General features: G+C 38.0%; 1 protein-coding gene across 7 annotated transcripts; it reads right to left on the reverse strand.

Moving 5' to 3' along the window:
• Positions 1–49257: 49257 nt before the first annotated feature.
• Positions 49258–218599, reverse strand: LOC306645373 (uncharacterized protein). Of its 7 annotated transcripts, XM_079113110.1 has the most exons (5): positions 218016–218599; positions 211632–215995; positions 135779–135935; positions 106327–106435; positions 49258–50595 (listed from the first exon to the last, which is right to left on the reverse strand). In XM_079113110.1, the coding sequence occupies exons 3-5, from the start codon at positions 135892–135894 to the stop codon at positions 50506–50508; spliced, it is 315 nt and encodes a 104-aa protein (XP_078969236.1). In that variant the 5' UTR covers positions 135895–135935; positions 211632–215995; positions 218016–218599; the 3' UTR covers positions 49258–50505. The 7 variants fall into 7 exon arrangements, 1 of the variants encoding a protein (XP_078969236.1); XR_013759613.1 differs by lacking the exons at positions 49258–50595; positions 135779–135935 and having other exon boundaries at positions 105521–106435; XR_013759615.1 differs by lacking the exons at positions 49258–50595; positions 106327–106435; positions 135779–135935 and adding an exon at positions 118734–121661.
• Positions 218600–227696: the final 9097 nt, after the last annotated feature.

Here is a 227696-nt window from a genome sequence, read left to right on the forward strand (position 1 = left end):
ACACTGATCAATAACATATATTGCTTTTATGAGATGGTTTCTTGCTTTAGTGAGAAAATAAAACATATAATAATAAAACAATCTTACATCTAATTTGATTCTTATATATGAACTCAAGCTATTTTATTTATTTATTTTTCATTGGATGAAAGGGAGAAAAGAATTTAAAAAATGGCCTTGCCTCATTGTTGAGGGCACCTTTTTTCAAGAAAGTAAGCTCTTCCCAGCCAGCTCGATCCCTGGCCCTTCAACAGTGACACAGGTCTTATAGGAAGGACGTTTCTCATAGCACAAATTTCCTTGCATTTTCATGACACTAAATATATGCTTCTCCCATCCTCTGCCCTGTCCAGTTCTCCTATTCTGGAATTCTCTTTATAACCTCCTATGTAATGTTTTGTCATTCTAGCACCCAAATCAGCTGGCTTCCAGGGTATGTGACCTGTACATTGTGGTACAGGCCCCGTGCCCAGAAGATCTGTATGCACGGTTTAATGTTCTACTTTTGCTCTCTTGAAATTTTGATAATTTTATCTTTGAACTCGCATTTTGTAAGCTAAGCCTCATGGAACCTTGGAGCATGTACTTAAGCAGAGGAGGTACACAAAATTTGAATGTCCTCTGTTCCTTGCCATCTCATTTACAAAGAGTATTCAAGATGCTCCCTGGGTGCAGAATTCCAGTGGTGCTTGGGAGTTCAAGGTGAGTTCCAGGGAACCATCTTTCATATTTCTGAGTGAGAGGGTACCGAGAGCCGGGAGAGGGCACGCTTTCTGTTCAAAGCAGAACTTACTTCTGAAAGAATGGACATTTTTTTAAGCTGTCTGTTTTATCTCAACTCCCTAAGGTTTCCCTCCCAGTAATGGGAACAAAGCCCTTAAAGCTGTTCTCTGTTCCCAAACAGAGAGTAAAAGAGTAAATTGAGCCTGATAGCCAGATAGTGCTCAAACAGTAGGATTACCAGAAACTATTGACCAGAATCTACAGCCTGTTGTAAAACATTGTGAAACATGTTGTCAGCAAACCCAGACCCCCTTTGAAATTTTCTGGCAGCTTTGTTCCCCCTTTTCCCCCTTTCATGTGTGACCCCTCCCGATGTGTGGTTTCTGCCTTTATAAACCTACAAGATTTTCTGCTAGGGACTCGACTCCTGGAGTTGGGTCCCAGCGCGCTGGAATAAACACCTCTTGCGGTTTGCATCAAGTGACGCCTCCTGCGGTTGATTGGGGTTGCCATCCATCCATGGGACAGAGTTGGGGTTTCCTTTTTGGGGGCCTTACATTTGGGGGCTCGTCCGGGATAAGATGGCCCCCCCTCATCCGCGGAGTCGACCTTGGAGGTAAGAAGGGGTACCCCGAAGTTGTCTGTCTTTGTCTTGTGTTTTGTTAGTTGGTCTGGTTCTGTGAGCGCGCTTTCGGTTTCGGTGGCAGCCGTTCGGTGACTCGTGAGAGTGGCCGAACAGTGGCCGGCAGACGTGCCTGGGGGGCCACAGGTTGCAGCCCTGGGGGACGCCCTAAGGGTGGAAGGAGAGCCAGGGACGCCTGGTAGTCTCCGTCGGTAAGGGCGCTGATGGGGTTCAATTGGTGGATCAGAGATTGGCGCTCGTCTGTATCTGGTTCTGTTGTGTGTTTGTGGCGGAGGTGGAGGAAGGGTTGGAACAACTGGGGGGTTCTCGGACCGGGCTACTCTCGGGTGGACCCCAAAGGTTCCTTCTCTGGACTCCCCCTCCCGACAGCCCTGAAGGGTAACTTAGCAAAGTAGCTTCAGTCTCAAAAGTAATGAAAAATAAGGTCTCATAATTTTAACATCCAACCTGTCTGGATGAGATGGCTAAAATGCCTTAGACACAGAGTTTCTGTTAAAACCTGTTAGATCCTTCCAGATCTCAGTCAAGGCTTACATTGAAATATAAATAAAAGAAGCCTAAAGGCTCAGTAGGAGACCGGTCTCAAACCCAGGGAAAGAAAAGGTAAAAAGAGTCTTTGAAACTCCAGCAAAGTAAATGCTATATTTTTAATTATATGTTTTTTTGAGCTCATGAGTTTTTGATCAGTTCTATTTTTTATTCAACTAGAGTTTTTGAACATCTGTTACACTGCAATGGAGATTCACCTATAAAGTTACAAGGGCTTGATTTTGTGTTATTTGTATGTTGTGCTGTCTGATGTCATGTTTTGTCTGTATCAAAACTGAGCGCTCCTAAAATTAAAATTTAAAAATGGATCCAGATACTTTTAATTCACGTGATTTAAAAAAGGTTCAAATTGGGTAAACTAATAAAAGTAAAATGTCTTTGAAAATAACTTGCAAGTCTCTAGGTGGTCAAGCTAATAAAATATTGATGTTAATAAAATGTCTAATATCAATTGTTTCTAGGACTTTTCTTCAACAGGGAAGAGACAGCAAATACTGTTCAGGACACTTGTCTGATATCTTGGTTTTTTACAGAATAAGTGAATTAGAGTTAACATGTATGGGATTACTCTAATGTGTTTGTAGAGACATCTGATTAATTTACAAAGTTAAAATGCTAATTGTTAAATAACATCGAGTACTTTTAACTCCTTAAATTCCATGGGGTATCATACTTAAACATTATTGGTGTTTTCATAGGTTGGTAAATAAAAGGGTTTAAACTTGCTTTGTGTCATCACTAAACTAAAAACAAGGTTACTAAGAGTTATGTCCTAACAAGTGCAATTCTATATACAAAGGGTCCCAAAAGTTTCAACTGTGTTTCAATTAGAGTACTATAAACAACAGAATATTTAATCTTATTAAAATAGAGTAATTTATCTAAATTCAGAAATTTCATAAGAGTTGTTTCAGAATGTGAACAAAAAGGGGACAACGAATAGGAAAGAGAAAATAAAAGGTTCTGGGTATGGAAATATATTTAGTAAAAGGAAAAAGGAAATGTTTCTGGGTAAGAAAGTGCTTGTGTGATGAAATACATGAGGGTCTAAGTAAGTGCTAAGAAAGTCTGTGTAAGTAAAGGGCAAGTTTCAACAAGTTTATGTGTAACTAAGTTGGTTATATGTATGTGAGACAGCTAAAACTATTGAAGGTTTTTCCTAAGGTGAAATACTAACGTTCTGATATAAACCAAAGTTTAATCTATATGGTAGAATGACATGGTAAAATAACAAGGATTTGAAACACTAATTAACTCTTAACTTTGTGTCTATTAAGTTTATTCTTTAGAACAATTAGTCTTAAAAATTGGGGTGTATACAATTATGGTTAAACAACTATTATAGAGTATTGTACTTTGTTACAGAGTCTACATTTCTCTTTAAAAACTCAATTTGGTAAGATAAAAGTGTTAAGGTAATTGTGAAATGGTCACTAGTTGTATATTAAATGTGTTCATATTTTTCAGGACCACAAGTTTTTAAAGCAAGGAATTTATTAAGCTCTGCTATCCTCCAGATTAAACTTGTCTGTAATGGTAATCTTAAACTTATAAAGAGTAAATTTTATTGGGGATTTATTTCTATCATTTAATGTTCTATTATAGGACCTGCTATCAATAGGGTATGTGTAAAATTTGTTACTTTTTACACTGGGATAAAGAATTTCAAATATAAATATATTTCTAAACATTAGAGTCTGATTTGTTTAAAGGTTAATATTGTGAAACATGAAAACATTTTGCCGCTTAATCACACAAAAGGAAAGTTAAAAGCGCTCTCAGGCTTTCTTTAATTCATGTTTTAGATATAATGTTAAATTGTTTTAACTAGTGTTCATATAGACTCAGGAAACAATATATGGAAACTTCTTAAAATGACATTTAAGAAAGAAGCAAAGATCAACATCAGAATTAGAACACTTAAGATCTGTAAAGAGCCCTGCCTTACCTGAGATAAGGCTCTGCCTCCCACCTCACTGTGTGTAGAATGGCTCCAAAATAAGCCAGACTTCAGCTTATTTAAAGTTATAGTCAAAAGATTGGTTCTTGTTGTAAAAGTACTGTGATCTCAAATAGGGGATATAATGTGGTTCTCAGTCAAAATTCAAGATAGCTATTATACAAACAAAATATATTTTTACTCTTGCTAATTTCATTTTGTAAAACTGTTACCTGTTAATGTTTTGCAGAAGTAGCTGCTCCAAGAACAAACAACCTAGGTAACTTGTGATAATAAGCCATCACCTATAGAACAGATAGTGGTAACTTCCAGTACTAATGCAGACTCCAGTTAGATAAAAGGGTAAATAACTGTAAAGTTATGGACATTAAAGTTAAAGCCCATTACTCTTAATTTATGACTGGTGAGACTGGCTTGCTGGATAATTAAGATCAAACTTAGAAATTGGAGTTAAATACAGAGGTCAAGAAAAGTCCATATTTGGGTCTTGCCCTCAACGTTAGCCTGAACCCAGGGAGTAAGAGAACTTCTCTAAGGAGCGTTGCAACTCTGGGTCACACAACCTCCTGATCAAGGAGATTGTTGAGACTAGAGGATGAAAAATTATCCAGTGTATCTGCTGCAGAGGAGGGTCATAGAAAAGGGGAAGCATCCCTTGATGTTTCTAAAGGAAGTCACCTCATCAAGAGACCCTGCCTAATCAAAGTCACTGGTGGAGCTAAGGAGCCGCTCTTAAGTTCTGTACGAGTGACCCCTGTGGGAACTCAGCTGACTCTTTAACAAGACAGAAACCAGGTCAATTTGACCAGCTTGATCTTAGATACCCAGCAAAACAGTTAAAACCAAAATATAGCCATTCTTGGGCATTTAAAGGAAATAATAATTAAATGTAACTTAAGATGTACACTTGTACTAGCCCACTAGAATAAAGACTGGAAAGATTCTTCAGCAAATGTGCCTGATAACTATCAAGAGAAACTGCCAGAGTCAGAAGTTTTTAGTCAGTTTAAGGCCTGCAGACCTTCCTAAGCTACACAGGTAGACTTAATCTATGTTTGCTAGTATGATTATCTATTCCTAAGTAACAGAAGTATAGAGCTCTCTAGTAAACACAGGTTATACCAATAAAGGGATATTTTACAAAATCAGATGACATTAAGTAGCTTAACTATATTTTCTGGGGACATCTATGACAATGTTAAAGTCCCCAAATAAAGGCCTTGTTCTCTCCAGCCTTTGCTAGGCCTAGTTATGGGAACAATTTCTCAGTTCTTCCACATCCTGGTGAAAGATTAACTTCTGTCATTTTCATGATACTCAGTGGCATGTTTCAGATGCTGCAACATTTACTTTGTGCTAATCTCATTTCAGTACTCATGTCTTTTTGTTCTTCTATCATAGAAGCAGCCGCCCCCAGATGACTTTACAACCTGCTCTTCCCCAACCAGGCTTCTTCCTGGGACCCCTTGATTGACCCGATTTTTAGAAAAGGAACTCCAAGCTGCTTGCCCCACGCCACCCACTTCCAGCTCGAAGAAGCTAGAGCGGTCATCGACCTCCTTCCCCAGCAGCATGGAGTTCCTGAGATTAGAGGGGGGAATGAAGCCAGAATTGGGAACAGGTAGTTAGTGTAGAAATAGGGGATCGGGTCAAATTGAGGAAATGGCCATAAAATCATCTGCCTCTGGAAGTTGGAGACTGCCCCTGGAAGAATGGAATGTCAAGGATCTCCGGAGCCCATTGATTACCAAATTTACCTGCCTTTATCAAGGACTGTTTATCAAGGACTGCAAACAAGGGGCTGCTAATTGGTGGCCCGCCCCCTGGGCTCTTGCCTGCCTGAAATCACCTAGTCACCTTCATCAGGGAAAGAGTAAGTGCTGTACAGGTACTAATGCTTAGGCAACAATACCAGTCCCTCCGCCAAGGAAATAGCTTTGGAGAAGAGTATATAGAGACAGAAGTTCCATGATTAGAACTTACCAGAAAAGAAAGTGGGGAAATGAAAGAATGGACATTTTTTTAAGCTGTCTGTTTTATCTCAACTCCCTAAGGTTTCCCTCCCAGTAATGGGAACAAAGCCCTTAAAGCTGTTCTCTGTTCCCAAACAGAGAGTAAAAGAGTAAATTGAGCCTGATAGCCAGATAGTGCTCAAACAGTAGGATTACCAGAAACTATTGACCAGAATCTACAGCCTGTTGTAAAACATTGTGAAACATGTTGTCAGCAAACCCAGACCCCCTTTGAAATTTTCTGGCAGCTTTGTTCCCCCTTTTCCCCCTTTCATGTGTGACCCCTCCCGATGTGTGGTTTCTGCCTTTATAAGCCTACAAGATTTTCTGCTAGGGACTCGACTCCTCGAGTTGGGTCCCAGCGCGCTGGAATAAACACCTCTTGCGGTTTGCATCAAGTGACGCCTCCTGCGGTTGATTGGGGTTGCCATCCATCCATGGGACAGAGTTGGGGTTTCCTTTTTGGGGGCCTTACACTTCCTACCCAGAAAGAAGGCAATGAAATTTTAAGAAACAATGACAAAGTAATCCGATCATATCCTCTTTGTGCTCATGTTACTTCTTTGTCTTAATTAACCACTTAAGCTGAAAATGCATATATAGAAGGAGAAGAAAAGATAGGGCAACGTATAGTTCCCCTTCCTTTTGTCTTCCCTTACTTATCAATAAGCTGAAGGTGATGTTGGTAGAATGTGCATATATGAAGAAGGGAAATGGAAAGAGCTCAATTTTGTGAAGTATTTGTACTGTTCTGGTTGAGAATGAAATATGCACATATGTAGGAACACTGAAATATGAATTGTGTGATGTCAGTGATTCTGCATGTGAATTAGACACTCTAAAATTTGCATTTCAAGCTGACATTGCACAGAATAAAGATGAATGACAAAATTTATGCAAATAATTCAATTTTAAATATTTTTCTTTACAACAAAATTAAATAGCAAATACACAGCATCGCAAGTTGAGACTGAAAAGAAAGGCAAAGTTTTATATTTTAGTACCACTGATGACACGCTTTTCCTGCTGTTTGAAGAAAGGACCCAGATTTTCATTTTGCATTAGACTTTGCAAATTATGTAGTTAGCTCTAGACCAAATGCCTTGCCGAAGTCATCTTTCATTCTTACTGCTGTCTATTTAAAATTCATTCCTGCTTGCCTTTCACCTCTGCATTTAGTCCTTTATTTTTTCCATGTGGAATTATAATTTCTATGTGATTAACTATAGCTACTCCTAGCATGGTGCAATTTCCCCCAAATGTGACCAGTGGGTCAACTACATTAGGGTCACCCAGGAGCGATGGTGGGGAAACCATGAATATGGTGTAGTGTTTGTCTAAATGTGATCTGAGGACCAGTAGCATCAGTGTCAACTAAGATCTCACTAAAGATACAAATTCATGGGCCCATCCCAGATCTCTGGAAGTGAGGGACAACCATCTGTTTTAACCAGCCCTTTGGGGATTCTGATGCATGCTATCATATGAGAACCATTGAAAGAATGGGAATTATCTGAGCTTCTGATGCAGCTAGACTTGGATTTGAACCCTGGCTGTATTACTTATGGCCTCTCTAACTTGGGGCAAATTCTTTCTCCCTGAAGACAGGCTGAGACTTTGGAACAAGGGCAGAAAATTTTAATACTTGCCAATACCCTATGAAAAAGTCTGTCTTTGTTTAGAAGCTATACTTCTTTGCCTTCTCTGCTACTGTTGAAGAACAGGGAGAAAACTATTATGAGTGTGTTGGGGGAGTTCAAATTAGTTATCTCATGGGCCCCTGAGGAAAGTAAGAGGAGGGTCAACACATATATCTCTTTCTGAATGGGGGCCTGAGTCATGCTACAGAGTTGGCTGTGGGGAGTGAAACCCTCTTCCCTTTAGAGGTCAGTACTCAATGGAGTGTGTTGATGTAGCACAAAGGGTTTGAATTGATGATGGAAGAATCTCTGTCTCAAGGGCTGGGAAGAAATCCATCATGTTTGAACACTGCTTGTGCTGCATTTATTAAGAGATAAAACAAACAGTGAAACCCTTTGGGCCAACCTCTAGCTCCTGGTTTCCTGAAATTTTTATTTCATTGGAACATGGGAGAAACCAGAAATATAGTTTTACCCAGAATGGGGTGAAAGGCTTAATTTTGATAAGTTCTGAAACATTTCAGCATTCAGTTTAACCAACTGGTAGAAATTGGAATATAAGAGGGAAAGATAAAGAAACTGGTTCTATGTCTTCCATGATCCCTCTGTGTTTTTTAATATATACCTGAGACAGAAATAGAGAGAGAAAGAGAGAGAGAGAGAGAAAGAGAGAGAGAGAGAGAGATATTATGAGCTTTTATTGTATTATTTGTTTTATTATTATTTTATTTATTGTTTTACTACTCTGTTATCAAATGATTATGATACCAAAGCAAAATGCTAATTTCAGTAATTTTATATTTATTTTGCATAACATTGGAATACTAATATTGATATTGGTGTTTTTTGAGGTATTCAGAGTTCATCAAGCAAAACATACAACCAAATATTTAATATGTAACAAATAAAAAAATCAAATATATTTTAAAAGAAGTGAAAAGTAAGTTTTAAAAGGTCTGAATATTAAACATACATATTATTTTTTTCTAGGCTGAGTTTACTCTATTTTTTATTTTATTCTTTTTAGTTACACATGACAGTAGAGTCTATTTTGACATATTTATGCAAACAGGGAGTAGCAATAAGATTAATAGAATATTACTCAAAAAAATACAAAATGAAAAACCTTATCAACCCTCGAAAGTTGAAAACAAAAAATTGCTTAAAAGTTCAGTTCACTAAAACCAGCAAACACACAAAACAGTGTCATTCTGAGTTTATACATTGGTACAAATTTTTCTAGCTGTTGATAAATCCCTGACACTTTATCAGTGGGAGGAATGAAGTTAGAGTTATAAACTGACTCTCATTATTTTCCTCTGACTTAACATTTTCAAATGACTTGCCTTTTGCTTGGTAGCTTTGAGGAGGAGATTTTGAAGAGCTCCTCCTGTTTCAAGTACTGCCATCTTTGTCCTGTGCATGAGCTCAGGACTTTGTTTCAAAGAGTGTTGCTGGCTCACATGTGACTCCTCTGGTTTCGTCAGATATAGATGGAGTATCTAATGCAGAGTTACCTGCATCAGTTTCACTTCTGTCATGTTTATATTCCACTTTTTCAGAAAAGTCTTTCGGCTGAAGTAAGAAATATTTCTCTCAATAGAAGCTGGGCTTCATCGATTGTCATTTTCATGCTCCTCTTGAGGATTATGGGAATATAGAAGAATGCTTTATAAATAAGTACAGTTTTACTGGATTTGAAATTTTAATGTAGCAAGTAACTCTGGGTATATATCAAGTTGTAAAAGATTCAGATTCAGAACTGAAATAGAATTTGTAAAAAGGGTTGCTCCCAGAAAAATCCATGTATTTCATTTCTTGAAAAGCAATTGCACTGCAATCTCTTCAATAAATAATATAAAGATCAGAGTATACTTGTACACACACTGACACATCCAAATAATTAGTAAAATTTCTGTGCATTTCGCAGATGATCTTTTGATGATGTGAGCTCAATAGGAAATATGGTAAAGCATGTTTCTTCTGAACAGAGTTCACATGGTATCTGACCATGAGGCAGAGTTGATTGGAGTATAAGGATGCTTCCTTTCCACAATAGAACATTGAATAACTTAAAGTTCCTGCTCACTTTGGACACAGAAAAGTGCTGAAATGTTGATTGCATTCCAGTCTGGCCTTGGAGGTGGCTATGAAGGACACCAATTGACTCTAGGGGCCAATTCCTGCAAGCCCTTCTTCCCCAGGCTCACCTGAGCCCCTGTAGTCAGGCGAGGAACCTGCCAATCTCAACAGAGCTAAAGCCAGATTGGGATCCCTTAAGAGTCTCAGCTGCCCTACTCACAGCATGACTCTGGACAGTTCAACTCAGCACAAGCAAATGGATGCATGATCTTCCCAGGCCAGCTGAGCCTGCAATATAGAGACCAAGAAGACAATGGGGGGGTTGCTTAAGGTGCCCTCGGCAGAGCCTAAGTCTGTTTCTTTTTGCTCCATAAAGCAAATGTGAAGTTTTACATTAAAACAAAAAAACAAAAAAACAAAAAAACAAAAAAAGAAAGAAAGAAAAGAAATAGAACCAAAAGTTTAAAAACCGAAAATCCGTCTATCTTCCTTTCCCTATTCAGATGCTCCAAGTGCTGAGCTCTGACTCTTGACCATTCCAGCCTCTGGCCTAATTTCCAGTGGATATCTGGCCAGTTGGGGTGGCAGGTCCAGCATTTCCTTCTTCGACAGCCAAATCATCCTGTACAATCTCTGGCAGCCATGGAGGCTAGAAAAGTTGCTTTTTCAGCAGATCAAATCAAAAGCAGATGGGGAGAGGAAGTTCAAGACTCAAGTCTGATAATTCTCCATGACCCATTTTCCTCTGGGAAACTGGAGTCCATCCAGAACTGCACACCTCCCTGAAGCTATGGCACGCTTTCTGGCTTTCTGCCTCCATAAATGACTCTTTCTGAGTTGAACTGATAATGACTTATGAGTCAAAAAACTGCAGTATGAAATAAACTAAAAAGAAAAAAGAGATCATATGAAATTTAGTTGAAGAAACATTTGCATATTTTTATGTCAGGCATTATATTAGAAGTTAGGATATAAAGACAAATAATAAAAATTCAAGTGTCCAAGAAACTCATGCTGCAGAAGTAGAAATATTCACAGGGCAATTAATCAGGCAGAGACACAGGCAAGACACTTTGGAACAAAGAGGAGTTCATGCAAGGCCCTAGGTGACCTGAGCTGGTTCTTGAAAAGAAAATAGGACTCATCAGGTACCAACAAGGAAAAGTCATGTAGGTTGAGGATTTAACAGGGATATGGGTAGGAGGTTAAAAAAACAAAAAACAATAAACAAAAACCAAAAAACAAAACCCTGACTGTGTTTAGAAAACATCAGAAAATCCCAAGGGTGGGAGAGGGAGGTGATGATTTGAGCAGGTAATGAATAATGAGAAATAGGGTTGCAGAGGGAAATCTCTGTCTGGAGTTAGTGGAAGAAAGCCATCACTACATTCCAAGTGTGTGTGTGGGGGTGCAGTAATAGCTTGTTCCAGAAAGTTCACTGCAAAAAGAAGTGCAGGCAGGGCAGACGAAAGAGTTAAGGACTCCAAAAGGAAGAAGGAGATAGGGTGGGATGCTTAAAGGAGAACAAGATTGAGAGGAAGTTTTTGTTTGTTTGTTTGTTTGTTTTAATTGTTGTTTTCTAAGATGGAGGAGATTTGATATGCTATGTAGTCTGAAGGTCAGTTGACATTGAAAATGGGGAGATTGATGGTACAGGAGAGAGCAGAGATAATTGGTGAAGATTTTACCCAGGCCCAGCCTAGCACACTCAGTTTCTTTCAAACAACTACATGCAGTGTATAAATATTGCTGGATTTGTGAAAAACATGCAAATACTCAATGTCATTGTATGACAATATGAGAATATAATGAAAAGATAGCAGAAGTCTTTAGAGAAATGCCTACATCCCAGTGTTGATGGAATGATGTGAACTAATAGTCTAACAAGGAAGAGTAAAATGATGGATGAGACAAGATCATATCACAGGATATTCAAGTTACTCCTCCAAAGTGATATGAAAGGAGTGAAGCAAGAGGGAAAGTGGAAGGAAGGGGGAGATCTTGAAAATCAGACAGCACATGGAAGAAGTGACAGGCAGGCAAGAAGGAGACAAGGGCATAAGAGTCTGTGTACTTGTGGAAGGGAAAATAACGACCTACTTGTCCCTTGCCTCTCGCCATTCTTAACCTCAGGAGAAGGTTGCAAATGAGATGCCAGCTGTAGCTTGTAGCATAGGAGACTGCAGACCTCTAGAGATGGGTTTTGCAGCATCTCTGTATCACCCCACAGTAAATTGGTTGTTTATCTTTTTCAACCTGGTTGACCACCACCAATAATTATAAATAGAATTGTCTGCAGAAGGACCTGACACTGAGATCCTTAGAGACACCAGGACTTTCCTTCACCTTCAATCACCTATTGCAATGAATAAAGGCAGTGAGTGCTATGCTTCATGGTTCAAGGAGTGTTTACTGCTCCCAAAGTGATAGATGAGAATGGTGATGGGAAAAGTATTTACACCTACTAGACTGCTCCATAAAGTCTGTTCATAGCCCGGCTTAGTGCTTCTCAAATTTTGATGGTCACAAGATCATCTATGAATCTTGCTAATATGCAAGTTCTGATTCAGCAAGTAAGGGATTGGGAGGGCCAAGATTGCAAAGTTCCAACAAGGTCCCAGGTGACACCAGTGCTGCTGGTCCATGCATCATACCTGGAGTAGCGAGGCACTAGGAAAAATGCTTCTTGCTCTCTGTGTAAAGATTGTGCATGAAAATGTGACAGGATGTCATCTCTGCTTTACTCTAGTCAAATATTGCTATGGAACTGTCCTTGGCTCTGAACTCAGTCTCCCAGTCAACTTGAACTAAGTTTTTCTGACCACAATCCAATGAGTCTGGGACTGAGGAAATCTGTAAGTACAATTTTCTTTTCTGTCATTATGGCAGAGGAAAGACAGGATTGGTGCCCCTGGGATACACTCATGCAGCAGAGCAGAATAGATGAGCCCACAGAGAAATCAGATCTGAATGACTTTCACTTACCACCTGATTTATGTCTCCACAAAGAATGAGGGAAATGAGGTACTTTCCCAGTCGAACCTCTACTTCCTTGATGGAACTCTGTTTTGGAGGGTGGAGAAGAATCCAAAACTTGAGGATTTGTGTAAAGTTCACTTGACTGGCAGAAGAAATGGAAGCAAAAGTTTTTTTTTAGAATGTTTATATTTAGATTCTGCCCCAGGGGAACTCTTTTTATCACCTGAATATGTCACTTCAATTTGATAAACAGCAGGAGAGGAGAAACTGGCATTGAAAAATGTTTAAAACACTGAACAATGTTTCTTAGCTCTGGCACAATGGATTCTTAAAAGAAAGAAGTTTTATTTTCAGATACGTTGTGTCAGTTTTCCTCAGTTCAACAAACACACATTGGAGGACCTCTATAGCAGGCACTGTGCTGGGTGCTGAGTACCCAGCAGTAAGAAATGGTTTCTGTCCTTGGGGAGTACTCAGTATCATGTGGGAGACAGACAAACACAGAGTGTCTCTGTAGCATCATCTGTGCCATTAATGAAGTCCGTACATGATGTGTGGAGCAGAATGGAGTCTCCTCATCCATCCTGGAGGTGGGGGACATGGAGCAGGGAGGGTCCCTGAATAGGTAACACTGAACTGCCTCTAGAAGCTTGATACTTCCTTCTTTCAGGTATGTAATATAATTGCATCTCTTCAGACTTTTGGTCTCATTTTTCTTCCAGCATTAGGCTGCCTTGCTCCACCTAACTGACTTCCTGTGAGCCTATTTGGTTCCACTGCCCAAGGACTATCAGTGAAAGTGTCTGGCTTATACTATCACTTCCAGACTTTGACAAAGTGCACACTGCAGAGTTTCCCAAGCAGGAGCTGAAAAGACTGAGAAAGAAACTTAGAAGCAAGTCCTTGGGGAAAAAAATTTTAAGAGTGGAAGATGGGAGGGAGCCATCAGATAAATTTTCTTTCTCTCTTTGCAATGAATTGTTCTAAAGAATAGCCTGAATGGTGTCTTGCATGATTGAGCTGGTAAACCTGCTGAGTAGCCCAATCTCTTCACAACTCATTGTGAACTGGAGTCCAGGTGGCAACACATCAAATTTTATTGCTTTCCATCCTTGTGCCTCAATGCTGTTTTCCATTATTCTCACTGTTCTGGGCTCCAAAAAGTATTAGCACATAATCTTTAGTGCAGATTTTGTTTTCTAAGAAACTTGGATTTCAGAAGTGGTTCTAGAAAACAGACTCTCAATAAGATTTGTAGCTCACCCATCAATCAGAAAGCAATAATAATTGCAATGATGGCAGTAAATGGATTGTTAAAACCCCTAATATGCAATGACATCACAAGAACTTAAGTTTGTGCCTGTGGTTGGTTATGAGGCATATATAGAGGGCAAGGTGTTTAGAGATCAACTAACTGGTATTTCATTAGTATCAGAGCAATGATAATTACATGTATTTTGGGATAACATGGCTATTTTTGGCTGCACTGAACTCCTTGAAAAGATAAAATAATCAACAATGAGAATGTAACTACACACTGTGAAAAATCTCACTTTAGTTTCTTTAAAGGAGACTTTTAACTCCTCCAGTTTCAAACGCTAAAAATCAGCCCTATAATCGAACTACAAAGTGTAGTTACTGTAGACTTTTATAAGTGTAATGTGAACAGTTCTCTTAGGTGAAGTAAGAGCTCCAACAGAGAAAGAATGAGGTCTTGAGACATGGAACTGGGCCATCTGTTATGGATTAACCTAAGAATTTGAACTCCCCAAATTCATTTTTCTCTTCCCCACTTGTTAAAGAACAGCCCACTTTGCCCGGATGCCATATAATGGCTTCATGTGAAGTAAATGCCTTAAAAGATAACACTTAGCTTGTCAGTATCTACTCCCTCCATCTCTCATTGCCTTCATGCTAATAAACAGTCAGGAGTCATCACAGCCCAAGTAGGAACATATAAACTCTCCTTTTAGGGAAAAATAGTGCACAGGTGAAGGGAATTATTTGATGTTTACTGACAAGATCCATAAGAACATGTGGTATGAGAATGGATCCTGAGGGTGGAATGGGGAGGGTTAGGGAGGTATATGATATATTCGGTTAGGGAAGAATTTGTTGATAGCGGAACTCACTCTGAGTTGAGATTCAGTGTTTTGGCAAGGGTGCCTAGAACTTGCTCAATGATTTGTAGGGATGGATAGGAAATATTGATCATGATGATAGCTTATATAATAATGAGTTATGAATGCCCAAACATCCTTGTCATAATATTGAGGAACATATCAGAATACATAGAGTAGTAGAGTACCATAAACTTAACCCAAAAGTAATCTCAACTCTAATTATTAGGTCAGATGCAGTGTCTTTGCTAGAGAAAGTCACCTTAGTTTTGGTCCATATTCTACTGCTATAGAGTTAGTGAATGTTTTCTTTTTGATACACAGCAACAGGAAGAATGAAAATAAGCATGTCTTCACAGAAACAGGATAGCACTGTCATACTGTCTTATACTAACGCAATAGTGTAGTCTTCAGAGACTTTGATCATCTTGACATCTCATAGAACATGTCTTTGGTCCACTATATCAATGGCAAAGTGTTAAGTGGACTGGATGAACTAGAAGTGGAGCATTCTTTAGCTGTCCTAGTAAGAAATATTCATGCCTTAAGTTGGGAGAGGAAAACAAAAGAGATTTAGGAGCGTCCCCATCAGTGAAGTTTACATGGGACCAGTGGTTAAGGACATGCAGGGCACTCATTTTAACAGATGAGTTGTTACACCTTCCACTTCCTACCATTAAAAAAAAGACACAACCTGTAATCCCAGGGGCTTGGGACAAGAGGATTACAAGTTCAAAGCCAGCCTCAGCAACTTAGCAAAGCCCAAGCACCTTAGCAAGATCCAGTCTCAAACAACAAAACAAAACAAAAATGGGCTGAGAATGTGGTTCAGTGGTTAAGAACTCCTGGGTTCAATCCCCAGTAACTGCCTGCCTTGCCCCCCACCCCCGCCCAAAAAAAAAAAAAAAAAAAAAAGAGAGAGACACAATGCTTATTCTTCTTTTTGGATTTTAGAAGGAGCATATATCAGACTTAGCACTATTTTTACAACCCATTTGTTGGTTAACTCAGAAGTCTTCAGACAAAACCCAGAACAAAAGAGGATTTTGCAGCAAGTCCAGGCTCCACAAATTGTAGTTCCAGTGATTGCTAGTGGGTTCAGTAAAGATGATGTGCAGAAGGAGGTTTTCAAGATGGCAGAATAGAGCAGGTCACTATTTTGGCTGCTTCATGGCATGAAACCAAGAAAGTAGACAAGCAGCTTCTCAGCAAGGTGGGTGAAAGAAAAAAAAAAAAGTGTGTGTGGGGGGGGGGGGGCACTTTACTGGAATTTAATACTGGACACTCAAAGCAGATTGGGGACTCAGGAGGTTGGATATAATAACATAAGGAAGAAATCTCCAGTGCTACAGTCACTGCTGTCACCTGAGGCACCAACCAGAGTGGTCTCTGCATGAGCAAAATGGAGGGATAAGGGAATTAAGAGAATCCACATTTTTAGAGGAACCAAGGTATGTCTGGGTACAGAGAGTTTAGAAATCAAAGACATTGCCTAACTAAACTGAAAGGTGTACTGCACAATAATCTTGTATGGGAAAGAAACTACAGCATGTGGAGGACAGAGGAAGGAACCATTTTGCAGCCATGGCACAGGGACCGGGAGCTGATTCCTGAAAAACCCAAGTCTGGTCCAAAATACAGACCTGATAAATTCACACTGCATGACATACAGTGTGCCTAAGTGACTAGGAGAGAATCAAATGTGGATAGAGGTTACACAGGGGATAACTAGTCAAAGAAACCCACCCGGTTCTCCCCTACCCCTCCAATCCAGTTCTTTGCAGGACTAGCTGGGAGAGATGCATCTGGTTGGGAATTTGAAAAGGTGGGGGCAGGAGACACTGAGTTTGTAGACTAAATCTGAGACCCCAAAACCTGGTGTCCACAGGTGACATAGTGGACTAAGAACTGGTTCCTCCACCACACAAGTGGATCCCAGGGGAGTTCCTGGGGTACAGTCTTCCAGTGTAGACCAGCAATTCCTGGGCCCTGGAGGTGTGCTGATTTAGAATCTTCAGACCAATTGGCATACAGCAAAGAGCCTGGAGCCTATCTAAGCCTAAAGCCTGCCTCCAGGAGTTCTGCATATGGATTACCTCTCTCACCCTAGCAACCCCACCATAAGGGGATGGAACAATCATCATACTCCAGACAAGCCCACCTAACTGGTGAGAAGGGAAGCTGAGAATCTTTTGAACTTCAAAGGAAGTAATTCTTTTCATCAAGATCCCTGCTCCCCTTTTCTTTTCTCTGCTTAATTGTGACCTTAATGATTCACGGACATTTAAACATATTCATTTTTTTGTTTGTTTCTCATTTATAGCATTTTTGAAACCAGTTATTTTTCATGGAACAGTTTTTTGAAGAATAGTAAGTTTTATTAGCATATTTCACTTTTGTTTCATATTATTTTTTGATTTTTAATTTTTAAAATTTTTACTTCATATATTTTTTCTCTCACTTATCTGTTCCTCTTGAATCACTTTCTCCCATTTTTCTACTAACAGTTAATCTCTATTGTTCTCTCTCTCACTCTTCCTTTAATTTATTTCTACTTTTCTCCCACCCTCATAATCATCACATCCTACATCACTTCTGTTCTCTCCCTGTCCATCATTCAAAATTGTAAACCATTTTGCAAACTTACTGTTTTCACTGTAGACAATAACTGATCATATCATTCTTGATGATTATGATAATATTGTAGATGTTGTAGCAGGAACTATGTGATTTAATGCTGTGTGTTGTTTGCATTGGTTGTTATTATTTGTCTCTCCCTAAAAGGTGAGGACACTATAAATCTACAGAGTAGAAACTCTACTGCCTCACATCATACTGTTAGATGGGTGGACATACCAGCAACATAAGAAAGCAAGGGAACAAAACTCCCCAAACAGACCAAGATACTTCAATAAGAATTCATTGCCACCAAACTGGAAGAAATGTCAGAGAAGGAGTTTAGAATGTACATAAACTAATTTACAAGGTAAAGAATTATGTGAGGAGTGTAATCAAAGAGAAAATACAGGAAGGAAAGATAACTTCAATAAAGAAGTAGAGATTCTGAAAAAAAATCAAGCAGAAATACTTAAAATGAAGGAAATAATAAACCAAATAAAAATTCAATAGAAAGCATCACCAACAGACAAGACCACTTAGAGAATAGTTTCAGGCAATGAAGACAAAATATATAATCTTGAAAATAAAGTTGCTCATGGAGAAAAGATGTTAAGAGAACATGAATAGAACTTTCAAGAAATATGGAATAACCTGACAAGGACAAATTTGAGATTTACTGGATAGAAGAAGGCTTGGAGATACAAACCAAAGAATGCACAATATTTTCAATAAAATAATATCAGAAAATGTCCCAAATCTAAAGAATGAAATGGAAAATCATACACAGGAGGCTTACAGGACCCCAAATACACAAAATTACAAAAGACTCATACCAAGCCACATTATTATGAAAATACCTCACATACAGAATCAGGATAGAGGGACAGCTGGGAGCGCCTTAGAGGAGGCCGCTCGGCACAGCGCTGGGACTCGGAGCAGCCACTGGGGCTCCGGCGGCTGCCCGGGGGAGGAGTGGCGGGGAGAACTGTGTGGACTCAGGACACCGGGGCCTGCCCTGAGGAGGAGGAGAGGATCGTGGCCACTTGGATTCGGAGAGACTGCACCAGAGCTGCAGGCGGTTGCCAGAGGAGAAGCTGCGCGGCGAGCTGTTTGGAATCAGAACGACGCTTCTGAACACCGGGGCCTGCCCTGAGGACGAGGAGGAAGAGGAGCGGCCGCTTGGATTCGGGTGACTACACGGGAGCTATAGGCGGTTGCCAGAGAAGGGGCTGCGTGGCGAGCTGTTTGGACTCTGACCACTTCTGAACCCTGGGGCCTGCCCGGAGGAGTAGGAGAAGGAGGAGAAGGAGCGCGGCGGGTCCTTTGGACTCGCAGTGACTGCATTAGCGCTCCAGGCGGCTGCTCAGAGGAGAAGGCGAGTGGTGAGTTGTTTGGTCTTAAAGTGACAGCTCCTGAACACAGGGGGGCTGCCTGGAGGAGAAGCGTGGTGGGACGCTTGGTCTTGAGTGCCCGCACCAGAGCTCCGGGCGGTGCCCAGAGAACCCGTGCAGCGGGTCACGTGGATTCAGAGCCACTCAGAGAGACTGCTCCTGAACACCCGGGGGGTTATCTGGAGAAGGAGGAGGAACGGGGAGGGTCACTTCGACTCGGAGTGATTGATTGCCCCGGGCTACGGGTGGTTGGTGGGAGGAGGAGGCACGAAGTGAGTTTCTTGGAATCCTAGTGACCGCACCGGCATACTGGGCGGCTGTCTGGAGGAAGAGGCCTGTGGCGGGTCTCTGGGACTCAGAGCGATTGTTCGGGGCCACAGGTGGCTGCTCAGAGGAGGGGCCACGCAGCCAGGCGATTAGGTGCAGAACAGGGTCCCAGGATCTAGGAGGCTTCTGGGTGGAAGAGCCGCACAGAGACAGGCTTAGGGCGGAGCGAAGGTTCCAGGCCTGTGGGCAAATTCTCTGAGGAGGGGCAGCCCAAGGAGATTCATCTGCAAAGGGTGAGGCTCCCAGGCCCAGGAGGTAGGGCCGGGCCCCTGGAAACTTTGCAGAGGAAGGCAGCCCAGCCCAGGCAGTAGCTGTAAATTGAGGGGAACCTCTAGGAGGAAACTGACCAGTGAGACCTCCCCACTGGGTGAGTCTTCCCTGCCTGGTGAGGTTTCCCCACAAGGACGGTAAAACCAGAGACACAGGCCCAAACAGGCCTTGCCTCAGCCCACAGCCTAGGTCCCCTTTGGATGACCATTGGTCAACAAGTGGAGGCACCTCTGCCCACTAGCAGGGAATATACCCCACTTGAAGGCCACCACTCCTAGAGAGGCAGCTTCCTTGTGGAGCACCGCATTATCAACTTCCTCCAAGACTTCAGCCTACTGAAGGCTAAGAGGGGATATATATAGAAATCTTCAGGGACATTGTAAATCAACAGAGGAAATCTGCAATATCTCAGCGGTCCACTGATATCTGAACAATATGAGAAAACAAGGAAAGAAAATGCTGCAAACAAATCTAGATGTTACATAAATAAAACCCAGTGACAGCATGGCAGAAGAAATGACAGAAAAGGAGTTCAGAATGTACATAATTAAAATGATCAGAGAAGCAAACGATGAAAGAGCAAATGCAAGCATTGAATGATGAGATGAAAGAGCAAATGCAAGCATTAATTGATCGCACCAATCGACAGTTAAAAGAGCAAATACAGGAAGCAAAAGATCATTTCAATAAAGAGTTAGAGATATTGAAAAAAAAACCAAACAGAAATCCTTGACATGAAGGAAACAATAAACCAAATTAAGAACTCCATAGAAAGCATATCCAATAGGATAGAACACCTGGAAGACAGAACCTCAGACATTGAAGACAAAATATTTAACCTTGAAAACAAAGCTGAACAAACAGAGAAGATGGTAAGAAATCATGAACAGAATCTACAAGAACTATGGGATATCATGAAAAGGCCAAATTTAAGAATTATTGGGATTGAGGAAGGCCTAGAGAAACAAGCCAAAGGAATGAACAACCTATTCAATGAAATAATATCAGAAAATTTCCCAAATCTGAAGAATGAAATGGAAAATCAAGTTCAAGAGGCTTACAGGACTCCAAATACACAAAATCACAACAGACCCACACCAAGGCACATTATAATGAAAATACCTAACATACAAAATAAAGACAGAATTTTAAAGGCTGTGAGAGAAAAGAACCAAATTACATTCAGGGGGAAACCAATACGCATATCAGCAGATTTTTCAATCCAGACCCTAAAAGCTAGAAGGTCCTGGAACAACATTTTTCAAGCCCTGAAAGAAAATGGATGCCAACCAAGAATCTTATACCCAGCAAAACTTACCTTCAAATTTGACGATGAAATAAAATCCTTCCATGATAAACAAAAGCTAAAAGAATTTACAAAAAGAAAGCCAGCATTACAGAACATTCTCAACAAAATATTCCATGAGGAAGAGATGAAAAACAAAGAAGCAAATCAGCAAAGGGAGGAATTATCCTAAAGGAATTGTCAAATAAAGGAGGAAACAAGTTGTGTCAAACAAATAAATAAACAAAATTTTAAAAATGAACCAAATGACCGGGAAACCAAATCATTTCTCTATAATAACCCTGAATGTTAATGGCCTGAATTCATCAATCAAAAGACATAGATTGGCAGACTGGATTAAAAAGAAAGATCCAACAATATGTTGCCTGCAAGAGACTCACCTCATAGAAAAAGATACCCATAGATTAAAGGTGAAAGGATGGGGAAAAACATACCATGCACATGGACTCAGCAAAAAAGCTGGAGTATCCATCCTCATTTCCGATAATGTGGACTTCAAGCCAAAGTTAGTCAGAAGGGATAAAGAAGGTCATTTCATACTGCTTAAGGGAAGCATAAATCAGCAAGATATAACAATCATAAACATCTATGCCCCAAACAGTGGCTCATCTATGTATGTCAAACAAATCCTTCTCAATTTCAGAAACCAAATAGACCACAACACAATAATACTAGGTGATTTTAACACGCCGCTCTCACCACTGGACAGATCTTCCAGACAAAAATTGAACAAAGAAACCATAGATCTCAACAACACAATCAATAATTTAGACTTAACGGACATTTATAGAATATTCCATCCAACCAAGAGTGAATACACTTTCTTCTCAGCAGCACATGGATCCTTCTCTAAAATACACCATATATTATGCCACAAAGCTAATGTTAGCAAATACAAGAAGATAGAGACACTAGCATGTATTCTATCAGACCATAATGGATTGAAGTTAGAAATAAATGAAAGAGTAAAACACAGAAAGTATTCCAACATCTGGAGATTAAACAATATGCTATTATATGATGAATGGATAACAGAAGATATTAGGAAGGAAATTAAAAAATTCTTAGAGGTAAATGAGAACAAAGAAACATCATATCAAAATCTCTGGGACACTATGAAAGCAGTACTTAGAGGGAAATCTATTTCATGGAGCGCATTTAATAAAAGAAGTAAAACTCAACAAATAAACAACCTAACACTACAGCTCAAAGCCTTAGAAAAAGAAGAACAGAACAGCACCAAAAGTAGTAGAAGACAGGAAATAGTTAAACTCAGAGCTGAAATCAATGAAATTGAAACAAAAGAAACAATACAAAAAATTGACAAAATAAATAGTTGGTTCTTCGAAAAAATAAACAAAATTGATAAACCTTTAGCCACACTAACAAAGAGAAGACGAGAGAAAACCCAAATCACTAAAATTCGGAATGAACAAGGAAATATCACAACAGACAGGATGGAAATACAAAACATAATTAGAAGCTATTTTGAAAATCTATACTCCAACAAAATAGAAAATTTCGAAGACATCAACAGGTTTCTAGAGACATATGAATTGCCTAAACTGAATGAGGAGGACATAAACAATTTAAATAGACCAATTTCAAGTACTGAAATAGAAGAAGTCATCAAAAGCCTACCAACAAAGAAAAGTCCGGGACCAGATGGGTTCTCAGCCGAGTTCTACAAAACCTTTAAAGAAGAGCTCATTCCAATACTTCTCAAAGTATTCCATAAAATAGAAGAGGAGGGAACCCTCCCAAACTCATTCTATGAAGCCAATATCACCCTGATACCTAAACCAGACAGAGACTCATCAAGGAAAGAAAATTTCAGACCAATATCCTTAATGAACATCGACGCAAAAATTCTCAACAAAATTTTAGCAAATCGCATACAAAAACATATTAAAAAGATAGTGCACCATGATCAAGTGGGTTTCATCCCAGGGATGCAAGGTTGGTTCAACATCAGGAAATCAATAAACGTAATTCACCATATTAATAGACTTAAAGTCAAGAATCACATGATTATTTCAATAGACGCAGAAAAAGCATTTGATAAAATACAGCACCCCTTCATGCTCAAAACACTAGAACAAATAGGGATAGTGGGAACATTCCTTAATATTGTAAAGGCCATTTATGCTAAGCCCATGGCTAATATCATTCTAAATGGTGAAAAACTGAAAGCATTCCCCCTAAAAACTGGAACAAGGCAGGGATGCCCTCTTTCACCACTTCTATTCAACATCGTTCTTGAGACTCTGGCCAGAGCAATTAGACAAACCAAAGAAATTAAAGGGATACGAATTGGAAAAGAAGAACTCAAACTATCCCTGTTCGCTGATGACATGATTATATATTTAGAGGAACCTGGAAATTCCACCAGAAAACTCTTAGAACTCATAAGTGATTTCAGTAAAGTAGCAGGTTACAAGATCAATGCCCATAAATCCAACGCATTTTTATACATAAGTGATGAATCTTCAGAAAGAGAAATTAGGAAAACTACCCCATTCACAATAGCCTCGAAAAAAATAAAATACTTGGGAATCAATCTCACAAAAGAGGTGAAAGACCTCTACAATGAGAACTATACAACACTAAAGAAAGAAATTAAAGAACACCTTAGAAGATGGAAAGATCCTCCATGTTCTTGGATAGGAAGAATTAATATTGTCAAAATGGCCATACTACCTAAAGTGCTATACAAATTCAATGCAATTCCAATTAAAATCCCAATGACGTACCTTACAGAAATAGAGCAAGCAATTATGAAATTCATCTGGAAGAATAAGAAACCCAGAATAGCTAAAGCAATCCTTAGCAGGAAGAGTGAAACAGGGGGTATTGCAATACCAGATCTTCAACTCTACTACAAAGCGATAGTAACAAAAACGGCATGGTATTGGTACCAAAATAGAAAGGTAGATCAATGGTACAGAATAGAGGACACGGACACAAACCCAAATAAATACAATTTTCTCATACTAGACAAAGGGGCCAAAAATATGCAATGGAGAAAAGATAGCCTCTTCAACAAATGAATTGGAAATCCATATGCAACAGAATGAAACTAAACCCATATCTCTCACCATGCACGAAACTAAACTCAAAATGGATTAAGGACCTCGGAATCAGACCAGAGACCCTGCAGATTATAGAAGAAAAAGTAGGTCCAAATCTTCACCTTGTTGGTCTAGGACCAGACTTCCTTAACAGGACTCCCATAGCACAAGAAATAAAAGCTAGAATCAACCACTGGGATAGATTCAAACTAAAAAGCTTTCTCTCAGCAAAGGAAACTATCAGCAATGCGAAGAAAGAGCCTACAGAGTGGGAGAATATCTTTGCCAATCATACTTCAGATAGAGCACTAATCTCCAGAATCTATAAAGAACTCAAAAAACTCTACTCCAAGAATTCAAATAGTCCAGTCAACAAATGGGCTAAGGAAATGAATAGACACTTCACAGAAGAAGATCTACAAGCAATCAACAAACAAATGGAAAAATGTTCAACATCTCTAGTAATAAGAGAAATGCAAATCAAAACCACCCTAAGATTCCATCTCACCCCAATTAGAATGGCGATTATCAAGAATACGAGCAACAACAGGTGTTGGCGAGGATGTGGGGAGAAAGGTACACTCATACACTGCTGGTGGGGCTGCAAATTAGTGCAGCCACTCTGGAAAGCAGTGTGGAGATTCCTTAGAAATCTTGGAATGGAACCACCATTTGACCCAGCTATCCCACTCCTTGGCCTATACCCAAAGGACTTAAAATCTGCATACTACAGAAATACAGCCACATCAATGTTCATAGCTGCTCAATTCACAATAGCCAGACTGTGGAACCAACCTAGATGCCCTTCAATTGATGAGTGGATAAAGAAACTGTGGTATATATATACTATGGAATATTACTCAGCCATAAAGAATGATAAAATTATGACATTTGCAGGCAAATGGATGAAATTGGAGAATATCATGCTAAGTGAGATAAGCCAATCTCAAAAAGCCAAAGGACGAATGATATCGCTAATAAGTGGAGGATGACACATAAAGGGGGGGAGGGAAGGGTTAGAGTTAGGGTTAGGGAGGGGGGCAAGTATGGAGGATGGAACTACTGTATAGAGGGTAAAGAGGGGTGGGAGGGGTGGGGGGAAGGGAAAAAATAACAGAATAAATCAAACAACATTGCTCTATGTAAATTTATGATTACACAAATGGTATGCCTTTACGCCATGTACAAACAGAGAAACAACATGTATCCCATTTGTTTACAATAAAAAAAAAAAAAAAAAAAAGAATCAGGATAGAATTTTAAAGGCTGCCAGAGAAAAATGACAAGTCATACTTAGAAGGAAACCAATTAGGATCTCAGCTGATTATTTAACCTAGACCCTCAAACTAGGAGGTCTTGGAAAAATAGATATCAAGTTCTGAAAGAAAATGGATGCAAGAAGAATACTATACCCAGCAAAATTAAACTCCAGAACTGATGATAAAATAAAAACCTTCCATGATAAAAAAATCAAAAGAATTCATAACTAGAAAGCCGGCACTAGAAAACATACTCAGTAAGATAGTTCATGAAGAAGAATGAAAAATATCAGTGAAAACCAGCAAAGGAAGGAACTACACTAGAAAAACAATAAAAGGAGAAGCTAATTTGAATTAAAAACCAGAAATAAATCAAATGACATAGAATAAAAATCATATTTCAACAATAATATTGAATGTAAATGGCCTAACCCCCTCAATCAAAAGACATAAACTGGCAGATAGGACCAAAACACAAGACCAAACAACATGATGTTTCAAAGAAACTTGTTTCATAGGCAAAGACATCCATAGACTGAGGTTAAAGGATGGAAAAAAAACACATCATTCACATAAATCTTGTAAATGAGCAGGAATTTCTATCCTCATACCAGATAAAGTGGACTTCAACCAAAATTAATCAGAAGGGACAAAGAAGGATATTTCATACTGCTTAAGGAATTGTATATCAACAAGACATAACAATCATAAATATTTATGTCCCAAACAATGGAGCATCTGTGTACACCGAAAAAACCCTTTTCAATTTCAAGAATCAAATAGACGACACCAAAAAAATACTGGGTGACTTTAAAAAATCTCTTTCACCACTGGATAGACCCTCCACACAAAAACTAAATAAAGAAGCTATAGGGCTGGGGTTGTGGCTCAGTGGTAGAGTACTCACCTAGCATGCATGAGGCCCTGGGTTCAATCCTCAGCACCACATAAAAAAAAAGGCATTATTTCCACCTATAACTAAAAAATATATTTTAAAAAGAAGCTATAGAACTAAAAAAAATAAAATTAATAATTTAGACTTAACAGATATATATAGTATATTTCATCCATTGATGACTGAATACACTTCCTTCCCAGCAGCACATGGATCCTTCTCTAAAATAGGCCATATCTTACGCCACAAAGTAACTTTTAGCAAATACAAAAAATAGAGATGAATACATTGTGTTCTCTCAGGTCCTAAAGAAATGACATTAGAAATCAATGATAAAATAAAAAATAGAAGCTACTATAACACCTGAGACTGAATAATATCTTATTGAATAATCAATGGATAGCAGAAGAACTAGGAATGAAATTTAAAAAATACTTAGAGTTTATGAGAATAGTGACATATCAAAATCTCTGGGATACTATGAAGGCAGTGCTAAGAGGAAAGTTCATTGCATTCAGCTCATTCATTCAAACAATAGAAATAAATAACTTCACATTACATCTCAAAGTCCTAGAAAAAGAAGAACAAATCAACACCAAAACTAGTAGAAGAAATGAAATAATTAAAATCAAAGCTGAAACCAATGAAATTGAAACAAAAGAAGCAGTTCAAAATAATCAACAAAATGAAAGGTTGGTTCTTTGAAAAAATAAATAAATTGATAAACCATTAGCCAAACTAATGAAGAGAAAGAAGGAAAACTCAAATTACTAAAATTTATGATGAAAAAGGCAATATCATAACACACACTAATGAGATACAGATGAGAATCAGAAATAATTTTGAAAATGTATACTCTCATAAAATAGAACATCTTGAAGAATAGAACATCTTGATGACATCAACAAATTTCTAGTGACATATGACCTACCAAAATTGAATCAGTACACTGAAAATTTTAAAAGATAAATTTCAAGCAATGAAATTGAAGGTGCCATCAAAAGTCTACTAACAAAGAAAAGCCCAGGACCAGATGGATTCTTAACTGAGTTCTATCAGATCTTTAAAGAATAACTAACACCAATCCTTTTCAAATTATTTCATGAAATAGAAAAGGAGGGAACCCTTCTAAACTCATCGTATGAATGTAGTATTGCCCTGATGCCATGTAGTATTATCCTGATGCCAAAACCAGACAAAGATACATCAAGGAAAGAAAATTTCAGACCAATATTCCTGATGAACATAGATGCAAAAATTATTAACAATTTTAAATTATTAACAATGTTAAATTTCATATGAAAACAAATTTAAAAGATAGTGCACCATGATCAAGTGGGGTTTATTCCAGGGATGCAAGGTTGGTTCAATATACATAAATTTAATAAACATAATTCATCATACCAATAGACTTAAAGACAAGAATCATATGATTATCTCAATAGACACAGAAAAAACATTTGACAAAATACAGCACCTCTTCATGTGCAAAATACTAGGAAAAACTAGGGATAATAGAAACATATGTCCCATTTTAAAAGTTCTATATTCTAAACCCAAGGAAAACATAGTTTTAAATGGAGAAAAATTGAAAACATTCCCTCTAAAAACTAGTACAAGATAGGGATGCCTTCTTGCACTACTTCTATTTAACATAGTCCTGGAAGCTCTGGCCAGATTAGACAGAAGAAAGAAAGTGAAAGGATACAGAAAGGAAAAGAAGAACTCAAACCATCCCCATTAGGTGACAACATGACTCCACATTTAGAAAACCCAAAACACTTCACTAGAAAACTTCAGAACTCATAAATGAATCCAGAAAAGTAGCAAGATATAAAATTAACACCTATAAATCAATTAAAATCAATTATATTCTTGTACATCACCGATGAATCAACTGAAAAAAAATCAGAAAAGTTATTTGATTCACAATAGCCTCAAAAAAAAAAAACAAAAAAACAAAAAAAACAAAAAAAAAAAACCCAAAGAGGCGAAAGACCTCTCCAATGAAAACTAGAGGACAATAAAGAAAGAAATTGAAGAGGACTTTATTAAGATGGCAATATCTCCCATGTTCTTGGAAAGGGAAAATTAATATTGTGGCAATAGCCACACTACCAAAATGCTATGCATATGTAATACACTTCCTATTAAGGTTCCAATGACATGCCTTATAGAAATAGAAAAAGCAATCATGAAATTCATTTGGAAAAATAAGAGACTCAGAATAGCCAAAGCAATCCTCAGAGAGAAAAGTGAAGCAGAAGGTATCCTAATACCAGACCTTAAACTATACTACAGAGCAGTAGTAACAAAAACGGCATGGTATCGGCACTAAAATAGACAGGAAGACCAATGGTATAGAATAGAAGACACAAAGACGAACCCACATAAATACAATTACCTCATACTAGACAAAGGAGCCAAAAACATGCAATGGAGAAAAGATAGCCAGTTCAACAAATGGTGCTGGCAAAACTGGAAATCCATATGCAGTAAAATAAAATTAAACCTCTATCTCTCACCCTGCACAAAACCCAACTCAGAATGGATCAAGGATTTAGGAATTAGAGCAGAGACCCTACACCAAATAGAAGACAAAGTAGGCCTGAATCTTCATCATGTTGGCTTAGGATCAGACTTCCTTAACAAGATTCCCAAAGCACAAGAAATCAAAGAAAGAATCAATAAATGGGATGACCTCAAACTAAAAAACTTTTTCTCAGCAAAGGATACAATCAAGAATGTGAAAAAAGAGCCCACAGAGTGGTAGAAAATCTTTTCTAGGTGCACTTCAGATAGAGCACTTATCTCCAAAATTTATAAAGAACTTACAAAACTTTACATCAAAAATACAAAGAATTCAATCAATAAATGGGCCAAGGAACTGGACAGACACTTTACCAAAGAAGACATACAGGTGATTAAAAAATATATGAAAAAGTATTCAACATCTCTAGTAATTAGAGAAATGCAAATTAAAACAACTCTAAGATTTCATCTAATTCCAATTAGAATGGCTATTATCAAGAACACAAACAATCATAGATGTTGGTGTGGATGTGGGGAAAAAGGCACACTTTTACATTGCTGGTGGAGTTGCAAATTGGTGCAGCCAGTCTGGAAAGCAGTGTGGAGAATCCTCAGAAAACTTGGAATGGACCCACCTTTTGACCCAGTTACCCACTCCTCGGTTTAAACCCAAAGGACGTAAAATTGGCATACTACAGTAACACAGCCACATCAATGTTTATAGCAGTTCAATTCACAATAACTAGATTGTGGAACCAACCTAGATGCCCTTTAACAGATGAATGGATAAAGAAAGTGTGGTATATATACACAATGGAATATTTTTCAGCCATAAAGAATAATAATATTATGGCATTTGCAGATAAATGGATAGAACTGGAGAATATCATGCTAAGTGAAATAAACCAATCCCAAAAAACCAAAGGTTGAATGTTTTCCCTGATAAGTGAATGATGATATATAATGGCGGTTGGGGGTTGTGGGTGAAAGAAGGATGGAGGAACTTTAGATTATGTAGAAGGAAATGAGAGGGCAGGGTGGGTATGCAAAGTGGTGGAATGAGACAGACACCATTACTCTATGTATGTGTATGATTAAACGAATGGTATGAATCTACATCATGTACAACCATAGAAACAATATGATGTACCCCATTTGTGTACAATGAATCAAAATGCAGTCTGTAAAAAATAAAAAGAAAATAATTTTTTAAAAAAGAATACAAGTAACAATAAATGTTGGTGAGGATGTGGGGGGAAAAGGTATACTTGTACATTGCTGGTTGGACTGCAAATTGTGCAGCAACTCTGGAAAGCAGTATGGAGATGCCTCAGAAAACTTGGAATGGAGCCACCATTTGACCCAACTATCCCACTCCTCAGCTTATACCCAAAGGACTTAAAATCAGTATATTATAGTGACATGATCACATCAATGTTTATAGCAGCTCAATTCACAATAGCTAAGCTATGGAACCACCCTAGGTGCTCTTCAACAGATGAATGGATAAAGAAAATGTGGTATATATACACAATAGAATATTACTCAGCCATAAGGAAGAATGAAATTAAGGCATTTGCCAGTAAATGGATGAAACTGGAGATTATCATGCTAAGTAAAATAAGCCAATTCCCCCAAACCAAAGGCTGAATGTTCTCTGATATGCAGAGGCTGACTCACAATAGGTGACGATGGGTGGGGGTGTCGGTGGGGAGTTCACCAGACTGCACAGTGGAGAAGAGGGGTAATGGGGATGGGAAAGACGGTAGATGAATCAGACAGAACTTTCGTATGTTTATATATGAATACAAGACCGGTATGTAACTCCACATCATATTCAACCATGAAAATGGAAAATTGTACTCCATGTATGTATGATTTGTCAAAATACATTCTACTTTCATGTATAACTAAAAAGAAGAAATAATAAAAAAGATAAAGTCTCTGGAAAGCCACGGAAGAGCTGTGGGTGGGTCCACAGGGTTCTGGAGCATGGCATGCCCTCTTCAGCAGAGAACTATGTGTGAATAACAGCCCCTATTGTTTAAACAGCTCTTAGTAGAGACTGTGCACCTACTCGTGGAATACCAAGTGACTATTAACTGAGATCTCTTTATGATAGGTATCCAGTAAACCAAAGAGGAGAGCAGGCACTGCAGCAAATCTCTGTATAATGAATGTGGTTTGTTGGAGTCTAGGTTCAATTTCCTCCCAAAGAATGAGCAAATTACAAAAATCAGATGACCCATACCCCATATTATCTACATTGATTGCACTGATAATTCTCCCTAATTGACAGATGAAGGTTTACTCCACAAGTAATTAAAGAGAAAAGGATGCTGGTCTGATTCACTGGTGAGTCTAAGCAATATGTTGGTGCTAGCTGGAAATGGACAGCCGCGACTCAGGGGTGACCAGGCAGGAAAGTGGTAAATGGAAACCCTCCCAGTGGGCTGAGCTGGGAAGGGCAGATGCATTATCACTTCATATAGAGGGAGAGGTGGCTTGAGGGATGAATATACACTGGCTCAAGCAATAGTGAAGGGTGTTTGTGGGCGGAGGGCCTGAACTGAATGAGACTCAAAATCAGTGACTAGGGTGTCTAAGAAAGGTGTGTGGATGGTCCTGTGAGAAAGCAGACTGGAGGAATCTTTGATTTCATATTAGCATCCATCAAATGCAGCAACTGCAGAGGTCTGTCAATAGCCAGAATGATGCATCCTGTAGCTACAAATCAGCCTTCCACTGACTCCCTTAGTACTTCTGCAGTGAGCCAGGGAACAGAAAGCCCACGGTGGCAGAAATAGAAGCTGTGCATGACCACAACATGAGTCCCACCTCCCGTCCCCATCCAGGATCATGTAGTTACTGGAGAAGGCTGACCTATCTCCAGCAGTGATCAACACAGAGCCCTGGAAGTGGCACATCCCCGGGGAGAACAGCCACTTTGTGGCAGTTTCCTTATTTCAGATCCCATTCACTTAACAGAGGGTAATGTTTTTCCCTTACTGAAACTGCTCCAGATGTGGATCTGCCCTTCTTATCCACAGTGTCTTTGTCACCTGTGGACTTACAGAATGCCTAATATATTGGCATAAAATCCTGCATGATATTATCTCAGACTGATGTACATAATGTTTGGCAAAGGGATAAAAAATTGATTCATGATCACAGGCTTCGTTGGTTTTATCATGTGCCCCATCATCCTGGAGTTTCTCGATTCCCCTTGCTACTTCTTGACTTGAAAAAGAGTTATCCTATAAAACAGGGGTCAGCAAACTATGACCTGTGGCCAAAATCTAGCCTTCTGCCTGCTATGGAAGATAAAATTTTATTGGAACACCGTGTGCACTTTATTTATGTACCATGTATGTATTCTTTGGCACTATAATGGCAGAGTTCAATAGGAGTGAGAGACTGCATGGTCCACAAACCCTAAAGTTTACTATCCAGTTCTTCATAGAAGTTTCATGACCCCTGATGTAGGACATGGTCTCTTATCTGCCAAGGGATTGCAAGGATCTGCCAGAGGGGCTGGGTGGTAGAACAAAAAGTGAAGATGAATTAATCCCTTACAGCCACACTTTGACTGATTTTTAGGAGATGAGAGAGAGCAAGCAATTAAATTCCCTTCCATTCCTATTCTGAGGCCTACTCTAGCTCAGATTTATCTCAAGAAGAGTGGTTTCAACAGCTGCTTTAAACTTTTTATCTGGTAATTCTGACATCGGGGTCATCTTCAGGGTTGGCATCTGTCTTTTGCTTGTGAATGAATAGGTCAGACTTTTCTCGTCTTTATATGTCAAGTAATTTTGGAGTTTATCCTGAACATTTTGTACATTATGCTGTACAATGGGTCTTATTAAAATATTCTGGAGAAAATAGATTTTTGATTTGCCTCTTTAAGCAGGTAATGAACCCATCTTGCCTTATGAGGTAGTAATTCCACTGCCAATTCAATTTTTAAAGCCTTTGCTATGCTGTTTAAATCTGCTCTGGCATGTTATCATGGAAAGGTTAGTCCTGGATTTGGGCAGTGGCTTATGTAGGAATTCACTTCTCAAAACTTGTGCTTCTCTGGGCTTCTGCACATGCCCAGCTTGGGGTGAACTTGGGATTTGTACCTATCCATGTATGAAGTTGGGGGATCAGTTTCTTCTATTCTCACCTCTATGGTCTTTCCTCCACTGTCATTGTCTCCCAATGGCACCTTTTCCAATTCCTGTAACTGGGAACAAGAGTTCTCTTGTAGTGTGGCTACCATCGCCTCTGTTTCCACAAAGAAGTGAGGAGGGAATAGGAGAAAGAAAAATGCCAAAAATCCCCTCCATACTCTTTGTACAGGAGGAGCCTATTTTTCTCATTCCTCTAGAGGGCTTTTGGACATTCTTTCAGGTGACTACAGAACCGTAACTATTTGATTGATCTGGGAACAGGACCAGTAGGGAAAAAAGGGGGGAAAACAACCACAAGGATTATCTCCCACTGTACAACTTGCAAAGTGACTTTGTTGCCAATCCTCTTGCCAGAAAGATGAGAGTTTTCTTGAAATTTTGTGACCTATGCCTGCTGTAGTTTCCCTATTTTATTATTGAAGCCTAGAAATAAAGGAGAAGGCAAAAAAACAACAACAATATACCCAAAAAACCAAAGCAAGCAACTCAGTGTCACCACATTATCATTCTTTAAATTTTGACTTTTGTTCCTATCCATCTGGTGCCATTTACTTTTTAGAGCCCTTAAGCAGTTGAAGTTTAAATTTTGTCCAGAATTTCAGTTCTAATCAGTCAAAGAGAAAGAGCATACTCTACCAAATCCAGAAGACTTAATGTATCAGGTTATATCTGTACCTCTCCACCCTGTGCTCAGAGTTCTTCTCCCTGTGTTTTTTTTCCAAATCAGCTACAGGCTCCTTCACACGTGGGAGAGATTATACAGGACAGCACAAGAAGTCTTCAGAATGGGGCAGAGATGGAAACTTATAGTCTTGTGCTATGGAACTCGACCTACAAATTCTTCCAAGTTGCCCTGGGATTTCCAAAATGGCAAGTGTCCAAAAGAAAAATCAGTCAAGAAGTAAAGGAGATATTGACAATAAAAATTCAACTGACACACGTTGTCAGAAGAACAGACTGTGGAGAAGAAAGGAGATTTCTAAAAGGGAAGGGTAGCTCAGGTGAACCTGGAATGTGAAATGTGAAGAAACCTACAAACAAGGGCAGCTCCCCACTCTAAACATACCATGTAGCTGAGTGGCCATGTACAAAAGTCTAGGAAGTAGATTTCCTGCCTCAACTGCCACCACTTCCTTCTGAGGGACTGACATCTTTTTTAAGTGCCCTGCACAAAGGAGACCATGGCAAGAGTCGGGCTCTGCTAAGGCCAGTTGCCAGTGTCCTACCCCATGCTCATGCCTAGCCTTGGCCTTCCATCTAACGCCCATGCAAAGGGCAAGGGGAACCAGGCTTTGGGGTGAAGAGGGCAAAGAACTTGTGCCTGTAAGAAGCAGAGCTGGGATGTAGCTGCTTACTGTTCAGGGAGGCCTCAGAAAGTAGCTCCCCATACTGAAGCATGATGAAATAAATGAGATAGCGTGCAAAGCTATTCCTCGTTTCTGACTGATCTCCTCCTCCAGGCTCCCAATGAGACTTAAATCATAGATTATATTACTCAGAAGAGAGATTTATATCTTCAAATGTTAATTAAACTCTGCTTATAAAGCATAGCATAGCAAACATTCTTAGATCTCCCTTATTGAACAGATAAGAATGATTAATAATCAACATGCATTATTTATGTACAAATGGATGTTTCAAAAATCTTGAAATTCACTCTCTAAAAGTAGGTTAGTATTCTACGTATTTATTATGTATATGCATTTATCATGTAAATTATTAGCACAATAATTTCTTTTTCATGGGAAAATTCTAAGTTAATGGGATTGGAATTAATGAATTTACTTTCTTTCTCTAAGTATTAGTTTTTCCTGTGTGTTATTCAGGTTTTAAAGCCAAGTCTTGTTCATTTTTCTTTCTACCATGCACAGAGACCAACACCATGCTTTGTAATTAGCAGTTACTTAACAATGATTGGTTAATTGAACTAATGGCCAATGACACATTGTTAGTGTGACTTCTTAGATTCAGTTGAAAACATTCAGTCAGCTAAAATTGTAATAACATAAGAGGAGGAAAGGGTAAGGCTAAAAAGCATAGTTAATTTTGTATATCCTCTAAATATATTGGTCACTTGGGCATTTAGAATTTCTACGCACAGTAGTTAATTTACATCAACACTTGATCACCTTGATAACTCAGTTGCAATTAGAATTTCACCAACTTCTAGCCACACAGTTCAAACCCAGTTCTAGGGGTTTGCAATTACTAGAGAAGTTTATTGAAGAAGGGGGGGGGGGGTGACTATACTCTGAAACAACAGGTTATTTATAGGTTTTAGGTTCACTTGTTTTTATGATGGCACATTGTCAAGAAAGATGATTCTGGAACTTTGTTAGAAGACAGGGAACATTTGCCAGCAATGAGGCCTATCATTAGGTAGGCGATTCGGGAATTGGAAGAGAAGGAGAAGACCATGAATATTCATTGAGCGTATGCTCTGCATCAGTAGCTTTAGGTACATTATTTCATGTACTCCTCTCCGTAGCAATCCTATGAGGGAATAATAAGTGATATTTATTGAGGACTGATTCTGAGCCCAGCACTTTTACATTCATTATCACAAGGAATCTTCAAAACAATCTATGTGGTGCAATTACATGTACTTTAGTGGTAAGGCTTCCGGGGTTAAATACCTTCCCTACAGTCACCCACTCAGTGTGGAAAGGGAATTGAAGGCACTTAGTGTAACTTCAAAATATGAACTCTAAAGTACCCTTTTCTCTCAAAAGAAAACTACTTTTTTTCTTATTATATAAATAAGAGATACTGATGGCACAAAAATCGATTCAGCAAAACTTTCAAAATAAATATTTATCTATTTAATTTTTGGATAGGTAATACATTCTCATATTTCAAAAAGCAAAGGTTTTTTTTTTTTTTTTTTAAGGTAACCATGGTTATTAATCTACTGTGACTTCCTCTGGAGGGTTTTTATACATATATGGATTTATTTCTCTTTGTTACTAATGGGAACATGTATAAACAATCCCACACCTTGCTTTCTTCCCCATTTAACATATATTAAAAGTCTTTGCAAATCTGAACATGAAGAGTTTTTAATTCCCTTTAAAGATTGTGTTGTATTCTATTAATTTTTAGATTTAAAATCCAGAATTTATGTAGCTAGTTTTCGATTGATGGAAATTTGAGTTGTTTTCAATTTTTGATTCTCATGGACGAAGATGAAATACTGACTCCCCTGTACTGTGTCCTTCACCTCCAAGTGCCAGTGCACCTGTAGGCTGTGTAGCTGGATCAGAACTGGGAACTTTAGCAGATACTCCCCTTGTCCTCCTTGGTTGATTTGATAATTGAATTGATAATTGAATAACTGAATTGATAACTCAGGGTAGATTGAATTATTTCTCTTATAGAGAAACAGGCTGAATATCTTTACAAATGTTTGAGACGCATCTGCATTTCCTTCTCAGTGCATGAGCAATCTGTGCCCTGTGCCCCTCTTTACACTGGGAGCTTCTTCATGTGTCAGGGAGTTAGCCTCTTGTAAAGAGTTACAAACAGCTTTTCCTAGCTTGTCTCTTGTTCTTTGACCTTCAGTGTGGTATTTTTCCTATGTAGATTTCTAATGTTCAGAGTCGCAATTACCAGTCTTTGCTTTTATCACCTCTAAAATTTAATCCTAATTAGAGAGACCATCACAACGCCAAGGTTAAGATAATTCTCCTGTGTTTTTGACTACAGATCTTATGGTTTCAGTTTTTGCATTTAAATTGTTAATTGGTTTGGAAACAATCCCACTGCTTAAGTTGAAGAATGCATCTAATTTCACATATATCTAGACTGATTTTCAGTTTTCCCAATACCATGTACCGAATCATTTCAAGGATGATTTGGGATACCTTTTATCTTTTAGGCTGAATTCAAATCTCTGTACAGATACTGTGTCCTTTTCAAACTTTCTATTCCATTCTGTAAGTCTGTCTGTTCACATTTGCTCACCATGCTGCTCTAATAACTGAAGGTTTTAAATGTTTTAATATGTAATATAACTGATTGCCTGCCCCCATTTTTCTTTTTCAGAATTTTCCTGGTTATTCTGACTTATGTGTCCATGTGAGCTTTAGAATCACATTATCCAGTTATTTAAAGAAATCTTTTGGGTATTTTTATTGGGATTGCATTAAACTTATAAATTAGTTTATAGAAAACTCACATCTTTGTTACAGTGTATATTTATTTCCATTTATAAAATGTCTTCTTAGGTCTTCGACTGTAATATACATTGTTTTTTCCTTATGGGCTTACATATTAATTCCTGTCTTGGTTGGTTGCTATGTTCATGTGGTTTTTTTGTTACATAATCCATGAGGAAATAGAATGTATACATGTGTGTATTAAAGCTGATTCTTCATTTTTATACCCTAACACTTTTCTGAATTTTGCTATTGATTATATTAGATTCAGTTAGTTTTCTTGTTTTCCAAGTATATGGTCATAGTCTCTGAAAATAATGATAATTTTTCCTCTGTACTTTTTAGAATTATGGTTTCTTTTCCTTTCCCAGTTGTATTGGTTTTTACTTCTTGTACTAGTTCCATTTCTGACTTTATTGGGAATGTTTTAGTGCTTGTCATTAAGCATAATGCTAGCTTTGGGATTATGACTGAAGAATTTTATCTTATCACAGACTTTATTTAACACTATTTTAAAAACTTTAAAAACTAAGATTTTTGTCTGGTATGTAATATTTTCTCCAGGTCCATGTAATCTCAAGCACAGAGGTTTTGTCATTGACATATAAAAATGGTCTTACATTATATACATTTTTCTGAATTTTGTCTTTTTTGCTACACAATACTTGGTGGAATTCTTTCCAAATTACCTCATATGTATCTAGTTCATTGTTTTAATGATTGCATAATATTCCACAGTTTAGACATAGCTCATTTATTTAGCATTCCCCTATGATATGTACTTGCTTCTCCCTCTATCCTCTTACTATAAACAACTCCACATAATCATCCTTGAATGTGTCATTTTAGGTGAATGGTTCTTTCCTTTAGGACCCAGGAATGGGAGTGATGGGTTGAAGATTGTAATTTGCTTTAATAGCCACTTTGATTACTGTTTGAGGTCTCACAGTTAGAGCTGGGGTTCAGTGAGAGCTCTTTGACTCCATAGCTCATTATAGCAAACTGCTGCCCTGATCAGAGCCATATAAATGCAGATCATATAAAATCACTGTGCTCAGAGTGGAATTCCTGTTAAGCTTTACCTAGTGTACCAAGATAAACACCATATTATTCATCCATGAGAATCTTAACTCACAAACATTCATCTCTATGAATCTTTGGAATTGGATAGGCCTCTGTTTCTACAACCTTGGACAAACTATTTTGTCTTCCCCAGTATCCATTTTTCCATCTGGAAAGAGAAACAAAAATAATACCTACTTTATACAGTTTAGCCCAGAGCATTGAAGGCTCAGAGCAAGTGTCTGGAACAAAGTGTCTGAACTTTCTTGAAATTTATAAAGCAGAATTCATTTGAAGATATGAGGCCCAAGCCCCATTTTTGCTGTGTACTGTGAAGTCGTACAGGCAGACGGGATGCATCAAACAGAGAGTGTCGCTGTTGCTTGGCCCTTGGGACCGGTGGGCCAGGAAAAATTCTGAGAACTATTACCAGGGTGAGAATCACAGGCAAAGGGAAGATATGGCACTGTCCTCAGGGTGGCCTCTGGCAATTCATGCTTCACAATTGACAGAAAACCACTAGGGAAGGTTGAGAAGGAAGATAAGGTGGGTAAGGGAAAGAGGAGAGATGGGGAGTGAGGGAGGGACAGAGAAGAGGCAGTGGCAGAGGAGGGGGAGAGAGGAATGAGAGAAGATGTTTAGGGACATTATATTAGATTCCCATTACTGCTGTGACAAATTACCACAAATTTAGCAGCTTAAAACAGCACAAAGCTGTTATCATATAGTTTTGGAGGTCATAGGTCAGAATCAGTCTCACTGGGCTAAAGTAAACTATTGGCATGGCTGGCTACTTTTGAAGGCTCTTGAGGAGTATTTCCCTCCTTTTTTCAGCTTCTAGACACTGCCTACATTCCTTGGCTCACAGCACCTCCAACCTAAGGGTCTGGTATGAATGAATATATTTTCCTTCTGCAAACTTCCTTGTACCTTTTTTTTTCCTCCCCTCAGTACTGGGGATTGAACACAGAGGCCCTCTACCACAGAGCCATAGCCCCAGTCTTGTTTATTTAGTTTTGAGAGAGAATCTTCCTAAATCACCCAGCCTCCCTTTGAACTTGGTGATCCTCTTGCCTCAGCCTCCTAAGTAGCTGGGATTACAGGCTTGCTCCACCATCCCTGGCCTCCTCACTCCCTCTTCTAAAGATCCATGGAATTCCACTGGGTCCACCTGAATAGCCTGGGTAATCTTCTCCTCTCAAGGTCGAAGCTATTAATCACATATGTGAAGCCTTTTGCCACATGTTTTGTCAGCTATTTCACCAGTGTGACTAAAAGATCTAACCAGAACAATTGTAGAGGAAGAAAAGTTTATTTTAGGGCTCACAGTTTCAGAGGTCTTAGTACATAGAAGGCCAGCTCCATTCCTCAGGGCTAGAAGTGAGGCAGAACATCATGGTGGAAGAATGTGGTGGAGGGAAGCAGCTCACATGATGGTCAGAAAGCAAACAGAGAGAGACTCTACTCTCAAAATACAAAATATATACCCTACAGCCACACCCCCAATGAATCGCTTCCTCCAACCACACCCCACCTGCCTCCAGTTACCACTTAATTAATTCCATCAGGGATTAATTCACAGATTAGGTTAAGGCTCTATCCCAATCATTTCTCCTCCAAACCTTCTTGCATTGTCTCACACGTGAGATTTTGGGGGACACCTCACATCCAAACCATAACACCACGTAAGGTAAGATATTCACAAGTTCTGGGGATTGGGACGCTCTGGGGATTGTATCTTTGGAGGCATGCATTGCTTTGTGTAACACAGACATGGCATGCACAACCTGTGGCATCTGTGTACCTACTTCCTGTTCTTTAGAGGATCATCCTAACCCTGGTCTTACTTTGTTGATCTGTCTTCTTTCTGCTTTACTAAGAACATAATTCTTGTTTAGCTAAATCTTCCTCCCCTATTCACAGATAAGGGACAGGATCCATTTTATTACATGTGTGATAAGCAAAGTATCTATTAGACTTGGTAGATTTTACTGATTGTGCCTTTTTCAGTCTTTTGAGAGCCCACTTTATAAGTCAAAGAACTGAAAAATGTGGTGAGGCCCCTGCCTTACTTCAGGGCTTCTTCTGGGTTGTCGCTTGGAGTTGGACTCCATGTTTTGTCTTACTTGGTCCCCACCATGTTTCCATGTCTTCATATTTGTTGGATCTTTGTTCTCACTTTGATGTCTTTATTAGTCTACTTTGGCTTCCATAACAAAACATGATGGACCGGGTAGCTCAAAGTATAGAAGACTATTTTTTCACAGTTCTCTGGAAGTCCAAGATCAAGGTAATGTCAGTATTGGTTTCTCCTGAAGCTCCTGTTCTTGTCTTGTAGGTGGTCACTTCTTGCTGTGTCATCTCATGGCTTTTCTCTGTGGATGTGTGTGCCTCGTGCTTCTCTCTGTGTATATAATCGCCTCTTCTAATAAGGGCAACAGTTAGCTTGGACTAGGACCCACCTAAAAGTCTTAATTTTAACTTAATCATCATTTGAAAGACCCTATCTCCAAATACAGACCCTTTTTTAAAATACCGAGTCTTAAGGCTTCAACATACAAATTTGGAAAGGACACAATTCAGTTCAAAAAAATCTCTGTGTACCCTGCTTTCCCTGTTGCTCAAACTCAGACCACACACAGTGCATGCCAACCCTGGTCTCTAAGGACCAGCTGTCTCTTTCCCTGCTGATTACCTGAGGGGACCATTGACAACCCAGCTGCAAAATACTATGACCTGCTACAAACCAAATTAGGGAAACTTAGGAGATCATTGATCAGGTGAATCCATTCGTAGGTCTAGAATAATGTAATTTGGCATTTTTTAGAATAACATTTTGGTTCCTGCAAAGAATACCACCTTCTTAAAATAAGTATAAAAGCTACCAAACACAATTAGTAGCCTAAGAGCTAAAAGAGACTTAATGAGAGAATAGTGAGATTTTCCATTATCTTGGCTCCCATAGGCAGCCGCACCAGGTGACTGTTCTGGGGAACCACGACGTTGGTTCCAACCTCATTTCTGTCACTAACAATGCAGAAAAGGGGCATCTGTGAACCTGTGCTTTGCTGACAGTGCAGAGTAAAAACTCTGCAAGGTCTTCAGGTATGAAGTAACTATGTAACCATGAACTTTTGTTTAAAAGCATGTTATTGTTTCCCAGATTTCACCCTGTGTAAATTCTCCCCTCCTAGCAGGCAGTGAGTGCCTTATTCTGACAAGGGAAGTCTAGAAATGTCATTCTTCTTTGTCCCTGATGCTGGAAGTGCACTTAAATCCAAAGTGTATTTGAATCCTGGGTCACACTGTGTTTTCATTTTCAGTTTTCTGAAACAGAAAGATTAGAGAGCCAGGGGAAAGGGAGAAAGAAATAAAACAATGCTTTTGAAATCATTAAAAATGAAACAAAGTTTTTGAAATCATAAAAAGAAAAAAAAAAAAAACCCTGAGTTTCCGAGAAAAAAAAAAAAACAAAGACAAGATATACATTCATTGATTATGCCTCAGGTACTTTCTGTAAAGAAATGAAGGAGCCGAGGCATGCCTCCCCAGTGCAGGGCTGTGCGGCGATGCTCAGAGGCAGGGAGGGAGGGAACATGCTCCCTGACACTCTTGCAGACTTTCAGAGAAGACAAAGCAGGAGTCTTGCAGGCAAGGCACCCTGAGGCGTCAGCAGAGTTAGTGCCACACCCTCTCTTTCACCCCTAGGAGGAGCAACCAGTCTGATTTTGGAGGAGGAAAAAACGGGTGGGAGGGGTGCGGGGGGTGGAGGGTGGGGAGAAGGAGCAGGAGAGAAAGAGAAATCTCTTGGCCCCAGCCCTCAGGCACACGTTGAAAACATCTTACAGGCTGATTTTAATTAGTGCTCTCTATCTTAAGAAATTGAATAGAATTTCCAAAAACCATAACCTTTTCCAAATGACAGTCTTTTAATGGGCCTCCCCTAACAAGTTTCCACCTATTTACTATCAGACTAAAGGCATTTTCCGTTTTCCCCCTTATTGGTTTAAATTTTGACGTTTTTACATTTTCCTCCATCGTGTTTCCCATGGCCCCTCACCATGCAAAAGGGTGTATACCTGTGCATATGTGCAAGAAATGAAGGAAAATTAATAAACCAGCAAGAGAATTGGAGGGCAAGTTATGAAAGGAGGGTGAGGAGCTAAATTTATATAACCTAGAAAAAGAGAAGGCTCTGGAGGAACATGATCAAGTTACACTTCACAGAAGCAATATAAATGAAGGGAGGGAATTATTCATAATCTCAGAAGATGGCAGGACGAAGGACTGGCCCCAACCCATGGCCAAGAAAGGAAGTCATGATGAGTGATAAAGCCAGGAAGCCAGACCATGACTCCACCCTTCCAGTGCCTGTCAGAGGGATAGGAGGGACCCAGCAATGTCATCACCAGCTGAGTAGTGCCACAGGGAGCTTTCCCACCCACCGCTCCCTGCTAGTCTGTAGTCTCTTGCAGTGTGATGAACAGAGGGGTCAGAGAAAAAGACCTATAGTTTTTTTCTGATATGGACAAACTTTTGGAAGTAACATTAAAGAACGAAATTCCCTCCCTAAACAGAAATAATTTCAAGCATAATACTCTAGTGATGTATGTTCATTTTAAAATTCTATCTTGTTTTGTTTTTGCTCAGTTGGAGATATTTTAATGCTTGTGAAGCCAAAAATTGAGGAGGATCCTTTTTCCTCTGAGCTTGATAGCATAGATATCTGGTGGCTGATGAGAGGTGCTCAATGTTGCCAATTCTGTAACAGGAACTTACACAAGCACCTTTACTAAAAAAGCACTGACTTTTCACTTGGGCCTGCAAAAGCCCAAAGCGTAATCAAAAGTGAGATAAAGCTGGACATTTCTGCCTTCATTTTATACCTGTCTCCTTTATTACCTTAAATGTTGGCTCAGATTCCTGCTCAACTCTGCACATAGGCATGCTAATCATTTAAGGAGGGTTTGCCTAAAGCTGGTAATCCACCACCTTCAAGGCTGAAAACACCAAGAGAACAGACTCAGGCATTTGCAAGATTTGAAGGGATATTCAACTGCCAGCCTTTACAATGTCCTGTTCCAGACCTCTGAAACAGGTTCCAGAAGTCTTCAGTCATTGCCCATCACCCTCTTACTGCAATCACAGGAGGCGGTAAGACATAGCACAACACAGTCTAACAGTGCACATTCTTTTCTAAATAGAAGGATTATATTCTAAAATAATGACAAATTGTCTAGCAAATACATGAACCAGTCTCAAGTTAGTTATTATAATTATCAAGCATTATGTTCATAACTATATGTGCTATACTTTTGTATGACTTCCACCATCATCTGCATCACCACAAACACATGACATCAGGTGCTTGTGCTATGAAATCATGACGGGTATGACATCACTGGGAAATAGGTCAATTGGAGCTACTGTAATGTTTCATTGTAATCTTCAGGGACTTCTCTGGTATAAGCATTCCACTGTTGATCAGCTCACATGACTGTATTATGCAGCACATGACTGTATTATCTATTGACTCATAACAAATTGCTACAGAGTTAACAGTGTAAAACAACACACTCAACATTATCTCACAGTTTCTGTAGGTCAGGAGGCTGGATGAGGCTTAGCTGGTTTTCTACTTCCAAGTTTCTCCATAGCTGCAATGAAAGTGTCATCTCAGGACTCTCCAGAAGGCTATAATCAGATGTGGGTGGAGCCCCAGGCATTTCAAGGCTTGACTGCAGCAGGATCCACTTCTTTGCTCACCTAGTGGTTGTTGGCAGAATTCAGTTCCTCATGGATTGTTGGACTGAGCATTCAATTCCTTGCTAACCACTGGTCAGTGGCTGCCATCAGTTCCTTACATGGAGAAGCTTTGTTTATAGAAGTAGGCCAGCCAAGAAGGCAAAAGACTGAGAGAGTGCTAACAAGACAAAGTCATACTCTTTTTTAACCTATGCATGGAAGTCCCATTTTTTAAATCGTTTTTACTGAATTCTATAAACTAGCCCCCACACAAGTGGCAGGAATTACAGAGTATGGATAACAGGAGATGGGGACCATCGGAAGCTACATTAGAAGGCAGCCTCCCACATTGTTAACCAGAAAAGAAAATTTAGAAGGTGGTTGAACCAGATGAGGGTGGGAAATTCATCTGCCAGCCACAGCCTGGTAGTTTGCATTAATTTGTAAAGTGGGTCACATATGAGGCAGTAAGCAGGGTTATGGGGACTCAGACAAACTATACCCACTCTGCTAGACCTATATTACTTAAAATCACATCTCTTAAAAAGACATGGGCCAGTCAGAGAGAATCTCAGTCCATGTTGAACCTGACACCATTCTAGCTAACACGTTCTGGGTGGGTGGCACATTCTCCTATCGGCTGTATCACTTTCCATCCTGTGACATCAAATGGCACAGGTGATTTGGTAGATCTTAATTTCTAACTCTTATGAGGGATCAAAAGACAATAATGACCATTAAAACATTGGGTTATCTCTAAAACAAATAAACTTTGGTTACCAAAGGGAAGGAAAACTGACTACCTGCTTCTCCTGATTCACACTTGTTCCTACTTCTGTTCCTGCTATTGAACTAAATAGAGTGAATTCATTAAAAGAAGGTGATGTTGAGTTGAGGTGATAGTTTTTGATTCAGATTGAGCATCCATAAACCAAAAATCCAAAATTCAAAATGTTCCAAACTCTGAAACTCTTTGAGTTGCCAACATGACATTCAAAAAGCTTTAGAGTTTGGAGCATTTTTGGATTCTTTGCAAATATTTCAAAATCTGAAAAACTCCAGGTCCTGAATTTTGGATAAAGGACACTCAAATTCTAATAAAAGTCATTGGCATATTATCGCTCTTTTGACAAATATTTATTGAGCTCCTGCTCTGCCTACAGCTGCATGATCTTCGGGGATAATAGGATTTATAAGACATGAATCCTCAGGCACTCCTAGTGCACTGGAGAATACAGTGACAGTGTGACACATTCCAAAGAAAAGGGTGTAAGCCAGAGAAAACCAAGGGGAGCAGTTAGGTCTGTGTTGGGTACCTTAGAACATGGTGGTGGGTCTCACCCTCTCCCAGGAGGCAGGACCCACAATTCCATTTCTCTTTTGATGTCAATATGTCTTACAATGGGATTATCTCATTAATCCTCCTGACACTGTGGTTGCAGGAAAGTCACAGGTATTACTTCGCCTGGTAAGGAGAGAGCCAAGTGGAAATCCTATGTCATAAACATAAGTTCTCCTAAGGACCACTCTGACACCTAATGAGATCCCAAGGTAGGGGTATAATCTAGTCTCTGCTATGCTCTAGAGAGGAGCTGGTTTGAAATCATATTACCCAGGACATTTATACATTGCTCCTTTGGTATGAACTATAGCATTGCTGATGTGTCTAGTAATAAAAACAATTATAACACTGTGATTTGTATAGTGTTCTTAAATTTTCCCATTTGATAATAGCACAGAGGTTTCAGTTTAGAAAGGGAAAGCATCATATTCTTCCATAAAGTCTTAAATGGCCCGAGTTCAAAGCTCTTGTAGAGATGGTTACAGACTTGGTTCTTGTCCCTGATGCCAATTCAATCACGAGGACAGGTTTTGAAAAAAAGGAAAAACAAGTTTTATTGCTTCCCTAGCAAAGGTGAAACACAGGGGACTCTCGTCCCAGAGGCTGTGATTCTGTCTGTTGGGGAGAACAGAGGGTTTTTAAAGAAGTGATCCATTCCAGGTGTTCCCTGTGTGGGGGGTGAGGGGAGGGTTGGGGGTGGGGTTGTCACTAGTTAATTTGAGAGATATCCCTTTCTTAGATCTTTTGGAATCATGCCTGAAGTCTGAATTACTTGGTTCCTGTGGTAGGTGTGTGATCAAAGACAGATAACTAGAATGGAGAAGGGGTAATCCTGTTCTCCAACCCCGCTCCAGGTTAGGAAAGGGGAGAGAAGAGAAAAAGAAAACCTATCCACTTTAAAATAAGCCTTAGCAGCAGAGCAGCAGGGACTATATTCAAAATGTGAGGTGGACATTTCCCCACCGTCAATTTCTACATTCCATTTCTATGGGAAAATGGGCGATGATATCTCCAAGCTGATTGCTGCTGAGAGAGTGTGAGGTTGAAGGGCAGGTGACCCAAAGCCCTTGTTTTTTTTTTTTTTTTTTTTTTTTTTTTTAAATCAGGTGGGGCATGGACAGTTAAGGGTACTTAGGATCAGAGCAGTCCAGCAGACCATGGTGCAGTTGGTGAATGACTGCGCAAGGCATACACAGTGCAGGGATTATGCTAGGACACAATAAACAAGACAGCAAAGCATTTTTTTTTGTAAACAATTAATACAAGAGTATTTCAACCACTCTCTAACTTGTGACTCTAGAGTAATTTGTGATAGTTATTATTAGGCTCTCCCACGTAAGAACCCCTTCTTTATAGTTTTGGACTTTACTTTTATTGGGTAGGGCTAACCCAAGTGTACATCTTAAGTTACATTAAAAAATTACCTTTCCTTTTAAATGTCCAGGTTTCACTGTGCTTTGGTTATACTCTGAGTTCATGTGTTTAAGATCAAGTGGTTAAAACTGACCTTGCTCTTATCTACTCTTAGGGTCAATTGAGATTCCTCAGAGATCACTCTTGGGAATGTGTGAAACCTCTTGACTCCTTTAGGCTTCCTTTATCTATTGTGCTTCCTGCCAGGATGGTCAGGGTCTTGCTGACCATTATGTGGCTTCCCTTAGAAACATCAGGGAAATTTTCTTCTTCAATGAGCCTCCTCTTTGCAGAATGTGTGCTGTTTGGCTTCTTGCTCTCTAGGGTCCTCAGGATCACCCTGATCAGGAGGTTGGGTGATTTACTAGAGTCGAAGGGCCCTTAGAGGGGTTCTAGTTGACCTTAGAGGGCAAGAGCTTCTTTTTCCCTTGCCCCTTTTACTTCCTTCACTTTGTTCTCCAAATTCTTGGTTTTAAACTTCTAGCAGGCCAGTTTCACCAGTCTTAAAGTGGGAGTAGTGGGTTTTTAACTTTAATTTCTACAATTTTATAGTAATTCCTTCCATTTACTTGGGATCAGTATTTGCACTGGAAGTCAGCCTTATATCCTGGCTGTCCTGTAGGTGATGGCTTCTCAAATTAACTCAGGTTGTTCTATTAGAAGCCGTACTTCTGTAAAACACGAACAGGCAACAGTTACAAAGTTTACAAAAATTAATTAACCAGAGCAAAAATATATTCAGTTTATATAATAGCTATGACTCAAGAAACATGATTTTATAATCTTAAACCTTTACTTAGTTATGTATTATGTCTCCTGCTTATTTTGAGATGACAGTAATCATTATGACAAAAATCTATCCTTCGAACGTATCTTTAAATGAATTTAGGTTTGGCCTATTTGGAGCCATCCTAAGACAGAGTAAGGTGAGAGACAGAGCCTTATTTCTGTCAGGTAAGGTGGGGCTCTTGACAACACAATACAACATTACATCTGACACTTGGATCAAACAAAAGCTAAGAGAGCTCCTAACTTCCTTTTTCTGGAAAAAGTGGCAAAATGCTTCCATGTTTCACATTGTCAAACTTTAAACAAGACAGGCTCTCCTTATCATCCTTAAAAAATATATTTAAATTCAAATCCCAGTGTAAGAAGTAACACAAAATTCTGTACACATTTTATTGATTACAAGTTTACCTTAAACCAGTTAAAGAACATTAAATGACATAAATAAATCCCCAATTAAATTGGCAATATACATTTTCCTTATAAATCTGCAGGAGATTTGCTACAGACATTTTAGTTTGAAGAACACCAACTCCTAAGTGCTCTCCTACGCTTTACATTTTAGAAGACTTGTATATTTGAAGAACATGAATACATTTAATATATAGAGAAGCCAGTGTCACAAATTCCACAGATGTCCTTAGATTTCACTTTTAAAGCAAGATTCAGAATCCACAGTGTATGTAACAACAATTGCAGGTCTGCATAGTTTAATAGTACTAGGGAAAATCAAAGAGTGGTTTTAAATCTCTTGTCCATTTAGGAAACAATGTTAATGATTGGAAATAGATTCAGTCAAATCAACCAGATAGAAGCCAGTTCTTCAAATGGCAGGGTAGCCATTTCATGTTAGGTACAATGTATAAAAGAGAGCATTTGTGTGGTTACCTTGCCTGTAAACCAACATGAACTTTCATTTTATAAACTTTTGCAGAACATTTAGATAAGGTTCAGATAAACATATTTAGTTTCAGATGTATACATATCTCTAGTCACATATATTTAGGTTATTCATGAATATCAAGCCTGCTCAACATTTTAAGTCATCTTTTCTCTGCCACAGAAAACTCTAAAAGCAATGGACATTACACTTTAAACATTTTATAGTTCTGAAGTCTTGCACATATTGGCACTTCCTCTTAACAGGCAGAATAGGCATATTGTAGGTATCTGGTGAAGCTGACTCAATTTACATTTTAAAAATTTGTCCAGAAAAGAATGGATCTCCATTTAATGCCTCCCTCTTCAGGGAGTTTTGTTTTTGTTTTTGTTTTCTTTTCTTTCTGGGACAAATCTTGGTTAAGATAACACTGATAACCTTCCTCAGGGTCCCTTTGGCCCAAAGGGCCTTACTCACTTCTAGCAGACCTTCAGCAGAGCAGGTTTTGTTTACTTTTCCTGGAAGACACTTGCAAATGAAGTTACCTGGAATAAAATAAAACAAATTTTATTCCAAGAGAAGGATTGGAGAGTCTGGCATGTATGAAAAACTGCTCCTCAATCTTTTCCTTCCCAGTTTGCATTCAAGTTGTTGGAGCATTGGACATTGCTGAGCCTTACTGTCTCCTTTATCATTATTATTTTTTTCCCTTATCATTATTACAATGCCATCTTCCTTATTATTAACTTTAAGCTACCAACTTTAAGCGAGTTCCCCACTGTCAATTGTACATACAGAGATGTTTAGAGACCTCTTTCTACAGAAATCAGCAGGATGAAGATGGCCCCTGCATATATAGGGACCTCAGAAGGCCTTTGTAACTTCACTATGTGAGCATCAGATTAGCATTCCACCCAGATATTAAAAGGGGAGATCATTTTCGTCCCCAGGTTATAATCTACCTGTGCTAGAATCCATTGTCATGTCCTTTGTGACTTGTGGTTTTCACCCCCTGAATAAGATAGGATAGTTAGTCATCAGGCAATCAGGGTAATGGGCTCAGATTAAGGTGATATTTTTTTATAATAGGTAAAGGCCACCCTGTGAGGTTAAACACTGCAGTCAACTCCTCTGTCCTGGAGCTGTGGGGAAGTGAAAGTGGGGGCGAACCCAAATGCAGGTTACAGAAAAATTCAGACTCAAGGACTAAAAGGGCACAGCTAATTAGAAAGTCATGAGCCAAGTCAGTAGCCTTTGTATCCTCCCAATACATGTACGACATAGATCCCAACCATCAGCCCCAACACCTTTTAGTACCTGTTCATTCATGCCTCTATCCGGAAGCCATGAGCCCCCATACTAGTACACCCAAGTAGAAAATATCCTCCTTCAGATTCCCCTTCTCACTGCCAGAGTTCCATCTTTTCTCCTCTTTCAAACAAATATTAAACCTTTCACTTTTGCCTTCTGCTACCATGCATGGATTTTGTTCTTTGAACCCATGAGACAGGAACCCAGAAAGAAATCAGTATGGCATGCAGCCCATACCTGCCAGCAGAAGCAGCAAACTGAGCCCTATTCTCAAACTCCAGTTTTATTCTCATGGGCAAAATGGGCTGGGAGGTAAAGCAGAGGCCAGATCCTCTTTGTCCATTTCTCTATAGCACAGGCAATTTTTCTGGTATTTCTTTTTTCTAGTCCAGAGCTGGTATCCCTGACCTCCTGAGGTCAGGCTGAGAAGCATTATTAGGATTGCCAGTACTGTCTTGAAAGCATTTAAATCCTTTTTAAAACACTGTCTTCTGGTGTCTTACTATCTTTGCACACCAGATGCAATGCCTTTTTGCACCCTCAACTTAGTTTTTGACTGTTCCAACATTTTATTATGCAACTGTATAAATGCCTGTACATACAGAATTTCTTTCACTTACTTTACCTCTGACAGAACAATTCCAATTGCAAGATTATACAATAATTCAGAAAATTTTTCAAAGACCAGATTGTTGCAGTCAAACATCTTTTTCTTAGACAGGCTTATACCTATAGGTGGCTCTTTCAGCTAAGATCTTTCCCAAGAGACTGCCTATAGGATCAATGAAGTATTGTCAGTGTCTTAAAAGGGGCATAATAGATAGAAACAAAAATACAGAGGTAGGTAATCAGAGAGGATCCCCAAAACGGTGGCCAACAGACAGAAACATTTAAAACAAAGAGGGGGAAAATCACGTATGGTCCCAACTTCCACTTAACCATGACTTCTACACCAGTGGTACCACAGATATCCCCATAAAGAGGGACCAGATATTCCCACATAGAGGAACCAGATGTGCAGAATCAAGGGTCTCACTGTGAACATGCGGAGATTACCAGATGACAAAGGTGTTGTGACTTTACTGAGTTCAGTTTTCTTTTTTCCAAAGCAGAGCAAGATGGAGCAATCTATACAGTTCAGAGAGACACTACAGGAGTATCCCAAAGCAATAGGGACTTCAATAGCTACTGCAACAGTTCTTTAGTCCATCCCTTTAATCTCAGGAATAGCTCCTCTGATTGGACCAAAGGCAAACTTATCTGTCTCCTAACTCTCCAGCAGTTGGCTCTGAATAATTTTGCCTTACATTCTCAGCATGGAAGTAGAGTTTCTTGGAGTGTAAGGCCTGCACAAGGAAGTGGGGGTGGCCAATTGTTAAAATTCATAATGAAAAAGGAAATATCACAGACAGTACTGAAATACAAAAGATAATCAGAAACTATGTTGAAAATTTATACTCCAATAAACCAGAAAATCTTGAAGACATCAACAAATTCCTAGAAACAGATGACCTGCCCAAATTAAACCAAGAGGATATAGAAAATTTAAACAGATAAATATCAAGAAATAAAATTGAAGATGTCATCAAATGCCTACTAACAAAGAAAAGCCCAGGATCAGAGGCATTCTCAGCAGAGTTGTACCAGACCTTTAAAGAATAACTAACATCAATTCTCCTCGAATTATTCCACAAAATAGAAAAGGAGGGAACCCTTCCAAACTCATTCTGTGAAGCTTGTATCACCCAGATACCAGATTCTTTTGTTTGTTTGTTTCTTTATTTTGATTCATTGTACACAAATGGGGTTAAAGTTTTCTGATTGTACATGAAGTAGAGTCACTCCGTTTGTGTGATCATACATTTACATAGAGTAATGACGTTTGTCTCATTCTATTATCTATCCTTTCCCCCACCCCCAACCCCACCCCTCATTTTCCTCTACATAATCTATCCTTCCTCCATTCTGATCCACACCACCCCTTGTTATGTATCATCATCCATTATCAGAGAAATCATTTGGCCTTTGGGTTTGGGGGATTGGTTTATTTCACTTAGCATGATATTCTATAACTCCATCCATTTACCTGCATATGGCAACAACCCAGGCCCAGTGCCCATGGTCTTAGCGCCCGCTCTGTGGTTCGCCATCTGCCAACACGTGGGGTTGCCTCCACCCACTATCACGGATTATTCCCAACCTGGACATCACCATCCCTAGTGGGGTAGCTCCCTTCTTGGGGCACCACATTATCAAGTACCTCTCAGGCATCAGGCTACTGAAGACTAGGAGGTTTGAACAGTACAGGATAGTTTTATTGTAGAATTTTTTAATTAGTAGTATTATTACTATTATTCCTACTTTTCTACTTTTTATTATTTTCCTCACTCTCTATTTTTCTCTTATCTATCTGTTTCCTTGGAGACTCTTTCTCCCTTTTCTCATACTAACAACAAATTGCTTTTGATTCCACTTTCAAAATTCCTACAACATAGTACCTCTATAGACTCACTTCTTTTCTCATTAACATTATATATTACACCCCTCCCCATCCTCTTTGTCCACCATTAGAAATTGGGGATCTTATTGCAAACCTATTGACTATGTTGTAGATAATAATTGAACTCATCATCTCTGTTTATTAAGACAATACGGTTAATATCTTAATAAGGACTATTTGGGTTAAGGATGCATATTGTTTATATTATGTGCTGCTAATATTGATCTCCAACTTTAAGGTGAGGTATTGGAAACCTGCAGGGACACTAGAAGCCTATAGGGGGAAAACTGTAATACCTCAGATCTGCACTGCTAGAGGGGAAGATACACGAACAACATGAAAAAATAAGAAAAGAAAGTGTCCCAAATAAACCTAGATGCTATATCAATAGAATCCAATGACAGCATGGCAGAAGAAATGTCAGAAAGGAAGTTCAGAATGTACATAATTAAAATTATCCTAGAAGCAAAGAATGAGATAAAAGAGCAAATGCAGGCAATGAATGCTCACAGCAATAAGCAGTTAAAAGAGCAAATGCGGGGAGCAAAAGATCATTTCAATAAAGAGATAGAGATTCTGAAAAAAAAAAAAAAAAACAGAAATCCTTGAAATGAAGGAAACAATAAACCAAATTAAAAACTTGATAGAAAGCATAACCAACAGACTAGATCACTTGGAAGAGAGAACTTCAGACAATGAAGACAAAAATATTTAATCGGACCAATATTCTTGATGAACCTAGATGCAAAAATTCTTAATACTGGCAAATCTCATACAAAAACATATCAAAATGATAATGTACAATAATCAAGTGAGTTTCATCATAGATATGCAAAGTTGGTTCAACATACAAAAATTAATAAGTGTAATTCATCATAGAAATAGACATAAAGACAAAAATTGCATGATTCTGTCAATAGATTCAGAGAAAGAATTTGACAAAATACAGCATCCATTCATGTTTGAAATACTAGAAAAATTAGTGATAGAAGGAACATACCTCAACTTTATAAAAGCTATATATGACAAATGCAAGGCAAAGATCATTCTAAATGGAGAGAAACTGAAGGCATTTCCTCTAAAAACTGGAACAAGGTGGATGCTCACTTTTGCCACTTCTATTCGACATAGTCCTTGAAACTCTAGCCAGAGGAATAAATTAAAAGAAATAATTAAAGACACATGAATAGGAAAAGAAGAGCTCAAACTATTTCTTTTGCTGATGACATAATCTTGTATTTAAAAGACCCCAAAAAATTCCACCAAAAAAATCTATAACTCATAAATTAATTCAGCAAAGTAGCAGGATACAAAATTAATACCCATAAATCAATTGTGTTCCTATATACCGATGATAATTCAGCTCAAAGAGAAGTTAAGAAAACTATCCCATTCACAATAGCCTAAAAATATACAATACTTGGGAATCCATCTAACAAAAGACGTGAAAGACCTCTACAATAAAAACTATAGAACACTAAAGAATAAAATTGAGGAAAACCTTAGAAGATGGAAAGATCTCCCATTTTCATGGATAAGCAGAATTAATATTGTCAAAATGGCCATACCATACCATAGCACACCAAAAGTGCTATACAGATTTAATGTAATTCCTATACAATTCCAATGTAATTTTTCATAGAAATAGAAAAAGCAGTCATGAAATTCATGTGGAAAAATAATAGACCCAGAATAGTCAAAATGATCCTTAGTGAGAAAAATGAAGCGGAAGGCATCACAATACCAGAGGTATAATATCAAAAGTGGCATGGTATTGGCACCAAAACAGATATGAAGACCAGTGGAACAGAATAGAAGACACAGAGACAAACCCACAGAAATACAGTTATTTCATACTACAAAAAGTCACCAAAAACATACATTGGAGAAAAAACAGCCTCTTCAACAAATGGTGCCGCGAAAACTGGAAATCCTTATGTACCAGAATGAAATTGACCCCCTTTCTCTCACCCTGCACAAAACTCAACTCAAAGTAGATCGAAGACCTAGCTATTCGACCAGAAATCCTGTACCTACTAGAAGAAATGTAGGCCCAACACTCCATCTTGGCAGCTTAGCAACTGACTTCCTCAACAAGACTCCTAGTGCACAAGAAGTAAAATAAAATATCAATGAAAAGCTTCTTCACAGCAAAGAAAACAATCCAGAGCATGAAAAGAGAGCCTACAGAATGAGAGAAATCTTTGCCACCTGAATCTCAAATAAGTCATTAATTTCCAGTATATACAAAGAACTCACAAATCTTAACACCAGAAAAAAAAAAAAAATAACCCAAGCCACAAAAGGACAAACTAAACAAACACTTCTCCAAAGAAATATGTAGTCAACAAATATATGAAAAAATGTTCAACATCACTAGCAATTAGAGAAATGCAAATTAAAACTAAACAGATTTCATTTCATTCTAGTCAGAATGGAAATTATCAAGAATACAAGTAACAAAAAATGTTGGCAAGGATGTGTGGAAAAGGGTAAACTCATACATTGTTGGTGGGACTACAAATTGGTGGTACCACTCTGGAAAGAAGTATAGAGATTACTCAGAAAACTTGGAATGGAGTCACCATTTGACCCAGCCATCCCACTCCTCAGTATATACCCAAAGGACTTAAAATAAGCCTACTACAGTGATGCAGCCACATCAGTGTTCATAAGAGCTCAATTCACAATAACTGAGCTATGCAACCAACCTGCATGCCCTTCAATAGATGAATGGATAAAGAAAATATGGTATATATACACAATAGAATATTACTCAGCCACAAAAAAAAAGAGTGACTTTATGACATTTGCTGAAGAATCTGGAGACTATCATGCTAACTGAAATAAGCCAATCCCCAAAACTCAAGGTCAAATGTTCTCTCTGATATGTGGATGCTAAGCCACAATGGGAGTGGGGAGAATAAAAGTTTAGTGGATTAGACAAAGGGGAATTAGAAAAAGGAAAGGGAGGGAGAATGGTAATGGGAAAGATAGTGGAATGAGTCTGATATAAATTTCCTATGTACATATGAATCTCACCATTGTCTACATCCACAAGACTAATTAGAATAATATCTTCCAAGCTTGTATGCTTATATATATATGTGTGTGTGTGTGTGTGTATATCTATCTATCTATCTATCTATCTATCTATCTATCTATCTATCTATCTATCTATCTATCTAAACTGTTTCTAGTGTCATGTATAACTAAAAATAACAAAAATGTTTTTTAAAAAGAAAGAAAGACAGAGTGGTGGCTAGTGGCTATTCTCAGGTCCCATCCGGGTTGCCAATTTGCTACCAAAACTCCGTCCTTGTCCAGGATGCCTATTCAATAATGAGAACACAATTTTGAGAAAAAGGAAAAAAAAAAAAAAATTCTTTTTCTTTTGTTAGTCTAGGGGAAACACAGGAGACTCCTGGCCCAGAGGGATTCTACCCATCTGGGATAACATAGGTTTTTAAAAGAAGTAATTCAATCCAGATGTTCCTTGTGTGTGGGGAGCAGGGGGCATGATGTAATTCACTTGTTAATTTGGGAGGTAGCCATTTCTTAGATCTTCTGGGGTCATCCTTGTAGTCTGAATTACTTGGTTCCTATGGTGGGTGTGCATTCAAAGACAGATACCTCAGTCTAGGATGGGCAGAAAAGGTAATCCTCTTCCTTCTATCCCCAGTTTAGGGAGGGAGAGAAGGAGAAGAGGAAAAGAAAACATGTCCATTAAAAAATAAGACTCAGTGGCAGAGCAGTGAGGGCTAAATTCAAAGCATGTTATGGGCACCAAGTAGTATTGAAGAATCAAGTACAGAATTAAAGATAGGGTGCTCCTATAAAATGTATAATTACTTAATATAAGATCTAAGAGTTTCACAAGTTTTTCTTATGATACAGGAAAAAGATAAAGGAGTGCTTCTCCCCACCTTTATTTTACCTATACTGTCTCTAATTTAGTTATTATTATTAGCAAAGCTCCTGCTTTGTCATTAGATACCTGGCCAATTCAAAAAAAGAAGCATTGCATATTGAAAACTACTCAAAAAACTGCTTCAGCTTTCCACCGTACTCTGTATCTATCAGTGCATCCAAAGTACTCTTTCCTATGATCAGAAAGAAGAAAAAAAACTTCTCTGTATTTATTCATGTGGGAGCTGTTTAATCAGTCACTCTGTCTACCAGCCTTGAAAAGCAGTTCAAACAGCATCTATTCAGATTGAAGACCAATTAAATAATTATCAAAAGCATCAGGAAGACAGCAAGGATAGGACTCAGAGGAACACACAGAGTCTGACAGAAAAACATAGTTGCTGTTTTGAATTTTCCCCTTACTCCCCATTTACTAAACCATGTGCTGCCATTGACCTCCACATATCAAACAGGGCCTTGGGCGGGCTCTGTTTGAATGCACAGACCTCCCTGAGCACAAAGGAGTTCCCTGGTGTTTTGCAGGCTTAGGAGGAGATGCAGTTTCTTTCCAGCTGAGCTGCCAGGCCATTCAGGCTTACGAAAATGAGCACTTGGTTCAGGACTGAGTGAAGCCTGCATTTGGTGTCTGTGCTTGAGGAGTTTGCGCCCTTGAACCATGCCTGGCAAACCCTAAGGGCCAGCCTGAGGTGTAATCTTCAAAATACTCGGAGTGGTAAGTTCAGATCCTGGTTTTCTGTGGTAGTTTGTTCTCTGATCTTTTTTTCACTTTGTTTCTTTCTTGCACAAAAAAGTAGACCCAGGAAAAGCTAAAGTAGTGCCCTCTGAGAATGAACTGAACCAACTTGCTCCATCCCATGCACCTGGCTGGGATCCCCATGAGGACTGCCCATTATCTTGCTGTCCCATGTGTGCAGTCATCCTGCTGCAAATAAGCCCCACACTTTCACTCTTTCTAGAGACACAAATGGTCAGCAAATGGCCTATTCAGGGCAGGTTTGGAACTTATCATCTGTTTCAGAAAATGAGAAATCTCTGAGGTGGCCCAGCACAAAAGGATGCAAATGACAAAGGGTCAACAGCAGATGCTGAATAATGGAGTGGGAACAAATAGCATTCACGGGCCTCTTAGTTTTTGTCTCCCTTCATTCTTCCCAAGTCATTTTCAATTTCAGCTATTCCTATTTTCTTTTCCAAGGGAGTCGTGTGAGAGGCATCTGGACTGATTTCCGGGGAGGTTTCCACCATTGGATGGAAGTGGGCCTTTTCACTTTATTGTTGAATGGGACATGTGTCTGCAAAGCTTTGTAACGCTTGCCCCATCCTGCCCCCATGTCACAGAGATGTCTGTATTTTCATGCTGCCTGAAAGTGACTGTATTGATGTAAACTTTGCAGAATAATTTGAAATCTGGAATGAAGAAAATGTGGATTCACGAGTTGTCATTGATTTTGGGCTTAAAGACAAGGTACTAGATCTATGATTTTAATCAAAATTAGACCATTCTTCAGTATCAGAAATGAAGGTGGCAATGTGTACACAAATACACACCCACATCTCTCACTTCTATATATGTGAGAAAGAAGCAAAAGTTACTAGATGGGAGGTACTGTCTCATCTGTACACAAATCAGTGAAACTGAAACAGTTAAAAATGAAATGGCAGATGTAACAACACTAAAGTAAAATTCAATGTAGGGACATGTTTTATTTATTTTTTCAATGTATAATGCTAATAATGAAAAATTATTTTAGAATTGCTTAACCAAGATGTTTTTCCAGGGACAACCTCAAGAGCTTTTTAAGAGTTATCTATGAGGTAGATGCTCTAATTGTCTCATTTCTCACATGAAGAAAATTAATTGAGAACATAAGCTAAGTGTGGGAGAGCTAGGACAGAATCCCAGGAAAGCTTGCTCCAAACTTAGTTCATAACCAGAAGACTTAGTAGTTAGTATTAGAAAATGTTGCATATTAACAGCAAACTAAAAATAGCAAGAGCCAGTAAACATTCTTTTTCATAATAAAATTCTGGAGCCCATCAGGGAGAACAGAGGGTTTTTAAAGAAGTGATTCATTTCAGTGTTCCCTGTGTATATGCAGGGAGTTGCGATTCACTTGTTAATTTGGGAGATAGCCTTTCCTGAGGTTGGTATGGCAACCCCCCATCCTCGAGGAGGGTTCCTTCTTACTTTCCTGTACCACCATCCTTATCGAGTGTCTACCTTCAAATACCAGGTTCACCTCAGCATACAAAGGTACTTCGAGAACCTCAGTCTTTATACCCAGTTCCAGGAAGCAAAGGGGAGGAAGGAGAAGGGCAAAAATGGACCCAAATAGTTGTCTGTTTCCCCTATAAGGACAGCTGCTTCCAACCACATCCATTTTCATCTCACTGGCTAGAAATTAGTCATATGACCACACCCACCTGCAAGAGAGATTGGGACATAGGACTTTTAAGCAGAATACACTGTCACTTTGAATGAGATTTGCATTTTCAAAAAGAAGGAGAGAGTAGATATTGGTAGGGAGCCAGCAGGATATGACATGGGTCCCAGGATGGCTTAACTGGAGATTTGGGTACAGCAGTCACAGGGTAAGACAAGTGGGCTCTCATCCCTACTGCCTACTTGTCTACTCGATCCTTTGATTGTCATGAGCCAGGGAGGCTCCTGGGAATACTTCATACTAGTTTAAACTGAACTTCAGACTTTTAGCACCTGGCATGTCTGATGGTCCTGGCTGAATTAGGTGAGGAGGACCTCAGACCTGTCAGGACATAGTAGGACCTTGACAGAGAATTCACCAAGAGGAGGAAGGAATCTGCAAACCTGAGTGTAAGGTGAGCCGGATTCTGAGCAAAGCTTAGTGGCTGTGCGCTTGTCACCCTGGGGACACGCATGCCTTTGCATATCAGCTCACACAACTGTATCATTAAGCTCTAAAGCATGTCTGGACACAGCCTGCTGTGCAGCTCCTGTAACTCAATATAACACAGAAGGAAGGAAGCCATTCCTTACTGTTATTTCTTGAGTCATTGTTGAATCACTCAGGTGACATGAAGACCAAGTTTGTGACACCAGGGAGATCTATAGGGATGTGTACCTCACAAAGGCAGACAGGGAAGGCAGCACGGTAGGAGCAGAGGGACAGAGAGCAACATCAGGTGATGTTATATAGGATACTCCTGGATAAGCTTTCACATTACCAGAAAACTTTTTTCATGGGGCTGGAAATTTTATATACAGAGGTCTAGATATTAAAGTAACTTTCAGATTTAACTGTTACTATGATGTTATTCATTCACAAACATACTGACACCTGGGAATATTTGGGTTATCAACATTTACACAGGTTTCTGCTGAATTCTATTATTTGCTCAGATGCCCAAGACTGGAAAACATGATCAGGTCAAATGAATTTCACTTTCTCCTTTTCCTTCTCCTAAACTTCCCTGCTCAGTTTCATTCAAACAAATAGAAAGTTTTTCATAGAAAAAAAGAAGATAAGCAAGATAGTGAGATAAATGGAGGGATACAGGAGAGGCAGATAGGAGGGAAGAAAAGGTACAAGATGAGGGAAACAAAGTCGTAATTCTTAAAATCATAATTATCATCCAAACTAACAATGGCAATGTGATAAGAGTAACGCTTGCTTTTATTTTCAGAATGGGCCTTTATATAACTTGTGAGATGATAGGCTGTTGACATTTATTAAAAGCATACCTCATTTCTCACAGTCCAGTTAAAAGTTTTGGAATATTTATCAGTTTACTTTTCAAAATTTTAATTTTGAGAATATTTTACATTAGCGTTACGGAGTTATTGAGCATTGTGTTTGAAGAGCAGTACATGAGAGCAAAGTCCTGGCTCCTAGGTCCCAGTGACCCCCTCTGAAAAAGAGCCCTAACTGTCCCTGCTTTGCTTAGCTGTCAAAGGTGATGAATCAAATTAGAAGATAATGATTAAAGTGCTTTATAAACTTACAAGTCATGTCTATGTATAAATTGTGAATTTATCAGAGATTTTAAGACCCAGGCTGCATATAATCAAGCCAATTTCTCCAAGAGAGTTTAAACCTACCTGAAAATCATTTTCACTTAAGGATCTTGTAGATGTTGCTGAGCTCTGCCAAAACAAAAGGACAAACCACAAGAGAAACAGTATTCGGAGATGCAGAAGGTGTCCTTTTGGATTTCAAGCCTGACAAGTGGGTCCCAAAATAATACCCTCTGGACATTTTAGGATCTATCATTTCAAAGACTCAATCATGTTGTATGGAGCATCCCTAAAATAAACATGCACACACACATATTTGGTTCTGAGAATAGGAAATTAAGTGATTTGAACCCAAACTTTAGATTAAAAACTTAAAATTAAAAAAAAAATCTTTACAATATTAAATAGCTCACATAATAAAAGGAACTTGAATCTAAGTAAAAATGAAATTTGGAAATTTAAGAATAGCTTGAACATCAAAGCCACTTTTATCTTTCAGGCATTGACAATTCAGGCAATTTTTAAAAATTCTCCTCAAATCAAGGAGGATAGAATTTAAAGTGACCACATCTCTTTTGGACCCGTAAAGGAAACTCAGGATAAATGTGAACCTGAAGTGAACTCTCATGAATACCACCCTACCACACCACCCTTACCAATTGATCACAGAGCAGAATGCCCTGAAGCTAGTTAGAGCAGATGAAGAAAGGAAATGAGTCCTTAAGAAGTTGTGGACCACAGCCAAGTGGATGAACAGACCTGTAACTTGGGTTACAGTTTGATCCACGGAACTTCAAGCGGTGAACTTGTTTTATCTTTTTAGGGCGTGTGTGCTGGGGACAGAACCCATGGCCTTGTGCTTGCCAAGCATGTGTCCCCACCACTGACCCACGTCCCTCAGCCCATGAACTTGTTCTAACGCGACTGATGACTGATACTGCTTTTAAACAGGAGTAAGCATAAATCTTCTGTGAAAGAAGGCACTTTTATTCCAAGCCTCAAAAAATCCCCACAAGAAAATAATTTAAGAAAAATGAACGTGACACAGAAAAAAAATAATCAAACACAAAGGAAAGAAGGTGCCATGATTGAGGAGAGGCAGCAAAGGAATGAAAAAGTCCCTCAAAGACTTCTAACTAAAGTTTAGTTAGTTTAGCTGGTTCAATAGTAAATGAATTTTTCTACAGAATATATTGCTATGAATGTATAGAGTCCTTCATAAGCATAAATGGTCGGATCACCAGAAAGTTAATTTACACTTTCATTTATTTATTTATATTCAATTGACACATAAAAATTTCACTTATTTATGTGGTACAGTGTGACCTTCTGATAGGTGGATATAATGTCTAATAGTTAAATAATAGTAATTAGCATATCTGTCCCCTCAAACATTTATCATTTCTTGTATTCTACACTGAAATAAACATGTGTTTACATAATTTATATTCAAAATACATAGCAAAAACTGACAAATAAGATGATGCAATATCAAATTAATTATCTGTGGGAGATTTTTAATACATTTATCTTGAAAATTGGTAGCAAGAGCAGACCAAAAAATGCTACTGATGTTACAGAATATTTAAACAAAATGATTAGTTAATTTAACTATTAGCTAATTTGACTATTCCATTTATATGGAATAGTATAAATAATATATTATATCAATATATAATTATAATTATATATTATATCAATAAATAATATATGTTCTTTTGGAGTACCCATGGACATTTTTCAAAAATTGATCATATCCCAGACAACAAAGACTCAACAAGTTTTAATAGGATGGAAATTATACATATCAAGTTCTTTGACACACTGCAGTTAATCTAGAAATCATTAGCAAAAAAATAATTAGAAAATCCTTATTAATTTAGAAATTAAAAAGCTACTTTCAAATAATGTATAGGTCAAAGAACAAACCATAAACAAAAATTTAGAAAACACTTTGAACAAAGAAAATGACTATATTCTATCTGTATGTGAGCAGACATAACAGTGTTTGGGAATTTATATCTGTAAATACTTATATTAGGAAGAAATAAAAGCTGAAAATTAATGAGGTAAGCATTTATTAGTGGCAATCATGATAGGAACCAAATAAACTCAAAGAAAGGAAAAGGAAAATAAAAAGATCAGAAATCAATTTAACAGAAGACACACGCAAAATAGAGGCCACAAAAGCAAAAGTTGGTTTGCTGAATAGATTAATTTAAAACTGAGAAATTTCAGACAAGACTGAGTAAAAAACAAGGGGCACACAAAAAACGAATGTCAGAAATGAAAAGATGGATATTCCAGAAGTGTTACAAACATTTAAAAATGAATTAAGTGGAACTTTAAATAACTTCATGTGAATTGGAAAAAAATTGATACCATAATTAAATTCTTTTAAAAATACTGTTCTGATTTAAAACCTGAACAGTTTTTACAACTACTAATGAAATGGAGTCAGAATTCTTAAATCACTAAAGGAAACCACTGGTAGGTTCTATCACAAATTTAAGGAAAAGCAGAATTTATTTTTATAATTTCTTTTGTACAAGAAGATAAAAAGAGATATTAGTAGGGGTAATTTTTGCTGTGCTCTAGCCCTTTTCCATCATATAATTATTCATCATCTGCAATGCAATTGGTATATATGAGAAAATATGGAGAAGGTGCCAAGCTGAAATCAGGTGATGAGCATTCTTTGTATTAGTGTTCCTATTGGCCAGCATAACAAGGGAGACTGGGAAGCACAGATTTAGAACGTAGAAGATGTAGAGGATATCTTTGCCACATAGTAGTCATATTTTTTGAGTCAACACAACTCTTTAACTAAAAATTTACAAGGACAATAATAAGGGAAAACAATAGTCAACCTCTGACATTAATATAAGTGAAAAAATCCTAAACAAAATTTTAGCAAACCAAAGGTAGTGATATATACAAAGGTAACATTGGGACCAAACTGGTTTTATTCCATGAATGCAAGGTTAGTTCAAAGATTGGTTTGGAATACCAGTTAATGTAATTAGCCACATTAATATATTAATGAAATATTAAATAATCATGTCAAAGGATAAAGAAAAAGTTAATGATAAAATGCAGTATTATTTATGTGAAAAAAATTCCTTACCCAACCATCAGTAAAAAGGGAAATACCTGATTAACAAAAAAAAAAAAAAGTATCTATAAAACACCACTTAACAGATATCATGATTAATAGTGAAATCCTTTATGTTTTCCCTTTGAAATCAGAAGCAAGAAAATAACTATTATTACAACTTCTATTATTTAAGCAATGTACTACAGGCTTTAGTTAATGAAACATGCCAGGAAAATTTTTTTTAAAAGTAACAATCGAAAATAAAACTCCTACTATTTATGGATGATAATTTTTTTTTAAAAAAGAAACTCATAGGAATAAATCTAACAGAATACATGTAAGACCTAAACAAACAAAATGATTAATCTTTATTGAAAAAATGCAAAGATATGCTGTGGTGGTAGACAATTTATAAAAATTGTCAAATTTCCCCAAATTGATTTATAAATTCAATAAAAGTTATGGAATTTAACAGGTCAATTCCAAAAATTTTATGTAAATACAGATGGACCAAAATAACTATCAACACCCTTGAAGTAAAATAAGGTTGGAAGTACTATTCTACTGTTTTTTGCAACATATATATAAGAATTAAGACAGTATATGTGTAAGGAAATACACAAACATGCTGATGAGAAAACACATCCATGCATATATGGTGTCTAGGTACATGAAAGAGAAGCCCTGAGAAGAAGTAGAATGGAAGATATCTTCAATGAGTGGTGGGGACAAACGGGTAGCAACCTGGAAAAAAAAAAAATTATTGGATTTCTATGTTGCATCACACAAAATATGAATCCTAGTTTCATTAAAGAACTGTGAAAAGGAAGTCTACAAAGCTTTAAGAAGTTAACATAGGAGAGTATCTTCAGGATGAGGCAGAATGTAAGACAATAAAAAGCAGCAAACATAAAAGGAAAGTGTAATAAATTTGACACATTAAAAAAAATCAAAAACTTTTCTCCATCAGAAAACAATACAAAAGGAGTGGCAAGGAAAGTCATAGTGTGGCTGTTTGTACGTCACACATAGCTTAAGAATGACTAGTATCCATAATATACAAAGAACTAGAAGTCAATAAGAAAAACATATATGAAAAATTGTTCAACATTTCTAATAAAAGAGAAATGCAAATCAAACCTACCCTAAGATTTCATCTCACCCCAATTAGAATATCTATTATCAAGAATAGAAGCAACAATAGGTGTTGGCGAGGATGTGGGGGAAAAGGTACACTCATACATTGCTGGTGGGGTAGCAAATTGGTACAGCCACTGTGGAAAGTAGTATGGAGATTCCTTGGAAAACGTGGAAAGGAACCACTATTTGACCTAACTATTCCACTACTTGGCCTCTACCCAAAGGACTTAAAATCAGCATACTACAGTGATGCAGCTACATCAATGTTTATAGCAACTCAATTCACAACAGCTAGATTGTGGAACCAACCTAGTTGCCCTTCAATAGATGAATGGATAAAGAAACTGTGCTACATATATACAATGGAATATTATTCAGTCATAAAGAAGAATAAAATTATGGCTTTTGCAGATAAATGGGTGGAGTTGGAGAATATCATGCTAAGTGAGATAAGGCAATCTCCCAAAACCAAAGACTGAATGATTTCTCTGATAAGCACATGATGATACATAACTGGGGGTGGGGGGAGGTAAGGGAAGAATGGAAGAAGGATGGATTGTGTAGATGGAAATGAGGGGTGGGAAGGGGGCCGGGGAAGGAAAAATAATAGACTGAGACAAACATCATTACCCTATGTACATGTATGATTACACAAATTGTATGACTCTACTTCAAGTGCAACCAGAGAAATGATAGTTGTACTCCATTTGTGTACAATGAATCAAAATCTACAAAGAAGAAAGAAAAACAAAGAAACTGAAAGGGAAAAAGGCAGAAAACTTGAACAGACATTTCAGAGAATGAGGAAATTCTAGCGGGGAATAAACATGAAAAGTTCTCAAGGCCTACAGTTATCATGAAAATACAAATTAAACTGCATGGTGATAACTTTGCAGATATCCTTAACAAACAGGCAAATAAAACCCTAGATATTTGATAGTATCAATGTTGGTAAGAATGTGGACCAACGAGTTGGAGTGTAAGTTCATAAAAACCCTTTGAAAACTACTCTGTAACGATCTACAAAAGTAACAACTATATCCTATGATCCAGCAAGTCCATTCCTCCATTCCTACATTCCTACCCAAAGGAAACCAGTGTGTGCAGCATGGTATATGAACAGGATATCAGATGTGAGACTTTTTTAAAAATAAAATTCCAAAAAAGACAACTATACCTTTTATTTAGGTTTTAAAACTATTTTTAAGAAATTATGGTCCCATAGACAGGATAGTGGTAACTGATGGGGAAAAGAGATGGTTATGAACAGGAAAGGCATATAGGAGACTTCCATGGGGGCCGGCAGGGCTTTTTTTCATGATATAAGTGAGAGAGAGAGAGAGAGAGAGAGAGAGAGAGAGAGAGAGAGAGATAGTGAGAGAGAGAGAGGGAGAGGGAGAGAGAGAGAATGACTGGGTATGAAGAATTGGCACATGCAACTGTGGTGGCTGTTAAATCACATTTACCATGCACAAACCGGAGACCCGGGAAAGCTGATGGCGTAATTCCAGTCCTAGTGAGAAGATCTCAGAACCAAGGAAGCCAATGATATAAATCCCAATCCAAAGGCATGTGAAGACTGATTTACCATCGCAGGCAGGCAGGCAGGCAGGCAGGCAAACTGAGAGAATGAAAGGGGCAAATTCATTTTTTCTCTATCTTTTTGTTCTACTCAGGCCTTCAACAGACTTGATGATGCCCACCTACATCGGGAAGAGCAATTTGCTGAGTCCTACTGATTCAAATGCTAATCTCATGTGGGAATACACCAATGGACACACCTAGAAATAATATATAATCTGAGTACCATGTGGCACAGCCAAGCTGACATAAGATTAACCATCTCAATCAGCAAACTTTCTGCAAAGGGACAGAGAGGAATCATTTTATGCTTTATGAGCCATACAGTTTCTGACACAACTACACAATTTTGCCATTACAGCCTGAAAGTACGCATAGGCGAAACACAAAGGAATTAGCATAGGCATGTTCTAATAAAACTTTATTTACAAAAAATGGTGGCAGGCTGTATTCAGTCTATGGACCATATTTGCCAATCCTTGTTCTAGGTGATGGTTACCATGGGTGCTTGCTTTATAATCATTTGTTTTATGCATTTTTTTGTACATATGTCATATTTCACAAAAACAAAAGAGCTCAGACTAAAGAAAGAAATTTAGCCCAACTGTTAAGCTTTAGGGTTGCCAAATCAGAAAGCCTGGGTATGATTTGTGTGTTAAACTGCACAAGGTACTGGGCCTTTGGCAACATTAGGCATACTTGTACACTGGAGTCATGCTAGTACTTGGTTGATTTGTTTTGAGACTTAATTGAGATGGTCAGGTTAGGAACTTAGTAAAGCTCCTAGCACGTATTAGCTCAAGCTTTGTTTTCTCCCATCAGATAAAAGATAATCATTAAAGCATATTCAACTACTCTTACCAAGACTTGAAATAACCTAAATGGTGTTGGCAAAAATTACCTCCTAGGAAAGGAATTTATAGAAGAATAGAAAATATACATTATCTCCTCTGTATATATAATGTGGAATAATCATATGTAAACGTTGTATGCTGTCTACTGTTTCTTGGAAAGTACTTTTTTCTTAACATACTTTGTGTGTTAAAAAGAGGACTTTTAAAAATTTTTTGCATGCATTCCAAACATAAATTATAAGAGAAAAAATAGTGTAAAGGAAAAAGTTCACTCCTCATTCCCTAACCAGAATGACTATGCTTTATATTTTAGGGAAGTCTTATTGAAGGAATATCATCTGAATATCCATAAGAGAATAGACCATGTGGCAGACAGAGCAATAGTCCCCTGGAGATTTCCATATCTGAATGCTCTGAAACTACAAATATGTTCCCTGATGTGGTGAAAAGAACTTTGTAGCTGTAATAAAGAATCTTGAAATGGGAAGAATATTCTAGATTACCTGAGTGTTCTCAATGTAGTCATAAGGGTTCTTACAGCAGAAAATGGAAGGCAGGAAGGTCAGAGTCAGATATTTGAAGATGCTACGCTGCTGGCTTTAGAGATGAACAAAGGGGTCATAAGCCACGGAACAAAGGATCTCTAGAAGCTGGAAAAAGCAAAAAATGATTTTCTCCTGGAACCTCCAAAAGAAATGAAGCCCAGCTTTAACCTTAAATTTAACCCAGTTAGACCCATTTTAGTCTTCTGGCCTCCAGAAGTCTAAAGCAAATTGTTATGGTGTTAAGCCACTATGTTTGTGGCAATTTGTTACAGTACCAATTAAAAACTAATAGCACCGTATGTCCAATGGGTAGAATGTCCAATTGCACTAAACATAACTCAAACTGTCCCCCACATACTTTGTTACATGTTTTTATAATTCATTCAAAAGGTGTTTATTAATGACCTCCTGAATACCAGGCATTAGGGTTACAAAGAGAAATAAACACGGCTCCAATCCCCAAAAGCTTACAATACAGTAGTGTGGGAAACTGTCTTCTGTTTCTACATATCTTGTGAGTAGTTGTTATTCAAGACTATCTTTTCAAGGATGTCTGTCTGTATAATAAACAGCCTTGAATGGTAGAGATAGTGTCTTTCTTCAAGGGCAGGCATGCTTATAGTTTAGATTCTGTTTCCTTAAGCTTAAGTGTTCTCTCCTGTCAGGCAGTCCATTTCATGTTAATGTACCACCTTGCCATCTTTGTGTCATACTGTGGGAATTGGGATTGGAAAATCTGCTCAAGAAAATGCTGCTGTTTTATTTATTGCTCTCATTGTGAGTAATAAACAGTCCTTTGTCTCCAATCCAGATGTTTCATGCATACTCTTAACATCCAAGAAATTGTAGTAGGTTAACTTGCTAGCTTACAAATGTCAGGGTAAAATCAAATGCTTCACAGTTTTCTGACAGAGTAAACAAAACACATCTCTATGGATACCCTAGGTCAGGATTTTCTAAAAATATTTATGACAGAAATGGAAAAGAAAGAGATACTACGCTATATCAGGCCCTTTACAAATATTCTCATTAAGTTTTACATTATTCTGTCAGAGAGATGTAGCCTGCCATTTTAATGTCTACCCAGATGTTAGCTAATCTGGTCACTTATAATTCAGATAATGGTTCATCACATCCCAATGACTTCACTGTTACATGTCTGTAAGAAAATTCAATGTCCCCAGAAGACTCCAGACTAGTGGTAACTAGTGGTAATGGGGTGATGGTTTCCCCCCATTTGACAATGACTGAAGATATTTTGGTGGTCACAACTCAGGGACTGGCTATTACTGGCATTTAGTGGTTAAAGTCCCAGAATATTGCAGATCATATAATGAATATGACAGCCCCCCTCCCAAAACTAGCCAGTCCAAATATGACAGCCCCCCTCCCAAAACTGCCAGTAATTCTGAGGTTGAGAAACCCTACCCTAGTATATAATAATCTGACTCTGATTTCCTGCTGACATTAATACCTTTTGCTCTGTTCTTTATCCACTGAAGTCTTATCTCACTTTGGTATATATCCAAACTCCCATTCGTCTCTTCCAAAATGAGGGTACCCCCATTGTAAGCCTATTGCATGTAGAAGAAATTTTGCTGAAGATTTTTATGTATAAGGTAGAAGAATTAAAACATCACATTATACAGCAAATGAACCAAGTAGCATAATAAGTAATAGCCCTACTCTTAAAGTCCCTTTAGCCACTCAGGGCTGGGCTTTCTCCTTACCTTTCATGAACCTGCTGGCTCCAGTCTTTGTGTAACCTTTTACCAGACTATAAAAGAATTTCAGATTCCTCTCACTCTATTAGGAAGCCATTCAGTTTCCTCAAAACTCTACATCTAAACTCAATTCTAAGCCTTCTTTTAGCTAGACTGGTCAGTCCTCAAATTTGAGTATGCATCTGTCACCTGGGGGCCTTGTTATGACAGTTCCCTAGTTTTGATTCTGTAGGCACGGATGTCAATCTGCAATTCTTACAAGTTCCCAAGTGATGTTGATGCCACTGGTCTGGAATAACACTTTTAGGGTCACTATAAAAAATACAACAAAAAGTCCCACACAAACCCATCGAAACAAAAGAGCCATTATGTGCATAGCAGGACAAAGGACCAATGGATGCCCTGAAATGAAGGCTTTCTCTTACCTTGATCAGTCCACTCCAGAAGGAAGTGATAATTCTGTATAGTATTCCCTGAGAGAGGAATTGGGGACTCAGAGAGGCTAAGTAATGAGGAAGGGCTATGATTCAGAACCTAGATCAGTCAGGGTCTGATCCCCTTGCATGTGTAAGTGGTACTAAATGGGAAGTAACAATCCACTTATGATCATGTACCATTTGTTCAACACTATGAGGCAGACTTGGTAGGTAGAATTCTCAAACATAACTCAAGATGCACTTAAAAATAATTTATATGCCAGCAATAGGGATATGAACCTTTAATTGAAAGGTTTCATTATTAGTAATTCCCTAAGAAAAGCAACATAGTGACATCATCAAATGCATAGCAGTTGATGAGGCCTGCAGTGGTCCTGGATGACAACTAGGAGATGTCTACATGCTACTAGTGTTGGTGTGCAGGAGAAAGCTGGCCTGAAACAGTCGATGTCCCTATCAAACCTTTGGGAATTAAGGCATAAATGACCTTCACAATGAAGAATGAACAAGTTGCAAAATGTCAAGATACTACACTAATTTTCAGAGAAAATAGCCTACTGATACTGATACTAATTTTCAGAGAAAATAGCCTACTGATACCTCTTTTCCTAAAGAAAAAAGTCTGAGTTAATCATCTAGAGTAAATTGGATCACTGGAGCAGTGCAGGCTAATCCTGGCTGGAAATTCAGCTTCTGGGATCTCATATTGGTAAGTCAGGACATAGCACTTCTTGGAAAATACTGGTTACTGGACTGCTTGGTATGTTTCTGTAAGTTTGTTTCATCTATATTATTGACAGGTTGCTACATCAAATCAATCTTACACACAGTTATGACTGCTAAGATAAAAATCAATTCCCATGATCACAAAAGATGTCTATTTTCTGGGCAGACAGGTAAAACAAACACAGGGGATGTTCTTGATTATCACAGACAATGGCTAATAGAGATCCGATGTAAGGCATACAGAATTAAGTTTGATTTGAGCCAAACAATATTCTACCTGCACCTAAACTTTTTGTTAGGAGGTACTTGTTCAGGTATGATTTTGGGTATGTACTCTACTCTACCTGGAGTTAAAATTTTAGGAATAGAGTAGACACACGTGTTTGAAGTACATGTGATCCAAAAACACCATGATAGAGACAACGATTGTCCAAACAGGCTATTCCTCTTCTTTGGACATTCCTTTGGTCTGCTTTATTTCAGTGAACTCACACACCACATGTTTGATCAGCCAATGGAACCCAAAATAGAGGACAGAAGATGTCTCCAAGGAGCAGGAAAGGTCAGAGACAATAAGTAGAGAAGAAAGGTATGGAAAAAGAAATTAGAAAAAGCTGGAGGACGGGGTGGGCATTTATTAGTTTCCCTGTTCTGATATAAGAAAGTACCAGAAACTGGGGGCTTCAGCAGTAGAAATTCATTGTCTCATAGTCTAGAGGCTAAAGGTCTCAAATTAAAGTGTTGTCAGCAAGGCCATGCTCCCTCTGAAACCTGCAGGGAATCCCCTTTGCCTCTTCCTGGCTTCCTGTAGCCTCTGGCATTGCTTGGCCTATATATGGTTTCTCCCTGTGTGTTTACATCGTCTTTCCTGTGACCAAATTTTCTCTTCTTGTAAAGACATCAGTCACATCAGGTAAAAGCACATAATAGAGACCTAAGTTTTACTTCATTAGCCCTGCAAAGACCCTATCTCCAAAGAAGGTCTCATTCTGGGGTACTGAGAGTTAGGACTCCAAGCTCATCTTTATTCCTGGAAGAGAGGAAAACTGAATTCAACCCAGAACAGGAAAAAAAGAGAGAAAGGAAGCAATTTGAAATAGGGAAGATGAATGAAAATATAGTCTTAAAAAATAGCAAATAATGAAGAAGAGAGAGAATGAGAATGATTTCTCACTTCAGGAATCCAGGTGTTTCCCAGTCTCTGACTAGCTGCTGATGTTCCTTAGTCCTGGTAACGTATGTCCAGCCATTTTCAAATCCAGGTAGCAGATGCAACACCACAGGTATCGAAAGTTTGTCCAGTGGCAAAACCACATGATTGAACACCGCATCCCTATGCAAAACATTCTATAAGGTACACTTCTCCAGTTGTTAAAAAGCAATTCTCAGTCAGGCCTGAATGCACATGTTCAGTGACCTAGGAGGCTAAAGCAGGAGGATCACACCCTGCCCTGAAATAAAAAATAAAAAGGGCTAGGGATGTAGCTCAGTGAGAGAGCATTGCTGGGTTCAAACCTCAGTACAAAACAAATAAACAAACAGAAATAAACAAACAAAAAAACCCAAACAAAACAAAACTATTCTTTTTAAAAGTCAACACAAGTGAGGTACAGTGGCGCACAGCTGTAATCTAGGGTCTCAGGAGGTTTAAGCAGGAAGATCACAAGTTCAAGACCAAGCTCAGAAATTTAGCAAGGCCCTTAAGTAACTTAGTGAGTAGTAAGACCCTGTCTCAAAATAAAAAATAAAAAGGACTGGGGATGTGGCTCAGTGGTAGAGTGCCTGTGGATTTAATCCCTGGCACCAACAAACAAACAGAAACAAACAAACAACAACATCAAAAAAGCAACCAAAACTCACCATAATAAATAGAAATGCCATGAAGAATTTGCTTGGGCTTAGGTTATTAAAATGATTGACCTCTGTATATATTAATTTTATTCTGCATCTAGGTGTAAGGGGACAAAAATGAATGATATAAATAGTATTATTCACCCAAAAGTCTAGTTTTCAAAAGCAACAAATGAGCCAAAACGATAGATTTTTAATAATAGGTCTTATCACCTCCTAGATGATAGATAAAAATTTAGGACTCCGAAATAAGTCTCCCTAGATATCTACTGTACTGCAAAAATAGGGATATTTCTAGAGAGGAATATTCATGTTAAAATGTATTCAAAATTGTCTAAAAGGTTAAGAACCTGAGCGAGAGGCCCAGCTGAGACAGCAGAGCTACAGAACTACTGGGCTTCAGACTTCCTCTCTAGGTCACATGCAAAACACATTTGAAAGGGTGCACAGAAACCACAAAGGAATTTTTAAAATAACTGTACTTCAGTTTCAACCATAAACATATAAATACCACCAACAGAACTTGATGGATTTGTCAAAACCTCAATCCTGTTTTATGTAAGACATCTGTAGATGGCTTTTGGTTGTGTCTTGACTAAGGGTAGTAGAAAGGGTAGTTTTCAATCTTGCTATTGTCACATTTGGGGAAACTTGTTGTCTTCCTGCCATCTCCCCTCTCCCTAGCTCCCTCTCTGATGGCCTTCCTCCATCCACGGGCCTCTTAAAGGATGTGACATTTCACTCTTCTTTCATCCCTTACCTTAGAACTGTTGTTTATTTTGTTTTCTAATCATTTAAAAACCAAATGAACTTGATCACGCTTTTAAGTCTGATGTGGAATTTCTTGCTTGATAGCAAGATGTTTGTTTTTACTGACATTTAAGTAGATATCTTTGGGATCTTTTTAACACAGAGAATTATAGTATTGAATTTTCCATTGAATTACACACACACACTGCTATAGTTTGGATATGGTTTGAGTCTGTCCCCCAAGGGCTCATATATTGGTAGCTCAGCCCTCAGCGTGGTGCTATTGGGAGGTGGTGGAAACATTAAGAGGCTAGGCTTAGTGCAAGGCAATTAAGTCACTGGCAACATAGACCTCAGAAGAAATTAATAGAGCTCTCATGGGACTCCATGTAATTCCTGCAAAAGAGGGTCATTATGAAAGCGCAAGACTGACCCCTTTCCCATTCTCTGGTTTTCTGTCTTGCCGTGTGATGACTCTCACAAGTACTCCTGACACCAGGACACCATTTGCTATGATACCCTCTCTAGAGGCCAAACCGAGGAAGCCAGCTGATCTTAGAATTTTAGCCTCCCAAACTGTGAAATATACATCTTTTCTTTGCAAAATACTCAGCCTCCAGCATTTTGTTGTAGAAATGGAAAAAAAAAACTAGTACACACATCTTAGCACTAAAACTGTTTAAGTACATTAAATGATGACCATTTAAAAAAAAATTCTGTGGCTTTACATCTTGATTATTTAATTGTTTTGGGAAATAAAGACAGTACAGGAAAGAAAATGAGACTCACCCATAGTCCCATCCTCTGGGGATAACCATTGTTAGTTGACATGATGGTGTATTTTCTTCCAAGTTTGTTTCTAGGCATATATATTATTTTTAGCCACAATGTACACATTGTGATTTCAATGGTTACTTAATTTTCCTGATATAGTAATTACTATTGTGAATATATTCGAATTATTTATTAAATTGTATAATAGATAACTTTAATATTTGGCTTAGAGCCCAAACCCCAGAACTTCCAAATAGGATTCTAAAGACCTCAATAGAATTTCCCTCTCACTTCCTAGAAGCAGGCTTTGATATTTTTGTTGATGTTGTATCCATGATTTTGTTTTGTTAGGACTTTTACTCTTTTTTTTTTTTTTTGGTACCAGGGATTGAACTCAGGGGCACTTTACCACTGAGCCACATCCCCAAACCTATTTTATATTTTATTTAGAGACAAGGTCTCACTGAGTTGCTTAACACCTCACCATTGCTGAAATTAGCTTTGAACTCGCAATCCTCCTGTCTCAGCCTCCCGAGCTGCTGGGATTACAGGCGTGGGCCACCGCACCCAGCTGCTCTGCCTTTTTGACAGGGTCAGCCAATCGAAGGTATGTTTACCTTTGCAAGTGTCCAATAAAAATTCAATAAAACTTGTACTTCTATAATTGACTTCCCCTACCTTTCCTGCAAAGTATTAAAATACTTGGAAAAACTAATTTGCTTCTGGTCCCTTCATCTCTCAATTAGCTATTTAATCCCTCAACAAATTGTTTTTGAACATCTGTGAAGAGCAGCCTTTCTTTAGGTTCTGGGTTATAGCAGCAAATACGAATTCTACTAGCCTGATGCCTCCAGTCTGAAAGGGTGAACTGCTTATTCACCTGTAAACTACTGACAAACAAGATCCATGTCTATCCCATCTGGGTATCCATCAGCTCCCAGCAAAGCACCTCTGTCAAAGTAGCACCTTAATACCATAGTTATTTGCCAAATGAAAGAACTGAGAGAAAATCGCTTCAGAAAAGAAACCAGGTTTGCCACAATCTTTGCAAATTTCTTTCTTTGAATGTGGGGAAGCCAGTTCTAGTAAAAATACAAATATCTCTAGTAGGAATAACATTTGAAATGCCTCTTAGCCATTAATAGGGTAGTGGGAATAAACCTCTCAACCAACTGATTTCAACTGTGACATAAAATTGAAGGGACACCAGAAAAAGGAGGGTCAGGAAGGGTGACTTGGGACAGATATTGGTGTCATTCAGGGCACTCAGTGATCAAAAGTGGTAGTTAGGAGGAGCAAAATGAAAGGTAGGAAAGCTAAGAGGACAGGCTTTGCTGATTTCACAATTGTATTCAAAGTTCTTACAGAGAGAAAGGTATCAGATCCATAGAATATTAAATATGTTTGCCAAGAGCCTGCAGCGCTAACTATGGAAGTGATAAATAACATGCCCAGTCCCATTTGGGAGCTGTGAGACAAAGACAAAATAGAGTCCCTCCCCTAGTATCCCTCTACAGAGAAAGATCCTGCCCTGCAAACACTCCTACTCATACTGTGATTTATTTTCTGATTTACAGAAAGTATCCTGTGGGACATTCTCTGTTAGGCAATATTTAGCTGCTTGAGATCTTGGTTTTGTGAAAGTTAGAATGTCAGCAAGCTGAGAAATATGAGCAATGAGGGTAAAAGCCACAGCTTGGAGGTAAGCTAAAATGTGACATCCTTATAAATAAGCCCTGTAATTTCTCCCCCATTGAGATTCTATTTGTTAATCATTCATGTAAACCTTAATGGAAAACAGATGCAGAATCAATTTGCAAGTAATGGTGTTCATTTAAAAATCTATAAAGATACTTTTACTATAGTGACAAAAACACACAATTCACAATTATATTATCCATATAAATTTCATATATATATGAATATATATACTTACATATATAAAAGTTATATATATATGTTAGAGCTGAATTGGCATGAAGACTGTGTGTGCATAAAAAAATTCCTGGCATTATCTAGTAAATTTCCATAGGATTTATTGACTTGCCAACCTGCAATCAGGATGTCTTAGGTTTTATGTCCTTTTTGGATGCTTTGCCTCTTTGGCTGGTTTGTAGTCTTTCATTCCAAGTGACTTTATCTCAGTGTTTGAAGCAAGAAAGCAATAAAATGGAAGAAAAGGAACATCTAGAATTTTCTAGACATACCCAGGAATGTGCATTCATCCACACATGTACTGACAGTTAAGCACATAAAAATACTTCCATCAGATTAAAATAAGATTCAATTTATTAAAATGCCTTAGTATAGTTTAAGTAGGATATCGTTTAGAGGATCAGACTTTCTAAAATTCAAATTTAATTACTTCATTTTTGTACTTAGAAAACATCCAAGAATCCTCATTGAATTTGGATTGATGTTTAAATCTTGGCATGTTGTATCTTTTATAATTCATTCTTTAACCTTGTCTCCTATGCAACCTCCCCAAAAGCCTACCTTTCTTTCCCCAGCAGAGATGATACCTCCTTCAGAAAAATCTACCCTGAATCCTCACACTGGGCCTAGTGACTCTGCTCAATCCCCACATCACCTCTGCATAGCTCTTATTATCCACAATCAGTCTTCTTCATTAAGCTATGTGCTCCTCAAGGGTATGTACACTGTCTACATAATCTCTGTAGCTCTAGGATGTGGGCCAATACAGCTTAAATTAAAAATGATTACTTGTTAGACTGAACAGAATTGCATTTATTAAAACACTTCTTCTCTGAAGGTAGCTAAAACCTACCCAAGTGAAGTGGAAGCTGAGTTGACTCTTCCAATGCTGGGCAAATTCCCATTTGGACAGGCTACACATCAACATGATACACACCTGTGTCAGAATGCAGGAGGATTGGAGAGGGGAGAAACAGAACAGGTAGGCTTCATTCTCCCCCTTGAGGTTGGCAGTTCACCAGAGTTGGGGACAAAATCTGGTGACATGCATCTCAAGAACTTGGAGAGGTCATTCAGAGAAGATGTATTCCATGCACTGATATTCCCATCTACAAAAAGACCTCTGTACCTCAGTGGGCAGACTTGCTCTAGAGTTGCCCACACTTCAGGAGCCACGCAAGTCTGGAAAATGAGGATATGAGTGGCAACCAGAACAGATGGAAAATTGGAAGCTACTTATATTTTCTGGGCACTATGTATACTTTCTAAATTCATAGACAACTCTAAAGAGAGAAAAGGACCCTCACTAAGTACTATGATTGAATTTTTGGACAGCTATAAGAATAGAGATTTAGATTTAATAGCATGTTTTAAAATGTGATATTTCTCAAAGATCCAAGTCTGTGGAGTAATATTTACGTAGTCACAACAAAGTATTTTATAAAGGAAAATAACAGGATCAAACTGTGCTTTGGAAGGATAATATTTGAGAAAATACACCTGGCATCCATGAATTTTATTGCAATTGGAAATCAGATCTTTCTAGAAATGAAAAAAGAGGGACAGGGAGCAGAGAAATGGTTCATAAAAGAAACAGAACATGAGTCTTTAAGAGAGGTCAGCCCTTCCCAGATGGAGGAAAGATAATCTAAAATTTGTGTCCAAGGAAGGAGAGAGAAGAGATGGAAGCCAGCATCAGGCACATCCTCAGCAGTTCAGGGTATAACGCTAATCCAACCTGCCCGATTCAGCTCAGTATTACAGATAGATATCTGTATCCATTAAAATACGTTTTCAAGAGACCCTAATTTGACCACAGGTCTAAAAAAAGAACCTGAGTGTTACTGGATCCAAGTCCATGACTTTGAGCATAAAGTATTATTATTATTCCAGAATTAGAAATATGAAATCTCAAAAGATTAAATTTTTTCATTAAACCATTTATTCAATGAACATAAACCAAACGCCACCATATTGCAGAAAAATACTGCTAGGAACTGCCTTGGAGAACTCTAGTGATGGGACACAAATATATAAATAAAAATATTTTAGATAGATAGTTGTAGATATATAGTTATTGATAAGTACTATAGCAGTTTTTGTACATTCATTTGGATTATCTGCCTCTCATAATGACCCAATTTCTTTGAGAATTCTCCACTATCCCCTTAGCACTGACCCCTGGCAGAAAGTTTTGCAAGTTCATACAATATCCTAGTTTTAATTAATTGTATCTGGCATATATATAAACTGTGGAGTGGCTAATTAAGTTCTCCAGAGAATTTAGAATAGGGCCTGAGATATAGTGAGTCTGAGCTTGTCTTTCAGGTCAAAGACAATTTTAGAAAATTATTCTATGAATTTCATCGAAACTTTGTAATTTATTCACATAAACTCATTCATTATAACTTATCTTTTTTAATGATTTCTATACTGATTGCCTCTCTTGTATTCCTAGTTTTGACTATTTGTGCTCTATCTTGGTACTGCCAGAGGTGTGTCAATCATATTTACTTTTCAGTAAATCAACATTTAGTTTTAATTCTCTTGATTTTATGTTTGTTTCTTTTTTCATTAAATTCTGCTCTTTTTTTTAAAAAAAAATTCAATGTAAAAGATGTAAAAAGCTTTTGGAATAAGAATATTCAAAAAGAAAATACTTTTACAGTTGTATAAAATGTTTATTTTAAGCTATATTATGACAAGTCAAAAAGTTAAGAATCAAAAAGCTTATAAAAATAGAAAATTACAGCTAAGATTAATTTATTATTATTATTTATTTATTTGTTCTGATTAGTTGTACATGACCTTACAATAGATTTTGACATATTGTACATAAGTGGAGTAGAACTTCTCATTCTTTTGGTTAATTAATTAATTAATTAATTAATTAATTTATTTTTGGCTCAAAGACGCTTTAATTGTTAACATCTTGCATTCGCATGGTACATTTATTTTTTTTTCTCTTTTCTCTCCTTTTTAAATTTTGATTCATTGTACACAAATGGGGTACAACTTTTGTTTCTCTGGTTGTACACGAAATAGTCACACCGTTCGCATAATCGTACAAGAGTAATAATGTTTGTCTCATTCTATTATTTTTCCTTCCCACTACCCCCTCCCCATTCCTCATTTTCTTCTTTACTATCCATCCTTCCTCCATTCTTGCCTTGTCCCCATCCCCTGTTATGTATCATCATCCACTTAGCAGAGAAATTGTTCAGACTTTGGTTTTTTGGGACTGGCTTATTTCACTTAGCATGATATTCTCCAACTCCATCCATTTACCTGCAAATGCCATAATTTTATTCTTCTTTATGGCTGAATAATGTTGCATTGGTATATATACCACAATTTCTATCCATTCATCTGTTGAGGGCATCTGGGTTGGTTCCACAATCTAGCTATTATGAATTGAGCTGCTATAAATATTGATGTATGAAGTGTGTGTGACAAAGATTTTCTCCCACTCTTTAGATTCTCTCTTCACATTGTTGATTGTTTGCTGAGAAAAAGCTTTTCAGTTTGAATCTATCCCGATTATTGATTCCTTCTTTTATTTCTTGTGCTTTGAGAGTCTTGTTAAGGAAGCCTGGTCCTAAGACAACACGATGAAGATTTGGGCCTACTTTTTCTTCTATGTGGTGCAGGGTCTCTGGTCTAATGCCTAGGTCTTTGATCCATTTTGAGTTGAGTTTTGGGCAGGATGAGAGATAGGGGTTTAGTTTCGTTTTGCTGCATATGGATTTCCAGTTTTCTCAGCACCATTTGTTGAACAGTCTATCTTTTCTCCATTGTATGTTTTTGGCACCTTTGTCTAGAATGAGATAACTGTTTATGTGTGTTTGGCTCTGTGTCCTCTATTCTGTACCATTAGTCTACTATCTGTCTATTTTGGTGCCAAAACCATGCCATTTTTATTACTATTGCTCTGTAGAATAGTTGAAGGTCTGGTATTGTGATACCACCTGCTAAGGTTTGCTTTAGCTATTCTGGGTATCTTATTCTTCCAAATGAATTTCATGATTGCATTTTCTATTTCTATGAGGGACATCATTGGAATTTTAATTGGAATTGCATTGAATTTATATAGCGCTTTTGGTAGTATGGCCATTTTGACAATATTAGTTCTGCCTATCCAAGAACATGGGAGATCTTTCCATCTCCTAAGGTTTTCTTTAATTTCTTTCTTTAGTGTTCTGTAGTTTTCATTGTAGAGGTCATTCACCTCTTTTGTTGGATTAATTTCCAATAATTCTTTTTTTTTTTTATTTTTGAGGCTATTGTGAATAGGATCGTTTTCCTAATTTCTCTTTCAGAGGATCATCACTTATTAATAAAAATGCATTAGATTTATGAGCATTGATTTTATATCCTGCTACTTTACTAAATTCATTTCTGAGTTCTAGAAGTTTTCTGGCAGAATTTTTTGACTCCTCTATATATAGAATCATGTCATCAGCAAATAATGATAGTTTGAGTTCTTCTTTTCCTATTTGTGCCCCTTTAATTTCTTTGGTCTAATTGCTCTGGCTGGAGTTTCAAGGATGATGTTGAATAGAAGTGGGGAAAGAGGGCATCCCTGTCTTGTTCCAACTTTTAGAGGGAATGCTTTCAGTTTTTCTCCATTTAGAATGATGTTGGCCACGGGCTTAGCATAGATAGCCTTTACAATGTTGAGGTATGTTCCTACTTGCCCTATTTTTTCTAGTGTTTTGAGCATGAAGGGGTGCTGTATTTTATCACATGCTTTTTCTGCATCTATTGAAATAATCATATAATTCTTAACATTAAGTCTGTTGATGTGGTAAATTACATTTATTGATACCCAGATGTTGAACCAACCTTGCATCCCTGAGATGAAACCCACTTGATCATGGTGCACTCTCTTTTTAAAATGCTTTTGTATGTGATTTGCTAAAATTTTGTTAAGACTTTTTGTATCTATGTTCATTAGGAATATTGGTCTGAAGTTTTCTTTCTTCAATGTGTCTTTTTCTGGTTTTGGTATCAGAGTGATATTAGCTTTATAGAATGAGTTTGGAAGGGTTTCCTCCTCTTCTATTTCATGGAGGAGTATTGGAATGAGTTCTTCTTTGAAGGTCTTAATAGAACTCAGCTGAGAATCCATCTGGTCCCAGACTTTTCTTTGTTGTTAGGCTTTTGATGAGTTCTTCTATTCCATTGCTTGAAATCCATCAATTTAAATTATGTATGTCTTCAGATTCAGTTTAGGTGGATCATATGTCCCTAGAAGCCTGTCATTGTCATCAAGATTTTCTATTTGGTTGGAGTATAGATTTTCAAAATAGCTTCTAATTACGTTTTGTGTTTCAATAGTGTCTGTCATAATGTTTCCTTTTTCATCACAAATTTTAGTAATTTGAGTTTTCTTTTTTGTCTTCATTAGTGTGGCTAAGGATTTATCAATTTTGTTTAATTTTTCAAAGGATCAACTTTTTGTTTTGTCACTTTTTTGAATTGTTTTTTGTTGTTGTTGTTGTTGTTTCAATTTCACTGATTTCAGCTCTGATTTGAATTATTTCCTGTCTTCTACTACTTTGGGTGTTGATCTGTTTTACTTTTTCTAGGGTTTTAAGCTGTAATATTAGATCGTTTATTTATTGACTTTTTCTTCTTTTATTGAATGTGCTACATGGAATGAATTTTCCTCTTAGTACTGCTTTCATGGTGTCCCAGAGATTTTGATGTTGTATCATTGTTCTTGTTTAGCTCTAAGGAATTTTTTATATCACCCCGATGTCTTCTGTTATCCATGCATCATTCACTTGCATATTATTTAGTCTCCAGATGTTGGAGTAATTTCTGTTTTTTATTTTATCACTGATTTCTAATTTCATTCTATTATGATATGATAGAATACAAGGTAGTATCTCTATTTTTTTGTATTTGCTAAGAGTAGCTTTGTGGCATAACATATGGTCTATTTTAGAGAAGGATCCATGTGCTGCTTGAGAAGAAAATGTATTTGCTAGTTGATATATTCTATATATGTCTGTTAAGTCTAAATTATTGATTGCGGTATTGAGTTCTATGATTTCTTTGTTCAATTTTTGTTTGGAAGATCTGTCCAATGGTGAGAGAGATGTGTTAAAGTCTCCTAGTATTATTGTGATGTGGTCTATTTGGTTCCTGGAATTGAGAAGGATTTGTTTAACATACATGGATGAGCCACTGTTCAGGGCATAAGTATTTATCATTCTTATGTCTTGCCGATTTGTGCTTCCCTTAAGCCATATGAAATGTCCTTCTTTATCCCTTTTGACTAACTTTGGCTTGAAGTCTGCTTTATCTGATATGAGGATGGATAATCCCACTTTTTTACTGAGTCCATGTGTATGATATGTTGTTTCCTATCCTTTCACCTTTAGTCTCTGAGTATCTTTTTCTATGAGATGAGTCTCTTGAAGGCAGCATATTGTTGGGTCTTTCTTTTTAATTCAATCTTCCAGTCTATGTCTTTTGATTTGAGTTTAGCCATTAACATTCTGGATTATTATTGAGATACGACTTGTATTCCTGGTCATGTTGGCTTATTTTTGGTTTTTAACTCACCCCATTATATATCATCATCCACTTATCACGGAAGACATTGGACCTCTGATTTTTTGGGATTGGCTTATTTCACTTAGCATGATATTCTTCAATTCCATCCATTTATCTGCAAATGCCATAATATTCTTCTTCTTTATGACTGAAAAACATTCCATTGTGTATATATACCACAGTTTCTTTATCCATTCATCTGTTGAAGGGCATCTAGGTTGGTTCCACAATCTAGCTATTGTGAATTGAACTGCTATAAACATTGATGTGATTGTGTCACTGTAGTATGTCAATTTTAAGAACTTTGGGTATAAACAAGGAGTGGGATAAGGTGAGTCCATTTCATGATTTCTAAGGATTCTCCATACTGCTTTCCTGAGTGGCTACACCAATTTGCAACTCCACCAGCAATGTGTGAGTGCACCTTTTTCCCCACATCCACGCCAACATCTATGATTGTTTGTGTTCTTGATAATAGCCATTCTCATTGGAGTAAGATGAATCTTATGGTGGCTTTAATTTGCCTTTCTCTAATTACTAGAGATGTTGACCACTTTTTCATATATTTATTAATCACCTGTATATCTTCTTCTGTAAAATGTCTGTCCAGTTCCTTGGTCCATTATTTATTGGGTTCTTTGTATTTTTGATGTAAAGTTTTGTAAGTTCTTTATAAATTTTGGAGATAAGTGGTGTATCTGAAGTACGTGTAGAAAAGATTTCTACCACTCTTTAGGCTCTATTTCCACATTATTGATTGTATCCTTTGCTGAGAAAAAGTTTTTTAGCTTGAACCCATCCAGAGCAATAGTAACCAAAACAGCATGGTATTGGCACCAAAATAGACAGGTGGACCAATGGTACAGAGTAGGAGGCACAGAGACAAACCTACATAGATCCATTTACCTCATACTAGACAAAGAAGCCAAAAACATACAATGGAGGAAAGATAGCCTGTTCAACAAATGGTGCTGGGAAAACTGAAAATCCATATACAGTAAAATGAAATTTAACCTCTATCTCTCAACCTTGCACAAAATGAAACTCAAAATGGATCGAGAACTTAGGAATTACAACAGAGACCCTGCTCTAAATAGAAGACAAATTTTCAAAGAATGTTTCTCATTTTCATTATGACTTCTACTTTTACTCTTGGGCCACTGAGAAGGGTATTTCTCAATATCCCAAAATATAGAAAAATTTTCTAGGGTATCTTTTTGTTATTGACTTCTGGGTTTATTGCACTGTGTTTATTGCAGTATTAGTCTTCTGAAATTTTTGAAGTCTTGCCAAGAATACAGTCAATTTTTTTGACTGTTACATGTTTTCTTATAAAAAGAAAGAGAATGAGTGAGAAAGAGAGAAAAGGAAAGTGAGAACACTTTGTAATTCTTGAGTACAATATTGTATAAATACCCTTTAAGTCAAATTGTTCAAAAAAAATTTTTTATTATAAACAAATGAGATACATGTTGTATCTCTGTTTGTACATGGAGTAAAGACATACCATTTGTGTAATCATAAATTTACATAGGGTAATGTTGTTTGATTCATTCTGTTATTTTTTCCCTTCCCCCCACTCCTCCCACCCCTCTTTTCCCTCTATACAATCCTTCCTTCCTCCATTCTTGCCCTGCTCCCTAACCCTAACTCTAACCCTAACACTAATCCCTCCCACCCCCCATTATGTGTCATCATCCACTTATCAGCGAGATCATTCATCCTTTGGTTTTTTGAGATTGGCTTATCTCACTTAACATGATATTCTCCAATTTCATCCATTTGCCTGCAAATGCCATAATTTTATCGTTCTTATGGCTGAGTAATATTCCATTGTATATATATGCCACAGTTTCTTTATCCATTCATCAACTGAAGGACATCTACGTTCCACAATCTGGCTATTGTGAATTGAGCAGCTATGAACACTGATGTGGCTGTATCTCTGTAGTATGCTGATTTTAAGTCCTTTGGGTATAGGTCAAGGAGTGGGATAGCTGGGTCAAATGGTGGTTCCATTCCAAGTTTTCTAAGGAATCTCCACACTGATTTCCAGAGTGGCTGCACTAATTCACAGCCCAACCAGCAATGTATGAGTGCACCTTTTTCCCCACATCCTCACCAACACCTATTGTTGCTTGTGTTCTTGATAATCGCCATTCTAATTGGGGTAGGATGGAAACTTAGGGTGGTTTTGATTTGCATTTCTCTTATTACTAGAGATGTTGAACATTTTTTCATATGTTGGTTGATTGCTTGTAGATCTTCTTTGGTGAAGTGTCTGTTCATTTTCTTAGCCCATTTGTCGATTGGGTTATTGTATTCTTGGTGTTGAGTTTTTTGAGTTCTTTATATATTCTGGAAATTAGCGCTCTATCTGAAGTATGATTGGCAAAGATTTTCTCCCACTCTGTAGGCTCTTTCTTTGCATTGCTGATAGTTTCCTTTGCTGAGAGAAAGCTTTTCAGTTTGAATTCATCCCAGTTGTTGATTCTTGCTTTTATTTCTTGTGCTATGGGAGCCCTGTTGAGGAAGTCTGGTCTTAAGCCGACATGTTGAAGATCTGGATCTACTTTTTCTTCTAATATCTGCAGGGTCTCTGGTCTGATTCCGAGGTCCTTGATCCATTTTGAGTTCAGTTTCATGCAGGTGAGAGATATGGGTTTAGTTTCATTCTGTTGCATATGGATTTCCAATTTTCCCAGCACCATTTGTTGAAGAGGCTACCTTTTCTCCATTGCATATTTTTGGCCCCTTTGTCTAGTATAAGAAAATTGTATTTATTTGGGTTTGTGTCCGTGTCCTCTATTCTGTACCATTGATCTACCTGTCTATTTTGGTACCAATTCCATGCTCTTTTTGTTACTATTGCTTTGTAGTATAGTTGAAGTTCTGGTATTGTGATACCCCCAGCTTAATTTTTCTCACAAAGGATTGCTTTAGCTATTCTGGGTTTCTTATTCTTCCAGATGAATTTCATAATTGCTTGCTCTATTTCTGTAAGGTACATCATTGGATTTTAATTGGAATTGTATTGAATGTGTATAGCACTTTTGGTAGTATGGCCATTTTGACAATATTAATTCTGCCTATCCAAGAACATGAGAGATCTTTCCATCTTCTAAGGTTTTCTTTAATTTCTTTCTTCAGTGTTCTGTAGTTCTCATTGTAGAGGTCTTTCACATCCTTTGTTAGATTGATTCCCAACTATTTTATTTTTTTTTGAAGCTATTGTGAATGGGGTAGTTTTCCTAATTTTTCTTTCCAGAGATTCATCACTTATGTATAAAAATGCATTAGATTTATGAGCATTAATCTTATATCCTGCTACTTTACTGAATTCACTTATGAGTTCTAAAAGTTTACTGGTGGAATTTCCTGGGTCCTCTAAGTATATAATCGTATCATCAGCAAATAGGGATAGTTTGAGTTCTTCTTATCCAATTCATATCCCTTTAATTTCTTTGTTTTGTCTAATTGCTCTGGCTAGAGTTTCAAGGATGATATTGAATAGAATTGGTGAAAGGGGGCATCCCTGCCTTGTTCCAGTTTTTAGGGGGAATGCTTTCAGTTTTTCACCATTTAGAATGATATTGGCCATGGGCTTAGCGTAGATGGCCTTTACAATGTTAAGGAATATTCCCACTATCCCTATTTTTTCCAGTGTTTTGAGCATGAAGGGATGCTGTATTTTATTGAATGCTTTTTCTGCATCTATTGAAATAATCATGTGATTCTTGACTTTAAGTCTATTGATATGGTGAATTACGTTTATTGATTTCCTGATGTTGAACCAACCTTGCATCCCTGGGATGAAACCCACTTGATCATGGTGTACTATCTTTTTAATATGTTTTTGTATGCGATTTGCTAAAATTTTGTTGAGAATTTTTGCGTCAATGTTCATTAAGGATATTGGTCTCAAATTTTCTTTCCTCAATGTGTTTCTGCTTTAGGTATCAGGGTAATATTGGCTTCATAGAATGAGTTTGGGAGGGTTCTCCCCTCTTCTATTTCATGGAATACTTTGAGGAGTATTGGAATGAGCTCTTTTTTAAAGGTTTTGTAGAACTCAGCTGAGAACCCATCTGGTCCTGGACTTTTCTTTGTTGGTAGGCTTTTGATGACTTCTTCTATTTTGTTACTTGAAATTGGTCTATTTAAACTGTGTATGTCCTCCTCGTTCAGTTTAGGCAATTCATATGTCTCTAGAAACCTGTTGATGTCTTTGAATTTTCTATTTTGTTGGAGTATAGATTTTCAAAACAGCTTCTAATTATGTTTTGTATTTCAAACGTGTCTGTTGTGATATTTCCTTGTTCATTTCAAATTGTAGTGATTTGGGTTTTCTCTCATCTTCTCTTTGTTAGTGTGGCTAAGGGTTTATCAATTTTGTTTATTTTTTCAAAGAACCAACTATTTATTTTGTCAATTTTTTGTATTGTTCCTTTTGTTTCATTTTCGTTGATTTCAGCTCTCATTTTAACTATTTATTGTCTTCTACTACTTTTGGTGTTGGTCTGTTCTTCTTTTTCTAGGCCTTGAGCTGTAGTGTTAGGTCATTTATTTGTTGAGTTTTACTTTTTTTAGTGAATGCACTCCATGAAATAAATTTTCCTCTAAGTACTGCTTTCATAGTGTCCCAGAGATATTTTTTTTAGCATTTCTTTTTTTTTAATTAAAAATCATAAATTTACATAGGGCAATGTTGTGTGATTCATTCTGTTATTTTTTTCCCTTCCCCCCACCCTTCCCACCCCTCTTTTCCGTCTATACAGTCCTTCCTTCCTCCATTCTTACCACCCTCCTTATCCCTAACCCTAAACCTAACCCTAACCCTAACGCTAACCCCTTTTACCCCCCATTATATGTCCTCATCCGCTTATCAGTGAGATCATTCATCCTTTAGTTTTTTGAGATTGGCTTATCTCAATTAGCATGATATTCTCTAATTTCATCCATTTGCCTGCAAATGCCATAATTTTATCATTCTTCAATAGCTGAGTAATATTCCATTGTATATATGTTCCACAGTTTCTTTATCCATTCATCAATTGAAGGGCATCTAGGTTGGTTCCACAATCTGGCTATGGTGAATTGAGCAGCAATGAACATTGATGTGGCTGTTTCTCTGTAGTATGCTGATTTTAAGTCCTTTGGGTATAGGTCAAGGAGTGGGATAGCTGGGTCAAATGGTGGTTTCATTCCAAGCTTTTTGAGGAATCTCCATACTGCTTTCCAGAGTGGCTGCACTAATTTGCAACCTCACCAGCAATGTATGAGTGTACCTTTTTCCCCACATCCTCGCCAACACCTATTGTTGCTTGTGTTCTTGATAATTGCAATTCTAATTGGTGTGAGATGGAATTTTAGTGCAGTTTTGATTTGCATTTCTCTTATTACTAGAGATGTTGAACATTTTTTCATATGTTGGTTGATTGCTTGTAGATCTTCTTCTGTGAAGTGTCTGTTCATTTCCTTAGCCCATTTGTTGATTGGATTATTTGTATTCTTGGTGTAGAGTTTTTTGATTTTGTAGATTCTGGAAATTAGCTCTATCTGAAGTATGATTGGCAAAGATATTCTCCCCCTCGTAGGCTCTCTCTTCACATTACTGATAGTTTCCTTTGCTGAGAGAAAGCTTTTTAGTTTGAATCTATCGCAGTTGTTGATTCTTGCTTTTATTTCTTGTGCTATGGGAGTCCTGTTAAGGAAGTCTGATCCTAAGCCAACAAGTTGAAGGTTTGGACCTACTTTTTCTTCTAATATCTGCAGGGTCTCTGGTCTGATTCCAAGGTCCTTGATCCATTTTGAGTTCAGTTTCATGCAGGTGAGAGATATGGGTTTAGTTTCATTCTGTTGCATATAGTTTTCCAGTTTTCCCAGCACCATTTGTTGAAGAGGCTATCTTTTTTCCATTGCATATTATGACGCTCTCAGTTGTTCGAGTTCACTGCTCCAGCAGGGGGAGGGGTGTCTCGCCGGGCAGCTCTATTTCACAAAGTTCCCTGTGTTCTGGGACTACCGTCCCTTCCGGGACGCCTCCCCAACAGGAGAGACTCACCCGGCTGCTTTGAGTTGGTCCCAAGTCTCTCAATATCTCCTCTTTTGAATCCTGAGTCCTGGAGCAACATGAAATGCAGCCACTCTCTAGTCTGCCATCTTGAGAACCTTGTTCAGATCTTCTATGCATTTAGAGATGTGTGTTAGTGTGTGTGTTTTTTGTGAATTCCTGATAGAAGTATGTTTAAAATCTCCTAATATGATAACAAATTTATTTGTTTATTCTTGGATTCTTTGGCTTTTTACTTTAATAAAATACTATTATGCTTATACAAATTTTAAAATGTTATATATTTCTGGTAAATTGAATCTTTATTATTATGACATAATTCTACCTAATGCCTTAAAGATAACTTTGTCTGATGTAAATATACTTAAACATTTTTTTCTGCTTGCTATTATCATGTTAACTTTTTCCTAGTCATCAACTTTTTAATCTTTCTATATCCTTATATTTGAGGTGTATCTCATAAATAATACATGACTGTATTTTATTGTCAGTAATCTGGCATGACAGTCTTTGTTTTTTAACTAGAGTATTTGGTTCATTAATATTTAGCATAATCAGTCACATATTCATATCTACTATTATATTTTGTGTCAATTGTCTCCTACTATTTTCATTATTGCCTTATTTTGCATTTATTATTCATTTTTCCTTATTCCCTTTTGTTCCCAAGCTTGTTTCAAAGTTACATACCCTGATTCTATTTATTTAATGAGTAACCTATAATTTACAACTTGCATATTTAACTTAGCACACTTAAACTTAATCAATGCCCTTATAATTTCCTTGCAAGATCTTAGGCCTAATTCAATTACCATATCCATAACTGAAATGTTATTTTTATGTGATTAATATATATTTAGATCACACATGTGTTAGTACTTTCTTTACTTTTCCTAGTAGATACCCTTTAAAATGCCTGTAGTGAAAATCTGCTAGTACCATATTTCCTCACTTTTGATCTATGAAAATATTATTATTGAAAGATATTTTGCCTTGGCATAGAATTCTTGATTGGACATTATCTTTCATATCCTTAAATATATCATTCCAGTGTTCTTGGCTTCATTTTTATTGTTGAGGAATTGGCTGTCAGTTTGTTACTCCTGCAGGGTAATACGTAATTTTTCCCAGGCTGTTTTCAGATCTTGTTTTAAATATCTTACAGTTTTTCTATGCTATGCCTTAATGTAGGTTTAATTTTATATCTCCTGTTGGGGATTCATTAAGCTCTTGAAGAAAGAAAAGAAAAACCTTAAGAATTGGACACTGCATCATTGTGGAAACTACCCTATTGCCCTATTATTATACTTTATTTTTTTTTTCAGGACTGGGGATTGAACCCAGGAGTGCTGTACCACTGAGATACACCCTTAGTCCTTTTTTCTTTTTTAGATAAGTTCTTCCTAAGTTGTTGAGGCTGGGCTCTAACTTGCAATCCTCTGGCCTCAGCCTCCCAAGTAGCTGAAATTACAAGTGTGCACCACTGTACCTAGCTTCATTATACCTTTAAATATTGCCAACATCAGATCTCTTTGTTTTCCTCCATGGAATCTAATCAGAAATATTTATTTTAGGGATGATGGCAGATTAGGAGAAGGGTGCATTCTCTGTTTGTCAACTTAAGATTCAAGCAGAAGGAGAAGAGTATTCCTACTCAGTGACATGAGTGACTTAGGGAATTCATTGAAATTCAACAAAGGGCAGTAAAATAATCATAGAGAAAGTTGGAAGCCTTAAACATAAAATAAAAAAGAATATGTCAGAGATGTGTCTACTTGGCTGGGGGCAATGGTGCCAATGCCACCAGCCCATTTCAGAGGGAAGAGGCACCAACAGAAAGAGAGGAAAGTTTGGTGAATAAACTAGGCTTGGGGGAACCTGTGGAATAGAGAGGGATGCTGATGCTAATTAAGCCAGAGATGGTGGGCAAGTGGATGATTAAAAAGTAATCAGAGTCACTTGGCTAATGAGCAGAAAATCACAGCCAAAACCATCTGCAAATGACCTCATGGCAGTGAGAAGAGGCAGGAGATCAGGAGCTTGTAAGGGCCTTGTCAGCCTGACCCAGCAGTCTCCTATTGGGGGTCCAGAGTGTTCCTGGACTAGTGTGACTGAAACTGGCTCAAAGAAGTTATGCATAGGGTGATCCAGGCTGGGGATACTGAGGAAAGTGAGCTCTCTTTGTTGCAAGTAGCCCAAATGAGCAGCTGTGAAGAGATTACACACCAGCCTGACGGGCACATCTGCACCCCTGGTCTGATCCTGAGTAATTCACATCCACAGCAGAGGAATATGTGAGACACATGGAGGTTTAGATTCCCCCATTCTAAGAGTAGAATTTGGGGGACATCCCGAGACCCAGATAGCCAGCAGACTCTGCATCTGACCAGCAACAGGGGATGTGCATCTAACCTTTTGACAAAGTTCCAAGATACAGCCAGAACTAAACCCCAGCCCTAAGGGCTTCCCATTTAGAACTCTGCATCAGCCTCACTTTGGGAGGACGTCAGTTGTCACTACCCCCCTGTCAACCCTATGCTGTACTGTCAGACGGAAATGGAGCGCTGTTACCACCAGCTTTGACTTCAGGCCACAACAGTTAGCAGCTTGGTGAGAAACATGAATAAGTCAGAATCAACAACCCCTGACCCTTGATGGAAGAGTTACAGAGCATCCGAAAAAGGAATGCAAAGGCATAATAGCATAAACAATGAAAATTCATTCTTGACAACAGTTTTGACCACCTTAGAAATAAATCCTTTATTTCTCATTAAGATTTTTTTCCACCATTTAAGAAATATTTTTATAACTCTTTTTCATCCTGTGTGAGTGGTTGTGCACACATGCTTGTTCTTGTTGCACTGATAGGTTCAAGCGTGCATATGTGTAATTTTTCTCTGATTTCAATTGCTCTTTTCTTCACTCAATTGTTATTTAGCTTTGTTTTGATTTTGGTAGGGTAGAATATTATGTGGTTTTGATTTCGCAAGATTTTTGTTTGTTTGTATCTTTACTTTTATTCTTATTATTCTTTATTCATTTTCTTCCCATTCTAATAGCCAAATTTCAATTCTTCTTCTGTTTCTTTACTACTTTTAGCTTTATAAAAATTCCTCCTTCTTTATAGTCATCACTTGCAACCTCTCTCCTGATTCCCCTCTATTCACTTTTGAAATATTTAAAACTTTCTCTTGTCTTCCTCGTTTATTTTCTCTTCATTTAAGGAACCGTAATTTCACTATCTAGTATAACTATTTATATATATATATATATGTATATATATATATATATATATATATATATATATATAAAACTCCTACCTATTTTATGCTGTTGTGGTTACTAATAGGTTGAATGACATAATTGATACCTGCTGTTTAATGTCTGATCTATTTCAGGGCTATTTATTGTTGATGCTGATGTTTAATGCTGACCCCTTCAAGTGGTAATCAGTGAAGTACAAGTCATAGTAGGCAGTGGACATGTATTTAAAGACTGCATATTTGTTACTGCCATTATTACTATTCCTTGCTCCCTCTTTCTCTAATAGGGTTTTGGAAGTTATTGGGACACAATAGGTTTTCAGGGTAGAGATTCTGCTGCTTAGTAGCAGTAAACATCACTCCACATGCAATCTAGCCTCACTTGAGCTCCAATATATTTCAACACATAAAATAGGGGCAATTAAAAACCTCAAACCAAAGACAATGTCCAAAGTAGGAACTGTTAGAGGGGGACCTCAGGTCACATTCACATAGCAAAAACAGTGAAGTTCCTAGAATAGAAAAGATAACAACACTCCAAAGGACACATACTCAAAGAAGAATAGGAACACATTTCAACAGATATGCAAGTTCAAGACCTCCAAAACTATGGCGAAACAGGTAAATAAGTCTCCCACCAAAGTTTATAATCTCCAAGAAAAAATCCACAAATATGAAAGAAGACAAAACTTCAGGAAAAGATTATAAAATGCTAATTATTTAAATGTTCAATGAGCTAAAAGATCCGAGATATGAATAAGCAAACCCAGGAGGTGAAAGACCATTTCAATAAAGAAATAGAGATACTGAAAAAAATCAATCAGAACTCCTGGAAATGAAAGACACAATAAATAAAATTAACTCACTTGAAAGTATCACCAATAGATTAGATTATGTAAAAAATAGAACTTCAAGCCTCAAAGAAAGTACTTCATTCCTTGGGAACAGGATAAATGAACTTGAATATTCAGTATGCAATAATGGGGAATAAAGAAAGATCATGATCAGAATATACAAGAACTCTGGGGCAACATCAAGAGACCAAATTTGAGAGTCATTGAATGAAAATATAGACTACATACATTAAGAACTTTTTCAGTGAAATTATAGCAGAAAATGTTCCTAAACTTAGAAATGAGATGGACATCCACATATAGGATGCATACAGAATCCCAAATAGACAAGATCAGAAAAGAACCTCTCTAAGCACATCAGAGTCAAAACACCTAACATAGAAAATAAGCAAAGACTATTAAAAGCAGCAAGGGAAAAACATCAGGTCACCTTTAGAAGCAAACTAATAAGGTTCACTTCTGATTTCTCAAACCAGACCTTAAAATCTAGGAAGTCTTGGGAGACATTTCAAGACCTAAAAGAAAACAATTGCCAGTCAAAATCACTATACCCAGTAAAGCTATATTCCAGAATATAAGAAGAAATAAAAACTTCATGAAAAAGATAAAAAGAATTCTTGACCACTAATTCAGTACTACAAAAATACTTAAAGGTATACTACATACAGAAGAACTCAAACACAAACTCCAAAACTCCCAAATGGAGATGCTTTTTTGAAGAGAAACTAAATGAAAATTAAGACCAAATTAAATATAGCAAGCAAACCAAAATGGAGGGAAATAACAAACTTCTATCCATAATAACAATGAATGTGAATTGTCTTAACTTCCCAGTTAAAATACAGAGATTGGCAAAACTAAGATTTCATCTCACTCTAGTCAGAATGGTAATTATCAAGAATACAACAAATAATAAGTATTGACGAGGATGTGGGGGAAAAGATACACTCATACATTGCTGGTGGGACTGCAAATTGGTGCAACCACAATGGAAGCAATATGGAGATTCCTCAGAAAACTTGGAATGGAACCACCATTTGACCCAGCTATCCCACTCCTTGGTTTATACCCAAAGGACTTAAAATCAGCATACTACAGTGATGCAGCCTCATCAATGTTTATAGCAGCTCAATTCAGGATAGCTAAACTATGAAACCAACTTACATGCTCTTCAACAGATAAATGGATAAAGAAAATGTGGTACATATATACAATGGAATATTACTCAGTAATAAAGAAGAATTAAATTATGGCATTTACAAGTAAATGGATGGAACTAGAGAACATCGTGCTAAGTGAAATAAGTTAATCCCCAAAAAACCAAAGACCAAATATTTTCTCTGATAAGTGGATGCTGATCCATAGTGTGTGTGTTGGGAGGTAGTTAGGGAAGAATGAAGAAACTTTGGATTGTGCAAATGGGAGTGTGGGGAAGGGTGGGGCAGTGGGGATGGGAAGGATGGTAGAATGAGACAGACATTACTACCCTGTATACATTATTATACAACTGGTGTGACTCTGCACCATGTACAGCCCGAGGAAAAAGAAGTTATGCTCCATTTGTGTACAGTGTGTCAAAATGAATTCTACTATCATGTATAACTAATTAGAACAAATTAAAAAATAAAAATAAATTAAAATAAAATAAAAAGTTAGTTAGCTTTTAGGGATATAACCATCTGGGTTTGCTGCCTTTTTAATGCTAGATTTTTGCTTTTCTGATCTCTTCTATAGTGATTAGTCCATCATGATTTGATTTTTTTTGGAGGATTAATATTAGTGCGTTCTTGGAAAATAATTCATTTCCTCCAATTTTTCAAAATATTGTAGGGTCATATACAATATTACCTTGTAAATCTTTCTTTCTCTAGATAATTGCAATTATATCTTTGATAATTTTCAATGTTTGCCACATCTGGTTTAGCTGATAAGAAAGCTCAGGTGCTCTTTCTTTTGGTGCTGGTGGGAAGTTCAAACAATGTAAGCCCCACCTTACATGTGGATACTCTCACCTCAACTCTAAATTCTAACCACAATAAAACCCAAAACAGTCTCTTTTCTTTACTCTCTCAAATAATATTTGGACCTGCTTGGCAAGGTGCCCTAGGATCCCAGAAACTCTTATTATATGAACACTAAATCTTCTCATATCCTCTTTTAAAAAGACAGAGATTGGTAGAATGGATTAAAAAATCAAGATCTAACTGTATGCTCTTTGCAAGAGACTCATCTTGTAGGCAAGGAAATTACAGGTTAAAAGTAAAAGGATGAAAAGAATATATCCCATGCAAATGGAGACCATAAACAAGCAGAAATACTTAATTTTCATATCTAACAAAGCAGATTTCAAGTAAAAATAAATCAGAAGGAACAAGGCCACTACATACTGGTAAATGGAACTATCCAAGAAGATGACATAATGATAGTAAATATTTATGCCCTAAATGTCAATGCATACAGATAAATAGATATTTATTGACATTAAATCCCAAATAGAGCCCAATGCAATAATACTGGGTGATTTCAACACACCACTTTCACCAATAGAGAGTTCAACCTGACATGAAATCAATAAATATATTTTTGATCTAAATAATACTATAAATCAAATGGACCTAACAGCTATCTATAGAACATTTGACCCACAACAGCCAAATTCAGTTTCTCAGTGGCTCATGGAAATTTTTCCAAAATTGACCATTTTCTAGGTCACAGTGTAAAGTCTTAGCAAATACAAAGAAATTGATACGATTCCATGCATCAAGATTAAAATGAAATGAAATTAGAAATAAATGGAAAAATTACAGAAACCACATAAACATATGGAGATTGAACAATACTCTTAAATGAGAAATGGATCATAGAAGAAATGAGAGAAAAAAATAATTTCTTATAAACAAATGAGAACAAAGAAATATCACGTCAAATATCTGGGATAGTATGGGACAGCACTAAGTGGAAATTTATAGCATTGAGGGCCTACTTTAAAAACAGAAAGATCCTAAATAATCTAATGCTACATCTTAGGCCCTAGAAAACAAAGAACAAACTAATTCCAAAGTCAATAGAAGACAAGAAATAATTAAGATTAGAGCTAAAATTAATGAAATTGAGAATACAAAAAATACAAAGGATCAATGAACCAGAGTTGGTTCTCTGCAAGGATAAACAACATTGGTAAACCATTAGCCAAACTAACCAAAAGAAAGGGAGAGAAGACCTAAATCAACAAAGGAGATATTACCACAGACTCTTCCAAAATTGGGAGGACCATTAGAAACTATTTTGAAAATTTCTACTGCAATAAATCAGAAAATCTAGAAGATTGACAATTTCCTAGACACATATGACCGGCCCAAATTGAACCAGGAAGATATATAAATTCTAAACTGAATGCTATCAAGCAATGAGATGGAAGCAGCAACTAAAAGCTTCCAACAAAGAAAAGTTCAGGACTAAATGAATTCTTGACTGAGTTCTACTGGACCTTTAAAGAACAAACATCAGTCTTCCCCAAATTATTCCACAAAATAGGAAGGAAGGGAACACTCCCAAACACATTCTATGAAACCAGTTTAATCAGATACCAAATCCAGACAAAGACACACCAAGGGAAGAAAACTACACCAATATACCTGTTTAACATAGGCACAAAAATATAAAAATATTAGCAACTGTAATAAAAAATGCAACAAGAAGATATTACCCCATGATCAAGTGTGTTTCACAATAGGGATGCAAGTTTGGTTCAACATATACAAATCAAAAAAATGTAATTCATTCACCACATAAATAGAATTAAAGATAAGAACTATATGATCCATCTCAATAGATGCAGCAAAGGCTTTTGACAAAATCGAGGATCCATTCATGTTAAAAATGCTGGAAAAACTATGCACAGAAGGAATTTACCTCAACATTGCAAAAATTTTATATGACAAACCCAAAGTCAACATCATACTGAACAGAAAAACTGAAAGCATTTCCTCTGAAGTCAGGAACAAGGATATCCACTTCACCACTCCTATTCAATATAGTTCTTGACACTCTAGCCAGAGCGATTAGACAAGAGAAGAAAATTTAAAAGGTACAAATAGAAAAAGAAAGGGTCAAATTTTCTGTTAGCCAATGACATGATCCTTTGTCAGGAAGACCTGAAGAACTCCACTGGAAAACTTCTACAGCTAATAAACAAATTCAGCCAAGTAGCAGGAGGAAAGATCAACATTTATAAATTAAGTTTTCCTATACTTCAGTAGTGAATCTGCTGAGCAAGAAATCAGGGAAAGTGTCCCATTCATAATAACCTCAAAATAAAGAGCAAAATCAAAGCTAAATAAAACAAAACTTTGGGAATAATCTAACCACAGAGTTAAAAGACCTCTACAATGAAAACTATAGAACACTGAAGAAAGAATTTCATCTTAGAAGATGAAAACAAAACAAAACACATTCTTGGATAGGCAGAAATAGTATTGTCAAAATGACCATATTGCCAAAAGCATTATACAGATTCAGTGCAATCCCCATCAAAATAGCAATGACATTCTTCACAGAAATAGAAAAATGGCCTTAAAATTCATTTGGAAAAATGAAAGACCCAGAGTAGCCAAAGCAATTCTGAGCAAGAAGAGTGATGCTGGAGGCATCCCATTACCTGATGTCAAATTATACTACAGAGCTATAGTAACAAAAACAGCATGGTATTGGCAGTAAAATCATAAAGACTAATAGAATAGAAGACACAAAGACAAACTCATATTGTTACACTTATCTGATATTTGACAAAGGTGCCAAAATATATGTTGGAGAAAAGATACCCTTTTTAACAAATGGTATTGGAAAAGTATCCATATGTTGAAGAATAAAACTACACTCTTTTCTCTCACCCTGCATAAAAGTTAAAAAAATGGATCAAAATTTAGGAATTAGACCAGAAATTTTGCAATTACTGGAAGAAAACATTCAGAAAAATTTTACATATGGTTATGGGCACTAACTTCCTTAACAAGACTCCTAAACTTCAAAAAATAAAACCAAAAATAAATAAGTGGGACAGTATCAAATTAAAAAGCTTCTTCACAGCAGAGAAAATGATTGAGAGTGTGAATAGAGAGCCTACAGAATTGGAAAAAATCTTTGCCACAAACTCCTCCAACAAGGAATTAATATTCAGAATATTCAAAGAATTCAAAAGCTTAACACCAAACTCCAAGAACAAAACAATAAAACAAAACAAAACCAACAAAATTTTTAAAAAATCAATAAATGGGCAAAATAAACAGACATTTTTTAAAAGAAGAAACACAAATGACCAACAAATATATGAAAAAAATGTTCAACATCCCTGGTAATCAGAGAAATGTAAATCAAACCTACACTGAGATTTCATCTCTCCAGTTAGAATGGCAATCATCAGGGTAGGAAGGATAGTAGAGTGAAACTGACATTATTACCTCATGTACATATATGACTGCATGACTGATATGATCCTACAATATATACAATCAGAAAAATGAATATTTTTTCATATATCTGTTGATTATTTGTAGATATTCTTCTGTGAAGTGTCTGCTCATTTCCTTAGCCCAGTCATTGATTGGGTTTTTGCATTCTAGGTGTAAAGTTTTTGAGTTCTTTATGGATTCTGGAGATTAGTGCTCTATCTGAAGTGTGTGTGACAAAGATTTTCTCCCACACTAGGCTCTCTCTTTACATTGTTGAGTTTCCTTTGCTGAGAAAAAGCTTTTAGATTGAGTCTATCCCAATTATTGATTCCTTTTTTTATTTTTTGTGCTTTGGGAGTCATGTTAAGGAAATCTGGTCCTAAGCTGACATGATGAGGATTTGGGCCTACTTTTTCTTCGATTTCGTGCAGGGTCTCTTGTCTAATGCCTAGGTCCTTGATCCATTTTGAGTTGAGTTTTGTGCAGGGTGAGAGATAGGGGTTTAGTTTCATTTTGCTGCATATGGATTTCCAGTTTTCCCAGCACTTCTTGTTAAACAGGCTATCTTTTCTCCATTGTATGTTTTTGGCACCTTCGTCTAGTATGAGATGACTGTATTTATGTGTGTTTGGCTCTGTGTCCTCTATTCTGTGCCATTGGTCTACCTATCCATGTGCCAATACCATGCTGTTTTTGTTACTATTGCTCTGTAGTACAGTTGAAGGTCTGATATTGTAATACCACCTGCTTCACTCTTCCTGCTAAGGATTGCTTTAGCTATTCTGAATCTCTTATTCTTCCAAATGAATTTCATGATTGCTTTCTCTATTTCTATGAGGGACATCATTGGGATTTTAATTGGAATTGCATTGAATTTGTATAGCGCTTTTAGTACCAAGAATACAAATAACCCAATCAATAATAGGGGTAAGGAAATGAGCAGATACTTCACAGAAGAAGATCTATAAGCAATCAACAGATAAAAGAAAAAATGCTCAACATCTCTAGTAATAAGAGAAATGCAAATCAAATTTACCCTAAAATTTTACTCACTCCAATTAGAATGTCTATTTTCAAGAACACAAGCAACAATATGTGTTGGCAAGGATGTGGGGAAAAAGGTACACTCATACATTGTTGGTGGGGTTGCAAATTGATGCAGCCACTCTGGAAAGCAGTATGGAGATTCATTAGAAAACTTGGAAAGGAAACACCATTTACCCAGCTATCCCACTCCTTGGCCTATACCCAAAGGACTTAAAATCAGCAACTACAGTGACTACAGCTACATCAATGTTTATAGCAGCTCAATTCACTATAGGTAGATTGTGGAACCGATCTAGATGTCCTTCAATAGATGAATGGATAAAGAAAGTGTGGTATATATACACAATGGAATATTATTCATCCACAAAGATGAATAAAATTATGGCATTTGCAGGTAAATGGAAGGAGTTGGAGAGTATCATGCTAAGTGAAATAAGCCAATCCCAAAAACCCAAAGGCCAAATGATTTCTCTGATAAGTGGATGATGACACATAATGGGGAGTGGGGAAGTGAGAGAAGAATGGAAGAAAGATGGATTGTATAGACAGAGATGAGGGGTGGGGAGAGGGCAGGGGGTAAGGAAAGATAATAGAAAGAGACAAACATCATTACCCTATGTACATCTATGATTGTGCAAATGATGCGACTCTGCTTTGTGTACAACCAGAGAAACCATAGTTGTATCCCATTTGTCTACAATGAATCAAAATTAAAAAAAAAAAAAAAAGGAATATCTCTGGCACTGAAGGTAAAAAATGTAACTATATCAATCAGAAAAAAAATGAGCGTACACTCCATTTATGTATGATCTATCAGAATGTATAAATGTGTTCTGTCATGTACAACCAATTAGAACAAATAAAAAAATTTAAAAGAATACAAATAATAATAAATGCTGCTGAGAGCATGGGAGAAAAGGTGCACTCATTGTTGATAGGATCGAATTAGTACACCACTCTGGAAAACATTAGGGAGGTTCCTCAAAAGATTCCAAATAGGACAACCATAGGACCCCACTATCCCATTCCTTGGTATTTATCCCAAAGAACTAAAATCAGTATACTACAGTGATATAGGCACATCAATGTTTATAGCAGGACAATTCATAAAATCCAAGTTATGGAACTGGTTCAAGTGTCCATCAACAGAAGAATGGATTAATAAAATGTGAATGGATTAAAATGGATTAATATACACACACAATGGGGTTTTACTCAGCCACAAAGAATGAAATTATGGCATTTGCTGGTAAATGGACTGGAACTAGAGAACATCATGCTAAGTCCAATAAACCAGACTCAAAATCAGGGGTCAAATGTCTTCTATCACATGCAGAAGTTACAGCCAAGTAAGGGACAAGAAGTGGCAGGGGTGGGGTGGGAGGTGGATCTCATGAAAATGGAGGGAAGATCAGTTGAATAGAGGAAGATCAAGGAAAAGGGAGGAGATACAGGAAAGGGAAGGAAATGGGGTTAAATCTGAGAAAATTATGCTATGTACATATACAAATATACTACAGTGAATTTTACCTTTAAGTATGTCTATAAAGCATCGATTAAAAGTAAATAAACAAAAAGAAGGAAGACCAGCATAGTAGAGAAAGAGGAATAGGGGAAGGAGAAAGGGAGGGAAAGAGGAACAAAAGTAGAACAAATTAAATTCCATGCATGTATGAATATGTTAAAATGAACTCCACTGTTACGAAACATTATAATGTACTAATAAACGCATAAAAAAGGAAAAGAAAGCAAAAAAAAAAAAATTAAAAATTATCAGGCAACTAGTCTGGGACCAGGAAGCAACTCAGAACAGTTTTGGAAACTGACGTAGCAATGGGAAAAATAAAGTTAGGTTATGTTTTGATGTAAACAATAGCAATTTAATTATTGGAAGGAAAGTCAAGGAATCTGCAAAGTTAAAAATAATATATATGCATATATATAGATAGATATACATACACACACACATATTTAACCTTTTTTATTCAAGTATTTCATCTCATTTTCATTTTCCCTTTTATATTCTTCCTATGCTTCATCTTGGATAATTATTTTACTTATCTTTCAGTTCATTTACTCTTTTTTCAGCTCACATAGATTTGCTATTCTACCTGTTGAATGACTTTTTAAATTTCAAGTACTATATTTTTCATTCCTTGAATCTCGACTGTTTTTGTCAATACTCACTTGGTTATTCTTTATAGTTTTTTTGTTCCCTGTAGTTATTTTTAACTTTATGTTTTATAATTTCAACAAAGTAAGGATAGTTTTTTGTAGTCTATATCTCATAATGCCCATATATGAAATATTTAAGGGTCTTTTGCTATCTGTTGTTGTTACTTTTCTTGTTCACAAAGCATTATTTTCTTGTGTGCTTAAACTTTTATGTTTATTGAATATTTTCCTCGGAAAAATTATTTCTAGGAATTCTTTGAGGATGTGATAAAGGCACATTCCTCTGGAAAGAATTTTCTTTTCCTGTCTTGAACCTGTGAGTACTATCAGTTTGTGATCCTTTAAGAGAAGGGGAAAAAAAGGAAGGAGCTAGTAGTTTGTGAAAATGTTATGCTACTTGATGGTTTGGCTTTGGGCTCTAAGCACATGTGAAGTAGTTTAATTTTGGGCTGTCCTTATAAAAATATAATCACAGGCAGTGCTCTAACATGATAGGAGATTGCCATTGGGTTTCCTACCTTGGTAAGGTTGAGCTTTATCCTCTGTACCTTTCACACAGAATTCATGGATACTTAGACTCAAGTCTATTGGATTTAGTAAGTAATAACATCAAGATGGCAAAATAAGAGTTGTTTCCCTCACAGAAATCCAAATAACAATTATTCCCAGCAAGAATACCTTCATGAAATCTCTGAATCCAAAAGTGAGGTTAAGATAGCCCCTTAGACCACAGACCTGAGAAAGATCATATTCAATGGGAACAGACATGATTTAACTCATCCCCAAGTCAGCAAGTACTACCCACAGAGGATTCCCCTGGGATGACAATTTCAGCAATGAGAAAAGAGTTGGTGGGGGTGGTTATCAGCTTCTCCGCTGTTCTGAGTCTCACTGCAGAAGGCCTTGGGAACCACTGAGAGGACCAGCAGGGCTAGATTACCTGGACCCAGTTAAAAACAAAGGGTGGAGGTGGGGCTCACAATGACCAGTGCACAGATTTGGTAGTGGCTTTGTATTCCAGCAAACAGAGGTACTACACCAGGGAAACCAGTCCACATTACTGTGTAGGAAGCACAGTTGGCAGACCTGCATACTCAAGTTCCTAGCCAGTCTCCCCACTTAGTCCCCACACTCTATGTAAACTCATATAACTCTTGCCCAGACCAGGGGTGAATGCAGGTCATAAAATATCTGGAGATATTTTGGTTCTACCAAACCCAGTGACTGAGTAGTGACTGGTACTCTCCTTAAACCTTCTCTAGACAGGAAGGCAAGTACAGGGCAAGAAGTGTCTGTGGAGTGTAACTCAGTTGGTCAAGCAGTAAAGTCATCAAGTCTTGGTACTCAGTTTAAAGTTTTTCTGGGAAAGTACAGGTCAGTAATTATTTGCAAAGCAGAGCATCTGCTCCTGCCTAAGCCCTGATATAAAGTAGTGACCCCACAAAGTCTCAGTGCTCTGCTTGAGGTTTTCCCAAACCAGAAGACAAGTTCCCGTCTGTGTTTATCTGTGAACCATTGCCTCTGGTGTGGCCCATCCCTAGTGGCTGAGTAGTGACTCCAGAAACGTCATCCCTTCTTGGAACCCAATATGTGGCCCTGCCCAACTACAGATTCCAAGGGGCAGTACTGCCCAGCCTGGAAAGAGCCTATAACTCTGCTCAATCAGAGGTGGTCACGATGTCCAGCTAATAGCTCCATCTGACCATGCAGTCCAAACAACAATCTCCACAGATCATGGCGCAGCCAAAAGTTCCACTCAAGCTCAAAGGCAGGCAGGTTTGATAAATGCCCTTGGAGCAGAGGAAACGTCCTTGTGTCTCTTGCATCTTCCAGAGTTTCTACTTTGAATTTAGTCCTAATAAATATCTTTGTCCTTTCCTCTTACCTCTTAAATATTTTCAAAAGATTTTTCTATATTTTATTATTTATTTTTGATTCTTAACATTAGAAAGGTTAGTATAGACATCAATCCTAATGTATTAACAGAAAAAGAAGTCTCACTTTTACTTTAGAATGGTAAAATGGCTGTTATTCCTTAATTTTCTCTTTCTTTAGAATTCTAGGAGAATAGCTATTTCCCTTAAAATTTCATATAGTATTTTACTTACCATTTGTTATTTATTTATGGACTATTGTTGGTGTTTAATATAGTAAAGATTTGAGGTTCATTACTGCATTTTATACCTGATTGTTGTATTTTTTGCCTTTGCAATTTTATCCAAGCACAGATTTAGCTATGGTCCTTAAGTTTTGCTATTGCTCTATTTTCTTCATAATCAATTAATATATTTTCTAAAGTTCACTGATTATTCTTTCTGTGACCAATGGGACATCTAGAAGAATACTGCTTAATTGGAAAAACATTTGGGGACATTCAATTTATCTTTTGTTTTTGATTTCTAGATTGCACTATATGAAAATGAATTACTTAAATGATTAAAATGTCATTTCCTCCTTCATGGCCAAGCATAAAGCTAAATTTGGTAAATAGTCCATGTTTGTTTGAAAATAATGTATTCTTTAATTATCAGGTAAAATATTTGACACACACTTAAGTTTGTAAGCTTTATTGTTCATATCCTTTGTATTCACTGCTTCTTCTATAACTTATTTAGAAATGTTGCAGGTGCTTCTACTAATGCCTCTCAATGATTCTCATCTCCTGGTATTCATGTTCTGCTGTCATCTGTCCTGAACAGAATTGAACCTACTGGCTTATATCTAAGGAAAGGTGATAGAATGGAGCTTCTAATACAAAAATATTCATACACTCTGTTGGTCATTCGGTTCCTCATTCTGATAGAAGTCAGCTACCATGTACTAAATGGCCCTATGGAGGGGTTCTTTTTGCACGGAATGAAGAAAACTTTTGGTCAACACAAGAGAAGAAGTAAGAGCCTAGTCCAGTGACTTTCAAGGGAATGAGCAAATACTGTAACAACAATATTGGAAACAGATCTTTAGTGAGCTGACCTTTAAGATAAGGTTGTTGTATGAGACTTGTATGAGACTTGTGTATCTTCCAAGATTCACAATCTGCTAAAACTGAGACAAAAAGTATTTATAGTTCTAGTAATATATATAACATAAAATTTCCAATCTTAATTTTTAGCATACAGCAATATTAAGTACATTCACATTATTTTGTAGCCAATCTCCAGAACTATTTTCATTTTCACAACTAAACTCTATGTGCATTAAACAGTAACTCCCCAGTACCCTCTCCTTGCTGCTCCTGGTAACCTCAACCCTACTTTCTGTCTCTATGAATTTCTCTACACTAAGTACCTCACGTAAATAGAATCATACAATACTTGTCTTTTTTGACTGGTTTATTTTACTTAACAAATGTCCTTAGGATTCATGCCTATTGTAGCATATGTCAGAGTTCTGTTCCATTTTAGGACTGAATAACATCCCATTGTATGTATATGCTGCATTTAATTTTTACATATATATACATGTATATATTTTATATATATATATTTATATATATAGTTATACCACATCCATCTATTGATGGACTCGGGTTGCTTACATCTTTTGCTTTTGTGAACAGGGGTATATAAATCTCTAGGACCCTGCTTTCAGTTTTTTTCTACTTCTGGATATATGTCCAGAAGTAGAATTGCTGGATCATATGTTAATTCTGTGTTTAATTATTTGAGGAATTGCCATACTGTTTTTCATAGTGACTCCACAATTTTATAGTCCTACCATGAGTTCAAAAGGAATCTAATTTTTCTGCATCCTTACCAAAACTTATTTTATAAGGGGTTTGTTTTTATCGTAGCCATATTAATTGGTGAGGTGAATTTTATTAGTTTTTGGTTTGTATATTTTGAAATTTTGTTAATAAGGGCTCACATATTTAAATTTTTATAAAGGTCTGATCAACTCTTTTATAAATATAAAACAACCCTCTTTTTCCTTAAAAATATCTGTTGTACAAAATGGCAGTAGCAAGGCTACACTGAACTTCTTTTTCATTGTTATTTGCATATGCATGTTTTTCTATTCCTTAACATTTAAACTCCTTGTGTCTTATAATGTACAGCCAACAATTAGGTTGAGATGTCTTAAAATATGATTGATAATCAGTCTCTTAGAATTAGAAAATTTTGTCCATTTATATTTACTGCAATTACTACATGTTTGAATTTTAACATATTGTATTCTTTTTGATTTCTATTTTTCAATTAGTTTAAAAATTGTACTTTGATATATTAGTTCAACAATTTTTTTTATTCTTTTCCAAATCTGCTTTGTCTTTTTTTTAGTGTATTCTCTCATTTTGGTTTTCTTCTTTATTATCATTAGGAATGATTATTTTATAATTTCTTAAATTTATTATTTCAGTTTTAGGGGGAATGCCAATTTTATGTTATCATCAATTCCTTTTTGTTGTATGTGTATTTTTTTTAATCAGGCATTTTCTAAATTTTATGATGAGTTTATCACCAGCGTTTCTCTCCTTTTCCCTTAAAAGATCAATATGCACCGAGTTAAAAATATCTTGCTTCAAGCAGAGTGTGGTGGTTGCAGGCCTATAGTTCCAGCTATTTGGGAGGTTGAGACAGGAGAATACAAGTTTGAGGTCCATCTCAGAAACTTAGTGAGACCTTGTTTCAAAATAAAATTTAGACAAAAAGGGACTTTAGATGTATCTCAGTGGTAGCACACTTGCCTAGCATGTATAAGGTCTGGGTTCAATAGCTACTACTGAAAAAAAAAAATTGCCTTAGTTGAAGTGCACATTTTCTTTGTTCAGGTCCTGAGGCTGGATTTATTATGCCACATCCAGTATACACATTGATTTATCTACTCAGAATTTCTATACCAATTGAGCACTCTAAATTAGAATATCATTTATGTTCAGGTTTTTAAAAAAATATCTAATAAGAATTTTTTTGCCCAATTCCAAGAACAAGAAGAGAAGAAATTACCAGTCATTTTCCTTGTCCAAAATTTGGAGTTTTTCTAATCTCACTTTGTAGGGGGAAAAACCCCCAAAACCAAAACCCAAAACAAAACAAAAAAACACATATAACTATTTGGGCTCTTGGCTTTACACAAAGTTTTGGTGCATGTTTTTACTCTACCTGGGCACTAACCAAGTCTCCTGCCTTGCATGCATATTAAAATTGTAGGGCCCCCAACTCAGTCTAATATGCCCTTGGGATGAGTGTCCTGGCATTACCTTCTGCACTCATCAGTCTGGGGATATACTCTGTTGCCTGGAAATGAGGAATTTCTCATTCCATCAAGTTCAGCCACATTAATTTTTTTCTTATATTTATTTATATTTGTATCAGGGAGAGAACTAAATAAATCCATATTCAGTTCACCATGGTGCTGGAATTCTAAGTTCTACACCAATAAGAAGGGACACAGTGATGTCTAATGTCCCTGATATATTGGAAGTTCTATTATTTTCAGTACCACTACTGACTTTCTTTAATGTGTGGACATTCATTGTGAATTCTTGTAGTTTTTGCCTCTGACTGATTCCTTAGATACCAGAAACTCTTAATGTAAGAATTTCCACAGAAAGTATCACATTTTATGATTTATATTCATGTGGTTCCATGTCAGTGTCTCAGTGAATATTGGAGAGTGTGTGACTAGTTCTTTGTCTACCTTTTTTTCCAAAATAGAATTTCTGCCTTGGTTTTCAATGTCAGTAAATCTATTTAGCACCATGCCATCTCCTTTTCTGTGAAGCTTATGGTAGGATTGTCATTCTCTTCCCCCTTATATTTAAGTAAGGCAGTGTAACTTCTACTGGCCGATGAAGTAAAAGTAGATGATACCACTTCCTGGTGGAAGCTTGAAAAGTTAGTATGGGCTTCACCACATTTTCTTTTCTGTCCTTCTGATGCTGACAATATTCTTGATGGTGTTGCTTCTTTAGCCGAGGTCCTAGAATGAAAAACATGCAGAGTAGTGTTTTTAACCAGCTTAAAATTTACAAGGAATCTTGCTGGGAAATAAACTTTGTTGTCCAAGTTTGGGGGGTGGCTTGTTACGGTGGCATAATTTAACCCTTCTTGAGTGATATGAGAACAAGTGGGCAGCTTTTTTTCCATTATATTCCCCATAGTTTAGCACAAGGCCTAGCACAGTGTTGGTGATTTCTTAAATTGAATTTTAGAAGAAGAACTCTAATTCCTCTGGTAACAGTGACAGTATAGAAGCTTTCTGATTATTCTGATATTTGGTCTCAAATCCTCAGTACATTCTATCTGCCTTTTCTTCTGGAGCAAGGGAGAAGAACATTGGACTTAGTTACAAATGGAAATCACTTTGTTTGGTACAAAACTCACTGGAAAAAGGAAGATGAAGGGCATTTTCTTCAGTGGGTAATCTGCTACTACATGTCCTGTAAAGGCTAAATGTTCTTTTCTGTTAACCCATAAGAAATAGTTCTAAATAGGGGAAGAGGCAATGTTTTATTTTTCTCTTAATAAAAGAGTAAGGGGAAAAACACTTTCTGAACACAGAATTCTGTTTGGGGAGGACTTTGACTATCATTGAGTCTACTACTCTGCCTTCAAGAAACCCATCTTTGAAAAATATGTTTTGTTCTCTGAAGATATGAAGCCATTTTTGGTATATAAAGCAAGATGATTGAATTTTCCAATAGAAATGCGTATTCCCTTGGTCAGACAAGTATTTTGTAGATTTTTAATTTTTTTCTACAAGGTAGAATAATCGTGTGATATACTTTCCAAGCATAGAGACATTTGAGAGTTAAAGAAGGCACTGCTGTCAATTACTATAAACTTATTTTTCTGGATAAACTGTATGAACGTCTTACAAATAGAGACATGTATGAATGTGAATTTCATAACATAATCAAGGCTTTTAAGTCCACTGTTCTAAGAACAGTCAGCTGAGTGATTGAAAGACAAGGGAAGAAAACATTATCTTCAGTGAGAATTTCGATGAGTGACATCATTTTCCCACTAGCTGATTTTCACTAAATTCTCTTCAGATATGCCCCTAGTGAGATCTTTGATACCCTTTCACAAGGTGCACAAACTTTCTGTCTTGTCTGGAAGGAGCTTTCAGCATTAGCAAACTTCTACCCGCCTCCACTCCCAAAACAAACTATCATTTCCTCTAGAATGGCTTCTCCGACATCCCTACACATGGCTTGTCTCCAGCCACCGGGATTCCCCAACACAAGGTAGACACTTCTCCAGTGGCCCAACCACATTATATTGTATTTCCCCATGTATGTCTGCATTCTCCCAGGGGGAGAAACAATGTCTACTTACTTCTTTTGGTGTCTAAGAAAACCTTTTTACCTAAAGGTAACAGGAAATTCAGGACTGAACCTAGAGTTCTACTCATTTAAAAAGATTATGTTTTTAAAGACTTCCCAGCTTGAACGGCAAGCTAAAGTGAATAAAAACAATAAACTGGTTTGCCAGCTGTTTCCTGATTCACAGGAAAAGAGAGAGTGATTCTGAGGTGCGGGGAGGGGAGAAACAAAACATCATTCCTTCGTTTAATTACATTTGCCTGGGGCACCATTGCAGGATAGAACTCACAAAACTGTGACTGCTAGGAGCTGGGTGTTTATTACATAGGGGAAAACAAGGCAATACGCTAATCTTTAAGAGATTTTGGAAGATTATGTTGTAGTATATCTTCTAGGAATGAAATGGAATCTAGATCATATCCCCCCAGGGGCAATTACAGAAATTAAGAGATGTGGAGAAATCATCTGCTCAGCTCTCCCAGCACAGCAGGTACAATGTCACCTGAGCCATTTTTATGAAGCTTCTGTCACTTCCCAGGAGTGGGCAGAGCTCCTAGCAGAGCAGAGCAGACTGCTTTGGAAATAGAAAACAGGCACTTGGCTCTTAATGCTAGGTGGCCTTGGTGAAGGATTGGAAATTCACAGATGTTAAATTGGCAGCAGAATTTTGCAATCCAGAAGTTGAAACTAATGCTTGAACTACTGAGAATTTATTTGTATAAATGTATATAAACGTATAAATATGTGTGTTGTGTGTATGTATGTATATATGTATATATATATATATGTTATATATATATGACTATGAGAGAGAGAGGAGTGAATTCTTTTCTTCTGGGCCAATAGGATAAAGGGTAAATATGACTTATGAAGCTATTCTGCAGGAGTTGAGGAGCTGATGTTACTCAGAGTCACTATCTACAAAGCTCAGCATGAGGCATGCAGACTTGGGGTTCCTTTGGGCTTCAATTCTGGGTCAATACTTGAGTGATAAGAAGCATGAAACATCAGTGTTCCCCCAGGGCTGAAGTTTTTACAGCACAGGGTGTGGGGAAGAGCACTGAGACCATGGGAGGTGGCATTAGGAGCTGGCCCAGAGAAGCCATCTCACATCCACTCCCCGCCTTGCATAGTCCATCTCAGCCCCCACATTCTCTGTTCCTTCAATAAGTACCTCCAAGACTACTATGCTCATAGCACTGTGCTAAGCAGTGCAGAACTAATTGTAAAAATGACAGCTTTGACTCTTTAGATCTCCTGGTCTGATGGCAAAGGGAGCCACAGACCATCATATTCACTGTGATAGGTATGCTATTGAAAATGTGTGTCGGAGATTAAACAATATGGCAGAAAGAGACTCTAATCCTGTGGTTCTAATTGTGGAGGAACTGGAATTTGGGGAAGGCTTCATGTATGGTTCCATTATAAAACCCAGCTTTCTTGGTGAGATATTCTTGGTCCTCCCACATATGTCCCCACTAGTCCAATCATTCCACTCACCGTACCCGACACCAACTCTCTGCCTCATGCAACCTGCCTGATTCTCAGCTTTGTCTTCTTTGTTCCCTGACTGAAATGTTGCCACTTCATCTACTGATCTGAATCAGATCTGTTAAAGATCAGCTGAAGTCTTACCTCCTCCATGAAGCCACCTCTGACTATTCCTGCCTAAGGTGATCTGCCCATTCTGGGCTCATTATTTGGAACTCCACTTTGACACTGGATTTTATTCTGCATTTTGACATCTCATATATTCCTTATCCAAATGCTTGGGACCGGAAGCATTTCAGAGTTCAGATTTCTGGGTTTGAAATATTTGCATACACATAATGAGTTATCTTGGGGATGCCTCCCAAGTCTAAACACAAAATTCATCTGTTTCATGTACAGCTCATACTCATAGCCTGGAGGTAATTTTATAAAATATTTATAACATGACTGTGTTTTGACAGCCACCCATCACCTGAGGTCAGGTGTGGAATTTTCCAACCATTTCATATAGGGAAATGAAATTTTCAATATTTAGAGCATTTTGGATTTTGGATTCTCAGATAAGAGATGCTCAATCTGTATTGCTTTAAGTCTTTCCTAGTATTGATTTAATATGTACATTTTTCTTTTCTCCCCAACTCAAATTGAAAAGCATTAAATGACAGAATCCATTATTTAATATTCTAGACCCTAGTATAGGACACAGTACTCAATAAATACTTGTTGAATGAATGAACGTAGGCATTTTGCCCCTTGAGGGAGATTCAGGATGAAATTGTCCCATCACACACACACTTATTAATATTGAGTCTTAACTTTCTGTGGCTATAAATCTTTGTAACCTTTTTTTTTCATCCTTGACGTCCACCCATACGTTTATCCATTCATCAAAGTCTTTCCTTAGGGTTTGGTCTAATCCCTACTTCGTGCCAGAGAAACAGAGATGGACTGACAACCAAAATGGCAGGGCCAACCCCTGAAGGGATAAGTGGAATAAAGTGTTATGAGTTTTCTGTCTGTTAGGTTGGGGACACAGGGAATATGAGCCAATTCTATCATAAGGACAAACAGCGATATCATGGGGCAGGGGATGCTTGAGCTCTTCGGTGTTAACTAGGGAATAATGTGGCTGGAGTTAGGAGTTTAGGAGGAGAAGCAATGTGAGCAAAAGAGTATCATAGAGTGAAGGCAGCCCAGGGTGACCACATGCCCTGCAATCTGAAGAACAAAGCGAGGACCCCTGAATACCAGCCAGTTGTTTTGTCTAGCTTTGGCTTAGGATGTCCCCTTTCGACATTCCAGACCTGATTCCTTTGTTACCTTGCATATTTGAACATGCCTTTTTTTTTTTTTTTTCTTTCTACTTTTACTGATGATTTGTTTGACACTTTGGCAGGAGATTAAATTCTTGACTGGGAGTAATTTCCCCTCAGACTTCTGAGGGTATTTCCCAATTATTTCTAATTTTCACTGTGGCTGGAGTTGGATGCCAGGTCTGATTTTTGATATGTGAGATTCTTTTTCTTCCCAACTGGCCCAACTGGCCCCCAAAGTGTTTAGGATTCTTTTTCCTTGGCTGTCAATGAAAATCTACCTTGATGTATTTTTGTTTCATAATTGTTTTAGATGTGGTAAAATACACATCACATAATTTATCACCTTAACCATTTTTAAGGGTGCAGTTCAGTGGCATTAACACATTTATATGTCTGTGCTGTTATTTTTCAGTTCATGATTTTAAATGATTGATGGGTCCTTACAAGATGGAGATGCACTTCTTATTTCTTTAATAATTTCCCCCTCTGCTTTCTCTCTTCTCTCTTTCTGGAACTTCTATTGGGTAGATGTTTAATCTTTTGAATATTCTTCTAATTCTATGTCCTGTCTTTGATTATTCTGCTCTTTGATCATTTGTTCTACTTTCTGAGATTTAACTTTGTCTTTCAATTCTTTATAGAATATCTTTTTCCTTTTGTTTTAATTTTCTATTTGTTGTTTCTTGCTCAGATTGATTAAAAAAAAAAGGCATCCCATTATCTTGTTGATACTAGATATTATCTTTCCAAGAGTAATACTTGTGGTTTTCTTTTTTCTTTTGTTTGTGGCACTGGGGATGGAACTCAGGTGTTCTCTATCACTGAGCTACACTCCATCCCAATTTATTTATTTTTATAATGAGGGTTTGAACACAGGTGTGCTTAATCACTGAGCTACATCTCAGTTCTTTTTATTTTTTTTATCTTAAGATAGGTCTCACTGAGTTGCTGAGGCTGGTTTTAAATTTGCAATCCTCCTACCTCAGCCTCCTGATGGATTACAGACCTGTTCCACCATGACTGGTTGTGATATTCTGGAGTGTTCTTATTAGTCCTTTCTTTACTCCAGGAACCTTTTAATTTATTCTGTTTGTTACTTTGAGGGTCTCTCTCCCACTTTAGGTGATTTTCCTTAAACATCAGCCATCCCTAGCTACTTGTTCTTGGCTAAGAAAGTGTCACTCACTGGGAAGCTCTAGGCATGGACTAATCAGTCAGATTTAGACTGATTAGTCTAAACTAGACTCTAAACTAAGCTAAACTAAGTCTAAACTAAGCTCTAGACTGGTTTAATCAGTCAGGGACCTAGTAATTTTCCTAATGAATGGTTGGCAAGTATCAGTGAACTCTTCCTTTAACTAGATGTCAACAATCTAAAAACCCAGCTAGAGAAGGATGGGAATGTACATCTTACTACTTGCCATGTAGACTTTAACTCTTCTGTTTTTTGTTGGGGTCTTTAGCCCCCTTGCTCTTCTCGACCAGCGACAAGGGAAGGGAGCACTCCCCAACAAGGCCAGACAGGGAAAGGTAGGGCGGACTGACCGCCCGCACCCAGCCCTCCGGGCAGAGGACAATCAGACACCTGGAAGAGACCAGTTACAGCAGAAACTCGTTTATTGAGGAAGTCACACAGCTTTTATGTAGGGTGAAGGCTAGGCAGGAACCAATCAGCTTAAAGGTCAGCAAGGTGGGGGTTGAGAGTCCCATAGGACTGCATGGAAAGCACGAGTTGATCTCGTTCCTGGAACTGTTTGTTGTTAACCAATCCCTGACGGTGGTCCAATTTATCGACATTAATATTTGAAACCATCTTTGAGGCCTTGATCTTGCTCACCCACCAGGGAGTAAGGAGTCAGCCTGAGTTAGTTAACCTGTCATTAGTCTCAACAGTTTTTAGCACAGTAATTTCATTCCTGAATCTGATATGCTTACCTCTGGTATCTCTCAGGTTCATCTTTCCTGGTAAACCTCTCAGCCCCTCTGAGCATGAGGCAGGGAAAGGGTCTGGGTGTCACCTACTTCTTCTATGATCTTTCAACTAAATCCTCACACCTTGATGTCTTCTGAGACCTTTGGCACCCCTCATTTCTGAGATTTTCCAGATTCTTACCCCTTAACCAGCTTCTCCAATGTCAAGCTTTCTTCATTTTGCTACGTCAGTTACCATTTATATGCTACATTTTATCTTTCAAAATGTTTTGAAATCTGTCATCTGCTGTATTGTCCTATTCCCATTTCTTTATGGTTTTTTTTTTTTGGTACTGGGATAAATCCAGAAGCATTTAACTCCTGAGCCACATCCCCAGTCCTTTTTTTTTTTTTTTCCAGTTTTTATTTTGATATAGGGTCTTAATGTAAGGCAGCTTGGGACCCAAAGCGGTTCTAGCCGCCGCTGCGATCCCGCTGAACTGCCGCTTGCTCGCTTGTCTCAGTTGCAGCTCGCCAATAGCTCCCAGAAAAATGCACTGCGGACACGAGGTCTCACGCAAGAGACTTTATTATGTGGACGACTAACACGGCCGCTCCAGGGTGAAAAGAAAGGAAAAAGAGAAAGATGGCATGTAGTTTCTCCCAGATATTGGAATTTCGCGGGCTGGAAAGAACCAGTAGTGGAGGAGAATACTTGCAAGCTGACTGATGAACCAATAGCTGTTTAGCATGTTAGGACATAACATGGGAAGCAGGAAAATGGCGGCAGCGTAAGCCGGAAATTCCTGTAACCTAAGAGGCGGGCAGAGCGCAGATTGACAGGTGGCGGGGAGGCCGGAGTATCGGCTTTATATTACACTTACTAAATTGCTTAGAGTCTTGCTAAATTGGTGAGGCTTCTTTGAACTTGCAATCCTTCTGCCTTAGCCTCCTGAGCTTCTGGGATTACAGGTGTGCACCACTGAACCTGACTGGGTTTTTATTCTCTATTATTTTGGAGATTTTTCTGGACAGAGTTGAGCTTAACTTGTGGGTTTATGTAAGATATTTAACCAATAGTTTCTTTCTTATGTTATATCTTACATTTCTCGCATGGATTTTCTTTGGGGATCCTCTTACTCCCGTCTTCTACCCTATATCTAGGGCTATGGTGTAATGTTGCCATTTTAGCAAATAAAAACATAGGACACACAGTTAAATTTGGACTTTAGACAAATAGAGCACATACTTAATTTGGAAAATCATTTGTTTTCTGAAATTCAAATTTAACTAGTTATCCTATATTATATTTGAAACTTGTCTTAGTTCAGGTCAGTACAACTGACTGGACTTTTTTAAAAATTTTTTTATTTCAAAGAAGCTTCATTTGCTGAAGTTGGAAATAGTAGAGTTACTATCTTAGATCTTCATTATGCATGTGGATTTTTCATATTTAGGAAGATAAAAGAAATTCTTATAGGAAATAATAAAAAGTTAACAATTGTAGCCTGCCTCCTATATGCCAGGCCTGCTGCTGAACCCTTTACATGAATCATTTACATGATGAGGTGTCAGTTGTCACAGTTGAAGGTCCCAGGCTTCATAACACAAATATAGTCATGCACCCCCAAAGAACATTTTATGCCATGACAGACTGCAGGTGTGAAGGTGGTCACATAAAAATTATAACAGAGCTGGAAAAATTCCTATCACTTAGACTTTTGCAGCTGTCATAATGTCATAATGCCACACATCACTTTTGTTTCTGTGGTGAGACTGGTGTAAACAAGCCTACTGCACACTCACTGACTGGCTTTTAAACAACAACATTTATTTTTCACAGTTTTGGTTGTTGAAAATCTAAAATCAGTTATCAGCATTGTTGGGTTCTGGTGAGGGCCCTCTTCAACTACTTGTTATCACCTCACATGGCAGATGGGGGACAAAAGAGCTCTCTGCAGTCCCTTTTATAAAGGCACTAATCCATTTATGAAGGTTCTACTCCATGACCTAACTATTTCTCAAAGATCTCCACCTCCTAATACCATCAAAATTTCAAAGTGAACTTTAGGGAACACAAGTATTCAGTCCACAATACAACCCTAAACACATAGAAACTTCTTATCTGACCTTTGGCTTTGTATAAGCCAATCTTCACATCTGATGGCATAGCTTATGCCTGAGTAGCCCTTGCCAGTTTTCCTACCACCACAAGAAGGAATACTAAACATTTACCTGTGGTTCAGGGTTTCCATGCCCTCCTAAAACAAGATGAGTAAAATATCTGCTCTTACATTTTTCTTCTGCTAAGTTAAAGACTGAATTTAATCCTTAAAGCTTTGGAGAGTAGACAAATATTTTTGACAGTGAAGTAACATGATCGGATTTGGATTAAAAAAAAAAAAGAAATCATGCTGTACATACTGTAGCATAGAGACTGACAAGCCTGGAGGCAGAAAGACTTTTGGGTGACTACTGTAATGAGTAATTTGAGCAAGAAAAGATAGCATCCCAACCAGGGAAGAACAGGTGAGAGTGAAAAGAAAATGCAAGGAATATTAAAGAAGTAGAAACCACTGACTTGGAAATGGAGTGGCTGTGCGGAGGGGAGGGAGAAGTTCAAGGGAGTGCTGAGTTTCTGGCTTAGGCCAATGATGGTGAATAGAGCCTGATTTCAAGAAGATGAGAGATCTTGGGGCAGCCATTATCACTGGTTCTCTCCCAAATGGGTTTCATTAAAATGGGGTGTAGGGAGTTCTTCTAGGAATCAACAATGTCTTTGGTTTTTCCTAAACTCCATCAAAAAGAAGCCATAAAAAATGCATTCATCTTACTGAAGTCACCTGCAAACTGTTGCTCCTGCCCTGCTGTGAACTCAGTTGTTGAAGAAAGGTCTTGCATTTCCCAGGTGATGGTGCTGTCCTTTCAAGGGTGGGGACATATGTCAGCAATGGTCAGCTCAGCAACACTGGAAAAAGCCCTCATTTTGCTCTGGCCCATGATTATCAACAGAAATGATAGGAGTCATTTTGTGCCCAACTGGAGTTGAAATTACACATCCTGAACTGGGACCTGGTAGAACCAAATGGACCTGACTCTAGAGTGATCATTTTCGTACAATCCAGAAGCCTTTCCCTTTTGGTTTCTCTCTTAACTTTTGAATGACATCATTTGTATCAATCTTTCTTGCTACACTAAATAATCTGCTTGGAATAATTACATCAGGAATAATTTATCAGTCACAATCAGCACCTGCCACCGTCCTAAAAAAGCTAGACATAATATAAACTCTGTTGTTGTTACTTTTTTTTTTTTTTTTTTTGCTCATACCTAATCTCATTATTGAGATGGTTGAGAGTTTAACATTAACTTTCATGCCAGTTCTTTGCCCTGTTAATAACCAAGCCAATAAAGGCACCTGCTATTTCTGTTAAGGTAATGAGGCAGGGGAAAGGGATGGGAAGGATGGCAGGTGAGACCAACTCCTCATCCCCAGTGCCGGCGTTGCCCAGGCAACTTGTCCAGCAACTGTAAATGGCAGTGTTTTGCTTTTCAGTGCTTTTCCCCCTTTATCCTGTGTTAGCAGACTGTCATTCCCAAAGGACTGGCCCCTCTGCTTTGTTTTCTCAAAGAATATATAGGGATGAACTGGAGCTAACAATGTCATGGCAATTCTAGACATTGCTTCTCCATTAATTCCTATTGCTGTCAATTCGATTTCTTTTTGAAAAAATGTCGTACAGAAATAGAAACACAATTTTGCATGTAAAATTACCAGCACAAAGCAGCAAATGATTGCAGTGCCTGGGAAAAGGAAGGCATAGGTTGAAAGACACATTTTAAAAGCTGGGGGTGGAGAGGCGGTTCTGAAATGCATATCTTGGGCTGAATAATTCTAAGTGCCTAGAGAAATAGAAAAAGGTTTTCCAAAACTTGCCACACTTTGAATTCAAAGCACATTACTATGCCTAAGTTTGTCTGATCAAATAAATTGCTAAACTCAAGTCAAAGGACAGGGAAATAATAGATAACCTAATAGATTTTTACGTGGGTAGCTTACAATATGGAATTTCAGTGGAAGCAGACTTTACATCTTACGTATAGGAATCTAGCAGAAATGATCATTGATCAGCCAACATGAGCTTGTTGCTATTTTGCTTTTTAACCAGCCCACCTTTCAGGAGGAACTCATGGAATATAATGAATAGAAATTTAGTGTTCAAATGCTTTCTCTCCTCATGCACACATACTCAGCAGCAGGTCCTGCAAATGGTCACTAGTCTCCATGTCCTGTTCAGAATCTGGTCTCTGGCGGGGTGTAGTGGGGGCATGCCTTTGATCCCAGTGACTGGGGAGGCTGAGGAAGTCCAAGGTCAGCCTCAGCAACTTTGAGAGCCCCTCAGCACTTAGTGAGATCCTGTCTCAAAATTAAAAAAAAAAAAAAAAAAAAAAAAAAAAAAGGGTTGGGGATGTGGCTCAGTGGTAGAAATCCCCAGGTTCAATCCCCAGTATGGTGGGGAGGAGGAATCTGGTCTGGAATAAAAAGGATCTGGGGGGCAGCCTTCATTCTGAGTCTCAGTGTACTTCTCTGAAAAGTAGGGACCACGAAGCACCCACAGTGGTGCCTGGCATGTTCCAGCTACGTTGCTATTGTTTTCAGAGACTTGAGTCCTTTCACTTCTGTACTCCAGCTGAAGCTCAACACACACCGTCTGCTTCCTTTGTTTCCTCCTGAGAAATGCGCCCCTAAATCCTCGCCTCCCCTGCTTTTTGTTGCTGGCCAAGCGCAAAGACTGCTGGCTCTGAGTCGGTGGAGAGGGTTGGTTATTTGCCAGACTATGATGAGGATTCCCCAGGAGGACTGTGTCAGAGGCGCTAATGAGTCTCTGTTTAACTGTGACTGTGTGCTCCCCTGGCAATTGGGACAGAGAGAAACACCTTGCACAACAATTAGCTCTTCACAGCCATTAGCAATTTGCAGTCATTAGCACAGGCAGAAACAGCAAATAAAGCTCAGGAAGCAAACACCACTGTGAATCACAACAGGACTCCTGAGCAGCATCAGCCTCAGCAAGTCAGGGGTCTGAGGGTTGGAGGTCCCTTGTGCCTACCCACTACAGCCAAGGAATTTTATGACCCAGAATGCCTCTGTTTCTTCCCATCCTATCCTTGAAAATGCCTGCATCAAACTCATTATTTGTTTCAGTGAAATGTAAATCTTTCACAGGAAAAGTCCAGAAGATCTAGTGCATAATAAAGCAATTCTGAATTGCCTCAAAGATCAAGAAGCCTAAATAAGACTGGAAGGAGCCATGTGAATAATTGAAAATTGAATTGAGTGAAACCCAAGGCAGTGCAATGATTTAGTTCCAGAGCTGTTTAAAGCAGCATTCCTGAATACTGGAACCATGTATGTCTCTAGCAATAGAGATAGGTTAAATAATTGTGTTACACTCATTTAATGGAACATAATGCACCTTGGAAAATACAATATTTTGGAACTATAGTAGATTACCTCAAAAAGATTATAAAGTATCACTAACATATGATTTCATTTTTATAGTAAAAAATTATACCCACTTAAAATTTTAGCGATTGTCTCTGAGTGCTGGGAATAGGCATAGATGGGATTTTTGATTTTCATTCTTTTGCTGTTTTTTGGTGTCTTTCTAATGTAAGTGTATACTCAACATGCAACTGTTAGAACTAAGAATAGAGAAAAAGAGAGCAGAGTGAGAAAGTGAGCCCTGTTTGGCTCAGGGGGTTTACCATGACTAAAAATTTTAAATAAATTCTTTATTGAAGTGTAACATATGTACATAAAAAGGCACAAGTAGTACGTCCACTGTTTTAAGACTTTTTTTTCACAAAGTGCATAAACTAGTTGCAGATGAGTCTTAAATACGGTGATGGTTGTAATTGTGGTTCCACAAACGTGAGTCTGCGAGGTGAACGACCGCAGGAGGTCAGCTCAGAGGGGGATCAGTGATGCAAGCTGGTAAATTGGAAGCCCAAGATGGGAACTCTGAGGGCAAAGGTGGTAAATTTCCATTTTATAGATGCAGAAACTGAGCCACAGGGAGTGATCCTAACTTGAATCCAACAGCTGTTAAGTGGAGGAACTGGGACGCCTTCCCAGGCAGGCTTTGGTATCCATGCCTCTCCAAGGAGAAAAAATACAGCTGGAGCAACTAGCAGAAGTCCAGGACATCTCTAAAAGCTTAATGACAGGAGAGCAGAGAAAAACGTCTTTAAGGGATGACGGGAAGGCTCATGTCAGGAAAGAGGGATAGAAAAGTCAGTTTTCCAGCAATTTCTACAAAAGGCAGATCAGCAGGGGAATGAATAGTTCAAAGTGTGGTGCTTTTGTGCACTTATAGTCCATGTGTAACTGAGGACTTGAGCCTGGGGGACCAATGGTGCTGAGCACAAGAGTCCTGGCCTCCTTCAGTCAGCTAGGAGGAGAATGGGGTCTGATGAGTATTTTCTTTGTATGTGCTGATTCACAGGGAAGCAAGGCACTACTCATAATCCTCCCAAATCTTCACCCAACCCCCTCTTCCCCTTGGAATAGCCGTTCTGGGAGAAGTGTGCAGAGGTCACACTCCGGGCAAGGGGTGCCTCTGGAGGATGTGGGTATATGTTGAAGGCCAAGTGTGACTGAAGCAGAAAGTCACCTTCCACAACATACTTGACTTGGGAGGGCTGAGCCTGGAAGTTTCCATTTCACCATTTTGTGAACATCATCAAAGATAAATGCCTAAGAATTTGGTTTTCTGAATTAACTCAGGAGGAACCCCATGCTATTCTAAGAGGGCATGAGATTGGTGACCACTTCCATGTAGGTCAGTAGCTTTGTATTGGCATTTAAGCTTTCCATGGGTAGGGGCTGTGTGGTGGCTCATTTATCATCCCCAGTGCTTAATGACGTGCTTGGTAAGCAGAAAATATTAAAGAAATTCTTACTAAATGTACAAAACACATGTCCTAAGTTTTCTAGAGCAATATCACCTTAAATACAGCTATATACACTGATTTAGGTCCAGAAGCAATGATCACCAGAGACTTAGGTCTAACTGTGGCTAACAGGAATATCTGAAAATCTTCAAGAGAGATTTCTTAGCAGTAGCCACTATACCAGTCATTTTTTTTTTTATTTATGACAGATAGCATTGCATGTTTTTATTGTGGACATTTTTCAAAGTGTTTCTCAATCATTCTTTTGCCCCAGTAACAGACAGAAATGAATTTGTAATGAGACAATCGAAAGTTTTATAGAACCTAAAATTGGATCCTGCATCTAACACCTTTTAAATCAATCATTGAAGTCTTACTAAGTGCCAGTCTTATACTCAGTGCTAGGAATACAAAAAAAAAATCAATAAAATATAACTTACAGATGTGAAAATGAACAAATTACAAGTTGGATAGTGTTTATATGACACAAGATGTCTTTGATTACAAGTAACAGAAAACCGGTGGCTACAAAAATAGACGATTTTAATCATCTCACAAATCATGGAAAGTCTTGAAACAGATTGTTCCAGATTAGGTCAACAATTCAATAATATCATCAAAACACCCCTGTTCTTGTTACTGCTCTACCTTTGCTCTTTGAGTTGTTGCCTCATGACCACAAAATGGTTGTTGTAGCTACAGGTACCAGGCTCATACCTAATTAAATCAGGGAGGAAGGAACTTGCTGCTTCTCTTTATAGCAGTAAACAAAAATATTCTGAGTAGAACCCACCATTAGACTGTCCATTTGATCTTATTGCTCAGAACTGGGTTACTGTCCTACTCCCAAAACAATTATGGAAACAGGGGAATGAAATTTCTATACTTGGCATAAGCTGATGACTCATCATTCTTTCAGGCTGAGGGAAGGGCTCCATCTTCCTTGAGCGTGTTGCCATACCCTATAAATAGGGATCCTAGGACCTAATGAAGGTGAAAAGGAGAGGAGACATCAACCACAGTGTTTTCTCAGGATTGAGCATATAATTATATGTGTCAGTGTACTTTATTTTCTCTAACTGGATGTCACATCTTCCCTGAAGACAGATAAGGCCAGCAGCCCAGGGCTACTCTAAACCTCTGGCCTTTTCCTGCCACTACCCAGGCCTTGACTGCCTCAGCGGAGGAAGTGAAATAACCAGTGAGATTCAACACTGGCCTTACCCTTGAACTCTAATAACTGTAAGCATTCACGATTCTGATCAATTCCAAAACCTGGCTTGTTGAGGCAAGTGAGTGGGAGTTTGGAATACTGGAGGGGAAGGGTGAAATCAGGTCAACAAAGAAGACTGGAAGTGGTTTTCTCCCCTAAAAGCAAGGCTCATATCAGGACTGTGTGCTTAGTTGACTTTTCCTTAATGGGAAGGAAGGGGATGTGTTTTGGGAAGATCAGAACAGTTCAGCTACCTTCTTATTTCAGAGGAAAACCAGTAGAGCCCTGGGTTCAACCTTCAGAGTGCACAGAAGAGAGAAATAAAGGATGGTTTGAGTCTAAGCAGAAAAAGAGGAGCTGATTGGAGAAGAGCTGTATAGAATAGGTTACTTAGGTCAACACATCCAGACACTGGTTTAACAAAGCCACAGCCAATATACTGCTGGCTATATATGTCATATGTAATATATAATCTATATTACACAAATTATACATATACACACACATATATAATAGCTATATGTAATATATTACATGATAATATATATCATATATTATTTATAATGGCTATATAATACAATACTGTTAAGTATAATATTGCTATATAAAATTATATATATCACATCATATATGATTGATAGGAAATAATATGATGTTATACAATATGCTGTAATGTAATACAATAGTATAGCAATACAATGTGAAAAATGAAATTGAGCACTAACTGTATGATAACAAGGATGCAAAGACTTTCCTTAGGTGAGTACTCACAACCATGCCCACAGGTAATTTCTATTATAATCCAGAGGCTAAGTACCTTGTGCAAAGCTGCTGTGGTAGAGGGTAGACCCAGGACTCAGGACTGTGGGGTTGTCTGCTTCTAAAAACCCCATTCACCTCCTTGCTCTCTTATTTCCATTTGCCTCTTTCCTACCAAGGCATTAATGAATTTGGTAATGACGAGGCCAGGTGGTGACCATAGACAAGACCCTTGAGAGAGTATAAAAAAAAAAGTTCAGAAATGAAAGGAATAATACAAAAATCACTTTATGTGTACATGGAATAAAATAATTCATTTATAGTTTCCTTGTTATACAGAGTTTGGGAGAATAAAGAATGGAAGAGGAAATTTTGTATCAATGGAAATTATGCAAACAAATATTCTGCATCATAGAATTCATCCAAATTTTTGGAAGTGTTATCAAAGTTTTGCAATTCCCTTTGTATTTTTCGGCAGTCATTTTCTAATCTAGATGATTCATTCATTTACTCATTAACTTGAGCACTCACTTTTTTCTTTTATTCATTTATTTACCAAGTCATTGGTTGGAGATTTATGTTGTCTCTTCTATATACTAGGGACCAGGGAAGATAATCGAGGCTTAAGGATAAAGAAATGCTGTTTCCTGCATTAAATGGGATGGAATTTAATATGCTCACCAGGTGTTTTCCCTTTCTGATCCACTTTCAGCTTTCCATTATCTGTGAAGTGTCCTCTGCTATGGACAGATTTCCTTGGCCCTCTGACAGGGCAGTGCCATACCCTAGGGAGTTGCACATAATTGATTGAGGACTTGGGGGAAGGTCGAGAAGACAGGAGACTGAGAACAGAGGATATTGTATGTGCTACCTGTAGGTCTAACTGGGGCAAACTCTGATTCAGAGAGATATCAACATCCTTTAGGATTTAAAGACATCAAAGCTTCCAGGAACTGGTCAATCCAATGGTTTCTTTAAGATTTCCCATCCACCTACAGAGAGGCAGTGGGCTAAGAATAGTAGAGGTGCCAGGGGCAATACTTAATCTCCAACTCCCCTAGAGAGTTAATCAACTCCTGCAACTGGGTGCCTGATAGCCACTCTCCTGGTTCTGGCCTTTGATTAACCCACAATCCCAATGATACTTTGCCTCTCCAGTATGTTCTTCTGTATGCTGAAGAGACCATGGTGAGCACCATTCTCAGAACAGCTCTAGAACTGATCACATTTCTATATGCCCTGCTTTTAGGCTCCTCACACAAAACCCCCAACCATCCCATCCTTAGGAGTTGCTCCTGATCACTACCAATGGTCTAAGACCAGCTTCTCACAGTGATGGTGCATATCCTAAGCAGGTTTCTATTCCTCTCTGGAGGAAGTATTCAATTATGATAGTTCCCCAGAAAGATGTGTATGAGCATGATGGAAAGGACAGTACAATAGGATCTAGGAGACACCCCACAACCACTACCACAAAATCCTGAACATTTTGTTCTTTTTTCTAAGTCCAGATCTCCTCCTCTGCAAAATAAATAGTTCAGACTAGACGAGGCCTCAATTCCCGTCTGGCTCGGACAATCTAACTTTCTGAATGCTGTGTGTTATCTGCTTTCACAGTTTGCACTGAGAACCTGACTTCAGAGATTCAGCACACCCTGGTGTTCACTCAGGTGTCACGTGCAGTTCCCATGATAGGCATCTACCCAGCACAGAATCCCTGGGATCTCTGGGCTTCTGGAGTGCAGTGGGTAGATGGCATTCCTCGCCCAATCCTGGGAAGCAACTCTGTGAAAAGGCACTTTAGTTTCTGTGTGAGGCAGTTTGACCCCTTGGCAGAAGCAGCCCCTGGGGGAGGGGAGCCATATCCGAAAGCACTGAAGCACGCAGAATGCCCTATGGGCCCACAATCCCAAGTACCTATGAATAGAGGAGGGGAACAGACAGTCCCTGTATGCATATTTGGAATCTAAAGTCCTATTTGATCTTAGAATGTGGAAGCCTGTAGGACATGGAAATGTTAATGCCCTGAGGCCGGGCACTGTAGTGGAAAAAGAACTGGCTTTGGAATCAGAAGTTCTGGTTTGAGTCTCAGCTCTGTCCTGGCTAGCTACGTGACTAGGAGCAGGTCTCCTAACTCTGCTGAGTGTGGGTTTTCTTGTCTGTCCAATGAGGAGCTTTAGGTCTTCCCCAGTGACCTAATAGAGCCAGTCTTTCCTGGTTACTTTTTCTGCACTCAGTGTACAAACCCCCGGGTGATGCCTTAGTCACAGTCTGACAACACTATTAGGACAAGATAATGATAAAATTAATATTAATATTTGTGACAAATATAACATTGATCCCTGTTGCTATCAGCCGTTGGACTCTTATTATGTAGCAGGGACTCTGCTAAAGACTTTAGAAACATTATTTCATTGCCCAAGGCCACATGGCTCCAAGTGTTAGGGCAGGACTCCACCCAGACACCTCTGACGCTGGAGCCAAAGTCTTAATCTCATGGGTGCTTTATTCTTCAAGACCAGTCAACCAGGTTTCTTCAAGTTCTGGCTTGCTTGGAGAATGAGAGTGAGATATACTGGCTTGTCTACTTACATATTAATAATTAATCAATAAATCAATTCCTTTAAAATAGCCAGACATAGGAGCTTTGGAAAATTATATGTCAAAAATCATTTATGGATGAGAGTTAAATAATTAAATTTATATAAAAAAAACCATGATTCTATTTTCACTAATAGTTAACCAGCATTATTAATTGCTTATGTACAACCTTTTCTTTGCTTAGGCTTGTACTAAATCGGCATCAATCCCAACCATCTACCAAGACACCACAAACAAACAAAAATACCAAAGAGAGAGAGAGAGAGAGAGAACACCCCCCACACACAAACACACACAAAAAAACCCCTACTGAGCACCTGCTCCATGCCAAATACCCACAGCATGCTCAGATTCAGTGGTGAACAGTGTTTCTGACCTCAAGGATCCGTCTAACAGAAGATACTATAGACAAATAGTGTGGGAGCATGAAAATTCTTTGATGGAGGTGTGACTAGGGTCCTAAAATCAAACAGAAAATAAGATGCTAATCCAGCTTGAGTATGTCTGAAAAATCTTTCTAGAAGAGGCCACAGCTAAGTTGAGTGGAAATGAAACTGTTGATAAGGAGAGACATGGTGGGGAAGAAGGGAGAAGGAATAAGGCAGGACATTTCAGGTAACGGGGTACCTTATGCAATGACTAAGAGACACAAGAGGCACGACCCACTCAGAAAGTCAAAAGAATTTGATGGCAATAGCTGCAGGTATAGAATCTAAGGCAGGAAGGTGACAGCTGAAACAGAGGCCATGTCATCAAAGGGCCATATGTGTCCTGCAAAGGAGTCTGGACCTCACTGTAATCACTCGGGGAATTAATTGAAAAGGTTCAAGCTGGATCAGGTGTGGAGAAGCAGGTTCTAATCCCATTTGTGTGCTACAAAATACAGATCTGGTTAGAAATTATCTGCAGTGAACCCACCAAAAGATGAAGATGATCCAGCTTCAGGTAATGAAAACAGGAATGGAGAGAAACCGAAACCATAGTGCTGAGCAGAGCGAGGCAACAAGACATACTGACTGAAAGAGTCGGGAGGGCACAGTGTGGGGAATGCTCCCTGTTTTATTCCAGTTTAGCTGGAATGACCCTGTGTCTCGCCGTTTTTATATTCACCAACGCATATTTTTGACATCCCTCAGTTCTTCTTTTGCCCCATATTTTCTTCCATCTCCCAGAACATGAACACGGGTGTGAACTGTTGAATCAAACCCAGGACTTTCCGCGGTCTAACACAGTAAAAGTTTATTTCTTTCTCCTGTAAGAGTCCTCCCTGGACAGTCAGTGGCTTCCCTCCACCTGAGGGTTCAGAACGTAGGTCCCTCCATTGTTATTGCCTTTTGCCATTCCCTAGGGACTCAGAATGTTCAGCAAACAGTGGAAGGGGAAAGAGAAAGTGAGGAAGGATCCATGCTACTTAAAATCCCCATCCGCACATCCAGTGGTAGGAATCTGCCACATGAATGTTGTAAGGCAGCTTGGGACCCGCAGCGATTGTGCGCTCCCGCTGAACTGCCGCCCGCTCATTCGTTTCAGTTGTGGCTCGCCAATAGCTCCCAGAAAAATGCACACAAACATGAGGTCTCACGCAAGAGACTTTATTATGTGGACGACTAACAGGGCCGCTCCAGGGTGAAAAGAAAGGAAAAAAGAGAAAGACGGTGTGTGCGCTTCTCCCAGATATTAGAATTTCCCGGGCTGGAAGGAACCAGTAGTGGAGGAGAATACTTGCAAGCTGACTGATGAACCGATAGCTATATAGCATGTTAGGACGTAACATGGGAAGCAGGAAAATGGCGGCAGCGTAAGCCGGAAATTCCTGTAAAGTAAGAGGCGGGCAGAGTGCAGATTGACAAGTGGTTGGGAGGCAGAGTATTGGCTTTATATTGCAAATGTACTGATTGTCATTTATATCCCTACATACCTACATGAGTGAGGAAGCACCACATTTTGTTAGAAAGCCAGCCACCTTGGTCACATCCAAATGGTTTTAACTCACCCCCCCACCCTTGTCTTATTTAGCTGCTGCTTCTCCTACTTGATAGAGACTGATCTTTGAAACAATTAAACATTTTCATTGATCTGGATTAGATATTAAAAAAGGATGGAATTCCTCCAATGCATAAGCAACAGAGAAAGGACAATTCACAAGCTGTCCAGCACAAGGTAAAACCAAGGCTATTTTGAAGCTATGTAGCAAAGGGCATCTGACTGAGAGAAGCTCTGGCTTCAAATTCTGGCTTCATCGGTAATACAGTATAACTTAGAAAAAATGTGTATTTAGATCCTTTGCTCAATTAATTTTAATAAAGTTAGTTTTCTTTTATTATTGAGTCATTTAAAGTTCTTTATTCCTTATCAGACATGTGATTGACATATATTCTGCTACTCTATTGATTGTCTTTTAACTTTCTTTATGACGTTCCTTGTAACACAAAAGCTTTTGATTTTGATGAAGTTCAATTTATCTATTTTTCTTTTCTTGTTTGGACCTTCAGTGCTTTATCTGTGGTATCATTGCCTAATCCAAGGTCATGAAGAGTTATACCTATATCTTTGAATGTTTATATTTTTGGTGTTTACTTTTAATTTGTTACTCCATTTTGAGGTTAATTTTTGTGTGTAGTGTGAAATAGGGGTCTTTTTGTTTTTTGGCATATGAATTTCCAGTTGTCCTAGCACTGTAGGTTGAAAATCAATTCTTTCCTTCATTAAATTGTCGTGTCATTCAAGTTGAAAATCAATTGAATATAGATGTGAAGGTGAAATCTTGATTCTAAATTGTATTTATTTGATTTTCAAGTCTGTTCTTCTACCCTTATCATATTATCTTGATTACTCCAACTTTATAGTGAGTTTGAGTTTGAAAATTAGGAAGTGAAAATCTATTTTTTTTCTTCTTTTTGAATATATTTTGGTTATTCTGTGTCTCTTACATTTCTAATGAATTTTAGGTTAGGATTTTCAGTTTCTGCTTTCAGCCTCAGAGCTTATATATCTTATAACTGAAAGTTTGTACATTTTGACCAACATTTCTCGATTCCCTCACCCTCCAGCCTCTGGAAACCACTATTGCACTCTGAGTTCAATTAATTTATATTCCACACATGAGTGAGATCATACTGTATTTGTCTTTCTGTGTCTGACTTATTTAATTTAGTGTAAAGTCTTCCAGTTTTATCCAAGTTATTGTAAATGGCAGAATTTATGACTGATTAATATTTTTATATACACATATATATGCATACATCCATATACTATTCTGTAATATATAAGTACACACACACACACACACACACACACACAGTTTTTGTCTTTCTGTGCCTCCTTTGCCTGTTAAAAATTGTTTTTTTGCTACTTAGTGTGAGTTCCTTATCTATCTTGAATATTAACCCCTTGTTAGATATATTTGCAAATATTTTCTCCCATTCTACATGTTGCCTTTTCCTTTTCTTGATCTTGTTCTTTACTATGCAGAAACCTTTTAGTTTGATGTAGTCCCACTTACTTATTTTTGCTTTTGTTGCCTGTGTTTTTGGTGTCCTATCCAAAAATCATTGCCAAGGTCAAAGACCCCCTGTTTTCTTTTGCTGTTTTTCCTCCTATTACTTTTATATTTTTAGATATTTCACTCACTTAATTTTTACTTAATTTTTTGCCTGTAGATATTCAGTTTTCTTTTTCTTTTTTTTTTTTTTTTTTTTTTTGTTGTTGTTTTTTGTTTTGTTTTTTTTTTTTTTTTTTTTGCAGGTGGGCATACAATTTTCTAAGCACCTTTTAAGCACCATTTATTGAAGAGAGAATCCTTTCCCCCTCACATATTCTTGGCACTCTTGTCAAAATTAGTTGACCATATATAGTTTTTGAATACATGTTTCTTCATTTGCTATGTGCCCTTAGATAATTCACCAATACTTTAAATAGTTGCTAGGTTTTTCAAATGATTACACCAGTTAAGGCTGTTTTTCAGGGAAGCAGGTCTGTAGAGTTCCCCTCTAGAAATCATATCTTTATAATTATCTTTAGATGAAACTTAGTTGATTAGGGTAAAGGAAATAAATTAATGGAAATACAAAGAGAATAAACCTAAAGTGTAACTAATTTGGAGATTAGTGGTAATTAGTATTTACAGATAGATTTATTTGTAGCTCATTAACTGAAAACTTGCTTCATTTGTTTTGTGACTCATTAATCAGAAAACCATGTTGAGTGATAGAGCTCTAATGTGGTTTGACTTTTTAAATAAATTCCAAGATTTGGATATCAAATTGCAGTGGAGCATTAAATAACCACTTCAGGGGATTGAAGAATTGGTGATTATGTGCATTTTCTATCATGCAAATACTTCAGTATCTTAAATGTCAGTGTTTTTATATCCCCAAAAACTAGATGGGACTTAATATGTCTGCTCTGTACCAACACACATCTTTGTAGAGCTTGCATAGTACAAAATTATTTTATTTTATAGAATATGTAATGTCTGATTTAATTAAGTGAGAAATACTTACTGAGTACCCACTGCTTAGAAAGTCACTATGTTAGAAGATACAGAAAACTCAACAAAGGTAGTACAAGGAACCTGTCTCCAAGAGACCAATCATTGAAATGGTAATATATTCCCTAAATACATCAAAAAATAATTTCTAAGTCAGCATTGTTTAATGATAGATGAGTGGTACAGAGGGATTCAGAGGTGAATTAGGCCCTTTAGGTTTGGAGTTATATTTTCTGTTACAATGACTCACAACAAGAGCAGTCTTTTCCCCTTTTTTTCCTCATAAAATTTTGGACAGGGCTCAGTGGGGGAGGATTTCTCTCTATTTCATGAGATGTTACCTGGGGAGTGGTTGGGATGGGACTGATGTTTAAGTGAAGGCTTGGAATTTGCTTTCAACATGTTCCCTCACGTAATTACCTAAACTCACCAAAAAAAATTTTTGAATTCTCTTTGATTGATTTATTTAGATACTCTTAAGCCCAAGAAGGGAGTAGTCTGTAGTTTTACTTTATCCCATCTTTATAAACCTGAATTCGGGTATTTCGAGAAGACAATAAGTAGTTCCCTATTCCTGTCTCCTTGGGGAATAATTCTGCTTGGAAATTAAGAGTAGAAAGAGAACTTACTGGCTTTAAGTAATGTTATAGGGCTGAGGGTGAAACCAAATTATGGTACTGAGTGGAAATTTGCAATAATTTCCTCCAAAGATCTATGTGCCTGTATTCACAGTCACTTATTGGGTAACCTGAGACTGAAGAGTCCGCACAGTATTATGCTGATGAGTTGTCCTACCAGTGGTCAGAAAGATCACTTGCTGCCAAAGGGTTGCATTGATAGCACAGAAAGTACAGGATGACAGGGAGGCAACAGAGGTGGGACCCACCACTTCTGAGAGCAGCCACTACTGATGAGAGTGACTGCTTCAGAAACTCTAGGATGTAGTCTCCAGAAGGAACCACCTTCATCTCCTGAGCATCCCCAGTGGTGGAAAGGAGACTGAATGGTGCTAAAGATGTCGATACCTTGGCTAGAAATGTCAACAGGCACTGTTGTGAGCCCCTGCAAGGAAATTCTCTGAGGAGGTGAATTTAAATTCAAACACAGGGAGCCTTCTCTGGAAGTCAGTGGTATAACGTGCCCCCTACTGAGCATTGACCTTCACACTGATGAGAAGTGAGACATTTCATAGACTTCAGGTGAAAATCAAACAGTCCAGTGGAAAGAGTATGAGTCTTGAGTCTGTTTGAGAAGGGTTTGCATCCATGCTCTGTCACATACATTTGTCACTTACATTTTCCCAGTGGCGATTTGTCTGTTTCCTTGTCACTTCTTGTTTTTAAATCATTGAGTGTTATAGGGAGGACTGAATGAAATGAATTCATACATGCAATAGAACCTGGTACATTGCAGGTATGCAAAATATAAAAACCAATCATGTTCGTTTCTATCTTGTCCCCATGGTAAATGGAAAGTGATGAAACTCCAAGGCCTCCAGGCAATTATTAAGTCCCAAATTATATCATATCTCCCCTATTCCTATGGAAGTAGTCCAGGATGATGCAGTCTAGAAAAATTACTAAAGTAGTAGAGGTAGGCCCTGTGCCTGCGAGAGCCAGCAAGTACACTGTGACATGGAGGTGAACTTGCAATCGATGCTAACCAATTCCCAGAGCTTTAGAGATCAGCGTTCCTATTCTATGTATTTCAGTGGTGACTCCAGGACACCTTATCATTAAAGTAGTGAAAGAATTGTAGTCACAAAAGATTTCGTTTAGGTAAAAAAGTTTTCAACATAGTTTCCTCCACCGTGTGTGTAAAAGATGCAAGCCAAATTTCTCTTAAAATTTCACTGCCTGGTTAATTTTTCTTTGCCCCAGCTTTCTGTGTAATATCTAGGTGTTTTGGGTATCATTTTGCAATTCAAAATCTGAGACTTTCATCGATGCTTCTTGATTGGATGTTCCAGGTGGCTGAGAAGAAAATGGACTTTAAGTGATTACCTGTGTCTTTGAAAGGTCATGATTTACTTCTTTCAGCAGGCTGGAGAATGTCAATCTGCACCTGAACTTTATGCCTCACATTCTTCTGATTATGGATACAAATATCTAACAGCAGAAGTTGCTCATTCTCAGGCATATCTAATGCTAAATTAAGACAGGGCTCAATGATGATGGGCACCTCTGTGATTGGCTTTCCAGAAGTGCATTTATTTCTCTTTTATAGTGCTTTTCTCCCTCAATTCCAACGTCAAAGAAGCTTGAAAAATTTGGCTGATGGACAAAGTGGAAATCTATTCTTTATATATAATCATTTATACATATAGAGCTCTTAAACTTTGTCATTCTTTCCTAGTTCAAGTTTTGCATATACTTAATTTACTAAAGATAATGTATCTGACACATTTCAAGAAAATATTACAAAATAGTGAACATGAGAATTTGAAGCATTATTATACAATAAAAATCTTAAAATTCATAAAGATATTATTATTTTGGTGTCACATCAAGTTATTCACCTAAGGAATACTTTCGATCATTATGAAATATCATTTGCATCTAATGTATAGTACAGATAGCAATATAATTAAAATGCTTTTCATATATATATATTACATTGTTAATAGGTTCTAGCTCAATTAAATAAATTTAGGCGTTTAACAAACATTTAAGAATCTATTTTATGCCAAACCCCGAACCAGTAGTGCAGTTAAAAGGTCTAATTTTAGTTGAATGTACAGAAAACAAGTTTTATATACACACCTAAAATAATTATAGATTGTAATTTGCACTATGAAGAAAGCAGTGTGCCAGGACAGTGAAGTTTATGAGGCGATCTTTAGGTAGAACAGCAAAGGCCACATTTGAGATGAGGCCTAAAGAATAAGAAGTCAGACAACTGAAGAGTATCAGGAAGAGTATTTCAGGTAGAGGAAAAACAATATAGAATTATGTCAAAGGAAGAGAATATGGTATGATGTGACTAGAGAAGAATGAACAAGCAGTGTTTGAATGACAGCAAGTGTATTTTCTGATTGTCCCTACTTAAGATGCAAAGAACATGAGGATTAGTTGAGGCACACAGAAGCAGTAAATGACAAAACTGGGTATGACCTTCTGGTCTTCTAATTGAAATATCAATTAGAAGGGAGACAGGGAGATGAGGGAAGTGATAGCTCAATGATGCAAAAGTCATTTTTCCTGGTCCCTTAATACTTGATATAATGCTACACGAATTTATTATACCCCCTCCTATCAGCTAATTGATCCAAAAGAGTATTGGCAAAGAGTTCTCTTATAATAGAAATGAGGGAAAAAATGACAAACTAAAATAGAGAGAAACCTTTTTTAAAAAATAAATGAAAATCACTATGAGGATGGCAAAAGAACACAATATTTTTAATAACAGCAATGGATTAAGAACTTCTTAAACTTCATCGAATGCAGGAAACTACATGGAATTTCTTTAGTCATTACAAGTATCATTCAGTTTGTAAAATATAAGCAAATTGACATATATCTAGGGATGCTGGCTTCTGTATTTGTTGGTGTTTGGTCTTGACTTTGAGATAAAATTACTTTAATTGTGAAGATATAGCAGATGCTTCTGGAAAATCACCACTAAACTACCCAGGGATGAATACCATTATAGGAAGGACACACTGACAAATCAAAAATTCCCAGGAAACTCACCAGAGGGAAAGAGGGATAGGATATTGGCATCCGCAAACTCACCAACACTTGAGAGATGGGGTACTGATGTTAATTATGAGGGTTGTGGAGTTCACACACTTACCTAACCAACCATTAATTCAGAGCATAATGTACCAAGAAAAATCCCTCTCTGACAGCACTCAGAGGCCCTTGACTACCAGGAAGAAAGCAGATTAACCTGAAAATTAGGCCCAGGACCTGCTCGTGAGAGTCAAATTGCAAATAAGGGGAAGCCCTATTAAACCTCATGGTCATGTCAGGGACTTGACAGGGAAAGAAAAGGACCCTAAGATATGAAATGAGGAAATGGAGGTGGCAGAATTTGAGAATCCAAAGTCTTCATAATCCTTAAACTTTCTGGGCTTGTTGAGTGACCCATACTTTTTGCCTAAAACTATTGTAGAGGCATCCCTTCAGGAGGCTGCCTTAAAAATGAAAATATTCCTACCTCAAGGTTTTTCCCCTCTTCCCCTCATGACATTAACTTTGGTTGGTTGGTTAATGTATAACCAGAAACAATTTTATTCAAAGCAACTTTTAAAATACTGTTTTCACTTTCTGTATCCGAAGTGTTTCGATTGTTCAACATATTTTGAAATTCCATTTGTGGCAATGTTTTCACATTTTTGCAGTGCTTATGTGGCTTCAAGTGTGTATAATATGACTTTTTGTGATGAATGAATGATTAAAAGCTCTGGAAGTCCAGGAACTGCACATTTCTGTGACCTCCATCCAAATAGGCCCTTTCAATGACAATTAAATATAGTAATTTAGTTCTTAAATGTCCTGTGCATGTCAGGGTATTAAGAAGAAAGCTAGCTCTTTTTTCTGACTCTACTCTTAGCTCTGCTGTAATATTATCAAGGTCTCCTGGGATAGTTACTCTGTTTTACTTATTAGGAGTGTATGTTATGTTGTTGGATAAAGTAAGGCATCCACATGCCAAATGTAATTTTACAAAGTTCTTTAGTATGACAGATGCTACACAAATAAAAGCAGACACTTGAAATAAATGGCAACATACAAGAAAGCTTTCCTTTAGAGCTTTTCAGATCTGGGAATCACTGTTAGGGAGGAAAGAATTTCATGGAAACAGTTTGTGATTCAGCCTCTTTACTGGGCCAACCTTTCCTATATTGAGTCATATTGAGTAATTCATCTACATGGTTTCAGAGAATATGGAAACACATTTTGGTCACCTGTGGAATAGTTCATGATTTTTTACTTAGCATCACAGGATGGGAATTGTCCCAGCTTGCTTTGTCAGTGCAGGAAGCACTCAATAAATATTAGGTGAAATAAATTCAGGTCAGACTATGTTCCCAATGCTAGGTTACAAAGATAAATAAGACACATTCTACCCTGGAGGAACTCACAGTTTGGCAGAAAAACCAGAGAAGCACACAAAAGAGGATAATAAAATATGATATAAGCAAGGTTCTTTGGGAATCTAGTAATGAGTAAGATTGATTGCTCAATGGAATTGGGCAGGGTTCACAGGAAAGGTGACATCCTTTGAGATCCTCTAGACAGAGAAGCTAGGAGAGAAGTGGGAGAGGAGGGGGAATTCTAGAGGCATCTATGAGATCTCTGTGAGTGAAAAGCACTGAGTACATTCATGGATCTCTACAGATTGGTGGGAATGAAGCATGAAGATGCTGAAAAGGGGACCATAAATTAGGTCTGGAGAAGCAGGTTGAGGTTGGGCTGTCAAAAGCATTATAAATCATGCAAAGGAGTTTGATTTCATTTTCCCTACTGGAAAATCAATGTTTAAAGATCCAGATTTCTTATAGGACTGAGTTTTCCAAAGGCTATTCCTGAGCATGCTAGTTCTATAGGTATTAACAGGTGCTATACCATGACCTATGCAGCTTTTAGTTGAACAGACAAGATTAATTATCTGGGACAGATAGCAGGGAGTTGTGGCTGCAAAAGACAACACCCACAGAGGATTTCCTGAAATGTGTAGAGCTCTTCTGACTCTTAGGGTAAGTTACAGCAACTTCTTCACCTGCAACCCAATAGTTTGCCACTTCCTTTAGAAAGGACTTTGCCACTCTGCTCTTCATCACGAGGGCACTGGCCTGTGCTTAGAACTGTAATAAGAAAGAGTTTGATGCAACATCTATGATAAGAACCTTAACCTAATCAGTAAATTAATCTCCTGATAAAGATTAACTGGGTGATAACTGTAGGCCAATAGGATATGACTGGAGGAGGTGGGTCACTGGGGGCATGCCTTCGGGGTATGTATTTTGTCAATGGTACAGGGAATCTCTCTCTCTACTTCCTGGTGCAATGTCCTGAGCCACTTTTCTCTAACGCACTCTTCCGCCATGATGTTCTGTCTCACCTGGGGTCCAGAGCAAGGGAGTCAGTCATCTATGGACTGAGACCTCTGAAACTATAAGCCCTAAAATAAACTTTTCCTCCTTGAAAAATTGTTCTTGTCAGGTCTTTTGGTCACAGCAGTGCAAAAGCTGATAAGAACAGCATGTATTTTTGAGTAATGATTGAACCCAGGATTTTATCTGACTTACTGCATTTGTATTCCCTTTGCTATGATGGCTTCATCATATATAGGATCATATATGATCCTGTTGGAAGCATTTTGCAACCTCTCTCTGATCCTTTTGGGGTGAAAAGCTGAGATTAAGAGAGGTAATGAAGGTACATCACTTACCGTAACACATGGCATACAGTACATACCAGCTCAAGATTTTGTTTCTGTTATGCTGGTTTTTATCAATCTTATACACGGTGCTGCAGACATGAAAAGGCAGCATATCTGACTGTCAGAAAGGTTTCTTAAATTCTATTTTCATGGCTTTTAGTTCCACTAAGCACACAAGTAAATGGACAAATATTGAGTTGAGTAATTACCAAATGAAAAACCCTGAAACCTGTGTCATGAGAGCTGATATCAGTTATTTCATTAACTATTACTATTAACTATTAACTATTATTATTAACTATTGTAAATTTTATTTGTTCAAAATATACAGTCATTAGGAACTAAGTATTCAGACAACAGGGAAATCACTTCTGGGTCAAGAGTTTCAGGAAGGCTTCCCAAGGGGGGTGAGATTTGAACTAGACCTTGAAGGATGAAGAGAATTCAACTATGCAGAAAGGAAAGTGAAAGTTCAATAAAATAAGGCTGAGAGGAAGGGGAGATACCATCAGGAAGAAACCTCATAAGATTTATGAAAGGGACTCTGGGTGACTGACCAGACAAAGGGTCCCATCCTCTCCTTCCTCATTGCTCACACTGTCCACATTAATGTCCTGCTCCAACATGGGTCTGCCCATGGAAGAAAATCCAATGCTGTTCTCTGAGAGCCCTCTGAGCCCTCATCTATATCCTTTATCTGTCTTATAACCAATAGGAAAAGGACCTCAGGTGTGGTAATTACAGGGAGCTACAGATACCTTGTCCACTCTCCCCTAAGATTCCTTCACATGGACTCATGGGAAGTTGAATGCTTAGCAAAGAAAGTGCAGGAAGTGTGAAATGAGAAGGGGGACAGCAGAATTCCTACCTGTGCCGACACCGAAAGCCCTTTATTAGGGAATGTGAGATAGAAATCCAGTGAGTGCTTGCAGCAATGGCTGGACTGGCTCCAGGCTCCAGGCTGCAGAAGGCAGTGGCCAACATGGCTGATGCTATTCAAAGATCAGGGTTCCCAGGTTTTTCCACTTGGCTTAAAGAGAAGAAAATGTATTGTTTTTAAAACGTCTCAGAGTCTGATATTTCTAGACCACTAAATATTTGGAGGAAAAAACCCACCATTTTAAAGATGTTCATTTAGATAATGAATCATAATCCTTATACCAAAGAGGAACATCGATTTTAAACTGTGGTTGTGAAGTATGAACCAACAAGGTCTGTGGAAGATTTGATTGATGTGCACAGGCCCGTAAGCTTATGTCCACTGGTGACACAAGTCTTAAAAGCTGAAGGATGAAGATAAACAGCTGAGAGTGAAATTCCAATTCTGATTTGTTTATTTGTACTCTAACTTCTGCCAAAATTATTTGAGCTTGCCAAAATTTAAGCTGGGAAATCAAGCTTCTCAGATACTCAAAGAACACCTACTGATACAATTGAGTATCTTATATCTTAAAGCAAACGCTAAACTCAGTCCAAGGAGATTTTTTTTCTTTTTGTCCTGTGACACCATCCTGAGTGTGAAAAGAGTATTCACCAAATTGCAAATTCATTTGGGTCAAACCTACACTCTCCATTTCTGTCCTGAACTGCAGAAGACATATTTGGGTAACCCTAAGATGGCGGCTGGCGTTGAGCCAAGAGGTGGCGCATAGTTAGTGTTAACACGGTGTGATCTACTTTTGCCTGATTAGTTAATGTCTCCTCTGCACTAGTGGTCAACAGATGTTCCTCATTCTTAATTGGTGCTGTGGCGCATGCTCCAACCATGCTACTTAATCCTAAGCTGATTGGCTGCCTTAGGTATATAAGACACACACCTATAGGAAGCACCATCGGATAAGCAGCACCTTTGATAGATCGCAGAAGGCAGATGGCCGATCACAGATCACAGTACACGGGATGCACCATAGACACGCCTTTAGCACGCACTTCTGTTGGGGGCTGTGCCATGCAGACAGCGCCAGAATGGCACCTGATCACATCAGCAGCGAGGAGATTAATTGACATAAGCACACTCAGGTGATTTATCGTCCACTCACACAATGCATGTGCATGTGTTCTCGAGCACTCCTAATTGTGCCTGCTCGGACATCTAACTTCTCGCTTAATCTTTGCGTAAGAGTCGTGGCCCTACTCTCCGCCTCCTGGAGGTGATTAAGCAGGCCGTAGGCAGAAGGCGGGTGATAGCAAAGAGCAGCAGCTACCAGAAAGTGCGACAGCGGAGCAGCAGCTAGTAGAAAGAAGCGGAGAGAAGCCACTAGCAGGAAGAAGAAGAAGAGCAGCAGCTAGCAGAAAGGAAGAAGAAAAAGCAGCAAGCAGATAGAAGCAGCTAGCAGAAAGAAGCAGGAGGCAGCAGCAAAAGGCAGATCACAGAGCAGAGAATTGAGAACATGCCTCTAGATCACAGATAGGCAGATTGCAGTACACGGGACACATCACTAAGAAGCACCTCAGATAGACGCACCCTTAGTTCACAGGATGCAGGACGCACCTTTAAGAAGCAGCAGAAGCCTAAGAAGATATAGATCTCTGAAAGTGTAGTCTCTCTCTCTTAAGCAAAGCCTCTTTCTCTCTCTCCTCTCAAAGCAAATAAGCCTCATTTCCTCTATCCTCTATAAGCAAGCAAGCAAGCAAGGAAGTAGCCCAGAGATAGAAGTAGCTCAGTTTCCAGTCCACCACCCATAAGACCCGCACAAAATGTTGCTGCAGGCGGTGACAAAAATCTGCGGATTTGGTACCGCAAAGAGCCAGCGACACACTTCTAGCACTCACCTTTAGGACACAGGATGTAGGATGCACCTTTAAGAAGAAGCAGCAGAACTCTAAAAAGAAGTAGCATCTCTGAAAGTGTAGCCTCTCCAATAAGCAAAGATTCTCTCTTAAGCAAAGACTCTCTCTTATGCAAAGTCTTTCTCTCTCTCTCCTCTCAAAGCCTCTCTTTCTCTATAAACTAGGGAGTAAACAAGCAAGAAAGCAGCCCACTAAAAAGAAAAATAGTAGAAGTAGTTCATTTCCAGTCCACCTCCAATAAATACCCGCGCAATTGTTGCTGCAGGCGGTAACAATATCCCGCAACTGTTGCCGCAGGCAGCGACACTGAACAGAAAAATATGCTTCAGGAAGGAAACTTTTTAATTAAAACTTTTATTGGAGTATAAGATAAAGCTATATGCACAGATCACAATTATATAACTAGATACATTTTCACACTATATGGAGGTTACACTCAAATTGATTTTTGAAGGAAAAGAAAGCATTGGCTAGGGGACAAAGTGAAGAACGCAGCAGGTCCAGCACGTGGACAGAAGGAGACATGTGAGAAAGCAGGTCACATCCTGAACTCTGTGGTAGAGCAATAGAGGAGGATGGGAAATGTGTGGAGAAGATGAGGATTGGGCAGATAAAGTTAGAGTCCCATCATGAAGGACCTTGCTTGCCATCTGGGGAATATATTCACTATCTTGAATGTGATGGAAGCTACAGAATATTCTAGGGCCATGGAATGACAAGATCGACTCATTCATGTGGCTATTTGGAGTCAGGACTGGAGAAGGAAGCTGGAAACATATAAAGGAAGCCTAGAAAAGGGAAAACTACTAGAACAGAAGCTTTATCTGAAAAGGGGAATGGAGTGTGGTAACTCGTAATGGAAAGTAGGTGATCCTTTGAGAAAAGCCTGGCTTTGACTCAACATTCACACCAAGAATCTGGATGGCTTCTAATGGAACACAGAGTACAGAGCAGAGGGGACAGGAGAATGTGTGTATGTGTGTGTGTGCATGCGGGTGTGTGCGTGCGTGCCTACATGCCAAGTTTCAGTGTGCAGAAACCATACACAGTAATTCATGCAGAAAACTTTTGGGGCCAGCAGACCACCTGCTGACACCCAGCCCAGTGCCGGCAAAGAGACGCTGCTTGAAAGCGGAAAGGCTAAGCATATGTGTGGGAGCTCAAGCCAAAAAGCTAATGCTGAAGGTCTGAAAGCTCTGCCAGAATCTCACAGCAGTTCCCTGTCCCCTTTAGAGGTCAAGACGCGAGACTGAATGAACACAAGGAAGGTCTAATCCTGCCCAGCTCTCTGCTGAATGCAAGAGAAGATTCGAGAAAGGACTTTTTCACTGATTGAAATTGTAAATTCAACAGGAATATTTTGTGTAAATCCACCTCTTGGGATGGCTTGGTTGGAGCCCAGAAACTTGGTTTTAGGATTTCCTTTGGATACTCAATAAATGAAGAGGTATATAAGATGAAACAGAAAGATGTTATTTAGTAAGTACAATTTTATATTTAAAAAATAAGTTTACTTTTATTCCTCTAAGTATAAAATTGGTAGACTAGGAGAAAGTAGGAAAATTCAGGAAAGCAGAAAATTTGTACCCCAAATTTCACTGGCCAACAAAAACTATTGTTAAGGGAGACCCACCTTCCTTCCTCCTTTCTTCTCTACCTCTTTGTCTCTCCCCCACTATAATATAAAGCTGCTCCCCTGCCCTTTATGCTGCAGTCATTTCCCCGCCTCCCAACTTCTTGTCAGTCTGTGAACATCCTAGCTAGCTATTGGTTCATCAGTCAGCTTGCAAGTATCCTTCTCTGTTATTGGTCCCCTGTTAACCCAGGAAATTTGACTGCTTAAGAATAGCTCCCCCGCCATTTTTTTTTTTTTCATTCTTTCTCTCTCTTCCTCGCTTTTCACTCTCTCTCTTTCCCTCTCATTTTCTCTCTTACCCTGTAGGAAGACATTTTGTTTGCTTAATAAACCCTCTTATGTGGGTTCCCGTGTCTGGAGTGGTTTCTGGGGTCTTAACAGCCACCCACACATACACACGCACATCTATCCCTATTTCTCTATCTTTCCTGGATACCTATGCAAAATAGTTTTGTGATAGTTTATCCAGCATTTCTATATACCTGAGGCACATAGAAAAATGCCTCATGCCCTGTAAAAGGCTCTGGAAGCCTGCATCTGACTGGCATAAGAGAGACTACCCTGTTAATGGAACCAGATTTGGGCTGACTTTTGTGATCTGAATAAATTTATGACAAGTCACTTCATTTCTCTAAGCTGTATTGTTCTCAGCTATAAATTAGGGTAATATAATTGTGACCTTTCTTATTGCTTTAATTCTCTTCTATTTAAGCTGAAATCATTTTCTCTATCCTTCATTTCCAGAAAAGCTGGAGAAGACTAGAAGTTTCTCAGACACAGGCACCAAGTCTTATTCAATATTTCCCTTACGAAACAAGTACTTCATGACTGAATGAGGAAGTAGTTGATCGAATAACCTTGATAATTTACTTTCATCAATGGACCAATGAACTAAGAAAAACTGTGATAGAAAAGAGACCTTAAACTGGAAACAAGGGATGGATTTAATTTCTTAAGATGTTTGTGGAGTTTCACTCACCACAGTTCTCTTACCACAGTTCTCTTATTCTACCTATGCTTAGAGGACAAAAAAGTGAAAACTTGGTCTAGAGGCTCTGGCTGGGTAAATGTTTAAGAGTCAATAAATCTGTCAGAATGAATCTCAGATTGAACAACCTCATAGAAACTTTGAGTCTCAGAGTACCAGGCAGCATAAGCAGGGAAGTTACCAAATGCCTGCTTATCCCATGCCCAAGTGCAGAGACGTACCTCATAGGAATAGGAGCAATGTTTCCAAAATGCTGTCTTTGCCATGTGCAAGAAATCACAGGTCCTGCTTCTGGTAGTTAATTAGACTTCAAGGAAAATCACTATTCATGGTAGAAGACAATTCAGTGGTGTCATTCAAAAAGTTTGGTGTCCATATGCAACAGCTATGCATTTTTAGAAAGATACACAAAACACCAGGTTGTAATGCAGTTTCATTTTTAATTTTTACTTTTTGTCATTTATTTTTAATAATGAAAAACCTGGGAGATAAAAAAAATTCTCATCAATAGGGAACTGGTAAATACATTAAGAGACATAAAATATAATGTACTGTAGGTGCTAAAGCTAGGCAGAGTTCTGCATATTCACATGGAAAGCTAGCTAAGACATGTTTTATTGTCATGACTAAGAGCATGGACTGTGGAACCACACTGCCTAAACTCAAATCCATTTCTAGTTGTGGACATTGGGCAAATAGCTTCACATCTCTGTGCCTCAGTTTGCTCACATAAAGAATGAAATAAACACTATTATTTGAGCCACAAGTTTATTAGTTAATACATAAAGTGCTTATAACAAAACATGACTGATAGCGAAGTTACTAAGTGAATGTCAATTATTGTTAGTATTAACAATGGGAAGTAGTGAGCTAATGTTACCTGCTTATATCTGGGGGGTTGAACTTGTGGGGTTTGAGTTGAAGGGATACTTTTAATTTTTATATCATACAGTTGAGACTGGTTTTAGTGAACACAATTCTTTTATTTAAAATAATTATTCAAAGTTACATTAGATAAGAGGGCAGTTATTCTGTAAGTTTGGTACATAAAAGAGACTTTAATGGAATATTATTCAGCCATAAAGAAGAATAATATTATGGCATTTGCAAATAAATGAATGGAATTGGAGAATAGCACGCTAAGTGAAATAAACCAATCCCAAAAAACCAAAGGTCGAATGTTTTCCCTGTTAGGTGAATGATGATATATAATGGGGGTGGAGGGAGTGGGGAATGAGAGAAGAATGGAGGAACTTTAGATTATGTAGAAGGAAATGAGAAGGAGGGGGGACATGAAAAATGGTGGAATGAGACAGGCATCATTACCCTATATACATGTATGATTACGTGAATGGTATGAATCTACATCATGTACAACCATAGAAATGAAATGATGTATCCCATTTGTGTACAATGAATCAAAATTCAGTCTGTAAAAGATAATTTTTAAAAAAATGACAGTAATAACTGATGACTGAATACTTAAGGCATTGTCAATGTGACCAAAACCTTAAATTTAATCCCTTCTATCTATAATATATTTGAAACTTTGCAAAAATTTTCTCATATTCATGAGCTAATATAATCTATCACTCTTGTGAAGAGGATTTTCATATGTATTACGAAAGAGAGAGGGAGAGAGAGAGTTTTTTGTTTGTTTGTTTGTGTTTTATTTTTTACCTACAGGAAAACTGAATACTTGACAAAATTGAAGCTCAGAGTGTTAGGTCTTGCTTAAGATCGGATAGTTTCTGAATGACAGAAGTTCATGAAAAGACATGTTTCTAAAACTAAACTCTTTCCACCATTCCATAAGTATTTTGTAAACTGGACTAGTGCAACTAAAACAAAACAGATTTGTAACATGAACACAATCAAATATGTGATTTGGCAAAAAAGTGGGTTATTCATTGGTCTCAGGAAAGAACAACCAAAATATTAGTTCTCGAAGACTACAAACAAAGCTCATATAACCACTCCAGGATGCAAATGACCAATGTCTGACAACTGACACAGGAAAACACACACCATAGGCTTTGGACCATAGTGTGAAAATGTCAATGACTGACCATCTCTGGCCTCATGAATGATAAACTGATCAAATTGGTGGAATCAAGAGTCTAACTTAAAAAGTTGCTGTGTGATCTATTTGAGACCTGTATAACCATGAAAAAATTTAAAGCAATAGGCCAAGTAGCCCACTCCCCTTGTGCTCTTAGGCTGATAGGAAAGAAAACGACTGAGAAGACACTCTATGCAGGAGCTCAGGGAAAGACTCTCTGAGGAGGTGACATTTCAGGAGAAACAAGAATATAGGAAAGAATAAGGGCACGAGTGAAGATATGAGAGAAGCTTTTTCTAGAAGAAAAATTGATTCAAAGGCATAAGAAGGAAATGAGCTTGGTGTTTGAGTAACCAATGAAGGTTTAGCAGACCCAGAGCACAGAGGGCCCTGCAAGCCATAGAGATTTGGGAAAGGGCATGACAGAATTTTGAGAATATTAAATGAAGATATGATGTGGCTTACATTTCTAAAAGTTTGTTCTGGTTGCTACATAGAAGACTAGAAGCAGAGATACCAGGTAAGAAGCCATTGCAATAATCCAGGAGAAATCTTATGATATCTTTGTTAAGCTACTAGTCATAGAAATGCAAAGTAGACACATTTAAGATATGATAAAAAGCAGGTTCAAGAGTGTTTATGGATTAGTGAAAGAGAGGATTCTTGGCTTGCACAAGTGGCTGGATGTGGGTGCCATTTTTTTAAGTGGGAAGAAAGAAGTATATAGGTGCTGGTTACTGTATGTGATGATAGGAAGGAATCAAGAGTTCCTTAATGGTCACACAAAGTGTTAGTTACTACTGAACATCCACAAAAAGATGTCAATTTGGCAACTAGAGTTAGGAATTTTGGAAGTATAACACAGTGGAAAGTCTGAGAGTCATCAGCACATAAAACTGGACTGGTTGGAATCAGATAAAGAGACCAGGTAGGTGTGAAAAGGAGGAGATGAATAAAGGAGCCTGAGGTTTTTTCACAGTAGAGGTCACGTTGAGGAGATGAACCTAGCAAAGGAGAATGGAAAAGAGTGGCCAATATGACAGGAGGTAGAAGAAACCTCAGGAGACTGGCAGCCACAGAAGCTCCTAGGAGCAGAAGACCATCTAGTCTGTCAAATGCTGCTAACAGGTCTCATAAGAACAGAAAACCAAGCATTTGATTCCAAATAAAAGAAATCCTATTAGGACCCAGTAATATCCACAACCACCGTGTTCCTACAGCATTTAACAACTTGGGGAAGAGTCCTTAATAATAAGTTTATTCAAGGGGTCTGGAAAATAAAATTGAAAGACAGGACTTTCTTGAGTGACTGTCCTAAGATGCAGAGAACCTCAAGTATATGCAATAAGAAGGTAAATAAATGTGGTTTTAGCAGAGTCACTAAGACAGACAGATTGATGTACTTCAAGGTGAAATTATCTTAATAAGTAGACTGAATCTACATGCAATAACTGCACATCATCAGGAAGTAAGAATTATACATAAGTTGGTACCAGTCCAGCAGTTAGGTTTAACAATAGCCGTCATGTATTAGTCACAACCTCAACAACTGATGTTTGGGTATATGACACACTGAGAAATGGTTCTGTATGATAGAACTGTCTTCATTTAGGACAAGAATGAGTGTAGCCTGATTAGGGTAGAGAAAGAGCTTTGTGGAGATGAGTCAACATGAACCTAGAAACTCCACACTGAAAGTGAATAACCGTTCAGTAGTGGGGAGAGAAAAGGAGGCAGAAGACAAACCAACTAAAATGACTGGGAGATAGAATCCTATTACAGAGATAGCAGAGCTCTAGGAATTAAAGTATCTAACATCAAATTTTAAGTGTTTTGTATTGCTATAATATAATATGTCTCAATCTTATCAAATCTTTTATGCAACTTTATGCAAAAAAGTACCTCATGTTCCTAGAGAAAAGACCTATAGTTACTAACATTTAGGAATTTCTGAATTAAAAAGCCAATTCCTCACCCCAATATCCTGCAGTGTACCTTAGAGTGGATAAGCAAAGAGAATAGAACTTCTATCACCAATTTTTTTTTTTTTTTTTTTTTGTACCAGGGAGATTGAACCCAGGAGCATCTTACCACTGAGCCACATCCCAAGCCCTTTTTATTTTTATTTTTATTTTGAGACAGGGTCTTGCTAAGTCACTTAGGGCCTCACTAAATTGCTGAGGCTGGTCTTGAATTTATGATTCTCCTGCCTCAGCCTCCTGAGTTCTGGGATTACAGTCACATGCCACCATGTCCAGCTTCTTTCAACATTTTAAAACCTGTTAGAATACGAACAGATAGCCCATGACAATGTGGCATGTAAGGAAAGACTCTCACATAAAAGATACAAACATCAAAGCATAAGAAAGGAAAGAAACAGAAGAAAATACCACACCAGAAAAAAGAAAGCTGTAATCGAAATTACTTAATGACCTCAGAAACATAAAATAAACCACCTATCCTTAAAACAAAGTTAGGATGCTATTAAGAAAAAGGAATAAACAGAGATTCTTATTAGAAAAAGAGAGGGTTCTTAGAAATTTAAATGTGATAGCTGAAATTGTGTGTGTGTGTGTGTGTGTGTGTGTGTGTGTGTAAAATTTAGGAAATACAGCCAATAAAATATCTCATAACCTTTTTATTTTTAAGAAAGAGATGAGACTAGAGAGTCAATGTAGGAGTTTCAACACCCGAAAGAGAAAAATGAAAAGAGCAAAATTACAGAAACATTTTTCTGAAGCATATGTCTCTAGATTGAAAAGCCCTATTGAGAACCCAACATAATAAAGGAGAAAAGACCCATCATTTCTGTAAACTTGCAGTCCATCAAGGAGAAAGAAAAGTTTTCAAAAAAGTAAACATTAAATTTCAGCACCATTTAATGTGCTGAAAACAGTGCCTTGAATAGTATGGGCTATTGCAAGAGCTAAGGAAACGTATAGAGAAAGCTGAGTAAATTCACATATAAATGATCAAGTCATAAGAATGGCAGTGAATAATGCACTCATGCTATCGATGGAGAATACAAACATTTTCTGACATTTAAGATCTAAAAACACATTGCCACCCATGCACTGTTTCTCAAGAAGTTTTCTACAAGATGGACCTAATCTGAAGTGAGCAATGAAGATAAACCAAGAAAGAAGAAATGTTATTTAAAAGAGAGATATAGATATATATATAGAGAGAGATATAGATATAGATATAAACATATATATATATAAACATATATATATATATAAACAAAAAACAAAACAAAAAATGGGGTGCAGTGATGGACCCATAATCCCAACCTCTAAAGAGGCTGAGTCAGAAGGATCACAAGTTCAAGGCCAGCCTCAGCAACTTAGAGGGGCTCTAAGCAACTTAGTAAGAACTTGTCTCAAAATGAGTTGGGATGTGGCTCAGTGATTAAGCTCCCCTGCATTCAGTCCCCGGTATCAAAAACAAACAAATAAACCCCAACTGATTAAATTATATAGTACATTCACTTGTGTAGACAGTTATATACCAAGAGGCCATCTTGCTTATGCCTGGCAGCATGAATGCAGAAGCTTGGGTGCAACACAGCCCAGTTCCAGTCCTGCTATTAAGATCTTACATGAGCCAGTACACTGCTCTGTACTCATGCTTCCCATCTATAAACTATGCATCATAGAGTTAACCTCAGGGAGTTACTACAAACATTAAATACAGTGCTACATTTAATGTGCTGAATAATGTGGGCAGTGGCAAGAGCTGAGAGATGTAACATATATGGAGAAAACTGAGTAACTTTTTTAAATGAGCAAATTATCTGTTCTAGGAAAAATAATAATTGAATAAGAAAAGAGTTGTAATAGCGGCATGTTCCTTGGCTCAGTAGTAAATATTTCCATTGTCAGAATAATGCAAATACTGAAAATTAAAATGGAATTGAGCTGGAAGAAAGCAGGAAGTGTCCAAGAATATAAGAGACAAATCTTTATCTAGCATAAGAGGAAGTGAGTAGAGGTAGCATTCTATTTAGAATATGGAATTACATGTTAAAAGAATGGCTAAATATGTTTGAAGTAGTGCTGAAAGAACAGGACTTGGTTAATTAAGGCCATTTGGCTATCAAAAAAAATAAATAATAAATAAAATAAGAAGAAAAAAAGTAGGGATATAGGAGGACCAGGGGTTGCTGCAGTAATTCAAGAGCAACAAGTTCTAAGAGAGGCCTCAAGGTCAGGGTTGGTGGAACTGTCTGTCCACCATGGGGTTCACATGGCTAGGAAACAATCCCAGGAAGGAAAGAACTACCCTCTTCAAGCATTCCATTACATAGGCCCATAACACAGCTCCCCATTTCCCTGGACGTTTCCCTTCCTGTGTGGAAAACAGACCCACAGGCAAAGCCTAATTATGAGGAAGGGAAACATTTTTTCTTTTCTTTTTTCTTCTTTTTTTTACTTCTATCACCTAAAATATGAGTTAAGTTTGCCTTAATAATACAATCACTCTTAAAAAGAAAAAAGAATAAATTCTTGTCTGAAATTATATTTTCGAAGTAGGAAGTCAATTCATGATACAAAACATATTTAAAAGCAGGCAATTGACATATAAATAAAGGCATAAATACCTCTGTTCTGTGAAATGAAATCGATTTTGCTAAAGAACAATTGAAAGGATGAGAGAGAAGATGCACAGGTTATCCACATGGGGATAAAGCTGAAAGGAGCCTAATTGTGCCTGGGCACTCACCCCCCACCTCCATGCCCTTTCAAAGTCAAGCCCAGCTGTGAGCATCCTGATGATTGTGAACATTCAGTGTCAAAGGCACTTTTCTTCATCAGTGATTCATCACCAGGGCGTGTGCTCATCCCCAGGCAGGCCCCTTGGAGGTACTCAGGGCTCACACTGACTTAAGCCACAAGACCAGCCCGCTTGGAGGAAGTCCCATCATTAGACACTTTCCTGCCAGGGAGACAGATGTGTTGGATTTCAATGAAAGAGCTGAAATTTCAACAACAAAGCTGGAGACAGCTGCTCCAGAAACCCAGAGGGAGACCTAGGGGTCTTGTGTTGTTTATTGTAACATGGCAACACTCTTGTTACTGCCAACACTTAGCAGAGGCCCAGGCCCTTGGTGCTGGGCCTGGAGATGATCAGATTTCCAGCTGTGTCCAGAAGAAGCAGTAAGAAACAGTCCCAGGGGCACCTTGCTTGGGTCACAGGAACACCAAGAAATTACTAGAGAATAAAATCCTGCAAAAATAAGCCAATGGACGATTATGGCTATGGGAAGTGAAGATTGTGTAAGAAGCAAAATAAATGTAGATGATTTTTTTCATGTGAAAGTATGAGTAAATTTCCTTAGGTGTAAAAATTCCTGTGAGTTTTGATGCTTTCAACACTGAGCCAGGAGCACTGAGTTTGGGGGTCTTCATTCCTTTGAGCATTTCTCTACAAAACCAATTCATGTTAGCCAGTTCTTCTAGAAAAATATTTCGGTTTATTTTCTCATTTTCTTCCCCTAGGTTAGAGTAATGGTAAAAAGAAGGGGAGACGGAGAAAGGAAACAGATATTTATTATCTATTTTGCCAAATGCTGTCCTGTGCTGAGCATTGTGTTAATAGCTTTGATCACACAATCACAAAAATTTTTCATAATCCTAAGCAAGGAATTATGATGATACCCATTTTAAACATGAATAACTTGAAAATCAGTTTACAATATGTCTGAATCACCAGGCTAATGAGTAGTAGGGCTGAGATGAACGCGGAATCTTTCTAAATCTTAGATCTATGTTGATTTTGACATCTGCACTCCTGGGTTCATTGCAACACTGTCACAATAGCCAAGAGATGAAATCAAACTAAGTGTCCATCGATGGACGGGTGCATAAAGAAAGTGTGACACATACACACAGCAGAATGTTCTGCAGTCTCAAAAAAAGAGAAGGAAATTCTGTCATTTGCCACAACGTGGATGACGTTGCGCAAAGTGAGTAAGCCCAGCACAGAAAGACAAATATCACGTGATCTCACTTATAAATGGAATCCCCAAAATCAAACTTGCAGAAGCAGAGAGTGGAGGGGTGGGTAGTAGGAGGGGGAAGAGGTTTGGGGAGGTGTTTTCCAGAACACACATTTCAGTTAGGCAGAAGGAATAAGTTCAAGAGATCCACTGCACAACATGGTGACTATGGCTCATCACCATGCTATGTATACTTGAAAATGAATAAGAGAGTGCAGGTGTGTTCCCATCACAAATAGTATTTGGTTTTCTTGATATAATTATCTTGATTGAGATTTTCCACAATATATAGCTATTTCAAATATATTATATGCCATAAATGTGTACAATTTTATTTGTCAAGTTAAAAAAAGATAATAAAAAAGTAGAAGTAAATGAGGAAAGAAAAGAAAAATCTATTCCCCTCCTTTCATACCATGCTCCTTCTGATAAACCCCAAACACGGACCTTTGTTTTCTCTTACACAGTGAGGCAGAGCTGGTGCTAACAAAGACAATGCATCCCCTTTATCCTGGTAAGCCATATAGGAGAGTTCATAATTCAAACCGTGAGAGTGAATGTGCTTATCTCTAGTTTATCAATTAAGATCCCTGCTGCAACACATTTCTCTATTTTGCCAAGTATTTAAAAATCTTCTTTATTCATTGCTTCTCACCTTGCCCAACTAAAATTGGCAAGCACCGTTATCCTTACTTAATAACCCGAGTTACCGAGGGAATAGCCTGGATTAGAAGCTATGCTACCCAAAGCTCATGGATAAGTGTTCTGTCTCCTGTCTAGACTCAATGAATAATTCAGAGGTCTAGTGGGTGGAAATCCAGTTAGGAGTCTGGCAGATTTGATTGCTTTCAAGCTGTGGCTTCCAGGACACTACTCCTGTCTCCTCCCTGATTGCTTCTCCTTAGGGGGAAACTTCTCATTCTCCAATCCCTTAAGAGCTGACATAACATAAGGTGCTAGTCCCAGCCCTATTCCTGATTCTCCTCATTCATTCATTCAGCCAAAAAGGATTTGAGCTCCTATTATGTGTGCATGCCAAATGCCTGTTGGCTTTTGGGTCTATTTCTGGCTCTTCCCCTTGCTCCCTAATGACCTGTTAGCTTCTGGTTACTTTACAACCCTGTCCAGGCAGCCCCTGCTATGGTTCTACAGGAGGTCAGACAGTGGGCTCCAAAGACACACTTTCTTCACTGTCTTACCAGCCCTGGGGGATATCATCTTGTAGTTGTTACTAACCTCTGGTCCCCTATTGCTCTTTGTCTGGCTTCTCAGATTTCCCATTACCCTTTTAACCAACTATGGGTATGACACACCCATCTGTTTGAAAGCCCTAGAGGGATATTTTACTGGCTGGATTCTGATGAACACAACATTTTCAGCTACAAGCTAGAGAAACGAATCCTGACATATTGGCAGGAAAGGAATTTATTACAAAAGATATCAGAGAACTTCAAGAATCTCTGAGAGGACCGCAGAACCAAGTTCAGAGAAAGGAGAGCAGTGCTCAAAAAATCTCAAAGCAGAACTTTTCCATGAAGTCACTGTCACCACCATGCTTTATATCTAGGGTTGCACACAGGTGCTTCTGATTCTAGATGCTGGAAGCTACCATTAGAATTGTTGTCTCTGCCACCATCTGTCAACAGAATCAATTCTGGGCATTTCCTACCTCTTTATGATATTAGCTTCCAACTTAGAGACTGGCATGGATACAGCTGTTGAGTACAAGTGAAATGTCCAACCTTGGCTTCAAGGAAAGCTGGGGATGCAAATGTAACCAACAGCTTCAGTCCCCATCATGGGAGATGGGCTTGTCATAGGAAGCAACATTCCCTAAATACAGGACAGGGGTTTAAATGCAGAGGCGATGTTTTAGTTTGAGCAGATCCTGAGATAAGAATTCAAGTGTAAGTAGTTTTTTTGGAAGAAGGGACATCCCAGAAAATGGGAGAAAAGGAAACGAGGGAAGTAAGATGAGAGAGAAAACAGTCCATGGATGGTAAGTTTTCACTATGGATGACCACTGGGAAGACTCGGAGCCACACCCCGGAGGTGTTCCACCAAGGGGCCAGGGATCCTGGGTACCACCCACTTGCTACCTGGCACTATTGAGGATAGCTGGGGGTCGGGCTTAATTCAGCCTCCTTCCCTCTTCTGTGAGCTGAGTGGGCTTCAGAAACCAGAGAAAACTGAGGCAAATTATAGGTACTGGCCATTGAAAGTTGGCTTATGTAAACTGAAAAGTTAAAGAAGATATGGGCAATACCACCTGCATCTGCTGTTGCAGGAGAAAAGACAACTAGTAAAGATTCACAGGCCCTAGGAACTGCTGAGAATCTAGGATACACCGGTGAACAAGAGGGAACTGTTCCGGGCCTCACTAAGCCAGTGGTCTTGAGATTCAGACTCATAAACAAGCAGATATAAAAATGGCAGTGCACAGAGAGGTAGAGCTAGACTTCTGGCCTCTAATATCCAGGAGGATGGGAATAGTATCCAACTCATTCCTGAACTCCATTGCCTAGAGTGGTATTTACTCCATTCATGCTTACTAGCCCTACCCTGAACGGTCATTTGGACTTAATAACAGTTGGAAGATTTTTGCAGCCCTAGTGTGTCACTCTCATTATCTCTGTTTCTTATTATAATCCAACAAGGTAGATATGCCCCCATTTTACAGCAGAGTAAGTAGAGGCACCCCAAATGTCTCCTACCTGCCTGACTACTCCTAATCGTTCTTCATATCTCAGCATGAATGTGGTTACTCTGAGAGGGCTGCACAATATGCCCCATCTCCAAGGTGAGGTTATCGCTATCACAGAACCATCTTCGTTTTGTAATTGGCAACTCATTCTCATATATTCTCGTGAGCCGAGCTCTTTGAGAGCAGAAACTGGGTCCGTTTTGCTCAGCCATGACTGCTCAGCGTCCTGGCTCTTGCTAGCATGTACTACATGCACAGATCTCATTTACTCTGATCACTTTTTGAATGATTTGAATAAGTAAATAGGCTCAGAGATGTTAAATAATGTGACCAGTCACAAAGCTAAGAGGAAGCAGAACTGAGGCTTGAACTGCAGTCCCCCTTGTCCCCAAATATCTCCCATAATTTGCTAAGCACATATCATCTATGGCGATATAAAATCACAGTTGGTTAAATGCTGCTATATTAAAGCCAAAAGGAATGGACTGAAAGTGTCTAGGAACTTCTCAGAATCATCAGGCTGAGGAATTACTAAGCAGAACACAAGCTAGAAGGAGGACAATGTCCCTTAGAGAACAAGGTCCCAGATCCAAGACTTTGACTTGACTGGACAAGATTTAAAATTTTCCTAAAATTTAATATTCTAAAATTCTAAATGTTTTTAGTCTAATCTCTAGGTAAAAGAAAGATTGTTCCCTCCAGCACTGATAACTAATTGACTTCATCCGCTAACTAAAATAATTTTGAAATCTTGGAGATGAAGTGATTTTTAAGGCACCTGATAGGGTTTTTCATGCTGCCTTAGCCATTGCGGAAAAGTCTTTTCAAATTCCCAATTGTCAGAATATACATTCGTGTCAGAGCCACATTCAAACAGAAGAGGAAGAAGGAGATAATGGTTTTGGAAAATTTCAAAGGATTTCTTTTTCTGTCTTATTTAACCAGACAATGTTCTCATTCCTTCTATTCTGCAAAGTCAGTGAGAGCTATCCATCCTCCAAACATTCACTTCCCACTCGTCCTCAATTCTGTAATGACCAAGAAGCAACACAGATTTAATAGCAGCCTTTTGGTGCTAGGGGTAGGCTTTGCAGGTGCAGGTGGAGGTGGGAGATGGATGAGACAGGAACCCTACATGATGTGTTTGGAAATAACAATGTGGCCCCAGGAAAGACTTATATTGAAAAACAACATCTGATTATACCTAAAATCTTGGAAGATAAATAAAATCTTCCAACTGGTATTTATGAACTAGTATTATGCCCCAAAGATATTTCTAGAAACAACTAAAATATGATGGCAAAAACAAAAGAAGACTTCACATCAATTATATTTTTAAAGTAAAAATATATTTTAAAAATTTCCTTGAAGCACTTAAAGTATTTGACTTTCTAAAACTAGTAAGTTGAAAAATTACCACATGAACCAATATATGTATACAAAATGTGAGTGCTTCGATAATTAGTTGTGCTTCCTTAGTAAAAATTGAATAAGATCTAAGTTTCACTTTAGATGTATTTCTTATGGAGAAAAATATGCCCGTGCCCCCCATCAGCTTTCAAATGGAAATTTATGAGTGCAGAAAATCAGATTGACAGTCCATCAGTCAGACACCCCTTGACCTGATCGCTGATTCTGAAACTCAGAAGTGAACCTTGGGTTGTATTTCATGTTTTTCACCGCTTCACTAATTTCTAGCACAGTGCTCCCAAAGAGGATTAAAATGATGGCAAAACACCCTTGTCAAAGATCAACATTGCATGAATCCTTCAAGGATCTCAGCATATAATCTGAGATAGCACAATGAGCATCAAAAGCCAGACAAAGATGTTGAATACATATATATATTCAAGAACACATAAAAATTTACATTGTGTGTACTAGAGAGAGAAAACATGTGCACTGATAACCTGTTGCCCCCTTATGTGCTGTCACCTGAGCTTTAAACAACCCCAGAGTTAGATTTAGCCTCAGAAACCATCTTAACACATTTCCTCAAAAAGCCACTCCAGAGAATTAGGTATAGAACCAAGAGAGAATTTTGTATCCCCATTGCTGAAGGTTGACTCTTTCAATCCATGAATATTTGCCAGATGTATTATATCTTGGCTACACTGAGTTACTTCTGATCCTTGGATGTGCCATGCAACTTCAAGCATCTGTAACTTTGTTTCTTCAGTTTCCTCTACATGAAGATATCTTTTACCTGGGGACATCTTATTTATTTTTTTTGGAGTTTTATACAACAATTTCCACTTTTGTGATGCATATCTAACTATACAAATTGTGGGCAGCTGTTAATTTGTTTTGTGTCTAGTGTAAGAGGCCTGGGTTTATTAAAGAAAAATCATGAACCAAATCATCACAATAATTATTATCGTTATTATTACACATAACATATGTACATAGGAAATATATTCAGCCAAAACAAAAACTTAAGAGTGAAATAATGATGAAGTTTATAGACTGGAATTTCTTCCCTCATTTTAAAAAATGAGCCTGTACCTTTAACTGTAAAGTGAGTCAACAAATAAAAGTTTAGTGGAAATCTGCATTCCTATTGTAAAATATAACAAGGATAGAAATCCAAATATAATATCACTTTGTCCTAACTATAGAAACTTCTATCAAGGCAGAATGTCTTATGCCAAAAAAAAAAAAAAAAAAATCATTTTAAGGGTTAGCAAATGTTCTAGTTCAGTTGTTTCCACACTAGGCTGATACTCAGAATCAAAAGGGGAACTTTAGAATTTCCTGGCTTCACACTTGGCCTGTGAGTGAGCATCTTTATGGTATGGGGCTCAAGACTGTATTTTATAAAGGCTTCCCTAGGTGAACTGAAGAACAGCCAGGTCGACTATATTAACAGATGGATTTTTACAATTAAGTGCTGGAGTGGAAAACCCTGGGAAAGGTCTCTTCTTGGTACATATTCACATGCAGGCACTCTATTTGGATTCCATTTCTGCTCTCAAGCTTTCAGGGAGGATACAGGCTTGTCCATTTACTCCTTTTGCTATTTTGACACTTTAGTTATGGGGAAAGAAAACTACTCAAAGTTTCAATTCTAACAAATTTCTGAAGATTAAAATATTGTCTGATATTTGTCTTTACACCAAAGAACACTTGGGAAGAAAACTATTAAAATTCAATTTAACTGATTTATATAACCATGAACAAAATCTGTTTTTCACATCTTCAAGAACATTGTGAAACTGTTTTTTGGTTTTCTGTTAAATTGTCCTTTGATTTTGTTGTGTAGTACTAGGAATTGAAACCCAGGGGCTTCATGTTTGCTAGGGAAGCACTTAACCACTAAGTTATATCTCCACCTCTTCTTATATTTATTTTGAAACAGAATCACACTAAGTTGCCCAGGTTGGCCTGTAACTTCAATCCTCCCGTTTTTATTTATTTTACATAGTAAAATTATTTATCTTACATGGTCATTGTGCGAAAAGAGCTTATTTTTTTTAAGGCTTCTGGTACATAACAACCTTAACTTCTCAAACGAGAATTTGCTTATGTTCAGAGAAATCAGAAATTATGATAATGTTTTATAAAACTAGAATCCCAGTATGTATAATTTATGGCTTATTTGGGAATAAGAATTCACACCATAAAATAAAAGGAGATTTGAATCTAGTAGACTCCATTAATTGGATGTTTTCTGACAATCCTTTAAGCACAGCTTTATGGGTAATCAATAAATACTTGGTGATTAGTCTCCTGTTAACAATGGTCTATGACCACATACCCTGTTGGAAGCTAGGGCAGCAGGGATACAAATGAATGACTTGATTCAAACCCAATAAATAAATAGAAGTGCATCTGACTCTCAACAATACCTTATGCTTAACATCACCTTGTATAAAAGAGAGGCTGATAGATAAGGACACTAATGTACATTTAAGAGGACTATCTGAAATTCCATCACAAAGCATTCATTTTCATGAACCATGAATTTCACTTCTGTGTTTTATCTCTTTCTGTGTTTGAAAAGCAAGCTGAGAAACAAAAACAGTGCAAACCCACCGGCTTCTGAGTCAGACTAGGCATCAGCAGACTTCCCCATCCCTGGAATGTGTCAATTTGCCTTTTGGGTTAAGATATATTTGATGGTATAGGATAATTTTAAAATCATGGCTGTGCTAGGCCCGGGAAAGATAATGCTATGATATTAAAATTCTTGGGTTTGGAGAGGGAGGGATGGGAAGAGGTTGATCAATGAGCACTAAGTTATAGAAAGATAGGAGTGAGAAGTTTTGGTATGCTGCTGCACCACAGGATGACAATGAATAATGAGAGTGCACTATATATTTCAAAACTAGATGAAGTTTGAATGTTTTTATCATAAAGAAATGATAAATGGTAGAGAAGATAGATATGTTCAACCTGACTTAAACATTACATCATGTATAAATGAATCAAAATATCACATCATCTCATAAATATGTACATTTATGTTTTATATATGGGTTAAAAATACATTTAGATTTTTTTAAAAAATTCTTTGCTTTCCCACAGAAGAAATTACAACTCTCACAATTCATGCATGTGATTGTAGAAATGAAGGTGAAGTTGTAATTCTCATATTCTGCTATGGCAACTGAGAAAATTTGGCTAATTTTCTAAATTTTCACTACAGATCTGGGGCATGGATAACATCAGAAAGAAAAGGACTTATTGTGGCAGCTTATATTTCCCAAAAATGGCCACATTAATATTTCTGATTCTACATGTTCTTGGAGAACTTGTTACTTGTTCATCAAGAAGTAGAGTCTATATTTCCTCTTTGTAACTGGATGATGCTTTGTGACTCTGCTGACTATCAGAATGTGGAGGAAGTAAGTAATGCTTGATGACTTCTAAGATTAGGTCCTGAAAGTTGTAGAGCTTCTATCTGGCTCTCTTTTGGAACATTCACCCTTGAAACCCAGCTACCATATTGTGAGGAAGACAAGCAGCCACATGGAAGGGCCACCACCAGGTGTTCCAGCCACAGCCCATCTGCCAACCAGGTGGTCCCAGCCAACAGCCAGCATCAACTGTGAGACATATGAGTGTTGGTTGCAGATGATTACCCCCTTCAGTTTTCTAGTTACTTCACTGATATCAAAGCTCAGAAAAATGGCCCTATCAAACTGCACATCGATGACAAAATATATGTTAATTTTTGAGGCCATTCTTTTGAGTGGTTTGTTTTGTAGCAACAAATACATATTTAGTGTCTTGGTTCTGTTTGATCTTCTATCAACAATTTAAATCACTTTTAACCAGGAAAACAATTTAACAATCACTTAGCAGTGATTTTTGTCTACAATGATTCATGTATCTAACTCTCTTGTAATAAGTGCCTTGCATATACTATGCTTTCGGTGACACTGTTTGACCGGCACCATGTATGTGCTATACTTGTTCAACTTGTGAATTCTTTTTTCAAAAATGATGAAAGGAATACATATTCATGAAAATTCAAACTGTACACATTTTCAGCAAAAACATACTGCTTTGTTGCCTGGCTCCCTCTAAATCACAAATCTTTCTGGAGTAACCATAACAGATCTAAAATGTGTCCTTTTAGACCCTTCTTGACTTCTCTATACTCTTACACATACACACACACATACCCCCAAGTCTGTATCTTAGAAACTTGCTGTATATATCATGCATTTTTTCTAACCATGCTACCGTAAGCCTATTCATGATGAAATTAGGTGATTGAGATTAAAAGAGGAAGATGATGATGATAATGATGACAGTCACCAGTTTTAGTTCTAACCATGCACTAGTTACATGCTATATTTATCCTTTACATGCTAAATATGACACATATGCTATGTGCCAACTACTTTACATGCATTATTTCATTCAATACATTGCCTATTAAAGTGTTCGGAAATCTTTAAGAAAAAAGAGCTCAGAAACAATTCAGAAGAAAGAAAACATATTCTATAGTCCCCAAATCTTGTTGAAGCAGGTAAGATGCATTACTATGCCCTAATACAGATGAAAAAGACCTCTCAGGGAAAAAAAAACATTTAAACCATTGGGTAAGTGAGGAAAAGATGTCTGCTATCTGAAGAGCAAGGTTCAAACACTGGGTTGCTCAAATCACATCTGCATGTAAATCACTCCAAAATGTATACTCGAGGCCAGACTTCTATTCTCTGTCAGTATCAGGGATACTGATATGATTGAAGCATGCAAGTCATTGAAAGGTACAGTTCCCCAATGATCAACTGGTCATGCTACAATATGTGTAAACCTTGCAACCAGAAAGTATCAGCATTTCTCCTTCAGCTATCCTTTTTTGTATTTTGAGAATTGGTAAAAAAAAAATATATATATAGGAATAACCAAGTTAATAAAAAGCCCAGATACCCCAAGAAAGTGTGGTAATGATCAAGTGGAAGGATGAAGGATGTTCTCAAGTATAAAATTATGGACATTATTTAACCATATGACCTGCTCCAAGTTTTAGGTCATTGAGAATAATCATGATTTATAGAATGATATATGTCTACATGGCATTTTCCCAAATTCTACCTTTATTTAAAATATAAATGTTTTCCAGGGCAGATTTATCTCTTTAATTAACTTTCTTAAGGACTCAAACAAATCCTGTTAGGTTAGGCTGGATATGAAGGAGATAAATGATGGTGGGATTGTTATTGTTTATTTACCAATTATTCTTTAAGGTTGGTCCTGTCCAACACTGGGAGAACAAATGGTATTTGGTTAAACGACTTCCTTTCTTCCCTTTTTTATTTGAAATCCCAGGAAGTGTTAGAAATCTTTTTTCTATTTTTACAAACAAACTTATTAAACTATATAAATATGGCTTTTTCAAGAGTCAGACCGCACCACTAAAAGTAGGTATCTTATATCCCTGCTTCTGAATCATATCAATAATTTCCACAACTAAAATACAGCCATTTTTCTTATGGCATTTCAAAAATCAAAGGTGCTGGGAAAAAAATGCCAGGAAGTCAGGAGAAAGCCTGTATTTCTCCCATGGAAATCAAAGAGAATGAAATTAAAGGAACGTCTAAGAAAATCTCTAGTGTTCCAAAGCTTTTTATGTCAGCAAAATAAATTAGATTATCAAAAAAATCTCAAATAAAAGAATAGAAAAACCAAAGGACATCACATAGCAAAAATTCAAGGACAAGTCAATATTGGAAAATACTATTAGCATAATTCACTGAATGATAGGTAAAAAGAAAAATAGCTTTCTCCTCATTTTCCGCCTACCCTCTTTCCTTTTTGATTAGTTCAGTCCAGAAACCATTAGGTAGGTCCAAGAAGGAGTGGGATATGCTAGGACTTGAATTGTGTGAGAATGAATGGAAAGTAAGTTTTACATAAGGCTTTGGTTATATAATAACTATCTTGAGGATAATGGAAATCAGGTTTCTTGCTCCCAGGAAAGGGAGTTACAAACGTGGAAAGAAGAAAACTGTAATAAACCTGTGGAATTTGATTACAGTATCAGGATAAACTCATAATTTTCTATAAATGGATGGTTTGGACGGATGGGTGGATGAGTAGATGGACAATGTAGAGAATCACAGACATAAATGTGTGCATGTACCTACTTATAAATGTATATCTATTTTCTAGCTTAATCCACTAGGAGGGACCTGGAAGCAGTGATACCTAAAGACCAGTGAGCATGCCTTAGAAATCTAATCTTGGTTTCTAAATATCATTTTCTATTAAAATGATGAGTTTCTTGTAAAAGTAACTGGTTCTAGGGCTGAGCAGATAAAAAGCAGATGAAGGTATAGCATCTTCTTATACCAGAGAGGAAGGAAGTGCTCAGAGAACGAAAGAAACACACCACAAAGACACAGAAGCCAGTTTGAAGGGGCTCCCACTAGCCAAATCTGGGATAGTTTGAGCAGCAAATAATTTTAATAATACATCATAGCATGGCAATTAAATGTGAAGGCCTGGTTCATTCCGACATAAACAAATAAGTAAATATTTGATAAAGAATGGGATATTTATACAGTCTCAATGTAACTTTTCACAAAATTGAAATTATTTCAAAGGGAAAAAGAATAACTTTACAGGAGAGAAGCATGATAGACAGTATCTTAGTCAAGGTACCCAGTAATTGGACAAACTAAAATTGTATAACACTTTATAAAATACAATAAGAAGAATACAGTACCCCATCTGTGATATTTTTGGCCAATATGTATAATCTGAATCTAACCATGAGCAAACATCAAACTAAACCTGAGGAACAATCTACGAAAGAACAGGCCTATAATTTTCAAAAGTATCAAGGTCAATAAAAACAAGAAAGAATAAACAATTGTTCCAAGGAGGTTAAAGAGACATAACAACTACATGCAACAAACAATTTTTAAATGACAGTTTTATTGAGATAAAATTCGCATCTTATAAAATTCACCCTTTCAAGGTAAATGACAACATTTAAAAATATATTCACAGATGTGCAAAAAACAGCATCACTAATTTTAGAACATTTCTGTCACTCCTAAAAAGCAACCCCACACTCAACAGCAGTCATTCCCTGTTCCCTCTCCCAACACCCCAACTCCTACATAGTACTAATCTGCTATCTGAATGGATTTGCCTGTTCCATGTCTTTCATATAAATGGAGGAATGCGCCTCTGGTCTTTCATGTGTGCCTTCTTTTCTTCACCTATAGTTTTCAAGGATCGTCCATGATTTGCCATATCCATACTTCATTCCTACGTTGCAATAGCCCTCGTGAGTCTCTAGAAGCCTGTGATGGAGGACCTCTGTTGTGCCTCAACTCTTCCTCCTCCGTGCAGTGAGTTTAATCATTGAAACAGTTTTTCTTATCCTTAGAAACTCTCAGAAATTTCTATGCATTGGTCCTTGTTCTCCATGTCACCTAACAATGCTGAGAAATGCATAATTGGGTGATTTCATCTTGTGAACATCACAGAGCGTACCTAGACAAACCTAAAGAGTTCAGCCTACCTCATTTCTAGGCTAATGGCGTGGTGTGTGTGTGTGTGTGTGTGTGTGTGTGTGTGTGTCCGTTCTAGGGCCACAATGAACAAGACAAGCTGTGTTAAATCAACAGAGAAAATGATGCAATCCAGAGACCTGGTAAACACCAGATTTATGAGGCTGCTGCCAGAGTTACACAGCATATTGTTTTATAGTAAACTTATTTTTATATGAAGGAGTATGCTCTAAAGTAATGATAGAATGTATAACATAGGAAATACATAAACCCGTAACATGGTCATTTACTACCAAGTATTACTACTGTACATAACCACATGTGCTGTATCTTATACAACTGGCAGCACAGTAGCATTGCCACAAACACACAGGCAAGGCATCGCACAAGGATGTCACAATGCTTACGTCCTTACCAGGTGATAGGAACTCTTCAGCTCCATTATAATCTTTAAAATTATTTACTGATTTATTGATTTGAGACAAATTCTCACTATGTTGCTCAAGTTGGCCTTGAACTCATGATCCTCCTACCTTAGCAACCCTGAATAGCTGAGATTACAGGGACAAACAACCACTCCCAGCTCAAATTCATTTTTTGACATATAAAAATTGCCCACACTTATGGGGTAGCATGTTAGACTTCAGTGTAATGCTCAAGCCTATGATCTCCTCAAACACCATTTCTTTGTGGTGAAGACATTCGAATCCCTTTCTTTAAGTTTTCAGAAAATATAGAGTACAGTATCATTATCCATAATCACCTACTATAGACCAAACGTCAGAACTTATTCACCCTAGATATAACTTTATCCTTTGATCAACTTTCCCCCATCTTTCTCTTTCAGGTACTCTTCTCAACTTCTGATAACCACCATTCTACCATTAACTTTTGTGAGATCATTTTTTTTAATTCCACATATGAGTAAGATAATGTGGTATTTGTCTTTCTAGTCCTCTTATTCCACTTGACACACCAACCTCCTCTTCCACTTTATGCTATTGCAAATAAAAAGATTTTGTTCCTTTTTCTGACTGAATAATATTCCATTGTGTATACCTACACCTACCATACTTTCTTTACCCATTCATCAGTTAATGAACACAAAGGTTGTTTCCATTTCTTGGCCACTGCAAATAGTGCTGCAACAAACTTGGGAGTAAATATATTTCTTCAAAATACTAATTTCAACAAATGCTAAAAACCTAAAAAGTCATATCAAATATCTTTTCTTGACCACAATGCAATAAAATAAGAAATCAATAACAAGAAAGACTTTGGAAACTATACAAATACATGTAAATGAAACAATGTACTACTGAGCAACCAATGGATCAAGGAAGAAATCAAGAAGGAGAATTTAAAAACTTCTTGAAACAAATGAAAATAGAATCATGACATACCCAAACTTTTTGTTTTATTTTTACAAACTGCAAAAGAATACCTACATTAAAAAAGCAGAAAGACCTTAAACAACCTGTCGGTACATGTCAAAGAAGGAGGAAGTCAAGAACGAACTAGTAGAAGAAAAGAAATAAGAAAAATCAGAGTAGAAGTAAATAAAATAGACTAAATCACAATATAAAACATAAACAAAATGAAGAGGTGGCTTTTCAAAAAAAAAAAAATTGCTAAAACTTGACCTAGACTAAGTAAACAAAGAAAGAGAGAAAACTCAAATACAATCAGAAACAAAAAAAGGAGACATTAACACATTGACACAACAGAAACACAAAGGATCACTAGAGACAATAAGAACAGTTATATGCCAACAAATTTGATAACTTAGAAAAAATGTGCAAATTTCAGAACATACACACCTTACTGAGACTGAATCACGAAGGAACAGAAAACCTGAGGACACCAATAATGAGAAACAAGATTGAATTAGTGACAAAAAAATCTCCCAACAAATAAAATTCCAGGACCAGATGGTTTCACTGTTGAATTTTACTAAAAATTTAAATTAAAAGAACTAATATCAATACTTTTTAAAAATTATTCTAAAACATTGAGAAGGAGGAAATTATTCCAAATTTATTTTGCAAGACCAGCATTACTCTGACACCAAAATAAGGATACATCAAAAAAGAACAGTACAGGCCAATATCACTGATGAAAATAGCTGCAAAAATTTCCAGCAAAATACTAACAAATGGAGTCCAACAGCACATTGTAAAAAGTTACTCACCATGTTCAAATGGTGATACAACCATATTAACCTTATGAAAGACAAAACCATATGATCATCTCATTAGACACAGAAAAACGTGATAAAATTTAATATCCTGTTATGATAAAGACTCTGAATGAATTGAAGGAACATACCTCAACATAGTGAATAAATCCCACAGCTAACATCTCATTGTACTGTGTGGGGAAAAGCTAAAAGCTAAAACCTTCTCTCTAAAATCCAGATTAAGATAAGGATATCCACTTTCAGCACTTTTATTCAACACAGTATGGTGAGTTCTAGCCAGAGCAATCAGCCAAGAAAAAAAACAAAGGATATTCAAGTTGAAGATGAGGAAGCAAAACTGTCATTTGTTTTCAGATGACATGATCATATATAAAGAAAACTCCCAAACTTCACCAACCTATTAGAACTAATACATGAATTCAGTAAAGTTACAGGCTACAAAATCAACATACAAAAATCAGTTTCAATAGGCTAATAGCCAATTATCTGAAAAAGAAATCAAGAAAGCAATCTTATTTACAATGGTCACAAAAAACAAAATACTAGGAATATATTTACCCAAAGAAGTGAAAGATCTCTGCAATGAAAACTATAAAACATGGATAAAAGAAATTGAATGAGACACAAAAATATGGTCAGCTCTATTACAATTTGATGGAACCACTACCATGTATGGATCTGACATTAACCAAAACATCCTTAGATTGTTAGGTGGTATATGACTACGATTAATTTATGGGTTTGCCTTCCCTACTGGAAGGTAAACTGTTCAATGGCAAGGTCAGTGTTATACCTGTGGTTATCTTCAGTGTCTCCTCAGTGCCTGGCATATCCTGAGTGCTCACAAATTGCTTAACTGAATTGAGCTGACTTGAAGATACTTGAAGAGAAAGCAGAATTTTAGCAGCTGCTCAAATGAAGAGCAGCTTATGAATACTCAGAATAACTATGATGACAGAAATAGCAACTAATATTTTTGTCTTGAACCAATTCTATTCTCTTTAAATGTATTGTCATTTAGCACACAGAACAATTCTATATACTGTATGCCATTAATGCCTCCATTTTGTGGATAAAGAAACTTTCCCCAAATCATACAGTTCTATTAAGTGGATGAACCAGAACTTACTGAAATAGAGAAAAACAAAGTAAATAACATTAATTACACATACACATGACAGTAAACAAATTTGAAAATGAACTACATACACAAAGAAGACCACTCTCCAAGACATAAGCTTTCTTCTGAATGTCATTTACCTACCCCTGCAGCATCTTTTCCAGAACTTTGTGATCTGCTGAGCCTTCCCTTATACAGGTGTATAAGTTCACAAGTTTTTGAAGCCACCATTCCTGGATTGATTGTTCATGTCTCTCTTACTTTCCTGTATGCTGTTTGCATTCTGCCTGACTTATCAAAATGGCGAACTTTTCACAAACAGCCAGAAAGTCACCTTTCTCAGTACCTTAGAGACAGAGAAGTGCACAGACTGTCTTCATCCACCCCAGCCCCTTAGAGAACCATGTCACATGGCCTGTGGGGGGAGGTAATGACTGTTGATGTGTGCTCGCTCTTGTTTGAGGCAACTGGGTTGAACTGTACCTAAGAAAAATGACACAGATTTTAATTTTTTTGATGTACAAAAATTCCATTATCTCCAAATCATGAGAACCGGAAGCACTTGTGGCAAAGGAAATAAAGCTTGAGGTGGAAGGAAAGAATGGATTAGGAGAAGCCTTGAAATCAGGCTGCTGAATTTAGATTTGATGTGGAGGGAAATGGAGATCCCTTGAGGGTTTCTGAGCAGGGGTGTGATGTGATGAAAACAGTGATTAAAAAGATGAAATACAAGCAGGACAAATTGAAGGGAAGGACTAGAATCTGAGAGGAGGCAGTAATCCAGGCCCAAGGGAGGTGGAGAAAGCAGGGTAATAGGAGAGAGGTCTATGATTCTATATAAATTAATTAACACATGCCCACCTTTAATCCACTTTACTACCAAGTTACTACCCAGGGTGTTTTTTTTTTTTTTTTTTTTTTTCTTTCTTTCTCTCTTGTTTTTATGTTCCTGCTATATACGGGAAAGCAAAAATAAACCCAGGAGGAGCTGAATATTTTCATTAAAATGATAATAAAATTTCATCTCTGTGAATATAATGGTTTATCTGTCTGAGCACCCTGCTGAGCAAATGAGCTTTATCATGAGCATGTGGAACAGTTTGTTGAGCAGAAATGGATTTCAGGAAAATTTATATAAAGTCCTTATTCACAGAATAAACAGCATAATGAAAACAAAAGACTTTTTAAAGGCAACATCATGAAGATGAAGCCCGTGTGATAGAACAGTAATGGCTGTCCTCAAAGTATAGGTCCTGACCCAAGAGTGTTCCCAATTTGTCCTCTGGGATTCTAAAAATGTCCTATCCAAGTCAGTTCCCATAGTGGCAGGAAGAATATGTTCACTCTCAGGCAGATTAGCCAACACTATTTGCCCAACTCCAACTCAGGAAACCCTACTCCCTAAGCTATCTGTTCCTTAACTCTGGATATAATTTTAAATGATCCAGAGACTCAAAGGTTATTTGCAGTCAAGTTTAGATCTGGAAAGAGCCTCAAAGAACCTCTACACCAAGGGTTCAAGAATATTTTCAAGATGCACAACCCTTGTTGCCTATTAAATCTAATGGAAATATAATGGACCAATAATATTAAAATGGGAATCCTCATGTAGCACTGGGGGTGAAAGGCCCACAACTCCACCTGTTCACTCCAGTTCCTTCCCTCTTCCTAACTCACACACACTTTGACAGACCCTGGAGTTCTCCCTATGACCCTAGGGCTGCAGAGAAACTAGACTGCAAAATTCTTAAGGGTTACGTGTGTGTGTGTGTGTGTGTGTGTGTGTGACTTCTTGTGACAGATGAAAACCTGAAGCCCAGAAAGGTTAAAATAGAACTTCCATTTCCAGCTGTATGGCACACTAAATAGCCTGAAAAGACATCTTCTAGAAATACATAGAATGCTAGCTAAAAACAAATATCTATTTAAATATTCCAAAAAGATGAACCCACAAAACAAACTTCTTAGTTTGAAAATAATGGGCACAATCTATGACCCAGTAAGTCCCCATCGTATGCATGTATTCCAGATCAATGGTTTTTCAAATTGTCAATGGATATGCTTCATCGAATCATACAATCACTTTAATAGATTCCAATTAGCATTTTCTGGGGGTGTGAAATAAACTAGTTTAAATTGGACTAAAACTAAATAGAAAATAAGGGTATTATTTTGAGAACTTTATGTTCCATATACTTTTGCACACATATAAACACATAAATAAACTATACATATATATGCATTGGGTTTCCATGTAAATGTACTTTTTACTTTGGGTATAGACAAAACAATTTGGAAAAAAAAAAAAAAAAACCCACTGTCTTAGAGAAGATTTTGTATGTTAGGACAAGAAAATATGCAAGAATACTCATTGAAACATTGTTTATGATAGTGTAAAATTAGAATCAATCCAAGTGTTCATCAACTGGAGAATAGATAAATATATAGTAGTCTGATTATGAAGTATTATACCACAAAGCAATTCAAATGAATGAACTGAAAGCTAAATTGCTGAAATACAATGTGAAACACATAAGCAGACAGTTGTAGAACAATATGTATAGTGTGCTTTCCTTTATCTAAAGTTTTAATATATGCAAAATGAATAGTACATATTATGGACAGATGCATGTGTTTACAGGAAGTATGAAAGCATGAAAATTCAAAATAGTGTTTATCTCTGGGGTGGGAGGAAGGGAAATGGGATTAAGGAGAAAACTATAAAGAACTTCAACTCTGTCAGAAATGAATCCATCCAAATGTAAGGATTGTCTCAAATTGCATGATGCATATACAGTTTTATTATTTTATTCTTTTGTTGTTTTTGTTGATCAAAAATATATTTCTTAAGTCACAGAGACTGACCTGAAGCCAAATGGCTCATTGCTGGAGTCTTCTAGACTAAGCCTACTGGGCAGGATCCTGATGGATTCTGAGTTCAGTCCTTCTTCTATGTGACTCCCAATTCATTATCTGTGTGCAGATGGAAGGATTTGCCTCATTTTGGTATTAATTTTTGCAATTTATTTTTACCTGAGAGAGATTGTTCCCCGCAGTCCATCAAGGCCACATCTGCTCTGGCCAGAAATAGCACAGAGCACATTGACTCTGTGAAGGCTGAGCTGTTACTTCACTGTCACTTGGCTCTGTTTTCCAGCTTCACTTGTGCATTGCAACAAAATGTTAAGCCACTGAAAGGTCACTAGAGGGACAATCTACACACAAAAAAAAAAAAAAAAAAAAAAAAGAAAAAAAAAGGAGAGAAAGAGAGAGATGGAAACAGAAAGCCAAGGGAGAGGGAGAACCAGCTCTGAATGAGGAAATAGACAAACTCTAGGAAGTGATCAATTTAAATCAGAATATAGCTGAGAAACCACAAAACAAGCATGGGTTTTATTTTAGATGACAGTGACTTGAAAGAGTAGCATTTTTATAGTCTTTAATGGCAAATACACAATCTAACAAGAGGGGATTCGTTAACTTTTTTCTAGTCTGTCTTAAGACAAAAGCCAGAGGACAAACGATACCTTGGCAACGACTGGAAAATCTTAACACAGAGATTTATGATGCTTTGGAAAAGTTCAGGACATCGGTTTTATCATTGTTCCTTTACACACTTCAAGTTACATAAGAGGCTCGGGCTTCTCCACTAAATACTTAATCATAACCTCCAGGTGAGCTTGGGCTTTTCAGGTGGGTGAACTAAAGCTTTCTGCTGTTGCAGAAATTGAAGATAATCCTCAGAGCACAGGACCCAGAACAGATCAGTGCCTGAAATTAGGAGAAAACTGTGTATGGTTGTGTCTTCTGGATACGTCTTACCCTAGAAAGCCCACGGTTAGGGATCATGAACACATTCTGTTTGTACTGCTAGGGAGAACTCGGATTTGTGACAGAACTCCTACAACTCAATCAAGAGCAAATGTAGCAACGACTAGCATGGACCACTCACTGTTCTGAGCGCTTCCTGATCTAATCATTTAGTCTTCACCACCTTCTCAGGAAGGTTCTTACTAGCTCCATTTTACAGATCAAAAAGCTGAAACGGGGAGGTTAGGTATATATTTCAGGTTTCTCAGAAGTTATGGAGCCAAGATTTAGCTCTAGTTAGTTGATTGGAAAATCCTGGACTTTTAAGTGCCACAGTAAGTCTGAGAGGTGACATTTAATAAGGGGAGACAGAGACTGAGATGGTACATTTCCAAGTCATGTTAGGAGCCATGGGGCCCCTGCTTCTGTTACAGGGACTGCTAAAAGGAGGCATTGATTGGAGGACACAGGGATGATGAGAATTCATCACTAAAAATCAGAATCCTTTGTTTAGAACTCCTAATAACCCAAAATATCTGCTTCAGGAATGGGCAGTGACTTTTCAGGGATTCTATATATCCTGTCCTGCCAAAATCGTGGTTAATTTCTGTTATGCATCAAGTCCCAGAGGATGAAAATGGAGATGGACTTGGAAATGCTATTGGTTAAAAGTCAAAAGGTTTAAGTGTGGTTCCAGTATTGCCATTTACTAGCTAAATGGATTTATCCTCCCAGTCTCCTTTTCCTTGTCTGTGAAGAGAAAAAAAAAAAAAAAAAAAAAAAAAAAAATGCCTACTACATAAGATAGCAAGAATAACCCAGACAGAGGCCCAGAGAACTTTGATGGGCATGCTAGGAACTTTTTGTTGTTGTTTTCCCTAAGTCAAACAGCACATTACAGCACAGAGCTAAAAAAGACCCAGGTGAGTCCCAAATTCTTTACTATAGTACAATCATTAACATTGGTTCAGGTCATTTTTCCTTTTTAAAATATTTTCCATAGATAAGAGAAGAGCTATTAATCACCAAGGTCCCTGCCAATTTCAATATTTTGTTTTTGTGTGCTGGGTCTAGGAGCACTGAACCCAGGGCTTCTAAATGGTGGGTTGAGCTCTTCCAGCAACTTTACCCTCCTAAGGCCAACAGCCACATTCCTAAGGTCCCACCAGTCACACAGGACATCTAATTGCCCAGAGATATAATTAGAGTGTTTTCAATTGCTGCCAAGTTCAAGTGTAAGAGAAATGAGAACTCTGTTTTCTACCGTAGCTGAGTGGTTATCTGGTTTAGCAGGCACCCCGCTAGAAGAGGGTGTCATGGTATTCCAACACTTTTGTCCTGGGCAATACCAGACACAGGAGGAATGCAAGACAGGGTCAACTCTGAGGGCAATTCTGGCCCTGTGGTGGCATGTGACCATTTCACTGGTAAGTGTCACTTGAAGATGATGTTGAGTATCAGCTGCAGCAGGCTGTGAGCCACAGCCAGGGGCCTCACAGGTACCCCGCCTAGGCATTGTTCTCTCCACGGGTGGTTCTCAGCATGAGGCACGTCCAATGTGGCAGCTATGACTTGATTGGGTGACTAGAGTGTGGTCTGGAAGCAGCAGTGTGCCAGCTGAATGCTCTGCCAGTCCCTTCCAGAACAGAGCTGATCCCAATCGGAAGGAAGCCAACCCTGACAGCACCAGAGAAAGCCAGCCTCCTGGGGAGCGTTGGCTGGGAATGATGGACCTATTCCCAAGGGGAGAGGAGAGAAGGGATCAGTCACTCTGGACTGAGAATCCACTGCACAGAGCAAACCCCAGCAGTCCCCTCCTCTGGCTCTGACAGCCTACAGCAGATGACAGGAAAACCTGCACGGTGGAACACATAGCTCAGCCAGCAGCTTGGAGATGTGTCAAGAGGCCAGTGAGCTGAGTCGCTGGCACAGTGTCCGTGAGACAAGCATGGGTAGCCTTCCAAGTCACCACACAGGACTCACCACCAGCAATTCATTGTCTTCCGCAGCCCAGGCCCACTCCCGCCTTGAGGCCCCTGGACTGACTGTTCCCTCTTGAGGGATTGAGAACATGCCTCTAGATCACAGATAGGCAGATTGCAGTACACGGGACACATCACTAAGAAGCACCTCAGATAGACGCACCCTTAGTTCACAGGATGCAGGACGCACCTTTAAGAAGCAGCAGAAGCCTAAGAAGATATAGATCTCTGAAAGTGTGTCTCTCTCTCTTAAGCAAAGCCTCTTTCTCTCTCTCCTCTCAAAGCAAATAAGCCTCATTTCCTCTATCCTCTATAAGCAAGCAAGCAAGCAAGGAAGTAGCCCAGAGATAGAAGTAGCTCAGTTTCCAGTCCACCACCCATAAGACCCGCACAAAATGTTGCTGCAGGCGGTGACAAAAATCTGCGGATTTGGTACCGCAAAGAGCCAGCGACACACTTCTAGCACTCACCTTTAGGACACAGGATGTAGGATGCACCTTTAAGAAGAAGCAGCAGAACTCTAAAAAGAAGTAGCATCTCTGAAAGTGTAGCCTCTCCAATAAGCAAAGATTCTCTCTTAAGCAAAGACTCTCTCTTATGCAAAGTCTTTCTCTCTCTCCTCTCAAAGCCTCTCTTTCTCTATAAACTAGGGAGTAAACAAGCAAGAAAGCAGCCCACTAAAAAGAAAAATAGTAGAAGTAGTTCATTTCCAGTCCACCTCCAATAAATACCCGCGCAATTGTTGCTGCAGGCGGTAACAATATCCCGCAACTGTTGCCGCAGGCAGCGACACTGAACAGAAAAATATGCTTCAGGAAGGAAACTTTTTTAATTAAAACTTTTATTGGAGTATAAGATAAAGCTATATGCACAGATCACAATTATATAACTAGATACATTTTCACACTATATGGAGGTTACACTCAAATTGATTTTTGAAGGAAAAGAAAGCATTGGCTAGGGGACAAAGTGAAGAACGCAGCAGGTCCAGCACGTGGACAGAAGGAGACATGTGAGAAAGCAGGTCACATCCTGAACTCTGTGGTAGAGCAATAGAGGAGGATGGGAAATGTGTGGAGAAGATGAGGACTGGGCAGATAAAGTTAGAGTCCCATCATGAAGGACCTTGCTTGCCATCTGGGGAATATATTCACTATCTTGAATGTGATGGAAGCTACAGAATATTCTAGGGCCATGGAATGACAAGATCGACTCATTCATGTGGCTATTTGGAGTCAGGACTGGAGAAGGAAGCTGGAAACATATAAAGGAAGCCTAGAAAAGGGAAAACTACTAGAACAGAAGCTTTATCTGAAAAGGGGAATGGAGTGTGGTAACTCGTAATGGAAAGTAGGTGATCCTTTGAGAAAAGCCTGGCTTTGACTCAACATTCACACCAAGAATCTGGATGGCTTCTAATGGAACACAGAGTACAGAGCAGAGGGGACAGGAGAATGTGTGTATGTGTGTGTGCATGCGGGTGTGTGCGTGCGTGCCTACATGCCAAGTTTCAGTGTGCAGAAACCATACACAGTAATTCATGCAGAAAACTTTTGGGGCCAGCAGACCACCTGCTGACACCCAGCCCAGTGCCGGCAAAGAGACGCTGCTTGAAAGCGGAAAGGCTAAGCATATGTGTGGGCTCAAGCCAAAAAGCTAATGCTGAAGGTCTGAAAGCTCTGCCAGAATCTCACAGCAGTTCCCTGTCCCCTTTAGAGGTCAAGACGCGAGACTGAATGAACACAAGGAAGGTCTAATCCTGCCCAGCTCTCTGCTGAATGCAAGAGAAGATTCGAGAAAGGACTTTTTCACTGATTGAAATTGTAAATTCAACAGGAATATTTTGTGTAAATCCACCTCTTGGGATGGCTTGGTTGGAGCCCAGAAACTTGGTTTTAGGATTTCCTTTGGATACTCAATAAATGAAGAGGTATATAAGATGAAACAGAAAGATGTTATTTAGTAAGTACAATTTTTATTTAAAAAATAAGTTTACTTTTATTCCTCTAAGTATAAAATTGGTAGACTAGGAGAAAGTAGGAAAATTCAGGAAAGCAGAAAATTTGTACCCCAAATTTCACTGGCCAACAAAAACTATTGTTAAGGGAGACCCACCTTCCTTCCTCCTTTCTTCTCTACCTCTTTGTCTCTCCCCCACTATAATATAAAGCTGCTCCCCTGCCCTTTATGCTGCAGTCATTTCCCCGCCTCCCAACTTCTTGTCAGTCTGTGAACATCCTAGCTAGCTATTGGTTCATCAGTCAGCTTGCAAGTATCCTTCTCTGTTATTGGTCCCCTGTTAACCCAGGAAATTTGACTGCTTAAGAATAGCTCCCCCGCCATTTTTTTTTTTTTTCATTCTTTCTCTCTCTTCCTCGCTTTTCACTCTCTCTCTTTCCCTCTCATTTTCTCTCTTACCCTGTAGGAGACATTTTGTTTGCTTAATAAACCCTCTTATGTGGGTTCCCGTGTCTGGAGTGGTTTCTGGGGTCTTAACAGCCACCCACACATACACACGCACATCTATCCCTATTTCTCTATCTTTCCTGGATACCTATGCAAAATAGTTTTGTGATAGTTTATCCAGCATTTCTATATACCTGAGGCACATAGAAAAATGCCTCATGCCCTGTAAAAGGCTCTGGAAGCCTGCATCTGACTGGCATAAGAGAGACTACCCTGTTAATGGAACCAGATTTGGGCTGACTTTTGTGATCTGAATAAATTTATGACAAGTCACTTCATTTCTCTAAGCTGTATTGTTCTCAGCTATAAATTAGGGTAATATAATTGTGACCTTTCTTATTGCTTTAATTCTCTTCTATTTAAGCTGAAATCATTTCTCTATCCTTCATTTCCAGAAAAGCTGGAGAAGACTAGAAGTTTCTCAGACACAGGCACCAAGTCTTATTCAATATTTCCCTTACGAAACAAGTACTTCATGACTGAATGAGGAAGTAGTTGATCGAATAACCTTGATAATTTACTTTCATCAATGGACCAATGAACTAAGAAAAACTGTGATAGAAAAGAGACCTTAAACTGGAAACAAGGGATGGATTTAATTTCTTAAGATGTTTGTGGAGTTTCACTCACCACAGTTCTCTTACCACAGTTCTCTTATTCTACCTATGCTTAGAGGACAAAAAAGTGAAAACTTGGTCTAGAGGCTCTGGCTGGGTAAATGTTTAAGAGTCAATAAATCTGTCAGAATGAATCTCAGATTGAACAACCTCATAGAAACTTTGAGTCTCAGAGTACCAGGCAGCATAAGCAGGGAAGTTACCAAATGCCTGCTTATCCCATGCCCAAGTGCAGAGACGTACCTCATAGGAATAGGAGCAATGTTTCCAAAATGCTGTCTTTGCCATGTGCAAGAAATCACAGGTCCTGCTTCTGGTAGTTAATTAGGACTTCAAGGAAATCACTATTCATGGTAGAAGACAATTCAGTGGTGTCATTCAAAAAGTTTGGTGTCCCATATGCAACAGCTATGCATTTTTAGAAAGATACACAAAACACCAGGTGGTAATGCAGTTTCATTTTTAATTTTTACTTTTTGTCATTTATTTTTAATAATGAAAAACCTGGGAGATAAAAAAAATTCTCATCAATAGGGAACTGGTAAATACATTAAGAGACATAAAATATAATGTACTGTAGGTGCTAAAGCTAGGCAGAGTTCTGCATATTCACATGGAAAGCTAGCTAAGACATGTTTTATTGTCATGACTAAGAGCATGGACTGTGGAACCACACTGCCTAAACTCAAATCCATTTCTAGTTGTGGACATTGGGCAAATAGCTTCACATCTCTGTGCCTCAGTTTGCTCACATAAAGAATGAAATAAACACTATTATTTGAGCCACAAGTTTATTAGTTAATACATAAAGTGCTTATAACAAAACATGACTGATAGCGAAGTTACTAAGTGAATGTCAATTATTGTTAGTATTACAATGGGAAGTAGTGAGCTAATGTTACCTGCTTATATCTGGGGGGTTGAACTTGTGGGGTTTGAGTTGAAGGGATACTTTTAATTTTTATATCATACAGTTGAGACTGGTTTTAGTGAACACAATTCTTTTATTTAAAATAATTATTCAAAGTTACATTAGATAAGAGGGCAGTTATTCTGTAAGTTTGGTACATAAAAGAGACTTTAATGGAATATTATTCAGCCATAAAGAAGAATAATATTATGGCATTTGCAAATAAATGAATGGAATTGGAGAATAGCACGCTAAGTGAAATAAACCAATCCCAAAAAACCAAAGGTCGAATGTTTTCCCTGTTAGGTGAATGATGATATATAATGGGGGTGGAGGGAGTGGGGAATGAGAGAAGAATGGAGGAACTTTAGATTATGTAGAAGGAATGAGAAGAGGGGGGACATAAAAATGGTGGAATGAGACAGGCATCATTACCCTATATACATGTATGATTACGTGAATGGTATGAATCTACATCATGTACAACCATAGAAATGAAATGATGTATCCCATTTGTGTACAATGAATCAAAATTCAGTCTGTAAAAGATAATTTTTAAAAAAATGACAGTAATAACTGATGACTGAATACTTAAGGCATTGTCAATGTGACCAAAACCTTAAATTTAATCCCTTCTATCTATAATATATTTGAAACTTTGCAAAATTTTCTCATATTCATGAGCTAATATAATCTATCACTCTTGTGAAGAGGATTTTCATATGTATTACGAAAGAGAGAGGGAGAGAGAGAGTTTTTTGTTTGTTTGTTTGTGTTTTATTTTTTACCTACAGGAAAACTGAATACTTGACAAAATTGAAGCTCAGAGTGTTAGGTCTTGCTTAAGATCGGATAGTTTCTGAATGACAGAAGTTCATGAAAAGACATGTTTCTAAAACTAAACTCTTTCCACCATTCCATAAGTATTTTGTAAACTGGACTAGTGCAACTAAAACAAAACAGATTTGTAACATGAACACAATCAAATATGTGATTTGGCAAAAAAGTGGGTTATTCATTGGTCTCAGGAAAGAACAACCAAAATATTAGTTCTCGAAGACTACAACAAAGCTCATATAACCACTCCAGGATGCAAATGACCAATGTCTGACAACTGACACAGGAAAACACACACCATAGGCTTTGGACCATAGTGTGAAAATGTCAATGACTGAGCCATCTCTGGCCTCATGAATGATAAACTGATCAAATTGGTGGAATCAAGAGTCTAACTAAAAAGTTGCTGTGTGATCTATTTGAGACCTGTATAACCATGAAAACATTTAAAGCAATAGGCCAAGTAGCCCACTCCCCTTGTGCTCTTAGGCTGATAGGAAAGAAACGACTGAGAAGACCACTCTATGCAGGAGCTCAGGGAAAGACTCTCTGAGGAGGTGACATTCAGGAGAAACAAGAATATAGGAAAAGAATAAGGGCACGAGTGAAGATATGAGAGAAGCTTTTTCTAGAAGAAAAATTGATTCAAAGGCATAAGAAGGAAATGAGCTTGGTGTTTGAGTAACCAATGAAGGTTTAGCAGACCCAGAGCACAGAGGGCCCTGCAAGCCATAGAGATTTGGGAAAGGGCATGACAGAATTTTGAGAATATTAAATGAAGATATGATGTGGCTTACATTTCTAAAAGTTTGTTCTGGTTGCTACATAGAAGACTAGAAGCAGAGATACCAGGTAAGAAGCCATTGCAATAATCCAGGAGAAATCTTATGATATCTTTGTTAAGCTACTAGTCATAGAAATGCAAAGTAGACACATTTAAGATATGATAAAAAGCAGGTTCAAGAGTGTTTATGGATTAGTGAAAGAGAGGATTCTTGGCTTGCACAAGTGGCTGGATGTGGGTGCCATTTTTTAAGTGGGAAGAAAGAAGTATATAGGTGCTGGTTACTGTATGTGATGATAGGAAGGAATCAAGAGTTCCTTAATGGTCACACAAAGTGTTAGTTACTACTGAACATCCACAAAAAGATGTCAATTTGGCAACTAGAGTTAGGAATTTGGAAGTATAACACAGTGGAAAGTCTGAGAGTCTCAGCACATAAAAATGGACTGGTTGGAATCAGATAAAGAGACCAGGTAGGTGTGAAAAGGAGGAGATGAATAAAGGAGCCTGAGGTTTTTTCACAGTAGAGGTCACGTTGAGGAGATGAACCTAGCAAAGGAGAATGGAAAAGAGTGGCCAATATGACAGGAGGTAGAAGAAACCTCAGGAGACTGGCAGCCACAGAAGCTCCTAGGAGCAGAAGACCATCTAGTCTGTCAAATGCTGCTAACAGGTCTCATAAGAACAGAAAACCAAGCATTTGATTCCAAATAAAAGAAATCCTATTAGGACCCAGTAATATCCACAACCACCGTGTTCCTACAGCATTTAACAACTTGGGGAAGAGTCCTTAATAATAAGTTTATTCAAGGGGTCTGGAAAATAAAATTGAAAGACAGGACTTTCTTGAGTGACTGTCCTAAGATGCAGAGAACCTCAAGTATATGCAATAAGAAGGTAAATAAATGTGGTTTTAGCAGAGTCACTAAGACAGACAGATTGATGTACTTCAAGGTGAAATTATCTTAATAAGTAGACTGAATCTACATGCAATAACTGCACATCATCAGGAAGTAAGAATTATACATAAGTTGGTACCAGTCCAGCAGTTAGGTTTAACAATAGCCGTCATGTATTAGTCACAACCTCAACAACTGATGTTTGGGTATATGACACACTGAGAAATGGTTCTGTATGATAGAACTGTCTTCATTTAGGACAAGAATGAGTGTAGCCTGATTAGGGTAGAGAAAGAGCTTTGTGGAGATGAGTCAACATGAACCTAGAAACTCCACACTGAAAGTGAATAACCGTTCAGTAGTGGGGAGAGAAAAGGAGGCAGAAGACAAACCAACTAAAATGACTGGGAGATAGAATCCTATTACAGAGATAGCAGAGCTCTAGGAATTAAAGTATCTAACATCAAATTTTAAGTGTTTTGTATTGCTATAATATAATATGTCCTCAATCTTATCAAATCTTTTATGCAACTTTATGCAAAAAAGTACCTCATGTTCCTAGAGAAAAGACCTATAGTTACTAACATTTAGGAATTTCTGAATTAAAAAGCCAATTCCTCACCCCAATATCCTGCAGTGTACCTTAGAGTGGATAAGCAAAGAGAATAGAACTTCTATCACCAATTTTTTTTTTTTTTTTTTTTTTACCAGGGGGATTGAACCCAGGAGCATCTTACCACTGAGCCACATCCCAAGCCCTTTTTATTTTATTTTATTTTGAGACAGGGTCTTGCTAAGTCACTTAGGGCCTCACTAAATTGCTGAGGCTGGTCTTGAATTTATGATTCTCCTGCCTCAGCCTCCTGAGTTCTGGGATTACAGTCACATGCCACCATGTCCAGCTTCTTTCAACATTTTAAAACCTGTTAGAATACGAACAGATAGCCCATGACAATGTGGCATGTAAGGAAAGACTCTCACATAAAAGATACAAACATCAAAGCATAAGAAAGGAAAGAAACAGAAGAAAATACCACACCAGAAAAAAAGAAAGCTGTAATCGAAATTACTTAATGACCTCAGAAACATAAAATAAACCACCTATCCTTAAAACAAAGTTAGGATGCTATTAAGAAAAAGGAATAAACAGAGATTCTTATTAGAAAAAGAGAGGGTTCTTAGAAATTTAAATGTGATAGCTGAAATTGTGTGTGTGTGTGTGTGTGTGTGTGTGTGTGTGTAAAATTTAGGAATACAGCCAATAAAATATCTCATAACCTTTTTATTTTTAAGAAAGAGATGAGACTAGAGAGTCAATGTAGGAGTTTCAACACCCGAAAGAGAAAAATGAAAGAGCAAAATTACAGAAACATTTTCTGAAGCATATGTCTCTAGATTGAAAAGCCCTATTGAGAGCCCAACATAATAAAGGAGAAAAGACCCATCATTTCTGTAAACTTGCGTCCATCAAGGAGAAAGAAAAGTTTTCAAAAAAGTAAACATTAAATTTCAGCACCATTTAATGTGCTGAAAACAGTGCCTTGAATAGTATGGGCTATTGCAAGAGCTAAGGAAACGTATAGAGAAAGCTGAGTAAATTCACATATAAATGATCAAGTCATAAGAATGGCAGTGAATAATGCACTCATGCTATCGATGGAGAATACAAACATTTTCTGACATTTAAGATCTAAAAACACATTGCCACCCATGCACTGTTTCTCAAGAAGTTTTCTACAAGATGGACCTAATCTGAAGTGAGCAATGAAGATAAACCAAGAAAGAAGAATGTTATTTAAAAGAGAGATATAGATATATATATAGAGAGAGATATAGATATAGATATAAACATATATATATAAACATATATATATATATAAACAAAAAACAAAACAAAAAATGGGGTGCAGTGATGGACCCATAATCCCAACCTCTAAAGAGGCTGAGTCAGAAGGATCACAAGTTCAAGGCCAGCCTCAGCAACTTAGAGGGGCTCTAGCAACTTAGTAAGAACTTGTCTCAAATGAGTTGGGATGTGGCTCAGTGATTAAGCTCCCCTGCATTCAGTCCCCGGTATCAAAAACAAACAAATAAACCCCAACTGATTAAATTATATAGTACATTCACTTGTGTAGACAGTTATATACCAAGAGGCCATCTTGCTTATGCCTGGCAGCATGAATGCAGAAGCTTGGGTGCAACACAGCCCAGTTCCAGTCCTGCTATTAAGATCTTACATGAGCCAGTACACTGCTCTGTACTCATGCTTCCCATCTATAAACTATGCATCATAGAGTTAACCTCAGGGAGTTACTACAAACATTAAATACAGTGCTACATTTAATGTGCTGAATAATGTGGGCAGTGGCAAGAGCTGAGAGATGTAACATATATGGAGAAAACTGAGTACTTTTTTAAATGAGCAAATTATCTGTTCTAGGAAAATAATAATTGAATAAGAAAAGAGTTGTAATAGCGGCATGTTCCTTGGCTCAGTAGTAAATATTTCCATTGTCAGAATAATGCAAATACTGAAAATTAAAATGGAATTGAGCTGGAAGAAAGCAGGAAGTGTCCAAGAATATAAGAGACAAATCTTATCTAGCATAAGAGGAAAGTGAGTAGAGGTAGCATTCTATTTAGAATATGGAATTACATGTTAAAAGAATGGCTAAATATGTTTGAAGTAGTGCTGAAAGAACAGGACTTGGTTAATTAAGGCCATTTGGCTATCAAAAAAATAAATAATAATAAATAAGAAGAAAAAAAGTAGGGATATAGGAGGACCAGGGGTTGCTGCAGTAATTCAAGAGCAACAAGTTCTAAGAGAGGCCTCAAGGTCAGGGTTGGTGGAACTGTCTGTCCACCATGGGGTTCACATGGCTAGGAAACAATCCCAGGAAGGAAAGAACTACCCTCTTCAGCATTCCATTACATAGGCCCATAACACAGCTCCCCATTTCCCTGGACGTTCCCTTCCTGTGTGGAAAACAGACCCACAGGCAAAGCCTAATTATGAGGAAGGGAAACATTTTTTCTTTTCTTTTTTCTTCTTTTTTTTACTTCTATCACCTAAATATGAGTTAAGTTTGCCTTAATAATACAATCACTCTTAAAAAGAAAAAGAATAAATTCTTGTCTGAAATTATATTTTCGAAGTAGGAAGTCAATTCATGATACAAAACATATTTAAAAGCAGGCAATTGACATATAAATAAAGGCATAAATACCTCTGTTCTGTGAAATGAAATCGATTTTGCTAAAGAACAATTGAAAGGATGAGAGAGAAGATGCACAGGTTATCCACATGGGGATAAAGCTGAAGGAGCCTAATTGTGCCTGGGCACTCACCCCCCACCTCCATGCCCTTTCAAAGTCAAGCCCAGCTGTGAGCATCCTGATGATTGTGAACATTCAGTGTCAAAGGCACTTTTCTTCATCAGTGATTCATCACCAGGGCGTGTGCTCATCCCCAGGAAGGCCCCTTGGAGGTACTCAGGGCTCACACTGACTTAAGCCACAAGACCAGCCCGCTTGGAGGAAGTCCCATCATTAGACACTTTCCTGCCAGGGAGACAGATGTGTTGGATTTCAATGAAAGAGCTGAAATTTCAACAACAAAGCTGGAGACAGCTGCTCCAGAAACCCAGAGGGAGACCTAGGGGTCTTGTGTTGTTTATTGTAACATGGCAACACTCTTGTTACTGCCAACACTTAGCAGAGGCCCAGGCCCTTGGTGCTGGGCCTGGAGATGATCAGATTTCCAGCTGTGTCCAGAAGAAGCAGTAAGAAACAGTCCCAGGGGCACCTTGCTTGGGTCACAGGAACACCAAGAAATTACTAGAGAATAAAATCCTGCAAAATAAGCCAATGGACGATTATGGCTATGGGAAGTGAAGATTGTGTAAGAAGCAAAATAAATGTAGATGATTTTTTTCATGTGAAAGTATGAGTAAATTTCCTTAGGTGTAAAATTCCTGTGAGTTTTGATGCTTTCAACACTGAGCCAGGAGCACTGAGTTTGGGGTCTTCATTCCTTTGAGCATTTCTCTACAAAACCAATTCATGTTAGCCAGTTCTTCTAGAAAAATATTTCGGTTTATTTTCTCATTTTCTTCCCCTAGGTTAGAGTAATGGTAAAAAGAAGGGGAGACGGAGAAAGGAAACAGATATTTATTATCTATTTTGCCAAATGCTGTCCTGTGCTGAGCATTGTGTTAATAGCTTTGATCACACAATCACAAAAATTTTTCATAATCCTAAGCAAGGAATTATGATGATACCCATTTTAACATGAATAACTTGAAAATCAGTTTACAATATGTCTGAATCACCAGGCTAATGAGTAGTAGGGCTGAGATGAACGCGGAATCTTTCTAAATCTTAGATCTATGTTGATTTGACAATCTGCACTCCTGGGTTCATTGCAACACTGTCACAATAGCCAAGAGATGAAATCAAACTAAGTGTCCATCGATGGACGGGTGCATAAAGAAGTGTGACACATACACACAGCAGAATGTTCTGCAGTCTCAAAAAAGAGAAGGAAATTCTGTCATTTGCCACAACGTGGATGACGTTGCGCAAAGTGAGTAAGCCCAGCACAGAAAGACAAATATCACGTGATCTCACTTATAAATGGAATCCCCAAAATCAAACTTGCAGAAGCAGAGAGTGGAGGGGTGGTAGTAGGAGGGGGAAGAGGTTTGGGGAGGTGTTTTCCAGAACACACATTTCAGTTAGGCAGAAGGAATAAGTTCAAGAGATCCACTGCACAACATGGTGACTATGGCTCATCACCATGCTATGTATACTTGAAAATGAATAAGAGAGTGCAGGTGTGTTCCCATCACAAATAGTATTTGGTTTTCTTGATATAATTATCTTGATTGAGATTTTCCACAATATAGCTATTTCAAATATATTATATGCCATAAATGTGTACAATTTTATTTGTCAAGTTAAAAAAAGATAATAAAAAAGTAGAAGTAAATGAGGAAAGAAAGAAAAATCTATTCCCCTCCTTTCATACCATGCTCCTTCTGATAAACCCCAAACACGGACCTTTGTTTTCTCTTACACAGTGAGGCAGAGCTGGTGCTAACAAAGACAATGCATCCCCTTTATCCTGGTAAGCCATATAGGAGAGTTCATAATTCAAACCGTGAGAGTGAATGTGCTTATCTCTAGTTTATCAATTAAGATCCCTGCTGCAACACATTTCTCTATTTTGCCAAGTATTTAAAAATCTTCTTTATTCATTGCTTCTCACCTTGCCCAACTAAAATTGGCAAGCACCGTTATCCTTACTTAATAACCCGAGTTACCGAGGGAATAGCCTGGATTAGAAGCTATGCTACCCAAAGCTCATGGATAAGTGTTCTGTCTCCTGTCTAGACTCAATGAATAATTCAGAGGTCTAGTGGGTGGAAATCCAGTTAGGAGTCTGGCAGATTTGATTGCTTTCAAGCTGTGCTTCCAGGACACTACTCCTGTCCTCCTCCCTGATTGCTTCTCCTTAGGGGGAAACTTCTCATTCTCCAATCCCTTAAGAGCTGACATAACATAAGGTGCTAGTCCCAGCCCTATTCCTGATTCTCCTCATTCATTCATTCAGCCAAAAAGGATTTGAGCTCCTATTATGTGTGCATGCCAAATGCCTGTTGGCTTTTGGGTCTATTTCTGGCTCTTCCCCTTGCTCCCTAATGACCTGTTAGCTTCTGGTTACTTTACAACCCTGTCCAGGCAGCCCCTGCTATGGTTCTACAGGAGGTCAGACAGTGGGCTCCAAAGACACACTTTCTTCACTGTCTTACCAGCCCTGGGGGATATCATCTTGTAGGTTGTTACTAACCTCTGGTCCCCTATTGCTCTTTGTCTGGCTTCTCAGATTTCCCATTACCCTTTTAACCAACTATGGGTATGACACACCCATCTGTTTGAAAGCCCTAGAGGGATATTTTACTGGCTGGATTCTGATGAACACAACATTTTCAGCTACAGCTAGAGAACGAATCCTGACATATTGGCAGGAAAGGAATTTATTACAAAAGATATCAGAGAACTTCAAGAATCTCTGAGAGGACCGCAGAACCAAGTTCAGAGAAAGGAGAGCAGTGCTCAAAAAATCTCAAAGCAGAACTTTTCCATGAAGTCACTGTCACCACCATGCTTTATATCTAGGGTTGCACACAGGTGCTTCTGATTCTAGATGCTGGAAGCTACCATTAGAATTGTTGTCTCTGCCACCATCTGTCAACAGAATCAATTCTGGGCATTTCCTACCTCTTTATGATATTAGCTTCCAACTTAGAGACTGGCATGGATACAGCTGTTGAGTACAAGTGAAATGTCCAACCTTGGCTTCAAGGAAAGCTGGGGATGCAAATGTAACCAACAGCTTCAGTCCCCATCATGGGAGATGGGCTTGTCATAGGAAGCAACATTCCCTAAATACAGGACAGGGGTTTAAATGCAGAGGCGATGTTTTAGTTTGAGCAGATCCTGAGATAAGAATTCAAGTGTAAGTAGTTTTTTTTGGAAGAAGGGACATCCCAGAAAATGGGAGAAAAGGAAACGAGGGAAGTAAGATGAGAGAGAAAACAGTCCATGGATGGTAAGTTTTCACTATGGATGACCACTGGGAAGACTCGGAGCCACACCCCGGAGGTGTTCCACCAAGGGGCCAGGGATCCTGGGTACCACCCACTTGCTACCTGGCACTATTGAGGATAGCTGGGGGTCGGGCTTAATTCAGCCTCCTTCCCTCTTCTGTGAGCTGAGTGGGCTTCAGAAACCAGAGAAAACTGAGGCAAATTATAGGTACTGGCCATTGAAAGTTGGCTTATGTAAACTGAAAAGTTAAAGAAGATATGGGCAATACCACCTGCATCTGCTGTTGCAGGAGAAAAGACAACTAGTAAAGATTCACAGGCCCTAGGAACTGCTGAGAATCTAGGATACACCGGTGAACAAGAGGGAACTGTTCCGGGCCTCACTAAGCCAGTGGTCTTGAGATTCAGACTCATAAACAAGCAGATATAAAAATGGCAGTGCACAGAGAGGTAGAGCTAGACTTCTGGCCTCTAATATCCAGGAGGATGGGAATAGTATCCAACTCATTCCTGAACTCCATTGCCTAGAGTGGTATTACTCCATTCATGCTTACTAGCCCTACCCTGAACGGTCATTTGGACTTAATAACAGTTGGAAGATTTTTGCAGCCCTAGTGTGTCACTCTCATTATCTCTGTTTCTTATTATAATCCAACAAGGTAGATATGCCCCCATTTTACAGCAGAGTAAGTAGAGGCACCCCAAATGTCTCCTACCTGCCTGACTACTCCTAATCGTTCTTCATATCTCAGCATGAATGTGGTTACTCTGAGAGGGCTGCACAATATGCCCCATCTCAAGGTGAGGTTATCGCTATCACAGAACCATCTTCGTTTTGTAATTGGCAACTCATTCTCATATATTCTCGTGAGCCGAGCTCTTTGAGAGCAGAAACTGGGTCCGTTTTGCTCAGCCATGACTGCTCAGCGTCCTGGCTCTTGCTAGCATGTACTACATGCACAGATCTCATTTACTCTGATCACTTTTTGAATGATTTGAATAAGTAAATAGGCTCAGAGATGTTAAATAATGTGACCAGTCACAAAGCTAAGAGGAAGCAGAACTGAGGCTTGAACTGCAGTCCCCCTTGTCCTCAAATATCTCCCATAATTTGCTAAGCAACATATCATCTATGGCGATATAAAATCACAGTTGGTTAAATGCTGCTATATTAAAGCCAAAAGGAATGGACTGAAAGTGTCTAGGAACTTCTCAGAATCATCAGGCTGAGGAATTACTAAGCAGAACACAAGCTAGAAGGAGGACAATGTCCCTTAGAGAACAAGGTCCCAGATCCAAGACTTTGACTTGACTGGACAAGATTTAAAATTTTCCTAAAATTTAATATTCTAAAATTCTAATGTTTTTAGTCTAATCTCTAGGTAAAAGAAAGATTGTTCCCTCCAGCACTGATAACTAATTGACTTCATCCGCTAACTAAAATAATTTTGAAATCTTGGAGATGAAGTGATTTTTAAGGCACCTGATAGGGTTTTTCATGCTGCCTTAGCCATTGCGGAAAAGTCTTTTCAAATTCCCAATTGTCAGAATATACATTCGTGTCAGAGCCACATTCAAACAGAAGAGGAAGAAGGAGATAATGGTTTGGAAAATTTCAAAGGATTTCTTTTTCTGTCTTATTTAACCAGACAATGTTCTCATTCCTTCTATTCTGCAAAGTCAGTGAGAGCTATCCATCCTCCAAACATTCACTTCCCACTCGTCCTCAATTCTGTAATGACCAAGAAGCAACACAGATTTAATAGCAGCCTTTTGGTGCTAGGGGTAGGCTTTGCAGGTGCAGGTGGAGGTGGGAGATGGATGAGACAGGAAACCCTACATGATGTGTTTGGAAATAACAATGTGGCCCCAGGAAAGACTTAATATTGAAAAAAACATCTGATTATACCTAAAATCTTGGAAGATAAATAAAATCTTCCAACTGGTATTTATGAACTAGTATTATGCCCCAAAGATATTTCTAGAAACAACTAAAATATGATGGCAAAAACAAAAGAAGACTTCACATCAATTATATTTTTAAAGTAAAAATATATTTTAAAAATTTCCTTGAAGCACTTAAAGTATTTGACTTTCTAAAACTAGTAAGTTGAAAAATTACCACATGAACCAATATATGTATACAAAATGTGAGTGCTTCGATAATTAGTTGTGCTTCCTTAGTAAAAATTGAATAGATCTAAGTTTCACTTTAGATGTATTTCTTATGGAGAAAATATGCCCGTGCCCCCCATCAGCTTTCAAATGGAAATTTATGAGTGCAGAAATCAGATTGACAGTCCATCAGTCAGACACCCCTTGACCTGATCGCTGATTCTGAAACTCAGAAGTGAACCTTGGGTTGTATTTCATGTTTTTCACCGCTTCACTAATTTCTAGCACAGTGCTCCCAAAGAGGATTAAAATGATGGCAAAACACCCTTGTCAAAGATCAACATTGCATGAATCCTTCAAGGATCTCAGCATATAATCTGAGATAGCACAATGAGCATCAAAAGCCAGACAAAGATGTTGAATACATATATATATCAAGAACACATAAAAATTTACATTGTGTGTACTAGAGAGAGAAAACATGTGGCACTGATAACCTGTTGCCCCCTTATGTGCTGTCACCTGAGCTTTAAACAACCCCAGAGTTAGATTTAGCCTCAGAAACCATCTTAACACATTTCCTCAAAAAGCCACTCCAGAGAATTAGGTATAGAACCAAGAGAGAATTTTGTATCCCCATTGCTGAAGGTTGACTCTTTCAATCCATGAATATTTGCCAGATGTATTATATCTTGGCTACACTGAGTTACTTCTGATCCTTGGATGTGCCATGCAACTTCAAGCATCTGTAACTTTGTTTCTTCAGTTTCCTCTACATGAAGATATCTTTTACCTGGGGACATCTTATTTATTTTTTTTGGAGTTTTATACAACAATTTCCACTTTTGTGATGCATATCTAACTATACAAATTGTGGGCAGCTGTTAATTTGTTTTGTGTCTAGTGTAAGAGGCCTGGGTTTATTAAAGAAAAATCATGACCAAATCATCACAATAATTATTATCGTTATTATTACACATAACATATGTACATAGGAAATATATTTCAGCCAAAACAAAAACTTAAGAGTGAAATAATGATGAAGTTTATAGACTGGAATTTCTTCCCTCATTTTAAAAAATGAGCCTGTACCTTTAACTGTAAAGTGAGTCAACAAATAAAAGTTTAGTGGAAATCTGCATTCCTATTGTAAAATATAACAAGGATAGAAATCCAAATATAATATCACTTTGTCCTAACTATAGAAACTTCTATCAAGGCAGAATGTCTTATGCCAAAAAAAAAAAAAAAAATCATTTTAAGGGTTAGCAAATGTTCTAGTTCAGTTGTTTCCACACTAGGCTGATACTCAGAATCAAAAGGGGAACTTTAGAATTTCCTGGCTTCACACTTGGCCTGTGAGTGAGCATCTTTATGGTATGGGGCTCAAGACTGTATTTTATAAAGGCTTCCCTAGGTGAACTGAAGAACAGCCAGGTCGACTATATTAACAGATGGATTTTTACAATTAAGTGCTGGAGTGGAAAACCCTGGGAAAGGTCTCTTCTTGGTACATATTCACATGCAGGCACTCTATTTGGATTCCATTTCTGCTCTCAAGCTTTCAGGGAGGATACAGGCTTGTCCATTTACTCCTTTTGCTATTTTGACACTTTAGTTATGGGGAAAGAAAACTACTCAAAGTTTCAATTCTAACAAATTTCTGAAGATTAAAATATTGTCTGATATTTGTCTTTACACCAAAGAACACTTGGGAAGAAAACTATTAAAATTCAATTTAACTGATTTATATAACCATGAACAAAATCTGTTTTTCACATCTTCAAGAACATTGTGAAACTGTTTTTTGGTTTTCTGTTAAATTGTCCTTTGATTTTGTTGTGTAGTACTAGGAATTGAACCCAGGGCTTCATGTTTGCTAGGGAAGCACTTAACCACTAAGTTATATCTCCACCTCTTCTTATATTTATTTTGAAACAGAATCACACTAAGTTGCCCAGGTTGGCCTGTAACTTTCAATCCTCCCGTTTTTATTTATTTTACATAGTAAAATTATTTATCTTACATGGTCATTGTGCGAAAAGAGCTTATTTTTTTTAAGGCTTCTGGTACATAACAACCTTAACTTCTCAAACGAGAATTTGCTTATGTTCAGAGAAATCAGAAATTATGATAATGTTTTATAAAACTAGAATCCCAGTATGTATAATTTATGGCTTATTTGGGAATAAGAATTCACACCATAAAATAAAAGGAGATTTGAATCTAGTAGACTCCATTAATTGGATGTTTTCTGACAATCCTTTAAGCACAGCTTTATGGGTAATCAATAAATACTTGGTGATTAGTCTCCTGTTAACAATGGTCTATGACCACATACCCTGTTGGAAGCTAGGGCAGCAGGGATACAAATGAATGACTTGATTCAAACCCAATAAATAAATAGAAGTGCATCTGACTCTCAAACAATACCTTATGCTTAACATCACCTTGTATAAAAGAGAGGCTGATAGATAAGGACACTAATGTACATTTAAGAGGACTATCTGAAATTCCATCACAAAGCATTCATTTTCATGAACCATGAATTTCACTTCTGTGTTTTATCTCTTTCTGTGTTTGAAAAGCAAGCTGAGAAACAAAAACAGTGCAAACCCACCGGCTTCTGAGTCAGACTAGGCATCAGCAGACTTTCCCCATCCCTGGAATGTGTCAATTTGCCTTTTGGGTTAAGATATATTTGATGGTATAGGATAATTTTAAAATCATGGCTGTGCTAGGCCCGGGAAAGATAATGCTATGATATTAAAATTCTTGGGTTTGGAGAGGGAGGGATGGGAAGAGGTTGATCAATGAGCACTAAGTTATAGAAAGATAGGAGTGAGAAGTTTTGGTATGCTGCTGCACCACAGGATGACAATGAATAATGAGAGTGCACTATATATTTCAAAAACTAGATGAAGTTTGAATGTTTTTATCATAAAGAAATGATAAATGGTAGAGAAGATAGATATGTTCAACCTGACTTAAACATTACATCATGTATAAATGAATCAAAATATCACATCATCTCATAAATATGTACATTTTATGTTTTTATATATGGGTTAAAAATACATTTAGATTTTTTTAAAAAATTCTTTGCTTTCCCACAGAAGAAATTACAACTCTCACAATTCATGCATGTGATTGTAGAATGAAGGTGAAGTTGTAATTCTCATATTCTGCTATGGCAACTGAGAAAATTTGGCTAATTTTCTAAATTTTCACTACAGATCTGGGGCATGGATAACATCAGAAAGAAAAGGACTTATTGTGGCAGCTTATATTTTCCCAAAAATGGCCACATTAATATTTCTGATTCTACATGTTCTTGGAGAACTTGTTACTTGTTCATCAAGAAGTAGAGTCTATATTTCCTCTTTGTAACTGGATGATGCTTTGTGACTCTGCTGACTATCAGAATGTGGAGGAAGTAAGTAATGCTTGATGACTTCTAAGATTAGGTCCTGAAAGTTGGTAGAGCTTCTATCTGGCTCTCTTTTGGAACATTCACCCTTGAAACCCAGCTACCATATTGTGAGGAAGACAAGCAGCCACATGGAAGGGCCACCACCAGGTGTTCCAGCCACAGCCCATCTGCCAACCAGGTGGTCCCAGCCAACAGCCAGCATCAACTGTGAGACATATGAGTGTTGGTTGCAGATGATTACCCCCTTCAGTTTTCTAGTTACTTCACTGATATCAAAGCTCAGAAAAAATGGCCCTATCAAACTGCACATCGATGAACAAAATATATGTTAATTTTTGAGCCATTCTTTTGAGTGGTTTGTTTTGTAGCAACAAATACATATTTAGTGTCTTGGTTCTGTTTGATCTTCTATCAACAATTTAAATCACTTTTAACCAGGAAAACAATTTAACAATCACTTAGCAGTGATTTTTGTCTACAATGATTCATGTATCTAACTCTCTTGTAATAAGTGCCTTGCATATACTATGCTTTCGGTGACACTGTTTGACCGGCACCATGTATGTGCTATACTTGTTCAACTTGTGAATTCTTTTTCAAAAATGATGAAAGGAATACATATTCATGAAAATTCAAAACTGTACACATTTTCAGCAAAAACATACTGCTTTGTTGCCTGGCTCCCTCTAAATCACAAATCTTTCTGGAGTAACCATAACAGATCTAAAATGTGTCCTTTTAGACCCTTCTTGACTTCTCTATACTCTTACACATACACACACACATACCCCCAAGTCTGTATCTTAGAAACTTGCTGTATATATCATGCATTTTTTTCTACCATGCTACCGTAAGCCTATTCATGATGAAATTAGGTGATTGAGATTAAAAGAGGAAGATGATGATGATAATGATGACAGTCACCAGTTTTTAGTTCTAACCATGCACTAGTTACATGCTATATTTATCCTTTACATGCTAAATATGACACATATGCTATGTGCCAACTACTTTACATGCATTATTTCATTCAATACATTGCCTATTAAAGTGTTCGGAAATCTTTAAGAAAAAAGAGCTCAGAAACAATTCAGAAGAAAGAAAACATATTCTATAGTCCCCAAATCTTGTTGAAGCAGGTAAGATGCATTACTATGCCCTAATACAGATGAAAAAGACCTCTCAGGGAAAAAAAAAACATTTAAACCATTGGGTAAGTGAGGAAAAGATGTCTGCTATCTGAAGAGCAAGGTTCAAACACTGGGTTGCTCAAATCACATCTGCATGTAAATCACTCCAAAATGTATACTCGAGGCCAGACTTCTATTCTCTGTCAGTATCAGGGATACTGATATGATTGAAGCATGCAAGTCATTGAAAGGTACAGTTCCCCAATGATCAACTGGTCATGCTACAATATGTGTAAACCTTGCAACCAGAAAGTATCAGCATTTCTCCTTCAGCTATCCTTTTTGTATTTTGAGAATTGGTAAAAAAAAAATATATATATAGGAATAACCAAGTTAATAAAAAGCCCAGATACCCCAAGAAAGTGTGGTAATGATCAAGTGGAAGGATGAAGGATGTTCTCAAGTATAAAATTATGGACATTATTTAACCATATGACCTGCTCCAAGTTTTAGGTCATTGAGAATAATCATGATTTATAGAATGATATATGTCTACATGGCATTTTCCCAAATTCTACCTTTATTTAAAATATAAATGTTTTCCAGGGCAGATTTATCTCTTTAATTAACTTTCTTAAGGACTCAAACAAATCCTGTTAGGTTAGGCTGGATATGAAGGAGATAAATGATGGTGGGATTGTTATTGTTTATTTACCAATTATTCTTTAAGGTTGGTCCTGTCCAACACTGGGAGAACAAATGGTATTTGGTTAAACGACTTCCTTTCTTCCCTTTTTTATTTGAAATCCCAGGAAGTGTTAGAAATCTTTTTTCTATTTTTACAAACAAACTTATTAAACTATATAAATATGGCTTTTTCAAGAGTCAGACCGCACCACTAAAAGTAGGTATCTTATATCCCTGCTTCTGAATCATATCAATAATTTCCACAACTAAAAATACAGCCATTTTTCTTATGGCATTTCAAAAATCAAAGGTGCTGGGAAAAAAATGCCAGGAAGTCAGGAGAAAGCCTGTATTTCTCCCATGGAAATCAAAGAGAATGAAATTAAAGGAACGTCTAAGAAAATCTCTAGTGTTCCAAAGCTTTTTATGTCAGCAAAATAAATTAGATTATCAAAAAAATCTCAAATAAAAGAATAGAAAAACCAAAGGACATCACATAGCAAAAATTCAAGGACAAGTCAATATTGGAAAATACTATTAGCATAATTCACTGAATGATAGGTAAAAAGAAAAATAGCTTTCTCCTCATTTTCCGCCTACCCTCTTTCCTTTTGATTAGTTCAGTCCAGAAACCATTAGGTAGGTCCAAGAAGGAGTGGGATATGCTAGGACTTGAATTGTGTGAGAATGAATGGAAAGTAAGTTTTACATAAGGCTTTGGTTATATAATAACTATCTTGAGGATAATGGAAATCAGGTTTCTTGCTCCCAGGAAAGGGAGTTACAAACGTGGAAAGAAGAAAACTGTAATAAACCTGTTGAATTTGATTACAGTATCAGGATAAACTCATAATTTTCTATAAATGGATGGTTTGGACGGATGGGTGGATGAGTAGATGGACAATGTAGAGAATCACAGACATAAATGTGTGCATGTACCTACTTATAAATGTATATCTATTTTCTAGCTTAATCCACTAGGAGGGACCTGGAAGCAGTGATACCTAAAGACCAGTGAGCATGCCTTAGAAATCTAATCTTGGTTTCTAAATATCATTTTCTATTAAAATGATGAGTTTCTTGTAAAAGTAACTGGTTCTAGGGCTGAGCAGATAAAAAGCAGATGAAGGTATAGCATCTTCTTATACCAGAGAGGAAGGAAGTGCTCAGAGAACGAAAGAAACACACCACAAAGACACAGAAGCCAGTTTGAAGGGGCTCCCACTAGCCAAATCTGGGATAGTTTGAGCAGCAAATAATTTTAATAATACATCATAGCATGGCAATTAAATGTGAAGGCCTGGTTCATTCCGACATAAACAAATAAGTAAATATTTGATAAAGAATGGGATATTTATACAGTCTCAATGTAACTTTTCACAAAATTGAAATTATTTCAAAGGGAAAAAGAATAACTTTACAGGAGAGAAGCATGATAGACAGTATCTTAGTCAAGGTACCCAGTAATTGGACAAACTAAAATTGTATAACACTTTATAAAATACAATAAGAAGAATACAGTACCCCATCTGTGATATTTTTGGCCAATATGTATAATCTGAATCTAACCATGAGCAAACATCAACTAAACCTGAGGAACAATCTACGAAAGAACAGGCCTATAATTTTCAAAAGTATCAAGGTCAATAAAAACAAGAAAGAATAAACAATTGTTCCAAGGAGGTTAAAGAGACATAACAACTACATGCAACAAACAATTTTAAATGACAGTTTTATTGAGATAAAATTCGCATCTTATAAAATTCACCCTTTCAAGGTAAATGACAACATTTAAAAATATATTCACAGATTGGCAAAAAACAGCATCACTAATTTTAGAACATTTCTGTCACTCCTAAAAAGCAACCCCACACTCAACAGCAGTCATTCCCTGTTCCCTCTCCCAACACCCCAACTCCTACATAGTACTAATCTGCTATCTGAATGGATTTGCCTGTTCCATGTCTTTCATATAAATGGAGGAATGCGCCTCTGGTCTTTCATGTGTGCCTTCTTTTCTTCACCTATAGTTTTCAAGGATCGTCCATGATTTGCCATATCCATACTTCATTCCTACGTTGCAATAGCCCTCGTGAGTCTCTAGAAGCCTGTGATGGAGGACCTCTGTTGTGCCTCAACTCTTCCTCCTCCGTGCAGTGAGTTTAATCATTGAAACAGTTTTTCTTATCCTTAGAAACTCTCAGAAATTTCTATGCATTGGTCCTTGTTCTCCATGTCACCTAACAATGCTGAGAAATGCATAATTGGGTGATTTCATCTTGTGAACATCACAGAGCGTACCTAGACAAACCTAAAGAGTTCAGCCTACCTCATTTCTAGGCTAATGGCGTGGTGTGTGTGTGTGTGTGTGTGTGTGTGTGTGTGTCCGTTCTAGGGCCACAATGAACAAGACAAGCTGTGTTAAATCAACAGAGAAAATGATGCAATCCAGAGACCTGGTAAACACCAGATTTATGAGGCTGCTGCCAGAGTTACACAGCATATTGTTTTATAGTAAACTTATTTTTATATGAAGGAGTATGCTCTAAAGTAATGATAGAATGTATAACATAGGAAATACATAAACCCGTAACATGGTCATTTACTACCAAGTATTACTACTGTACATAACCACATGTGCTGTATCTTATACAACTGGCAGCACAGTAGCATTGCCACAAACACACAGGCAAGGCATCGCACAAGGATGTCACAATGCTTACGTCCTTACCAGGTGATAGGAACTCTTCAGCTCCATTATAATCTTTAAAATTATTTACTGATTTATTGATTTGAGACAAATTCTCACTATGTTGCTCAAGTTGGCCTTGAACTCATGATCCTCCTACCTTAGCAACCCTGAATAGCTGAGATTACAGGGACAAACAACCACTCCCAGCTCAAATTCATTTTTTGACATATAAAAATTGCCCACACTTATGGGGTAGCATGTTAGACTTCAGTGTAATGCTCAAGCCTATGATCTCCTCAAACACCATTTCTTTGTGGTGAAGACATTCGAATCCCTTTCTTTAAGTTTTCAGAAAATATAGAGTACAGTATCATTATCCATAATCACCTACTATAGACCAAACGTCAGAACTTATTCACCCTAGATATAACTTTATCCTTTGATCAACTTTCCCCCATCTTTCTCTTTCAGGTACTCTTCTCAACTTCTGATAACCACCATTCTACCATTAACTTTTGTGAGATCATTTTTTTTAATTCCACATATGAGTAAGATAATGTGGTATTTGTCTTTCTAGTCCTCTTATTCCACTTGACACACCAACCTCCTCTTCCACTTTATGCTATTGCAAATAAAAAGATTTTGTTCCTTTTTCTGACTGAATAATATTCCATTGTGTATACCTACACCTACCATACTTTCTTTACCCATTCATCAGTTAATGAACACAAAGGTTGTTTCCATTTCTTGGCCACTGCAAATAGTGCTGCAACAAACTTGGGAGTAAATATATTTCTTCAAAATACTAATTTCAACAAATGCTAAAAACCTAAAAAGTCATATCAAATATCTTTTCTTGACCACAATGCAATAAAATAAGAAATCAATAACAAGAAAGACTTTGGAAACTATACAAATACATGTAAATGAAACAATGTACTACTGAGCAACCAATGGATCAAGGAAGAAATCAAGAAGGAGAATTTAAAAACTTCTTGAAACAAATGAAAATAGAATCATGACATACCCAAACTTTTTGTTTTATTTTTACAAACTGCAAAAGAATACCTACATTAAAAAAGCAGAAAGACCTTAAACAACCTGTCGGTACATGTCAAAGAAGGAGGAAGTCAAGAACGAACTAGTAGAAGAAAAGAAATAAGAAAAATCAGAGTAGAAGTAAATAAAATAGACTAAATCACAATATAAAACATAAACAAAATGAAGAGGTGGCTTTTCAAAAAAAAAAAAATTGCTAAAACTTGACCTAGACTAAGTAAACAAAGAAAGAGAGAAACTCAAATACAATCAGAAACAAAAAAAGGAGACATTAACACATTGACACAACAGAAACACAAAGGATCACTAGAGACAATAAGAACAGTTATATGCCAACAAATTTGATAACTTAGAAAAAATGTGCAAATTTCAGAACATACACACCTTACTGAGACTGAATCACGAAGGAACAGAAAACCTGAGGACACCAATAATGAGAAACAAGATTGAATTAGTGACAAAAAAAATCTCCCAACAAATAAAATTCCAGGACCAGATGGTTTCACTGTTGAATTTTACTAAAAATTTAAATTAAAAGAACTAATATCAATACTTTTTAAAATTATTCTAAAACATTGAGAAGGAGGAAATTATTCCAAATTTATTTTGCAAGACCAGCATTACTCTGACACCAAAATAAGGATACATCAAAAAAGAACAGTACAGGCCAATATCACTGATGAAAATAGCTGCAAAAATTTCCAGCAAAATACTAACAAATGGAGTCCAACAGCACATTGTAAAAAGTTACTCACCATGTTCAAATGGTGATACAACCATATTAACCTTATGAAAGACAAAACCATATGATCATCTCATTAGACACAGAAAAACGTGATAAAATTTAATATCCTGTTATGATAAAGACTCTGAATGAATTGAAGGAACATACCTCAACATAGTGAATAAATCCCACAGCTAACATCTCATTGTACTGTGTGGGGAAAAGCTAAAAGCTAAAACCTTCTCTCTAAAATCCAGATTAAGATAAGGATATCCACTTTCAGCACTTTTATTCAACACAGTATGGTGAGTTCTAGCCAGAGCAATCAGCCAAGAAAAAGAAACAAAGGATATTCAAGTTGAAGATGAGGAAGCAAAACTGTCATTTGTTTTCAGATGACATGATCATATATAAAGAAAACTCCCAAACTTCACCAACCTATTAGAACTAATACATGAATTCAGTAAAGTTACAGGCTACAAAATCAACATACAAAAATCAGTTTCAATAGGCTAATAGCCAATTATCTGAAAAAGAAATCAAGAAAGCAATCTTATTTACAATGGTCACAAAAAACAAAATACTAGGAATATATTTACCCAAAGAAGTGAAAGATCTCTGCAATGAAAACTATAAACATGGATAAAAGAAATTGAATGAGACACAAAAATATGGTCAGCTCTATTACAATTTGATGGAACCACTACCATGTATGGATCTGACATTAACCAAAACATCCTTAGATTGTTAGGTGGTATATGACTACGATTAATTTATGGGTTTGCCTTCCCTACTGGAAGGTAAACTGTTCAATGGCAAGGTCAGTGTTATACCTGTGGTTATCTTCAGTGTCTCCTCAGTGCCTGGCATATCCTGAGTGCTCACAAATTGCTTAACTGAATTGAGCTGACTTGAAGATACTTGAAGAGAAAGCAGAATTTTAGCAGCTGCTCAAATGAAGAGCAGCTTATGAATACTCAGAATAACTATGATGACAGAAATAGCAACTAATATTTTTGTCTTGAACCAATTCTATTCTCTTTAAATGTATTGTCATTTAGCACACAGAACAATTCTATATACTGTATGCCATTAATGCCTCCATTTTGTGGATAAAGAAACTTTCCCCAAATCATACAGTTCTATTAAGTGGATGAACCAGAACTTACTGAAATAGAGAAAAACAAAGTAAATAACATTAATTACACATACACATGACAGTAAACACAATTTGAAAATGAACTACATACACAAAGAAGACCACTCTCCAAGACATAAGCTTTCTTCTGAATGTCATTTACCTACCCCTGCAGCATCTTTTCCAGAACTTTGTGATCTGCTGAGCCTTCCCTTATACAGGTGTATAAGTTCACAAGTTTTTGAAGCCACCATTCCTGGATTGATTGTTCATGTCTCTCTTACTTTCCTGTATGCTGTTTGCATTCTGCCTGACTTATCAAAATGGCGAACTTTTCACAAACAGCCAGAAAGTCACCTTTCTCAGTACCTTAGAGACAGAGAAGTGCACAGACTGTCTTCATCCACCCCAGCCCCTTAGAGAACCATGTCACATGGCCTGTGGGGGAGGTAATGACTGTTGATGTGTGCTCGCTCTTGTTTGAGGCAACTGGGGTTGAACTGTACCTAAGAAAAATGACACAGATTTTAATTTTTTTGATGTACAAAAATTCCATTATCTCCAAATCATGAGAACCGGAAGCACTTGTGGCAAAGGAAATAAAGCTTGAGGTGGAAGGAAAGATGGATTAGGAGAAGCCTTGAAATCAGGCTGCTGAATTTAGATTTGATGTGGAGGGAAATGGAGATCCCTTGAGGGTTTCTGAGCAGGGGTGTGATGTGATGAAACAGTGATTAAAAAGATGAAATACAAGCAGGACAAATTGAAGGGAAGGACTAGAATCTGAGAGGAGGCAGTAATCCAGGCCCAAGGGAGGTGGAGAAAGCAGGGTAATAGGAGAGAGGTCTATGATTCTATATAAATTAATTAACACATGCCCACCTTTAATCCACTTTACTACCAAGTTACTACCCAGGGTGTTTTTTTTTTTTTTTTTTTTTTTCTTTCTTTCTCTCTTGTTTTTATGTTCCTGCTATATACGGGAAAGCAAAAATAAACCCAGGAGGAGCTGAATATTTTCATTAAAATGATAATAAAATTTCATCTCTGTGAATATAATGGTTTATCTGTCTGAGCACCCTGCTGAGCAAATGAGCTTTATCATGAGCATGTGGAACAGTTTGTTGAGCAGAAATGGATTTCAGGAAAATTTATATAAAGTCCTTATTCACAGAATAAACAGCATAATGAAAACAAAAGACTTTTTAAAGGCAACATCATGAAGATGAAGCCCGTGTGATAGAACAGTAATGGCTGTCCTCAAAGTATAGGTCCTGACCCAAGAGTGTTCCCAATTTGTCCTCTGGGATTCTAAAAATGTCCTATCCAAGTCAGTTCCCATAGTGGCAGGAAGAATATGTTCACTCTCAGGCAGATTAGCCAACACTATTTGCCCAACTCCAACTCAGGAAACCCTACTCCCTAAGCTATCTGTTCCTTAACTCTGGATATAATTTTAAATGATCCAGAGACTCAAAGGTTATTTGCAGTCAAGTTTAGATCTGGAAAGAGCCTCAAAGAACCTCTACACCAAGGGTTCAAGAATATTTTCAAGATGCACAACCCTTGTTGCCTATTAAATCTAATGGAAATATAATGGACCAATAATATTAAAATGGGAATCCTCATGTAGCACTGGGGGTGAAAGGCCCACAACTCCACCTGTTCACTCCAGTTCCTTCCCTCTTCCTAACTCACACACACTTTGACAGACCCTGGAGTTCTCCCTATGACCCTAGGGCTGCAGAGAAACTAGACTGCAAAATTCTTAAGGGTTACGTGTGTGTGTGTGTGTGTGTGTGTGTGTGTGTGTGTGTGTGTGTGTGTGTGTGACTTCTTGTGACAGATGAAAACCTGAAGCCCAGAAAGGTTAAAATAGAACTTCCATTTCCAGCTGTATGGCACACTAAATAGCCTGAAAAGACATCTTCTAGAAATACATAGAATGCTAGCTAAAAACAAATATCTATTTAAATATTCCAAAAAGATGAACCCACAAAACAAACTTCTTAGTTTGAAAATAATGGGCACAATCTATGACCCAGTAAGTCCCCATCGTATGCATGTATTCCAGATCAATGGTTTTTCAAATTGTCAATGGATATGCTTCATCGAATCATACAATCACTTTAATAGATTCCAATTAGCATTTTCTGGGGGTGTGAAATAAACTAGTTTAAATTGGACTAAAACTAAATAGAAAATAAGGGTATTATTTTGAGAACTTTATGTTCCATATACTTTTGCACACATATAAACACACATAAATAAACTATACATATATATGCATTGGGTTTCCATGTAAATGTACTTTTTACTTTGGGTATAGACAAAACAATTTGGAAAAAAAAAAAAAAAAACCCACTGTCTTAGAGAAGATTTTGTATGTTAGGACAAGAAAATATGCAAGAATACTCATTGAAACATTGTTTATGATAGTGTAAAATTAGAATCAATCCAAGTGTTCATCAACTGGAGAATAGATAAATATATAGTAGTCTGATTATGAAGTATTATACCACAAAGCAATTCAAATGAATGAACTGAAAGCTAAATTGCTGAAATACAATGTGAAACACATAAGCAGACAGTTGTAGAACAATATGTATAGTGTGCTTTCCTTTATCTAAAGTTTTAATATATGCAAAATGAATAGTACATATTATGGACAGATGCATGTGTTTACAGGAAGTATGAAAGCATGAAAATTCAAAATAGTGTTTATCTCTGGGGTGGGAGGAAGGGAAATGGGATTAAGGAGAAAACTATAAAGAACTTCAACTCTGTCAGAAATGAATCCATCCAAATGTAAGGATTGTCTCAAATTGCATGATGCATATACAGTTTTATTATTTTATTCTTTTGTTGTTTTTGTTGATCAAAAATATATTTCTTAAGTCACAGAGACTGACCTGAAGCCAAATGGCTCATTGCTGGAGTCTTCTAGACTAAGCCTATCTGGGCAGGATCCTGATGGATTCTGAGTTCAGTCCTTCTTCTATGTGACTCCCAATTCATTATCTGTGTGCAGATGGAAGGATTTGCCTCATTTTGGTATTAATTTTTGCAATTTATTTTTACCTGAGAGAGATTGTTCCCCGCAGTCCATCAAGGCCACATCTGCTCTGGCCAGAAATAGCACAGAGCACATTGACTCTGTGAAGGCTGAGCTGTTACTTCACTGTCACTTGGCTCTGTTTTCCAGCTTCACTTGTGCATTGCAACAAAATGTTAAGCCACTGAAAGGTCACTAGAGGGACAATCTACACACAAAAAAAAAAAAAAAAAAAAAAAAGAAAAAAAAAAGGAGAGAAAGAGAGAGATGGAAACAGAAAGCCAAGGGAGAGGGAGAACCAGCTCTGAATGAGGAAATAGACAAACTCTAGGAAGTGATCAATTTAAATCAGAATATAGCTGAGAAACCACAAAACAAGCATGGGTTTTATTTTAGATGACAGTGACTTGAAAGAGTAGCATTTTTATAGTCTTTAATGGCAAATACACAATCTAACAAGAGGGGATTCGTTAACTTTTTTCTAGTCTGTCTTAAGACAAAAGCCAGAGGACAAACGATACCTTGGCAACGACTGGAAAATCTTAACACAGAGATTTATGATGCTTTGGAAAAGTTCAGGACATGGGTTTTATCATTGTTCCTTTACACACTTCAAGTTACATAAGAGGCTCGGGCTTCTCCACTAAATACTTAATCATAACCTCCAGGTGAGCTTGGGCTTTTCAGGTGGGTGAACTAAAGCTTTCTGCTGTTGCAGAAATTGAAGATAATCCTCAGAGCACAGGACCCAGAACAGATCAGTGCCTGAAATTAGGAGAAAACTGTGTATGGTTGTGTCTTCTGGATACGTCTTACCCTAGAAAGCCCACGGTTAGGGATCATGAACACATTCTGTTTGTACTGCTAGGGAGAACTCGGATTTGTGACAGAACTCCTACAACTCAATCAAGAGCAAATGTAGCAACGACTAGCATGGACCACTCACTGTTCTGAGCGCTTCCTGATCTAATCATTTAGTCTTCACCACCTTCTCAGGAAGGTTCTTACTAGCTCCATTTTACAGATCAAAAAGCTGAAACGGGGAGGTTAGGTATATATTTCAGGTTTCTCAGAAGTTATGGAGCCAAGATTTAGCTCTAGTTAGTTGATTGGAAAATCCTGGACTTTTAAGTGCCACAGTAAGTCTGAGAGGTGACATTTAATAAGGGGAGACAGAGACTGAGATGGTACATTTCCAAGTCATGTTAGGAGCCATGGGGCCCCTGCTTCTGTTACAGGGACTGCTAAAAGGAGGCATTGATTGGAGGACACAGGGATGATGAGAATTCATCACTAAAAATCAGAATCCTTTGTTTAGAACTCCTAATAACCCAAAATATCTGCTTCAGGAATGGGCAGTGACTTTTCAGGGATTCTATATATCCTGTCCTGCCAAAATCGTGGTTAATTTCTGTTATGCATCAAGTCCCAGAGGATGAAAATGGAGATGGACTTGGAAATGCTATTGGTTAAAAGTCAAAAGGTTTAAGTGTGGTTCCAGTATTGCCATTTACTAGCTAAATGGATTTATCCTCCCAGTCTCCTTTTCCTTGTCTGTGAAGAGAAAAAAAAAAAAAAAAAAAAAAAAAAAAATGCCTACTACATAAGATAGCAAGAATAACCCAGACAGAGGCCCAGAGAACTTTGATGGGCATGCTAGGAACTTTTTGTTGTTGTTTTCCCTAAGTCAAACAGCACATTACAGCACAGAGCTAAAAAAGACCCAGGTGAGTCCCAAATTCTTTACTATAGTACAATCATTAACATTGGTTCAGGTCATTTTTCCTTTTTAAAATATTTTCCATAGATAAGAGAAGAGCTATTAATCACCAAGGTCCCTGCCAATTTCAATATTTTGTTTTTGTGTGCTGGGTCTAGGAGCACTGAACCCAGGGCTTCTAAATGGTGGGTTGAGCTCTTCCAGCAACTTTACCCTCCTAAGGCCAACAGCCACATTCCTAAGGTCCCACCAGTCACACAGGACATCTAATTGCCCAGAGATATAATTAGAGTGTTTTCAATTGCTGCCAAGTTCAAGTGTAAGAGAAATGAGAACTCTGTTTTCTACCGTAGCTGAGTGGTTATCTGGTTTAGCAGGCACCCCGCTAGAAGAGGGTGTCATGGTATTCCAACACTTTTGTCCTGGGCAATACCAGACACAGGAGGAATGCAAGACAGGGTCAACTCTGAGGGCAATTCTGGCCCTGTGGTGGCATGTGACCATTTCACTGGTAAGTGTCACTTGAAGATGATGTTGAGTATCAGCTGCAGCAGGCTGTGAGCCACAGCCAGGGGCCTCACAGGTACCCCGCCTAGGCATTGTTCTCTCCACGGGTGGTTCTCAGCATGAGGCACGTCCAATGTGGCAGCTATGACTTGATTGGGTGACTAGAGTGTGGTCTGGAAGCAGCAGTGTGCCAGCTGAATGCTCTGCCAGTCCCTTCCAGAACAGAGCTGATCCCAATCGGAAGGAAGCCAACCCTGACAGCACCAGAGAAAGCCAGCCTCCTGGGGAGCGTTGGCTGGGAATGATGGACCTATTCCCAAGGGGAGAGGAGAGAAGGGATCAGTCACTCTGGACTGAGAATCCACTGCACAGAGCAAACCCCAGCAGTCCCCTCCTCTGGCTCTGACAGCCTACAGCAGATGACAGGAAAACCTGCACGGTGGAACACATAGCTCAGCCAGCAGCTTGGAGATGTGTCAAGAGGCCAGTGAGCTGAGTCGCTGGCACAGTGTCCGTGAGACAAGCATGGGTAGCCTTCCAAGTCACCACACAGGACTCACCACCAGCAATTCATTGTCTTCCGCAGCCCAGGCCCACTCCCGCCTTGAGGCCCCTGGACTGACTGTTCCCTCTTGAGGGGCTGGCCCTCAGGTCACGCTCAGCTGGTTTCCTTTTGCCACTCAAGTCTCATCTCAAAGGTCCCTTTCTTAGGCCTCCCGTGGTTGCAGTCTCAACTCTCTAGTACGACACCCGACTTTGTATTTTTAATAGAGCTTCTCACTAAACCGATACTGTTCATTTCATTTGTATGCATATTGTCTACTTTCCCTTCTAGAATGTTCCCTTAAGGAGAGCGAAAGTCTTTGGAGGGATGGGCACCGTGCAGGAGCACCCACACTAACTCCTGGAGCATGGCAACTTCCAAGTGTCACGTCACAAATCTATGATAAAGGCCAGAGTTACACCAGGCCTTCTGAATGTTGACCCAATGCCTTTTACTCTCTTTACCAGTCTATGTTCAGCACCTAGAAAAGTATCTAGCAGAAAGTGAGGGATCAGTAAAAATCAGTGGAATTAATAAATAGAATTAATTTTCAGGTGTGTACTGGCAGAGTTTCTCCGTGATCTGCAGCAGTACTATTTCAAGGCTCCTGTGTGGCCTTAGTACACTTTTGACTATCTCACCATTTCATGCTTCATTCCCTCTTTTTCTCTCCCATTAAAGATCTGAAAATCACTTTGATTCAGCTGACTCCTGGCACCCATGTTTTTACTGAAAGATATATTTTTTTCAATTAGGAATGCTTTTGATTATAAGTGAAAACAATAATAACAACTAAAGTATACTGTGATTTCAACAAAGAGGTTCTCATTTTTCTCAAGTAAAAAATTAAAAAAAAAAAATTCTTACTGGAGGAAGGAAAAGTGTTTTAAAACAGATTTATTGTGATTATTGCACCGTTCAATGAAATTACTAAAAATCATTGACTTGTTCACTTGAAATGAGTTAATTTTATGAAATGTGAAAAATACAAACAAACAGAAAAGAAGAAACTGGGCATGGTGGTGCACACCTGTAATCCCAGTGACTTGGGAGGCTGAGGCAGGAGGATCACAAGTTCAAGGCCAGCCTCAGCAACTAAGCCAGGTCCTAAGAAACTTATTGAGACCCTGACACAAAATAAAAAATAAAAGGGGCTAGGGATATGACTCAGTGGTAAAGTGCCTCTGGGTTCAATCCCTAGGAAAAAAAAAAAAAGCCAGCAGGGAGGCAGTCCAGTCCAGTGTTAGTATGGTGGCAGCTCAACCATAAAGGGCCTTGGATCTTCCACATTAATGGCTTTCTTTCCTGGTATACAGCTTTCATATCATCCTTGTCACATCATGGTTACAAGATTGCTGCTGTTCCACCAGACATCATGTCTACATTCCAGAGAAGAAAAGGAAAAGCAAAGAAAGAGACTCACCAGGTGAATCTGTTCCTTTTCATAAGAAAAATAAAAGCTTTCCCAGAGTTAAAGTCAGCCAACTTCTATATTAGAACTGGATCACATGGTTAGTTACTGAAAAGGGAAATGGGATTGCTGTGACTGGCACAGACTGTCAGAGGTCAGCCCCTGAAATAGGAGATGGGATCTGTTTTCCCTGAGGTCAAGCTGTTATCACACTCTACTGAACAAATCAGGATCTTAATAGGAAAGATGGGAAAGATAGCTGCTGGCTATGCCATAGTTAAATGGACTGCAGTGGACATTTGATCCAAAATAGAGCTTATCAACTCTCTTTTTCAAGAATTACAGCTGAGACACACAAAAACTGAGTTTTTAAGTCAGATCCCTTAAGCTGTCATGCTTCTGAACCTTCTAAATACTTGGGTGTTTAAATTCTTTAAAGTCCATCTTGATTAAATATCTTCCCCCAAAAGTGTCTTTGTTTTTTTGTTTGTTTGTTTGTTTGTTTTTTCCTTAAGACAGCTCAAGGTAGTTTGTGTTGTTTAAAAGCAAAGGCTCTTTGTGGTAGGAGAATCCAACATACTGCTTGGCCCAGTAAACCCGTGCTGCTTGGTTTCTACAGGGTGCCAGGCAGTCATTTACACCTCCCGCTGGAACTACGGAGCCCTTTGTACCATGGTGTTCCTCCGGGGTGACCCCAGTTGTGTAGACATTATGTCATCAGCCTGACAACAGCCTCCTCCTGCTTTTCACCTCCAGACAGTATTTGCTGAGGTCCCAAATACAGAGAGAGGCCTTGTGAGGACTAAAGTACTGCATGTAACAGAGGAATGGGGTCTTGCAGAAGCTCTCACAAGAACTAGTGGAGGACCACAGCTGCTGAGCATCACATCAGGAATCTATGATAAAGGCCCAGATCACACTTCTGATTGTTGGCCCAATGCTATTTTGTGTATGTGTGTGTGTGTGTTAAGCCACTCAATTATCCAGGTCAAACACACACATTCTCATACAGTCATCCATATGCCCCACAATTAGGAAAGATCCTAGCAGGTAAAAAGCCTGGTCAGCCAGTGTGAGGATTCCATCCCTGCTAATAGGCACAAGGAACGTTCTCATTTTTGTGACTGATGATAAGAATTGTCACTCAAGCAGAACCCTGTAGATTTCCTGCTTGATCATCTATGAATTTGATCTAAATTCCTTTCTAAGGTACATCTCTCTTAAACCTCTGCAATTTTTAAGCAGGATTTCTCAAAATAAGTTGCTTATGACTTTCAGGTTTTCAGGGAACAAATGGTGCCGTGATCAGAAAACTTTTGGAAGTAACTTGTTAAAGTTAAATGACTTCTTCATTGCCAGACATTATGAAATCTCTAATACTCCAATTTGCCTGATTAACTTCTAAGAGAGGGATGCAATATGCGGCATTTTCCAAATTTGCTGGAACACTAATTTTTTCTTTAGCATATATTAAAAGTCTGATGATCCAAGATATAAACTTTGGGAAATTTTGCTAGTGGAGAGGAGTGCACCCTCAAACCTACTCACTACCTCTCTCTTTCAGGTGCCAGGAAACATTCTGCATCATGATTTAGGTCATATCCAAACCTCAGTGTACTCCCAGGGAGTGTTGCCAGACAGTTCTGCATCAAGCTGCTATCCTGGGTAGAAGCACATTGACCTAGGAGGGTTGTGCACCGTGCCCTGGGACTAACTATACTATTTCTCTCATCATCAGGTTACCCTCTTTCAAATTAAGCATTTTAAGCCAGGTGAGAATAGGATGAAAGGAGTCACAGTTGGAGAATTTAACAACCTATTATTTTTCTTCTGTTCCAACACTTCAAAGCAATTTTGGTTGATGTGAGCTGACCAAGCCACATTAATCTCGATGACCTGGTTCATGAACTAAAAACTTACTTGTCTTATTTTGATCCATCTACCTTCCTAAAGACCACCTGGTACAAGAGGACAAAAATACCTTCCTCCCAACATGCAAACATGTCCTAAGATATCTGGCACCAATTTGGCTGCTTCCTAAACTCTGAATGCTTTAAGCATCCCTAAACTGACAAAATGATTTTAGGAGAATTAAATCCTTAGATGGGGATGGTTCCGTCAAAGCATCCATGGGACATCTGGAAAGGAAAGCTTGCTTCCCTGGAAACCTATTTTCCAGGGGTAAAGAGACTCAAGTCGAAGAGGAAAATAACTCACAAATCATCACAATATAATGATGTAAACTGCTGCTCATGAAAGAAGTCTTGGAGAATCCCATCTCTAGAAGTTCAACATTATCAACCATGTAAAAATAAAAAAATTATGTTTATCCTCAAGATGAATATTTTCAGACAATATTAATGAGGCTAATTACTCCCCTAAATTTACTCTGCCCTTACATTCCTCCTAAATTGAATTATTTGAAGTATCTTAGGAAAATTCCAGGTGGCAACCACAGCCTTGTATGCTATTCCAGTGCAAAAAAGAGTGGTGTCCTCTGCAGGGATGGGAAATAAGAGTATTAAAAGTGGTGTAATAGGAAAAGAACTACTACTGATGGCATCAAAGGACCCAAATCCTATCCAGAATGTGACTTTGCTTGGAGATAGGGCACTTATAGAGGTAACCCATTTCAAATGAGTTCTTTAGGTTGGGCCCTAATACAGTGTGACTAGTGTCCTTATGACAAGAGGATGTTGGGGGCTGGGGATGTAGCTCGGTGTAGAATGCATGCAGGGGGCCTGGGTTCAATCTTTGGTGTGACAGGGGGAACAAAACAGGGAAGGGAATTGTGGATCTGAGCATGCACAGAGGGAAGGTGATGTGAACAGACACAGCAGAGAGGCCATCAGCTAGCCAGAGAGACAGTCCTGGGAAAAATCCTTGCCCTGTAACCCTCAGGAGAAACCAAGCCTGACAACTCCTTGATTTTGGACTTGCAGTCTCCAGACCTGTGAGACAGCAGATTTCTATTGTTTAAGCCACATGGTTTGTAGTACTTGGTGATGGTAACTCTGACAAACATAGCTGTGTTCCTGGGCAAGACTTTTAGTAGCTTAGGGGCCTCAGTTCCTCATCTACAGCATTACAATTGCCTTTGAAATTATTTTATTCTCTGAAGGTTAATGATCATGGATGAAGGTAATCTCTGGCTAATTCTCCTGAGATATAAACATCTGCCATCTTCTGAAAAAAGCTTCCCCCCTTATCCACAGATCAATGGATTATTGACAGGTTGAAACCAGCTTTGATCATTCTGTCTGGCCATCCTAATTTATTGTTCAGTAATGACATTAGAAAGAAAAATAAGGAGGAAGGAGGGTTAAAGTCACTCCTATGAAAGGCAGCTGATCTATAAATTTATGTCTTTTCACATGAAACTCATCATTCAAAAAAATTGACCTATAATAGATTCCAATGTAAGTGCTCAGGTGGAGCTCAGATGAAAACATCATTAACAAATACAAATTTCATGGCAGGGTTCACCATGGCAGAACCTCTGAAGTAAACAGTAAGAGCGCACATTCTGTTCTCTTTTCACAGCCTATTTCTGGGCTCTCTACCACTAAAACATTTATCATGAAAGGAAACATGTTTCAGGGACAAATACTAAACTTTCAAGTGCTGCTATCCTGTTCCATCTCACCAATAAAACAGAAAATAACAATGGTTTTTCATGACATTTATCAACCTCTCATCAGCATGTATCATCCTGGTATAAACCCAGACCATTAATGCATCTTCAAAGCCTGGAATATAGAATTAATGCCAGAATCATAATGGGTGAGAGGCGCGTTTTGGCAACTAAAAGTACAATTCTAAATGTCTAAGTGCTATAAAACAGAACTGATGGCCTAGCTCCTCTTTTCTGTACCTCACTGAATGTACACTCTCCTGCCAGAAGAAATAGAAGATAAACATTCTACTCTATGGTATGATTTTATCACTGCCAACCGAGGTGACCTTCTTAAGCAGCTGAACAGCAGCCTGGAATCAACTATACAAAAAGAAAAATCAACATACTTGGCGAATGTAAATCCAGCATTCAGAGACACAGGGCTTATATTAGGCAGGGTCCCCAAAAGATGGACCACTCAGAGCAATTCAAAGAAGTTTCATTTATAAGGAATTTTTTTTTTAAGTGTATACATAGAGTATAATAAAACCACAAGAGTTTGCAGGGATAGAAGCTGAAGCACATTCACCCTGCCTAGGCACTATGACATAAAGAGAAGGAGTTACCATAATGTAGAAGAAGAAAGCTGTAAAGACTGTACTGGAGCATATAGCCAAAGTTGGCCTCTTCAGGAGGGGGTAACACCAGCTTGCAGTCACCTCCTTCTCTTCAGCTTCCTGCCAGGCACCCCATTGATCACACCCAACCAAAGACAAAAAGCATGGTGCCCACTGAGGTGATTCATAAGGCTCAGTCCCTGAAGATCAGATCTGGAGGGGTGATTGGCTGATATATGGCATAGTGCTAAATTGCAACAACAAACTCATCAAGATACCTGTAAATTAGACAAGAGCCAATACTTGTCCACTTCTGTTCACAATCCTACCCAGCTATATCATTTGAATAATCAACCAACTGTCTAATTTGCTAACACCAACTAGGTGGCCAACAATTCAATTCAGTTTGCATTCTAACCACTCAGTTCCTGCAGACTCCAAGTTAAGGGTACAGTTTCAGAGGTTGCTATCACTTTAGGTACCAGCAGCGTACAAAGTCCCCAGGATAGCTGTAATTTTCTGCTCAGTCTACCACAAATTGGAGAAATCCCCCATTAGGTTCAAAATTTGCTAGAATGACTCATGGAATTCAGAAAAGGTTCCTACTTTCTAATAAAGTTTTATTATAAATGATACAATCAAGAATAGTCAAATGGAAAAGGTCTGTAGGGCAAAATATACTGAGCTTCCATACCCTCTTCAGGCATGCAGTTCTCCCTGCCTATCCATGTGCTGATCAACTGGGAAGCTCCCTGAGCTTCATCATTTCAGAGTTTTTAATGGAAACTTCATTATGTATGCATGATTTACTAAATCATTGGTAATTGAACTCAGTCTTCAGTCCTAGAGATGGAGGTGGTGTGCAGACTTGGCAGCTCTATCAATCTAATTAGGTGATTGGTTCTTCTGGTGGCCAGCCCTTACGCTGAGCTATCTAAGCCTATCCCTTTTTAGTCACTTCCCTAGCATATGAATGACACTGCTCTTACTCAGACAATTCCTAAAGTTTTAGAAGCTCTGTCCCAGAAACTGGGAGTAACACCAAATATAATTTTGATCATGCCATACCAACACATTGTACTGCAGTGTCTGGCACATAATAGACACTTAATATTCATTTATGAATGCATAATGCAGTCTTCAGCAGGTCACTCTATAGTTCTTTCTTCATTTTTCTCAGGACATAAGTGAATTTTTTAAAGCCTAAATTCTCCACAGTTTTAAGGTCCCACTACCTTCCAGCTGGACAACATAGAGAAGACAAACCCAGCCTCCTCCCAGAATCTTAGGTCACATCATACCTCTGACATCCCAGGCAAATGCAGAGGAGTGATCTTTACCAAAATGTTGTAGAGATGGAACCTAACCATCTATGTTTGACCATCTTCCCTCGTCTCCTCACCATCTCAACCCTTTCTTCCACCAACAACCAACAGGTTCTGATGTCCTTAAAAGGAGTGTTATGGTTGAATCAGAAATGTCTCCCAAAAGCTCATGTATTGAAGGCTTGGTCCCCAAGGCAGCAGTGTTCAGAGGTTTGGTCTTTGGAAGGCGATTTGATGACGATGGATCTGACCTCATCCATGAATTAACCCATTGATAGACTCATAATTTAATGGGAGGTAGTGGGAACTTAGGAGATGGGGGAGTAGTTGGAGGAAGTAGGTCCTTGGGGACATGTCCTTGAAGGCTATATCTTTTCCCCAGCACCCCCACTCAATCTTGCTTGCTCTCTTTGTGCTTCCAGGTTGCCAGGAGGTAAGCTGCTCTGTTCCATCATGCCCTCTCCTCCATGATACTCTACCTCACCACAGGCCTGCACTCCAAAGAGTCAAGTGACCATGGACCGAAACATCTGAAACTGTGAACTAAAAAAAAACATTCCTCCTATAAGAGAATTTCTCTTGGGTATTTTGTTACAGTGATAGAAAGATTACTACTCCAAGGAGGAAGATGGAGTTGGACATTTTCATACATGATGGAATATGATTTTTCTAATGACATATGTTGTATATCATGCTACCAAAAGAATTTTATATTCCAGATAGTTTCCAATGATATGAATCCCAATTATTAAAAAAAATACCCAAGTGATCAATATTTAACATATCATAGGGAAAACTGGGTTTCTACCAAGAGAAAACTTTAAACCAGGAATGAAGAAAACATAGAATGTGGTCAGGCTATTCTAACCCATTCCAAAACAATGAAAACTAAAAATAAACATGGCCTAATCAGGCTAACATACTTTGAAAATGGAATGTGAGATTCCAGGATTTGAATAGGAGGGAAAGAGTGACAGAAGTTTTTCTCCATCAGCAGAGCTTTGTTCTTGTAGATTGTTATGCTTCTCTATAGCTAGTAACAATCCTCTAATATGAACCAAAATGAACAAAACTCAATGCAAACTCTGGGTTCTCAGCCTGAATAGGTATGCAGAGACTTGAATAGGTTCTTTTAGAGATCATCTGTAGCCTTGCTCACATACTATGTCTGGGTCCACCTTTCTGTGGAAGTGGGGTGTCCTTCAGCTTGAACAAAAACATAAAGTGGGATTTCCTCAGCTGAGTGTCCTTCCTCTCTGACCAATGTGTCCTCTGTGCATGTGACACCTCTTTGATCAGTAGCACACAATATTATCACTTCAGGCTCCAATCACAAAATGTATCTAAGAACATTGTGATACGCAGCTTGCAAATGTTGGCTAGAGACACTCAATATTGGAAAAAACTGCCTAAGGCCATTGTTCTAAACCCAGCTGATAATCATCCTAACTGACATGGGGGGAGGGTAGGTGGGAAAAATGAGTGGGTCATTTAACAGAAAGACAGCAGAAAAGAATAGAGTGGATATGTTGGTCCCATCCAAGGTGCCCTGAATCACAATTACTAGAGGATGGGGTCTCTTTAAAGTCACATACCTCCATTTATACAATGGCAAAGACATAATAATTACCCTTTCCATACTTTTAAATTATGCTTACCTGGATTGGTTACATTAGAAACAATGGAAATTTTTAAAAATATATGCCTGGGAGACCTGCCCTACCCATACACCTAACCACACCATTCTGATAACCTTACATGGCAGTGACCTATACATTTTACAAATGCTCTCCAAGGGCTTCAGATTGTCTCCTCCTCCCTTCATCCCACCCTATCTGCAGTTCAAATCCACTGAGCACTAGTTCTATATTATAGTCAGTTGCTAAAAAGAGATATATTTGGGTCACATATCTTAATTCCCTGCTGACATATCTTAATGGAATTATTATTTAACAATACACACTTAGATCAGCAATGTCTTAAAAGAGTTATGTACTTGAATTTTACATTATTACTTCTTCTGGAAAACTATAGTTTCAATCATCTGATATGTTACCCAACACTCATTACATGAAGGTTCATGAAATTCCATGTCAGAAAAGATGTGGTCCCTCCAGTTGAATATGACTGTGCCTTTCTAACAAATGAAGACACTGAGATATTGCAAGGCATTGCTCCAGAGCCTCAGCTGCTAGGAAACAGCCACATATATTTAGCAATAACTGTGCACAATTGAATGAGTACCCTTAGGAATAGTACTTTCAAGAATGATGTTGTCCTTGACACCCCCTATGATAATAGATATGTTCTATATCCACACTGTTCAACTAGGTAGTCAGTAGCCACCTGTAGCTATTGAGAACTGCACACATGACTAGTGAGACTGAGAGAGTCTCACTTAAAATAAATTTTAAGTTGTATTTATACTTTCAAATTTTATTTAATGTCAACTAACTTAAATTTAAGAAGTCAAATATGGCTAGTAGCTACATTGAACAGGATAGTGGCAAAGCCACCTTTTTCTTTTAAATTTGTAGTTGACACAAATAAATAAAGCAATACTAATGGTTTAGGCCAATGGCTTAGGGTTCTTTCAGTTTACCTGTCAAAACTATGCCTAAATTGTAAAAGTGCCACTGGCTTTTAGTAAAATGATTTGAAAGGATTTCTACATATCTGGTCTTGACTGTAGAAGCTTGGCTACTCCCAAGCTCAGGTCCTCTCTCTGGGCAGCCTAATTTAACTGGACATGCCTCTGGTCTGGGCTGTGTCTATCCCAACTGCTGGGAGCAGATGACAGAATTGCTGACCTTCCTCTAAAGATGATTACAACCAAACCCCACCTGAATGGAAGGCCTAATCCATGAACTCTCTTCTCCCCTGTTCCTACCTGACCCCTGTCCCCGTAAAGGGAAAACAGGAGGAGGCTTCAAGGTGACTTTGTTTAATTCACATATAGAAGTATGCTCTCTGTTTAAGGAAGAGCCCAGTGGATTTGCAGGGTTTATGAACCTCTACATTATTGACATTTGGGGTCAGATAATTATTTGCTATTGGGGGCTGAATTGTGTATTGTAGGATTTGAGCATCATTCCTGGCCTCCACCCATTAGATGCCTAATATCTCCCACCCTCCCAGGAGCTGTCACCAGATATTTCCCAGACATTTAGAACTACTGACTTAGTATGGATCTGGGCTGTGGCAACTTAAGAAAGGAGACTAAATCTTAGTTTTTTGCTTCATTATTCATATTTTTTTAATGTTCAGTACCTAGAAGATGCCTGGTTCATGATATGCACTTAATTAAAAATTGTTTGGATGATGCAATGAATAAAAGGCCAGGATTACTTTTTAACTATGTAAATAGTGCCTAGCATAGTGTAAGACCCAATCACAAATGTTTTCTGACTGGTTAATATTCTTTCAGGTTTTAATAAAATACAGAAATTACTACTAAAAAAATTTTAGAGAAGAAAAGTGATACGGAAAATAAAAGTTTTGCATATTAGGGTTTAAATCAACAAGTGCGAGTATAAAAATGTTGTCTCACCATTTCCAAACCAAGTGCCATTAATGTTTGTAAGGAAGTAGGGCTCCTTCACTTCTCCTCCTCCTCACTGAAGTCCTTCGAGGTATAGGGGTAGGATCCCTACTTTGCTGACTGTTGTAGCCTGTCATCTGTACCAGACATGCTCTGGCGGAAGCCTAGCTGCTCTCCACACAAGAAAAACAGACAGTGCAGTTCAGTTCGTGGTTCCTGAACCTTAAAGCTGCATTTGCCTCTAGATATGCTTTTATCTCATTTGTCACAATCAAGTCCCAGAGAATAATTCTACTATCTAATTAAAGCCCAATCTTTTGTACCTAAAATTTAGGGAATGTCTCACCTCCGAGTACATATGAAAACAGCATAGCAGAGGGAAAATAAAGGCATTCCTACCACGTACAAATTTAAACCGACAACACATTTAGCATAATCTGCCCTTCACTGTCTGTTTACCTAAACTCTTTATGGCATTTTAAGCTTCTGGATAAGATTTTTAATTTAATGGGAAATATCACTCCCTAAGTTCTCTCTCACTGGCTGTGTATTTAAAGAACTTGCTGCATCCAAACAACCAAAATCATTAAGTCACACTGCCATTGTACCAGGGACAAGGTCAGAACATTTATTATAATTAACAAAAAAGGTAGAAGGAAGAAAGAACAGCTTGTTTGCAAAAACCATCCCTCTCCATGGAGTAGTGGATTGCAGGATACAAATTAGAATTACCTTGGGAGCTTCTACAAGTCCTGAAGGTCAGGGTATGCCCCTAATGGATTAAATAAGAATCTCAGGGGTAGTGCCTAGAGATTGCAAATTTTTAAAAATAAGTGTTTTATTGTAGAATAATCTTAATTTTAGAGAAAAATTGCCAAAATAATACAGTAGAATTCCTATTTACCCCACATCCAGTTCCTCTTTTATTACCATCTTATATTAGTACATTTGTTACTCCTAATGGGTCAATATTGATACATTGTTACCTAAAGTTCATATTTTATTCATATCTCCTCAGAGATTCCCTAAAGTTCATTCTCTTTTCCAGAATCTGTCTAGGATATCTCATTACACTTGGTCATCATGTCTCCTTAGGTTCCTATTAGGTGGTGTAACAGTGTCTCAGACTTTCCTTGTTTTTGATGACTTTAACTTTTTTTTTTTTTTTTGCAAATTACTGGTCATATATTTATAGAATGTCCCTCAATTGGGAATTATCTAATATTTTCCTCAAGATTAAATGGGGTCTTATTTGAAGACCACAGAAGGAAAGTACCATATTCATTGTACCCAAGCAAGAGCACATACTACTAACCTGACTCATCACTACTGATATTGACCTTGACCATCTGGCTAAGAAACAGTGCCTGAAAGGTTTCTCCACATAAAGGTATTCCTTTTTGCTCGTTCCATTCTGTACCTGGAAGGAAGGGATCATGTTCAACCTACACTTAAGCAATAGGGAGTTATATTCCAGTTCCTTATGAGGAGAGTATCCAAATATATTATTTGAAATTCTTTAACAGAAAATTTACCTATTTTCCTCCATTTTTTAATTTTTTCAATAATTTGCTCATTTGTGTATGAACACATGAATTTATTTTATGCCTTGGATTTCAATCCAGTACACAATTCTTTTTTGTTCAAATAGTCCTTCTTTGGCCATTTGGGGGTTCTTTCTGTGGGCTGTTTCTTTGACATCATTAGTGAGTATGTATGTTTTCTGTGCACTTCCTTACTTTGGAACTCTGTGCTCATCTTTTGTATTTCCCACTCTAGTCCTAGAATTCATCACTTACTCAAGCCATGGTTTCTTCAGCTGGAGAGTTACATTGGAAACCAAAATCTCCATGCTAGGTGTGCTTGTTACTATGGGATGTCACTAATTCTAGATCGTCTAGGCTGATAAACCAAGCAAACATATGTGTATAACTCACGTATATAAACATATCTATTTCTACATGCTACCTAGAATATAACTATATGTAAAACTTTGTATCTGTATTAAGCTAACAGGGGTTCATATCATTACACCCAATTCTAATCTATCACCACATGGATGATTACACACTCCTCCTCTGTAACCTCCCATAACTACAGTGAGAAACCTGGCTCCTACCATTCCAACCATTTACTTAATTGTTCAAATCCAGTATGCCTGTACAGCAGCATGAGTATTGTTAATTTGACACCCGCCTCAAGGGGACACAACTTTATCAACTAGAGTATAACACTTATTTACAGTTCCTTTAGCTTTTAGACTTACAGAGTTCACTTATTTCCAAAGCTACTTAGGCCAACCCCTTTCTTCCTCCATACCATTCAGTGAGATTCTTTCATATATTTGTAATACAGTTAGATCATCACTATTCTGCATTTCATCCTAGGATTCTCAGATCTCCTAAATGACTTTTCAAATTTGCATACATTAAGATTCAATCTTTGTGCTATTAAGTTATATGGGTTTTGACAAATGCATAATATTATATAACCATAATTATAATATAATGCAGAAAAATTTCACTGAAAGAATCCCTGTGCTTCACTTATTCAACCCTCTCCTCCTACTACTCAGCCTCTGGGAACATTGATTTTTCTGCCATTGTTATAAGCTTGCCTTTTCCAAAACGTATATAGTTCAAATCACAAAACATGCAACCTTTTCATACTGTCTTCTTTCACTTAGCAGTATGCACTTAAGATTAATGTGTCTTTTGCAGCTTAATAGTTTATTTCATTTTATCACAGAATAATATTCTATTGCATGGATGTACTGGGGTTTGCTTATCCATTCATCTATTGATGAATCTTGGTTGCTTCCAGTTTGGGCAATTATGAAGAAAGCTGCTATAAACACTTACATGTAGGTCTTTGGATGCACATATGTTTTCAAGCAGTAACTTAAGCATTCAAATCCGTAAATATGTAGAATTTCAATCACTGAACTGTATACTAAGATTCTGTTTAGCTTTGCAAAAAGCTGCTGCACTGTCTTCCCAAGTAGTGGAATCATTTTACATTCCATCAGCAGTGAAGGAGAGTTCCTGTTGCTCCACGTGTTTGTCAGCAATTAATATTAGTGGGCTTTTTTTTTTTTTTAAATGTTAGCCACTTTAAAAGGTATACAGTGGCATCTGGTTCCTAGTAACAAATAAATATTTTTTCACATGCTAATTTTCCATCTTTCTATCTTTGGTGAAGTGTCTCTGTTCAGATATTTTGTCTATTTTAAAATTTAATAGATTATTGTCTTATTGTTGAGTTTTAAGTATTCCTTATATATTTGAAAACAAGTCCTGTATTAGACATGTATTTTGTAAATATTTTTTCCCAGTCTATGGCTTGGGAAATTCTCTTGTCTTGGTTTCCTTAATAGTGTCTATCACAGAAGTTTTTAAATTTAATAAAGTCCAACATCATTTTTCTCTTTTATAACTCATGTTTTTGCTCATTATCTAAACATTCCTTGTTGAACCAAAGTTACATAGTTTCTTTCCTGTTTACTTCTGACAGTTTTATAGTTTTGTACAATGTATTTAGAACTATGATCCATTTTGAATTAGTATTTATTAAAGTGTAAGATCTACGTAGATTCCTTTTTTTATAACTAAAGGATTTTCAATTGTTCCAATGCCACTTGTTGAAAAGCTTATCATTTCTGTATTGAGTTGTCTTTGCCTTTCCTCCTTCGTCAAAGATGGGTTGAATTTATTTGTCTGAGTCTACTTCTGGGCTCTCTGTACCTTCCTACTGATCTCTGTATCTGTTTTTTTTTTTGTTTTGTTTTTTTTGTTTTGTTTTGTTTTGTTTTGTTTTTTTCAGTGAAACAATAGCAAGATCACTGAATCCTACAGCAAGTCTTGAAATCAAGTAGTGTTACTCCTCCATCTTTCTCTCCTTGTTTGGTACTGTGTTGGGCATTACTATTTTTTTTTTTTTTTAATGGCTTCAGATGATTCCAAAGTGTAGTAAAAGGTAAGAACCACTGTGTTGGAGGCTGCTAAGAACCAAAGTTAGTATATGGATTTTAAAGTCAAGTAGCAGCCTTTTGTTTAAATTCTTAGTTTGCAAGCAAGTCATTTGAAATCTGGGGATTCCATTTCCTCTGCAGAAAAATGGGAGACTCACAGGGCTCTTGTGAGAGAATGTGGTAGAAGAACCCAATCTAGGGATGAGCAATCGACCAGTCGAGATCGGTTCCCTTTCCTCTAAATGCTTTCTTGACTGTTCTCTTGGTGTATTCCAATATAACCATTTTATCCCAATTATTATGAAGCACCAATGTAATTCTTATCATGAAATACTTCCTGATAGATGCATGAACATACAAGATGGATTATAATCCAGTATTGCTTCTTCTAGAAATTGTCTGTCTAGATAGAAGTAATAAGTCTGTGACAAACTTTATACAAGAATCATCCCCACATTGAATCCATGGGGAATTAACATTGCTCCATTTTTTAATAGCTTGGGGAAATGATGAGAATTTTATAACTATATAGAACCACTAATAAAGAATAAGCAGCAAATAACACAAATGATTTTTTCAGGGTAGAGAAAGAATATTTTAATTAGAAAAATAGGAAAGTAATCAGGACTTTTTTTGGAAGGGACGATGGATCTTGCTATGACTATAGTTTTGTCACTTCTTGTTTGGATAATTGTTCAGTGCACAGTTACACAGGTGAGATGATTAGGTAGAAAGTATAGATTTTTACCTAAGATTTTTATATAAATGTCATCTTGCTTTCCAAAAGTCCATCCTTAATTTTACAGAATAAAAAATGCACATATAAGCAATCAAGCAAGCAAACAAATAGCACAAATAGCAACAAGAAAACCAAAAATCAGAAAGGGTTAAAAAAAAAAAAAGGAAAATTGAGCTAACATTTACCAAGTGCGCATATGCTCCAGGTTCCATGCTAGGAATTATACACATTTAAATTACTTAAACCTCTGACAAATTTAATACTATTCTCACTTTACCATGTCTCAGAAAAGCTGTGTAATTTGCCAGAAGGCATAAAGCTAACAAGGCAGAGCCAGGATGTTACCCAGGTGTGCCTCCCATCCAGGCCCTCTATTCCTATTCCAGGACTCTACCATAGTGCTCTCTTCCAGTTTCCTAACAGGAGAAACAGCATAGGAAACATTTTAATTTCACAGAAATATTCCCAGAGTTCCTAGCTATTTTCTAAGCTGAATCCTAAATCCTGTGTGTTTACTTGTTTGTGTATCCTAAGAATTCTGGCTCTGCTCCTTTAGCATCCATGAAAGGAAAGCCATCTTTTATTCCTGTGCATCTCCCCCAGCATCCCCAGACAGTGGGCCCTGTTGCATCTCCCCAGGAGTCATTAGTGAATCCCAGAGGCCTCCATTCCTGCTTTCAAAAGATCTGGCCACACAGCAGTGGTGGCCATAATGAGACTCGGTCACAGTGTAACAGACACTGATGACTCACGGGAGGCGGGGCCAGGCCTTACCAAATTCCTCATAAGAAGAAGGATGACAAAACTCAAAAAATAAAAATGCCAGGGGGTCAGAACTGGTCACAGAAACCACCGTAGAACCCAATTAAGAGTTGGTATTTCCCAGCTTCTCTTGTGACAGGTACTTTTGTGCACGACTCCCTGTCATTTCCCTGAGGAGAGGTGATGAGACACGGGCCAACAGAGTGGAAAACACAGTTCTGAGAGGGGAACTGTTAGAGCAGTCACAGTCGTGGGTGCAAAGCAATTCCAGGGTAATTAAAGACATTTTAAGAGAAAACAATGCTCTGTCACATACACTAGGAGGAAACAGGATTTTTGTGACTTAAATTTCAAAATTTAAAAAATTTTAAATGTTTAATTGATCCATATCATTATATATATTTATGGGGTAACCATGCAATAATACACATATACAACGTGTAAGGATCCAGACATGGTAATTAGCATTTCCATCACCTTTAACGTTTATCATTTCTTGTGTTGGGATTCTTTGAACTCCTCACTTCTAGTTTTTGAAAGCCCCGTATCTTTCCCCTCACACCTAAGCTGGAATCCTAGGTGGGATTCTTTTTAAAGTCACTGGTCTAGGATCTGATCCTTATCTTGCAAATCCATAAATTCAGATTAGTCCACTTACACAGATCTACTGAAGTTCACAGGAACTTCCAAACTAACTGGCTTATAAGATCCTAAAACACAAACTAGAATGCCAAGGGGTTTTGGTGTTGTTATTTAATAATAACAACTTTTGCTTGTATTTTTATTTATGCTGGCGACCCAATTTTTTCATTAGTCAAAAGACTCACGTTAGATTACCCTCCTATGTCAATTAGCTACTGTTGCATCACAACCATGCCAGAGCTTAGAGACTTAAAACAAGTAAGCAGTTGATTTTGCTCACATATCAGAGGTCATCAGAGAAGTTCTGCTGATGTGGGTGGAGTCCAGCTGATGTCTCCTGGGCTTACTCAGGTTCTTGTGATTGTGCTGTAGACTAGCTGATCTAAAGAGACCTCACCTTTGTGTCTGATGTTTTCTGGCAGTGAGCCAGGGCAGGCAGGGTAACCAGCCTTGCTGATCATCATTTATCCAGTGGCCTGAGTGTATTCCCATAGGGCTGTGGGTCCAGAGGATAGAGAGAGGGAGGAGCTTTGGGCCTCTAGAGAGGTTTCAAGGCTTAACACTGGCACACTCTCACTTCTACCTCATTCCATGGGCCAGAACAAATCATAAAGTCAGGCCAGGTTCAAGGGGACCCATGGAAGGCATGAGTTATAAAGTCACCTTTTATGGGGTTTGGATATAGGGATGAAGAATAATTATAGCCACTTTGGCATCAATCTACCACACTTCCCTTCCTCTTGCTCTTGGAAATGGAATTACTAAGCAGAGAGGATGCTTGGTGAATACAAAATAAACTATAATTGCAAGGTGCTCAGGGGTTATTTAAACAAGGTTTCAAAAGAACTTGAACAACCCTGCCTCCAAAACCAGAAATCAAAATCCCAGTTATTCTCAGGCTCTCTCTCTCTCTCTCTCTCTCTCTCTCTCTCTCTCTCTCTCTCTCTCTCTCTCTCTCTCTCTCTCTCTCTCTCTCTCTCTCACATACACACACATACACACACACACACACACCACCCCAAAATGTCCTTTTGGAGATCATTTCTCAGGGTGGATCCCTTCTGCAGATGATTGCCACTGAACTCTATTATTATTATTGCTGATTTCACTTTCAGGGTGATACCTCTTTCCACATAGTAGATTTACCTTTTGTGATCTCTACAATTACTGTTTGGGTTTTATTCAATGAAATTTAATTGCTGCTGAAATTGTTTCAGGAAGAGATGGTGGACCATATTCTGGAGACTCCTTTGCTTTTTTAATTTCATTGGCTATAGCTGTAATGACCAGGAATTTCTGGCCCTGGGATTCATAATCCAGTAGAATAAATACCTTGTGAGTCACAGGTTTATTGCACACCTAAGAACATATCCCAAACTGATCTGAAACTGAAATCTGGATGTGTTGTAAAAATTGAGGGAGCCCAAACCTGTTAGAGTAAATTAACACTGGTTTTCAACGTGGTTTTGGAATGAGTGTTTCTGTAGAAATTAGTTTTCTAGGTCGCTATTCCATTACACAGTGCCCTCCTTATAAGAGCCCAAGGGACTGATTTCTCTCTGATTTCAGAATAAGAAATGTGTGCAGCTTTTTAGTACTTCGAATGGTTTTGGGGTGGCTCTTTTTCCAGACTATGTGGATTGTATAGGTGAGGGCGTTTCCTTCTTTGCATTACCTATTCACCAATTTAGTGCACTTCCAAGCCCCATCTCCAGCGAGTGTATAGGTCCTTCTTATATGAATTTTTAGCTGATAACCTCACAGTGGCTTTGCCTTAGCTTTCTTAGTTCTATATACATTCAGTTCTGCTTCCTTATTCAAATATTTTATATTTATTTGGTTCTACTTAAGGTACTTATTTAAGCTGCTTTGCATGCTTTATAGAACCTCAAAGAGAGTAAATAAATAAATAAATGCAAATTTCTCAAGAAAGCTATAGTTTAATTTCTTGGAATATTTTTTTAAATGTCTCAGTTTCATCTAATTTGATGGAACTCAGTTTTTGATTTCAGGTCCTGAGGCTGAATTAATCACACTTCTCAATGGTTCATTAGCTTCTTTGGTTCAACAAGACCCCTCTCATTTTATTTCTTTCTGCCCCTTTATTCCCCTCCTATTCCTCTGCTGCCCCAAGGCAACCATTCCAACCATGTCCTTTGTTAGCAAGGGTTCTTATAAAATATATAGGTTTAAATAAATGGGACTTCTAACTGCATGCAAATAGTGCTGTTATAAACCTGTCTGTTTCATTTTCATCCAACACTGTTTTTAAGACCCACGTTTTCTTCCTATGAGTGAAATTTAAGACCCATGTTTTTTGCTAGTCTGTCGCTTCTCTCTGCTGAGTAGCATGAACCCAACACATTTTGGCTCTTCACTCCCCAAACCACCTCTCCTTCTTTCCCACCACAAGTATGCTGCAATGACCAGCTTCATATAGAGTGAACATTTTTGAGAGTGAATGAGTGACATTAATTATTACACTAGGACAGCAGTGATATACGATGATTGTCCCAGACAATCTGGGACAACTCATCATCTGACTTATATAGGACACTTTCAAACTTTTGAGAATTCCTTTGTGACATAAGTACCTGGGAATGGGTTTGGCTTGCTACTTCAGAAAGTAGACATAGAGTTAATTTTCTATTATCACTAGTGTCCTTTGCAGAATTTCTACACAAATCAACAATCCCATCAACAGTGCATTAGGGTTCTCATGGTCCCAGATCCTCCACTAACTCCTGGTGTTACACAACTTCATAAATGTTGCCAGTCTAATAAATGTAAAGTAATATCTCATTGCTAATTTATTTGCATTTTCTGTTAAGTTTGATCAGCTCTTCATATTCATGCTAATTTCTTTTTTTTTTTATTTTATTTTATTGTAAACAAATGGGATACATGTTGCCTCTCTGTACACGGAGCAAAGGCATACCATTTGTGTAATCATAAATCCACATACAGTAATGTTGTTTGATTCATTCTGTTATTTTTTTCCCTTCCCCTCACCCCTCCCACCCCTCTTTACCCTCTATACAGTATTCTTCCTCCATACTTGCCCCCCTCCCTAACCCTAACTCTAACCCTAACTTTAACCCTTCCCTCCCCCCCTTTATGTGTCATCCTCCACTTATTAGCAATATCAATCGTCCCTTGGCTTTTTGAGATTGGCTTATCTCACTTAGCATGATATTCTCCAATTTCATCCATTTGCCTGCAAATGCCATAATTTTGTCATTCTTTATGGCTGAGTAATATTCCATTGTGTATATATAACACAGTTTCTTTATCCACTCATCAATTGAAGGGCATCTAGGTTGGTTCCATAGTCTGGCTATTGTGAATTGAGCAGTTATGAACATTGATGTGGCTGTATCTCTGTAGTATGCTGATTTTAAGTCCTTTGGGTATAGGCCAAGGAGTGGGATAGCTGGATCAAATGGAGGGTCCATTCCAAGTTTTCTAAGGAATCTCCACACTGTTTTCCAGAGTGGCTGCACTAATTTGCAGCCCCACCAGCAATGTATGAGTGTACCTTTATCCCCACATCCTCGCCAACACCTGTTGTTGCTCGTATTCTTGATAATCGCCATTCTAATTGGGGTGAGATGGAATCTTAGGGTGGTTTTGATTTGCATTTCTCTTATTACTAGAGATGTTGAACATTTTTTCATATGTTTATTGATTGCTTGTACATCTTCTTCTGTGAAGTGTCTGTTCATTTCCTTAGCCCATTTGTCGATTGGATTATTTGTATTGTTGGTGTAGAGTTTTTTGAGTTCTTTATAGATTCTGGAGATTAGTGCTCTATCTGAAGTATGATTGGCAAAGATATTCTCCCACTCTGTAGGCTCTTTCTTCACATTACTGATAGTTTCCTTTGCTGAGAGAAAGCTTTTTAGTTTGAATCTATCCCAGTTATTGATTCTTGCTTTTATTTCTTGTGCTATGGGAGTCCTGTTGAGGAAGTCTGGTCCTAGGCCGACATGTTGAAGATCGGGACCTACTTTTTCTTCTATAATTTGCAGAGTCTCTGGTCTGATTCCAAGGTCCTTATCCATTTTGAGTTGAGTTTTGTGCAGGGTGAGAGATATGGGTTTAGTTTCATTCTGTTGCATATGGATTTCCAATTCTCCCAGCACCATTTGTTGAAGAGGCTATCTTTTCTCCATTGCATATTTTTGGCGCCTTTGTCTAGTATTAGAAAGTTGTATTTATTTGGGTTTGTGTCCGTGTCCTCTATTCTGTACCATTGATCTACCTGTCTATTTTGGTACCAGTACCATGCCGTCTTTGTTACTATTGCTTTGTAATAAAGTTGAAGTTCGGGTATTGCGATACCCCCTGCTTCATTTTTCCTGCGAAGGATTGCTTTAGCTATTCTGGGTTTCTTATTCTTCCAGATGAATTTCATGATTGCTTGCTCTATTTCTGTAAGGTACGTCATTGGGATTTTAATTGGGATTGCATTGAATCTGTATAGCACTTTTGGTAGTATGGCCATTTTGACAATATTAATTCGGCCTATCCAAGAACATGGGAGATCTTTCCATCTTCTAAGGTTTTCTTCGATTTCTTTCTTTAGTGTTCTGTAGTTCTCATTGTAGAGGTCTTTTACCTCTTTTGTGAGATTGATTCCCAAGTATTTTATTTTTTTCGATGCTATGGTGAATGGGGTAGTTTTCATAATTTCTCTTTCTGAAGATTCCTCACTTATGTATAAAAATGCATTGGATTTATGAGCATTGATCTTGTAACCTGCCACTTTACTGAATTCACTTATGAGTTCTAACAGTTTTCTGGTGGAATTTCCTGGTTCCTCTAAGTATATAATCATATCATCCGCAAATAGGGATAGTTTGAGTTCTTCTTTTCCTATTCGTATTCCTTTAATTTCCTTGGTCTGTCTAACTGCTCTGGCTAGAGTCTCAAGAACGATATTGAATAGGAGTGGTGAAAGAGGGCATCCCCGTCTTGTTCCAGTTTTTAGGGGGAATGCTTTCAGTTTTTCACCGTTTAGAATGATATTAGCCATGGGCTTAGCATAGATGGCCTTTACAATGTTAAGGAATGTTCCCACTATCCCTATTTTTTCTAGTGTTTTGAGCATGAAAGGGTGTTGTATTTTATCAAATGCTTTTTCTGCATCTATTGAAATAAATATGTGATTCTTGACTTTAAGTCTATTGATATGGTGAATTACATTTATTGATTTCCTGATGTTGAACCAACCTTGCATCCCTGGGATAAAACCCACTTGATCGTGGTGCACTATCTTTTTAATATATTTTTGTATGCGATTTGCTAAAATTTTATTGAGAATTTTTGCGTCAATGTTCATTAATGATATCGGTCTGAAATTTTCTTTCCTCGATTTATCTCTGTCTGGCTTGGGTATCAGGGTAATATTGGTTTCATAGAATGAGTTTGGGAGGGTACCCTCCTCTTCTATTTCATGGAATACTTTGAGAAGTATTGGAATGAGCTCTTCTTTAAAGATTTTGTAGAACTCGGCTGAGAACCCATCTGGTCCTGGACTTTTCTTTGTTGGTAGGCTTTTGATGACCTCTTCTACTTCATTACTTGAAATTGTTCTATTTAAATTGTGTATGTCCTCCTCGTTCAATTTAGGCAATTCATATGTCTCTAGAAACCTGTTGATGTCTTCGAAATTTTCTATTTGGTTAGAATATAGATTTTCAAAATAGCTTCTAATTATGTTTTGTATTTCAATCCTGTCTGTTGTGATATTTCCTTGTTCATTCCGAATTTTGGTGATTTGGGTTTTCTCTCGTCTTCTCTTTGTTAGAGTGGCTAAGGGTTTATCAATTTTGTTTATTTTTTCAAAGAACCAACTATTTATTTTGTCAATTTTTTGTATAGTTTCTTTTGTTTCAATTTCGTTGATTTCAGCTCTGAGTTTAACTATTTCCTGTCTTCTACTACTTTTGGTGTTGGTCTGTTCTTCTTTTTCTAGGGCTTTGAGCTGAAGTGTTAGGTCGTTTATTTGTTGATTTTTACTTCTTTTATTGAATGCGCTCCATGAAATAAATTTTCCTCTAAGTACTGCTTTCATAGTGTCCCAAAGATTTTGATATGATGTTTCTTTGTTCTCATTTACCTCTAAGAATTTTTTAATTTCCTTCCTAATATCTTCTGTTATCCATTCATCATGTAATAGCATATTGTTTAATCTCCAGGTGTTGGAGTAGCTTCTGTTTTTTACTCTTTCATTTATTTCTAACGTCAATCCATTATGATCTGATAGAATACAAGGTAGTGTCTCTATCTTCTTGTATTTGCTTACATTAGCTTTGTGGCATAATATATGGTCTATTTTAGAGAAGGATCCATGTGCTGCTGAGAAGAAAGTGTATTCGCTCTTGGTTGGATGGTATATTCTATAAATGTCCGTTAAGTCTAAATTATTGATTGTGTTATTGAGATCTATGGTTTCTTTGTTCAATTTTTGTCTGGAAGATCTGTCCAGTGGTGAGAGAGGCGTGTTAAAATCACCTAGTATTATTGTGTTACAGTCTATTTGGTTTCTGAAATTGAGAAGGATTTGTTTGACATACATGGATGAGCCACTATTTGGGGCATAGATGTTTATGATTGTTATGTCTTGCTGATTTATGGTTCCCTTAAGCAGTATGTAATGTCCTTCTTTATCCCTTCTGTCTAGTTTTGACTTGAAGTCCACATTATCTGAAATGAGGATGGATACCCCAGCTTTTTTGCTGAGTCCATGTGCAAATTCTGTCTTTATTTTGTATGTTGGGCATTTTCATTATAATATGCCTTGGTGTGGGTCTGTTGTAATTTTGTATATTTGGAGTCCTATAAGCCTCTTGTACTTGATCTTCCATTTCATTCTTCAGGTTTGGGAAATTTTCTGATAGTATTTCATTGAATAGATTGTTCATTCCTTTGGTCTGTTTCTCTAAGCCTTCCTCAATTCCAATAATTCTTAAATTTGGCCTCTTCATGATATCCCATAGTTCTTGGAGATTCTGTTCATGATTTCTTACCATCTTCTCTGTTTGTTCAAGTTTGTTTTCAAGGTTAAATATTTTATCTTCAATGTCTGATGTTCTGTCTTCCAGGTGTTCTGTTCTTTCTATTGGTTATGCTTTCTATGGAGTTCTTAATTTGGTTTATTGTTTCCTTCATTTCAAGGATTTCTGTTGGGTTTTTTTTCAATATCTCTAACTCTTTATTGAAATGATCTTTTGCTTCCTGTATTTGCTCTTTTAACTGTCGATTGGTGCGATCATTCAGTGCCTGCATTTGCTCTTGCATCTCGTCATTTGCTTCCCGGAGCATTTTAATCATGTACATTCTGAACTCCCTTTCTGTCATTTCTTCTGCCATGCTGTCGTTGGGTTTCATTGATGTAACATCTAGATTTGTTTGCAGCATTTTCTTTCCTTGTTTTCTCATATTGTTCAGGTATCAGTTGACCGCTGTGATATTGCAGATTTCCTCTATTGTCTCATAATATCCCTGAAGATTTCTATTATATCCCCTCTTAGTCTTCAGTAGCCTGAAATCTTGGAGGAAGTTGATAATGCAGTGCTCCACAAGGGAGCTGACTCCCTAGGGGTGGTGGCCTTCCGGTGGGGTATATTCCCTGCTAGTGGGCAGAGGTACCTTCACTTGCTGATGAATGATCATCCAGAAGGGAAGTAGGATGTGGGCTGATGCAAGACCAGTTTGGGCCTGTGTCTCTGATTTTACAGTCCTTTTGGGAGAACCTCACCCAACAGGGAGGAGTCACCCGGTGGGGAGGTCTCGCTGGTCGGTTTTCCTCCCAGAGGTTCCGTTCAATTCACAACTACCGCCTGGGCTGGGCAGCCTTCTTCTGCAATGTTCCCAGGGACCCGGACCTACCTCCTGGGCCTGGAAGCCTCACCCTTCGCAAACGAATCTCCTTAGGCTGCCTCTCCTCAGAGAAGCTGCCCGCAGTCCTGGAGCCTTCGCTCCACCCCTCAGTTTGTCTGTGGGGCCCTTCCACCAAGAAGCCGTCTAGGACCCTGCTCTGCACTTTTCGCCTGGCTATGCGGCCCCTCCTCTGAGCAGCCACCTGGAGCCCCTTACAATCGCTCCGAGTCCCAGTGACCCGCCACACGCCTTTTCCTCCGGCAGCCACCTGTTGTTCCGTGCGGTCGCTCTAAGACCAAGTGACCCACCACGCACCTCTTTCTCCACCAGGCAGTCACCCAGAGATCTGGTGCGTCACGAGTCCCAAGAACTCACTGTGCACCTTCTTGTCCCAACTGCCTCCCGTAGCCCTGGTGCAGTCACTTCGAGCCCAAGCACTCCGCCGCGCTCCTCCTCCTTCTCCAGACAACCCCCCTATGTTCAGGAGCGGATGCTCTGGGACCAAACCACTCACCACGCTGTTCCACCGGATAGCCGCCCAGAGCCCTGGCGCAGCTGCTCCAATTCCAAGCGACGTGCTGAGCCCGTATTTCTCCTTCTCCTCTGGGCAGCCCCCTGTGTCAGGGGTGGTCGCTTTCAGTCCAAATAGCTCACCAAGCACCTTCTCCTTTGGGCAGCCTCCCAGAGCCCGGGTCGGTTGCGCCGAGTCCAAGCGCTGTGGTGAACAGCCACCTCTCCAATGCTCCCAGTTGTCTGCGATCACTGCTCCGGCGGGGGGAGGGGCATCTCGCTGGCAGCTTTACTTCACAAAAGTTCCCTGCTTTCGGGGCTACCGCCCCTTCCGGTACGCCTGCCCGATCCGGGACGCCTGCCCAGTGGGAAACACTCACCCGGCTGCTTTGAGTTGGTCCCAAGTCTCTCAATATTTCCTTTTCTTGAGTCCTGAGTCCACGCTGCTCCTCCGGATAACCGCCCGGAGCCCTGGCGCTGCTGCTCCAAGTCCAAGTGACATGCCGAGCCCGCATTTCTCCTTCTCCTCTGGGCAGCCCCTGTGTTCAGGGGTGGTCGCTTTCAGTCCAAACAGCTCACCAAGCACCTTCTCCCTTGGGCAGCCTCCCAGAGCCCAGGTGGGTTGCGCCGAGTCCAAGCGCTGTGGTGAACAGCCACCTCTCCCTCATGCTAATTTCTTGAATTTGTCTTCTCTGAGGTTTAATTCTTCTTAGCTTTGCCCATTTTCCATTGACACATCTCTTTTTATTGATTTGTAGGAGATGTTTCTTTTTCTAAAGTAAGTATACATTTTCTTGTCCTCCTAAATAGTGCATAATGACTGATTGTTTCCCAGAAGAATAGGGTCACATGACAAGTAACAATGCTTGATTATAAGATGCTATAGAACTTTGAGTTCAATGTGTATAAACCATCAACATCTAAGAACCATTTTCACATTTGGTTATTTACATATTTCTCCTAAGACACAATGAAAGACAGTCAGCTAGTTGTAAGATTCACTAGACAGAATAACCTGTCTTTCCAGAAAATTACTGAGTCAAGAGTTAAAGAAGCCACATCCCAGATGACTTTCTCAGACTCCAGCAAATCTCTTCTTTAAAAATTACAGCAATCAGTGTCATTTGTCTTAGCATATTCCAAAATGACACAAACAATAAATCATGGGTACTGCCAGTCAACTTTTCCCCTCATTTTTATGTAACTCACCCTGCTTATTCAAGGATATGGGAGAAGCTTATCTGTCATCATTGATGAGTTTGGAAGTTCAGAAGAAGGGTTTATTTGAAAACTTAGAAATTCTTCATCCCCCAGGAAAAATATCACTTCTGAAGTTATGTTATTGGAACACAGATAGAAAATAAGTTTTATTTCACAGAATATCAACTAAATTGGTAACAGTTGCCTGAAGTATTGTGTAGAGTAAACTTTGGAGGCTGAGTGTGAATTCAGTAAGTAAAATGTTTTGAAGGATTAGCAATGTGTTCCACAGTCCTGGTGAGGAATATAGGTAGGCTATGTATTTACCAGATCAATATGAATAGACCTTCACAGTGCCCTTAAT

Source organism: Sciurus vulgaris, assembly GCF_902686455.1.
Source record: "Sciurus vulgaris genome assembly, chromosome: 15".
Classification (NCBI taxonomy): domain Eukaryota; kingdom Metazoa; phylum Chordata; class Mammalia; order Rodentia; family Sciuridae; genus Sciurus; species Sciurus vulgaris.

Excerpts from the sequence above, each read along its gene's own strand:
- LOC306645373 (XM_079113110.1), bottom strand. The coding sequence starts at position 135,894 with ATGTTGGCCACTGCCTTCTGCAGCCTGGAGCCTGGAGCCAGTCCAGCC. Across the intron at positions 106,436-135,778 it reads GGCTTTCGGTGTCGGCACAG|GACCTCGGCTAAAGAAGCAA; the intron begins GTAGGAATTCTG and ends TTTTCATTCTAG. Across the intron at positions 50,596-106,326 it reads CAAGCTTCCACCAGGAAGTG|GCCTTACACTCCAAGAAACT; the intron begins GTATCATCTACT and ends TTCCTTGTGCAG.